The 288,358-nt window shown below is 45.3% G+C and overlaps 3 protein-coding genes and 1 non-coding gene across 8 annotated transcripts; 3 read left to right on the forward strand and 1 right to left on the reverse strand.

Moving 5' to 3' along the window:
- Positions 1-9,693: 9,693 nt before the first annotated feature.
- On the forward strand, positions 9,694-71,782 carry MTMR1 (myotubularin related protein 1). 2 transcript variants are annotated; one of them, XM_072955720.1, is made up of 16 exons: positions 9,694-9,997; positions 15,883-15,988; positions 27,153-27,176; positions 33,090-33,165; positions 35,862-35,956; positions 36,312-36,419; positions 39,393-39,494; positions 39,817-39,900; positions 40,723-40,872; positions 41,886-42,074; positions 51,682-51,867; positions 52,317-52,523; positions 57,400-57,492; positions 62,672-62,785; positions 66,496-66,672; positions 69,574-71,782. In XM_072955720.1, exons 1-16 carry the CDS (start codon positions 9,852-9,854, stop codon positions 69,733-69,735), a joined length of 2,019 nt encoding a protein of 672 aa, XP_072811821.1. In that variant the 5' UTR covers positions 9,694-9,851; the 3' UTR covers positions 69,736-71,782. The 2 variants fall into 2 exon arrangements, with proteins under 2 accessions (XP_072811821.1, XP_072811822.1); XM_072955721.1 differs by lacking the exon at positions 27,153-27,176.
- Positions 71,783-72,773: 991 nt separating this feature from the next.
- CD99L2 (CD99 molecule like 2) lies at positions 72,774-166,860 on the reverse strand. Of its 2 annotated transcripts, none has more exons than XM_072956501.1 (9): positions 166,569-166,860; positions 113,114-113,176; positions 102,880-102,948; positions 98,328-98,408; positions 96,874-96,939; positions 82,030-82,068; positions 81,432-81,551; positions 76,214-76,279; positions 72,774-75,152 (listed from the first exon to the last, which is right to left on the reverse strand). In XM_072956501.1, the coding sequence occupies exons 1-9, from the start codon at positions 166,633-166,635 to the stop codon at positions 75,088-75,090; spliced, it is 636 nt and encodes a 211-aa protein (XP_072812602.1). In that variant the 5' UTR covers positions 166,636-166,860; the 3' UTR covers positions 72,774-75,087. The 2 variants fall into 2 exon arrangements, with proteins under 2 accessions (XP_072812602.1, XP_072812601.1); XM_072956500.1 differs by having other exon boundaries at positions 98,328-98,411.
- Positions 93,523-93,595, forward strand: TRNAI-AAU (transfer RNA isoleucine (anticodon AAU)). Its single transcript has one exon. It is a non-coding gene; the product is annotated as a tRNA-Ile (tRNA).
- A 45,407-nt stretch (positions 166,861-212,267) lies between the features above and the next one.
- HMGB3 (high mobility group box 3) lies at positions 212,268-219,646 on the forward strand. 3 transcript variants are annotated; one of them, XM_072956160.1, is made up of 5 exons: positions 212,268-212,332; positions 217,000-217,154; positions 217,442-217,581; positions 218,051-218,225; positions 218,634-219,646. In XM_072956160.1, exons 2-5 carry the CDS (start codon positions 217,005-217,007, stop codon positions 218,772-218,774), a joined length of 606 nt encoding a protein of 201 aa, XP_072812261.1. In that variant the 5' UTR covers positions 212,268-212,332; positions 217,000-217,004; the 3' UTR covers positions 218,775-219,646. The 3 variants fall into 3 exon arrangements, with proteins under 3 accessions (XP_072812261.1, XP_072812259.1, XP_072812260.1); XM_072956158.1 differs by lacking the exon at positions 212,268-212,332 and adding an exon at positions 214,719-214,803; XM_072956159.1 differs by lacking the exon at positions 212,268-212,332 and adding an exon at positions 214,809-214,992.
- Positions 219,647-288,358: the final 68,712 nt, after the last annotated feature.

The following is a 288,358-nucleotide window of genomic DNA, read 5'->3' on the forward strand; positions in this document are numbered from 1 at the left end:
TTTTATATATAGCAGTTAGTATCTACAAATCTTGAACTCCCAATTTATCCCTCCCCACCTCCTTTTCCCCCTGGTAACCATAAGTTTGTTTACTATGTGTGCGAGTCTGTTTCTGTTTTATAGATGAGTTCATTAGTGTCCTCTTTTTTTCTTTCTTTTTTTAAAGATTCCATATATAAGTGATGTCATATGATATTTGTCTTTCTCTGACTTACTTCAGTTAGTATGATAATCTCTACGTCCATCCATGTTGCTGCAAATGGCATTATTTTCTTCTTTTTTATGGCTGAGTAGTATTCTATTGTGTGTGTGTGTGTGTACACTACAGCTTCTTTATCCAGTCATCTGTTGATGCACATTTAGGTTGCTTCTATGTCTTGGCTATTGTAAATAGTGCTGCTGTGAACATTGGGGTACAGATATCTTTTTGAATTAGAGTTCCTTTTGGATATATGCCCAGGAGTGGGATTGCTGGATCATACAATAAGTCTATTTTTAGTTTTTTGAGGAATCGCCATATTATTTTCCATAATGTTTGTTGAGCGTCAGAGGGTGGGTGAGTCTGCAAGGTGAGAGGTCAGACACTGTTTGTTAGCTCTCCTGTTACCAGTGATACAATCAGTCGCCACTGGGTAAAACAACTAGCTTAATTCATTTTGTTACATCTCAGGAAAATTTTAGACTGAGTCACCTCCGATTTTATTCCCGATTTCTATCCTTGCATCTATCCAAACCCAGACCGTACACTTCCAACTCCTTCAGTCCCTAAATGGAAGAAAGGGAGCTATTTACTGGGGACATAGGTGCCGGATTCTGTATTATTTGGCCTCCCCACAAACTTATAACATTGATAGGGTTGGTTTTTGTTTTGTTTTTGGTCATTGTATAGATGAGGCCTAAAGCTCAAGAGCCAGAAGTATTCGTTTGGTTTTTTTACGTATTTTAGATAGTATTTTTTTAGACAGTATTTATCAACAAGTACTGTCTTCTGAGACCCAGATCTGTGGCAGCTGGTCTTTGTTGGGAAACAAAAATGAGTAAAACAGTGACTTCCTTCAAGGAGTGTCTGGCCTAGTGGGAAGACAGTCCAGTTAACTGGGAATTCCCATGCAGGTTGCAGCTGAGACGGGAGGGAAGGGGGCAGGGCACAACCGTGAAAAGAATGAGTCGGCCATTAGCACCAAGATAGTGAAGTTTCAACTCCCAGTAGACCTTGAGCTTCAGTATAGGCTCATTGAAATACAATAGCTGCTAAATGGCACTCCCATGGGTGCCAGGACAGTTTCAAGGCTGCCCATCAAAGGTCAGAGGGTGGGTGGTGGCCCAATTCCTGGGAATCCCAGCCCCTTCCCTAGAGTAGTTGGAATCATCGTCCCACTTGCGAGCATATGAAGTTACCTAGTCTATAAAAACTAGCAATCCCTTGTCCCAGGTCAATCAATCTTTCCCTCTCTCTCTCTGTCTCTCTCTCCCCCAACCCTCTCTCTCTCCTCCCCTGCTCCCCTCTCTCCCCTCTCTTCTCTCTGCTTTTCTCTCACCTTCTGAGACCCGGCTGTACTCTGTCAATGGAGTGTGCATCTCTCTGAATAAATCTACCTTCACTCTGTTATGGCTGACTCTTGAATCCTTTCCTGCACAAAGCCAAGGACCCTTACTTGGCGGGGCGCATCCCAGGGACTTGCCCAAGACCTGGGACATGGCCATCCTCTCACACCCCATTTTTTTCTGTATCATCCCCACTGATACATTAATAACTGTCTTAGGTCAGATTCCTTAGAAGCAGAGAATAAGCAGGGATTTGAGGGCACATGATGTACTGTGGAAGAGCTCCCAGGAACGGGCAATGAGGGAGCCGGAGAGAGTGGAGGCAGGAGCTGGCCAGGGAGTAGGGCAGCTGGGGTCTACTTCAGCCTGAGCCCCCGAGGCGCTCTGCAGCTAGAAGGGCATCTCAGAGGTGCTTCATTTTGAGACAAGACTTGTTCTCCCAAATCAGTCATTGGTTGCAAGCTGCCCCGGGGGTAGGAGGAGACAGGTATGTGTCACCTTCTAGGAAAGATGGCTCCTGTACCTGAGGACGCTCCCTGGGAGAAGAGGGCATCTGGGAACCCTTAGCAGTCAACACTCCCAGCAGCTGGGGGGTGGGGTAAAGCCAGCAAAGTGGGTCTGTTTAGGGGCCCAACACTGTCCCCCTCAGCACTGAAACTACTTCCCCTATGCTGGCAAGTGAGAGACAAGTTTTCACGGTTGCCAGTAAATAATAATAGCTTATATTTGCATCATGCTTACAACGTACCAGGCACTGTGCTAAGTGCTTTACCTATATTAAAATTCCTTTATTTGCCACAACAAGCCTATGATTAGCTGTATTATTATTATTATTATTATTATTTTATTAATTATTATTTTATTCGCTAAGCACAGAGAAGTCACTTGTCCAAAGTTACCCAGTGCTAGGAAACAGAGCGAGTTTCCAACGAAACCACTGTGGCTGGGAGCCTGTGCTCTGGTGCACGCTGCTGCCTTGCCAGAAGACTCAGAATCCTGTCAAAGTAAAGCAGTTTAGAAGATCTTTCTTGTCCCTAAAGAAGCATATCTCTGCTCCTCAATGTTTACTGTCTGTGGATTTCAGCGCCTGATTACACTGAGTCAATGATGCATGCTATTTCTGAGTTGGGAAGAGACATGGACCACCCCATGCAATGTCTGCTGTTTTAACATACTTGAATGTGGATATCTGTAGCATTCAAAACATCCAAGACTCTCAAAATAGATTGTTAAACCCCTCCACTGAAGGCCTTGGTCCGCTGCCTGAGATCTACCTAGCTGCCATGGATGGCAAAGAAATCACCTGCTTTTCTCCCCACTTGGTTGAGCCCCAAGGGGTACTGATCAGAAAGAAAAGAATTCCCCCAAAGTCAACACAATGAGCAGGTCAATGGAAGGCTCAAACATTTACTCTGGAAGCTGATGTCACTACTTGGCAACCATATGTTACTACCCTGGGGGGAAATTAAAACCTTGAGTGTTTGTTTTGTTTTCATTTTATTGGTCCCCAGATTAACAGGCTTGAACTCAGGGTCTCCCTTTCTTCACCTCTGTGGTGGTTAATTATAGATATCAACTTATTCAGGCCACAGGATGATCAGAGAGCTGCTTAAACCTGATTTCTGGGTGTGTCTGGGAGGTATCTCTGGAAGAGATTAGCATTTGAATTGGTGGATTGAGTAAAGGGTAAATGGGCATCATCCAATCCACCAAGGACCTGAATAGAAGAAAAAACGTGGAGGAAGGACAGAGTCTCCCTGCCTGACTGCTGAGCTGGAACATCTCCTCCCCCGCTCCCAGCCCTCAGACCTTTGAATGACACCACTGGCTTTCCTGCGTCTCTAGCTTGTAGACAGCAGCATGTGGGACTTCTCATCCTCCATAAGCCTGTGACCTTTGAGTAAAGCAGATTGCCTTAATAATCTGAGTGGGCCTCAACTCATCAGTTGAAGGCCTTAAGAGCAAACACTGAGGTTCCCCAAAAGGAAGGAATTCTGCTCCACACTGACTTCTGACTCAAGACTGCACTATCAACTCTTGCTGAAATTTCCAGCCTGCCAGCCTGGCCTGCAGATTTCAAATGTGCCAGCTCCCACAATGTCATGAGGCAATTCCTTAAACTAAATCCCCCTCGATCTTTCTCTATCTCTCTGTAAACATACACACACACACACACACTATTTGCTGGGCTTCTCTCAATAACCCTTACCTGATACCTTTGGTAGGCATTTTCATCCCCCTAACACACCTATTCCCTAAACCCTGGAATCTGAATATGTTATGGAGTGGGAGGGGGAATTTGCAGGAGAAAGGGGGGAAATTTGCAGATCTAATTAAGGTTACAGACTTGAAGGTAGGGAGAGCATCCTGGATCATCCAGGTGGGCCCTATCTAATCATATGGGTCCTTAAAAGCAGAGAGCTTTCTCTGGCTAGAAGCAGAATAGATCCCTCAGGAGGGAAAGTCAGAGAGATCAAAGTGTAAGAGATGCTTGACCCACTGCTGGAGTGAAGGCCGCATGGAAAGCACGAGAAAGAGTGAGGGCCGCCTCTGGGATCCGAGAGCAGCCAGCTGGCTGACAGCCAGAAAGGAAATGGGAACCTCAGCCATACAACCACATGCAACTGAATTTGGTCAATGATCCAAAGAGCTGGGTTCTCCCCAGAGCCTCCAGAAGAGAGCCCAGCCCTGCCCACACCTTGACTTCAACCTGTGAGACCCTAAGCAGAGGATCCAATGAACGTACCTGGACTTCTGACTTTTAGAAACTTCAAGAAAATGGAAGGGTGTGGTTTAAGCTGCTAAATTTGTAGTGATTTATTATAGTACCAGTAGAAAATGAACCCAGTGCCCAATGCTGTGCACCATCATGAAATAAGTAATTATTGTGTTGAGAAAAGTCTGGAAACCTTCACACAGACAGGTCAACATTTTTAAACAGCGCTAGATGGTGCCTCTGGGATGAACAGGGTTAATGCCAAATGTCTTATGAACCTGGATCCAAGACGGCACACAGAACAAAAGTCCCTCTGGTGCCTCATTTGCCAGGAATTGCTTTGGGCTTAAACAGCACAATAACAGACACAAAAATGAACACCATGAGCTGGACACACTGCCCCATCTGGAACCACAGAGAGGGCCACATTTCGCCTGATGATGTGGATGCCCTCCGCAGCCGTCTGTGAAGACTGGATCGAAGTCCTGCTCTTGTGAGTTAACGATACAACCCCTTCCAACTGTGGGACCATTGCTCTATAGTGGTCCTCACATGTAGTTCTATAGAAGATTAGATTTGCTCGTTCCTAACAAAGTGATGTTTCCTCGTTGGTGGTTGTTTTAATTTTGTTTTTTATTGAGGTGTAGTTGGTTTACAGTGTTAGTTTCAGGTGTACAGCAAAGCGATTCAGTTATACTTATACATACATATATATATTTTTCAGATTCTTTTCCATGATAACTTATTACAAGAAATCAAATGTAGTTCCCTGTGCTATACAGTAGGTCCTTGTTGTTTACCTGTTTTATAACTCCTAATTTGTCCCTCCCCTGCCCTTTCCCCTTTGGTAACCATAGTTTGTTTTCTATGTCCATGAGTCTATTTTTGGTTTGTAAATAAGATTTGTATCATTTTTTGATTCTGCATATAAGTGATATCATGTTATATTTGTCTCTGACTTGCTTCACTTAATAGGATAATCTCTAGGTCCATCCATGTTACTGCAAATGGCACTATTTCATTATTTTTTATGGCCAAGTAATATTCCTGTGTGTGTGTGTGTGTGTGTATCTATCTATCTCACATCTTCATAAAATGATGATGTTTTTGAGAAACCCATTTAACAAGAAATGGTCAGGTCCACCTTCATTGGCTTGATTTCTTTTCCAGAAACAAAATTGGTGGCCTCATCAAGAGTTCCCACATTGTGGAGCTGAACATTACATTTCAAAAGGAGTTTTCAGGTTTTAGGAAAATGTACCAGCTTTTTACCACCTCTCTCATGAGCTCTGGACCCCTGTGACAACAGTCAACTAGACGTCTCCACTTGGATCATCCAAAGGCACTTCCCAAGGCTACCATGCATCATGGTGCAGGTTGTGCAGTGCACAAGGGAGTCACATCACAGAGAGACCATTCACAGTGAAGACCTCACAGATTTCTAGATCTGTCATGGCAGTTTCTTGGCATATGGCAGGCAAAGGCTGAGCTTTAACAAAATCAGCATATTACGACTATTTACGCAAACAGTAATCCAGTGTTGTGAAGAACGGGTTTCTTTTCTAATGGATGTGCAGTTACCAGCCTGCCCCCTATTGGTCAAAAGAGGTCACAGGTCCAGGCCACATTCGACAGGAGGGGAATAGACTCGCTGCTTAATGTGGGAGTGCAAGGTCACATTGCAAAGAGCATGTCACCCTGTGGAGATGGGGACTTGGGGGACAGATCCAAGGTATTGCCCTGGCTGCTGCTTTTGCTGTGAGTAATAAACCGCCTTTGTTCCTTCACAGCTGCAGGCCGCATAGTGTGAAGCACCTTCCTTACAGGGTGGTTTGGGCATGGATTCCCAGCTGGGTGTGGAAGGGTGCTGAGAAGAGGGGGATTCCTTCTCTGGGCCAGATATCAAGAGACGTGTTTGGGTGCTCTGTTGATGCAAACACACACACACACACACACACTCCAAAACCTAGTGGCTTAAAATAACAATTTATTTCTCAAAAACCTGTCAGTCAATAGGATACATCTCCAGCTTCACATGGTGTCAGCTGGGCCCCTGGAATGGCCAGAAGTCCTGAAATGGCCTCACTCACATGGCTGTCAGTGCCGTCTTCTGGCTGGGGAACTCAGCTGGGGCTGGTGGCTGGGAGCCTTGGTGCGAGCCTTTCCATGTGGCTGGTTGGGCTTCCTCACAGCATGGCAGCTGAGTTCCAAGAAAGAGTGCTCCCCGAAGCCCAGGTGGAAGTTGCAGATCCCTTAAGGCCCAGCCTTGGAAATTACACAGCATCCCTTCTCCCACATTCTATTGGTCAAAAGACGTTACAGGGTCAGTCCACATTCAGACAGAGGGGACACAGACTGCACCTGCTGATGTGGGAGTGGCAAGATCATATTGCCAAAGAGTGTGTGGGATGGTGGACATAATTGCAGCTATCTTTGGAGGCACCGTCTACCACAGAGGGGCCATACAGTAGTATTTCTTCCAGAGCAGAGAGCCCTGCCTACATCAGAATCCAGAACAAAGTCTAAACATCTTAGTCCAGCAGCCAGGTGCTTCATGTCTTGGGCCTTAGCCTCTGGTTGACCTCCTCACTTGCCTGACGATGCTCCAGCAACACTCAATTTCTTGGGGTTCCCTGCATGTAATACACTGTTTACTTGATGCCACAGATTTGTCCAAAACTATTCCTTTTGCCAAGAACAACCTGACTTCTTCGCCTGATCAAAGGCTTACTCATCCTTTAAGATTCAGCTTTGTGTCCCCATTTCTAGGATGTCTTCCTAACCCCTCTTCTCCCATGGATTGGCTCAGGTGTTTCCCCCAGCCTGGTGTGCTCACCCCCGTCACAGCACTTACCAACCGTTATGTCATTGTTAATTTGTCTGTCTCCTTCACTTGCCTGTGAGCTTCTGAGGCAGGGATATGTCAGATTCCATCTCTGTTCCTTAAGTCCGAAGTTTGCTAACCAAATTGAAAGTCTAAGAGTGTCACAGTGAACTCTTCTTTGACCTAATCCTCCCTGAAGAGAATGGTACTTCAAATAAGTTTAAAATTTCACCATTTTCTTTCCGACCAATCTCAGGGCAGCTCAGATGCCTGCAGCTCCAAACAAAGTACTCGACTAAAAGTGGGCGTCCCAGTCTTCTCGGGCGGCCATGACAAAATACCGCAGACTGGGCAGCTTAAACAACAGACATTTATTCTCTTACAGTTCTGGAGGCTGGAAAGTCCAAGATCAAGGTTCTGGCATGGCTTGATTCCTGTGAGAGCCCTCTTCCTGGCTTGCAGACAGCTGCCTTCTTGCTGTGTCCTCACCTGGCCTTTCCTCAGTGCCTACTCATGGAATGAGACCAAGTTCTCTGGTATCTCTCCTTATAAAGGCACTAATTTCATCACATCAGGGCCCTAGCCTTATGACCTAATCACCTTCCAAAGGCCTCATCTCCAAATATCATCAATTGAGGGTGAGTGCTTCAACATATAAATGGGTGGAGAGTGGGGGGAGACACATTCAGTCTATAATAGGAGGTAAAACATTTGATTTTTTTTATTGAAGTATAATCAGTTACAATATGTAAATTTCTGTGTGCAGCATAATGTCCCAGTCATACATATATATACACGTACATTCATTTTCATATTCTTTTTCATTAAAGGTTATTACAAGATATTGAATATAGTTCCCTGTGCTATACATAAGAAATTTGTGTTTTTAAATCTATTTTTACATACAGTAGTTAATATTTGTAAATCTTGAACTCCCCAATTTATCCCTTCCCACCCGCTTTCCCCGGGTAACCATAAGATTGTTTACTATGTCTGCAAGTCTGTTTCTGTAAAACATTTGATTTCATAGTTTTGGAAAACCAGTGTGTTTGGATGTTGCAGGAAAATGGGTTGTGAGAGGATGGCTGTGTCCCAGGTCTCAGGCAAGTCCCTGGGATGTGCCCCACCAGGTGAGGGTCCTTGGCTTTGCACGGGAAGGAATTCAAGAGCGAGCCATAGTAGAGGGAAGGTTGATTTATTCAGAGAGATGCACACTCCATAGACAGACTGAGGGCTGTCTCAGAAAGTGAGAGACAGACGCTGCGAGGCGTGGGGTTAGTTTTTATGGGCTCGGGAAATGCATATACTAGCAAGTAGGAGAATTATTACAGCTATTTTGGGGGAGAGGCTGGGATTTTTCAGGAATTCGGCCACTGTGCACTTTCTGACTTTATGGTCGGCCTTGGAACTGTTACAGCACCCCTGGGAGTGCCATTTACCATGCTATTGTATTACAATGAGTGTGTAAGGAAGCTCAAGGTCTAGTGGAAGTCAAATCTTCCACCATCTTGGACTTAGTTCATTCTAACCAGTTAACCTGTCCTCAATTGATCTGTTACTCTTTTAATGGTTGTGTCCTGCCCCTTTCCCTCCTGTCTCATGGAGATCTTCCCTTTCTCACTCGGTCACCCTTTCACCCCAGGCTCACCCCCTCTTGGGTGTTAAGATGGCTGCTGAGGCTTCAGGTATCACATCCTCACCGTTTAGTTGGATGTTATTAAGCTCAGCTGAAAGATGGGTGGGATGGGAGCTAGTAATTTCCTGCCTACATGTCTGCCTTTTATCAGGATGCAAAAGATTCCTTTTATATTTCACTGGCCAGACCTGGGTCATAGGTCTGCTGCCCATACCCAGGGCAATCACAGGCAAAGGGGCTTTGTCATGATTGTCATCTCCACTCCTAACTAAATCAGGGCTGAGCTGAGAGGGGATGAGCTGTTGGATATGCAAACCCTAACAAAATAAGCAGGGAAATAAATATAGACCAGGAATCAAACGTCCTAAATGCCTTTATCATCAGATATTGCCTTGATTTTCACAGTGGTGATTTAGCCAACAGAAGTTAAATGTTACTCTTAATATAAACCAAGGGCGGAAGTTCCGAGGGCGGCATCAGAACACTTGGTTGCCCTACAGAAGGCAGGGAGGTGGGTTTGCGGGGGGGTTGAGGGGTGATGAGCGGGGAGAGGAAGAATGGAGTGAGGAGGGATTGCTAAAATGTATGGCATTGGTCTTGCTTGGGGTTGGAGGTGTCAAGATCAGGGACCCCCCAGGGGGCCTTGGCTTCTCCCACCCCAAAACTTATCTGGGAAGGAAAACAAATCTTTTTTAATCCTTGAATTTCCCTAAACTTTTTATTTTAACCGTGTGTCTCTATAGTCAATCTAGTAGTTTCCTGAGCAAAGCGCGTTCTGCGTAATCCCTTTGTCCATTTCGACCCCAAGGGGCCTGGGACGTGCCCGGGTCGCCCCGCCCGAGGCCCCACATCCCCGGCCAGCGGGCCAGGCGCCCAGGTGGGGCTCGGGCGGGGCGCGAGGCCCCCGGCTCCCGGCTCCCGGCTGCGCGCCGCCCTCCCCGCCCCCCGCCCCGACCCCCGCGCGCGGGGCCTTGTGGGTAACGCGGGGCCGCCAGGTGACAGCTAATGGCGGCGGCCGCCTGAGCCGGGCGGGCGGCGGATCGGGGCCGCCAGAGGCGCGCGGCCGGACCTTCCGGGGTGCCGCTCCCCTCGCGACCGCGGCTTCCCCGCGGCGGCGGGCTCGGTGCGCCATGGACAGGCCGGCGGCGGCGGCGGCGGCGGGCGGCGAGGGCGGCGGGAGCCTGGGCCCGGGGCCGGCGGGCGGCAGGAGGCCCCCTCGAGTCGCGGGGGGCCCCACCGCCGGCTCCCGGCAGCCCAGCGTGGAGACCCTGGACAGGTAAGCGGGGGCCCGGGCCGCCGCGGCCTCCCGCGCCCCGACTCCCGAGGGCCTCGCGCGAGGCCCGGCTGCCCCCTCCCCGCGCGCCGGGCTGAGGCCGAGTTGGGGTGCCCCCGCCCCGGTCCCGTCCCCGGTCTCTCCGGAGCCCTGCGAACGCCCGCCTCCTCCCTGGGCCAGCACCTGGTTCACTTCCGCCTCGTGCGGAGCTCCCCGCACCCCGAGGGGCGTCGCAGCTGTCAAACCATGTCCCTTGCCGCCCCCCACTGCATCTTGGAGACGCCTTGGCGGCCCTTGCCTCGGGTTTGGGAGGAAATTTCACCCTGGCTCCCCTTTTTTAGGGTGATCTTGCCTCGTGTGGTTTGAAGACCCAAATCCCACCGCTGCTGCTTGAGGTCTTTGATGGTGGGGTTGGGAGGGGGGACCGAGGTGGGGGGCGGAACCCCGCGGCTGTCGGAGCTGGTGCAGATGGAGGCAGAGATACCCTCATTTGAAAAACTGGAATGGAAAACTTCCAAACTGCTCCCCATGAAAGAACACACCATCCTTTACTTTCAGTTCATCACGCTGTAAAGGAACCGGCTTATTGTTTTCACGAACACGGCAGCCTACTGCTTCTTAGGCAGTCGGAGAACTAAGATCAAGCAGTTAGAAGCATAAACCCACCATGTTCAACTGGGAAGGCCACCCTAAAGCTCAGGGAGCAAGGGATGGGTGATCCCATAGCCTGGAATGTTCAGCTTTCCCACATCTTGGCCGTTTCACTGGGGTTAGAGTGCAGTTAGACAAGAGATACTGGTGTATCCTCTGGGTCAGTTTCAGATGTTGGTTCCTGCCTGTCTTAGTTATACCAGTGAGCTGAACTTTTGGGAGTTTCCAAAAGCATAGAAACAACAAGAAACAATCCCTTGGGTTCTACCTCAGTGTAATTACAATTATTTTAATAAGTTAATTACCCAAGCCATCAGCTTCACTGGAAACTAATCACAGCTGAGACAGTACATGGAATGGTCGTGATTTCACTTATCTGCAGACATTCTGCAACATATGAGGGCTCGGGAGAGTCAGGGAATAATGCAAGACGGCTTTTGCTCTTTGGCTTACCATCTAGTGGAGAATACAGACAAACCAACAATTGAAATCAAATGTGATAAGGGCCAGGGTGGAGGTACACTTGAAAGTGCTCTGGATGTGGTGTGCATGGGACTCATCTGAGAAGCTTTTGGAGAACTCTAGGTGGCCAGACCCCACTCCTGAGCCTTCTGATGCAGTAAGTTCAGGTGAGGTCCAGGAGTTAGAATTTTTCAAAAAGGCTCCATAGCCTCGGTTGTGATCCACTGCATCGTGATACATGGTGGTGGGGTACTTGATTTGTTTTTTTAGTGGCAGGGGATTGGGGAGTATAGGCAGGAAGCCAGGGCCTTCTGAGGAAGCTGACATTTGAGCTGAATGGTGAAGAAGGAGAAGTTAGCCAGGGGACTGGGACATGGTGGACATAGTGGGGTGTGGGGGTGGAGGGCTTTTTGGCCGCAGGAGTGGAATGTGAAGTCCTGTAGGCTGGATGCTGGATGTGAGGAACTGGTAAGAGAGAAGACCTGCGGGAAAGCGGGGCTAGGTCCTCAAGGGGCCTGTGTACCTTCCAAGGAATTTGCCTTTGTCTTCTGTGCCAAGGCTTCTCGGCAAGGTTCTGTGTAACCGAGAGTCCAAATCGCCTCCAGTGCTTGATTTTAATGCAGATTCTTGGGTCCCACTCTAATCCATCATCTCTGGGGGAGAGCCTGAAATTCTGCATTTTTAACAACCATCTTAGCTACAAGTAGGATGGGCTGTGTGGTCTCTGGCCCAGAATGGTACTGGTTTACTGATTGGGACAGTGTCATTACTAATAGCATCCTTCTGCAACTCACAATAGTGTCTTGGTTTGGATGAGAAATTATATGGTCACCCTAGCTATGGGGAACACAAAAGGATTTCCATCAGGTGAGCTACTGGATGGGGTAGACATTTGAGAATAGTCGCTGTGTAGTAATGTCATGAATGGACCAGAGGCGGGGAGTCTCATTGAGTTAGGTTATGTAGGTTCTGGAAATGCTTATGTCTCAGTTGTTGGTCTGCAAATATGAGTGCCTGCTCTGTGTCAGCACTGTGTTGGGCCTGAGGATGGAGCAAGGAACAGACACCCACAAATCCCTGCCCTTGGCGAGCATCTGTTTAGTGGGACAGAGAGAGAAAAAGCAAGGCAAGCATGTTCTATTTTACGTGGTGATAGGTGCAAGGGCAAGGAAGGACGTTGGGGAGGGGATAGGACGTGTTGGGGGTGTGCCCTTCAGGGAATGGTTGAAATTTTATATAGGATGGTCAGGGAAAGCCTTGCAGGGAAAGGTGGCATCGCCCCTGAAGAGGTGAGGGGTCTAGTCATGCACATATCTGGGGTGTCAGCATTCTAGGAGTGTGAGCCAAGGGTTCAAGGATCAGCAAGGAGACTGATGTCAGTACCACGGAGGGAGCTAGGGGGAGAACAGGAGGGGACAGGGTCAGGGAGGTCACGGGGAGCCACAGGGTAGGGGGTTGGAGCAGAGGAGTGACAAAACCTGGTGTAGATTTCAGTAAGCTCCCCATGGCTACTGTGTAGACAACAGACCGGAAGGGGAAAGAGTTGAATCAGAGTCTAGCAGGTAGGAGGCTATTGCAGTCATCAAAGTGAGAGAGGATGGTGGCTTAGACCAGAGCAGTGGGGTTGAGGAAGGGAGAAGTGGTCAGATCCGAGATAAGATTTGAAGAAAATTTGCAGCGTAGAGCCTGTGGGGCTTGCTGAAGATTGCCTGTTGGTAGGAGAGAGGAGTCAAGGACGAGCCAGTGTTTGGGGCTTGCAGAAAACAGTGTTGCTGAGGTGGAGAAGCCTCTAAGTGGAGCAGGGTTAGGAAGTTAGCATGCTCTCAGCCCTGGTTGTATCAGTGAGGAGATGTCAGATGGATGTTCCAGAGCAGAGGTCAGAGAGGCAGTTGGTTTACAGAAGCCTGCAGTTCAAGGGTGGTGTCTGGGCTGGAGATCTGAATTTGGGAGTTACGGGCATAGAGGTGGGGCTTAAATTCACAAGGCAGGAGAACAGAAGAACGCTGGATGCCTGGAAAAGGGAACCGGAATAGGAACGGGCAAGGTGCCTTCTCCTGATACGTAGTAGATAAGAGCGACGCGACTCAGTGAGCATTCTGATGTGAGAGTGAAGTGGGGCGTGGGCTCCAGGGGAAACCGCAGCGTTAGAGCCTGAGGTACATGGGTAAGGCATGCTTTTCTCTGATTTAGGGAGCACAGGGGTGGGAAAGGGGTCGGGTTGCAGGCTGGGCGTCTAATGCTGGTTTAGACAGGTTGAGCCGGCAGTGGGGTCTCTGGGACTGACTCGTGGAGATGTCTCATAGGATCATAGGCCTCCAGATTGGGAAAGTCCAGGCTGGAGAAAGAAGCTGGGAGTCCCCAGCCTGCAAGTGGTTGTTGACACCAGGAGTGTGGAGGGAAATCGCACAGACTAAAGAGGAGACAGGGTACAGGAAATGTGGCCTCCCTTCTCTGCTCTGTCCTCGTGACAAGCTCTGGTTCACGTTCTTCTTTTAAGAGTGGCTCTGCGGGCATGGTTCCGCCATGCGCCCTGGACTGTGGGCCCTCCCCTCTCTTCTCAATGTTGTACTTCTCTTAATGCTGATGAAGATACGGTCCTGCGAGAGGATGTGGCTTGCTCAAGGTCACGGAGCTGGCTGGGGACAGAAACAGGGCCTGGATCCAGACCTCCTGTCTACCAGCCCACGATACCACATTGTTTATAACTCTGTTGGTCAGGATGCTTCTGGTTGCAGGTAGAAAACACACGAATCGTTCTAGCTCAAGCCAAAAAGGAAATGTCTTGGCTCACATCACTGCTGCAGACAGGAAAGGATGGCCACATGCACATTTAGAGCCAGAGTTGCGGGGTTGTTGGGGCTCCCCATCTCGTTTTTTTTTTCTTTTTCATGTCTTACTCTTCTATCTCTGTGGGTTCCATGAGGTGGTGGAGGTAGGGAGCGGCCTCTAGCAGCCCTGGGGGTTCATCTATGCAGCTCAGGATCCAAGAGGAAAGCCTGGGATTGCCCTGGCCTGGGTTACTCCCCTCCAAGTGGGGTAGGAGGAGCAAGGGGTCAGCCCCTCTTCCCTGTCCCCACAGAATCCTACGAAGTAGGGAGGGGCAGTTCCCGACAGCAGAGAAGTGTCCTTATCAGCAGAAAGGGGAAAAGATGCTGGGCAGATGGTAACAAAAGGGGTGGGTGAGCAGGCGGGTTCCTACTGTTAGATTTGCGATCAGGGGTAGATGCTGGCAGAGAAAAAGGCAACATGGCAAGAAAAATATGATGTCTTTGGGCAATAAGGATGACAGCTTTTAAAAGGAAGCTAATATCCCTCTCTTTTCCCTCCTTCTTCGTCTTAGTTATTCATTGTGGTAAATAGATTCTTAACATATGTTAGGAATGCCTGCCCATTCAGTGAATGTTTGCACTTACATTTTCACCCCCACAGATAACTACTGGGCCCACTTGGTCAGAGACTGCAATTTAGATCTGTAGTAGAGGACACCAGGTATCTTTATTTCACTCTTTAGGTTATTTTACATACTGCCTTAGGAATTCCAGGGTTTTCTATCCTTCTAATATAGGAGTGTGGATTTAATTAGTGATGAGATTTTTTTTAAATGGCTGGAACATTGTTTGCAGTGAAAGCTACCTGCAAGGTAAACTTTCACAAGTATCTTTTGCCCTTTTACTTGATTTCTTCAGTGCTTTGATGTATTGAGAGAGGAGCCTGGCCTCTGGGGGCAATTTTTAATTCCATCACTGCCTAGTTTGCTTATGTGATCCCTTAAGTCAGGTGAGCACAGCCCAACCACTTAAAAGTCATGTGATCTTGGTCAAACACTGGAGCCTCAGTTTTCTCACCTGTAAGATGGGTCACCATGAGGCTGGGGTGAGGCTGTGTGCAGAAATGTGTTGAACACGTCCGAGCAGCATGCCATTGTCCTTCATTGCTGTGTTCTCGTAGAAGGCACTGGCTAGTGTCTGTGGCTTTGGCCTCAGTTTTGCCCTCTGGCTTGGTGAGCTGGTCACTATTGGGTTGTCCTATATCCTGCAAGAACAGCCCCAGTGGAGCTGGAGGCAGGCCCACCCCTTTCTGATGGGCTGTGTCACCTCTGCACCTCAGTTTTCTCATCTCAGAACCATGTTGGCTAATCCCTGTTCTGCCGTCTCATCATGCTGTGGTAGTGAGGCTCTGATATAATGATGGACCAGAAACGCCTTTTGTAACTTTTCAAAGCACTTACAGAAGTGTAAGGTAGAATCATTACTATACACATGACATAACTTTTCTAGTCTGTTCTTTTTAAAGTCACACAGTCAGCTGAGCTCCATTAAGAGTCACTTTGATTCACTTGAAATTACATTATTTTCTAGATTTAAAACTACGACCATGAAATTGATTGCATTTTTGAAAAGCATATGCTGTAAGATAAATATTTCACTTTTGAATTAATTTTCTACTTACATTACATTAAGAATATTCATGCTATATAATTGTAATTAAGTAATATTTTATTAAATGATAGAAGATAACATGCTTAACTGTCTAAGGCTTAGAATCTTAACCTTAAAATAAATTGGTTGAGTCATTTAAAATCAACTTGGAACCTGATTTTACTTCCTAGCTGTCCGTCAGTATTTCAGTTCTTATATTAAATGTAAGGCTAACCAAATAGTCTAATTAAAGTTCCTTTCCTAAAAAAATAAATGTACATATATCCCTAGTCAGTGCTCATTTTTCTCACTGACAGCCTGTGTCTTAAAATATTTTAATCACACTATTTCTTTTAGTCCTACAGGATCACATGTTGAATGGTGTAAACAGCTTATAGCTGCTACAATTTCTAGTCAGATTTCAGGTTCAGTGACATCAGAAAATGTATCCAGAGATTACAAGGTAAGCAGCATTGAGTCCTTAATTCATTTTCAATATACTAAGTAGCCAAGAAGCTTTGCAATTTTAATTCGAGTGAGACTTTGGCCCCTTGATGCTCAACGACCATTTGCTTGGGAACAAGGATGAAAGGTTCTCTGTTGTTAGATTTGAACTTCAGAAGAGAAATTTCACCAGGATCTAGTATATGTGATCATAGTTTTATAATTGAGAGAAAAGCTGACTTTAGATTATGATCATTCTTTTAAAAATTCAGTTCCATCTTATTATTTTATTATATGTTTAGGTTTTATTATAATAAATGCCTTATTTTCTTTGTTAGTATTCTGAATTTCAGAAAACGTCTGATATGTAGTCTTTCCCTAACTTCACAATTTGTTTCTGTATTTATGTACTACCTGTGGGTTTTCAGCATTAACATGTGATACTAGAATGCAAGAAATTTGCAAAATCTCAAGAATATTGTATGGGCAGCCTCGTGTTGTAGTCCTTATTGAATTGAGAAATCTTTTCTTGTTTATTTTAAAAGTTGGATTCCCTGCTTATTCTAAAGTTAAGAGTGATAAGCTCCTTGTCAGCAGAGGCTGGGGCTCTTTTTCTCACCACTGCTCCCCCAGCACGATCCTGGAACATCACAGGTGCTCAATAAATGCTTGTTGAATCAATTAACAAATAAAACGCTTGCGTGCTCCATCTTTGTTAAGGCTAAAGACTAACTTTGTTTTAATGTCAAGAAACTATTAACTGGTACATTAAATGAAACCATGTGTACATTTCAGCAGTAGTCCGCTTGAATTGAGGTTTCAGTTCATTATAATCATTTTTACCTGTTAGTAAGAAAGAATTGATTTTCACCAGTATGTGCAAATCACATTTAATAGCTTGTGCTACCCTAGGCTAACATCTCTCAAAACCATGGCTGTTGCCAGGCATCAAATCTTACAGAGAAACTCGAGAGCTACAATAACCATCCTGTCATTGTTAACAGCTGTCCTTGTTTAAGGGCTCTAGCCTCAGTTCCTCTCTAGCTTGTAATGTAGCAAGTGCAGAAACTGACTCCAGAGGCGGTGTAATTGAGGTCTGGCTCTGGTGCTCGACTTGCTTCCTCCTCCCCACTGGATGCTGTTGATGATGCCTACCAAAGGCAAGCATGACTGTGGGTTAATGGAAGTTGGATAACATGCCCAGCCAGGAGACTGAGAGTATAGTCCTGATAGGTTTCCCTGCTATCTGATTTTCGTCTTTGCCCACGTATGAGCAGCTGGGGCTCCTGTTCCTTAAAACCCAGCTGGGAAGATATGCAGTTTCTAGGTGGGAGAAGCATTTGCTGCATCAGCTATGCCTGAGTGGCTGGCTACTGAACAGCTGCTGGCCCCACTGGTCACAGGTGCCCTTTTGCCCCCACCTTAGCTGAGAAACTGCCCCACTGAGTGGAGAGGCTCACAGACCCATATTAGCAGAGAATAACTTTCAGATCTTGGATTGCTTTTCTTTATGGACAATTATGAGTTAACTGTAATGTTTTCATTATGACTGAATAGTTGTTAGTGCTGTGCAGGTTCCATAAAAGGATGCTGACTGTGTGTGTAGCTGTCTAACCTTTGCATTAATAGATCAGACTGAATCTATACTCTAACTTAAAGCAGCGACTTTTTTAAAAAAAATTTTAGTCTATTTACAAATTTTGTATAGCAGAATTAGTTCGTGTTGGAATGGTTTAACAGATGGTATTCAGAAAAAAAATAAGGCTTTTCCATATTTTGCAAATTGAATTTTAAGTACCTGCATCAGATCATAGCTAGAACCTTAGATGAGTTCTTATAAGAGAGCCGTCTTTGTTAGATATGCCCTGTAGCCAAGTCTGCACGTTTGGTGTTAAATTTATAATTCAGGATTTGTTAGGCTTTCTTTAAGGAGAGAGTTTTTTAAAATAATAAAATCATAAAATGTTTCTAAACCACAGATCATTTTACATGCTACTTATTAAAGAGTTCTTAAAATCAGGGTAACCAACATGGGCCTTTGGGACACCTCTGGCCTGGGAGCCTGCTACATGGAGTTGGCCCTGAAGGTCCAGACACAATTCCTTGAAGATTAAATTTGCAGTCATCAGTTGATAATATTTGAAATTATATATTGTGCAAATATCTTATTTGAAATACACACTCAGTCTGGGGGTTAATTTATTGTAGGTTAAACTAAACTCAATATTGTAGGGAGCAGATGTTTATGTGGAGCGGAGCGCGTGCGTCTTGATTTGAAATGCTGATTGTATGCTCAGTTGGCTGCTGAGACTGGTTCTGTGTCATCCTCATCAGCCCTCTAGTATGTGCAGGGCTCTGTGGTTTTGCAATACTTTTTTTTTTTTACGTATCATCCATTTAATTCTTAAACCAACCCAGTGAGGTAGCTTTTATCATAATTGTCATTTAATAGATGAAGAAAGCAAGGCTCAGAGAGGTTAAGTGACTTGCTTATTAGTATTACAGAGTTAGACTTGAGACTTGAACCCTAGCCATTCCTATCGAAAAGCTAGAGTTATTTTAAAAATTTCCCCCCACCTTCTTGTTCACTATTTTTCAAAATGTGGCCCTTGGGTGTTCTGGCATCAGCACTTCCTGAGGTGCCTGCAAAAATGCAGCTTCCGTGGTACCCGTCCCACTCAGTGAATCACAATCTCTGAGGGTGGGGAACAGTGTGTCTCATTTATTTCTTATGTACAATAAAATATGAAAAGCTAGGCTTCCCTAGCTTTGTATCTGTTGAAATTGGTGATAAGACCATACATTTCTGGTGCATTCCCACAAATCTGAATAATTAGCAACTCATGTTAGACTTTGGAGAAGAATTGTTCTATTATTTACTCATATCATAAGTTGAAAGTCAGCCCAGGGTCGGATCACCCAAGCTGTGGTAAGCATATCACTGGTATTACATGAGGTGAGTTTAGATGGTATGGCCATGAACATGTTTTAACAGTTATGTAATGATTTTAATGTGTATTAGAGAAACTAGCACATCAGACTTGTGATTTAATGGATATTATTGCTTAAAGCCAGGGAAAGTATGAAAAGGAGTAGATTTAAAGTCAGTATAAAGGTAATACCAGTACGGGCGGTACGTAGATACAACAAACCAGACTTGCAGAGGCAGTGTGTGAGGCGCCAGAAGTTTGGAAAGCATTGTCCCAGCTGAGAAAATAGATAGCTACGTGTGAACTGTGAATGCATGAAGTTAATAAATGTATGCCTTAATACCAAATCATCCCTGAATATTTACCCGATGATTAAGACTCCTAGAAGAAATGTAATAAAATACAATGTAAACGTGTTTTGTTTGTCCACCTCTCCCCCACTACTCACTCAGTTGCTTCCATTTTTACTGAGCTAAGAAAGAGTAAAAATCTCTCCTGAATTTGTCAAAAAATTTAAGACTAAGATCTGAATGTAATGTTCCAAAGATTAGATGAAATTATGCAGTTATAAATTGTAATGAAACATTTTTAGGAACTATCAGTAGAAGTGACACAGTTGATCATTTTCCACTGCTTGGAAAGTAGAGCTGGGCCGAGAACAGGGAACATGGTGGAGTAGCACAAACAGTGCTGGTCAGCTTTGTGGCCTGCTGTAACCTCTGAGTGTCAGTTTCTTTTTCTGTAAGGATAAGAGAGTTTGGATTAGATTTGAAGTCTCTAAATTCCTTTCTTTCTAGAACATTCTTCAATTTTGTCCAAAAGGATTTGGTTTTGGCCAGCCTTCAGGCAATTAGGACACTATAGTTCTAATGTGATCATTCTCTTTCCTCTGGCTCCATCATCATCACCATCACGTCTCTGTACCTCTCCTCCCGTTTCTCCTCTCTGCATCCCTTCGCACACAGTGCTCTTTCTTAAACATTCTGAAGAAAAAGGAGAAAATGGCAAGAGTCCTTTACTAAATTTAATCATTTAATAGGTTAGTACAGTGATTAAATTCTGTATCCTTAACAGAAATTTTCAGAAGGGCTTTGGAGGGAAGTGGGAGGCAGTGTACGGGGAAGGCTTCATTTCACTTGAGCTAGGTCTGGTTTTGTATTTCTTAAAGTACTAGTCTATGGAGGGAAGCATGAGCATAATCTTTCAGAGTCCATGGCCATAATCCACTGCTGGTAACTTGGCCTCATGATCAGAGTTTGCAAACTGAGATGTCTACATGGGATAGTTAACAAGCTAGACAGACAGGGGAGGGGGCTGTGGAGGACTGGAGACTACAGTATGTCCCCCAAAAACAATTAAATAAAAAAACCAACCCTGCTACTGCCTGTTTGAGCAACAGGCCTCCAGTTTGTAACTACTATAATGTCAGGGCACTATCCTATCTCCCAGGGTGACTTGTCGGGTAGAATTATTTCTTAAAAATATCAAGATTTGGGCTTTTGCTGCTGGAGAGATGGAGGAGATGTGCTGTTTCTTATTTTTCACACTAAGTACAACTAAAATCCCTGGACATTACCCATCAATCAAATAAACCTGAGAATGTCTCGAAAGGTAGCGAGAAGAAGGCAGACTGGTTAGGGGCCTCAAGACCCAAGACAGGGTGGTGATGTCCTTGGGTTTTGTTTTGGCCACATGTGTCCCACATTTGTTGCTGAAGAAGCCAGCTACACAGAAATGCCAACGAAATCCTAGTCTCTCTAGCTAAAGGACCAGGAAAGGGGCAGCCTAGTAAAAAGAAAACTTTTCAACACTAACCACTGTACTCCCGTGAAACACCACAGGAAAAGATGAGGCCCCACACCCACCCCACCAGCACGGCCAAGTGCAGAGCGTAGATTCCAAACTTGCCAGGCTGTAGTGAGGCTCACCAAACCCTGCAGTGGTGGCATCGGGAGGCCTAGTGGAAAGTTGGGATTTTGACCACTGCCCATTGGCATGGAGGCTACCCTTCCACTGTGGTATCAGTGGAGGCCATGTGGGGGCAGTCATGAGGTGCCCCTGCCACTCCCAGCCAGGGAAGGATCAGTGGAAGCCTAACTGGGAGCTGCAACTCTCACCCGAGCCAGAAATAACTAGGACTCTCCCATCCTCTGATGTCAGCGGAGGCAGAGAGGGGAGCCTGGACTTCCGCCCCTACCTGGCTGTCATGAGGCATTGCCGCCCACCCTTCTCCTGCTGGAGCAGCGTCAGAGAAGGCCACCTAACACAGGGGGTTTAAATAAGATCCACACTCTCGTGACGTCCAGATTTCCATTGAAAATCACTAGTCATACCAGAACCAGAAAGGTCTGAAACTGAATGAAAAAAGAGTATCAGTAGATGCCAAAACCGAGATGACAGAGATGTTAGAATTATGTGAAAAAGATCTTAAAGAAGCCGTCATAAAATTGCTTCAGTAAACAATTACAAATATTCTTGAACCAATGTGAACATAGAAAGTGAGAGACAAGAAATAGAAAAGTTTCAGCAAGGAAATACTAGATAAGAACCAAAAACTTAACAGTAACCGAACCAAACCAAACTCACTCCATGGATATGTTCAACAGCAGAACAGAGAGGACAGAGAAAAGAACTGGATGAATCTTAAGAGAATTACAGAGTAAAAAATGCCACTCCCAAAGAGTCACATACTATGTGATTCCATTTGTATAACAGTCTTCAAATGACAACATTTTAGAAATGGAGAACAGATTCATGCCTGCCCAGGGCTAAGAAGGGGAGCGGCTGGGAGGGAAGTGGGCATGGCTGTAAAAGGGCCGCATTAGGTGGTGATGAAACTGTTCTGCATGTTGACTGTCATGGTCCTGGTTTGGGTTATTCTATAGTTTTGTAATACACCACCATCGTGGAAATTTGGTGACATGGTTCATGGTACATGGAATCTCTCTACAGTATTCTTAGGACCACTTGTGACTCTACAATTATCTCATAATTAGAAATCTAATTTTTAAAAAGCCAAGATTTTTACAGACTGCTGGATGATTCTATGTTGCATATATAATAAATTACGATGAATATTTATAATAACTCATGATATATCAGTATTACTTAAATGGAACGTATAGTTATGTGAATAAAGATGTTAGAATCCAGTTAGTGAAAAAGGGTATCAACAGTTACCCTTGTACTAGTTCAATTACAAGTATACTCACCCCTTTTGTAGCTGGAAATTGGGGCTAGCAGGCTTCATCCAACGGCTCATTTGTCATATTTCCTGGAGGCCTTTAGAGAGTGGACCGTGATTGTTTCAGGTTAGGGTTTGACAAAGGAGTCAGGCAAGGTTCAGGTATGGCTTGTTTCACAAAGACTAGGGTTGCATTTTGATGACTGGTTGAGACTGTTATTGGCCTGACCATGGCCTCTGACTCCAGGCAGTGGGGAGCACGAAGCTGGTTATTGAGGTGCCTGCAGCAAGACCCAACAGTTCAAAGTCTTTAACTCATCTTGTAGTGATCTGATTGCGAAAGCAAAATTACTTTATTTATAGAATTTACACCTAAGACAGAAGACGGGTGTTTTTACTCCAATATTACAGTCTTTTCTTGGAAAGAAGCCTCTTGGAGGCATAAACTCAATGATAACTCATTTATAAAAAACTGCTATTTATTTGACTGGGAACCATCTTATATGGTTTATTAAAAAGATCACAAAATTTGGAGTCAGAGCAACTTGCCTTGAGTTCCAGCCCTGTAACTGACTAGCTGCCCAACAAGTTACTTCACCTTGCTGAGCCTCAGTGTCCTCATCTGTAATAATGGGTGTTACAGCAGAGGTTTACTGTTTTAAAAAGGGCAGCAAATGTATGAAATGAATATAGTGCTCATTTACCTTATACTGTTACTCTACAAAAATGTACATGATATGTAAAAAGAATATAAGAGGAGTGTATTGTAATTGCTGAACACTAGTCGACTTCCCTAAAGGTGATGTGAGCAGCTATTATGTGCAAGAGGCTGGGCTGGGCTGCATGGAATTCACAGTAGAAGAAAGAGACACCGAAAAATACAGTACAAATTGGACTATGGTGAGTGTCGAAATAGATAAGGAAACAAGGTGCGGTGGGAGGAACAAGGTGGGCAGAGCAGGGCATTCTGGGCATTCAGCCTTAAGGGCATTTGGCAGCCTCCTCAGAAGGGGAACAGGTTTAGGTGGGGCTGAATAGAGGTTAAGAGCACCAGCACTAAACCCAGCCGGCTTGGGTTTGAATCCCCACCCTCTTAGAATACTTGTGATACCGGATGTGTGGGTTTTTTCCCACACTGACCAATTCTCCAACAACAATTCAGTTTGATTCTGATAGTAACCAGAGTTAGCGCAGAGCCCACAGGTTAAGGGCTCAGTCCCCCAACAGTTCTCATTTCAGATGCCAATTGCAAGCAGTTGGTCCCCGGGTTACTCACAACTTCTGCCTGCCTTGGCTATAAATCGGGGGTTCCCACAACTCCCTCCTTGAGTTCCATCATTTGCTAGAATAACTGACAGAACTCAGGTAAACACTGAGGTTTACCAGTTCATTATATAATAAAGGATATAAGAAAAGGCTCCAGATGAACAGCCAGATGAAGAGATACATAGGGTGAGGTCTGGGAGGGTCCGAAGCACAGGCACTTCTGTTCCCATGCAGTTGGGGTACACCACCCTCCCAGCACATGGATGTGTTCAGCTCAGAAGCTCTCTGAATGCTGTGGCTTAGGGATCTCTCTGGAGGCCACTAAATAGGCGTGATCAATTATCAACTCATTTTCCAGCCCTTCTCCCCTCTCCAAAGGATGGGGAGTGAAGCTGGAAGTTCCAAGCTTCAAATCATGGCTTGATCTTTCTGATAATCAGCCCCCTTCCAGGAGCCCACCAAGAAGTCACCTCTTTAGAGCAGAAGACACTTCTATCACCCAAATAATTCCAAGGGTTTTAGGAGCCCTGCATCAGGAACTGGGATCAAAGATCAAATATTAGAACAAAAGATGCTCCAAGCACCCCTAATTGCAAGGGTATTAGGAGCTGTGTCCAGAAGTGGGGTCATTTTATAGTGCTTTTTCTTGATTTAGTGAAAGCCATTTAGAGGCAGGTACATTTATAGTTAACTTTTGGGCAGTCTGCTTGCTGTGTTAAAGTAGACTGAGATCATTATGAACTTGTTTGCACCTTCTCATAGGATCTCGGCATGTGTAGGAGTTGCCAGGGGGTGTAGGGCAGGTCAAGGGAGTTGCAGTGCAAGTTGGGGAGGCTGAGAGCCATCACCTACAGGTTACCTAAATAGTACCGATACTAACAGCCCCCGCTTCCTGAGTATTTATCCACCGCAGGGACAGTTGTTACCTGATTTAACCCTCGCAACAGCTTATGAGGAAGGTGCGCTCAGCATCGCCGATTTAGAGAGGGGGAGACTAAGGCTCCCTCCGCTGCCTGTGTGGCTGGCCGAGGTCTCCCAGGCGGTAAGTGATGGAGGCAGGGTTCCACTCCAGAGCCCATGCTTTCAACCACTATGCCGACGTGCCTCCCTAAGCCTAGGGTGGGGAGATGTTTTCTGAAGTCTTCCAGTGAAGCCAAAATGACTCCTCGGCTGTGAGAACCTCCTCTGTGGTCAGGACCTTGCAGTCATTCCTAGACTGCTCTCCTTTTGTATGTGTTGAAGCTGAAGCCAAGTGCAGGCATGCAGAGGCTCCAATCGGCCAGTGAGAGCTGGCCCCGGCCTCTCCACTCCAAACCACTGCTCTCTTCTCTGGCCTCGATCAGAATCAGATTCAAGAAAAAGGAAATGAACCTCTCTGTGTGTCTGAAACGGCTTATTTCCGGAGAGATGAGACCTGTAAAGCAGAGAGAGCCACAGGGTATCAAGTCAGAGGCTTTCAGGTGCGCCTCCGTGGACCCACCTGGCCTCACAGCAGGAACACTACGAACGCCACTAGAACAGGTGAATTGTGTGAGTGTGAAAGCAGATTATCATCCTACCCATTTCCTTCTGGGTTAGTTCCTCCTTCCAACAGCAAAGGCTTATTGACAGTGGTGCAGCTCCTACATACAAGGCCCAGGTCCACTGCGTTTTTATTTTCAGTTGTTGCTATCACTTTATAGACAAAGCATTCAAAAGTTAATTGTAGTTACAGAACAAATGTGAAAGTTAGGAACATGCTGGAGCGGAGGTTTGGAGGCAGAGGAGAAGCGAGGGAAGAGGCAGTGGTGTCGGTTTCTTCATCAACCCCAAAGGAGGTTACAAGAGATTGGATGTATATTTGAAGCTTTAGTTTCTGTGTGTTAATTAGAGTGGCACCACAGCTGAGGCAGTGAGCAGGCTATCTGGGTTTAAGTACTTGCTCAGCCACCTTGAACTTGGCCAGGTAGTACTTAACTGTGCCTTGGTTTTCTCATCCAAAAATGTGGCCAATAATAGGTTTTATCTCACATGGTTGTTCTGAGAGTAAAATGAATTAATGTATACAAGGTTCTCAGAAGAGGGCACCTAAAAAATCATTTCATGGGTCTTTTTTTTTTTAATGATGCAGCTGCTGCAGAAGGAAGACAGTAAAAGAACTGAAAATTTAAATTTCTGTCAGATTGGGAAGAGGGAGGTAGTTGAGAAAGCTACTGTTCAGAGTTGACAAATCAGGAAGTAGGGGTGTAACCATATTTATGGTTATGGAGACAGTGAAAAATCGGTCTAGTTAAACGTGGTTATCACTGAGGAATGAAGCTCCAGAGGGGAGATTTTCTATTTTGAGTTTTTATTTTGAGTTTTTGAGTTTTTGAGTTTTTGAGTTTTGAGTTTTGATTACCATATATGTCCAGTTTTGAGTTTTTTAAATTAACATAAACATGTATTTTATTTATTTTGTACTAACTTTCTTATAATTAACAAATGATAAACTTCACATATTTAAAGTATACAAATTGATAAGTTTTGATAAGCACACACTTGGGAAACTATCACCACAATTAAGATGAGAAACAAATTCATCACCACCACCCCTACCAAAACCAAAAAAGCCAAGTTTAAGCTTCTTAGTCTAAGTAGTCTATATTTAGGAACTTCTAGGCCTTAATTCCCCTTGAGCTACAGCATCACTTAATTCAGAATACCTTTTTTACTTCAAAGAGTATTTTATTTTAATGGTGATACAGTGATTTTTTTTGAAGTCTGTATCCTCGTATTCATGTGATTTTCTTATCTATCCTGAGTAAAACCTATAATAAAAACCTCCAGTGACTTTTTTTTTAAAATAACTTGTTTTCCATAGAACATCCAGTGTACTGTGTAAAGAAGATAGGATTTCAGGCTGTAGAATGGAGAACAGATGATTCACATCTTCCTCAGACTGTTACCACTATTGGCTGCTCAAAAGTTCCATCCTTTCTCTGGGGTGTTTCCTTTGCCCAGAACTGCCCAGATGCTTATGCTGCACGTTCAAGTAGGAGTCACAGGCAACGGGCATAGGAATAACCTCGCTGAAATCAGTGTCCCAATTTAGTAAAGCTTGGCTTCCCCTGGTCTGGGGCCTCCCTCGCCCTCCCCTCCCTTCCCCACCACTCCCCACGTGGCCACCCCTTTCCCACGCAGCGGGCGGGGCTGGCGTGAGGGATGGCACCTTCGCCCTGTGGGGCGGCCACACCAGGGAGTTTAATTCAGGAGTCCCAAGTGCCAGTTGGAAATAGAATTCCTGCAGAAACCAGGTTAAGATTTGTGGTTAACTAGGCTTTGTGAAACCATTAACACTCCATCTGAGCGGCACTCTGCATCAGCTGTGGGCGCTTTTGTGGTTTCTTGGTTCAGTTTTGTTTTGTTTCTGTGGGCTGGTTTGGGGGCCGAACCGCCTTTTTATATCATTGTTTCTATGGGGAGAATGCATTCAGTATTCCAAACAGACACACAAATGAACTTTTCAAACACAGCCTGTTCACATTGTCTTGTAATAGCCCTTGACAGAAGGGGTTTGTGTTTAAAATAATGCAGTTTGTCTTAGCCTAAGGGCGGTAAGTTTCTCCAAATCATAGACTTGCCTGAAAATTACAGGACAAATGTGTTAGGATTGATTGGATATCGAATGAAACTTAGAGGGCAAATGTGTTAGGATCGATCTGCTTGGTTTTATTTTGAGGATTATGATGTTTCCTAGGGCGTGGGCTGGTGAACTTAATGGCATCTTTTGAAGTCAGTAGTGACATGTACGTGATGATGATGTTCTGTGTTTTAACTGACAGGTTTTCAGGAGGCCTGATATAAGGGTAAGGATTTTTGGCTTTCAGCGGATGGGCCTCCTACTTGTGTGTCTCTGTGCTTTATTGAACACTTGGTCTATTTAGTGTTCTTTACCTTCTCATTGGTTTTATGAGTCACTCAGATCAATTTGCTCTGCTCTGTCATAGCTTTAAGTGTTCACTAGAAATGCTTTATTTGTTACAATGTTTTTGTGTGTGATAAAAGCCACCGTGTATGAGGGCAGTATGCTAAAATTGTTACCAGTGTGCAGTACTGACTTTTGCTGTGTTACATGAATTCTGACGGGATGGATATTCATGGCAGGGTCTTGTAAGGGTAGGCCTACATAGTCCTCTTTTAACCTCGTTCCTCATGTAATTCATGCTGAAGAATTTAACAACAATAACAAAGTGGTCAGTTGTTGTCCATCCTAAGTAAGACATCTAAGACTTCAAGTCTTGATTACAAGGTCAAGTAAGACTTTGTGTTTGCATGATGAATCCCCAAACCAGAAGTGCAGGTCTTGAAGATAAATTTAGCAAAATCAGCCCCATTTAGTATTTCTTAAAATACAGAGGTAGCTGTTACAACTAGTGATTTATAGCTTTTATTTTCCTCATGATTTTCCTTCCCTTTATTTCAGAATATTCATAAAGCAAGACAAAGATTGGTAATATGCATGTATTTAAACCTGAGTGTCAGATGTTGAAAATTAACCTATTTCCATTAAATGAAAACAATGTGGATTTTGACAGAATAATTTAATGACTTCAGTGTTAAAGTTTTAATCTTATTGAAGCCAATGAAGTAGTACAGAACTAAGCAGGTTAAGTCAGATTCTTGTTATTCTAGTTGGTTTATCTTTGTTTAATTTTGTTCCCACCGTGTGTCCTTTTGCCCCTGGGACTCATTTTCTTTCACTGATTCCCATTGTTAAATGTTAGTGCTTGGCTTTATATCTGCATGGACTTTGAAATGCTGTAGGGGGGGTTGGTTGTTGTTTAGTCATTCATTCTTCCGTTTGTAAAATTTTTATCAAAGAATGATTCCATTTTCTTTATACTTAAAAAAAATGGAAATTTCAAAAAACTGGTTGCATTTAAATAATTGTCCTGCTTTGAAGGGTGTCAGTACCAACTGTGTACTAAATTCAGTCTGATGATAACAGATAAAAACATATTAAGTAAAAAAATATTAAGTAGCTGTTTTATTGACAAAAATGAAAGGTGGGAAATAGTAAACTCTTTTAAAGCTTTGCTACTTCACTGATTGTCTTTTAAAGAAATGTGGTCATTGGAACCAAAGTTTCTTGAAGGAAAAATACATCGATGCTAAATTTCAATATTTTCAGCCTCAGAGACTTGAGACCACTTTTAAAGAGGGTTACAATCTTGTCATCTTTAGTATTCATACTAGTTATACCACCTGCTAAATGAAAAGTCCAAGCTCTTAAAGTTTCAATAGCTGATCCTATAAAGAAATTAAATTAAAAACCGTATACATGTAAAGGGATTGGAAAGAGTTAAAGATATGTGACATTTTAGCTGTTTGTTTGAAGCATGTTGATACTGTAATTATAAATATTTAATATGGTATTGATTCATAGATCACAATCTTTAATTAGCAGTAACAGACTGTTTGTATATATCTGTGTTTGACTCCAGCACGTGGTGTGTGCATGAGCATGTGTGTGGAAATGTTAATGCCAGTGGACTTGACCCCTAGATACCATAATGGTTCCTTAGAGTATGTGGATACTTACTGTGTTTAAGACACATGTCTATAAATTGCCTTTGTATTTTGGCTTGATCGTGCCATTTGCCCAGTTTCCGTGGTATGTTATATTTGCTATGAGCATGTCCTGTGTCTGTTGTTTGGTTTCTTTGCTGTATGCTACAGTAATGCTTGATTTTAAAAAGACAGTATACATTCTTTGAAATCCATGATGTTTGTCTGCTTTTCATTTTTCTACCCCAACACAAACCCAGAATAGATACCCCATTTTAGGCTGAGGATGCTGTAGATGGCCCACACGTTATTTCCTTAACTCCAAGGGGGAAAATGGTTGTGACTTGCAAAAAGCCATGAAAGATGTGTCGACTTTTACATGCTTACTGTCTCTTTAAAAAAAGAACTGCTGTCCTTTCACCTGTCTGTTTGCACGTGTTTCTCTTTCCCCTCTTTGCCTTTTCTTGTCCATGCACCTGGTGCTGTGCAGGAGCTTCAGGAAGAACACAATGGCTACCCTTCTGAAGCTGAAGCTGATCAGGTGGCAAGTTCTACGTGTTCATCTGTTTGTAGTTACAGATCGTGTATTTAGAAGCCATTTCATACTAGATTTCTAGAGAACAAGCAAGTGCTTTTTACCACTACAGTCGTACTCTCCTGTCCGAGTTTGGTAGATTCCATTCTGACATTATTTGCAAAAATTGGTTTATCCAACATTTTGTCAACCAGAAGTTTGGTCATCTCTGCTTCTCAGCCTTCCCAGATGGCTTTACTGCTGAGGTTACTGAGCCTCAGTCACAACAGGGCTCTGAAGTGCCTTCACGAAGACTTAGAGGGACAGGTTCATAAGGGTGCTCTTTGAGGGTACAGATTCCACTTTATTCCACTTTGCAAAGTCTGTACCCAGCACAGCGCCTGGTACCCTGTAGGGATTTGTGGAAATGAGTCCATATATCTTAGAGTTATTAATCAAAATAAGAAAATCACTCATTGAGTTTTCTCGAGTGCTTACTCTTCGTTCAGTACCTCTGGACTCTCTGGAGTCTTTTAAAGCCGCAGAACTTACCCCAAAGATTATGTAGAAACTCAACATATGAAACTGCCGGAAGAGCAGCTCCAGGGAAGCGTGGCAAACTGCCTGTGCTCAGCTGTGCCTGTGCCCCACCCACCCTCCCGTGGTGACCCTGGGAGCACCTTGAAGAGCCCAATTTGAAAACCTGCTTTCAGCATGCAGCTGTTAGAGAAACTCTCCACCCTGCTGCTCGCTGGTGTTCAGGTGGAGGAGAAGGTAGTGGAGAGACCAGGAGGTTGATGGGTCTTCAGTGGGACCTTCCAGTCACCAGAACAGGGTTGGAATGAGATCCTCAGAGAGAATTCCTCACTGGGGCAACACCGGGAGCAAAAAGGCACCCAGAGGACTGGGCGTGTTCACAAGACACACTTTATCCGTGAGCATTTTCCTTTCTTTGATGATGCTGTACATGGGTTGGATAAATCAAGGGTCAAATCATGTCCTGTGCAACTTGGAAGTTGCAGTCAAAGCTTAATATAGCACAAGTGTGAGTCCTAGCTCCTAACACCAGCTTTATAGACGGAATCTACCGTACTCAACAAAACAATGAACCTTGAAGAACCATTCTCTTGAATTTCTATGCTAAAGCTCGATGTCTTTCCTGTGCAAAGTGAACCTTCTATGGGGAAATCTGAAGCAGTGAGATCATTTTTTTTTCTGACAGTTGCTTTTTCATCACTTACAAAGCTTGTCCCAGATTTAATTATTATTAGTGAGAGGTTTGTCTCACTGTCTCACCAACACATTCATGCCTCATCTAAATGCACAGGTATTTCAAGCCAGATTTAACGTGACCATCAGGAGAGAAGAGAAACGACTGGTCTCCAACCTCTATCTCGAGAGCCTTGTACATTCTCAAAATGGTCCCAATCACTGCTGCCTCCCAACAACATTTTATTAGTCCTGGGTTGAGGACTTTAAAGTGTTTGATGTGGCTTGCTAAAAAGCTTAAAGGAACTCAGATTTCTCCTCACCTCTTCCAGATTCAGTTGATTAGAACAGCTTGCTTTAGTAAACATATTTCAAAATAACCTATTCCCATTTATTTTTAAGTATGTTAAGGAATTTAAGCCTATATGATGCACGATAATATTTAGCCATTAAAATAAACGTTAACAATGTAACATTTGAAGTCATTTAAAACTTGAATATTAATTAAAATAGCTTCCTCACTCTAATAGTAGTATGAAATTAATTATTAGATCACACAACAAATTAAAGAAAGCTGACTTTCAAAATCAGGCTTCTATTAAGATTGGTGATTTTTTAAGTGTTTCTAAAACTTTTGAAAGTATAAATATTTACTTTTGAAAGCATAAATATTGTTTATGCTCTATTGTGTCAAAGATGTATTTCCAAATCAGGTGTGAATATAAATGAGTCCACCAGTGCTTTTCCATGTCCCCCCAGTTCTCTGTCTCTAAAATTTTTGACTGAGAAATGTCTTAAAAACCAGTCTGGGCTAAAAATTCAAACTGAATAAAACTGCTTGGAGGTAAGAATGAACAAACACTAATCTGTATTATTTTAATCATGTATCTTGATAAAGAGGACGATGGACTATGTCATTTTGTGCCCTCCCCGAACAGACATATCTTGACCAACATTTAGCATCCAATTTGCTCTTTATAGTTTGACATTTTCCTTTCTTTATTTTGTGAAATTGGATGAAACTACTATGTATAGTGTTTTTAAATTGACTTTTAAGTCCCTTTATAAAATATATTGAAATATTCTTAAAACTATGCAAAATAATTCTTTTGAATTTTCAATAATTTAGGTTAGAATTATAAAAGATACCAATTTTTAATATTTGCCTCACAAAATTATGCTGAAAACTTAGTATCGTCCAACCTGTTCTACGCTGAACACTAGTGGCCTCCCGATGTTACCAGGTATCATGCAGCCGGATGGACGAGGTAGGGGAATGCAGCGTGCTCTAGCGCCCCCTTGCTGATTCGGCGTACACTAACAGGCCAAAGACTCGTCTCACTTAAAAGCAAACAAAAAACCCAGCTTAACTGGTTTTCTTTAAGCCAGAATTTCCCAAACTTTAACAAAATAAAAAAAAAAGCCCTATTCACATCTCTTGGGAATTTAATGCTCTCTAAAACACAGCTTGGGAATTGCTGGGGTTAAGTACCTTATTCTTATTAATGACACGTTATATCAGAGATGCCCAGGAGAAAGTGACCAGTTTCCTTGGCAGTATCTCACAGGGTGGCAGTAGCTCGGAATAGGCACTGACTTCAGGCTTTGGTCCTCAGCTTTGTAGTTCGAGAACACTATTTTCTCAGCTCCCCTGAGTCATCCTGCACCATCCAACCAAGCTCACAAGAGACTGGCTACTGGGCTGCAGTGCCGACCTGGACATTTAGACATGTGGACATGTATCTCTCCAGCCATCCTTTTCCTAGTGTCATTGTAGCAGGAACCCCGATACCTCATTAGCAATTTGCTTGGTGAGTGTGGAATCAACAGAATGAATTTACTTGGGAGAAGCCTGGTGACCACACCCTGCTCCACAGGGGTGCTTGAAATACTCCTGTCTGCCAGATGAGGGCGCCCTCTTGTGAACTGGGTGGGATACACAGTGACTAGCCCACTTGCCCTGTCCCCCCCTCCTACACTCTGTGCAAACACAGGTTGCTGGGCTGCAGTACAAAAGCCTAGGGCTTTCATTAGTAAGAGATCCCCTCTCTGGTTTCTTTAATTAGACTTTGAGGTTTCCAAGACGATCTCATAGCTGGACCATTTCTACAGCTGGCTAAGCATCTACGTCCAGTGTTAATTTTATTTATATTAGTTTCATGCTCAGAGGTAACCCTTTTAACCTTATTTCCAAATTCTGAAGGCACCTTATGATAGCTGTTTGTGTAGTGATTACAGTATCTATCTGTCATGTCAAGCCATTTCTATATTAATGCTTTCTAACTGTGAACTTGAAATATGTGTAACAATTTGCTAGAACATGCAACATGGTGTCCTGTGATGCTGAGCTTTGAAACTGTCTTGTAAGGGGACGGGGGCATACATTTTGCACGCTTCTGTAGCCTTGTAGCAAGAGCACAGACCACCAGAGTTCTTCGCAGGTGTACAGGTGGAAAGTGAGATTTACTCCTGATTGGTTTCTTGCCAGGCTCTACGGGATGGAAATAAGCTGGCACAGATGGAAGAAGCACCACTTTTTCCCGGAGAATCAATCAAGGCTATTGGTAAGTGTAATGAGTAGACTTCGCTGACGGAGCTCCATAAAATGAAATGACATGTTACTTGCAAGCACAGGTGGTGTCTATGCTAGAGACCAGCCAGACCAATTTAATTAGGGGATCAACGGACTAGACCTCTTCATTCTTATTTATGTCGTCATGACCTCAAGAGAGAAAAGACTGTAGAGGATGACTTTAAGCTCCGACTGAGTGTTGGGTGGCAGTTCCAGCTTTTACTGATGAATGGAAGGCTGATGAGATGCACGCTGTAATGTCAGTTCACTGCCTTGTTGGAGCCCCTCACTCTAAGGAAAATGTCAGGATAGAAGATCCATATCATATATTTTTTAAAAATTCTTTTTTTTTGGGGGAGGGAGATAATTAGGTTTGTTTGTTTGTTTATTTATTTAATGGAGGCACTGGGGATTGAACCCAGGACCTCGTGCATGCTAAGCACTCGCTCTACCACTGAGCCATACTCTTCCCCCATCCTATTTTTAATAAGTTTTGAGAACTTGGCAAAGAGATTTTAGTGGCTTATAAGAGTCCAGAAAGTACAGTTTTAGTGCAAAGAAGAGGGCGTGTGTTGCCACCCTGGATTGTAAGGGTGATGGCTTGAGGTGCCCAGGTGTTTCAGCAGGTGGATGGGAGGGCAGCTGGGTATGATCTTTTCACCTCCCAGTTGCCGGGGTCGAGTTAAACAGTCTGGTTTGCTAGGCCCAGTGTTGCCTTCTTCCCTCACGGCTCCCTCCCAAAGGGGTGTGTTAGCTCTCAGAGTCCAGTCATCTTGTGTCCAGAACATTCGCATAGCCGGGCTCTCCTACCAGTACCTGGAAACACCTGTTCCCACTGACGATCCTAGTCTGTGGCTCCGGCCTCCGTTCATCCCAGCCTGAATTTTTTGGGCAGGGTTTCATTAGGTCTATTTATTTATTATTAGTGTTTTTTAATGGAGGCACTGGGGACTGAACCCAGTACCTCCTGCATGCTAGGCATGCACTCTAGCACTGAGCTATGCCCTCCCCCCACCCCCGACCTGAATTTCGAAACTTTCCTTCTTTGGCTTCTGGAACTTCCTTCACTCCTGGTGGTCCTCTGGCTTCTCTGGCTGTTCCTTCTCTGGGAGTGTTTCTAGCCCCGCTCCCACTGCCTTGGGAATGATCGGACCAAAATGCAGAGCTGGTTATGTCAGACTTCTCCTGCTTCCCCAGACAACAGACCACACAGCTGTAAAGTGAACATGAGGAATTCTGACACTTCTATACACCTGGGAAACCATCATCACAGTCAAGATAATGAACGTATCTATCACCCCCCCAGAAGGTTCCTTAGGCCCCTTTAAAATCCCTCTCTCCTGTGCCTTACCCCTCTTCTCCAGGCACTAGAGGCTAGTTTGTATTTTCTAGAGTCTTGTAGAAATGTAGTCATTGAGTATGTTCTTTTGTCTACTTATTCCATTCCACATAATTATTGTGATATTCATCTGTACCGTGAGTGCCGTGGGTCAGCAGGCACTCCTTTTCATTGCTGAGTAGTATTCCATTGTATGGATCCACCAGTTTGTTTATGCATTCATCTATTGATGGATATTTGGATTGTTTCTGCTATTTGGCTATTACAAATAAAACTGTTGTGAGCATTCATGAGCAAGTTTTCTGTGGCCTCGTGTCCCTTGTCCTCATGTACCCTTTGACCCAGCCCCACTAACCACTGGCAGCCTACTGGGCTCTCCTTCCTCCCTTCCTCTCCCTCTACTCCCTCCCCCCCACTTCCCTGCTGAGTTAAGTCTCTCCTTCTCTGATCTCTTACCACATCGTGTCCTCGTGGTTCTGATAGCATTTATCAGGCTGTGGTATAATGGTGATTTTCCACATTGTGTCTTTCACAGGTCACTGCTGGTGGGCAGGAACCATGTCCACTTAGACGTAGAACCCCAGCAATAGAAGCTGCTCGGGACATGAGTTAGAGAAGGGTTTAATGGAAGTGTTGTGGGGATTTGGCTGACCGGCAACCTTAGTACCTTTACTTATCGCGCTAGGACTCATCGGCAGCTGTGTCCATTCCTGCCGTTTTGATGGAATGGCGCTTTGGGAAGATTGGGAAGATGTGGTCTCTTTGTGATAGGTGTGAGCTTCTTCACACTCCCTGGCCTCGTACATGTTGTTGGTCTTGATAAATATGTTGATACGGATATTAACAATAAGTGAAAAAACTGATATGGAACTGATGAAGAATTTGAAGCAAAGTCTTTCCCCACTTCATTGATGTGGTTTTCATTTTTGCTACCTCTAAAGCAGTTTCATTTGGAGGTGCAGCAGGGGACAGTGTTTAACTTTAGTCAGTTTTCATTAGCAGTAATTTATGAAATGGTAGCTCAGGGTCTTCAGAGTTTAATTAATGTGTTTTTGAATGTGATTAATTTATGACTCAGGGAAAATGTTAACCACTTGGAAAAAAATGACAAAATGTAACTTATGATGAGGCCCCTTACTTAAAACCTCATTAAGTAGCAAATCGGAATTTTGTTTTAAAAAAATGGAATTTTATTAGAAGGCTATCCATCTATGTCTTCATTTAAAGTAATGAAAATGTTTAAGTTCTGAGAAAACTGGGATCATAAGTAGGAATATTTGGAAACTCATGTTAAGATTTATTGAAACAAGTCAATGGCAGTGGATGGTCTTTTGGTTTTTTTCTTTCAGTGAAGGATGTCATGTATATCTGCCCATTTGTGGGAGCAGTGAGTGGAACCCTGACAGTGACTGACTTTAAGATGTACTTCAAAAATGTAGAGAGGGTGAGTATTTAAAAGTGTGTTTTATTTTTAAGAACACTGCAGAAGAAAGTAAACAATAAAGAAGAAGTCAAAAAGTATCCTGAAATCCCATCACCCTGAGAGAAACAGAGGGTGAGTTTTAAGATGTGCACATTTGCAAGTGGATTTTGTGTCTTGGAAAAAAAAAGACTGTTAAAGTAGCACTTCCACTTGGAGGGGAAGTGTGATTGTCATCTCAACATCTACTTCATAAAGCATGTTATAAATCAGCCAGGTCCAAGAGGAAATGCAAAATAAGCAAACGTGTTCTAAGACTTAGTGTATGAAAACTCTGTGACTGATATTGACAGGTGTTCATGTTAATTTGTAAACCCAGGACCCGCATTTCATCCTTGATGTCCCCCTGGGAGTGATCAGCAGAGTTGAGAAGATTGGAGCACAGAGCCATGGGGACAACTCCTGTGGCATCGAGATCGTGTGCAAGGTACGGTCCAGACACAAGTGACACTGATGGGGGGTGCAGCTTGGAACTTCTTCACGGCCTTTGGACAGTAGGAGTAATTTGTATTGTTAGTAACTCAAATGTTTTCAGGACGCAAACCTTGTCAACCTTTTGTCAACCAATTCAGACCGTTATATAAGCCACTGAAGTAAACCTCTTCTTTTCTATTGAAGTGTTTTAATTAACATGGCCCGCTAACCTCGGTAGTGACATTTTTATATTTCAGAGAAATCCAGTGGAAAGCAGAGCTCAATATTTTTTCCAGTTTGTTGTCTTAAGACTAATCTTCAGAACAGTGGATGGTCAAAGACTTCCTAAACGACAACAATATTCATGAATTCTGGAATTAAATACACTGTTAAGCTTCTCGGCTGTGTTGGAATTTTCACCTGCACCGAGCTGTTTTTCTTCCTCCAAGGGGTTAAGCAGAACGTGTGTGATGACTTTAATGATGACTAGTCATTTAAAAACCGCCTCACTGATGTTTCATTCCCAGTAACGTGACCTCATGGACCACAGCTTATTAACAGCCCTACTGAAAATACCATGACAGAGATCCTGCCTGCACACTGACAAGGTCCCTTCCAAATCTGGGGGTTGGATTCCTGTTTGCTTTGATCAAATCTCTGGGGAGAGCTCCCTCTGTTTGGCCCTAGACTGCAGTTGAATGCGCTTTTTCAAGTAACCCTGTACTCTGCTGGGCGTGGAATCCGCTGGCTTACCAGACTCCCTTTGGGCACCACACACCAGTCCTCTCCTTGGAGAAACTGGGGTTGCCCTTCTCAGTCCAGAGTTCTGCGTGCAGAGCAATGCCAGGCCATTGAAGAACTTAAAGTGGAGGGCGGATTTGATTGATTCTGCAATTGTGGGACAGGTCATTGCCCTGCTCGGGACTCTTCGGGAGCTTCCCATCATCCTTAGGCTGGAGGGGAAACTGACAGACACCCTGCGGTGTGAGCCTGACCTCCTCTTCTCTGCAGCTTCCTCTCCATCTGCCCTCTGCTCATCTTGCTGTCCCAGTGCGTAGAATTGCTCACACTCGCCGCATACCCGCACCCCACCCCCTCCTGGTACTTCTCACACACTCTTCCCTTTGCTTGGAGTACTTTTCCCTCCCAGCCGGCCTAACTGGCAAGTCAGCTCCATCAGCGACCAGGGGGCATGTGTGCAGCCAGAGTATCTTGAGGGAGGGCACACCAGGAAGCTATGTCACATAGGCAGGTGTCCTGTGGCTGTTTTACTAGGATATTTTTTTGTGGCTGGGGTGAGCTTTTGCTAATAGCTGCTTTGAAACATTTTCTAGCCTAGAATTCCACGGCCCATGCTCCCAGTCATCTCAGCTTCTGCCTGAGAGCCTTGCAAGATGTAGGGTTGTTGTTTTGTTTTGTTTTTTAAACAAGCGATACACAATTCAAAAAGTATAAAAAACTGTGTGTAGGAAGAAGTAAGTTTGCCAACACGCAGCCAGCCGGATCCACTCCCCTCAGGCACCCACTGTTACCAGTTTCCACCGGTGGCCTATGCGCACAAGTGTGGATGTGCAGTCTTTGAAAATGTGAATGGTTGTATGTTATGTACACTGTTCTGCCCCTTTCTTTTTCCCCTGGACAATGTGTCTTGCAACTCCTTGATAGCAGTACATAACAAGCTGCTTCTTGTTTCTAGCAGCTCTTTAGTATTCTGTTGGTGGTACTGCATTAGCCAGCCCCTAGTGATGGACATTGAGGTTACTTCCATTCTTTCGCTGTTATAAATAATATCACAACTGTAACTTCGTCACTTGCCCAACTGCTCTTGCTTTAATTTGTTTGTGGTCATATTTATTTTCAACTTTCATGTAAGGTTAGAGGAGAATGAGACTTTCGTGTCTAGCTAATGGCATAGGTTTAGAAAGGCCAGGGGTAATGCTCAAACCAGCCCTGAGAAGAAATTGCACCATCAGAGACACCTTTTCTGGCATTGCTCCTGCCAACTTCCATTTGGGCTTTGGACCGGTGGCTTGCACGGCAGGGTGTTTTGAAACCAATCTTGAGAAACAGCATTATAATTTCTGTAAGGAAGTCACTGAGGGCCGCAGTCTCTGTGTGACACGGAGTCCTTGCTATGAGTTCAGGGAGATCCCTGTTGCATTTCTAGTTTATGGATGATGTGAATTCTGTAATTGACTCTTAGTAGCTTAAAGCTCACAACTGATTCTGTGGTACACCTTTAGCAAGTAAGTGCACAGGACTTGATGGCATGTCATTTATGTACTAACCTTATTCTTGGTTCCATCTGTTGAGTTTTTCCCCAACACATCCCCTTTATTCTAATTTCTTCACTTAATTTTTTTATTATTTTGTTGGAGGTGTTTTGTTAACTGCCTTTTCAAAAATAATTAATTATTTTTAATAATTAGTTTTTATTTTATTTTTCAAATGGAGGTACTGGGGATTGAACCCAGAACCTTGTGCATGCTAAGCATGTGCTCTACCACTGAGCTATTACCCTCCCCTCAATTGTCTTTTGTTAGAGTAAGATAGAGTTCAGTCGTCCCTTGGTATCCACTGGGGATTGGTTCCAGCTTCCCCGCCTGCCCCCAACAGATACCAAAATCTGGGATGCTCAAGTCTCTGTATATAAAATGCCACAGTATGTGTATACAACCTATGCAGACCCTTGAAATCCTCTCTAGATTCCTTAAAATACCTAATACAGTATCAGTGCTATGTAAATAGTCGCTGGCACTCTGTGAATTCAAGTTTAGTGTTCTGGAATTTTCTGGAACTTTTCCCCCCAATATTTTCAATCCATGCTTGGTTGAATCTACAGATGTGGAACCTGCAGATATGGAGGGCCAACTGTGCAACATGCGATATGAATAAAAACATTTTATTTATCTCTTCACAGCATGGTGTCTACCTCACAGGTACTCAGTACATGTTAAATAAATGAGTTTTGCTAATTGTTTAACAGGATATGAGGAACTTGCGACTTGCTTATAAACAGGAAGAACAGAGTAAACTAGGGATATTTGAAAACCTCAGCAAACATGCATTTCCTCTTTCCAACGGGCAGGTAAGCACACCAAACTAAACGTCTTTTCCTGCAGGTCTAAATGCCTTGATGGGGTCTGCGGATTTCATGTTTAATTATTCCTTCTTCCTGAGGTTTCCTTTTTCTTTTCTCTCTGTTGATAACTAGTATTAGAATATTTAAAATCTGTCAGTTCTGTGTAATGATAAAGAAAACTGTCGAGTTGTTGCTTCAAAATTTACAGAATAAAGTAGGAATCTTAATACATTCAGCTTATGAGAAAAAGCTTTAATATTGGGCATATGACATAGCAAAGAAATACTGACATATGTGTTTTATGGGGCTTTTTTTTTTTTGTATCCAGACACTCTTTGCATTCAGCTATAAAGAAAAATTTCCAGTTAACGGATGGAAAGTTTATGATCCAGTATCTGAATATAAGAGACAGGTAAAGTATGTTGCCCATCAACTGGAAAATATTAGGTTGAGCATCTTTTTCTTTCCTGAAAGGGTAGAAATGAGGTGGATAAGAAAACCCTTTTGAAAGAAGTTGTCTGTAGGCATGAGTTACCCAGCTGGTAGGTTCGCCATCTCCAGGTTGCCCCATTCTCCCTGTGCCAAACCCTTGGCTCTGCCACTGTTCGTCCTTTCTCTAGAGGGCAAGAGGAGTACAAGGGTGGGGGTTTATAAAGCTGATCAGCCAGATGGTTTTTATTAGATATTCTGGTAGCAAATTGATGACTAAGGATCAAAAGCAATGGCTTATATTAGATTTGAAGTATATAGCATGACTGCATCAGTCTGACAGGTGCTCCTATACCTGGAAGCTGTTCAGTTCATTGTTAGTTTGAAGATATTCCAATAAGATATTATTTTCATGACATTAATCTTTATCTCCAGGCTATATTTGGTATGGTGGTTTTATATTACTTTAGACATTTGTAAGAAGTTTCTGCTTCTCTAAAGAACTTCCGTCGGTATCAAAAACACTATGCTCTTTATAGAAAGAAATGTATAGGATTGGGATTCTACTTTATAATCATGTTTTAGTGTGTTTGAAAATTATGCTTCATTAGATTTTTTTAAATGGCTTGGGTAGGAAACGGGTTCTATTAAATAAATGTATGTATAAACTTTTAAGTAGCAGTGAACACCAAATTGTAAATAGATTTTAGTAGAAAATAAGAGATGGATGTGGTTCACGCTTGGTACTTTTTGAAAGTGTAAAAGTGTGCTTCCCCCTCCCCCTCCCCTCTCTCAACCCCTGCAGGGCTTGCCAAACGAGAGCTGGAAAATATCCAAAGTCAATAGTAATTATGAGCTCTGTGACACGTACCCTGCCATCATTGTCGTGCCAACTAGTGTAAAAGATGATGACCTTTCCAAAGTGGCAGCCTTCCGAGCCAAAGGTAGAGTCCCGGTAAGTAAGAAACACTGTCATTTACATATAATCATATACTGTGTTAGATCTAATATCGAAGAAAACAAGACAGAAAAAAGTGTAGTGAACAAAATGGAAAGTACAAATGTAAGTCTAAACCTGAACGTGTCTTTGATTCTCAAGAGCCATCTAATTATATAAACATTCTGTTTGCTATGACCCCACCTTGTATGACTTCGCATTACTAAGTATAAGGGAGGGTAACTTCACCTACTCTCTCAAAATGTAGTAGAGAATAAGGAAGGAGTTAGCGTGCTGTAGTATTAGCAGTTCCTATCACTGGTTTCACCAGGTCATCCTCGAGAAGGTACATTCTGTCTAGATGCTGAGTGGGATGCTGTAGCTGCATGGGAGGGGGACCATTACAGAAATAAACAGAGCAGCCAGCAAGGGGTGCATTTTTCTAAACAGTTTTGTTGATATACAAGGAAACTGCACGTCTAATGGACACAATTTGCTGAGTTTGGACATATGTACGCAGCCCTGATACTATCACCACAGTCACAGAGGGAGTGAGCGTTTTTGATCCTTGAGTTTGCAGCCTGGTATAAGCCTGAGTCTCCTGGTCGGTGGAGGGAAATGAGAGGTTTGGGGACACAGCTTTAAACTTTATAAGAGGCTGTGTACCTGCTTGTGCTCGTCTTGCCCCATGCAGCGTTGCTGAGATTAGGAGACAAACTAAGCCTAGCCAGTCAGACAGAAACAGGCTTGATGTTAGTGGTCGTTTGACTTAGTTTCTGGTTTTCTTAGAATTACAGAATTTCAAAGGTAGAGGGGATTTGTAGAGCTCGTGTAGTCAGACTTCCTTCTCCCTGACCCAGACACTGAGTCCCCTGGCCGCTGCCCTGCTGTCTCTGGGCGGGCCTCTCCCCTCTGAGGAGGGTCTGAACAAGCAAATGTGTTTGAGAAGAGAACTTGTTTTTACTACCCAATCCTTAGAGCACATACTGTTTTAGGAACTGTACTAAGTGTTTATTGCTTCCAAACACTAGGTGTTGTCATGGATTCATCCAGAGAGTCAGGCGACGATTACCCGCTGCAGCCAGCCACTTGTGGGTCCCAATGATAAACGCTGCAAGGAGGATGAGAAGTACTTGCAAACTATAATGGATGCAAATGCGCAAGCTCACAAACTTATCATCTTTGATGCCCGGCAAAACAGTGTCGCCGACACCAACAAGGTACCTTATCGATACCGCTGCAGAGTCTTTTCTTCCCTACTCTTTATGACTCAGCCGTGCTGCTCAGAGAGCCTGTGGAATCCCTCCCCTGGGAGTGGCCCACAGCCATCCTGCCTGGGTCTATAGCCCTCAGGCTGTGTGCAGTGTCTCGTGCGGGTTGGAATCTTGTCTCTCTCATTGCCCCTGCACAGTCCTCTCTGCTGAACTAAGCGAAGACCCAGAAAGAGAATTAGTACCTAAAGAATCAAGTAAGTATTTTAATGAAAGGGTCGCGAGGCCCTTGGAAGTCCCTTGAACTTGTGAAATATGGTTATCACTTGATTAATTCACATCCAGTCTGAAGCTCTGTTAGAATGGAGTCAACTTTGTGAAACAAGGCAGATAGACAAAGTTTCTGTAAGTCACATGGAGCAGCGACATCCGCACACAGCTCCTGTCTGAGTCCCACCAGCTGAAGGGGACAAGATCCTTCATACCTAGCGACAGCTGTGAGGTCAAGCCTCCAGTACCTGCTTTCCAACAGGAATGGCTCTGAACTGAGTCGCTTCTATTTTCCACTGTTTCTAGTGTTAGGTTCCTGTCTCGTCCCAGAAAGAATTCAGAGACAAGACACAAAGGTTAGGAAGGTAAAGTGGGGACTTATTATGGGATGGATAGTCCACTGTCAAGAGGAGAGCGGACAGGCTCAGGTGAGCTGCTGCCCTGAGTTTCTTTGGCAAGTTGGTTACACAGGGTATAAAAATGAGTGGGCAGAATATTCATTGGGGAGGGAGGGGTTTGTGGTCATATTCCGGGATTTCCATCCCAGCTCCACCTTTCTAGGGGGAAGAGGGATTTGTGTCCTTATTTAGTCTGGATGGAAGTGTTATGGCCTCGGTGCATGACGGGTCCTTCTAATCTGCAAGGTTAATTTTATTGTAACGAGGGCATAATGAACAAGAGGTTACATTCGGACATTCGAGATTCCTGCCTTTTCCCACCTTTCTTTGTCGGTCTCTAGGCCATTCATCACCCCAAAAGGTGCGACCACTTAATCAGCCCAGAGGTTCCTGCTTTTCTCTGCCCAAGGACCCCTGGTGCTTACATGCTGTATGGCTTCCCACATTTGGCCCATGCCCCTCCTTTTTGCTCAGTTCCTGCCATTTGGCCTGTGTCCCCCTTTCTCTGCTCATTTCTAGCTACCTGCCTGCTGTAACACCATGAAATGGCTTTCCGACAGCGTAGTCCTGCAGGCAGGCACCTGGCAGGCAGAGGACTTGGCCCTCTTCACAAGTAATTTCGGGTATCCAGACGGTGGCGACAGCCCTTACCATATCATGCCTACTGGTAACCCTGGGTAACAAGCATGAAATGAGCACCTACCAGGGACAAGGCGCCAGGGGAAACACCAAGGCAGACAGTGCTGTCTATGGGAGCTGTCAGCTCTGTGTTCTGGGGAAGCTTGTGACGCTGGGCAAGGCTCCGCAGAGGAGGTGGCCTTTGAGCTGGCTTTGGATGATGAGCAGGAGGAGGTGGGTGGGCATTCTAGACAGCACTGTGCCAGAGCACATCATTCACACGAATGGCAAGGAGGCCGTCTCAGGGCCCCCCCGCTCTGCCCCCTCAGCACTGCTTGAGGGGGGTTGTTTCTCTCAGCAGCTTGTGCCTCTTCTTTCCTCAGTGATTATTCCATTGTTGACCACCCTCCTACCTCCCCGTCTCATATGAGAGGAGCTGTTCCCTTCTACTTCAGAGAGCAGACATGCCAGCAGGCACGCCCTTCTCCCCGTGTGTGTGCGACTGATGGCTTGTCTGCTCTCTGAAGGAGGGGACGCTCCTACTGAACAAGCAGTCGCACAGACTGCCCAGCACTTCTCCAGCCTGCGGCTTGGAGGAACGTGAAGCGGGCTGTGGGAGAGCATGGGGGCCACGTGGTTATCTGTACCGTGGGCAGTTACCGCGTCTCTCTAGAGCACGATGGCCTCCTCTGTAAATGGGGAGGGACGGACACCTCCTTCTGGGGTGGATGTGAAGGTTGAATGAGGCAATACCATAAAGGGCTTATGACATTGCCTGTCCCTGAGAAAGCACTCGGGTCATGTTTGCTGTCATCATTATTGACCTCAGAGTGGATGGCTACATTCTCTTGCCTCTCATGACATCTTGGGCCCTGGACCACTCTCTCCCCCTCTGCAGCCTGGCCAGCTCAGCTGCCTTCACTGGTTCCTCTCCCTCTTCCCAGCTGTCAGATAGTGGCGCTCCTCGAACTGTCTGGGGTCCTCTTTTCTCCTCGGCACAATCTCTCTGGGCCATCCCCTCCAGTGCCATGACTTTCAACACACTCTCTGTGTTGAGTTTGCCACCCAAGTTTCTATCCTGCCCTGATCCCTCCAGACGTCCAAATGGAGTTTCCATCCTGCTCTCTTGTTGGCATCCCCTCCTAGCTGTCTCCCACGTCACAAAACCTCAGCATATCCAAAGCACCCTGAGAGGCAGGGTAGTAAGAACCCTTGGCTGGGCAGTCAGTCACATCTGAGGTTTCCTCCAGGTTCTGCCCCCTGGTGTTCTGTGGAACCCTGAGCAAGTTATTTAACCTCTCTGGCAGCCTCAGGCTTGTTTTCTGTAAAATGGGAGGTAACTGTCTCATGTTGAGGGCTGTGAGAGAATTGAAGCAGGGTGAGAAGAATGCACGTCATGGACTCAGCACAGTCCCGGGGACCTCGGTACAGGATGCCAAGGGGCTCACCCCCCCCACCCCGGAGTCTGGCCTGGCAACGAATGGGGGCATCGGCTGCTGAGTAGGAGGATGGCTCGGGGAGGAACGGGGCTGGGAGGAGGACGGGCAGCGGTTGAGTTTCTGAGGTGGCTGTTATAATCACCACAAACTTGGTGGCTGAAAACAACACAAATTTATTCTCTCACAGTTCTGGAGGCGAGAAGTTGGAATCTGGTGGTGCAGTGCTGCTTCTCAGGGCTTCAGGGGAAAATGTGTTCCTTACCTCTCCAGGCTTCTAGTGGCTTCTCTGCGCCCATGGCCACAGCACTCTTGTCCCTGCCCTGTCATCACACGGCCTCCTCCCCTTTGCGTCTGTGTCTCTGCTTTTCTCTCTTCTAAGGACACTTGTGATGGCATTGAGGGCCCAATATGACCCCGGATTTTCTCTTTATCTCAAGATCCTAGTCACATCTGCAAAGTCCCTCTTTCCAAAAACGTCCCATTTACACTTGCCAGGGATTGATGTGGATGTCTTTGTGGGAGGGGGGCGGCAGCATTTTTCAGCGTAGTCATCCTCCATTAATCAGTTCCCCTTGCTCCCCACGTCTGGTGGATCAGTAACCCCGTCAGTCTTTCCGCATCTCTGCAGACTTCCTGTCACCACTGTAGTACTAGCCCAGGGAAATTAAAAAAAGAACAAAATATGAGAAAAGCTATATTCACAGAGGCGCTCTCTAAACATCCAGCAGAGCAAGGGCAGCCCATTGTTTTATCCCACACAGAAGAGACAGGAGCAGGACACCAAATTGCATGTCTAGAGTGATTTTAACTGCAGCGGTGTATGTGTCTAGGAAGCAGACACGGATGTTTATCTGTCGAGGTCCGCATTAGCTCCTCTCTGTATGTCATGTCATCTGCAGGTAGAGAGTTTTACTTCTTCCTTTCCAACCTTGATGTGTTTTATTTCTTCTTCTTGCCTGATTCCCTGGCAAGAACCTTGAGTACCATGTTTTGCTTTTTCTTGTAAGATCTAATTGGCTTTATTAGGCGATTCATGAATCTGGCAGAATCCCCTCTAGCAACCAGAAGGGGACTTCCTCTTGAATGCCAGGCTGAATAGAAGTGGTGAAAGCAGGCATCCTGGATTTGTCCCTAAGCTTAAGGGGAAAGCTTTCAGGCTTTCGCCACTGCGTGAAGTAGCTGTGGGTTTTTCATACATGCCCTTATCAGGTTAAGGAAATTCCCTTCTATTCTTCGTTTGTTGAATGGTTTCATCATGAAAGGGTATTGGATTTTCAAAGGCCTTTTCTGTGTCAGCTGAGATGATCATGTGTTTTCCCCCTTCATTCTGTTAACATGGTGTATTGCAGTGACTGGTTTTTGTATTTTGATACTGTAGTAGGTTGACTAGCAGCTCCCAAAGCTTCATGTCCATCTGGAACCTTACAAATGACCTTATTTGGAAATAGGTTCTTTGTAGATGTAGTTAGTTGAGTTCAAACTAGAGTAGCCCCGAAATCCAGTGATTCATGTCCTTCCTTAGAAGAAGGCAGTGCAGAGATGCAGAGACACACCCAGGGAAGGTGGCCCTGTGATGACGAAGGCAGAGACTGAAGGGGCGCAGCTACATGCCAAGCAGCCCCAAGGATGGCTGGCCACCCCCTGAGGCTGGGAGCGAGGCCTGGAGCAGATTCTCCTTCAGAGCCACCAGAAGGAATGACCCCTGCCAACAACTTGATCTTGGACTTCTAGCCCCCAGAGCTGTGAGGAAATGGATCTGTGTTGTTTTTAGCCACCTGGTTTGTGGTACTTTGTTATGGCAGCCCCCGGAAGCCTGTACAACCCCCTTCCATTCCTGGGATACGTCCCACTTGGTCATGATGTAAAATTTCCTTTCTCTGCTGCTGGACTCAGTTTGCTAGTGTTTTGGAGAGGTTCCCTTCAATCCAGTCTCCACATTGTGGCCAGGATGATCTACACATACGCTCTATGCGTGCCTTCCATGCCTCGAGGTGGTGACAGCCAGTTCCTGAACAGGGTCTCTGAAGCCCTGCACCCACAGACTCTTTCCTTCCTGCCTCGCAATACCTCCTGAGTCCATGTCGCGGCTGTGAGAAGCTTCTTTCAGTTCCTTGAGCATATCCCAGTGTCATCTCCAACTCCCTGCCCTGAAGCTAACCGCTCCCCCATCCTTCAGATGACACTTTAAAGGTCACTTCCGCAGGGCGTGTCTCCAGCTGTGCGGAGGTCTCCCTGCCCGTGGTGCTCCGCACTTTGCTCTCCGTACCCCTCAGCACGTGGCCAGTCCCTCATTCAGCCTGTGTCCAGCCGCTGGGCCATCGGCTCCGCAATAGCAGGGGCTGCCCTGCGACTGTGGGACACAGGGCTGGCTGGCTGGTGGGTTGGGGTCGCCTCTCAATGGATGGCCACCATTTAGAGGACCCGACGGCAAGTGGCATTGGATGTTAACTTCAAAATCCAGACTCCACTATGGGGAGGCAGTGTGACAGCACCAAAGGCATGTATGTCACATTTCTTCTTGAGAAAGTGAACATTCCTTCCTTGAGGAAGGAATTGAGTTTTGACCTGTGGGGAAGGGAAATCTCTGGAGGTTGAGACCAGGGCCCCAGTGGTGTGTTGGGTGGTGGTTGCAGTCTTCAGGCAGAGAGGGTGAGGCTACGGAGGGAGTCTCCGCCACGTGAGCAGGGGCCAAGCACCTCCCACCCCGAAATGCTGTCTGTGGAGGGCAAGAGAGGAACTCGGTGAAGGAAAGGATGCTCCAAGTAGTGGGAGGAGACCCCAAGGAGGGAGGGGGAGGTCCTAGATACCAGGAGAGGAGGGGTGTCCCGGGGGAGAACTAACTGGGCGAGCTCAGGCTGCTAAAACAAAATATTAGAGGTTGGGTAGCCAATAAACAACAAACGTGTTTCTCAGAGCAATGGAAGCTGAGAAGTCCAAGATCAAGGTGCCAGTGGGTTCTGTGTTGGTGGGTTCTGCTTCCCTTCTTGCCATGTCCTCACATTGCAGAGAGCAGAAAGGGGCGAGCTCTTTGCAGGCTCTACCTCCATCCCCTTATCCTCTGCTAAAGGCCACACCCTCTAACACCTGCACATTGGGGGTTAGGGTTTCAACATGTGAATTCGAGGGGACACAAACACTTAGTCTGCAACGGGGGAGGTGTGGGGCCTTTGGGGTCTGAGGGTGCGGGAACCCTGCCCTGCCGCTTCGTGCCTTTGGGAGCAGCCTGCCCTCGCGGAGGCTTCAGCGTTCACACCTGGGAGCCCTCCTGGCTGCTGAGGGTCGGCGCCCAGTGGACCGAGAGCGCGGCAGGCTTCTGGCCAGCCCGCCGGAAATCAGGGCAGCTGCGTCCGTCCTGCAGCTGCTGCCTCCCGGCGGGTCGGCTTTCTGTTCCCCGAGGGTTAGGTTGGCCCTGTCACCGCTGCTATCCGCTTCTTCGGAGGGACTTGGGGGCCAGTGAGGAGTGGTGTCCCAACACCACTGGCTTCTCTCTGGAACCCTGCTTGGCCCCACAGAGAGAAGTCTGGCCAGCAAGCTCATGTCTTCCAGAACTCTCCCAGCCCCCTTGCCCTGTTCCTGCTGGAGTAGAGGTGGGGCCCCCCGCACCTTCCTTCCCCTTGTCGCGAGACCTCCAGGTGCCTGCTCTCCATCCTGGCATGTGGTAGGCATGCATGCTCAGTTGCTTCCATCGCCCGGTGTTCTGGTGGTCATTTGTCTTATTTGGATCTTTAGTAATCAGTTTCCAAGCAACAGACTGGCTTTAACTACATTCTGCTGGTTAACACGTGCTCCCTCTGAGCTAAAGTGTTTGCTTGGTGTGAGGGCCGAGCACCCCTCCAGGGGCCTCTTCTCCGGATCCCCTCCGGGTTCCCAGCGGCGGGACCGGGGCTGATTTACCCGCCATCTCATGGCTTTGTGCACGGTAGGTGCTGGGTGAGGGGATAAGAAACCAGTGCTCTAGTGTGGGGTGAGGGGGGGCAGCAGACTTGGTACAGATTAGCTTTCATTAAGAGAATCTACTTAATTAGCATTTAATCCCCCCAGTGACCCTCTGCAGCTTTTTACGGCGAGAGAGCTGAGGTACAAGAGAAGGTGAGGGTCCCGTAGCTACTTGGGTGGCCAAGCTGGGATCACAGACCCCCTCTCCCTGCCGCCAAAGTGCCTTCAGCCACTGCACAGGCTGCTGCTGCCTCAGTCAGCAGTGTCTTCAGCGGCTGCTGTGGGTGTTTCTCCCGAGGAGCAGAGCTACGGCAGGGAGGCAGGGCCGTGCTCTAGAGCACCCTGTCCAGCGCTGGTGTGTGGGTGTTCCGAGAGTGCTGTGTTGAATTGAAAGTGTCTCAGGGAATTCTGTGGAATGCCCTGAAGTGCAAACTGGCGTCCAGACACACACAGTTCTCTTCTTTTCCTCTCAGTCGTGTTTGCAAGCTTTATCAGATACTCAGCACCTGTTCCTCCACCCGGGGGACGGGGCTTTCGGCTTCCCGTGGGCTCTGGCCTTCCTGGGACTGTGCCCTCTGCCTGCTCGGGTGCAGACTCCCATCCTCTCGGCCCTGGGCTCCTGTGGTCCGCACCTGGGCTCGCCAGCCCTGCAGCACCCCTGCCTCCTCCATGCCCACAGCCTGGGCTGCTGAGCATCCAGGAGGACTGCGGGCTCAGCGGGTGGGCTGGAGTCACTCCACATTCACGCCGGGATGCTCCTGCCTCACCTGGGGCCTCAGGCTTCCCGGGGTCCACTTCCTTCTTCCCAGAGAACAAAGCAACCCTCAGACAGGCGCTCCCTTCCCGCCTGTGCCCCGCAGCCTGCCCCCAGCCGCCTGCCTGCTCAGCCCTCCCTTTCCCCTCTGCCGACTCCTTCCCACCAAGCCTTTCCCATCAGTGTTCCCTTCCAGCTGGCACCGCGGCTCTGCTGCCCTTCTCGGATGGCTTCTTGGAGGAGGTGTCTCTTTGATACCCCTTGGGCCATGCGAAACCGGCTCCCATCCCTCTCTCTGCCCAGACTGTTCACGGCAAGGCCAAGTCCCTTCTCATCGTGACCTCATGAGCTGTGGACACCACTGAGTACCTTCTCCTTTTCAGAAGACTCCTTTCCCTTTTCTCTTTATCCTCCAAGCCTTGGCTGCTCTCCTCAAGGTGTGTGCTGCCCTCGAGCACTTGACGCTACACCTGCTAGTCACAGCCCAACCTCTCCTCTGAGCCCCAGAATGCGTATCCTGCGGCCTGGCGACATCTCCACTTCAGTTCTCACGAGCATTATATGCTCCCTGTGCTCGAAGCCGAACGCTCTGTTCCTTCTCCAAAAACTATTCCAGAGTTTACAATTTTGTGACTTCCAGTCTATTCACAATGTTGTACGATGGTGGTCAGGATGGAAACCTTGTGCCCACTGGGAGCCGCTGCCCACCCTCCTCTCCCCGCACCCCCTGCCAGCCACTAATTTACTTTCTACGTAGATTTCCGCGTCTGGACATTTCGCATAAATGGAATCACACGACGTGTGGTCTTATGTGCCTTCTGTCACTTAGTGGAATGTTTTTCAGGTTCCTCCTTGTGTAGCTGAGTCAGCACTCCATCCCTTTGTGTAGCGGAAGAATATTCCAGTGTATGGAGAGACCACATTTTGTTCACCGCTCAGTCACTGATGGACACTGGGGTCGCTGCCACACTTCAGCTGTTGCAGATGCTGCTGCTGTGATTTGTCGTGTACAAGTTTTCACATGAAAGTTTTCATTTCTGTAGGAGTTGGAATTGCTGGGTCATCTGGTAGTTCTGTTTAACATTTTGCAGAACCATGAGACCTTTTTCCACAGAGACTGCACAATTTTCATTTCTACCAGTAATTTATTAGGGCTTCAGTTACTCCATATTCTTATAACGAATGTGTTTTGCGTGTTGACCTCTACCACATATAAGCTAATTATAGACTAGCATTTGTTACGAGAGTACCAAGGGGTGAGCCATAGCCCCCTGTTTTGTTGCATTTGTATTTTATTTTACTTAAATTATTTAAATGAATCTCCTTGTTTGGGATGGTTTTATACAGAATACAGAAACAAACTGTTTTATACAGAAGTTTTGCAGTGGTACAACTTGTTTATTCAGATAAATAGTACTAACACACAGAACCTTTGAAAATCCAATTCATCTTATTGAAAATCTAATTCGTCTTGTGTAAGATCCAGTTGTTAATCGTTTTACTAACTGATGATGGGTAATGGAGGACTGTTATGAGTTGGATTGTGTTTCCATTGAAAAAATGCTGAAGTCCTAACTCCTGGTACCTTTGTGGCCCTGATTTGAAGTAGTCTTTGTAAATGTAATCAAGTTAAGATGAAGTCATATTGAATTAGGAGGAACCTTAATCCAGTCTGGCTGGTGTCCTTAAGAGAAGGGACAGAGATACAAGGAGAGGGTCATGTGAAATGGGGCAGACAGAGATGAATGTGTCTGTAAAACCAGGAACACCAAAGGCTGCCGGAAACTGGAAGAGGCAAAGAAGGATCCTCCCCAAGGGGGCTCTGAGGGAGCACGGCCTTGCCAGCACCTCGATGCTGGGCTTCCAGCCTCCAGAACTGAGAGGACGAGTTTCTCAGATTGCAGTACTTTGTCTCAGCAGCCCTGGGACACTCATGCAAGGATGTAGGAGGTTTATTATAAACAGATGAACTTGTTGCTTTTTTAATGGTCCCTGTCTGGTAACACTAGAAAGGATAGAAAAGTTAACTCAATTGTGCTTAGAAGAAGGAGAAGGAGAAGAAGAAGAAGAAGAAAGGGATCACCTAATAACACATGTAATCTCCATTTTCCCACAAAAGATAATTAAAAATTTGTTTAAACAATAAAGAAAAACAAAAAGTGAACTCAGATGAAGTGATGTCTATCTTTTGTTTCTCACAGGCAAAGGGCGGGGGCTATGAAAGTGAAAGTGCTTACCCGAATGCAGAACTCGTGTTCTTGGAGATCCACAACATTCACGTGATGAGAGAGTCGCTGCGGAAACTGAAAGAGATCGTGTACCCGTCCATTGACGAGGCGCGGTGGCTGTCCAACGTGGACGGGACGCACTGGCTGGAGTACATAAGGGTACGCAGAGGACCCGTCCTTTACATGCCTTCTGGTTAAGATTTCTCTGCATCTGGGCCATAAAGCTACGCAGCTGTCTATCCAGGGGTTTCTCAACATTGCAAAGAGGCGCATCTTTGCTGGGTACTTGAGCTTCCTGAGCTTTCATAGTTTCCATGGGCAGCATCCAAACTGTGGTCTTTTGTGACAGAATACAAAGGACTAATGGTTGCCTCAGATCAGGGTTTTAAAGTACTTTGTGGCCTTTTGACAAAGGACCTTATTTACTACTGTCATTTTTCTTACTGGAAGTTTTTCTTTTTTCTTTTTCTCTTCCCCCACAATACTGATGTTTCCTAGTGATTCTCAAATTGATTGCATTCTTGTTTGGTTTATTGACCTGAACAGAATTCTTTTTGCTGTAGTAGAAATTAAATGGAGCCTAGTTTAATGTGCCTTCTTTTCTGAAGATGCTTCTTGCTGGGGCAGTGAGAATTGCTGATAAAATAGAATCCGGGAAAACGTCGGTGGTGGTGCACTGCAGTGACGGTTGGGACCGAACAGCCCAGCTGACGTCCCTGGCCATGCTGATGCTGGACAGTTATTACCGCACCATTAAAGGATTCGAGGCTCTCATAGAAAAGGAGTGGATCAGCTTTGGACATAGGTTTGCACTGGTAAGTTGAGACGGACAGGTGCATGCTAGACTGTTTTGCTCTGGCATGTGTGTATCACGCATCACACACACACACACACACACACACACACACACACAAAGGCTTTGTGCCCTGTATGAGACCTGAATTGCCATAATAGAATGCCATGGACCTCAGCATCATATGTTCCTGGTAGGACATTCTATTCTGTGCGTGTGTAGGTGTGCCTTTTTTAAAAACAAAACAAATGATGTAAAAACTCTTATAACCTAAAATTAACCTTCTTAAAGTCTATAGGTCAGTGGCATTGAGTGCATCCACAGTGTTGTGCAACCACCACCTCTCTCTAGTTCCAAAACATTTTCATCACCGCCAGAAGAAAACCCCATGCACATTAAGTAGTCACTCCTCGTTTTCTCCTCCACCCAGCCCCTGACCACTGCTAATCTGCTTTCCGTCCCCCTGGATTTGCCTTTTCCAGGAACCTTGTGTAAGTGGAGTCATACAGTATTTGTCTTTCTGTGACTGGCTTATTTCACTAAGTACAGTGTTGTCAAGGTTTATCCATATAGCATCTATCAAATTGTAATTCTTTTCTGTGGCTGAATAGTATTCCATTGTGTGGACATAATTTCCACTGTATGGCTATCCTGCATTTTATTTATCCATTTACCTGTTGATGGACACATGGGTTATTTCCACCTGTTAGTGGTGGTGAATAATACTGCTGTGAACATTGGTGTACAAGATTTTGCCATACAAAATACTGTAAGACTGGGTGGCTTAAACAACAGAAGTTTATCATCTCATTGTTCTGGAGGCCGGAGGTCCAAGATCAAGGTTCTGGCAGGGTTGGTGTCTCCTGAGGCCCCTCTCCTTGGCTTACAAATGGCTGCCTTCTTGCTGTGTCCCCACATGGCTTCTCCTCTGTGCATGCACATCCCTGCTATCTCTTTGTGAGTCCAAATTTCCTCTTCCTATGAAATACCAGTCAGACTGCGGGTTAGGACTTCAACATATGTATTGGGGGAAGCACAGTTCAGCCCAGAACAGCCTGCTTTCACACTTGGGTGTATACCTAGAGGTGGAATTGCTGGGGCATCTGGTAGGGCATTCTTGGGCTGCTGTTTGTGTCCTAGTTCAAGTGGTCTCGAATCCCTGTCCACGCCTTTGAGCCGCTGGGGATTCATGTGAACTGTGCATTGAGCTGTAATACTCTGAAGCCCCGCTAGGACTCGCCCGTGGAAAGCGGGAGGATGGGCAGTGAGAGGACTCCAGCAGCACCCACTGGGGGGCACCAGGTGCATGCTGTGACGGGGAGGCGGGCAGTGCCCCTGCTGCTGAGCCGTCTGCCCTTTGGGAGCTGTGGTCCTACCCTCAGACACATCCCTTCCCTCCCTGTGCCTTGGTTTCCCTTCTCTGAAACAGTGTTGCAGAGGAGGGAGGATGAGCTTCTTTGTGTCAGGTGCTTAGGACAGGGCCCGGCCTGCGCCAAGTTCTGGATAAATGTTAGCTCCTGCTGTTAATTTAAACAGTATCATGAGCTCCTGTGTTGCTTCCCCCTCAGCGAAGGCTGGGAGAGGCTGTGGCGTCTTCCCCAGGCTTGCACCTACCTGGCCATCCCTGAAGACCCACAGTCCATTCTCTTCCACCTTTCCTCCCCAAACTCTGTCCTGGGCGAGAGACAGCTGGCAGGGGCCCTTTACTTTCCCAGCTATTTAGGGTGGAGTCAACATTCAAACAGTGTTTTCCAGCCTGCAGCCACCTACCTACTGGTCCTTCTGCTCTGCTGGCCCTCAGGTTTCTGTGGATGAGCAGTCTGAGCTCCTACCTGAAGCCGGTTTCTGTCCTTGCCCACCTGTCCCATCATCCGCCTCTCGGACCTTCTCACGGACTGCTCTCCAGCTGTTCCTGCCCCCATTCCCCTCTGCCCTAGATCATTCCCGTCGGTATAGAAACATGCCGTGATTTCTCCCGCCCTCTTCACCACACTCCCCTGTCCAGCTGTCACCCCAAATACCTGCTCCCCTTTTCAGCAAAGCTACGCAAAACTAGTCTGTACTCACTCTCACTGTTTCTCTTGAACCCAGTTCAGTCAAGCGTCCTCCTCACAACCTTGCTCCGCCCTGAGACTGCTCTTGTCACAGCCACCAGTGACTGTCACTCTGTCACGTCCTCCTCTCATTTGGCCTGAGCATCTGAAACTGTTGATTGTCCCCTTCTTGTAGAAGCACTTTCTTCCCTTGGAAATTCACAACCTTTTGAATTTCTTCCTACCTCTGGCCTCCTCTCTCCCCAACTTCTTAATGTTGGGGTGCCCCAGGGCTCAGTCCTTGGATCATTTTTCTCTGTATGTTTAATCCCTTGCTGATCCCAGCCCATCCCATGACTTTAATACATGGATTGCAACTCTGTCATCTCTTCCCCATTGCCTCTGACGCCAGCTTGGTTCACGCCTGGCCATCTCCCATGGGACTATTATAGCAGTCTCCTAAGTAGCCTCTCCGTCACTCATCCCCTTCCAATCCACTGTCCCCCCATCCCCATAGCAGATCTGCTGCCGCTGCTCCCCAGCATGGATCCCTCCAAGCCTTCCCCAGCTTGCTAGCTTGTGGGCCGACTCCACAGCACCACATTTGAGGCTGCTGGTGATCTGGCCCTAAGCCTCTTTTCCAGCGTCGCCTCCCCACTCTCCCCGGGCTCAGCCATGCCCAGCTACTTGTGGCACCCCTGGTGTCCCCCACCGCCTTCACTGCTTCTAATTCAGTCCGTCTTTGGCCAGCCAGGAAGCAGGTTCCTCCTAGTCTTTCAAGATTTATTCCAGGGCTGGGGAGTAGAGCTCAGTGGTAGAGTGCATGCTTGGTGTGGACACGGTCCTGGGTTCGATCCCCAGTGCCTCTGTTAAATGGAAAAAAAAAAGATTTATTTCAAATGAGACCTCCTCCATAACTGTAACTTGTGACTTTCCCTCCCGGTTCCCTCCTCCTGCCCATCCCAGGGTGGCCACTTGTTCCTCTGTGCCTCACCATACCCATCTCCAGCCAGGAAGCCCCTGCACGCTTTATTGCCTTTGTGATTTTCAGGTCTTTCTCCCACAACCAGACCATTTGTCCTGGTGCCCCAGGTGCCTAGCCAAGGGCCTGGCCTCTATTGGACACTGTGAAGCTGCCTGAAGCCCTGCGGGCCAGGTGGGGTGCCTTGTGCACACTGTACGAGTCCAGTGTATGTCTATTAAAAGAAGGAGTGAATCCTAAACTGTGAAATGTCGGTACAAAACTTCCCCTGGTGCCTGAAATACGGAGAAGCAGATTCCACAAGTTATTTTATAAAGGAGGAGTACAGATCTAGGACAGTGCATGCAGCTGCCAAGCAGAACAGTAGGGTGGGTCCTCAAACAATTACAGATAGACCTACCATACGACCCGGTACGTCTGCTTCTGCTTATAGACATAAAAAAAGTGAAAACTGAGACTCAAACACTTCTTTGCACATTCATGTTCATAGCAGCATGATTCACAGTAGCCCAAAGGTGGAATCAACCCAGTGTCCCTCAACAGATGAACGGACAAACAGAATGTGGTCTATCCATACAATGGGCTATTATTCAGCTTTAGAAGGGAAGACAGTTCTTACACCTGCTACAACACGGATGAACTATGAGGACATTATGCCAAGTGAAAGAAGCCAGTTGCAAAAGGACAGATAAATTGTATGATTCCACGTATATGAGGTATCTAGAGCAGTCAGACCTATACAGACAAAGGGTGGTGGGTGCCAGGGGGCTGTGGGAGGGGAGCAGGGAGTCAACTGTTCAATGGGGACACTGTTTCCGCATGGGAAGATGAGAAAGTTCTGGAGATGGATGGTGCTGATGGTTGCACAACAACGTGAATGTACTTAGCGCCACTGACCTATACACTTAAAATGGTTATGATAGTAAATTTGATATGTATATTTTGCTACAATTAACATTTTTTAAAAAAGGCAGTACAGTGTTATTCTGAAGTGTTCATGTTGACTTGGTCATTTCTTTCTTATGTCTTTCCTGGTGGAAATCTCATAGATCTAGTATTTCTCACTCTTCCTATGTCATGACCACCTTGTATCTTCATAACTTTTCTCATCCTTTTGCTTAGTCATCAGATTACGTGAAGCTTCTGTTAGAATGCTCACTCCTAAGCCGTTTTTTAACTTGACACTTTCAATATTTTTTTCAGTCCTGTTTATGTGTTTGAAACTATCTTTTACCTTATAGTATGAATCTCTTAACATCTTCTAAAATAGCAAAAGGTATGACATACGCTACTGGTGTCAATTATATCTCAAAACTGGAAAAAACCCAGAAATACCATACTGGACTGCCTGAAGGGCTCCCCGTTACCATTTCAGGAGTGAGATTTTTTGAGTTTCTCTGAGTCATGTGGAATTGGCTAAAACTCGTAGATTATTAATTGTTATTTTGATTCTCAGACTTCCTGACATTTCTGAAAAATGGAAAAAAAGCTACTCTTGTGGAGAAAATGACAGTCATAATGTGCTTTATGAGCTGCTGATTGCTGGTCCCATGCTGACATTGTGCACTTGGTGTGGTGGCTGGGGCCAACCCCATCATTTGGACTGAAAAGTTTACTGGCCATTTGCTTATAACTTCTTGAATTCGGTATTGAAGTGAAATTATAAAACAATCAACATGTAAAAATATAGTACACTGAAATTTTGTTTCCTAAGAATAATGGAACTCAGTTCAATTCAATGAACATTTTTGACTGCGTTTTATGTGCCAGGAATCGTTAGGCCTTGGGACATATAAATGAGACATGATTCTTGCCACTAGGCAATTTAAAGTGACTTTCGAGAGGACCTACATTAAAATGTTTAACCTCTTGATTCTTTTCAGCGAGTGGGCCATGGCAATGACAACCACGCAGATGCTGACCGGTCCCCTATATTCCTGCAGTTTATTGATTGTGTTTGGCAAATGACGAGACAGGTGAGAGGGTTCAAGTATGTTTCTGACCTTTATAGTCTGATTCAAATATGTCTTAAAGGTAAAGAGAAACTTTAATTTCATGTTCATTCAAAGTGATATGTGTGTGTGTTAAATATGACCCCTTCTGTTATTTAACTCAGTTTGATTCTAATTCACTTAGAAATATAAGCAGAAAGTTGGAAACAACCAACTTCACACCAAAAGGTACTTTTCTTGTGTGAATGGTTTTTGTCCATCATGCGGTCCAGCAGCTGTGCAAATGCTGCCTCTCAGTCCGGCCTCCCATGCACGCTGTCTGTCTGTCTGTGTCTGGGAGGGCACACACAGACCCCTGCTGGGCAGGTCCGGTAAGAGTCACCAGGTGTTGGAAATGGGGATGTGTCTGAACAAAGGGGATGAGACCAGGGACTCCAGGAATCCTCCCACCCCGAGGTGAGGAGGGAAATGAGTGTCCCAGGATAGGGTGGCCTAGGACAGCAGAGAGGAAGCTGCTGAGCTCCGTGTACGGGCCGATGGTCGGCAGGCCAGAAGGCACGCGCTCTTTTATTTCCCGCCTCTCCCACCTGAAACCCGAGTCTGGGGTCTTATCCTCAGTGGGATGCAGTGCCAGAGAAATGGACCTGGATTCAAAGCCAGTGGAGACAGACCGAGGGACAGAGAGAGAAGGGACAACAGAAATAGAGGCAATGAACGGGTCATGGTGGGGAGGGGCCGGGAGGGAGAAAGAGCAAACCACAGACAGCCCTTTCCCGGGTGCCTGTTGCCCAGTCTAGCTTCCCAGGGTTGGGGGGAGGCGGCTGGGGGAAGAGAGGCTAGGAAAGCACGGCCTGAGCGTGCTCCTTCCTGCTGACCCGGAGGTCTGGCCGTGGCTGCCTTAGTCACAGGAAGGGGACCAGCTGGCAAGACTGCTGGCGACTTGCAGAGACCCCTGATTGAGCCGCCTGGCCACCTTATTGCAATTCCCCTGGAGCCTTTTAAAGGCCTTCCGCCTCCCCACCTCGGAGAGTCTGAAATCCCAGTCCTCGCCACTGGGTGCTGATGTGAGTGTGTTGGGACAGGAAAGGGGTTGAGACCCACGGCACTGCCCACAGCGCCCCTCGCCTCATCTCCACCTCAGCTTGTGGGTGCCAGGGCGGGTCCTGGAAACCTGTAAAGCTGTGCCTGCTTGGGCCCCGGCCCTGGAGGCCTTTCTTCCTGCGGGCGTGGGGAAAGGTCCAGGTGTGTGTAGTTCATCAATGTTCCCCAGGTGGTTCTGATGTGAGAATGAGGTAGAGGACCAGTGATCCAGACAGTGGTGCCAAGCATAGTCCTGGGGCCAGTGGCCTCTGCCTCTCCCCATCCCCAGCTGAGAGATGCAGATTCTCTGGCTGCCCCCGACGCTGACGCTGCGGGGCTTTGGGCAGCACTCAGTCAGGAGCCCTCCAGGGAGCCTGCTCTGCCAGCTTCTGCGCTGCTCAGACTCTAATGAGCACACAGTTTCCCTGGGCATCTTATCCAAATGCAGGTTCTGATTCAGGGGTCTGGGGCAGAGCCTGAGAGCCCACATTTCTAACAAGCTCCCAGGTCATGCTGCTGGTCCACGGATCACACTGGAGTAGTGGGGATCTCGAGAGACTAGACATACTTTCAGAAATAAGAAAACAAATGGAGGTGGGCAGGGTTCTAAGTGGCCAAAGCAGATTTCCCAGAGTCCTCAGGCCCTCCCTTAGAACTTACTTGGACTTTTAGACCCAGCTTCCCCAAGCTAGGTGGGCTCTGTTTTCTGAGTGCCAGGTCCCAGCTGACTCAAAGCAGTCAATTAGAAGGGTGGGGAGTGGGGAGAGGGGTGGTCTTAGAGGTAGGCACCCGATGGTGTGAGTAACAGGTAACAGGTAACAGCATACACATACTCAAAAGGCATGGAGGCTGGCCCAAAGTCTTACTGCTTCGTAGTGCCATGTACTTGCTGTTTGTATTGATGCCAAGCCAGTAACAAAATTAAATGATGGTTACATTCAGGTTAAGACAGGAAAGTATGAAATACATTTTAGAAAAATTGCATAAGAAGGTTGAACACAGAAAACAATTCTGATGCTTCTGAAGGGATAAACACCATTTTTGTAGCTTATTCCTCCCAAATGTCTAGATAAATTGTGTGTGTGTAACACCTTCAAGCTGACTTCATTCTTCATATTGCTTAGTGCCTATTTCTATGTCTAATCTATATAATTCTTCTTATGTTTATTGAATTTTAATAAAGTGAGGGGTTTGGGTTAGAAGATTTCAGATGCCTCTTACAGCTTTAAGATTGCCTATGAAATGTGTATAATTAATTTCTTTTAAAATAACGTTGTTAATGCATTTAAAGGAGACACTCTGAAGATCAGTCTATCAGTTAAGTCACAAGTGAATGAGATATGTAGCTTGTTAGAAAAGATGCGTTCATGTGACCGGATTAACTTATTTTTAGGTTGCCTACTGCTAAATGAAGTCAGCTGTATCAGTGCAAAGTTGTTAGAAATCTCACAATGAAATGAAGTAGTCTGTGCAGAAAATGATATAAGAGGAACTAAGGGGAAAAGTAATTGAGTGACTAGAGAAGAGTCTCAAAGACACTCTACAATAACTCCAGTTTAACAGACTTTTTGCCCTTTCAGACAGGTTTAATATTTGTTGATATTTTTGTCCCTCAAGAGCTGCAGACTTTCATTATGGATTTCTATGGGGTTTTTGACACCACATTTTTGAAGTATATGGTATGGTTTCCAGGAGAAGAGGCCAAAATAAACTGTGAATCAGAGACTTAATCTTTTATTTGTATTACTCTAGTGGTTGCTACTTCCTGTGATGAAATGTTGCCTGAGTTGAGTTTAATGCCACTGTGCCCCGTGGATGTGAATAGCATCCTGACCTGGCATGAGCGGATGGAGCCCTTGTGTTCTGGTGGTGTGAGTGCTGATGGGCTTGGGCTGAGCCCGCCCCTCCCCCGACCTCCCATACCTGCTGCCGACTTGGCGAGAATAAGGCTTATAGTCAGAGGCAATAGAACCTCCAACCAAGCTTCCAGATGCCGAATGCAGGCTCAGGGTTAGGGATAGAGACTCATATGGCTTCAAAAATGTATTAATATTGGAAGCTTTGCTGTCCTGTTAGTAAATGTATATTTTTAAATGTTTGAATATAAAATGTAGACCTTTCATTTCTAGCCTTGATTTAATAAAGTTTCAGTATACATAAATGTTGTATTTTTGCTTAGAGTTCACAAGTTTCATGGTGCCAGTGATTTATAAATAGAGCATAACTAAGCTGCATAGAAAAATATTGGGAAAAAAGGATATAATGTACTTGAACTTTTAAAAGATAGCCATTTGGAACATGGGGCCATGGTCAGAATTGCAAGGGGCAGTCTTAAAGGCTCTGAGAGAGGATTAGCCAGTAGCTAGCTTTAGCATTTCAGCCAGATTTAGTTGATTTAGTTCATCATTGATTTAGTTCCTCTAAGAACAAGGACGTTAATGAGACCCACCACCGCAGCTAGTTTCCAGGGGTTTCTGGAGAACTGGTATTCCCATGGGGCTCCTTGGACGAAAGCTGTGTGTTTCTCTGAGAGCGATCCTTAAGGCAGAAAGAGAGGCAAGTCTTCACCTCGGGCAGCTGAGCAGAGTTCCTGACATGGCCTAGTCTAATAGCCTGGGGAGGAGAGGAACAACTGTGGGGGATGGGGGGGCGGTTGGACAGCCCTGCATTGACCATTGTTTCTAGCTGAGAAGCTAGTCTTTGGTCTAGTAAAGTGATAAAGGTAAACTTACAAAATAAACTTTCTATACATGAATCTGGTTGTCATTCTAGAGAAACAGGATTAGCTGTGATAGGGTGCAAGCATCTCTGATTAGGAATAGGTCTTTAAGCTGCCAAATAAAGATGTGCTGGATAGTTCTCTTGGTTTTGTTCTAATTGGCTTGGCTTAATTGAGTAGGTAATGAACATTTCACTATGTTTTCAGTTAGAATTCTGGTGCATGGTAGGCTCCCAGTACATGCCTGCCACTGGGATTCTTATTATCATTTCCAGATTGTCTCCTCATGGTTACTAAATGGCAGCTACCCGGTGAAACCTCCTGGCAATGGCAGTTCACTCGAATTCTGCTAAACTCCGTTAAGAATTACCTAAGACAGGTGGGAGGGTCTAGCTTAATGGTAGAGTGCATGCTTGGCATGTACAAGGTCCTGTGTTCAATCCCCAGTACCTCCATTAAAATAAAGAAATAAACCTAATTACCCCCCCAAAAGGAACTAAAAATAAATAAAGCTAAAACAATGATCAAATTATTGATAGGAAAATAAATAAAATAAAATGACTTTTAAAAAACAAAAAATTACCTAAAACAGCATTTGAGAAGATCATGCAGTTTTCTTCCTTATTCTGTTAATATAATGAATTACAGTAATAGATTTTTTTTTGTGACATTGATCTTCAAATCTTAAACCAGCCTTGTATTCCTGAGACAAGCCCCACTTGGTCATGTGGTGTTGCCCCTCTTACATATTGCCAGGTTCAGTGTGCTTATATATTGGTAAGAATTTGGGGAATGTATGTTCATGGAGTTGTCTCTGTGGAGAGGTTTTTAATTTTGAGTTGTTTCTTTAATAGATAAAGACTTTTTATTTCTTCTTGAGTCACTATATGTATGGGCTGTACCTAGGAACCCCCTCCCTCCTCCATGATGCAGAATGTGCCTCCAGGGCCTCCAAGTCGAAAGCTGGGCCAATAGTAGGACTTGTCCCATTTGTTTCCCTTCTGGGGCAGGTGCGGCATCATGGTCCTGTGCCACTGCCTGTTGCCAATGTCTGAAAACAGCTGTTTCATACATTTTGTGTATGTTTCAGGCCAAAGGGTGAATGTAGGCTCTGTTCCACCATCATGGCGAGGAGCAGAAGCTCTGTAAGCTTTCTTAGGCATAAAAAGTTCAACAGTTCTGGTTGTTTCAGGTTGTTTCTCAGCCAGATCTATAAGCTTGGACTGGAAACTATCAATAATAAAGTTCTATGTGGACTCAATTTTCCTTTTAATCTTTTAACTATATTCCAAGTTGTAGTTTAGCTGTCTTTCACACACACACACACACACACACACAAATTAGTACTAGTTTGTTTTGGAAATTTAACCTTAAAATTAAACCTTCTTTCTTTCTCCATTTAAGTTTCCTTCAGCATTCGAGTTTAATGAACTATTCTTGATTACAATTTTGGATCACCTTTATAGCTGTCTATTTGGGACTTTCTTGTGCAACTGTGAGCAGCAACGACTCAAAGAGGTAAGTGTCTCCGGCTTGCCCCGTTGCTTGGGTGCCTTTCCACAAAGTGGCATGGTGGAAGTGACACTGATGGAGAGGGGCCTTGGGTCTCGCCCCGCTGCTGTCTGTACATGGAGTGGTGGCACTAAATGCCCTCCCAGGGGCCACCAGCCCCAGCGCGTGTCTAATCTTCAGGCGATTTGACGAAAGCCCCTGGCTTTCTGGGTGCTGGGGCGCTGCCAGCCCGCAGCTCCCTGAGGCCTCTAGGCTCACTGCTGGAGGCCAGAGCCCTCAACCCCCCAATGCCCCGGTTCTGCAGTCACTCTCTGTGCTGACGGGGAGATGGTACTAGGAGACCTTGGAAAGTGATACTTTCAGATGAGCCCCAGCTCTCTCTGGGTCCCAAGCTAAGGTTCCTTTTCCATCAGACTGGTAAAGCTGCAGCTGCCAAGCTTCTCAGAGTTACGTTTGCCTCTTCCTTTCCTCCTCACTTTGGGATAAAAGACAGAAACGATCAAAAGTGAGGAAGCACTGAGAGAAGGCAGCTTAACGAATGCCACCCGGTTTGTAGAAAAGGACTTCGGCCTGCAGGCGAAGCTAAGGGAGCTGGGACAGGAGGGAGAAAACTGCAGCCCCCAGCGCAGCTCCCTCCCTCCCGGCTGCCTCCCCGCCGCGGACCACACCCTCAGTCCATGCCCTCCCCACCTCGCTGGCCTTCCCTGTTCCATAACTTCCCTTGAACTCCTCTAAACTTGGAGTTGACTGGGCCCAGTCCCGGGTCCTCTTCTTGCCCCAAACTCTGTTCTCTCTGTAGGTGATTTCGTCTGTCTTGGATCTACATGCCATCCTTCTGTTCCTTCCCTGCTCTTTTGCATTTCACTAAATGGCACCTCTGTCCAGCAGGATGCTAAGGTCATAAATAGGGGCCATCTTGATTACTCCTTTGCCCTCGCCCCAGCTGCCCCGTTCAGCCCATCAGTGCGTACTGCTAACCCTGTCCCCAGGGTAGATTGTTAGCCTGGCCACGCCTTGCTGCTCCAAGCCTTGTTGAAGCCGCCCCACCGCTAGTCTCACACCTGGACTAAGGCAGCTGCCCAGAAACGAGCTTTGTTCTCTCCCCACATTTCTGACCTCCAGCCGTCCACTCTAAGTGTAGCAACCAGGGTGGTGTTCCTGAACTGCAGTCCCATCATGGGCCTCTCTTCGGTTTAAAGCCTCCCCGTAGCTTCCCACTGTGATCAGGATAAAGGCCACCTTCCCGTGGGCCCAGTGTGACGGGCCCTGTTAAACCCTTAAAAACAAAAATTTAAAAGAGTGAATTTTATGGTATGTGACTTATCTCAGTAAAGTTTTTTTTTTAATCAGCCACAGAAGAGTGAAGTTCATATGTTGAATTTAAACCTTTATGGTCTTATTTTTTTTTAATCAAAATGTACTCTAAAAAACAAGCTCCCTTCAGATAAAATTTACAAACTACAATTAACCCCTTTAAATTGGAAAGTTCAGTGTTTTTTAGTATATTCAGAGTGTGCAACCATCACCACCATCTAATTTCATAAGATGTTCATCACCCCGAAAGAAAACCCATGCCCATCAGCAGTCCCTCCCCGTCCTCTCCCCCAGCCCCTGGCAGCCGCTAGTCTCCTTTCCATCCCTGGGGCTTTGCCTATTCTGGACAATGCATATGAATGCACTTGTCTTCCTGTGATGGCATATTGCACGCAGCAGAATGTTTTCCAGGTTCACCCATGTTTGGCATGCACCAGTACTTCAGTTTTTATGGCTGAGTAACAGTCCATTGTATGGAGAGACCACATTTTGCTTATCCACTCATCAGCTGATCGACTTTCAGGCGGTTTCCACTTTTGGCTCTTACGAATACCTCGACTGTGAACATTCACATACAGGATTTTCTGTGCTTTCATTTCTCTTGCGTAGATACCTAGAAATAGAATTGCTGGGTCATATGGTAGCTCTATGTATAACCTTTGAGGAACCACCAGACTATTCTCCAAAGCAGTTACAACATTTTACATTTTCATCAGCAGTGTCTGAGGGTCTCATTTTCTTCACATCTTTGTAGACACTTGGTGTCTTTTTGATTCTAGCCATCGCTGTGGATGTGAGGTCGTGTCTCATTTGTGATTCTGATGTGCGTTTTTCCCTGATGACTAATGATGTTGAACATCTTTCCACGTGCTTGTCTGGCCATCTGTATCCTTTGCCCATTTTTATGTGGGTTATCTGTCTTTGTATTATTGAGCTTGTAAGAGTTCCTTATGTATTCTTTATGTGTATTAAGTCTCTTATTAGACGTGATTTGCAAAAATTTTCTCCCATTCTGTGCATTGTCTTTTCACTTTTTTTAAAAAAAACATTATGGAAAATTTTATTACAGTAATCTTGTAAAGTTATGTGAATTGGACAATTTCTTCTTTTTTCTTTTTGGATGGTGTCATTTGAAACACACATGTCTTTAATTTTGATGAATCCAACTTACCTGTTTTGTTGTTGTTGTTGTTTGTGCTTTTGGTGTCATAGCTAAGAAACCACTGCCTAACCCAGGGTCATGACGATTTAAGCTAGTGTTTTCTTCTAATAGTTTTACAGTTTTAGCTCTTACATTTAGGCCTATGAACCTTTTTGAGTTACTTTTTCTATATAGCAAGGTAAGGGTTCAACTTCATTTTTTTGCAGGCGGTTATCCAGTTGTCTCAGCAGTGTGTTGAAAAGATTCTTTCCCCCACTGAATTTTCTTGGCATCCTTGTTGAAAATCAGTTGACTATAAATGTGGAGGTTCATTTTTGTGCTCTCTGTTCCACTGATGGACATGCCGGTCCATCCTATGCCAGTACCACCTGCACTGATTATTGCTTTGTAGTAAGTTTGGAAACTGGGAAGTGTGAGACTTCCAGATTTGTTCTTTTTTCCAAGATTCTTTTGGCTATTTGGGGTTCCTTAAATTATTGCTGGTGTTTCTCTATGAATACAAAATATAAACTGAAAAAGTGCTAATTGAATTTCCTGTGTCTAGATAACTTGTGAGGAAGCCAGCTGGCTCGGGAGCAGCAGAATGGTAGAAAGACTTCTGGCCTCACCATCTCCTCGTTTTGACTTTGTCACCGTACTTGATCCATGTTTAATGTTTATCTGCCCCATCGTGCCTGTGGGCTTGGGTATTTTCATTCCGATGAGCAGTGCAAATAGTTAGTGTTTCTAAATTGTGTCCTATAAAATTGGGAGGTGGGGCTCTAGAATTTAATGACATATTCTCTATTTAAGGCTTCTCCAGCCTGCCACAGCACACTTTTCCCCCAGATAGCCATGACTTCCCAGTGAAAGGAATCTTATCTGTAAATTCTTCCTATAGTGCCTAATATTAAGGGTCACACAAGCAACCTGCAAACAAGAATAAAAAATGTATTTCTTACATATGGGCCCCATCATCCTGGGATTGTTAGAAAGTTCTCATTCTGCCTTCTCACAGACACCGTCACCAGATAGTACCTAACTCAGCAATATGTTTTTCCAGGCCAGTAACCAGTGTGTTTTCAGGTCTTCCCCAGCACGAGGCCATGCGTGCAGAGGGATGGGGTGGGGCTCAGTCAAGGTTCCTGAATTTTTATCATTTGAACTCAATTAATTATTCAGGTCCTTTTCTATATGTGATACAAATTCTTGGGGGTGTCAAGAGACTTGAATTTAATTCAATGCATTCTTTGTTTTTCAGGATGTATATACGAAGACTATATCTTTGTGGTCTTACATCAATAGCCAGCTTGATGAATTTTCTAATCCCTTCTTTGTGAATTATGAAAACCACGTCCTGTATCCTGTTGCTAGTCTGAGTCACTTGGAATTATGGGTAAACTATTATGTGCGATGGAATCCACGAATGAGGCCTCAGGTATCTTTTTGTTTGTCTTCTCAAAAGAGCATATCTTTCTGTCCAGGTGAAGATAGTGTTGTAGAAATGTGTGCATCCTACATATGAACATATACTGAAGGCCCTCTGCCCTCGCCTCTCAGGGCTCGGTCCTTTGCATTCGTGTTCCAGCAGGTGCCTTCCAGCACCAAGCCAGGTGCTCTTTGCTGGGTTAGAGTTACAGATCTTAGCACCTCTGCCTTCTGCTGCTGAAGGTAGACAGATGACAAAGTGTTAGAAGTTACTGCATTTGATTCTTCGTCCTTCCGATGACTCTGTGACAGTTTATAGACTCTGATAGCACAATAGAGAGAGGGTGCGTGCCGAGTCACAGAACAGGCACCCCCTTGAAGAGGGGTTCAGGTTTCCCTGTCCCTGCCACCCCTTTTCACTGTAACATTTTCTGAGATTGAACAAATAGTACAGAACAGTGCATGGCCAGGCCAGAGCCACGTTATAGTCACCCTGGGTGTCCAGTGGCTGAGCTCAGGTCCCACCGAGGTGAGGTGCTCCCCGAAGCCTCTGCTGTCCCTGGTCCTGTCCTAGTCCCCAAGCTCTTCCACACAGGTGGCCAGGGTATGGTCGGAGTCGGTGGGGAGAACCATGGAGGCAGCCCTCACCTCCGAGGCCAGATGGCTTTCTGCTGAGGTTTCTTTTCTCCCCTCCCGTCCTCCTCCCCTCCTCCTCCCCTCCTCCTCCCCTCCCCCCTCCCCTCTCCTCCCCCCCCTCCCCCTCCCCTCCCCTTCACTCCCCTTCCCCCCCCTTCCCTTTTCAGTTGAATATTCTCAGGATTTATGGGCATGTTGCCCAGGCCTTGTTTGACCCCATCACTTCTGTCGGCTGTAGATGTGCAGTGCTGCCTTTCCCCTCCGCCCTTCTCCCCCTCAGTCCTTCCCCTCACTCGGGGCCTCCACAGTCTCCCCAGGCAGGGTTCGTCTGTGTCCGTCTGCTCAGGCTTCTGTAACGAAGTCCCCCAGACGGGGGTCTGCAACAACAGAAACGCACTGCCGCCCAGCCTGGAGACCAGAGGTCCAGGGTCAAGATGTGGGCAGGGCGGGCTCCTTCTGAGGGCCGAGAGGGCGGGGTCTGGTCCGGGCCTCTCTCCTGGGCCGGTAGACGCGTCTTGTCCCTGCATCACCTCGTCCGCCCTCTGTGTGCGTCTGTGTCCAGTTTCCCCCTTTTCATAAGGACACCAGTCGGACCAGATTAGGGCCCACCCTGAGGACCTCACTTTAACTTCGGCACCTCTGTAAAGCCCCTGCTTCCGAGCAAGGTCACCTTCTGTGGTGCTGGGGCTGAGGACTTCAACCGATGCATTTGGGGCGTGGGGGACACAGTTACACAATAACAGCCCCCAAGCCCCACTAACCACGGGCAGGACCCAACTGTTCGTGTCCTGTCAGCCTCCGTGGTGCTGGTTATCAAGCCCCCTAGTGTGTGGAGACACCCAGCTGTCCACCTATCCGACCCTGTCCCCGCCTCATCTCTGGTCGTTCACTCTCGGCTCTCATCTCCCTCCCATCTGTCTCCCACCTTCCCTCTTCCCTCTACTGGGGCTGGTCACCACTGGCACCGGGTGGGATGACTCCCAGTCTTCAGGGGAGGTAACGATGAAACACACAGGCCTGGCGGGAGTGGAGAGGCGCCGAAAGGCCCCACACCCGTTGCAAGTCCTCTTCCAGCCGGTCCCTGTAGGATGAAGTCCAGCACGTGAGTGAAAGGGCGGGGTGAAGAGTGTCTCCGGCAGAAGGGACAGAGGATGCATGGCATCTTCTAAAATATGGAAGGTTCTAGAATGCAGGAGGGGAGTAGAGGCAGGACCTGGTGAGAAGTGAGCAGGAGAAGCAGGCTGAGGTCAGACCATACAGGGCCTTGAGGCCAAGGTCAGGATCTCACCTTCAGGGCAGCAGGAAGAAGCCACCGGAGGGTGTTTGGTGAGCATCCCACGGCCCGGCCGAGGCTCAGGACCCAGGCCTGCGGCTGCTGTATGCTGCCTGGACTGGGGTTGGAGGGAAGCAGGAAGCGCTCCACAGACCCACCGCCCGTGCCGCCTTTGCCCCTCAGCTGGCGACTTCCCTCCCTGGTCTGCCTCAAGCCATGAGGGAGACACCAGGTCTGGGATCTCTGGGCCCCTGCAGGTGTGGAGAACAGCTTGTTTGCTAAGTGCAGACGTGGGTGCCATGACCAGAACAGTCAGACTACGGAGGTGGCCCCTGTGCCCCAGGAAAACCCTTCTCATTTGCTTCTGGCTCACCCCCATTGGTCGGCTTAGGAATTGGGGTGAGGCATTGTCGGCGGATGCTTCGTGAAGTGGGGAGGTGCAGTGCCCGGGGGCTCCCCGTCTTCCAGCACGGCCCTCTCCAGGGGCTTCTGTCCCCTCCTGATCTGGTTGATGAAAACGAACGCTAGTTCAAGTGCTAGAAAGTGTTGAGGTAACAGACATATTTTCAGTCCACAGTGCTGTTTATAAAAATGCAGAAATACAGGGGTGATGGAGGTGGGGGGGCTGTCCCTGTAAATGCTGCTCGGTGGCAGGGAAGCACTGCTCTCATTTCCCACAGTCCTGGCTCCTTTCCAAGTCTGCATGGGTAGCCTCGGCTGATGCTCAGGTGGCAGGTTCACCCAGGCTTCCTTGTCCCCTCCGGGGTCCTGGCCCAGCAGGGAAGGCAAGCAGAACCAGGGAGGCCACCCCATGGTGGCAGCTGAAGGCCCTGGCTCGTGGGGAGGGGCCCGGTGCACCTGGCTGTAGTTCGGTCAGAGACTGAGGAGCCTTTGGGTGCACAGGCGTCCTGACTGTGAGCTCGGGGTGAACCGAAGCATCTGGATGCCGAGGCTGTTTGGGGAAGGACCAGCGCACTGACACGGCCCTCTCTGTCCCTGCAGATGCCCATCCACCAGAACCTCAAGGAGCTGCTGGCTGTCCGGGCGGAGCTGCAGAAGAGGGTGGAGGACCTGCAGCGGGAGGTGGCCACACGTGCCTCGTCCTCATCGGAGCGGGGCTCCTCGCCTTCGCACTCGGCCACGCCCGTGCACACCTCGGTCTGACGGCCGCGGGCCCTGGCCCAGGCGGGGACTGCAGCGGCTGGACCTGTGATCCTGTCTTTTCCGATTAGGCCCCGCGACCATTTGTGTGCTAGGTGACAGCTCCCATGGTCAGCAGTGCTGCTGTGTTGTAAACACCCCACTTCCCTCCCGTCAGCGCTTTCTCAGGGCAGCTGTCTGTCCCATTGACCCTGTGACCCGACGGTCCACGGTCCCAGCGCTTGGGAGACACTCAGGTGAGCGGTACGCAGTGCTAAGGTTCAAGGTGGTACATCCTTGTGAAAAACCCACCCCATTCCCTTAAAGACCACGTTGCCAGCCACGTGGCTCCTTTCGGCTCTTAGCTAACTAAAAGTGTTTCAAAATGCACTGGTGGGGAAGACAGACCGTCGCCATCTTTCCTACAGTGCTCTTCACGCCAGGGGTCCTCCTGTACCAATTACTGTTGTGTACATATAAGGTATTTTTAAAGAAGAGAAACATGCCTTTATTTTCCTATGTCCTTTTTTATGTTCAGACTAGTCACCCAAGCTGGTATCTGCTGCACTGGACTGAGTGAGGAATTTTCAAACAGAGCTCACGCTGTTATGTGGTACATTTGAAGCACGATTTGAATCTAGTCATTTAAGGCCACATGTTCTGCCCTCACCTGTGTGCTGAGGCGGCACGGGTGTTCCTGGTAGTGCTGCAGTGTCCCCGGGGTTGGCACAGTGGAGGCTGGGCACAGCCTCCCCGGGGCCCCATCACTCCTGAGCTGCCCAACCCTGCAGCCTGCCACTCCCCCCGCTGACAGCTGTATGTATCAAAGCCAGCCTGCTCTCTGCCTGTCTGAAATACTAGTTCTCCTTTTATCAAGATCCCTTCAACTCAGATTATTCCTGTGACTGAATGTTGGTATTTTAAAGCAACTACTGCGCCGTGGCTTCAGATGCCAAAAGCAGAGCCCTTGATTCCCTCGGTTTTCTCATCTCACAGCTCAGGCCTCTCCTCCCCGTGTTGCACCTTCACTCACCGACTTTGGGCCCTGGGACCATCAGTCTGGGCAGGAATTAATTTACCATCAACTGGCCCATCCACTAGCGCTGGGGCTCTGAGCTGCTGCAGAATCTCGCACATTTGCTCCCGGCTCCAGCAGGCCCCGCCCTCCTCGGGCCACGCCAACTTCAGCCAGCCCCTGGGACCTCCACTGCAGCGGGAGTTAACCTTGCCTTTAGAGTGGGGGCAGGCAGAAGCTCATGGAGCTCACAACTGCATTGTAACACGTGGTTGGTTTCAAATTACTGGATGCTACCCAAAGTCCTACATGTTGACCTTATTTTTGAAAACATTCTTAAAGGTTTTTTACACTCAAATACTTAACAGAATAGATGTTTTTTCAACTTGGAACCTTCTGATTCTTACAGAAAATTATCTGGTATCTGTAAGGTATCAAATATTTATTCAAGGTAATTTAATAACCGAAAATGAATTCATTTTTATCATCTGGGGGATTTGTTTCTAAGGCGTGGTTTAATTGATGTTAGCTTTTGATTTAGGCTTCCAACATAGCCGAAACCTTGTTTATCAATGGATAAACTGGATTAGTCGTTGATTACTGAGTTTTTAGATGGGGACGGGTCTCACTTTCTCCCCAGGGATAGCACATAATCTCCCAGCTGCACTGACTCCTAAACTTGCTGTGGCCTGAAGACTGCTTTTCACAGAACCAGAGAAGCAGACTCGGGCTTATGCTTTCCAAGGTCAACTAGCCTGGGACTGGGCTGTCCTACCTCCCCTACCCCATGTATTGGGCCCTAGGAGGACCCCAAAACCCCCATTCCATTTGAGAGCAGCACAACAGATCGCTTTCTGTTGTTCCTAGCATAGAACTGTTTCTAAAGCAACTTAAAGTATAGTTTTGTTACCTAAGCAGTTTTTTTGTTTTATTTAAGTGCACTAGACTGTAAAACCTTTACAGGTCAGATTGTTTAAGACTGGTACAGTACCGTATTTGCCTCATCTGATGCACTGTGTTTCAATCTGTAATTAAAATGTTTGCCCTGTGGTCTCATTTTGTTGTTGTCTTAAGCATTTTGGTGAAAGTTAGTAAACATTCAATACATGTTATGTGACACAGTTAGTGTACATAAAGTGCCTTTCCATGATTTAATTCATTTACTAAGTCGTAAATGTAGCTTATCAAAAGACTTGAGTGCTGTGTCTGAAATGGGTAGCTACTCTGATTTTAAAAATCTGAAATGCCCCGGACCTTAACCTTGAGAAAATGCTGAAGACTCAAGGAAAGGCTGGACACCCCTGAGAGTCAGGGGCCACCCTGAGGTGGCAGGGCTGGCTTTCCAGGCCATGCATCCTAGAACTTAAATGGGACAGATAGCTGAGAAGCCATGGGGTCCCCACCTGGAGTCTGTGGAGGGCGTGCTGGCCTCCACAGGGGCTGTAAAGGCCGGGGTGAGACCACGCCATCCCCCTCGTGTCACCTGTCTTCCAAGGCCTGGCGTCCCTGTCCTCACACAGCAGTCACTGCAGCTGAGGGCCCCGCAGCAACACCCTGGTGGCAAGGGTGGGAGACTCACGTGGTACTATTTTACCACAAGGCTGGAGTGGCACAGCCCTCCCAGTGGCCCTGTCCTCATGCTGTCTTTTCAGTTGGCCTGGCGCACAGCCCACTTGAGCCTCAGCGGACCCCCTGCACGCACGGCCTTGAGTGCCCGGCTCAGCTTCCTTGGCCCGAGATGACCACACGTCACCGGAGTCGACCCTGGACACGGGCTTTCTTTGAAGAAGACAGAGCAGTGGGCTTAGGAGTCGTGAGTGGGAACTTGCCTCTGCCCGCCCTGCCCCCGCGACATCGTTGTCAGCAGGGCGCACCAAGAAGCCTGACACTAAGCCGCTGGTCAAGAGGGGACTTGGAGAACTCTGACCTTGAGAAATGCCTTTGGCTGGGGAGGAGGGGAATGAGGTCGGCTTCGTAGAATTAAGGAAAAAAACAGCATCCCTTGACAAAGCAAGTGCCTTCACACGGTCAGAATACAGGGATCTGGTAGGTTCCATTTTGTTTAATGCAAACGTGAGACAGCTTACAATTCATACTTAAACACAAGCACATAAAAAGTACAGGGGATTCTGAGATCAGCCTCCCATCTCCCCTAACTCACAGAACTACCTGGTACCCCCAAACCCAGTGGCCAAGGCAGTGGGCCTGGCCCCACTCTGGGTGCCACGGTGGGAGGGCATCCCACCCGCTAAGCTGCCCTGCCTCCTTCCTCCACCAGCTCAGTTATTGTGAACACTGAGCCCCACCCCCCACCCCCAGCCAGTTAGGCTGGTGGCGACGGACACTGCGTTCGGCCTTTCTAGCTCCCTGTTTCTGCGAACCACCTGGGAAGGCCCAAGCCGGCCAGTGCAGCGTTCAGGTTGACACAGTTACGAGAGCCCCATGGCATCTGCCCGTGTCAGCGCCCCACCCCTAGGCCCAGAGCTCTGCAAACGGGTGGCTGAGTGATCTCCGAGGCCTGTCCCTTCACTAGGCACAGAGATAGGGAAGAGCAAAATGGGTCTCTCAACCAGAGTCAGCGCCGCTGAGAACATGGATTGACAGCTAGGATTTCAGGGGCTTCGCCATCAGACCAGCCTCGCGGTGGCAGGGAGAGAAGCATTTCACTGCTCACCTAAGTGCTGCCTCGCTTCCTTTCACATGCCTCGGGACGGCTCTGAGCAGCACTTCTGACGTGCCGACCTCCTGCGCGCTGCCCGGCTTCCTGCCCAACTCCGTTACTCAGGACACGGGCCCTCCCTGGGCCTTGAGCTCCCCCTTAGGTGACAGCAGGCTGCAAGGGTGGGGGTATTGGCCCTCGCCATCCTTGAGAGAGACCAGCCTGGCAAAGTTGACAGCAATGTGGCCTACGAGGGCGGGGGCATACCGGAAACAGGCAAACCTCACAATGTCCCCGCTGGTCCTTTCCTAGGGCACGGGGTGCGGTGGGGCACGATTTCCTTCCTTCAGGGCACCGTGCAGAGGTGTCTCCTTGGTGCTCCGCACCCCTGGCCACATGCTACCCAGCCTGTCTGGCAGGGCCCACAGACACGCTCTACATAACATGGACACACGAGGCAGGCACTACGCACCCTGCGGGGTCTGTTCAGACTTCAGCCGTTTCCCTAGGAAGTCGGAAGTGCCTCATCCCAGCTCCATGGAACGTGTAGGGCTGTCTGCGCCGCACGTGAAGCGGTGTAAACAGGACCCCACCTTCTTGCTGACTGGTTATCAGTAGATGGGGGCTCCAGACTCCAGCTCAGACCCTGACAGCAGAGCCCCCAGGAGCAGGACCACATGTGGGCTGGACAAGTGTTTCCAGAAGGCAGCTCAGCTCCAGCCCAAACCAGGCAGCTCCAGGCCAGTTCCAGTGCCCACAGGCTCCCACGCGCTCTTCATCAGAGGAGGACAGGTCACTAGCGACTTCCTAAGTCAGGTGTATTTCCCAAACCAAGCGAACGTCCCTTTTCCCTTCCCTCCCCCCTCCCCAGCCCCGCATTCATCTCTAAGTAAACAACGGGCATGCTTCAGGCTTTGATGCTCGCCCATAGTGATATCGGGCCCTTTTGCTATCAAAACAAGAACACGCATGGGGGGGGTACGCCCCTCCCCAGTATAAGAGTCATCTCCACGTCACGAATGAGTCCTCGAAACTCATCATGTCAGCCTGGAGACCACGCCTAGTCCCCTGGAATCAGATGGGAATTAGGCCTGAGAGCCACAGCTCTCTACATGTCCAGAAGATTCCTGAACTCTCGGGGCAGGCTACCGTGACATGCATGTTTGTACTTAAATAAATGACAAGCCACCGCACGGGCCAGCTCTGTAGAAGCCCAGGTGTATAAGGGCTGGAGCTGGAGAGAAGGATGGAAATAAAGACACGTCCAGGTGTGATGTGTGCGTGGTGGTACCTGCTGTGCAGTGGCTGGTTCCTCGCAGGGGCTCCAGGTGACTCAGGCGCCAGCTGGGCCCCTGCCGACAGCTCTTTGCTCTCGTCCAGGACTGCCTCTGGGCAGAAACCCGCCCAATGAGTCAGTGCGGTGTAGAGGGGCTCACACCGCCCTGGGCTCAAACTCCTGTCCCGCAGCAGAAGCGTCCTCTGGGCCCCCACCCTCCCCAGCTCACCGAGACCTGGGGACGGGATGGCTTTGGGGAGTCAGCGACTCTGCGGCTCCTGAAGCTGGCAGGGGCACAGGAACCAAACTCACAAACACCAGAGCTCATCCGGAAAACTGAGAACGACAAGAAGCCAATGACATCAAAGGAGCAGTGTGGCAGCTGGGGGTCCAAATGAAGCCAGAAGCAGGGCGCGGCACGCGCCCTCAGATCCGGGGCGGCTCGGGCGGTGGCGGCTCCGCGGACTGCGTCTGCAGCGCCGAGTATGTCACTAGGAAGAGGAGACACCCGTTAGCAGGGGATCATCCCCAGCCCGCACCGGGGATGACGCAGATAGCTGACGCCCTCTGGGAACAGAAACCTGGCTCCCTGGCTGGCTGTCCTGGACAACTCGCCTCTGGCGCCCGCTCCACACCCTGGAGATGAGGACAAAGCGGACAGACCCTGGAACCAGCTCAGCCTCCAGTTCCTCATCTGTGAAGCGGGAATGCTCCTGGTGGAGTTGCTGGGAGGAGGATTTTCAATAAAGCAACTCAACACAGTACCTGGCCTGTGGGAGACGCTCACACAAAGGTGGCCAAGAGTTTTAAAAACTTTTAAAGTTTTTTTATTTAAAAATTGTAAAGTTTATTTTTAATCAAAAAATTATGAATTCTGCTATAGAGTCGATTTCCTCATGTTTTACATCCAGGGCTACTGAACCCATCCAGCGTGGCGCTCCCGCACGCGGTACGGCCCTGAGTGAGCTAGCGCAGCCCCCCGCCCCATCACACGCCGCCTGTCCCTCCTGCTGCTGCCTGTAGTTCCGTCGCCCTGGCCACACCCTCCCCGGCCTCAACTGATGAAAGCCAGCTGGCTCCCCTTCTCCACAGGAAGGCTTTCCTGACCGCCTCACTGGGGCCACACGCTCTGCCTGCCTTGAGAGGTTGGGCGCTCCAGGCTGGCAACCTGACCCTGCGCAGACAGTGCTCCATCACCACAGAAGAGGGCGGGGAGGCCAGGGGAGGCGGGGCTAGGGGATCCCATAATAGGGTCCGTGTTTTAGCCAACTTCCCTTTTGCCTTTGGCAATTTTCTAATCGTAATTGCACCTGTCTAAGGTGCGTCTCTTTCCGCTGACAGGGAGCAGAGGGGCTCAGGCTCAGGGACCCAAGGGCAGATGGCCCTGACTGGGGCCCCTGCATCCCTGGTATCATGAAGCTGGAGTCTGGCTCGTCCGGGCACAGTAAAGGGACCCCTGGCTGGAAATTCTAGCAATAGGCACCTCTGCACTTCGCTGCTGCTCAGGGCTGGGCCCACAGGCTAGGAGGCTTCAGCCAAGGCCAGTCCTCACCTTGGGGCTCCTCACACACGACAGCTTCCAGGTGCTCCCCCTTCACATAGTCCGCGTTCAGACCCTCTGCAGAAGGCAAAGGGCGGAGTTAGTGGCTGACACAGAACCAGAGGCTCCCTGGGCATGATGGAGAACTCCTGACCAAGCCTCCATGACGCTGAAAAAGTCCAACTCCCTTAACGACCTCAGACCCCTGCACCCTGGGCCCCCCAAACGTCCTCATCCCCTCATCTGGGTGAAGGGCGGCTGGGAATGGCCTGCCTGGCCCAGGAGTTCTCATCATCATCCTCAGAAAAGCTGGGAGGCAAAGGCCCCTGACGTCCCATCCCCACTGGGAGGGTGCCACCATGTGGGAGACTGTGGGCCACCCAGCAGCTTTGCCCAGCAGAGGGGACACCTGATGACAGGGCTTAACGCGACCTATGGGTCCACGTGCTGGCCCAGGGGCCAGGGAGGTGGAGAGGGGGCCAAGCACCATGTGAATGACTGATGGAGGCAGGGCGGACGGCTGGGTGGGCTCCCTGCAGAGATGCCAGCGACCCCCGCACAGAGGCCGGCCGGCTCCTCCAGGCACGGGAGGCGGTGCTGTCCCTGTGCAGTGCGGAGGGCCCGGGGCCCGCTGCTAGCTGCTCTAGTCCACTTAGTTACTTGGGCTTTCTCGCCACCAACGTCTGAGAGGGACCAGGAACTTTACAAGCATCCTCTATCTGCCAGCACTCAGGCCCCTGACTGGTAACATGCTGGACATCAAGGCCAGCGCTCAGGGCTCGGAGTGGACCCTGCCCCTGCTGCTGCTTAGGGACAGTCAAGTCCACATCTTATCCTCAGAGAAGCCAGAGACTAGAAACCCCATCAGAGCCCAGGGCCTTGGCGGGGAGAATTGAGCCATGGTTCTAACAAGCCAAATGACGGAGCAGGTACCAGCATATGTCACCCTGCCACCCCCGGTCGCATTCAGGCTCCTTGCACAGAAAAGGACGCCTGCCTGCCCTGGTGCTTGCTGGGCTCAAAATGGATACCAGATGGGCCCAGGAAAAATGCAGGTATTGCTCATTGGCAGGGCAGGATGGGTGAAGGAGTTAGTGGGAGATGCTCCCTGGTGATGGGCAGGGACCAGGAGATGAGCCCTGAGTCTTCTGATCACTACCCGGCTGCCATGTGCTGGACTGTCTAGTGCCCGCGGGCCGCCCTCTGGTTGCTCCTCAGGGATGACCACCAGCAGGCATCTGAGTTCCGGTCAGGATCTCCACCCCTGCCCCAGCATCCCTGAAATGCAGCTGCACCCAGCCTCCCACACGTGTCAGGGAGAACTAAAGATGGTTGGGGTCACAGCCAAGTTGGTGAGTGCCTGGGAAGGGGATGGGGTGGAGAGTGGCGAGAAGGAACAAGAGCAGTGGGGAGGGGAGGGGCGGACAGTGAAGTGTAGAGGCCAAAGCAGAAGAGGAAAATGAGTAAGTCAAAGCACGTCGTTACCTTGACCTTCTGCTGCATCTGAAGGCAAGACACAAAGCTTAGGAGCCTGGAGCAAGAACACGGCCCCCAAACAAACCACGTGGGCTTTCTGCACGACATGCTGCTGACCCTTGGCACTGAGGGCAGAAACAGGGGAAGCAGAGGGTCCCCAAGGCCAGGACCCCTTTGGTGGCAGCAGAGACCAGAAGCCCCTGAGCACCACGGCGGGGTCAGGCCCATCCCAGCAGCCACGTGCCATCCCCCAGGCCCTCCCCGAGTGCTGGGTGCAGAAGCCGTTTCTGCTCTACCTTCCCCGACTTCCCGCAGGGGCGGCTTGGCAGAAAGGGTGAGGTTGGGAAGTCCCAACTCCCAGCCTCTCTGGGGCTTAGCCACCGCACAAACACCCACAGTGCTCCTCCTGATTCCAGCCCGACCTAGGTGCCTGGGACACATCAGTGGATGAAGGACACACAGTTCCCCAGGAGCTGACAGTCCAGAGATGGGGGATGGGGTGGCAGTCACAGACACGGAAACCAGCAAGCCCAATCGGCCCCAGATGGGCACCAGGGTAGCAGGGGGCGCCGGGCGGCCCCCAGGCTGGGAGGATGGTGCCCCAGGCCCGAAGGATGAGGGCAGCTCGGTGAGGGGAGAGGACACCAAAGAGGATGATGGGGAGAGCAGAGCATGCTCAGGGAAGTGAGAGTGGCTGTGGAGAAAGGCTTCTGGGGATGGGCAGGGACCAGGAAACCACGGTGGGGAGGAGAAGGGATATGGTTGGAGCCAAACCATGAAGGGCTTTGGACATCAAGCTCAGGGGCCAGACCACGACCTGGAGAGCAGTGGGGAGACTGGGAGGGCCACGCAGAGCCATCCCTGTGTATTTTAAGTGGGACCCTCTGGCTGCTCAGAGCAGGGAGAACCATGGGGGAGACTGAGGCAGGCAGGAGGCTGATGGAACCATCTAGACGGAGGGGCAAGAAGACCTGGCCCTAGACAGGCAGGATCGGGGCACTGGTGATGGAGAGCGTGGCCCTAGAGCAGAGCTACCCACGACCCCCAGGAGTGGGGACCCCACTGACATGAGGTAGGGGCTGGGAGGACCCAGGAGGGCTGGCAGAATTGGTGAGAAGAGGCCACAGACGCAGGAGCAGACACAACTTACAAATTTGGAAGAAAATGCTGGTAGCACAGGGGGAGGATACAGAAGCAAGGGGGATCTTTTTCAAATGTGGCAGATATGCCACACTTTGGTTCCCATCTAAGTGAACTGGGGGTGATGACAGTTCTTGACGAGTGTTCTGGTGAGGGACTCAAGACAGTGTGGGCTCAGCAGTGACAGTGACGTCACTGACAGACCGAAGGGCAAGGCCTGGGAAGCCCACCCTCAGATGGAGCGGAGGGCCGGGAGAGGCTGGGGGAGCACCCGTCAGCCCTGCCAGCACGCTGGCCCTCCCGGCCCGCAGCCCCACCGCCGGCCCAGCAACGCCCTCACCTTGAGGCCGCCCCCGGAGGGAGAGGCCACTTCCACATCCTCCAGCCTTCCAGCTGTCGGCAACGCCCCCCCCCTTTTTGGTTTACTCTCTCCCAAACAGCATTTAAATTGCTCAACAATTTCTACCCAGTCCTTCATGTTCTCATACTTTATTGGGCTTGGCCTGCTAATCCAATTTGCAAAACCTCACACCTGTTTGTTTTAGGAAACAAGTGTGAAAATAATGTACTTTCATTTCACCTTCCTGCCTCCCCCACTCCCCGCCACAGAGACAAACAGATCCAACCCAGACATCTCCTTCTTTCCCTTGGAAATCCACCTCTTTTCCCCTCCCCACTCCTACTTCCTGGCACCCTTCCTGGATTCATCGCTTCCCATGTGGAGCCAGTTCCTTCAACAATCCCCTCTGCCTCGGCTTCCTCATCCATTAACTGACGGTGCCCATAGCTGCTGCAGCCCAGGGCTGTAGGGGCGCTCGGGGCGGGGCGGCGCATTCAGCGCTGGGCACTGTTGGGCAGCGGTGCAGCGGGCAGGGATTTGACGACCGTGGCTTGCACTCGTCTCACCGTTCAGGTATCAGTGCTGAACTGGGGTGAATGGCAGCCCTCAAAGGATGTGTCCTCATCCTCATCTTTGGAACCTGTGGATGTGACCTTATTTGGGAAAAGGGTCTTTGCAGATGTGACTAAGTTAAGGATCTCAAGAAGAGATCATCCCGGACTAGTGTGGACCCTAAATCCAAAGACAGGTGCCCTTTGAAGAGACAGAAAATGACACAGAGGAAAAGGCCATGTGAAGACACAGGCAGAAACTGGAGTGATGTGGCCATAATCCAAGGGATGCTTGGGGCCAGCAAAAGCTGAAGGGGGCCGGGAAGGATCCTCCCCTAGAGCCTCCAGAAGGAAGCGATGCTGTGAACACCCTGCTCTTGGACTTCCAGGCCTCCACAACTGCAAGAGAACAGATTTGTTGTCTTAAGCCACTCGGTTTCCTTGCTTTGAGCTGGGGCAAGTGAGCGCTCTAAGGGTGATCCAACCTGCAGCTCTGCACTCCTGACTCTGCCTGCCTGCACCATGCGACAGCCAAGCTTTTGGATGCCCAGTGGACGGACAGGACCTCAAGCCAGGCAGCCATGAACAGTTGTGCAGGTTGTGCACCGAGATGTATAATGGTATCCCTGGATCACAGCCTAAGGAGCTGCACGTGGCAGCCCTGGTCACAAATACTGTCCAAGAGTAAAACCAGCAAACGTGATGGCCTGCTGATAAACTAGCTGGAGACTTCAGCAGTAGCCACATGCAAAGCATTCTGGGACCCAAATCAGTTTCCTGGGAAGCTCAGCTCTGGGCTAGAATTAAGGGCAGAAGCCAGAACCAGTGAGGGCACAGGAAGCCTCAGAGAGGATGGCACTGAGGTGCAGGAAAGAGGAAAACTATGGCCAGGTCAGGCTCTCTCACCTGAACTAAAAAAATCCGCCCGTTTTCAACTCAAGACACTCAACAAACAGCAACACCAGTGCTGTGCTTATAAAACACCAAGTATGAGCTTGTTCACCCTCAACAGCATCCCCATGAGGCTTCCCCGACACGGGGCGTCCACCACAGACTCCTAAGAGATTCCATCTGTAATTACTCAATTTACACACCACATACAGACTCACCACTACAGCATCCAGTGAAAGCGACCTGTTACAAAGCTAGCATAGAAAGGCAGTGAGCTGGGGGTGAGGCATTCCTGCTCATTTGAAACAATTCATGATCCCACATATTTTAAGGTTCTCTGGCTCGGGCAGTGACTCCCTGGGATCTGAGGGGGATGAGAGCACTGCCTGCTGGGTCTCAGAGATCCTGGAGTTTCCTGCCTTCCACTCCCCAGGACACTGGCAGCAGGAGAGGGTTCCCTTGGGTGAGATCCAAAGTCACATGGAAACCCAGGGAGAAGCCCAGAGGTCACTTGGGCTGCTGGAAGCTGGAACCCTTGGAAGATCCAGGTCATTGGGTCCAGCCCCATCCTCTCTTCCAGGCTGGTTGACACTTCAGTTCTGCCCAGATCTGTCCCCAAGGGTTTTGAAAAGTGCAGCTCCACCTCCGCCTCATCCTGGCAAGTCTGCCAGGGAAGGGGCTCGGGCAGGCTGTGGAAGGGACCTGAATCTTAACCTGCTTGGGTTCTGCCCCTTTCCGTCTAAAGCCCTTGCCCCTTGGTTCACATCCAGGAGTCAGGGGATGAAACCGCCGTGGGCATGGCCACAAGCGGCTGCAGGGCAGATCCACTTACGCTGAATGCTGAAACAGAACTTCTTCTGCTGGTACGAGATGTAGCTGGAGACGGCGCCGATCAGGGCCATGGCCAGAGCGCTGGCAACGCCAGCAATGGTGCCTGTCTCAGCCGACATTCCTGGGCGGAAGCGGGGGGGGGGCAATGCAGAGGTGAGGTCAAGCTGACGGCACCCCGGGGATCAGCTCAGACACCTGGTTCTCCCCCAGCCACCGAGCTGAACTTGTCCAAATACCTGTGACCCCCAAACCAATGTGAGAGGCTGATGCCACTTATATCTAAGGTAGTAAGAGGACATGGTGCCCTATGGGATTTGCCAAGTGTTTCTCATTTTCCATAAGCATTTCCATTTTGAATACCTGGAAAGGTGGCCATGGAAGGGGTGCAGCCCCTCCCTATCTGGGACCCAAACAGGCCAGTGGGCTTCCTGTGAGGCCACCTCCCCAGGATCCAGAGATTCACGCTTAATTCCTTCAAGTGGCAGCATTTGTCTGCTGCTGGTCTCATGGTTCTCTACCAGAAACACACAGGGAAGGGTCGGGAAGGCTGGCACTGTCCCCTAGTGGTTTCCAGCAGAACCCTCGGGACTCAAACTCACCGGAATCAGAGCTGTCATCGCTGTCATGCCGGCCATCACCTGCAGAAAGGACAAAAGCACTGAGTGTCCGCTGTGACCACCAGCTCAGGGTCAGGACGGACAGCTCCTTCCCGACGCTGATTCCACTTCTGCCACAGGCTCCAGCCAGCACGCCCCCTGCGGGCTCTCCCTGCCTGTAGCAAGACCTGCTTCCTTACGCCCGTCACCCACCAAACCCTGGCTGCCAGGTGGAACTTTTTATTCCTGAAAGGACAGTGGCTCTGCACCGAGAATGTGTTATATCCTTGGTTCTCACGCATGGCCCTCCGTCGAATCTCCGCAATCCCCTGGGGCAGGTGCACAGCATCCCCCATCTACGCGCGCAGGTGAGGGACTGGCCGGCAGGTGGCGGAGCTGAGCCCAGCACCCAGGCCAGCCGACTCAGCGTGACAACGCGGTGTGTCCCATGTATCTACTGCCTCCTGTAAGAAGTGTATTGTTTATCTGATGACAGAGACGTGGTTATATAAGGCTTCATTTAATAAAAAGGATGAAAGACTAGCATAAAAATAGTTCATCATCCCACCACCCGTAGAGATTTACAGTTCATATTTCAATTGCCTTTAGTCCTGTGCCTGGCCCTTCACGTGCTTTTCTGCAAATCCAGATGCTTCTGTTCATGTCACTCTGGTACACAGACAGTGCCCTTCCGAGACGCTACAGGATTAAGTGATCATCAAGTATTTGCTAAGGCCTTCCACTTTCAGCTTGGCGTCTAGTTTGAGTTGTTCTTGGAACATAAACCAATGCAGGCTGACAATCTCTTATCTAGTTCTTTTGAAATTCAAAAGAGCCTGAAATATCAGAGATGGAGAACAGATTAGCGGTTGACAGGGGTTAGGGAGCGTGAAGGAGGGGAATTTGGCTGCGATTAAAAAGGCAAAACAGGAAGGATCTTTATGGTGACAGAACTGGGGTTTTTTTCTTGACAGTGGTAGTGGTCACATGAACCTACACACGTGGTAAAATTTCATAGAACTAAACACACTCTCATACACACACGCTGCCCAGACAGCATCTCCATGACAAGCTACTGGTGCCGTTTCAGGACATTAATTAGCCTGGAACACTCCCTTCTTCTCAGGACATAGTGTTCATTAATGGAGAGAGACTGTGTTCCCAGAGCCCAGGGATCTTCGGAGAAGCTGCTCTTGGATGCGAGAGGCAATGACCTCTGACATCTCCTTCACAATCAAAGAGTCTGGGGGAGATGTAGGGGCTGCTGCTAACAGGGAGAGGCTGTGGGTGTGTGGGCGCAGGGGGTATATGAGAACTCTCTTATGATGTGTGCAATTTTGCTGCAAACCTAAAATTGCTCTAAAAAATAAAGTCTATTTTAAAAAGAAAAGAGTCTTGGGGGAGAAAATGAGGTTTGCTATGTTCCCACCTGGGGCTGAATCCTTGAGTTAAATGCATTTTATAGACAGCCCTGATTGGAAATGAATGGTTATTTATAAAACAAGGAACACTGGCATTTTCAAAAACACAATCACCACTGCTAGAGAAAGCAGAGCAGAAAGGAGGACATGAGTCACCCAGTGCGTTAACATGTCGGCAGCAAGGTCACCTGTGAGGACATGGCGTCCTGCTGCACCAACCCAGCACTGGGCCCTTCCGCTCTGCCGGGGGTGGCCGTTGCCAAGGGTAGCGGTGAGCCCCCTCACCAGCATCCTCTGCTGACGTGTTCAGGTCGCTAGATTTCCAGGTAGGTCTGAGCAACTCAACCCACACTTTCTTTCACCTCGAGGTGGAATGAACTGAGTGTCCTCAAGTCTCTCCTTATTAATACTTGATCACGGGGATTCACAACAACCTGAACCTCTCAATCAGGATGAGTATGAGCTACGAAGGTGTTCCATGAAATGTGAATACGACGACTCCCCGTCTACCGCGGCTCCAGGGGCATACGGAGAGAGGGTCTGGCTCCCCTCGGCTATCCAAAAGACTGAAAAGTCTGATGCTTCTGTCTTGAGGAATTCCTGACTATCTCACCATCTGTCATTGTATGAAAGCAGTATCCTAAGTAGATGACAAACATGTTGTTCCCTACGCAACAAAAATGTGATCGCATCCTGTGTGTGACTCACTGTTCACATGGGCACGTGAGCTGAACAACCTGTGAGGCTAAGGAACAATTAGAAAAGAAAAGCCCAGTCATTCTAGAGCCTTCCATCCCTTCTGGTTACATGAACCTGAAGGGAAGTCAGCCAATGTCATGGATTTGATCCCTGTGTGGCTACTGAACTCCAGTCACTTCCTCTGAGCACAGGTTGAATCCAGTTCCTTTACAAAATGCCTGCCAGGCAAAGAAGGTGCCGGGACAACTGATGTCCCTCTGGCATAGCGTACGCTTGTCCAGACCGATACCACCCACGGAAGGAAGTTCCATATCAATGCAAAGTGGATGAAGTCGTAAAAGCGCTGCAAGAAAACGTAGGACCACATTTATATTTTCCTAAGGGAAGGAACGGCTTTCTAAATCTGACCCTAAAGCCGGAAGCTTGAAATGGAAAAGATCATATCACAAGCAAAAACTTCAGTACTAAAAGCACAAGAAACGAAAGGGAAAAAAATGGATCCACTGGACAATGTAAAAATTAAAAACCTTTGTGAAAAAAGAAAGCTAACTAAGTCAGGTAATGAACGTTCGTTAGCTTCACTGTGGTGGTCATTTTGCAATGCATAGCGGTACTGAACCGTCGTCTTGTGCACCTTCCATTTGTAAACTTTTGTCAATTATACCTCAGTAAACCTGAAAAATGAAAAGATGAAAAGAAAACCTTTTTGCTTCAAAGGACATAATCAAGAAAGTGGGAAGAAACCCCCCAGAACGAGAGAAACACCTGCAAATCCTGTGTCTGATAAGGGGCCAGTGCTGAGAACAAACAACTGCTACTACTCAATCAGAAGGCAAGAAATTCAGGGTGGAGGCGGTGGCTCAAGTGGCAGAGCACATGCTTAGCATGCGCAGGGTCCTGGGTTCAGTCCCCAGTGCCTTGTCTAAAAATAAATAAGTAAGTAAACCTAAGTACCTTCCTCTCCCCCAAAATAAGAAAATACAAAAATTTTTTTTGAAAAAGATGGTTTGAGAAAAGGCAACTAATTCAATTTTTAAGCGGACAAAGGATGGGAAGACATCTCGAGACTGAGACAGACAAATGGCCAATAAGTACATGAAAAGACCCTCAGCGTCATGAGGCGTCAGGGAACTGCAGATGGAACTGACAATGAGATAGCCCTGCACACGCACGAGGAAGGCCAGGGTCCAAAAGAGGAAAGTAAGTGTCACTGAGGGTGTGGAGAAATTCGATCTTTCAGACGTGGCTGATGCGAATGGAAAATGGTACAGGTTAATGGCTCCTCCCAAAGGTGAACACACTGAGTTCCCATATGGCTGAACAATTCCACGTCCAGATTCCGTCCCCAAGACGACCGACAACACAGAGCCACACACAAACCGGCACAAACTGGTACACTGACTTTGCTGCAGCGTGAGTCATAAAAGCCCGAATGTGGAGGCAACACACAGGTTCAGCAGCTGACGAGTGCGTAAAAGAAAATGTTTCTGGAATGTCTGAAAAGGGCTTACTAACCCCTAATGTAACAGGAGCCCTTCCACGTAAATGAGGATAGGCGCCGATGCTGGGGGAAACCGGGAAACAGGCACGGAAAGGCAACTCGCACAGTACATTAAGACTGTCTCAATGAGATGTCCAGGTGAAAGGTGTTTCACCTCTGCGGTTCAAAGAAATGGAAAAGTTCAACAGGATAGCATTTTGTGCTGCTCGAATGTGCAAAGATAACAAAACTCACCTACCCAGCGAAGGGGGTATCTCAGCCAACGGGCACCTGTTCGCTTCCTAGTGGTGGAAACGGAAGGCGGCCGAGAGGTAATGGGATACCATCTGGCAGAGCTGCATCTTAGAAAGAGCTGCATCTTAGAAAATCTGCACTTCCTGTGACCCCGCCATACAACTTCTAGGAATTTATCTGACAGACAATATACATTTGGTGATGAGGACGTTCATCACAGCACTGTGTACAGTGGTAAAAAGCTGGAGGAGAAAACTCTGCATAAAACTAGGTCCTGCTTAAATAAGTTACAGTAAAGCCTGAGATTACGCAGTGGTTGACACAAAAAGACACTCAGGGTATCACTCAGTAAAAATCCTGGCTTTAGAAAGGTAGCGTATCGGGACTGGGGGTGCAGCTCAGTGGCAGAGCACGTGCCTGGTGCGCATGAGGTCCTGGGCTCAGTCCCCAGTGCCTCCGTCAAGGGGTGAAAGAGGAAAAAAGAAAAAGAATTCATTAAAGAAAGGTAGCATGATCCTATTTTTATAAAAATAAACACAAATATTTACAAATGCATACTGTGTGCACAGAAAATGTATTGCAAGCAGATACTCTGAAGTATTACTGGTTACTGCTGATTCTTCCTAGATGGTGAAACAATAAACACATATTTTTCATGTAATTTATAAAAAATGTTTCAAATATGCCAGCCTCATGCCAATCTAGCCCCATCTACTTTCCCACAACTGGAGAAACGGTTCAAAGAGGCTAGTTCACAGGATCTTCATTATCAAGGACAATGCGTTTTGTACCCCCACCTGCGTTCTGAGTTCACAATTATAGATCACGATTACATATGAGTCTACAGTCGCCTTCTACCATATTAGAAACTCCCCGGTACAGCGTATCTCAGACTGCAGTTGGCTTTGAGCACAGAAACCTGCGCACACAGACGGCGAGATTGAGCCGGCAGCTAGAGCAAGCCCCGCAGCTCTACAGGGCGCCACAGCTATGCGCCCACCTCGGCTGTACGGGCTCCTCCTACAGCGACAGTGCCCACTGTAGCTGCAGAAGACTGTAAACGGGACGCACTGCCTCAGGGAGGAAGTCGCAAATAAGCCCTGCTGTCAACAGAAACGGTACAACCTCCGCCTCATCAAATACAAAAGGCAGCGACACACACAGACAGACAGACACATCAGCCTGGAGTCCTCCACGGCCACACGCCCGGGAGGCAGGGATGCAATGCACGGACTGCTCCTTCACTGACAACAGCACGGCCCCAGGCTCGCGGCGAGCGCCTGGCACCTCTGATTTGCCACGGGCCCGGGTACCAGTGGGGAGGTACCATCTAGAACTGCTGGCAGGGGCCGTGTAAGGCTTTAAGGACTTCTGTAAGTATTCCCGACTTCCAGCAGCCACAGCTAGGGCTTCTGAATTTTAGGGTTTTTGTTTGTTTGTTTGTTTGTTTTAGGGGGGAAGTAATTAGGTTTATTTATTTATTTTTCATGGCGGCACTGGGGATTGAACCGAGGACCTTGTGCATGCTAGGCATGCACTCTGCCACTGAGGTATGCCCTCCCCCAGGGCTTCTGGGTTTTTTAAAAAGGTATTTTAATTTAGAAAATAAATTTATTTTAATTTATTTTTAAATGTATTTAATTTATTTACACTCAGTAAAAGAGTCAGACACAAAAGGGCAAAATATTTACTACATTTTTAAAAAATGGCAGCAGAAATGCAAAGTAAATTTTTTTTCAAAATTGAAAAAATAATAAACACAGGGAAAAACACTTGCTTCAAATGACTCATGGTTACAAAGTCAGACTGAACTAAAGCAATCAGCCTGAACATGGCTGCCAAGGCTAAGCACTGGGGATGGCCTTCTCCATGGCTGCAGAATGTCTCCAAGGCCCGGGTCCCCTCCATCTCCCTCCTTGGGGAAGAGTGTGCTCACCTCACCCTCTAGCTAAAATGACAGGGGAGGGTAGAGCTCAGTGGTAGAGTGGGTGCTGAGCATGTACAAGGTCCTAGGTTCAATCCCCGGTGCTTCTGTTAAAATAATTAATTAAAACCTAACTACCTCCCTCACCAAAAAAAGTGATTTATAGATAACATGACAGGTGCCTTGCCCAAATCTGACACAGAGCCCTACAGCTGCCCACCTATGGCAAGCTCCCAAGATGCCACAGACGTTATCTCGGAGAACAGCCCTGCGTTCCCGCCACACTCGTGTGTGTGTGCATGTACCTGCATGTGTGGGGCAGGGCCAGGGGCTCTGAGGGAGCAAGTGGGTCTCTTCCCATTCTAGAACACCAGAACCAGACAGCCATTCCTCGCATCTGAAACATCTTATTTCTTCATGTTATAAAAGCTGAATCAAAAAGAAAGAAATGGGTCCAAAGAAGTCAGAGAGAGCTGTAGAGGAGAGATGGAGAAAGGGCTGTCTGCAGGGACCCAGCACTGTCTGGGGGCAGATCCAAAACTTTTCAGTTCCCAACAGAAGGTTCCTCACTTGGCTCACTGTGCCCACAGCGGGGCAGGCCACCCCAGGGATGTGGTGGTCACCGACTACTCAGTGGAGGTCTGATGGGTTTTAGCCACTACTTCTAGGGTAAGCCCTTCCACTGAAGCTCTTCTGCCATGACTATGTCCCCATCGAGGCCCGATTCCCTGTTGCCCGAGATTCACTTAATGGCTTGTAAGGGACCATGAGACATCCCAGATACTTCGAGAGAGTGACTGTAAATATAGTAAAAATGGAAGAGGAATGATTTCTCTAAAGGCCCAGTAGCAAACATGGTGTACCTCTATGATGGAATATTATTCAGCCATAAGAAGAAATGAAGTCCCGAACCCTGAAAACCTGCTAAGTAAAAGAGCCAGACACAAAAAGGCAAATACTGGGGGGATGATTCCACCTAATGAGGCACCTAAAGTTGTCAACTTCACGGAGACAGAAGGTAGCATAGTAGTTATTAGGGACTATGGGGACAGGAGAATGGGGCCTAGCTGCTTAGTGGGGACAGAGTTTCCACTTGAGAAGGTTGTGAAGATGGATGATGGTGACGATTGTACAGTACTGTGAATGTACCTCATGCCAATGAACGGTACACCTAGGATGGTTAAAATGGTAAACATTATGTATGTCTTATCACAATAAAAAAACTCATTAGCGAACCCTGGGGCCCTGGAAGATTCTAGAAGGTGGAGGTTCCGGGCAGGGAGCAAGCACAGAGGCCTCAGCCAGGCTCCCCACGTACGGTACTGCAGAAGAAACAAACAATGAAAATTCAAAGTCAGGAAGCAGTCTGAGGACAGACACCAGGAGTGCAAGGCGGGGGTGCAGAGGAAGCTGTCTGCAAAGCCCTGAAGGAAATCAAAGATCAAGGCTCCCGCACTTCATCCTGGGGACCACAAGGCTGCGTGTGGAGGGAGACAGCACTTGAAGCTACAGCCAACTAACTGAACTGAGCCAATAACAGCTTCTCATTTAACCCTGGGAACTCAAGGTGACGTGTTCCTACATCCCCACAGTGAAGCGCCCAGGGCTGCAAAGTGAGCATCGTCTCTAGACCTCCAGGACAAGTTCCAGCAGGGCCCCTCTCTTCGTGCTGTTCTCGGAGATGCAGGGAGGGCTTGCACTTGATGCAGAAGATAAGGCCCTCCGTGCAGACACCTGCCCTCTACCACCCAAGGCTCTGGGGACTGCCACTTGAACCTTGAACGAGCTGGTCACCCAAGTGCTAGTGAGCAGACTAGCTCAGAAGCTCAGGGGAGGTTCAGAGAGAACAAGCAATGGGTAAAACATCCAGCTGGAGCAATGAATGGCTGCTGTCCTGGAATGCAGGCAGGAGGAGGGCTCTCCCTGAGGAGGGAGAAGGGAGAGCAGCAGCAAAGGGACTGGCCCCTGAGGCTCTCCCTGAGCCACTCCCTCTCCCTCCCCCAAGCCCAGCCCTCTCTCATCCCCATTTGATCCCCTGGCTCAGCTTATCAACAGTTGTGCTGACTGACACAGCAGTAACAGTGATTGGGGGTGCTCATGACATCCCTCCTCCCCTGTAGGTTCTTCGCCCACTGAGGACAAACGCCAGGAGTCAGAGGATGGTCAGATAAGGCATTTGCTTTATGAATGGGCTCCTGTGGACTTCTCTCCCCTGGCTTCCAAAATCCCCTGGGGGAAAGCTGAGTTTACAGATCAGAGTTACAGAGTTCACCTCCCATAAGAGTGCCCACTTCCCCAGCCAGTTACATGGGGGGGGGGCGTGGGCTCCCTCACCACCCTTTTTGGGGTACAGGAGAAAGCACTTCATGCCCTGATCCCAACACTAATGTGGCCCAGAGTGTCGACAGCCTAGACCCTCTCACCTCAGCACACTTTCATTGGGGGGCGCCAGGGATGCACAAGGGAAAAGGTGGCTGCCTTCAGGAAGCCCAGTCCGGCAGGAGTGAAAGCAGCTATCTGTGACGCCGGCTGATGGGCGCACGCTGTGCTGTCTGGATGACGGAAGCTCTAGGAGGACCCACAGGCAAGAGATGGGTGCCAGGCCCCAGGACCACAGAGGGGAGGAGGCTCCAGAGAGCAGGTAATCTTTGAGGTCTCTCCTAATGGATCAGTAGCTTCACACTTACTGAAGGATGAGTAGGAATTCACCCGGTGGAAGAAAGGCATTTTAGGCAGGGGAACAGCACGTGAAGGCACAAAGATCGGCAGAGACCAGCTTGTCTGCATGGCTGGAGATGAAAGGAACCTGTGGTCTAGGGCAGAGAGCTATGCCAGCAGCATGAGGGGCTTGAACTTATCTTGTAGGCAGTGGGGGGGACCATTAAAGGTACTCCTTGTTTTTATCTCCTTAAAAAAGTTTTTCCCAACACAAAACCAACTTCAAACATTCAAAAAAGTTGAAAACATTGTATGGTGAACACGTACATATCCATCATCTGGATTCTGTAAATGAACATTATACATTCTTTGCTTTATCACATGTTCATCTGTCCCTCTAGCCCTCCGATGATGCATTTGATGATGCATTTCAGAGTACGTCTCAGACATCAGTACAGGTCCCCTCAAAACACATTATAACCTAAAGTTCCACAGTTGCAAGTGATTCCTTTTTTAAGGTACAATTTACATATAATAAAATACACATCTCACATGTGCCATTTCCTAAGTTTTGGCAGACACGCACACCTGTGGAACCCAGACCCACGCCAAGATACAGAATGTTACCAACACCCCAGAAACTTCTCTCCTGTCCCTGCCCAATTAACCCCTGTCCACACCCCCATCCCTGGCAGCTGTGGATCTTATTTATGACATTAGACATTAGTTTTCCAACTATTACAATTTCATGTGATGGGGCTCATACAGTATGTACTCTTTTTTCATTGGCTTCTTTCACTCAGCACAATATCTTTGACATTTATCCTTGTTCTTATGTGTATCAGTAATTCATTCCATTGTATGAATATGGGTCACAATTTGTCTATCCATTCTCCTGTTGATAATCTGGCTGTTTACAGTTTCTTTTGTTGCTGTCCTGCTATCATAAATAAAGCTGTGACGAACATTCTGCTATAAGGCTCTTTTCAACATAAACTCTCATTTATCTTAAAAAGGAGTGAAACTGTTGAGTTACAGGGGAGGCCTATGTTCAGCTTTATAAGAAACTTGACATTCCCACCAACAACGTCTGGGAGTTCCAGTTGCTCCGCTGCCACGCTAAGATTTGGTATTGTCAGTCTTTCTGCTTCAAGCCTTTCTGGTGGCTGTGCTGTGATAGGTCATCATGATTTTAATTGGCATTTCCCAAATAATGATTTTGAGCACCTTCATAGAACTTCCTTTTTGAAGTGTCTCTTGTGATCGTTTTTAAATTGGGCTGTTTGTCTTTTCACTATTACACAGTAGTTTTAAACAGAGGACTGACAAGATCGTTTTCCTGATGGTTCTCTCTGGCAGCTGCATGGAGGACAAACTGGAGCCAGGAGATCAGTTAAAAGATAAAGGTAATGACACCAAGGGGAGATGATATGGGCCTGGGCTTGAGGGAGGCAAAGAGAAAGAATATTCCAGATTCAAAAGATACTAGGGGAGAGGACTTCTGGCAAGAGGGACTGAGGAGGTCAATCAATACTCTTCTCAAAAAGCAACTATAACCCTGGACAACCCAAGACAGCTACTTCAGGAAATACATTTAGTTTCAGTGAGAACAGCTGGACTCCTACTCATATTTCCCCTTCCTCCAGGTCTTTCAGCAGCTTGATCAACTGGGGAGAGGTGGACAGGCCGTGAAAACCAGCAACTGCATTGCAGCTGCCAAACGGGAACCACGTGACTTGGAGCATTGTGGGAGCAATCTCAGTGGCAAGTGAACAGGGAAAACCAGCAGTTTCTTTAGGCTGAGCAAGCCAACCAGTCAACTAGCCAGGGATTTAATAGAGCGGTGACACAACCACAGGGGGCTTGATACACTCTCCACATAAGCCTTGGATACCCCAAAGCTGAGCACAGGCCCAGCAGAGAGAGGCTGGTATTGGCTGAAGGCCAGCCACAGACATCAAAGGAGCAGAATTGAGAGTCTAGAAACAAAGTCTTACATTTATGGTCAATTGATTGTCACCAAAGGAGTGAAGACAATTCAGTGGGGAAAGGATAATCTTGTCAACAAGTGGCACCAGGACAAGTGGATATGCACATGCAAAAAGAATGAAGTCGGACCCTTATTTCATACCATATACGGATTAACTAAAAGACAGAACAAAGGCCTAAATGTAAAAGCTAAAACTATACAACTCTTAGAAGAGGACATAAGAAAAAAATCATGAACTTGGTTGCTCTTAAACACCAAAGCATGATCCATAAAAGAAAAAAAATTGATAAATCAAACTTTACGAAAAACAAATATTTTTACTGGATAAACAATACTATTAAGAAAGGGAAAAGACAAGCTGCAGACTGGGAGAAAATATTTTCAAAATCATATACCCAATAAAGGACTTGCATCTAGGTTAAAAAACAGCTGATAAAAGCAAACTTAATTTTTGATATGTGCAAAAACTCTGAACAATGTAAAAGAAAGAGATGTTCAACATCACTTCCCACTAGGGAAATACAAATGAAAAAACAATTAGATACCCCTATACAACTATTAGATATGTCTAAATTTTTTTTAAAAAACATGACATTGTCAATTGCTGATGAGGATATGGAGCAACAGGAACTCTCATTCATTGCTCATGGGAAAGTATAGTGGTACAGCCATTGTACAAGACAGCTGGGAAGTTTATTGTAAAGTTAAAGATAGATTTACTGTATGACTCAACAATCATATACCTAGGTATGTACCCATGTGGACTGAAAACTTATGTCTGCATAAAACCCTGAATGTAAGTGTTTATAGCAGCTTTATTCATAATCACCAAAAAACTGAATATAACCAAGATATCCTTCACTAGGTGAATGGACAAACTGTGGTACATCCAGGCAACAGAATAGTACTTACCATTCTAAAGAGGTATACATGAAAAGACATGTAGGAACCCTTGATGCATATTGCTAAGTGAAAGAAGCCAGTCTGGAAAGGCTACCTACTGTATGATTCCAACTATGTGACAGTCTAGAAAAGGTAAAACTATAGAGATAATAAACAGATTAGTGGGGGAGGGTATAGCTTAGTGGTAGAGCACATGCTTAATGTGTATGAGGTCCTGGGTTCAATACCCAGTACCTCTACTGAAAATGAGTAAACAAATGAATAAACCTAATCACCTCCCCCCACCAAAAAAGACCCTGATTAGTGTTTGCACTAATGGAGAATGATTACAGTTGAGGAAAGAGAGTGGCTGAGTACCAAAGGGGTGTATAGAAGAACTTTTTGGTGACAGAACTGTTCTGTATGGTACTTAAGGTGGAGGACACATGACTATATATACATCTGTAAAACCCCAAACAACTGTATATCACAAAGAGTGATCTTTAACGTATGCAAGCAAAAGAACAAAACAAAACATCAACTAGGTTGGTGGGGGATCCCAGGATGAAATGCAGACTGTGACAAATGACTATCTGCAATATAACTGTATGTTGTAACTGCACTGAATGGAGGGCGAATAAAAGAGCTACCCAAATAACCTTAAAAAAATGGCACTTTGTAACATGATAAATATCATTACACTGCTGTACGTTATATATGAAAATCTTTAACAGAGTAAATCCTAACAGTTCTCATCATATACACAAAAAATGGTACTTTGACTAAAACTGTAAGGTAAAAACAAAAGAAGAAAAACACTGGAATGTAATTGGTAAAATTGTTTCTCACAGGGTTATGGGTTAATGATTCTGATTGTGTTATACATGCATGGTACCAGAATTGAGCAAGTAAGCCAACAGATGAATGGTAGGTGTCTCATTCTTAGAGGGGGAAGTTACAGATGAGCAAGAAAAAAATACTAAAATATGTCTCCAACTGTAATCTACTGCCAAAAGATAGAAGTATGAACTCATGTTTAGGTTAATATGGCTGCTGATGGATAGATACAGAAATAATTATAGATCCATATGGATACATGGTCTAAAAGGCATCCATATACTTCCCATTTCCTACTTCTTCCCACTTCAAGGGTATAGAAGTAGCGACATCCCACTAATGAATATACTCAACGCTGAGATCTTAATTTCTAACACCCTTCCATTCCAATGGGGGAGGAGAATGACATACTGAATTGGACACCCAAGGAAATTGACCCAGCAGGCAAGAGTGATCATCAAAGTAAAATGCTGCAGAGCTCACACAAGACAGAGGGCTGTGATTACCAAGAAATCATTGGGGACCAAAGAGCAACTCTGGGGGAATGCGAGGAGAGTCTTGCATACACCAGGATGTAGACTGCACATGAGACAATGAGGAAGTGAAACTGACTGGCCTCAAGCTTCTCAGTCAGTGAAAATGCTAGGGAATGGAGGAGGCTGAAGGGACTGGGGCTGATTGGACCTGTTGATGAGAGATTGTCGCTGCTACCTATAGACAAAACATGGGGCACCTACGGCACCATTAGAAATATTTTCTTGGAAAAAATATACAATAGACAATACATTATTTCAGAAATAGACTCCAAAATTAGAACTGAGTCTATGTGCCTAACACCCAAGGTTAGCCAATGCATTAATTAGGATGGTTTTTATGCTAAAGATCATCATTCATTTAAAGGTGATGTTTTAACTTCATACATGGCATTAGCATGTTTGCATAGAGGACAGTGACTGAGAATTTCATCATGTGCTTATCCTAACCATGTTTCAGTTTTTTTTTTGACTGAAGTATAGCCCCACTTGTATTTTTGGCCGAAACTCTATTTTCTTTTCCTGACACTTGTCATGACAGATGGTATAACTTAAGGTAACAATTGATTATTCCTTACAAGAGAAGTTCAAATATGAGCCTAATTAAAGAATTTCCTAACACTCCTTCCTTGTTAAAACAGGTACTTTTAATAAGGAAACCCCTCGACATGTCACTGAGACGTTCACTCGCGTGCGTGCTTACACACCCTACTACCGCTCTTATCTCACCATCTGGAGATACAGTTTGTCATCCTGGAGTAATTGGCTAATTTGCTGGGTTTGCCCTTTAAATGTTCCATGTTCTCCTGACACCTGTGAGTTTCAGTTAGAGGTTTTTAGAGCTTTTTACTCAAAATGACACTGTTTGGAAAGGTGTTGTGAAGGACAAATTTGACTACAGGATCCTTTAATCAGGAGACAACACTGTTTCCATGAGAAAGGCACACAGTTCATACAAGAAAGGAGCAAACACTAGTGCCACAGTCTAGAATGTGGGGAGTGTAGCAGGGTTCCACCAGATACACCCATGAAATGTTACACTCCTAAATTGTTACACTCACAACCACAAGGCATAACCACAATAGGGTATTGCCACAAAATGTTACCCTCACAACTCAGCATCACAACAGGTTATCATCACAATATTTACCTATAAAAGCTTATTACTGTAACTCTAAGTTATAATGACAACATACCACCAATACAGGTTGCAACCATAAGTAGCGATCACAAATTACAACCCTAGCTCATTTTGCCATATCAAGTCTGGCTAGTATCGTCTCCATACTAGGATCAGATCTTGAGAACATATGAAAATAAAATAGATTTAAATCTTTGGTTGTTTGGGGGGTACTAAAACTATCTGGCCTCGGGGGAGGTGGTGACTATGAAGGGTTAACATGAGGGCGTTTCCCTGTGGTGATGGTACTGTTGTGCATTCTGCATCCCAAATGGGGTTGTGGTTACTCAAATCTACACATGTGATAAAATTTCATTGACCCATGTGTGCATGTGTATACACACACACACACACACACACACACACACAGAAGTACACACAACATCTGATGAAATCTGCATAAGGTCTGCACATTAATTAGTAACAATAAGGTACCAGTGTCAGTTTCCTGGTTTTCACAATGTAACTATAGTTATGTTAAGACATCAGGGGAAACTGCGTGAAGGGCACACAGGAATTCTTCTGAACAATTTTTTTTTAACAAACTTCAAAATAAAATGATATTTTTAAAGATACCTGACTTGCTATGGATCTCTTAAAATAATTCTTGTCCTGATGAATTTTGCTCCCCCTATTCTGAGAGCAACAGGCTCCCCAGGTTGGGTAGGCTGTTCCCAATAAGTCTCCTGACCTTCAGTTACTGTAACTGGGACTGCCTCAGCAGCCTCCCCTTGTATGGACACATTCCCTGACCCTGGCTTAGGGAACATTAAGGGAAATGGGTGGCTTTTCCACGTTGGCTTATAAACCCCCCTGCTTAAGCTGCATAGACCACATCATTCCAAGTGAGCCCCAAAGTGCAAGCAGAGGTGTCTAGGAACTATCTTTTATTTCCCAGAGGCTGAGTAAGAACAGCTCAATCAACCTGGGAGCTGTGTAATCATGTCTTTAACAAGAAAAAGGTGTTTGAACAAATCAATGCTCCTACCTTTACCCTTGTCAGGTTTGTATTCACCACCCCCTAATATGTCTTCAAGGTCCTTGTCTGAAAAACCTGGAGAAAACAAAACATAGCAATTGAAAACTGACACAAGGAAACAGAAAAATTAATTTTATTATAGCTCAACCACCGAGGCCAAATCTTCTAACACTCTGTGTGATGAAATGGGAAGCATTTCTGTTCCACTCCGAGGTACTATAGTTGACTCAAAAAAGCGTGTGTAAAGGGGGGAGGGTGTAGCTCAGTGGTAGAGTGAGTGCTTAGCATGCATGAGGTCCCTGGGTTCAATCCCTGGTACCTCCACTAAAATAAATAAATAAATAAACCTAACTACCTCCCCCCACCAAAACACACACACACACACACACACACACAAACTAGAACAAAAGCACTTGTGTGACTGTTTCAGCTCTGAGTTGTATTAGCTGCTTTCTGTCATGGAAGGTCACTCTTACTAGAAAGAAATAATGATGGGCAAACTATGGTTTTGGTGGCTTGAATATTTGGCAGATGTTTTCTCATTAGAAACTGTCTTTTAAGTACTGTGGAGCTGTTAAGCTCACAGTGGTAGATATAGATTTTTCCAAACATTTTTGTTTGAAATATTATGATTGGCAACAAGTACTACATAACAGCTTCCCAATACTTAAAAACTTCTTCTAATGAGATGGGTGGTGACTTTTGGGTACTGTGTACTGAAACACAGCATTATCTGGAAGTTCAAAAGGCCTCAGAACCTCAATATTTTCCCAATTACCAATGCACAAAACTATGAATGGGCAAAAGTCCCATCAAAAGTATAATAGAGTCCCTGTGGGGTTTAATGAAATCAAGCATGAAAAATTCACTGATGTGATTTCACATTCTACACTGCATTTAATCTATAAGAAACAACCACTGGTCGAGTTTGGGTGTCTTAGCAAAGAAAAATGATATGAATCAATGATATGAAAAGTCTATTTACATTTTCTTCCCCTTTTCAACTGCGTATCTGCATGAGGCCAGATTTCCTTCATATGCATCAATTGTAACATGTCACAACCAAATCCAGAAGCAGAGGTGAGAGTTTTGCTCTTTCACTAAGACAGACGTAACAGAAATTTGCAAAAATGTACAATGCTACTTTTTTCACTGAATTTCTTTTTATCTTGCCATAGTTATTTCCCATAAAATGTGCTATTTATGTTAACATGTATGAGTTTACTGTTGTTCATTTTAAATTATTTTTTTTTAGTTTTAAGTTCAAACATGATAAATATTGATGGATGTGACACATTTAAATAGAGGATTCTCAATAATCTGGGGAGTCCTGAAACCAAACAGTTTGAGAACCACCGTCGTGAGTTCCTCCTGGGCCTTAAAGTGTCCCCAGCGCTGCCAGGCCAGGAGTAGCTCTGTGGGCTGTGGGAGTTAATGACTGTGCTCAACCAGTTCTGACTTACCTCCTCCTCCCGCACTCGGTTTCCTGTGGCCACCATCTTGGTCATTTCGATCATCCAAGGCATCAGCCAAGTTAAAATCATCTGCTTCAGGGGACCCCAAAATATAAAAGAGAAAGTCAATTGGTTAAATTACAGGTAAGTTCATGTGGACACTGCCCCCCAGAGAGCTCCACATGGCCTTTCCTTTAGTGCCCCTTCTCAGAGAAGCCATTTTATCTGCAGGCTCTGGTCGCTCCCGGTCTTTTGGTTGTGGTGGTGATATGGTCCCATCTCTCTAAAAGCAGGGAGGGGGGCACATTTAGTAACAAAATATAGCAGCCACTGCAGGGACCATGCCATGCATGAGTTTTCCAACAATTTTTCTTGACCTTTGAGACTGCCATAATTGTTCCTCCATTTGGAGGTAGCAGAAGGAAAGGAAATGTAAGGGAGGAAAAAGGCATAGACAGTGCTGTACACAGCAAACACTTAGAAACAGCAATGTTTCTGGGGAAAAAGCCTCAATGAGTTTTACAGACCAATAATGTAATCTTTAAACTACCCAGGTAATTTACAATATATTACCTATCTTTTTTGGATAGAGCCTTGGGGTTGTATATAGATTAAAGAATTATAAGTGTGAATCTTTCGGAAAGTGTAAAAAAACATTGTAAGACATGACCTGATAGTTCTCACTAGCAATAAAGGGAGATGTCACATAATGATAAAGGATCAATTCACCAAGAACACAGAACAATCCTAAATGTGCATGTACCAAGCAACAGAGTCTCAAAACACATTAAGATAAAAGAAGAAATAAACAAATCCACAATTTATAGTTGGGGACTTCAATACTCTACTCTCAGCAACTGGCAGAACTACTAGAATGAAAACAAGCAAGGATACAGAAGAACTGAACAACACAATCAACTATCAGGATGTGATTGGCATGATACTACCAAATCACAGCACAATAATTGTTTAAGCATCCATGGAATATTCACCAATAGATCACATCCTGAATCAGAAAATAAACCTCAGCAAATTTTAAAGTATTGAAATTATAAAGTGTTATCTCTGACCATAATGGAATCTAACTAGAAACAAACATGAGAAAACAAGAAAATCTCTAAACACTTGGAAATAAACAAAACACTGCTAGATAAAACAAGGGTCAATGAGAAAGTCTCAAAAGGAAATTTTAAGAATAAATAGCACTAATGAAAATGAAAATACAACATATCAAAATATGTGAGATGCAGCTAAAGTAGTGCTGAAAGGGAAGTTTATAGCACTAAACTATGTTTAAGTTAGAGACAACGGTCTCAAATCAATAATCCAAGTTCCTAACTCAAGATACTAGAAAACAAAAATAAACCCAAAGCAAGTGGACAGAAGGAAATAATATAGAGCAGAAATCAATGAAATTGAAAATAAGAAATATAGATCAACAAAAACAAAGCTTGTTCTTTCAAAAAGTCAATAAAATAGACATATCTGTATCTAGCCTTACTAACGAATATAATTGGAGAAAGGACAAAACATGAATATAAGGAATGAAACAGGGGCTATCATTATAGATTCTGCACCTATTAAAAGAACAATAAGGAAATGCTATGAACAAGTAAGGCTCATGTATTTGATAACATTTGACACCTTAGAAGAATGTATAACTGGCAAACACAACCAACCATCAGGTTCTAAGTGACATGTAAATATCCCACCGAACAACAATATTTATGGTGATGGAACTTTTCTGTGCCTGATTGTCATGGCAGTTACACAAACGTGCATGTGGGATAAAATTGCATAAAACTAAACACACACACAGAAATGAGTACAAACAGAACTTGGAAATATGAATAAAATGGTTGTGACAAATAAAAACAAACACATAGATACAGAGAACAGAGTAGTAGTTCCCAGAGGCGAGGGGGAGGGTGAAATGGGTAAAGGATCTACTGTAGGGTGATGGGTGGAAATTCAGTTTCTGGTGGTGAGCATGATGTTGTGTACACAGAAGTAGAAATACAAGATTATACACATGAAACATATAATGTTAGAAACCAATGTTGCCTCAATAAAAACATTTTAAAAAGTACATATGAAGTTTTTTTATTTAAAAAAAAAACAAAAACAAATGTCTGTGATATTGTAGTTCAATCCGCAACATGTTACCATGGGGGAAAACTGGGTGGCGGGGATAAGGAATCATTCTGTAGTACTTCTTACAACTACACGTAAATCTGTCATGAGTTAAAATAAAAGATTAAATTTTTAAAAGTTAGGCAAAGAGAAACTTGATAATCAAGGTCATTTTGTCAAAAACGGTTTGACATCTCAATGCCTAGACTGCAGCAGGATAGGGAAACATAGAAAATCATTGAAAATTGTTTTAAACCACCAAGGTTGTGGTAATGTCAGGCAGCACTGGACAACTAAAACAAGCCAAAAATTATTAATTTTTTTCAACTTTGGCCTTTAAATACTCTGATAAAACAGCAAGTATGTTTAAAGTACTTCAGTGTCCCATCAAAATACAGAGGCTGACACACGGAAAAGCACTTGTGTGACTGTGTGTCACTTGTAAGCAGCGTTAGCTGCTAGACAGTGGGATCTCCGACCTTTTCTCACACAAAGTTCTTCCTTGAAAGATTGAATGACAGACTAACTCTGGTTATGCTGACTTGAATCTGGCAGACATTTCCTTGCAAATGAACGAAGGGAGCCCAGCACTTCGAGGAAAACAACTGACAGTATTTTTTGTTGTTGCCAATGATAAAATATAAGATTTCAAGCAACATCAAGAATTTTGAAAAACCACTACTGTGAACTTGACAGCTTCCCAATCATTCAAGACTTTTTCCAATGAGATGGTTGGTGATAGTAACAAATGAGATGTTTTGATGTAGAATGAAATGTATCAACACGGAAAGGCATATACGGAAGTCAGGGCACCGACATGTTCCCAGTGACCAGTGCATGATGCCCCCAGACCATCACTGAGTAAAAGATCCACTCAAAGGGTAAGAAAGTCCCTAGGGGTTCAATGGGGTCAAGGATGGAAAGTTCATTAATATGGTTCCACACTTCACTTCACCTGTACGGAACAACCCCTGGTTGAGCTTTTGGTGTCCTGTCAAAGAAGAATGTCCACAATTACATGAAAAGTCTATTGGTATAGTCCTCCCTTTTTGAGCTGCATATCTATGTGAGGCCATATTTCCTTCAGATACTTCAACCGTAACAATACATCACAAGAATTGAATCTAGAAGCAGACATTAGAGGCCAACTCCTCCACTAAGACAGAGATCATAGAAATTTTCAAAAATACACACAAAAAAATCTTCCCACTAAATTCTGTTTGGTCTTATGAAACACAGTTACTTATCACAAAAATATGCTATTTATGTTAACTGATGTGGTTTTATAATTGTTCATTTTAAATGAATAAATAAAAATATTTAAAGTTTTTTCAGTTTTAAGTCCAAGGATGATAAATATTGATGGATGTGACACATCTCAATAGAGGATCCTCAATAATTTGAGGAGTTCTGACACCAAAAGTTTGAGAACCACTGTAGCAGGTTTCTCCTGGGCCTCGACGTGCCCCAAACTCTGCAAGGCCAGGAGTGGCTCTGTGGGCTGTGGGAGTTAATGAGCTACACCCTAACCAGGAGCTACAGTTCTGGCCTGTGCACTCAACCTCCTCCTCTAACTTACCTCGTCCTCCCGCACTCAACTAATTTATACTCCCATACATGCTTTGCTTCAGCCAGCGGTCAGATGGCTTTAACAGTATACACACCAATTATAGGTGTTAACCCAAGATTCAAAACCAGCTGCATAGAGTCCATAAACTGGACAATCAAGAGGGAGGTTGTGTGATCACAATGCACAACTTAGAGGCTGCAAATGTGAAGACATGGGACAAATCATAAAGCAGCATTAACTCTTGGGTCATGACTGTCTCTTCAGAAGAAAGGTAGCCATCTACTTCAAGGAACATGGTAGCATGCACCTTAAGTACCAGTAACAAGTTGCCAGATGGGAGCAATGACTGTGTCCCCCACCCCAACACTAGCTTTCTCTTTACAGCAGTGATGACATCTGAACACTAAAATGGCCCATCTGGAGAAAGGTTAAAACAGCTCCAAGAAAGAGTCCCAACGAAGCAACAAGTTTCAAAATCCTTTACTGAAAGATGACACTGTAAAACAAATGCCACTCCAAAATGCTCCATCTGCCTAAAGGAAGTATGTGATGGGCTTCAGACAACTTAAACAGTTCTGTCTTCCCCTATTTTAGATTGCGAATTAGTTGAAAAGGGGAGGAAATCCAAATATATTTTAATCTTGAAATTTTCCTAAGTGGGACTTCATTAAAAAACACAGAAATTATACCAATTGGCCAGGTATATGCTCTATTAACTGAAGCCCCATGTTGAGATGAAGGTCTCAGTTGGTAATGCACACACAGGGCTTAACACTATGGGTAGTTCAACTAGATACTACCCCAGAGGGAGCTCCACAGGATCCTTCCCAAGTGCCCTCCTCAAAACAGCCGTGTTACCTGCAGGCTTCGCTGGAGCTCTGGTCACTCCCGGTCTTTTGGTTGTGGTGGTGACATGGTCCCATCGCTCTAAAAGGGGGAAGGGGGCACATTTAGTAACAAAATATAGCAGCCACTGCAGGGCTCAGGGAAGTCACAGCACGAGTAGAGCACCCCTGTCTTGGTCCTTGAGACCTCTTTTAAGGCCTCTGAAGAACCACTCTGAGGATGACAAAGATATACAAGAAGGTTTAGATGAGTCGAGTTCTGCTCACTTTTCTTCAGAGGATGGATGGTGAAGTGGATGTGACCCCACCTTTGACCTGGTGATGAGTGGAGCTGGGACTTGAGCCCAGATCTTCAGATGACCACAGTTAAGGGAGCTCCAGAGCTTGAGCACAACCCCTGAAAGTTCCACAACCCCTGAAAGCTCTGCGCTTTGGTTTCCACCACTCTCAACCTGGCGCCATAATCACAGATACTATCGCCCAGGGGTGACCTGATGTTATGTTCCCAGTAGAATATGAAAGTGTCTTATAAAGTAAAAGTGGTTACAATACCAACAAAATATGTTATATAAATGTAGTTACTGCTGTAATATTAGGTCTATGGGTTCAACCATATTCCTTTAAAATTATGGAATTCTAGCACATCAATTACATGCCATGCCATGCATGACTTTTCCATCAAGACTATGCTGTTAAAAAAACAAAAATAAAAATAATGAAGCCAAAAAAAGGTTATGCTATAACTGTTCCTACAATTGGAGCTAGTAGAAGGAAACAAAATTTAAGTAATGGGAAAGGCAGAGATGAAACAGGTCTAGCTTTATATGCAGCAATCACTCAATAATTAATCAGAAAAAAAGAGCAAAAACAGAAATTGGTTGAAAGTAAAAGGATGGATAAAGGTATACTATGAGAATAGCAACCATAAGAGAGCTGGAAGAGCTATACTACTGAAATAGACTTTAAGACAAAAATTGTTACAGTAGTCAAAGACTGACATAATGATGAAAGGATAAACCCAGAAGGAAGATAAAACATTTTAAACATATGTGCCCCTAAAAACAGAGGTCCAAAATACATGAAGGAAAACATGACAAAATTGAAGGGAAAGACAGACAAATCAACAATAATAGTTGGAGATCTCAATATGATCCTTTCAAACATAGATAGAACAGTTAGAAAAACAAAAAGGGAATATAAGATTTCAACACTATAAACCAACTAGATCTACCAGACATCTATAGAATGTATCCCCTCAAAACAGGAAACACATTCTACTCAACTGCACATGGAACATTCTCCAAGATAGACCACATGCTAGGCTACAAAAAATATCTCAATATATATTAAAAGCTTGAAATCATACAAATTGTGTTCTCCAACCACAATGGAATGAAAACAGAGATCATTAACAGACGGGCACCTGGAAAATTCCCAGTTACATGAAAATTAAACAACACACTCCCAATAACAAATGGGTCAAGGAAGAAATCAGAAGGGAAATTATAAAATACACTGAGATGAATGGAAATAAAAACATAACATACTAAAACTTATGTTGTAGTAAAGGAAACCATCAACAAAATGAAAATATAACCTACTGAATGGGAAAAAAAATATATGAGTGATAAGGGATTACTATCCAACATATATGAACAGCTCATACAACTCAACATCAAAAAAACAAACAACCTAATTTAAAAAATGGGCAGAAGAACTGAACAGACATTTTTCCAAAGAGGAATGCAGATGGCCAACAGGTACATGAAAAGATGCTGAACATCACTAATCATCAAGAAAATGCTCATCAAAACCACAATGAGATATCACCTCACATCTGTCCAAACAGCTATCATCAAAAAGAACACAAATAACAAATGTTGGCAAGGATGTAGACAAAAGGGAACCCTAGTACACCGTTGGTGGGAATGTAAATTGGTACAGGTACTGGGGAAGACAGTAATGGAGGCTTCTGAAAAAGCTAAAAATAGAACTACCATATGAGCCAATAATTCCATTCCTGGGTATATATCTGAAAAAACAAAAACACTAATTTGCAAAGACACACGCACCCCAATGTTCATAGCAGCATTATTTACAATAGCCAAGACATGGAAGCAATGCAAGTGACCATCAACAGAAGAATGGATAAGGAACATGTGGGGGATATATATATACACACACACATACATACACACACACACACACAGACACACACAATGGAATACTACTCAGCCATAAAATAGAATAAATTTTGCCATTTGCAACAACATGAATGGACTTAGAGAGTATTACGCTAAGTGAAATAAGTCAGAGAAAGACAAATACTGTATGAAATCACTTACATTTGGTATCTAAAAAATACAAGAAACTAATGAATATTAAAAAAAAAACGTATAGATAAAGAGAACAAACTAGTAGTTACCAGTGGGGAGAGGCAAGGGGGCAGGGGCAATATAGGAGTAGGGGATTAAGAAGTGCAAGCTACTATGTACAAAATAAACTGCAAGGATATATTGTACTGCAAAGGGACTGCAGCCAATATTCTATAATAACTATAAATTTAAATATAACCTTTAAAAATTGTGAATCAGTATACTGTACACCTGTAACTTACATAATATTGTACATCAACTATACTTCAATTTTAAAAATGGGCAAAGGACCTAAACATTTTTCCAAAGAAAATGAATACGACCAACAAGTACACAACATCCTCAACATCACTCATCATCAGGGAAATGCAAATCAAAACCACAATTAGGCATAATCTCACACCTGTTAGGATGCCTACTATCAAAAAAAACCCAAATGTGCTGGTGAGGATGTGGAGAAAGGGATCCCTTGCACACTGTCAGTGGGAATGTAAAATGGTGCAGTCACTATGGAAAACAGTATGGAGGTTCCCCCCCAAAAAGAACAATAGAAGTATTTAGTCTAACAATCCTACTTCTGGGTATATATCCAAATGAAATGAAATCAGGAACTCAAACAGGTATCTACATGTCCAAGTTCATTGCAGGATTATTCTCAATAGTCACAATATGGCAACAACCCAAGTGTCCACTGATGGATGAATGAATAATGAAAATGTGGTATATACATGCAAGCCCTAAAGAAAATCCTTCCCTTTGGGACAACATGGATGGACTTGGAAGACATTATGCTACATGAAATAAGGAAGACACAAAAAGACAAATACTACATGATCCCACTTTTACGTGAAATCTAAAATAATTAAATTCATAGAGAGTAGAATGATGTTTACTAAGGGTTTCGGGGAGAGGGAAACAGTGGAGGTGTTAGTCAAGGGTACAAAACTTTGGGGGCAAAGAAAAAAGGAAAATAATTTGGCGAGGATGTAGAGAAATTCAAATCCGCATACATTGCTGGTGGGAATGTAAAATGGTACAGCCACTGTGGAAAATAGTTTGGCAGTTCCTCCAGAAGTTAAGTATAGAATGACCATGTATGTGAATCCACTCTCAGGTATGTATATGTGTGTGTGTGTGTGTGTGTGTGTGTGTGTATGCCCTAATGAATTAAAAACAAGTATTTAAAAAAGAACATGTACATGCATGTTCATAGCAGCATTATTCATAATAGCCAAAAGGTGGAAACAGTCAAATGTCCATCAACTGATGATTAGATAAAATGTGGCCTATCTGTACAATGGAATATAACTCAGGCATAAAAAGGTATGAAACAACGATACATGCTATAAGGTAGATGTACCCCCAAAACATTATGCTATGTGAAAGAAGCCAGAGACAAAAGGTCCCATATTATATGACATTATTTATATGAAATATCTAGGAGAGATCAATCAAGTGATAAGGAAATTAGATTGGTGACTGTCTGGGGCTAGGGGGGAGAGGAAAATGAAGAGAAATTGCTTGATGGGTGAGGGGTTTTACTCTGGAGTAATGGAAATGTTCTAGAACTGGATAAAGGTGGTGGTAGCACAAGATTGTGAATGTCTTAAATGTTACTGAGTTGTTCACTTTAAAATGGCTCATTTTATATTTTGTGAATTTTACTTTAATAAATTATTTACAAAGAAGGAGAGAGCATCACTACAACTGCTGCCACAATTCAGTTTTAGTAAAAGGACACATAGAAGTTAAGAATATGGAAAGTCCTCTTCTTAAAAACGATCATACTTCTTCACTCCTTGGGAAGGCTTTGGGGACACTAATGCATATTTCAATGTGAAGGCCACAGCTATGGACACATTTTATGGCAAGAGAACCACAAGCGATAACCTGCTATCATTGTTCTTTTTTAATCTAGAGATAATTTTGTATCTATAACTTCCGTTTGACTCTACATCTGTAAAATGAAGAAGTATAGCTTACCTGTCTAAATGAGGCTCTTTATGTATAGCTTATATTATGGTGATCTGTACAGTCAGGAAAGAGGAATTAGATTACTGAAACCACTATTTGAGCAACTTCCAGAAAAGCAATTGCCACTTATGGAATATTAGCTTAAAATCCGTATGACTCACACAGCTCTTGTGTAAAAATATTTGTTTTTCCAGCTTAAAAAAAATCAACATAGATGTTAAGGGTTTATTTTGGATCCTCATTTCCGTTCTATTGATCTACATGTCTATCCTTATGGCACTACCACACCTTCTCGATCATTCTAGCTTTGTGGGGTCCGGCCCTACTAGTCACAGTTTCTGGAGAAGCCTCATGTAGGGTTAGGGTTAGCGTTACGGTGTCTCTGAAGCTCGGCAGGTTCCAGTTCAGGAGAGCATGCTCCTTATGTGCCTGCTGAACCAGTTGCTCCGTCAGAGCCTGAGCCTGCCGTGATGTAGAACATGAGCTTGGATCTGTGGACTTTTAAAGATACTATTAACTACAGATTTTCTTTAAATGGGATTTATTATCATCCATAGTTGAGATGAGAAAAGCCAAGCTACTTATCAAGGAATTAGAATAGTAGGTCAACTTCATCAAAGCAGGGAGCTCCTAAAATAAAGGCTTCAGTTTCTGTGAAGCCTTTCTCCAAATGACAAATTTAGAAAGAATTCTTTGATGCTCAGCAAATGCTGCCAGCAACACTGCACCGCTGCCAGGAGTGCATCTTTAGAATGTGTGCCACAACCAAATGGTCAATGAAGCTGGTCAGCATCCCCTAGGCGTGGCTTAATGATGGTGCCACAGCATTCATGAGAAGCTTTAGTTGGCAAATGCAGAGCTAGGGTCCCCTGTGAGATGATTATACATAGGAAAAGGGAGAGATGAGAGTTGGGAGGGGAAGAAAAAAAGAGGTGGAGAGAGAAGAGGAGAGATGGAGGGAAGGGGAGAGTGAAGAAAGAGGAGACGGAGGGACAAAATTCTGAAAGCAACATGATGAACCTTGGAAACGTTATGCTAAGTGAAAGCAGCCAAACATTAAGTCCAAGTATTCTATGACTCCATTTACATGTCTGGAACAGGGAAATCCAGAGGGTTGGAAAAGAGATCGGTTGCCAGGGGCTGGGGGGGGAGGTGAAGAGTCAGGGGATCAGAGGGTAATAAATGAAGGGCACAGGATTTCTTTTGGAGATGATGGAAATGTTCTAAAATTGACTGTAGTGATGCTTGCACAACTGTGTGAATATGCTAAAAACCACCAAATTGTATATTTTAAATAGCTGAGTTGGATGGTATGTGAATTTTTTCTAAATAAAGCTTTTAAAAAAATGTTCCAGGAGTCCCCCTTGTCCTTAGAATAAAGCAGTCACTGTGCCCTATAAGACTATATGATCCAGCCCCGGCCAACTGTTCTTTTCTCCAGCATTCTCCACACTCTAGCCACACAGGCCACCTTCCAGGCCCCAGAGTCAACCCAGTTCTTTTCTGCCTCAGGGCTCTTACACCTAAGGCCTTGGCCTTGAAGGCTCTTTCCCTGTTCTTGCATGTCACCTTTCCTTAGGGAGGCCTTTGCTTGCTTTATCTAAAATAGCCACTCCTTTTTTGGGCCCTCCCTGCCCCATCACCCTATTGTATTTGCTCCAGAGGACTCAATAATATCCAGAATTATATTATGTACTATCTACATCCTTGTGGAGAAAATAGCTCCATGAGGGCAATGACCTAGTCCACATGGTATGCCCAGAACCTGGACTAGTGCCTGGCAACAAGCAAGCATTCAGTAAACATTGTTGAATGGATGAATGAAGGCCACGTACAAATAACCTGACCAAGGTGTCAGGGATTCTTTAAACAAGAAACGTACAATATACAAAGGAGAATATTCTTCCCCAGAAAAACAGCTGAGCCAAAGAGATGGATGGGCCTATCTCTTCGAAACCTCAGCTGCAAGAAATGCAAGCTAAGATAGAGAAAAAGGATGGCAGAGTGATGTGGTCTTGAGGGATGTCACTCAACCGAAGACACCATGTGCTGGTGGTCTTATGGGTCCCAGACACACTGGCTGATGGATGCTAACAAAGATCAAATGGGCTGGCACACAACTGAGAATGGGATATAAATATCAAAAAGGCCTCTATCAGGCAATCATCTTACCTCAGAGACCCAGCCACAGTAAGTCTTTCCAATCAAATCAGTCAAAGAACAATAATAATGGCTGACACTTACTAAACACTCATTTTGTACCAAATTTTCTGCTAAATGCTTCACAGGGGCCACCTCATCTAACCATTGTAATAAACCTAGAAGGTTATCATTAACCTCATGTAACAGATGAGGAAACTGAGGTGCAAAGAACTCAATTAACTTGCCCAAGTTGACAGTTAATAAGGGTAGAGACAGAGTTCAGACACAGGAAGTCTAACTCCAGAGCCCCTGCCTTTCTTAATTCTGAGTATCAAAGAGATTTCACAAATTCATTTTAAAAAGACAAATAACTTGGATTGGAAGAATTAATATTAAAATAGCCATACTATCGATACCAATCTATAGATTTAACACAATCTCTATCAAATTATCCAGGATGTTTTTCCCAGAACTAGAACAGATAATCCTAAAATGTATATGGAATCACAAAAGACCCAGAATTGCCAAAGCAATACTGAAAAAAAAGAACTAACCTGGAGGAATAACCCTCACAGACTTCAGACAATACTACAAAGCTACAGTAATCAAAACAGTGTGGTACTGACACAAAAGCAGACATAAGGATCAATGGAACAGAATAGAGAGCCTAGAAATAAACCCACACACCTACAGTCAATTAATCTTTGATGAACGAGGCAAGAATATACAATGTTGGGAAAACTCGACAGCCACACATAAATTAATGAAGGTAGAAAATTCCCTCACACCATACACAAAAATAAATTCAAAATGGCTTAAAAGCTGAAACATAAGACAGGACACCATAAATCTCTGACAAGAGAACACAGGGAAAACATTTTCTGACATCAATTGTAGCAATGTTCTCCTAGGTCAGTCTCCCAAGGCAATAGAAATAAAACCAAAAATAAACAAATGGGACCTAATTAAATTTATAAGCTTTTTCACAGCAAAGGAAACCATAAACAAAATAAAAAGACAACCTATGGACTGAGAAAAGGTATTTGCAAACAATGCGACCAATAAGGGATTAATTTCCAAAAACAAACAGCTGATACAAGTCAATATTAAAAAAAAAACCCAATCAAAAAATGGGTAGAAGACCTAAATGGACATTTCTCCAAAGAAGACATGCAGATGGCCAACAGGTACATGAAAAGATGCTCAACATTACTAATTATTAGAGAAATGCAAATCAAAACTACAGTGAAGTGTGACCTCACACTAGTCAGAATGCCATCATTAAAAAGTCTACAAATAATAAATGGTACAGAAGGTGTGGAGAAAAGGGAGCCTCCCTATACTGTTGGTGGTAATGTAATTATAAGTTGGTGCAGCCACTATGGAGGACAGTGTGGAGGTTCCTTAAAAAAAGTTAAAATAGACTTACCATCTGATCCAGCAATCCCACTCCTGGGCATATACCTGAAGGAAACTAATTTGAAAAGACACATGCACCCCAATGTTCATAGCAGCACTACTTACAACAATCAAACATGGAGGCAGCCTAAATGTCCATGGACAGATGACTGGATAAAGAAGATGTGGCATATTTATACAATGGAATACTACTCAGCCATGAAAAGGAATAAAATAATGCCATTTGCAGCAACATGGATGGACCTAGAGATTATCCTACTAAGTAAAATAAACCAGAAAGAGAAAGACAAATACCATATGATATCATTTACATGTGGAATCTTAAAAGATGATACAAATAAACTTATGTAAAAAACAGAAACAGACTTATAGTCACAGAAAACAAACTTATGGTTACCAATGGGGAAGGTGGGTAGAGATAAATTAGGAGTTTGGGATTAGTAGATACAAACTACTATATATATAAAATAGATAAACAATAAGGTCCTACTGTATAGCACAGAGAACTATATTCAATATCTTCTGATAACCTATAATGGAAAAGAATATAAAAAAGAAAAAATATATAACTATATATACAGTTATATATAGTTTAGATAGATAGATAGATAGATAAATAGATAAAACGGAATCACTATGCTGTACACCAGGAACTAACACAACATTGTAAATCAGTTACATTTCCAAAAATGTTTTTAAACTAAAATAAAAAAGACAAGCAACTTGGCAGAAAATGGGGAAATGATATGAACAGATAATTCACCAAAGAGAATGCGAATGGCCAAAAAATAGATGACTTTTTCCCATCATATTGGTAAAAAGTTTTTGGTAAAATCTGGTGATGGTGCAGGTCAGGAAAAAGGTACTCTTATAACAGTGTGAGTGGGAGTATATGTTACACATTCATTTTGGAAACAATTTGCCAGAATCCATTAAAATATAGACTACATATTCCCCTTGGCCTGACAGCTTCACTGTACTTGGGCACAAAGGATACAGACAAGAGTGTTCACTGGATCCCCACTTACAACTGTGCAAAAGAGAATCAAACCACATGTCTGTCAGTAAGAAGTTGCATCGCTGGTCATGGCCAAAGCCACTTCACTGGAATGCCAGCTCTATGAAGCACAGGTTTGTGTATGAGATATAGATATTAAATGTAGTAGGTTGAATGGTGGCTCCCCCAAATAAATAGCCAAATCCTAAAATCCAGAATGTGGGAAATGTGACCTTATTTGGAAAAAGGGTCTTTGAAGATGTAATGAAGTAAAGATCTTGAGATGAAATTATTCAGGATTATCCAGGTGGGTCCTAAATCCAACAAAGTGTCCTTATTAGAGACCAAAGAAGAGAAGACACACAGATGAAGGAGATGGCCATGTGAAGATGGAGGCAGACGTTGGAGTGATGTAGCTGCAGGCTGAGGAACATCTGGAGCCACCAGAAGCTAGCTTAGGCAAGGAAGCATTCTTCCCCTACGGTCTTCAAGTAGGAGCGTGGTCCTGCCAACACCTTGATTTTGGACTTCTGGCCTCCAGAACTGTGAGTGAATAAATTTCTATGGTTTTAAGCCATCCAGTTTGTGGTACTTTGTTACAGCAGCCCATACAAAGGAAGCTAACATAGACAAGATATATTCACTCAGGTACTCAATACACATTAAATTTTTTTAAGTTGTGAAATAACAGACATAACTAAATGAAGAAGCCCTACACATGTTATGAAAAACAAAAAAACACCGAACAATCTATGTGTACAGATGTACATAACAGCAGAGAAAACAAATTGGAACCAGCATACCCCAAAATGACTTAAGCAGTTGTAGGATGGAGAGGGATCAAGAGAAATCTCAGCTTTACCTTCTAAGCATTAATGCATATTTTTAAATAATGGTTTAAAACTTTTCTCTCGAAAACATTTCAAGATGACAAAGCTCAGCATTTGAGAGATTACACATAGACACCATTTTAAGAACAGCCATTATAAAAAGATCTAAAAAGAGAAACAAATCCCTTATTTGCTTCAAAGTACCTTTTTATGAGCTAGAAAAAGATAGTCCTTGGAGGCCACTGCTGGTGTGTCACAGCAGTAAGGGCTATGACTTAAACTGGAGAAAATCCCATACCAGTTATTACACATATTTGGTATTCTCCACAAAGGAAACAAAGGAGTTTAAACATTCAGATTTTCTTTTCAATAATGCATTTTATAATAACCATATTATATCTAATCAAGTGAAATACAGGCCACCTACTTCTTTCTTTGAATGGGTATTCTGAGTGGGTAGTGCATATTAAGCACTATTATTTGCTTTTAATACTTTGATTTACTACTCACGCTTTACTGAGGAAGTTGCTTTCACTGCATCCTTCAGACTGAAATCATCAGAGTCTCCAGATCCTACAAATTAAAAAAAAAAGCTTTTAAAATTTAAGTATCTTTGCATGAAGCATAATAATACTGAAATTCTCTTGTAATGGTATCTTCCCTCTAGACAGTGTCATGAAGGTAATGCCACAAAGGGTGATAACTACCATGAATTACAAATAGAAGAAACACGAAATTGTAAAAGAAGACATCTAAATCATTAAGAGTGGGAGAGGGAAGCAAGAAAATATACGGTATTTTTTTTTCTTTCTTTTTAAAATTTTTTGTTCTCGGTAGGATGGGATTGAGATCATGTTACTATCAGTTTAATAAAAACAGTTATAGTAATGGGCTAATAGACTTACAAAAAAGGGCAGCCACAAGCCAAAAATTTACAAGGGAGTCACAAAAACTAAATAAAATCCATGATAATACAAAGGAAAATTACCAAATCACAAAAGGAAGAAGAAAGGAACAAAGAGAAAATACCAAGTCAATGGCAGAAATAAGTTCAAAAAGGCAATAAACACACATCTATCATTAATTACTGTAAATGTTAATGGGCTAAAGACTCCAATCAAAAGACATAGAGTGGCAGACTGGATAATAAAGCAAGAACCTGCAATATGCTGCATACAAGAGACCCACTTTAGGGAGAAGGACACATATAGATTGAGAGTGAAAGGATGGAAAATGATATTCCATGCAAATGGAAAAGCCAAAAAAGCAGGTGTAGCAGTACTGATTTCAGACAAAATAGACTTTAAAACAAAGGCCATAAACAAAGATAAAGAAGGGCATTTTATAATGATTAAAGGAGTAATACAAGATGAGGATATTACACTCGTTAATATATATGCACCCAATATAGGAGCACCTAAGTACATAAAACAATTACTAACAGAGATAAAGGGGGAAACTGATGTGAATACAATCATTGTTAGAGATTTTAACACCACATTAACATCACTAGACAGATCTTCCAGACAGAAGATAAATAAGGCAACAGAGAAATTAAATGATAAAATAGAAAAATTAGATTTGGTGGATATTTTCAGAGCATTACATCCCCCCAAAATAGGATATACATTCTTTTCAAGTGCACATGGAACATTTTCTAGGATTGATCATGTACTTGGGCACAAAAGAAGCCTCAGCAATTTTAAGAAGATAGAAATTATCTCGAGCATCTTTACTGACTACAATGCCATGAAACTAGAAATCAACTACAGAGAAAAAAAGGAAAGCATGGAGATTAAACAACATGCTATTAAAAAAAAAACCAATGGGTCAATGATGAAATCAAAGTTGAAATTAAAAAATACCTTGAGACAAATGAAAATGAAAACACAACCACACAAAATTTATGGGACGCAGCAAAGGCAGTGCTAAGAGGGAAGTTTATAGCGATACAGGCCTTCCTCAAAAAAGAACAATCTCAAACAAACAATCTAACCCACCAGCTAAAAGAATTAGAAAAAGAAGAGCAAAAAAACCCAAAAGTCAGCAGAAGGAAGGAAATAATGAAGATCAGGGAGGAAATAAATAAAATAGAGATTAAAAAAAAAGAAAAAAATCAGTCAAACCAAAAGCTGGTTTTTTGAAAAAGTAAATAAAATCGACAAACCTCTGGCCAAACTCACAAGGAAGAAAAACGAGCACAAATAGCAAAATAAGAAAGGAAAATGGAGAAATTATAACAAATAACATAGAAATACAAAATATCATACGAGAATATTATGAAAAACTATATGGAACCAAACTGGATAACCTAGAGGAGATGGACAAGTTTCTGGAAGCATACAGTCCACCAAGACTGAACCAAGAAGAAACTGACCACTTGAGCAAACCAATCACTAGAAATGAAATAGAATTAGCAATAAAAAACCTCCCTACAAATAAAAGTCCAGGACTGGACGGCTTCACCGGGGAATTCTACCAAACATACAAAGAAGAAATCATGCCAGTCCTTCTCAAACTCTTCCAGAAGATTGAAAAGGAGGGAATACTCCCAAACTCATTCTATGAAGCCACCATCACCCTGATACCAAAACCAGGCAAAGACACTATCAAAAAAGAGAATTACAGACCAGTATCACTGATGAACATAGATGTAAAAATCCTTACCAAAATATTAGCAAATAGAATCCAACAGCACATAAAAAAGATTATACATCATGACCAAGTGGGGTTCATCCCAGGGACACAAGGCTGGTTCAACATACGCAAATTAATCAATGTAATACATCACATCAACAAGAGAAAGGACAAAAACCACATGATCATCTCAATAGATGCAGAAAAAGCTTTTGATAAAATTCAGCACCCATTTATGATAAAAACTCTCACCAAAGTGGGTATAGAGGGAACATATCTCAACATAATAAAAGCTATATATGACAAACCTACACCCAGCATAGTACTCAATGGTGAAAAACTCAAAAGCTTCCGACTAAAATCTGGGACAAGACAAGGATGCCCACTATCACCACTCCTATTCAACATAGCCTTGGAAGTCCTAGCCACAGCAGTCAGGCAAGAGAGAGAAATAAAAGGGATCCAAATTGGAAAAGAAGAGGTAAAAGTGTCACTATATGCTGACGACATGTTACTATATATAGAAAACCCTAAGAGGTCCACACAAAAACTACTAGAAATAATCAAAGAATTCAGCAAGGTAGCAGGTTACAAGATTAACGTTCAAAAATCAGTTGCATTTCTTTACACTAATGATGAATCAACAGAAAAAGAAAATAAAGAAACAATCCCCTTTAAAATAGCACCCAAAGTAATAAAATACCTAGGAATAAATCTAACCAAGGAGGTGAAAGACTTATACACAGAAAAGTATAAAACATTGATTAAGGAAATTAAAGAAGACTTAAAAAAAATGGAAAGATATCCCATGCTCCTGAATTGGAAGTATCAATATTGTTGAAATGGTCATCCTGCCCAAGGCAATCTACAGATTTAATGCAATCCCTATCAAATTACCCAGGACATATTTCACAGAACTAGAGCAAATCATAATAAAATTTATATGGAACCACAAAAGACCTAGAATTGCCAAAGCATTACTGAAGAGAAAGAAAGAGGCTGGAGGAATAACTCTCCCAGACTTCAGACAATACTACAGAGCTACAGTCATCAAGACAGCATGGCACTGGTATAAAAACAGACATATAGACCAATGGTACAGAATACAGAGCCCAGAAATGAACCCACAAACTTTTGGTCAACTAATCTTCAACAAAGGAGGCAAGAATATACAATGGAATAAAGACAGTTTCTTCAGCAAATGGTGTTGGGAAAACTGGACAGCAGCATGTAAATCAGTGAAGCTAGAACATTCCCTTACACCAGACACAAAAATAAACTCAAAATGGATCAAAGACTTAAACATAAGGCAAGATACAATAAACCTCCTAGAAGAAAACATAGGCAGAACATTATCTGATATACATCTCAAAAATGTTCTCCCAGGGCAGTCTACCCAAGCAATAGAAATAAAAGCAAGAATAAACAAATGGGAACCTAATGAAACTTACAAGCTTTTGCACAGCAAAGGAAACCAGAAGTAAAACAAAACGATAACCTACAGAATGGGAGAAAATTTTTGCAAACGGTGAAACCAACAAAGGCTCGATCTCCAGAATCTTTAAGCAGCTCATACAACTTAATAAGAAAAAAACAAACAACCCAATTCAAAAATGGGCAGAAGACCTGAAGAAGCAATTCTCCCACGAAGAAATACAAATGATCAATAAGCACATGAAAAAATGCTCAATATCACCAATTATCAGAGAAAAGCAAATCAAAACTACAATGAGGTATCACCTCACACCAGTCAGAATGGCCATCATTCAAAAGTCCACAAATGACAAATGCTGGAGAGGGTGTGGACAAAAGGGAACCCTCCTACACTGCTGGTGGGAATGCAGTTTGGTGCAGCCACTGTGGAAAACAGTATGGAGATTCTTCAAAAGACTAGGAATACTCTTACCATATGACTCAGTAATCCCACTCCTGGGCATATATCCAGAAGGAACCCTACTTCCAAAGGACACCTGCATCCCAATGTTCATAGCAGCACTATTTACAATAGCCAAGACATGGAAACAGCCTAAATGTCCATCAACAGATGACTGGATAAAGAAGTGATGGTATATTTATACAATGGAATACTATTCAGCCATAAAAATGACAACATAATGCCATTTGCAGCAACATGGATGTCCCTGGACAATGTCATTCTAAGTGAAGTAAGCCAGAAAGAGAAAGAAAAATACCATATGAGATTGCTCATATGTGGAATCTACAAAAAAAAGAACATAAATACAAAACAGAAACAGACTCATAGACATAGAATACAAACTTGTGGTTGCCAAGGGGGAGGTGGATGTGAAGGGATAGACTGGGAGGTCAAAATTTGTAGATACTGACAGGCATATGTAGAATAGATAAACAAGATTATACTGTATAGCACAGGGAAATATATACAAGATCTTGTGGTAGCTCACAGTGAAAAAAAATGTGACAATGAATATATGTTTGTTCATGTGTAAGTGAAAAATTGTGCCCAACCTGCAATTTGAAACAATATTGTAAAATGACTAACTCAATAAAAAAAATGTTCAAAAAAAAGTATTGATCATGGAAGCAACCTAAATGCCCATTGACAGATGATTGAATAAATAAATTGTGATACACACACACACACACACACTGGAATACTACTCAGCCACAAAAACGAATGAAACAATGCCATTTGCAACAACATGGATGGACCTAGAAATTATCACACTAAGTGAAGCATGTCAGAAAGAGATATGATATCACTTATACGTGGAATCTAAAAAAATGAGACAAATAAACTTATTTATAAAAACAGAAACAGATTCTCAGACATAGAAAACAAACTTATGGGGGGAGGGTATAACTCAAAGTGGTAGAGCACATGTGTAGCATGCATGAGGTCCTGGGTTCATGAGGTCTGGGTTCAGATTCCAGTACCTCCTTTAAAATGTAAATAAATAAACCTAATCACCTCCCCTCCACCAAAAAATAAAAAACTAAGAAAAAAAAAAGAAAAGAAAACAACCTTATGGTTACCAGGGGGAAAAGGGAGTGGGGAGAGATAAATTGGGGGTTTGGGATTTGTAGATACTAACAACTATATACAAAATAGGTAAACAACAAGGTTCTACTACACAGCATAGGGAACTATATCCAGTATCTTGTAATGGCCTATAATGAAAAAGAATATGAAAAGGAATATATATATGTGTGTGTATATATATGTATGTATAACTGAATCACTATGCTATATAGCAGAAATTCACACAATATTGCAAACTTATTATAGTTCAATAAAAAAAGTATTGATATTGGTGGGTAAATGTCAAAGGGGCACAGGACCAACTGGAAGAGTTCACAATAGCTAAAGCTGTTAACAATTTAAGCAACAAAATACAGTATTGGACTACAACCTGAAGTATAAAATAAATATCCATGAATCCATGCTGATATAAACAATTGAACAGAAACATAAAAGGGAGAGAATAGAAGAATTTGAATTAATTTATGTAGATATTTCTCCTTCAAGGAGGTGACCCATAAGTCCCACTCCATAAGTGTTAACTTCCTCCCAAGATTATACTATGAGAAGGTGGAGGGGGTGTGAAGAGAAAGTAACTTTGGAGAAACCTGACAAATACTACATCAGCCAGGTGATCAAGGTTAACATTAACAGTGATGAGTGATGTTGACGGTATGTACCCTTGATACGATATGATGAGAAGGGCACTTCACCTGTGTGGTCTTCCTCTCAAGGAAATATAACTCCACAACCCCAGTCTAATTATGAGGAAAACATCAGACAAATTCCAAATGAGGAGCATCCTACAAAATCCCTGAATAGTACTCCTCAGAACTGTCAAGGTCATCAAAAACAAAGTTTGAGAAACTAGCACAGCCTGAAGGGCCTAAGGAGATGTAACGATGGAAAGTCATGTGGTACCCTGGATTGGATCCTGGAACAGAAAATGAACTTTAGCTAAAAACTAAGGAAATCTAAATAAAGTACAGACTTCAGTTAATAATAGTGTATCAATGTTGGTTCATTAATTGTGACATATATACCATGCTAATATAAAATGTTAATAACAAGGGAAACTGGGTGTAGAGCATATGAGAACTCTTTGTGTTAGCTTTGCATTGTAAGTCTAAAACTGTTCTAAGTTTATTTTTAAAAATCCATTTCCTATAGCAAAAAAAGGGTAACCACTAAAAGAAGGGTTATAGGATATATAATGTCTAAGTCATCCAAGGGGAAAAAAAAAGGTCAACACCAACAAATAAAATTCAATTCAACAAAAGTCACTAAACAGAAAAAGAAACAAAAACATGTTAAACAGAAAACATGGACTTTAATATAAGAATGTATACAATCATATTAGTAAAAAGTGAGTGTAAACAGAGTAAATCTATCAAAAGATAAATGGGATTAAAAACTACGTTATGCTGTTGACAAAATATACACTGAAAATTTTATATAATAGAGAAATATATACCAGGTAAATGCTAACAGGAAGGAAACAGATGTAGCAGTATTAATATAAGACAAGATAAAATTCAAGACCCAAACCTCTAAACAGGAAAAGAGCAACACTTTTTGGGAATAAAGCATATAATCCACCAAGAAAATAAAAGTCATACACTTAATAACCTAGCTTCTAAAATTCTAAAGTAGACTTTTGCTTCTTGCTATGATGGAGTAACTGGTATCAGATTAGCCTTCTCATCATAAACAACCATAAACCGGACACAGCATGAGGCAACAGCTTTCAGCATTGAACAACAGGCACTGAGACTGTGGTCCCTGAGATCAGGGAAACCATGACCACTAAATCCAACAAGTGTTCCTGGACTGAATCCTGAACCTATAAAAATCATCATTGGGTCAATCAGTGAAATCTGAATGAGGTCTGTGGACCAGATGGTAATATTGGATCACTGTCAATTTCCCGATCTTGATGGATGTACTGTGGTCGTGGAGAAGGGTATCCTTGTTTTTAGGAAATACACACTGAAGTATCAAGAGGTAATGGGCATCATGTTTGCAACTGATTCTGAAATGATTCAGAAAAAAGTATTTGGAGATACACACACACACCAGAGCAAATGTGGTAAAACTGGGAAATCTAGGTGAATAGGAATTCCTTGTATTAGACATTGTTGGAACAACTGGTGAAACCTGGAACCTGAGGATTAGGGAGTATTAAATGGATCAACATTCATTTCCTGATTCAGATGGTTACATTGAGGATATATAAAAGGATGTTCTTGTTTGTAGTAAATCCAACTATGTTGTGGGAGGAGGGATAATAGGGCATGGTAAATAACTTATTCTCAACTTATTAGGGAAAAAAGAAGTTCTTTGTACTATATGTGAAAGTTTCTTATAGGTTTATAACTATTTCAACATTTAAAGAATTAACAATTTAAATGTGCATATTTATCAATCCAACAAATGTACTTCTAGGTACCTGTTACAGAAAAATACTTAGACATGTACCCAAAGAGATATGTACAAGGATGTTCACAGCAGTACTGCTTACAATAGCAAAAAGAAATAGAAACCAAGTGTTCAACAAAGAAGAATAAAATGAATTATGGTTCTTCAATACAATGAAATGTTCTATAACTGTTTAAAAGAATGAGATACTCAGTAAACTGAGACTAGAAGGGGACTCCCTCAACTTGATAAAGAATGTCTACAAAAAACCTACAGCTAACATACTTAAGGGTGAGAACCAAAAATTTACAAGATCAGGAAGAACATGGCAATGATATCCTCTCACCACTGCTTTTCAACATCATACTGAGTCCCAGCTACTTCAGTAAAACAAGGAGAAAAGGTATAATGATTGAGAAGGAAGAAATAAAACTGTCTTTGTTCACAGAGGAAATGACCATCCATGTAAATATTCCAAAGAATCCTCCAACCCCCCCCAAAAAAAAACCCCAGAAAAAACTCCTGGAACTAATAAGTAACAACAGCAAGGTTGCAGGATAAAAGGTTAATACAAAAGTCAAGTCAATCGATTTCCTACATATCAGCAATGAACAAATGGAATTTGAAATTAAAAAACACAATACCAATTATATTAGCGGCCCCCCAAATAAATATCTGATATAAATCTAACAAAATATACACAAGATCTATATACAGAAAACTATAAAACTCTGATGAAAGAAATCAAGACAACTAAATAAATGGAGTCCATATTCATGGATAGACTCAGTACTGTCAAGATGTCAGTTCTTCAACTTGATTTATGGATTCAATGCAATCACAATCAAAATGTCAGCAAATGATTTTGTGATTGACAAACTGATCCTTAAGTTTATATTGAAAAACTGATTCTTAACTATATTTGGAGAGGAAAAATACCCAGAAAATCCAGTACAACATTGAACAACAACAAGAAAACAATGCTGGAGGACTGACAACTACCTAACTTCAAGACTTTCTATAAAGTTACAGTAATCAATATAGAGTGGTATTAGCAAAAGAAGAGACAAACAGATCAATGGAACAGAGCAGAGAACCCAGAAATAGACTCACATAAATATAGTCAACTGATCATTCACAAAGGAGCAAAGGCAATACAATGGAGAAAAGATATAGACAAAGGCCTTACAAGGTTTCACAAACATTAATTCAAAATGGGTCATAGGCCTAAATGTAAAACACAAAATGATAAAACTCCTAGAAGATAACACAGCAGGAACAGATGACTTGGGTTAGGCAGTGACTTGTTAGATACCACCAAAGGCATGATCCATGAAAGAAAAAATTGTTAAGCTAGACTTCATCTAAATTAAAAAGTTTTGCTTTGCAAAAGACATTGTCATAAGAGTGACAAACCACAGACTGGGAGAAAACATTCGCAAAAGGCACATCTAATAAAGGACTGTTATCCAAAATATACAAAGAGTATTTAAAACTCAACAGTAACAAACAGCCCCATTAAAAAATGGGCCACATCCCACTGGTCGCTGGTGACTTAGTCATCTCCTGCAGACCTAGGATACAGGCCTACTCGTGTGGACCTGAACAGTTCCTTTTCCAAAGAAGATATACAAATGGCCAACAGGTACATGAAATGATGCTCAACAACACTAATCATCAGGAAAATGCAAATCAAAACCACAATGAAATTATCACCTCACACCTGTTGGAATGGCTAGAGATAAGTGTTAGTGAGGATGTGGAAAAAGGGAACCCTTCTGCACTGTTGGTGGGAAAGTAAATTGGTTCAGACACTCAAAACAATATGGAGGGTCCTCAAAAATGAAAAAATTGAATTATGATCTAGTAAACCCCACTTTCAGGTACACTGCCAAAGGAAATTAAATCTCTTTCTCAAAGAGATATCTGCACCCCCTACCCCATGTTCACTGCAGTATTATATGCAATAGCCAAGACATGGAAACCACTAAGTGTCCATTGATGGATGAAGGGATGAAGAAAATGTGGTATATTTTATCTACCATGTGTGACTTCAGAGAATTAAAACTAATTTGACAGTCCAAGGGATAAAATATGCTCCTAACTCACATAAAATATGTTTAAATTGTTATTTACTTGGTTTTATACATTTAGATTCTTCTATTTGTATAAAATTCAATAGGTATTTATTATCAAATGCTACTACATGCAGAATAATGAGTAAGACAGAAAATGTAATACATTCTAGTGAGAAAGAGACTCCACAGACACTTAAGATCATTTCACATAGTGAAAAGTGCTGGAAATTTAACAAAGTAGAGGACTGTGGTATATTTATACAATGGAATACTACTCGGCCATAAAAAAGAATAAAATAATGCCATTTGCAGCAACATGGATGGAACTGGAGACTGTCATTCTAGGCGAAATAAGCCAAAAAAAGAAAAGAAAAAGACAATGATATCACTCACATGTGGAATCTAAAAAGAAAAAAAGACAAACGAATTTATTTACAAAACAGAAACAGACTCACAGACATAAGAAATAAACTTATGGTTACCGGGGGTAGGGGGACGGGAAGGGATAAATTGGGAGTTCTAGATTTGCAGATACTAACTAATATACATAAAATAGATAAACAGCAAGTTCATACTGTATAGCACAAGGAACTATATTCAATATCTTGTAGTAACTTACAGTGAAAAAATATGAAAACAAATATATGTATGTTCCTATAAGACTGACGCATTGTGCTCTACACCAGAAATTGACAAAACATTGTAAACTGACTATACTTCAATAAAAATATATATTAAAAAAAAGAAAATGTGGTATACACATACACACAACAGAATCTAACCTGCCATAAAATAGAAGGAAATTCTGCCTTTTCAACAACATGGATAGATCTAGAAGATATTATACTAAGTGAAATAAGTCAGAGTAAAGACAAATAGCGTACGATCTCACCTGCATGTGAAGTATTAAAATAAAAAGCCAAACACATAGAAGCAGAGTAGAACGGTGGTTGCCAGGGGTTGGGTAGGTGAGGGAAATGGGTTTAGACAATTAGAATGTATAACACCAACAGTGAGCCCTAATGTCAATTATGGACTTTGAGTGATAATAATGTGTCAATATAGGTTAATCAATTATAATTAATGTACCACTGGTGGACGTGGAGGGCATTATGCCAAGTGAAGACAGAGAAAGACAAATAGTATATGATACCACTTATATGTGGAATCTAAAAAAGACAACTAGTGAATATAACGAAACCGACTCACAGATATAGAGAACAAACCAGTGGTCACCAGTGGGGAGAGGCAATCAGGGAGGGGCAAGATAGAGGTAGGGGATGAGGTACAAACTACTATGTATAAAACATATAAGCTACAAGAATACATCGTCCAACGTAGGGATTATAGCCAATATTTCCTAATACCTATAAACGGAGTGTAACATTTACAAGTTATAAGTTACGATGTTGTTCACCTGAAACTTATATAATATTGTACATCAAATATACTTCAATAAATGAGCAATAACACACAATTCTGCAGTATTTATTCATCTCTCAGTGACCTTGAATTCAATGGACCCAAACAATCTGTGAACAAAACCATTGAAAAATCTCAATCAATTACATTCTAAGCTATTACAACTGTAGAGCCTACAACCAAGTACAGCCGCTGAAATCAAGATGGGAGCAAATATTCTCATGGGAGATACCACACTTCAAGTGGTCTAAAATAGGGTCGTATCATGCTGATCATTTTTTAATGTACAGAAATATGGAATTGCTATGTTGTGCACCTGGAACTAAGAGTTGTAAGTCAAGTTAAATCTCAGTAACAAAATAAAACTGTAACAGGGAGATAGCACTATCAGAAAAAATAAATAAAATAGGGTTGTATTCTATACCTCTTCTATGTAATCTATAACTAAACGACTCAGTTTGGGTGTAGGCAGACAGGTGTCCTCCATGTTAAGGACACTGACTCACCCTCTGGCACAGGCACACATTAGAAATCAGCAGATTCATCGGAGGCTCAATCCACAAAGCCCAGATCACTGTATCTGGGAGGCCAGTGTTCCAGCATTTGGCAGAAAAGTTACCTCATTCCACCACTGAGAGCCACAAATTTCTTTTAATGGAAAAAGCATGTAGTGAGCTGGTTACACCTATCTGAAAATGTCCTTTCACATAAAGCAGAACTTTGGAAATGTTACCCATGGGCTTGTGTGTGTCCTTGAGAAGATACATTTAATAAGGAAAGTGCCAGTTCTACCCACAGACACCCCAGCAGCCGGTGTCTGTCCTGAAGTGGACTTTCTCCCTCGGGGAGGGAACACAAACTTGACCTCATATTGCAACCTGACCCGCCATGCCTGGCTGACTGGTGTCTAAAGCTAAGGGTGCACTTAATGAGGGCTGTAAGACCTGGCACAGATTTCTGCTGTGAAGTGGCTGAGATCCAGCAGCTGCCAAAGCCTTGACTGAAAAGCCTGAGCCATGAGAGAGCCCACCTGATGTGCCCCTTAAGCAGCCTTTCACATGGATTTGATTACTCACTCCTCTGCTGTCCTCGCGCCCTTCCACTGAGCCCATCCTGTTAGGTGTTTTTCTTCTCTCTCTAGACCTGCCCTGTCCAGCGTGGTGGCTCCTAGCCACATGTTGCTGTTTAATTAATTAAAATTCAATAAAAAAATTTTAAATTGAGCTCCTTAGTCACACTGGCCAAACTCCAGGCGCTCAGTAGTCACGAGCGGCTGGTGGTGACTGTGTTGGACAGTGCCAGCAGAGAACATTTCCATCACTGCTGCTCTTAAGGCACGACTAGGACTCGGTCACCTCCACGCCAATGCTGAGCACAGGCCTGGCAGCAAGGAGGCGCTCCCTGAAGGTGTGCTCACTGTGATTATGTGCTGTGAGAGCGCTAGCAGTAGACTGCACCTGATACTAGTTTGCAACCGGTCCATTTCGGTTTCATGCCAAGAGCAAATTCATCTCTGCAGAGGAACGTGTCTATTCCCTGCAGCTGGATTAAGAAAAGCAGAGGCAGCCAGGATCTCTGCTTACTGAAGATTTCAGAGGCAAAGTCACAACTCAGCCAGGGAGATGGGTGTCTCTCAAGTGCCCACTTACATCCATCCCCCTGCTCTCTAAGTGAGGATGGTTTCTCTTCCACCTTTTTCCTTTGTACATATAAGCAGCTTTCAATTTTTTGGAAATGGGTCCAATACAAATCCGAAATGAATGAACACTCACCTAATCTGCTTTGGTTTTCAAATTTTTAAATCTTGTCCCTTTCTGTGAGTGAATAACAACACAAGGGACCCTGAGACCGGTAAACTGTAAATACATCATCTTGGGATTTTCCACTTGTCTGAGTGGAGTTTCCATAAAGATTAAAACTGTGCTTAAGTTTGTCCAAGAAAGGACAACAGCCACCTGCCTAGCCGTGGGGCTAGTGCCTGTGTCTATGCCACAACTGCAAAGAAATGGAGCTATTTATCCAAGAGGAAACCGACTCAATCAACAGTGAGGCTGTGAACAAATGCAGGGAAGACCCCATTAGAAGATGGGCCAGAGTGAAATTTGGGTTGAAGGGGTCAAATCATAACCCAGTGAATACGACCATAGCACAAGCCTCTTGATCATGTAAGTTGAGGGAACAAGACTAAAGTCAGCCCCGGAAGACTGAACCTACTGACAGGGGTTGGGGAGGCACAGTTTGATTTAACTTGAAGTGAGCCATGGAATAAGGATGTTCCACTTTAATATGATAAAGACCTCAGCTGATGCGGCTGCTCGGAAAGCCACACGTTTCCCAGGCCCTCTGGCAGGGGCTACTGGGCTGGGAGTAATAAAAGGGAAACCCGCAGGTCAGAAACACAACTTTCTACCCTACGCCCCTCGGCAGTGGCTCCCTGCTGACTATGGACACTCCTGAAACTGCCTGTGTGAATCTCTTGTGACAAAGTCACTGGCACACATGGTCAATTTTATAAATGTCTCTGGTGAAAACCCTTTCTCTCTCAGCATAGACATGTAGGGCTCAGCCTCCTGCCTTGCGCTAGAAGAGGGTGGGAGAAAACCAAAAATGCTAAGTTACGCTAGTCCCTGATTTCCCTGAAGTTCTGCACCATTTTAAGTCCATTTGCCTCCATCAAGATTTAAACACATGTGCTTTGATAAATTTATGCTTTTACACCTCGAAGCATGCAGAGTAATTAATATCCTCTGGGTCAGCTAGGCACTGCAGCCTTGCGAGAGAACATGAAAATGGCTTTCCTCTGATTCTGATTACTAAACGGATTTAGCTGTTGCCACCTGAGCTCCCACTAGTTTCATGAATAAATTTAAAGCACTCCTAGAGAGGACAATAACCACACGAAGGCAGGGATCAGCATTTGAGTCCCAAACAGCCACCACCATCAGTACATCTGCAGTGCCCAACCCAGGCAGTTATTCCTGGTGTTCAAGGGCACACCTCATGCCAGGTACCTGCTATGTAAATGGGACTTGGTAAACAAGGGAAGGATTTAGATGCAGGTGACATTCTAAAAGCCTTTTTACATATTTCCAGGAAGCATCTAAGCGTCCTAGCTACATGGCAAGTAGCTTGATTTTAAAAGTGGGGAGGATTTTTGTTTCTGTTTTACAAATTGCATAAATCACTTTGCTAATGAAAAGATAGTTTCAAAAACTAATTAAGAAAAAAGAAACGACCGTTTCTTCCTTTCCACACAGAAAGGTAAATGCCTATGATGGCTGTTCAGAGGAAATTCCAAAGGTGCTTGGAAAGTCTGCAAGGATAACCTTTTCCGCAGAAGTCAGAGCTGACAGCTAGGGGACTCCCCCGCCAGAGAAAACTGGAGTGGGTACAGAGGCTGGGGGAAATGGGGACTGACTGCTAGTAAGTATGGATTTTCTTTTAGGGGTGATGGAAATATTCTAGAGGTAGACAATACTGATGGTTGCACAACCCAGTGACTAAATGAAGGACCACTGAATTGTAGACTTTAACTTGGTGAATTTTGTTATGTGAATTATATCTCAATTTAAAAATGCAGTAGCTGTTACCCAGTACCATCCCCAGCATTCAGCTCTGTGAGGGGGTATCAGGGGACCTCAGAGGTCAGATGCCTGATCAGATGGGAACCTGAGGGCCACGGGAGTTAATCATGTGGTAGCAGAAACAGAAATAGCTCTGAAGCCGGAAGATACGACATCTCATCACAGTCTGGCCACTCACTGACTGGGGGTCCTGGAGTATTTACTTGGCCTCACAGGCCTTACATGCAAACTGAAGGCATCATATCCAGTTGCTCAACCCCCAATGGAATAAGGTAGATGATATGACAGAAACAAAGCCACCATGGACAAATAAAGTGTCAAGAGGCTTAGGGTCTCATGATAGCCATATGACAAGAGGCACACTGCTCTTGGGGCCACAGTTTCTAAGAAGCAATGCAAGATACTAAGTACCTTGCCAAAGGCGACACTGCTGGTGTCACATCAAAAACTGGAGCCTGAGACTTCCTAACTCTGGTCCAAGGCTGTTTCAAGACAAGACATGAAGCTCTCAGGACTGGTGACCAGCTTTGCAGTCAGATAGTCTGGGTGCAGGTCTCTCTCTGCCTCTCACCAGCAGAGACACCTTGGGCAAGAGACTGACAGCTCTGTGCCTCAGTTTCCTCACCTGTAAAATGGAGATGACAGGAGGCTCTATGGCAGTGGGTTGATGTGAGGATTAAATTGGCGATTATCTATAAAGTGACTAGCACACTATCTGTCACACAAGAATCTCTCAATTATCAGCTATTATTATATTTGGTATTAAGTAAAGCACAATGTACTAGTAGATCTACAAGCAGGCCCTCAACAAAGACGCATGAATAAAGAGCTTACAGGAGAGTATTAAAACCTTCAAAAGCTTAATAGATGCAGAGAGAACAAAGTCACATTCTAACAATCAATGCACGTGGCATTTCTTTCCCCTTTAGCCAAACACACACAAGTGGGTATCTGTATAATTTTTTAAAAAGTTCTGTACAATTCCTTAAGTGAGGTGGGAAGCTGTCTCTGCTTGATCATGCATAGATGGAAATTTCCAAATCAGAGCCAGGAAGAGCAAAATAAGACCTCAGAGATCATCTAGATTAACCTACTGGTTTTAATTTTTTTTTAATTGAAGTACAGCTGATTTACAGTCAATGCTTCTGACTCAGGCACCCAAGTCAGAAGCATAGCCATTATTCTTGACTCCTCCTTCCTCATTTCTGATTCACCCATGACCAAGTTTTACCTATGTTACCAAAATATTTCTCAGATCCATTCCATTACCTCCACTTCTGTAATCACTCCCTTAGCTTCTTGTCTCCAGGATCACAACAGCCCTCTAATTTCCCTCTTTAACTCAAATCTTGCATTTTGTTGCCAGAAAAATGTGATACGTCAAAGGTCTAGGTGGGTCAGCCTTGTTACTCAAAAATGACCAATTTCTCCCCATTGCCTAAAGAATCAAGACCAAAATTCTTACGTATCATTCAAAACCGAATCATTCTCGGCACTTTTCTACCCGCACACCCAAACCCCCTTCTCTTCCTAGTGAGGCTGTCAGCATCCTCAGCAGCGCTTCCTCCATGGAGCCTGCTGATGCCTGGCCCCCTTGCCAAGTAAAACTCATCACTGGGGTCATCCATCTTTCACTCTACCTGTATCAGATACATCTGAGCCTGTCACCCTCACAGTTGACCGTAAACTCTTTGAAGACAGGAGCATACCACAAGGCTCTGTCTTGTAAGAGCTCTCAGTTCATTGCCCTAAACTAACTACTACTCTTCTAGCAGATGCTCAGATTGGAAACCCAACACCATCTATGTCCAGGGAACCAACACTTACAATTTATTCTTTCAACTAGTGAACAGACAGCTTTTCTGCCAGGTAAAACCCATCCAGTTTCTCCTCTAAGCACCAAAGTTTTGAGAACTAACTTTATAATAAGCGAGTGCCAGTAAGTTAGAAACACAAGAAATCTAGAGGCCTCCAACCTCATGAAGTGCTTCCTTAGTAACCCATCTGTGCCTGGTAGTAAGTCTTTGAATCAAACTAACATTTTTGGATCAGTCAGAAAACAGAAGTCACTTTCAAGGAACATATCCCCGACTAGTGGCCTAGAAGATGTGAAAACTCCTCTTACTAAAGAGTCCTCTTGCCAGGGCACGTGAGAAGATAAAAATGTCCCTGAAGAGAAAAGTCTAGATTATTTGCTCATTTTTCAATTGGGTTATTTGGTTTTTTATTGTTGAGTTGTAAGAATTCTTTATATAATCTGGATACAAGTCTCATCAAATACATGATTTGCAAAAGTTCTCTCCCATTGTGTGGTTTGTCGTTTCATTTTCTGGATGGTTTCTGTTGGAGCACCAACATTTTTTTTATTTTGAAGTCCAATTTATTATTTTTCTTTTACTCTGTGTGCTTTTGGTGCCACATCTAAAAAGATTTTGCCTAACATTCACAGGTCTATATGTAACAACTAAAGCTATAAAACTCTTAGAAGAAAATACAAGAGAAATTTTCTTCTAAAATTTTTACAGCTTTAGTTGTTACATTTAGATCTGTGATCCATTTTAAGTTAATTTTCTGTATGGTGTGAAGTAGACGTCCAACTTTTTTTTTTTTGCATGTAGAATTCCAGTTGTCCCTGAAACATTTATTGAAAAGATTCTTTCCCCCACTGAATTGTATTGGCAACTCTGTCAAAATTCTACTGATCAAAAATCTGAGGATTTATATCCCAACTCTCAATTCTATTCCATTGATCTATATGGTTATCCTTGTGCCAGTATCACCCAGTCTTGAATTCTCCTTTGTTGTAATAAGTATTGAAGCAAGTAAGTGTGAGTTCAACTTCATTCTTGTTTGTCAAGACTGGCTATTCTGGGTCTCAAGAATTTCCATACGAATTTTAGAATCTGTTTGTCAATTTCTGCAAAAGCAGCAGCTGGGATTTTGACTGGGATTGCCCTGAATCTGTAAATCAATTTAGGAAGTATTATTTCATCTGTTTAAAAACATGCTCCAATCGCTCTTTTGACTGTACATCCTCATCCCAACACTGCCTTCTCTCTCCTCTTGTTCATAACCAAACTTATAAAATGGCTGTCTACACTTGATGCCTCCAACTCCTTCCCCTTCCAATCACTCCTTGATGTCTCACAGCCACCTCACATTCAGCATGTCCAAAACCAAATGCCTGCACCTGCCCCTCCAACCTAGACCCTTTTTTGGGTTCATCTGTTTCACAGAATGACACAGCCACCTACCGCACTGTCCAAGCCAGAAACCTGCCCATGATCCTGAACAGAGTCTCTCTTGTGCTCCACAGCCACACCATTGAGAACTTTCAATTCAACCACATGACCTCAGCCATCCACATTCACTTCTCCACATCTTCACTACAGCCATCATCTCTTACCTGGACAACCACAAGAGACATCTGCCTGGTCCTTCCAGGTCTGCTCCCCATCTCAACCTATTCTCCACACAGCAGCCAGGGAGACACTCTTTTTTATTTTTATTTCTTTAAATATCATAATACATCATTTCCTGGTTCAAAACTTTCAAAGACCTCCTCACTACAGTGAATAAACTCCACACGGCTAACTATGGCCTGCAATGCCCAGCCTGACCTGGCCCCTGTCTACCTCTCTCTGTAGGTCCCTCTTGTACTATGCTTCTCACTGTTAGGTACTTTTTGTTGTTTGTTTGCAAGTAAGGTAGGTCCACTCTGGAAATCTTAGAAAATGTGGAAAAGAAATAAAATATCAGCAAATGATTATAACATAGATGAATCTTCAGGACATTATGCTAAGTGAAAGAAGCCAATCACAAAAGGACAAAAATACTGTATGATTCCATTTATATGAGGAACTTAGAGTAGTCAAATTCATAAAGACAGAAAGTAAAGTGGTGGTTGCTAGGGGATGGGGAGGGTGGGGTGAGGATGGGGAGTTGTTTAATGGGAAGAGTTGGTTTTGCAAGATGAAAAAGTTTTAAGATTGGTTGTACAACAACATGAACATGCTTAATTAACACTACTGAACTGCACCCTCAGAAATGATTAAGATGTGGTAACTTTAGGTTATGTTTTTTAAACCACAATTAAAATTTTCAAAATAACAGCAAGTGGTGGTTTCTTAAAAACAAACTTCACAAAGCCAACCACCTTAGGGCTTATTAACTTTGGGCAGATTCTGAAATGTCATCTAATCAACTCTAATGCTTAGAATGCAGGGATCTCATCTCCATGTAGAACTCAGAGGTTCTCAGCCAGGATGGACAGGCTCGGTAAGCTTAGGAACCTCTTCCCTCCCAGAATCTGGGTTGAGGGACCAGGCCAGGACTTCTGAAAGTTATTCATTGGAAGAGTCAGGTTGTTAGAAAATTTTTGTGTTGATCTCAAAACTGGCCCTGATCCCCTAGCATTACCAAGAGTTGGTCTGTTCCCTGTTGCCCATGACCATCCTTTCAAGACATCTGAATCCTGTGGTGAGGGCCACCAGCACTAGGTCAGCCTTTCTGCCACACCTCTCCCCTCACTTCCTCAACACCTTCCTCCCCTTGACTTGTATGACTGTGCTCCAGGAACCTGTCCACGTCTGTCCTATTTGTAGGAAATGGTCTGCTCTAATTCCTTCCCTGATATAACCAATGGCAGATTATTGCTTCTATCTACAGCCATGCTCAAGTTCAGTGTCTGTATCTACAATTAGCAGACCCAGCTCTGACAGCCCTTTGCTCTTGTGTGGCGCTCCATAAACACTGACAAAGCAATCTGAGGAGTGGTGTCAAAAAACAGAGCCAGCCTGTGGGTATAAATACATCCTGCTCCACAACCTCCTTCTGGGGCTACCTTATCAGTCAAGCAGGCAATCAGTCTGGCTCATCCTTCAACATAAATCCTCAGAAGGAGAGAGCCCCCACCCCCCGGTTTTCACATCTGTGGAAAAGGGGAGACTGGTGTCTTGGGCTCTACGGAGATTTCAAGGAACACATTCAAGTCTGTGTCTGCTTGACTGGGTCAACTAAATCCTTCAGTCAGCCAGTTCCATGGGGGGAATATAAATCAAATAAGTGAGTTAATACTATGCAAAAAAAATCACGAGAGGAGGGTATAGCTCAAGTGGTAGAGCACATGCTTAGCATGCACAAGGTCCTCGGTTCAATCCCCAGTACCTCCTCTAAAAAAATAAATTATCTACCCCCACCAAAAACAAATCACAGCTGTTCAGCTGACATTTCCCCTTTTTACCACTCTGCATTTGTGACTGCGCACGAGCTGGTGGTGTGGGGTAAAAGGGATATAGATGTGCCACGGAGCAGAACCCAACTCACCTACTTTCTAAAGTTCTTGCCAGGCCAAATGCGTCCCTTAAAACATGAACCAAGCCAAGTTCAGGTTGGAGCATGCTCAGCATTAAGAACCTTCACAAGTTAGACTGTGTTTATTCCCCAACTGTACCTGACGTGGGTCCCCCACACAGGGAACTATATTCAACAGCTTGTAATAACCTTTCATGAAAAAGACTATATGACTGAATCACTATGTCGTACACCAGAAAGCAACACAACATTATAAATCAACTCTTTCAATTTTTTTTTAAAAATGTTTTAAAAAGAAATATTTGGCCTCCCCAAGTAGTACTTGCCAGCAGCCAGCAGCCAGCAGCCATCCATGTGGCAAGCACTGTTGCAACACAGCGCTACTGGTTTAACTGTCTTGGTACCTTTGTCAAACAGAAGAACAGGTTCGGCAAGTTGAATTCTAACTTTGCTCGCGGCTATCTTCCCCACCTAAAGGGGGTCTGGGAGGTCTGAGGCCGGGTCTCATGCCCCTTTCTCCTCTGTGGCACCTGAAGCAAGATGGCATGGCCTGAGTCCACCATGCACTCAGAACACTTTTCACATGAAGTCACCTAGCCTGGTATTTTTTTTTTTTTAGAACCATCAAAACTTTCAAAAAGGAGACTTTCCTCACTTGAGAGAGGAAAAGGAGTGACTGATATACACACCAACGTGAATAAGTCTCCAGATCATTATGTTGAGTGATAGAAACGAGGCCAAAAAGAAAGAGTGCATGCTGTATGACTCCAGTTCTAGAAGATGCTGGGAAATGGAAACCTGTGGTGACAGAAAGCAGATCAGTGGTTGCCCGTGGATGGAGATAAGGGCCAGGGGGGATTACTGGGGGCACAAGGAAAGTTCTGGAGCTGATGCAGACGGTCATGATTGTGACTGCAGTGATGGTTTCACAGGTGTATACATACGCCAGAACTGATGAAACTGAACACTTTAAATGTGTGTTATCTGTCATATGGCCAATACACCTCAATAAAGCTGTTAGAAAACAATGAGACAGACACCCCTGGTGAGGAGGAAAGTATGTGCCTAAGTCTTTGCAATAAGCTTCTGTAGGCCTATGGAATCTACCCACGGCCTCACAAATGGTTTCTAGATTTTTTCATTTGTCTTAAGTCTGAAATAATATATACCAAGATGGTAATCATCACTATTCACAGGTGATGCCTATTTTCTGAGAATTCTATGTTAAGAAAACTATTAAAAAAAACAATGTAATATAATGCATTGTAGGTTGTGTAACAACCAATACCCCTTGTGGTAGACAGGATCCCTCAAGGATGTCCACACCCTAACCCCTGGGACCTGTGACTATATGGTGCCTTACGTGGCAAAAGGGACTTGGCAGATATGATTAATGATACTGAGATGGGGAGATTATCCTGGAGTATCTGGGTAGGCCTAAGGTAATCACATGGGTCCTTAATAAGTAAAAGAGGGGTGAAGGAGGGTCAAACTCAATGTGATAGGAGGAAGGAGGCTATGAGAGAAGGAACGCAGGTGACCTCCAGATGCTGGAAAAGGTGAAGAAACATCCTCCCCTAGTGCCCCCAGAAAGAACATGGCCATGTTGATACACTCATTTCAGCCCAGTGAGACCCAAGTCAGTCTTCCAACCAGCAGAATGTAAGAGAATGTATTTGTGTTGCTTTAAGTCTCCAGATAGTGGTAAGTTGTTACAGCAGCCGTAGGGGATCGATACTCCCTTCCTTTCTTCTACGTACATGCCCAGCTGTTGGCCAGCACACCTTTGCTGAGCTTCTGCTTGGTGTCAGACATCAGCCTAGGCCTGGCGAATAGCGAGGACAGTATACTACCTGCCCAGGGAAGCCACCAGAACAGACGGTATTTGTTTGAAAGAGGCCAAGTGTCCACCTTTGTTCTTAGCAGGCATGCAGTCTTTCCAGATCCTATTCTGCCAAGCCCGTAATGTCATATTTCAACAAGCAATTATTATTTAAAGAAAAAGAGTCCTACTTACACTTACATATATTCTAATTGGGTAAAATGACTGACAAAGGCCTTAATTATGGTCCATAATTCCCACCTCGTATCTTATTAGACCTTTGGTACAAGTTGGCATCTGTGAACATTACACCAATGTCCTGTCATTGTTGCAGCTTCCTCCAATTATTGTACTTGCAGGCTGTTAGTGCAAGGCCAGGTAACAAACAATGGATGGTGGTCCGACTCCCAGAGCCTTTCATTTACCTGAGAAAAACATCTTTCGGTCACTCTAACCCAAGGCACAGAGGGGCGCTTCCAGTGGGGATCGACTATCCACCAGGAACTTGATTTGCAAATCTTGTGAATTATCAGAATACTCATGTAAAGGTAGGCCGATGGTCTTCCTATTTTCAGGTGAGAAGAGCAAAGCACAAACTGGTCAAAGGCAGCAAGTTAAGCAGTGAGAATTCAATGGGTCCCTGTGTCACTTGTATGTGGAACTTGCAGCATTAGCTCAAGAAGAACAGCCACATGAAGCCTCAAAAAGAACAGTCCTTGTCATCAGAACACAAACTACCATCTTTTGGTGTTTTTTTGTATGTCGCTGACCCTTGAAAAACCCAGGCTTGGACAGTGTGGGTCCACTTATATGTGGCTATTTTTCAATAGTGAATTCTAGAGCACTACACAATCCATGGGTGCAGAGGAACCACAGACACTGAGGGCTGGCCAGAAGTCATACCCTGATATTCAACTGCTAGAGAGGTTGGTGCCGTGAGCCCCCGTGTTGTTCATAGGCCAACTGTACTTCTATTTGCTGTAATGAAATCTGCCTATTACACTGTACTGGCTTGAACAGTGTCTCTCCAACATTCATGTGACCTTGTTTGCAAAGAGGGTCTTTGCAGATGTAATCAAATTAAAGGGAGGCCATACTAGATTAGGTTGGCCCCTAATCTAATGACTAGGATTCTTGTAAAAAAGAGAAACTTGGACAGAGACACAGGGAAGATGTATGCAGATGGAGGCAGAGACTGGAGTGGGAGAGCTGCAAGCCAAGGAACTGCAAGTGTTGCCAGCCACCAAGAGAAGCTAGGAAGACAGGGTTCTACCCAGAGTCTAAGGTGGAGCAAAGGAGCGTGGCCTTGCCAGCACCTTGATTCCGACCTTCAGTATAGTGAGAAAATAAATTGCTGGTTTAAGTCATCCAGTTTGTGGGACTCTGTTACAGCAGACCTAGGAAAGCAGTGCAAGCACACGCGGCCTAAGCACTGCAGAATAACTCAGTTGGGAGTAGAGAAGGCAGGGTTCATGTGGTAAAACTTCCTGGAAGCTATAACCTTATGAAAAGCTTCTAAAAGTAGGAAGAACACAGCTTGGGGAGGAGGACAGGGGACAAAGGATATTGGAGCAGAATACAGAATCCCTCCCCAGCCAGGAGATAACTAGGATCTGCACATGCAAGCATGAAGCACTAGGGGTGAAACCTTCATCAGAGCTGCTCAGCACAGGGAGATCCCACTTTATAGCTATGGTGAAGGCAATCATAAGAACGATGGACAAAGCTAAGATTTGGAGAGAAGGTGGGAACATGGGAACCCATGGGCCCTGCTGGTGGGCACAGGAACCAGCATGGTCATTGTCGAAAGAAGCTGGCAGTACTGGGGTGAATTCGCATGTGTGACCCCCATGACTCTCAGCCCCACCCTGGGGCACAGAGCCTAGGCAGGTCTGGTGCACAGGACCCGCAGACACAGAGGAGGATGCTCAGTGCAGTGCCCAGTACAGCGTGGGACACTGTAGACAACTGGGGCGGTGCCAGCAACTGGCAGAGCACTGAGGGACCACATGACAATGCTCACAGAGAAATACCCAGACCCTAGGGCAGTTGGGGGCAACAAACCCAATGGCGCAATAAGAGATATGGAGAACACCTCACTGAGTGCAAACAGGAAGCAGAAAGGCACAGTACAAGTTATGCAAATCACACACACTCTACATATTTCACAGGACATGTGCATATTTAATGACATATATATCAAGAACAAGGGCTTAATGAGCGGAGGGGAAGGAAAGTGGGGATGGGGGGTGAAGGGGAATAGAAACTTATATAAAAATGAAAGAGGGGCCTCACAAGGCCCCAGTGGATACAGAGGGCCAGGACCCCGGAGTGAGACGAACTCCATCCTCCTCAGCAGAGCTGAGAAAGACCAATGAAGCAAAGATGACCTCGGCCCATCTTGGCAACTGGTGCACAGGAGGTCCTTAGGAGACTGGCACCTCTCCCCTCCCCAGCAGTACCACGCTTTTCCTCGGGCATACTTGGAAGCAGAATCACTGAGTAACCCTGAACTCCATGGGGTGTAACAGCAACAGTAAAAGGAAGGTGAAACCTACACTGAAGTTTGGGTAGTCGTGTTTTTAAAAGCCCAATTTAGAAAACCATCAACTATTCAGGCGATGGAGAACCCAAAGGCATGGGGAAATCCAGTGCTAGAACTCTTGACTATCTGACCCAGTAATTCTCATATGCAAAATGCCAGTTGGGGACAACAACAAAAAAATCCTCAAACAAAAAAGAAACATTAGGGGAAAATGAAGGAAATCTGAAGAACAGCTTGGGCTTTAATAACGATGTATCAAGGCTGGCTCATTAATTGTGGCTAATGTACCACATTAATGTAGGATGTCGACAGCAGGAGACACTGGGCAGGGGGGACAGATGGGAACTCTCTGCACTATCTTTGAAGTTTTTCTGTAAAATCTAAACTGGTCTAAAAAGTTTATTTAAACAAAAAGGCCAAGCAGGGCCCTAGATTTACTCCATCCCACTTCTCAGCCTGAGTTTAAAAGAGGACAGAAGCTCAAGGAAGTAGGTGGCTTCCTAAGAAGACTTCCTTCCTTTGAGTAGAGCCCATGGAAGCCAATGAGCAAAGGTGTCATGGCAGAAGATAATTAAAACTGAACCATGGCTGGGAGGGGGAGGGTCTAGCTCTGGTACAGCACATGCTTAGCATGCACGAGGTCCTGGGTTCAACGGCCCAGTACCTCCATTTAAAAAAAATTAAAAACTGAATCAATACGTGATCAGACTTCCATGATCGTCTTTGTAGTCTGCCAGATCCTCTGTTCTTCTATAGGTTCTCTCATGGTCAAGGCAAATAAATGGGACTTTCCTGGATGATCAGTTGCATGTTTCCGGGAATGAGCTTGTCCTGATGTGGGTCCTGATAGTCCCCATGCTTCTCCTTGGGTCCTTGAGGAGGCCGGCCCAAGCAGTCTGATTCTCTCATCACAAGGAGCAAAGGCCAAAGTGTTTCAATCAGGTTCCATGTTCAGCTTAAGAACCGTCAAAGGAACCTTGTTGAAATATTCTTCTGTTTGGCTCAAACAGGGTCTCAGCTCTTGAAGACATTTTAGACCCTGCCTTCCCTACACAGATAATGCACCCAGACTCATCTCCAACCTTGGTTCTGGTCTCCAGCAGCTCTGACTTTGCTCAGAGAGAAGGGAGATCCTGCCCTGCCCTCAGAAGTTAAGTTAAAACAGGAGAAACATACAGGGAAAATCCAAAGAGCAGTTAATGAAAACATCAGCTCCAGGAGAGACACCGTCTTAGCAGTGCTCGGCACACTGCTACCACAGGGCAGCCTCTATTAAAATCTGAAACCCAAATCCTGACATCGTGCAAGTCTACATGTCAGCATCCACTCTGAGAATGGGCACAGGGAGATCTCCACAGGAGGCCCACTGCAGCAGCACTGCACGAAGAGCCAGGAACAGCCCAGACGGGGGCGCTGTCCAAGGGCCTGCTGGCAACCTGGTCAAAGGCAAACTGCTGGGCCAAGTGCATTCCACCCCAGCTCTGCCACTCCCTGGTGATGTGACCTTGGACAGCCTTCCTAGCTCTCTCAGAACCTCTGTTTCCTCCTTTATGAGGCTGATCACTGTGCTCCCCTGAGGCTACTAGGAAGACCAAAAGCGACTGCAGACATGGATGTGAGTGTGCCTGCTGTGCAGGCCTCAGACCTCCCCTCACCCTCCCAGTCCAGCAATGTTTTCCTCCCCCAAACTCCACCTCCTCCAGCTCCTCCTCTGCAGCCTGTGAAATGTGGCAAGTCTCCCAGCCCCTCCTGCCCTGTCCACTCCTCCCCTCACCGGCAGGAGGAGCAGGGACTCTGGGCCTACTTCCCCAGGCTGGCCTCAGTCTGTCACCCAGTGCAAGCTGGCTTCGCCCACCACTCCGAGAAACTGTACTCAGGAACATGAGCTGGAACCTGAGACCGAGACATGGCTTCTCTTTCTTCTGATTTTCCTTTCCGCTCTCCAGCTATTCCTTCCCTGGCTCCTGACTGGCAACACTTCCTTAGCCTTAAACTGCACTGTCACCCTGTCCATCCTTCCTTCTCGACCCACAACCTGGGCCATGTGGTCCAGGCCCATGACTTCGTTTTCAGCTCACATTGAGACCTCCCAACTCCTGTCTTCAGCCTGAGCCCAGGCTACCATCACCTCTCCTGTGAATCCAGTCACTCCTGAGACTTGGTTTCCTCATCAAGACACTGAAAATGATCAGCCCAGAGCTGCCATTGTGGCCCAGTACCAGGCACACAGTAGGCGTTTACTCCAAAGCTCTGACCTCCTGTGCTGTGTGAGCCTCTGCAGTCCCTCAACTTCTCTCTCCTTCGAGTTCTCTGTGTCTCAAGGACATGGTACCTAGGACAGCAGCCCTAGGTACAAAAATCAAACAACATAAGCTAATGTACTTGGGAGGTAAAAGGGCTCTGAAACACGGGGCATCTCAGAAGGCACCGTTCCATCAATGTCGGCCTAACACTTCCTGGGCCTCCTGCCAAGTTGAACTCCTAACCATTCTTCTGATGGAGGAGACAGGCAATCTTCCCTCTGGGGGTTGTTACTGCAGCTGGAAGGTTCTGGAAGAGTCTTCTCACACGTTTTGTGGGCCTTATCCATACCAGGCACTGTGCTAGATGTTCTACCTCATCCATCATGCCCCAGAATGCTCTTGTGAGTACCTCTGCCAAGTGGGTCTGATCCCAACCCTTACCGGGGAATAAGCATTTCACCCTGGGGCTGTGAGGCTGCAACTCCAGGATCCCCCACTGGTTCGCCAGCCTGCCTCTATGTGAGGCTAAAAGCAAACATTCTCCTTTCCTTCCCCAGACCAGCCTCCCCAAATTATCACCCACTGAGAAACGGGAACCACCTGCAGTTACAGCTGCTCAGGCTGGAAAATGCGGACATTTTGTTACCCTTGACTCTTTCCTTCCCCTCACCACCCACATCCAACCCATCAATGATGCCAGTCAGTTCAACTGAAAAAAAATCTCTCTTGAGTCCAGCCATGTCTTTCACACCCACTGTCATCACCTTGGTCCTCTAACCAAGCACTCTGTATCTACTTTGTGCTATAGTTTATTTCCACTTTGTGTGTCTCATCTGGATGTAATTCTAATGACTTGTCCACCTGTGTGGTCATGTCTTCTCCAGCAGGCTTCTCCATCTTCCCAAGGCGCTCTACTGATCCAACAGAAGGCGCCCTTTAGAGCACCCAATCTCTGCCAGGTCACTGACGGCCCGCCAGGAGATGGCAGATGCTCTTGTCACTGTCACCAGCTGAGACCTCTTCTAGTGCCCTCCCTTTCCCTTCCTCCATAAAGGTCTATATTATAACCTTTGCACTAAAGACAGAAGCAAATAACCAGACTCCCTCTTTGAGAAATTTTCTCTAAAAATGAATATCCATATAAACAAGTAGGTTTAAAAGAGAAAAGCCTGCCACATCTGCTTGCATCTGTGGCCTCTGCAGAGACAGGCGGGAGGAAGAGAAGGGCCTGCGGACGGAGAAGGTTGTTCTCATCCTGCCGCTGGTGAGGCATTTGATTTCACGAGTATTAATCAAAATCACTCTTGATTGTAGCAAAAACAACCTTTGCCATAATTTTAATGCAATTAACTGGAATATATGGTAATTCTGAGCAATCTTGCTCTTGAGATTAAAGAACAGCCTGCCAGGAAACATATGAATAAAGCTTTAAGATCAAAATTTGCATAATTAGGTTTCTTCCCTCCTCTCCCCACCCCCACCCACAGCCTCTCTGGTGACAAGAAGTTCTGTTGAAAGGAGGTGTTTAAAGTTGGCAGGCCTGCTACCTAGGCTGGCACCCTGGGCTGCCCTCCGGGGCTGGAATACTCCTTTCCAAGAGTGTGTTTGCATTTCTATGACACATCCCTGATGGACTAACAGCCAGCCAAAGACAGGCCGCCAGTGCAGAGATTTCTGAGCCGTTACTTTCAGAGGCGGGAGCAAAAAGTAGCCACACCTTCTAGCTTATGAAACTGCTTCCTGGCAGTTTAGTACGGTGCCAACTTGTTCATTCTGCTCTCCAGAAGCATCATACTCTATTCTGGAAACCATAACAACCTAAACGATACATCAGTCCCCCAAAGTTACAGTGTGGTTTATGAGATATTTTTATGCCTGGTCACGATGGATGATGGATTTCCTTCTCACATGCTCCCCCCAGCCGAGGCCCAGGCATTGCTGTCGCAAGAAATGCCCCACCTCCTATAACCCTCCAACAGGGGCTATGCCAGCCAGAGCCACTGCCACACCCCACTGCACCCACTTCCTACCAGCCCTAGAGCCCCTAACCCTCAGGGGAGAGCTTGTGTTGCTCCGGGAGGGAAGGAAAAGCACCAAGCAGTTATTTTCCTGAAGACATGACAAGCAGGACCCAGCACCCATCTACTCCTAAGAAAGGGGAGAAGAGCCAGGAGATGGTGCCAGCTGCGCATCCGACAAGCAGGCTGGGGCCGAGGACTCCTGGAAGCCTAGCGAAACAATCCCCACCCTCGCCTTCCACCTCTGTCTCATGTGGAGGTTTTCCACCCCATCCTACCCAGGAAAAGATCTTTAACATTCAAAGTCATGTAAAATGTCAACAGTACCATCTCTTCCTAAATAAGTTATTCTTGGACCTGTAGCACACATTAGGCTGAAAGGTTAATATTCCTTTATCGGAAGGCTTGGAGGAAACAGAAGTCGTTTTTGTTCTTTGTGGCTTTGAAAACAAATGCAGAAAAGAGGAAGACTACAAAACAGGAGAGTAGTTGGTCCTTTTTCATAGGGACCTTCAAGAGAGGATGCCACTCTAGAGTCTGCTCAGATAACGAGAAATCCACCCTGACTTCCTGATCCAGACGGTGGACCAACCAAGCACACGTATATCCCCTGGCTCTCAAAACTCCTGGGAAAGCAACATACAAGTGTGTACATTCAGAAGAGTAATAGGAGCAAGGGGTGGAGAGAAGACGGGCAATCCAAAGATGAAGATGAACCTTCAGAAGAATGAAGGTGGAGGAGATCCGAACCACAGAAAAACCAAAGTCAGAGAAACTGAGGAGCACCAGATATGGGAGGAGACGTGGGGGAACTGGAACACTCATACACTGCTGGTGGGAGGGGAAAATGGTAACACTTTGGAAAACTCTACCAGATTCTTAAAAAGTTAAACATAGTCGTCACCTATGAGTCAGCAATTCTACTCCTTGGTCTCCATCCCAGAGAAATGAAGCCTACATCTACAAAAAGCCTTGGACACAACTGTTCACAGCAGCTTGATCTGTAACAGTGCTAAGCTGGAAACCACTTGGATGTCTGTGGACAGGGGAATGGATCAACTGTGGTACATCCAGACAATGGAAGACTGCTCAGTGAGAAAAGGAACAGCTGACATGTATTATCACATGGATGAACCTTGAAAACATAATGCTGCATGGGAAAAAAAAAAGCCCAACACAAAAGGATCAATATGGTTTGTTTCTATGACACTCTAGAAGAGACAAAACTAATCTATGGGGTAAAATCAAATCAGTGGCTGTCTGTGGGAGAGAGGCTGGGAAATAATGTAAGAGAACTCTCTGGGTGATGAAAATGTTGTGTCTGGATATGCATTCGCCAAAATGGATTGAACTTAAGGATCTTAATACCTTAGAATTTAACTATAGGTAAATCATACCTTAAAAAGAAAAAGAAAACTTAACAACCTTACCAGAACCGAGTGCACAAAAATATTTAAAACACTACTGAAGAACATTACTGAAAATCTTAACATATGAGCAGTTTCTTGTATGTAAATTATACCTCAATCTTAAAAGATACTTAGAAACTATACTAGAACTAAGTGAAGAAAAAAATTAAAACAGTACAATTGATCTTCAAATAATATGGGGGTTAATCCGCGTGTAACTTACAGTCAGCCCTCTGTATCCACTGTTCCTCTGCATCCACGAATTCAACCAACCACAGGCTGTGTGCTACTGTAGTATTTACTACTGAAAAATATCCATGTATAAGTGGAGCTGTGCAGTTCAAACCAGCATCATTCAAGGGTCAAGTGTATTAAAAAACCAAAAAGAGGACTTGAACAAATGAAAAGACAAACTAGTTTGTGGATAGGAAGATGCCATATCATAAAGATGCCAATTCTCCCTAATTTCAAAATATGACATGTTTCCAATAAAAATGGTAATGACAACAAATGTGGGAAGGAGCCAAGCTCAGAAGGAGGTGTGGAGGCTGGGTGGAAGACCCCCTTCCCCCTCCTCAAGTCAGTGTTGGGGAGGAGGACACGGAGGGACAGGAGGGGAGGAGACTAGGAACCCTGTGCGGATCTGCTGCTCCCCTCGGCTCTGGAGCAGCGCCTCACTCCAAAGAGGCTGGACATCTCTCTCTAAAGAGACCTCCTGGAAGAGGATCCTGCCCAGGCTTGCCCCAGCCTGCTCACTGGCTCACTCACCACCTACAGCCCCAATACACAGCCTCCCCCTCTCCACACTGTGAGGTCCCACCCTCCCAGACTGCAGCCTGCCTCCAAGCCCAGGGAGAAAAAATCCCGGCTGGCTCTCTTCTGCAGAATGCAAGCGGATGCCAAGAATCACCAGACAGGTGCCTCCATTCACTCATCCAACAGAGAGCTACTGATGAGCAGGACAACGACGAGGTGTGCAGCTCTGGTCTCAGCCCTGGGGAATGCCCACAAACAAGGCAGCTACAAGGGGTAGCCTCACAGAGCTGGAGTCTACTTCCAGTGGACTATCCATGCAGTGGAACATCGCTCAGGAATAAAAAAAGAAAGGAACTGGGGTGGGTGGGTACAGCTCAGTGCTAGAGCGTGTGCTTAGCACGCACGAGGTCCTGAGTTCAATCCCCAGTCCCTCTATTAAATAAAAAAGGAATGAAGCACTGACACCTGCTACAACCTGGATGGGCCCTGAAAAGCTTCTGCTACATGAAAGAAGCCAGTCACAAAAGGCCACCTACTGCCCGATTCCATTGATATGAAACATCCAGAATAGGTAAATACAGAGAGACAGAAAGTTGATTAGTGGTTGCCAGGGGCTGGGGCAGGGGAGAATGCAGACTGCTTAATGGGTGTGAGTTTTCCTCTTCGGGTGATGAAAATGTGTTGGAACTAGACAGAGGTGATGGTCACACGACTTTGTGAATGTCCTATATGCCACTGAGTTTTCTACTTTAGAGGGGTTAATTTTATGGTCTGTGAATTATACATCAATTTTTTAAGCCCTAAAAAAAGAAAATTGCATTTCAAGAGGACATTCACAGGGGAGCCAGTGGGAAGAGGATTTGGGTCAGAGAGTACAGGAAACCGGGCTGGAGTCTGGCTGGCCGGGCCCCCACTGGCATCTAAAACCAGAGCCAGCCTACGGATGCTCTCTATAAATACACCTGGCCCCTAACCAGGCTCAGCCTGACCGCCCCAACATGAAACAGGGTGTACTTCCAAGGGCTGATATGACCTGCTTGGGCACAACAGAAGTGTTCTGACCCTGATGCTTGTGATTCAGAGTTCTGCAAATCCAACCATATTTTCAATGTCTTAAGTAGTTCTCATTTTAAGGATATCTTCAGTGAATGCTTTTCATAGGATCATAGAACCAAAAAGTTCACGCAGAACTATTTAGTCACCAAACATTGAACACCCACCAGGTATCAGGGGCTGGGTGAAAGAGAAAGATGAGAACAGAGTTCTTAACCTCAGTCCAGTCGTGGAGATACTTAAACAGAGGTCGCAGCAGCTGCACATGTCAGGTGCTACACAATCACAGCTTTAAGGAGTAAGGGGCAGCTGAGCCCAGTTCGGAAGGGCGAGCAGACATTCTCTGGGAGCAGAGGAAACTTCCTGAGTCAAGCCCCAGGGGTGCAGGAGCCTGTCGTTGTCAGAGAGCAGGGACAAAATGGGAGGGTTGGAACCGAGTATGTAGCGGGCAAAGGACAAGGAAGGCACATGAGGAAGGTAGAGCTAGTTGAGGGGCTTCAGGGGTGACAGGAATGGAAGGATAAGCTGCCTACATGTGTACCTTGGCATATAGGCTGGAATAGTGACACCATCCACCCATCTGGGGAGCACAGGAGGTGACATCAGCTAGGGGAAGAAATGCCATATCCAGGTTCACACATGGCGGACTTGAAGACTCCTCTTTCTGACCCTCCACCGATCTGACACCACTGAGCAACCTTCGTTGAAACCCCATGTCCTAAAAGTCCACGACATTTTCTTTCTCCAGCTCTTGTCCTCTCCTGCTGCACATTGTCCTTTGCTGGTCCTACTCTGTCTACCCCTTCAATTTTGGTGTTCCCTAGATAGCTGCTGTACGTGTTCACCCACTCTCCCAGCCTGATGCCACCCGTTCCTATGATTTCAGCTTGTAATAGAAAAAAACAAATCTGAATCCATGTTGGATCTGTTCCTTTGACTTTTAAACCTTGTGCTGTTTCCTGGGCTTAGTCTTGCTGGTTCTGCACTTTTTGTAAAAGAATGTTGCCTAGAGCCTGAAATATACAGGATAGTCTATTCTCAAGGCTCTGACCTTTAAGGTTGTAACACTTTTCCATTCATATAGAGATTAAAAGTTGCAGAATAGAAAATTATATTTGTTTTGTTGGAGGTTTGCAGGGACACCATGACCTGACCAATGTGCACAGGAACAAAGGATTCTGACACCAAGAAGTTTGCAACAACCAAGATAAAGAACAGTTCCATTGGCACAGGCATCCCTTATGCTGCCTTTTTATAACAGTATCCATCTCTTTCCCACCTTTCCCCTTTCCCCTCACCTGCCCTTGACTCCTGACCACCACTAATCTGTTCTCCATCTCTCTAAATGTTATTTCAAGAATGTCATAGAAATGGAATATTGCAGTATGTATTCTTCTGAGACTGGCTTCTTTCACACAGAATAGGACATCTGAGACTCATCCAGGTGGCTGTGCATATCAACAGTCTGTTCTCTAAGTGCTAGGTAGTATTCCACAGGGTAGAGGTATCACAGTTTATCCTGTCACCCATCAAATGGCAATGGAACTGATTCCAGTGCTTGGCAATTACAAATAAGCCTATCAACATTTGGGTACATGAAGCCTTCAATTTTCCAGAATGCCTTTCTGTTGCCTCTATGAGAATAACGACTTGGATCACACACTTATTCTCTCAAAGCTGTGCAGAGGTATTGTCCCGACATCTTCTCACATCAAATACTGTCATGAAGCAGGGTGATGCAAACTGGACTTATTTTCCTCTAATAGGTGCTCCTTCTGCCTAGGTTTCTTTAAAACAATCACCACCAAAGAGATAAGTCACTCACTAACCTAATCAAGAAAAAGTGAGAAAAGAATGGATACACATATTAGGACTGAGAAAGGAAAAGTTTAACTACTAACACAAAGGAAATCAAACAATCATGCAAATATTTATAAGCATCTACTACGTGCCCTATCTTGTTCAAGGCCCTGGGGATACACCAGTGAACAGGAAAGACAAAAACATCCTGCCTTTATGGAGCTTATAGTCAACTGGATTAAATGGCTATTATTCTAGAGCTACATAAATATTCAAAAATTAGTCAACGTGAAAGACAAAACCTAACATATAGGTAGAATATAGTAGAGAAAACCTAAATAGAGCATCATGAGGAAAAATTGGAAATCTGTATATGAACTACCCCTGAATCAACCAGGCTCAATCTGCAGGAGAATTATTTCTATCCTCAAAAGACAGAAGATGTCTCTACTGTTCGAATTTTCTATAGCAGAGAAATGAGAAAAACTTCCCATCTTTTAATAACACCTAGAAAAAGGAGCACGGAAAAAAGTACACTACAGACCAACCTCACTTTTGAATACTGACAGAAAAAAAAAATGCACCGCTAGAACCCAATTGTGTAGTCAGAAAGAATACATCCAAAGCCCATGGTGGGCTTGCCAAGGATGCTCACTAGGAGGGGTCTAGTGATATGATTTACTATCTCAGTGAGTTAAAGGGGAACACACAGATCTTGAGATACCAAATCACCACTAGATAACAATTCAATGTCTAAATCTGATTTTTTAAAAATTCAAATCCTTAGTAAAATAGGAGTGAGGATTTTTCCTTAGTAAGACAAAACAATATATCACAAATCAAAGTCACAAACAAGCAAAGAGGCCCCTTAGCATCAGTATTATTTAACACAGTCCTGGGTGTACCAGCCAGTAGAACCAGAGAAGAGATTACCAAGGAGGGAGAAAAAGAGAAATACTGGAAAAGAGGCAATGCCATTGCTATCTGCACGTGATATGAAACACCAAGAGAATCAAGTGAAAAACTAAGAGGAAGGAAAAATGCTATGTGATATCACTCATATATGGAATCTAAAAAAAAAAAAGGAAGAAAAAGTACAGGACACTATGAACTCATCTACAAAACAGAAAAAGACATGCCAGACATAGTAAACAATTGTATGGTTGCCGGGGAAAGGGAGTGGGAAGGGATAAGTTTGGGAGTTTGAGATTTACAAATGTTAGCCACTACGTATAAAAATAGATTAAAAAGGAAAAAGAAGTTTCTTCTGTAAAAAAAATTTAAATTAAGAGAAGTAAAGATTGTTTAGTAAGGTGGTTGGTAATAAAATATATATATATATATATATATAGCTTTCTCAGAAACCAACAATCATCACTTAGAAAATTTAATGAGAAAAAATTCCACTTATAACAGGAATATAAAATCCTTGGTAATAAGCCTAACAAGAAATGTGAGGTAGAACATGAAGAAAGTTATAAAATGGAAAAAAAAAAAGGAACATAGAACTAAATAGAGAAACCAGTGTTGGAAGGGAAAATTTACTACTGGTTTTTTTTTTTTTAAAGTCAGCTTTCCTAAAAATCAACCTAGTCAATACAATTCCAATCAAAATCCCAATGGTCTTTTTTTTAACTTGAAAATTTGACCCTACAGTATGCATAGGGAAATAGGAAATTTCAGAGAGTCATTTAAGAAGGGCCTGCCCTATCAGATTCTAAAATTTCTGCAATTTGTTTAATCAGAGCAATATCTCAATACATTTTTCACACTGCAGTACCTGAATGGCCCAGCTGTATCACTGATTGTGTTGACAGACAACACTTGACCCCAATGTCAATTCAAAGGCCTCTGGGGCCCACCATACAAACATCATTGGCCTTAGACATTTCCTGCCACCAATTTTAAGTTATCAGTTCTCTGCCCTGCTACTTCCATTGTCTGTTTGCTCCTAAACTAATTCAAGCAGCTCTCTGTATGCATCTTCCCACATAACCCTACAGGAAGGAGGGAGAATTACCCTCTTCCTTCCAATTCCACACCCTGGTGAGGTCACCAGTGTCAATCATTTGGGACCTGTGACTTCAGAATGTACTTAACATATAGATTTGCCCTGATGGCCTCTGTGAAACCTTTCAGCAGACCAGTGAGGCAAATGACAGAAGCCACACTCCAGTGTGACTGAGGAAATAAAGGGAGATGAAGAGGAAGGGTGGGGAGTGCAGATGTGGAGGGGCAGGGAGATGGAGCACTAGCTTAAAAGGGAGGCAAGGGAAGGAGAGAGATCGCAGGATGAAGGAAAACTTAAGCACGTTTTTAGGTGGGTGAAAGGAACCAAGGAAAGGGAGAGGGTGACAAATGAAAACATAGACAGTAAGTGATGGATTTCATTAGTAAGGTCCCTGCTCTCAGGTAGGGATGGGGATGGTTAGATACATTTAAGACAAGAACAATATACCATAAAGTACCTGGGGATATATCAATCTAACAAGCAACATGAAGCGCCCGCTGTGGGCCAGAGCATGGCTAGGGTGAGCTCCAGACCTCCTGGTTCCCAGTGTAGCGGCCTTTGCATTAGACAGACTTCCACTCAAGAACATGACCTAATAAGCACAGAAAAGGATGCTCAACTTCATTAGTCACTAGGGAAATACAGATCAAAACCACAATGAGATGCTACATCATTAGGATGTATTTTTTCCTCAAAAAACAAAACAAAACAAAACAACCCCAGAAAATAAGCATTGGTGAGAATGTAGAGAAACTGGAACCCTCATATGCTGCAGGTGGGATTGTAAAATGACATAGCAGCTTTGTAAGAAAGCCTGACAGTTCCTTAAGAAGTAGAACACAGTGTTTACCATATGACCTAGCAATTCTACCCAAGATCATTGAGAACTTAGGTCCACACAAAAGTCCATGTGTGAATGTTTACAGCAGTATTCATAGTAACCAAAGAGCAAAAACCACCCAAATGTCCATCATCTGATGAACTGATATAATAAAATGTCTTATACCCATACAATGCAATGTTATTTAGCCATAAAAGGCATGAAGTTTAGGTCTTCTGCCCATTTTTGGACTGAGTTGCTTGTTTCTTTGATATGAAGGTGTATGAGCTATTTGTATATTTTGGAAATTAGTCCCTTGTCAGTCACATCATTTACAAATATTTTCTCCCATTCTCTAAGTTGTCTTTTCATTTGGTTGTTGGTATCCTTAGCTGTGCAAAAGCTTTTAAGTTTAAATAGAGCTCATTTGTTTATTTTTGCTTTTATTTCCAATACTCCAGGAGCCGGTTCAAAAAACATATTGCTGTAATGGATGTCCATGAGTGTTGTGCCTGTGTTTTCCTCTAGGAGTTTTACAATATCTGGTCTTACATTTATGTCTTTAATCCATTTTGAGTTTACTTTTTGTACACGGTGTTAGATAATGTTCTAATTTCAGGCTTTTACAGCAATTCTCCAATGAAGACACACAAATAGCCAATAGACACAGGAAAAGATGCTCAGCATCGCTAATTGTCACAGAAATGCAGATCAAAACTACAATGAGATATCACCTTACATCAGCCAGAATGGCAATCATTGAGAAGCCTACAAATGATAGATGCTGGAGAGGGTGTGAAGAAAAGAGAACCCTTCTACATTGTTGGTGAGAGTGTAGATTGGTGCAGCCACTACGGAGGACAGTATGGAGGTTCCTTAAAAAATGGAAAATAGACTTATCATGTGATCCAGCCATCCCGCTCCTGGGCACATATCCAGAGAAAAATAAAATTCAAAAAGACACATGCACCCCAATGTTCATAGCAGCAGTATTCACGATAGCCAAGACATGGAAATAACCCAAATGTCCATCCAGAGATGACTGGATAAAGATGTGGTACATATATACAATGTAATACTATTCAGCCATAAAAAAGAATAAAATAATGCCATTTGCAGCAATATGGATGGACCTGAAGACTGTCATTCTAAGTGAAGTGGGCCAGAAAGAGAAAGAAAAATGCCATATGACATCATTTATATGAGGAATCTAAAAAATAACAATAAGGACACAAATGAACTAATTATTTTTATTTCTTGAATATGTGTAAGCACATTTGACTGTCCTTTATGACTGGATTACTGCATTCTGTTGATTTTTATTTTGTAGTTGGCTTTAATCTTTTGATAACTATGTAAGTTTAAAAAGCTAAAGATCTGTTCTTAGAAACAATAATTAGCACCTATATGTAAACTAAAAAAATGTGCAGTATACTGTATATATGTATTTACATGCAATATAATGTGTATATGCAGTCAAAAAAACAGAATTTGGATTAAAAAAAGGCATGAAGTATGGACACCTGTTTCAATATGGATAAATCTTGACAACATTGTGCTGACGCTGAAAGAAACCAGATGCAAAAGGGCACACCAAATCTAAAAAGAAATGATACAAATGAACTTATTTACAAACAAGAAATAGATTCATAGACATAGAAAACTGACTATGGTTACCAAAAGAGAAAGGGGAGGGAGGGATAAATTAGGAGTTTGGGTTCAAGATATACATACTACTATATATAAAGTAGATTAAAAAAACAAGGACCTACTGTAAAACACAGAGAACTATATTCAATATCTTGTAATAGCCTATAATGGAAAAGAATATGAAAAAATATATATGTATATGTATAACTGAATCACTTTGCTGTACACTTGAAACTAACACAACATTGCAAATAAACTATACGTCAATAAAGAAGGCCACACATTGTATGATTCCACATATATGAAATGTCTAAAATAGACAAATACACAGGAACAAAGCAGACTGGTGGCTGCCAGGGTGGAAGGGGGGAACTGAAGAAGGGTTGCTAAAGGGTATGGGGCAGCTTACGGGGTCATAAAAATGTCCCAAGATGTGATGTGATGGTGGCCCAACTCTGAATATACTAAAACCCATTGAACTGTATCCTTTAAGTGGGTGAATGTCATGGTATGTGAAAAATGGAACTATTTCAAGTGGTGGGAGGGGAAGGGTAATCAACCTGCTACACAAAGGCCTCTGCCGTTCAGTGGTTATAAAGGTCCCCTCTGCAACCACAGGCAAGCACCTTTATGGCTTTTTGCATGTTTCATCCTCTAGATAGATCAGACCCTCCAAGAAACCCACCGTCGCCCTCAGTTAGCCCTCCCTCCTCTTCTGATGCTGCAGCCACCTTGTGGCTGCCCCTTTCCTCAAGACCACCCTCTCCTGTCTTCCAGCATCTTCCCTCTTCATCAGGGAGCCAGTGGAGCTGTCCGGCACTGGCTGGGTTCTCTCTCTACCCCAAGTCAACCTAGTATGTGAACACCTGTGGCCTGGGGGTCCTCCAGACCCTGCTCTCGGCCCCTTCGCCTCCTTCCTCATCTCTAACAGCCTTCACTCGCCTCGCTTTGCTAAAGGCAGTTCCATCCCCACTCTGCACAAGAGACTGCGCCGCCTTGGAAATGTCACTCTCCAGTCTTGGCCCTGTCTTCCCAATCCTGGCCAGACCTCGCAGAGCCTGCCAAGCAGCCCACGGCCAGTCCTTCCTGTTCTCCTCCCGGCCTTCGGCTGCTTCCCCACCCTCCTCGCACATCGTCCAGGCAGAGACTGGAGCCAGCAACAGCAATCCTGGGTACAGCGCTCTGCTCTCGCCCTACCCATCCCCAGCTTTGAGAGGGGAACCCGCTCTCTGTCCTTACTACTCTGGGAGCTTTGTACAGTAAGGCCAACGCCTGACTCATCCCCGTTGGCTCTGCACAGAGCAAGGTGCCAGGTGGCACTTCATTAACCCCTCCCAGAGGAGACTGACACTTGGAGGAGCGATCCTGATCCTGCCGCCAGCCTTTCTGCCTTCTGGGGTGATGCCACCCTGCAGTGGCAAGTCTCCCATCCCTGTTCTGACAGGCATGAGCACAGCCACCAGTTCAGGGCTGGTGACTCAAGCCAGGCCCTCGGGGTACCTGGGCAATCCACATTCCTTCACTGGTCCCTTTGTCGCCTGACATTCCTCCTTCCAATCTTCACTGTCTAGCTGGATCCCCACACTCTCAGCACAAGACTGTCTCCTCCTCCACAGGCAGGCAGGCTCCATATGCCCCCTCGGCCACCTCATGTGCGTCTGCAAGAAGAACAGTCACAAAGGCTGACAGCAACTGAGCACGGACTAAGGTTCATACCTTCTATCACCCACTTCTGCCAGCCAACTGGTAATTAGGTACCATTATCCTCAGCCAAATAATATGTACAAAGATTTACTGAGATGCAATTTATAATAGCGAAGACCTGGAGTCCACCTCAATATCCATCAAAAGTCATATACTCAAAACAATTTTAATTACGTAAGAAAATACACACAACATAAGGTTACATACACAAACAGGGTAAAGATACATCAATGTGTTTCCAGTAATGGCAAGACGGATTATTTGGACAAACCTTCCAATTAAAAATAATTTAAGTGGTTGATTTTTAAAACATCCCCTTAAAAGCACTGAAGAACTGACAGGATGGTTAAAAAAAAACGACAATACCTAAGAGACAGCAGGAAATCCAGACAGGTAGGAGCCCATCTGTGCACACCCAGCTAGCTGTCTGCCCCACAGCTATCTGCCAGCCTGGACAAACTCTGCCTTTGACTTTGGCAATCTTCCAAGACAGGCAAAGGGGACTGTAGTTCAGGCCCATGACCACCTAAGTTAAGGCATCTAATAGAAAATTCTTCCCCGATTAAACTGGGGCCCCAGAGGACTACACCCTTGGGGGAAGGGTGACTCAGAAACAAACTTGCCCCTTCCCAACTCAGCTCCGGAGGACTGCAAAGCAGGTTGCCTTGGTGCTGGGAAAACAAGGGGAAAAGGTTGGGCACTCATTTTAGGTGCTTCCAGGCTAGTAATGTCCTAAGGCACCTGACAAAATCAAATACAGTCTTCTCTAGAAGAAGGTACATTTATCTTAGACCTCAAAGAGCCCCCACATATATATTTCAAGGGCAATGAGTAATAGACAGCCAAAAATAACCAAGCACATGGGGAAATAAAGCATCATGATTGAAAATCATAGAAAAAGAATAGATAAATGAGCCAAGACTTGACCAGGTGATTCATAAAGGAATCAAATTGGACAATAAACATATGGAAAGATGCCCAACTTCATGAGTAACCAGAGAAAAGCAAATGAAACCATAAAAATATGACACACCCACTAGTAGCTAAAATTATACTCAAGTCTGACAGTAGCAAGTGTTGATGAAGCTGTTGCACAACAGAAACATTCATACATTGCTGATAGGAATGTAAAGTGTACAACCACTTTGGGACACAGTGCGGCATTACCTGAAAGAGTGAAGTTACAAATACTACATAACCCAGAAACTTCACTCTTATGTAGAATCTGAGGACAGCAATGGTCAAACTTTTTGGCCCTTAGGACTCTATACACTCAAAAATTGAGACTCTCAGAAAGCTTTTGTCTATGTGGGTTATATCCAATTCATTTTTGTGATATGAGAAGTTAAAACCGAGAAAAATGTAAAACACAAGAAGACACAAGCACACATTCCATTAGCCAGGGTAATGATGTTATATGTCACGTCAACTCTGGAAAACACTGTACGCTCATGAGAAAGTAATGTAAAAGGCATTTAACATCTTAGTGTTATTATGAAAATAGTTGGACCTTGTGGACTCCTGCAAAGGCCTTGGGGGCCCTCCAAGGGTACCAAGACCAATGTTTAAGAACCAGTACCCTAGATAAACAACAGGGTCCTACTGCATAGCACAGGGAACTATAGTCAATATCTCACAATAAACTATAATGGAAAAGGACATGAAATATATATATATATATGTGCAACTGAATCACTATGATGTACACCAGAAACACAACATTGTAAATCAAGTATACTTCAAATAAAAAAAAGAACCAGTACCCTAGAGAAATTTGTACGTATCTGCATCAGAATGCTCACAGCAGCACTCCTTGAAACAATCAAAAATTGGAAACCACCCAAACGTCCATCAATAAGAGGATGAATTAAAAAAAAAACCTTGTGGGATATTCAAATCCTCGTGGTATATACTCAAACACTGGAAAAAATACTTGGCAATGAAAATGCATCAGCCACAAGCACACATATTAGCAATGTGGGGGGGAAAGAGGCAAAACACAAAAACCTACGTACAGTGTGATTGCATTTCTACCAGGCTACAAGACAGGCCAAACGCAACTATATTATCCAGGGCCACAAGCAGAGCTGGTAGACGTATAAAGCAAACAAAACAACTGCACAAAAAGCAAACTAGTGTCGCCTCTGTGGGGAGGGCAGGGCTGTGATCACAGAGGGACTCACAGAGGTCCACCTGGGTGCTGTCAACATTCTATTTGTCAGCTTGATTGGCAATGACAGATTTTCAGTTTACACTTATTTGTTAAAGGCCTTGCATACTTTTCAATACCTATGCCATATTTCACAATAAAGGGCAAATCTCCATACCAATAATGTGAAATATATATTTCTACAGAGAACAATACATTGAAATACCGCATTCTGATATGCTAATGGTGGTTAACCCTGGGTAGTGGGGTTTGCATTTTCTCAACACTTTTCTACATTTTGCAAGTTTACTACAAAGAGCATGTATTACTCTTGTAGCCATGTAAACACCTGGTATTGTCAGACTTCATTATAATTTGTAGCCTACTGGAGGGTATGTAATTTTATCTTATTAGAGTTTAATTTGCATCTCTCCAATTACTAAATGAGGTTGAGCATCTTTTCATATGTTTGTTGTCCAATTTGATTTCTTCTCTTATGAATTGCTTAGTCAAGTCTTTGGCTCATTTTTCTGTTTGTTCCTTTTCACTGTTTCTCAGAAAGTCATAAAACATATAAGAAAAAAAAGACAAGGTCGGCAGCTAAAATTGAAACTAATGAGGATCAACCCAAAATAGATGGGCTGAGCCATCTGTGGGAGTCTGTGCAGAAGGTAACTTCCTAAAGAGACGGACGATGCACCTGATCTGACTAGGATGAGCTCAGAGCTCGCCAAGCAGCCTGGGGTGTTTTCCGAGAGTCAGCTGGCTGCTACCCATCCAGAAAGATTGACTGTGATCTGATTTACTCTAACGTGTCCATCCTGAGGCAATGCGATGATGACAGAAAACTTCAGTGACTCATGAGGAATACTGAAAATGGAGAGTGGAAATACAAAGGATATGTCTGTCTCTACAGCAGTGGGTCTCAACCCAGGGCTGTTCTGCCCCCAGGTGACACTGGGCTAAGTCTGGACTCACGTAGAGTTGGCAGACTTGGGAGGGGGTTGCTGCCGGCATCTAGTGGATAGAAGCCAAGGATGCTGCTAAATATCCTTCAATGCACAGGACAGCCCCTCCTGAGGAATTAATCCACCCCAAGCATCACTAGTGCCATGGCTGAGAAACTGCTCAATAGCCTCTCTCCAGGGGAAAAAAAAAGGGCTCAACCCTCCAGAAACCCTCTCCAAGTAGAAATGGTCAAAGGTGGAGAAAGGCAAGTCCCCGGGCTGTCTCACCTCGATGGGGGTCATCCAAGGCTCTTGAGACCCATGCTCTACAAGCCCCTCCAAGGGAGCTGCATGTTAGTCACTGTGCTCCCCAGCGAAGGCCGCCCCTTGTCCCGGAGAAAGCTTTTGCAAATAAGGGCAGGTCAAGCTCACAGAGTATCAGTGCTAAAGGACCGTCAGAGCCAGTCAGCCTATCCCCCTCATTAGTGAAAGAACCTGACAGCTGAAGACAGCATGTGGCATCAAGGGAAGATGGGGAATAGAGCTGAGCTAGTAACCAGTACAACAAATAGGCACCATGGTGATTGTTTCATAAAGAACCAGAGAAGTATGCATCCTGGTAGAGCTATAGCAGTTAACACTTCTGCGGGAGATGCAGCATTACATCTGGACCTTGAAATTTCAGCAGATTTGCATGGCAGTTTAAAACTGTGGCTAAAAAATTCTTTGATGCTCTTCCATTGAGAGGTAGGATATATGTTCTCAGCTTGAATCTGGACTATCCTTAGATGACAGCCTACAGAATGCTGTGAATGTGCTGCTGCGTGACTTCCGAGGAGCACAGCCCACAGAACGGAACACAGATGCTCAGAGGAATTGTATGTGCATGTTCAGAGCAACACTGCGTTCAATAGCCAAAGGGTAGAAACAGCTCATGTCCATCAGTTGATAAATAGGCAAGCAAAGTGTGCTGTATGTCCATAAAATGGATTATTCAGCTTTAAAAAGGAATGAAGTATTGATTCATGCTACAACCTGGATGGACCTTGAAAACATTATGCTGAGTGAAAGAATCCAGACACAAAAGACCATCTCTTGTGTGATTTCACTTATATGAAATGTCTAGAACTGGCAAATCCAGAGACACGAAGCAGATTAGTGGTTGCCAGGGACTGGGGGAGGAGAGAACAGGGCGTGACCATTTACAGGGCATGGCGTTTCCTTGGGGGGTAATGAGAATGTGTGAAATTCCCATGTTGTCCCCTGGAACACCCATGCTTAGAGACCTAAGTGGAAGTTCAATGACCATGCTATAAGAAAACCCAAACCACGGGCAGAGGCCAGGTAGCAACAGGCCAGCTGAGCCAATCTCTCGTGAAATGTCAGGGAAAAGCCTTCAGAGGATTCTAGCCCCTAGTCATTTGCGTCTTCTAGCTGAGATGCTAGACCCCTTGAAGCAGAGATAGCCATCCCTGCTGTGTTCTTCTAAATTCTTCTCCAGAATCTACAAGCCAAATTCAGTAGTTACCAGCTGCTAAGTCTGCAGTGGTTAATTACAGAGGATGACAGGAACAGCCTTCAACATGGGGATGATCGGGGCAAGGGTCTTCTAGGCAGACAGCACTGCAGCAACAGTATAACCCAGGTGCCTCCCTGATGACACATGTGACAGTTATTACATGTAGCTGCCTCCAGGTCTGTCTGGACTATAAACTTCTTAAGGGCCGGTCCATGCTTTATTCTGCTCTGTTTTTGCCCTCAGTGCCCCACGCTGATCCTGGTTCTGTAGCCACTCACTCGGGCATCAGCAGATCCACTACCAAGGGCGACATCAACAGCTTCCATGCCCTCTGACTCCTGATTGGGTTCAGCCCACAGGTTCCCTCCGTGTCTCAGTGGCTTTTTCACCACACCTCTGAGACAGGCTGCCACCTGGGACTGAGCAACAGAATACAAAGAAACTACAAGGAATTAAAAATAACTGTGTACATGCGCAGTTGGGGCAAGTTGTGAACAGTAAGATAAAAAAAGATCAAAAATCCAACTGCCACTTCTGAGGTGCTGGGAGCAGAAGCAGGGTCCTGCGCATGATCCCTGCAAACAGCAACACCAAGGGGTGAGCAGGCCACCTAAGACACCCCTCAGCCCGATCCCTGGACCCGCCCCCAACCAATTAAGGGACCAGCTCATCCCCACCCCACCACCGCCACTGCCGCTGCCAGGGAGTGAGTAAGGGCATCTGCTACTTGTTTTCGCACTCCCACGCTGCACCATGAGTCCCAAGAAAGCCTCGCCTGCATTTCTCCTCTGGCCTCTTATCAATTGCTATTGATTAAGGAGTCCAAGAACCCTGGCTAGTAACACCTTTCCACCAAAAGAAATACCTAACCACTCCATTTATAAGTAGATGGTTCCAACCAATTAATAGACGTGGCTACATTTCCCCTCAAATTAAAAATATCCATGGTACCTCCATGAGTTCGCTGCCACTGAGTTCCTGCAGTGCCCCAGGGCACCCAGGTGCACAGTTTAGGACCCACAGGTGCAGCCATTGGGAGGCAGGAGCAAAAGACTGGAAGGTGGGAACACTCGTAGTGTTTATTCTCCTGGCTCCCACCCTCCAGGCTGCGGCAGTGCCCTGCACAGGTGGCCCGGTCCCCCCCTACAGCCCGAGCAACACTGGATTCCAGGACTCCTTCCTCCCCTTGCCACTTGAAGCCCAGGGCGGCAAGCACTCCCCTCATGGCGCTTCACCACCCAAGGGGCTTCCCGACCCTTGCTGGTCTCCCCTAACCCTGCCCCTACCTTGTAAACAACCCTCTGAGTGAATGCGCAGTGACCCAGTTCCAGCATTCCATCCATTTCCTGCCAGAGTCCCTGACTGCGCCATGGGGAAGCAGGCAAAGAACAAAGTCCCTGCCGTCATGGAGCCCACAGTCTAGTGGGACAGTAAACAAAGAAGCAGGTAGACAGATAGCATCAAGGGAGAAATGGCTTTTAAGAAAACTCAAGCAGGCTGAGAGTAGATGGGTATCTGAGGCATAGTTTCAGGGAGGGTGGTCAGGGGTGGCCTCTCCAAGGTGGGGGCACTTGGGAAGTGAAGGAGAGGACGCACATCTGTCCAGGGGAGGAGCTTCTAGCCAGAGGGGACGGCAAACATGAAGGCCCCAAGGTGATGGAGTGCTTAGCATACTGCAGGACCAGCAAGTCAGCCAGGGGAATGGGTGAGAGTACACACAGGCCCGGGTCTGTTGGGACTTGTAGGCCACGGTCAGGGTTTAGATGTTATTTTCATCACAACAGGAAGCCACTGGAGAGTTCTGAGCAAGGATGCAATGCCAGTGACTGAGGTCTCTAGAGACAGTCTGGCTGCTGCGTGGAGGTTGAACTGTAGAGGGCAGGAGCAGACTCAGACAATTGTTGCGAGGTCACTGCCAGGGCTCCAATGAGAGGGGACGGTGGCCCAGCCAAGGGAGGTGGCCCAAGAGGTGAAAAGAGGTGGGAGTCTGGATGATTCTGAGAGTGGTCACTGCTACAGACTGCTGACAGATCAGGTGTGGGACGTTCCAAAGCCACTAGCAGGATGGGGTTGCCAATTACTCAGGTGGGAGGAGCAGGTTTGAACAGGGCCTTTAAAGATGCGTATAAGCAGGGTTAACAGTCACAATAATATGGCTGCACAGGGCACGAACCCTTTGGTTCCTGGATCATGGGGAGGTCCAGGAATCCTGAAGGAAGGGCAGAGTCAGTTGGTGGGTGGGGAGAACAGCTGAACCAGGAAGGATTTCAATAACTTAATGCCAGCAAGGCCATCGGATGACCACGTGGGGATGTTGAATGCAGGAGCCTGGAGGTCAAGAGAGATCAGGCCTGGAGATAGAAACTGAAGTCAAAAACATGCAGATGGGATTTCATTTAAGCCATGAGGCTCGTGAAAGAACCTGGGAAGTGAGTGCAGGTAGAGCAGGTGACCAAGGACAAAGCCCAGGGCATCCCCACAAGCTGTGAGATCAGAGGTGAGGGGAAAAGGCAAGGAATGACTAGCCTGGCTTCTCAGAAGCCAAGGGGAGAAAACGCTTCCAGGGGAGGGTGCGATCAGCAGCGCCAGATGACCCTCAGATTTAGCCACATGGAAGTCATCACTGACCTTGGCCAGAAACAGCTTTGGGGGAGGGGTGGGAAGTAAAGTGCTGGGAAGAAGTTCATGTGAGTGCCGAACTACAACTCCACATGGTATGTTGCATTTTCACGAATGAAAGATTAAAATACCATTCTTGTTTGTTTCTTGTTAGGCACTACTTTGATTTTTTTGCCCCCCCCCTTTTTTAAAGCTAGATGACAGAGCCAAACAAATGAATAGTGAGAAAGTAAAAAGGATCGCTCCTGCAAGACAGACCAGAATTCTGCAGGAAGCCAAAGGGATACGAAAAGCAACTCAATTCCAGGTCTTCCTCCCAGCTCACTGGGACTCTTGAGCCCAGCTCACTACTTTGGTGGGCACTTTGCTTATGGTCAATAAAGGCTTTTGTAAACGAAAGCCCCTGAATTCTCATTAGAACCAATGCAAGCGAGGGAGGAAGGCAGGTGGCCCCTTTCCCATTCTCCTCCCCTCCCCGGAGCCTAACTTTGCTAATATCTTGACAACACAGCCTGTTTGCATTAGCAATTAATTGGCTGCTCCAACAATTCTGTGAGGCCAACAAAGCAGAGGTCAGCAGCCTCTTGGTGTAGATAAGGGAACTGTCGCCAGCAAATGGTGGGGCCACACTGGAATGCCGGCCCCATGTTAATTCCGTCATCCCGGGCTAGCTGAAGCAGCAATAAAAATAAAAAGAATGTCGAGATGAGCGGCTTGGTGCCTTGGCGCTATTTTGGCCATAACGCCTGTAATGAATTCCGCTCTGAACAATGTTTCCTGCTCAGGGTATTGCCTCTAATTTGGAAAACAATCCAGACAGAACCACCTTGCAAGGCCAGCCAGATGTTGTCTCTAGCCTCTCCTTCAAACAGATGTTTTCAAGCTTTAAAGCTGCAGAGCCCTCTGACATCTTATGAGCAGCCTCAGGTAGAAAACTAGTAGAAACAGAGCTCAGGATTAGCTGAAGCTGGAGTGGCGGCCTAGGCCCACCCATTTCTGCTCTGGTCCTCCCCCGAAATCCACCTGGGGACAAAGGTGAGCCTGACCGCACACTCCCCCACATCCTCAGCAAAGGGGAAGGCTCGGCCAGGACAAAGAGAAGAGTCTGTCTGCTGGCCCCAGACTGCACCCTGCTTCAAACGCAGCCGTCAGGATTGGGGCGGGGGGAGTTGGGGGCATGGAAAAGGCCTCTTGGGACACAGTTGGTAGCCCCCACTGCAGGTGGCCCACGGCATGGGGCACACTCTCCAACCTCCTCATGAAGTAGTTTAAAAATCAAACCCCAGCAAAAGACATCAAGCTGCCTTCCAGAGCCCTCAGAGGTGCTTCAAAACACTCACTGCTGCGCCAAGAACATCACTGCGGTCCGATTTTTGGCGCATTTACTTTAAAATCCTAAACTCAGAGCAGGCTGAGGATTGATTTAAGTTGGCAAAGTTGAAGCAATGAGACATTGCAAGCTAGTTTTTTTTTTTCAAAGAATGAAGAGGACGCTAATACCCATTCCTTAGCTTCTCTTAGTAAATGATAACAAATTTAGTGCCTTAAACCAACACACACTTTTATCTTACAGGTTAGGAGGTCAGAAGTCCAACAGTCTCCCTGGGTAAAATCAAAGTATCAGCAGGGTTGCATTCCTTCTGGAAGCTCTATGGGAGAGCCGGTTCCCTTGCCTTTTTTCCAGCTGCTCGAGGCTGTGTGTGCAGTCCTTAGCTCCGGGCCCCTTCCATCTTCAGAGCCAGCAGCGGTCAGTTGAATCTTCCTCACATGGCATCACTCTGATTCTAACTCCTCAACCGCCCTCTTCTGTATTTAAAGGACCCTTGTCCTTTAATCGGCCAGGATAACCCAGGAGAATCTTATTTTGGCCAACTGATTAGCAACCTAATTCTATTTGCTGCCTTAATTCCCCTTACTGTGTGACCTCACAGTCACAGGTTCCAGGGATTAGGGTGTGGACACCTTTGGGGGGCATTCTTATTATTACTCTGCCTACTACAGCTTCCCACCCACCTCCATTTGGAACACCAACCCGCATGAGAGATTTTCTCACCCATTTCTATTATGTGTTTAGGTTGACTTTAAGCTTTTATATACAAACCAAGACAGGCTGGTCAGTGGACCTGTAAGCAAGCCTCAGGGAGGACCAAGTCTGGGTTGGGGACCAGGAACCCCTGCAGCCAGGCCTCCCCATGCACGTGCTAAGTGCAAAGGGTAGGAGCGGACACATGGCAGGAAAAGCACCAACAGCACGTGGGGAAGAACCCCAAATGGAAAAGTCTGTGCACCTGGAAACTATCTTTCCTTAACTCACAGAACCCAAACCAGCTGCTCCCCACCCTCTGAGCAGCCAGACAGCCTGGTCATCCTCATCCTTGTTGCTGTCATCCCTGCTGCAGGCACCTTCAGGCCCCCTCCTCAATGCCTGCTGACACTGACTCCTGGGTGATTTTTGACTTTGTGTGCTTAACAAGCACACACATTGGTGTTACCTGGTTCGAAAATGATGGAGGGGATGGGGGTGAGGAAGGGGCTGAAAACCAATCGAAACTGGTGAGACTAAAGGCAAACAAGTCCCCAGACCCAGCCAGGCCAGTGCAATGACTGGGATGCATAAGGGCGACCTTGAGCCATCCCAGACAAGGAAGGGCCCCTGCATCGCATCCCCAGGATGCGCCTCTGCAGGGACCACTCCTGCGCCCGGGCAAGCAGGGTGAAGCAGCTCTGGGCCAATCCTGCAGGAGCCCCTGTGGCCTGTCTGGCTCATACCCAGCCCAAGTCAGACCACAGGGCTTCTGCCTGGATCCCAGTGCCACCGGCATGTGGGGCCCACTGGGCTCCCACCCTCTCCCTAGCCCGACCAAGCTCAAAGGCCCTGAAGAGCACCCCCAACCCCGGGGTCACATGCTGCTGCCCCCTTCAGGTGTTCTGCTTGGACACCGCTGAATTTATTTTAAATGGATATAATTCACACACCATACAACTCACCCTTTGCAAGTATACAATTCAGTGGTTCTTGGTACATTCACAAGGTTATATATCCATCACCTCTCTCCAATTCCAGAACATTTCCATCACCCCAAAAGGAAACCCTGTACCTAGTAAGCAGTCACTGCTCGTTCCCCTGAGACCCTGGCAACCACTAATCTACTTGCTGTGTCTAGGGATTTGCCAACTCTGGACATTACATATGAACTAAATCATGCAGTATGTGGGGCTTTGTGTTTAGGTTCTTTCACTTAGCATAAGGTTTGCACTGTAGATTTTTAAAATGCGGCTTGGAGGAAGTTATTAACGGAGCTCAGTCGGAGCCAGGAGTTGTGCTAAGTGTTTTATTCATTTGTACCCATTTAATCCTAGTAACCACCCCCCACGGCGGATGGTGGTATTATCCCCATTTTACAGTTGAGGAAACCGAGGCACGCAGCAGTTTAGTGACTTGTCCTGTGTGGTGGTAGTGCTAGATACCTCTTTTTCTTTTTTAATGGAGGCACTGGGGATTGAACCCAGGACCTCGTGCATGCTAAACACATGCTCTACCGCTGAGCTATACCCACCCCACTGGGCCACCTCTCTTTAAGGGAGCTGACACTTGGAGGTTTGCCAACACGCTGATCACACTTACTCTCGGCCACTTCTCACATTTCTATGACCTGCCCCATTCCTGGACAGATTGGCCTTCACGACCCCTCCTTTGGTTATTCAGATAAACTTGAGTTCAAGTCCAAAACCTTGCTGGACCACGTGTTTTTCATCTGAGTTACCACTCAGTTACTTTTCAAGGCTGTATGCAAGCTGCTTTTATGGACATGAGGAGACGACATGGGTGACAGTGCCAACCTTTCAGGGTAGCTAAGAGGTGCAAAGTGTGTGAGACACGGAGGGCCTGGCGCATGGAAAACACTGGGGAAACAGAGCCCTCGTAAAATTACCACCCAGTCGGACCCCTGAGGTTCTTCTCCCTCAACCTCAAAAGAACAGCTTCCCATTTCTGGAGGTGCAGAACTAGTAAAATACTCAGTGGACTAAAAACCCACCTGTAATTAGAACAGGAACGACTCGGTAACCACCCTTTTAAACTCCTGGGAACCCCAAGTCTGTCTCAACTTTCCTCATCTGGAGGGGTTTCACAAACCATGCTTCGAGGTTCCATGTGCTTTCTGAGACCTCCTTACTAAGGACTAGGACCCAGAATAAAGTGGCTCTTGGGCAGACCCACCTGATCCTGCACTTTGGGGCTCCCGGACAGCCAGTGGGTACCTACCTGGGCACCCCTGTTTAGTGTTTGTTCATTTTGACACGGCAGCTCTGAAACTAACTGCCTGGATCCCCAGAAGGGACAACCAATGCAAAATCCGTATCTGTCATCTTGTTCTGAACAAAAGATCCAAGAAACCGGGTCCCTGCCTTGAAGCAAAAGCTTCTCCTGGTTCAGTGTTCTTAATTAAAATAAAAAAGATCACTGGGTACCAGTCTTATCTGTGTGAGATCCTGGCTCCATAATTCCAAGTCCCTCATCTGGAAGGTGAGGATAATACCTAACCAGCAAAACTGTTGGGGCAATTTAAAAAAATATAGATGTGAAGTGGTACACAGCAAGCACTAAGGAAACGGTAGCTGCCGGCAGGGCTGCAAATCTGAGGGTGACACACACCTGGTCCTCTCAAGACACTTTTGTGGGTTATTAGGCATCATACGAAAGAGCAAACCGGGCCAGGTTCAGAACACTGTCCCAAGGCCACGTGGCCAGTAAGGCACAGAAGGAGGGCAGCCTCCAGGTGTAAAGGCATTATGCCTAGTGCTTAAAAGCAAGGACTGTATAATCAGACAAGCCTGCGTTCAAGTCTTAGCTTTGTCACCTGAGGCAAGTCACTTCCCCTCTCTGTGCCTCCGTTTCCTCATCTGGAAAATGGCTGCACTCATTCGCAGTATCCCCCACCACCTCGCAATTCACGTAGTGTAACACATGATGGTGAAAATCTGAGACCTGATCATTTATATTCTTCCCCTCCTCAATGTGCATACCATGTTGAAGACTTTCAGAAGATAGCCTTGAAGGGAGTATCGTTTTTCTAACTTTCTGTGCTTCCATTTTCAGATTTTCCATATCATTAAGATGCAAGTCAATCAAATGATTAGACTTTTTCCCACAAATGCATCATACACAAAATAGAAATCTTCACCCCAAAGGGAAAAATGAAACAAAGTTCAACAACCCTGTAACTTGCTTTATTTTTCTTCATGACACTAACAATGCAGCATAGGGATTGGGATGTGTTTGCGCTCATTTTTCTCCCCCACCAGGACGTCAGCTCCACCAGCAGAGCATCTGAGGTGTGTTTACTGCTGTAGCATCTAGAACAGAGCCCGGCTCCTTTGCAGAATGGTGAATGGTTCTTCTTGTACAGACTCCCTGAGGGTTGCCCACATGAGAAACATTTCTGCATCTCTTGCAAAACTGCCTTGGATTGTCTACTGTTTTCCCGAGTTCCTTACATATAACACCAACCTCATGAGGACTCAGTATTAGGACACAGTTTTTGTGAGCTCATATATTTTTCACTAGCTGAATCTGCCTTTGTGTAATGAGCACAATTCTGTGCTCAACTTCTGTGTTTTCCTCAGCCCCTTTTTCTGATGTGGAGATGTGATATAAGTGTAAGAAGATTCCGCTGGTACTCCTGGGAGACTATTTTTAACTACAGACTGCATTTATTCTAAGACGATCAGTAGGTCAGGGGCGGGGCCTGAGATGCTGCATTACTAGCAAGTCCTAGGTGATGCCCATGCGGGCCTGGACCACACTTTGCGTAGCGATGGTCTAAGAAACATGCTCCTTTGATTTGGTAGAATGTCTCTCTTCTCCTTGGCAAAATATCACCAATGGCTCGAACACTGGGGCGGGAGCCAGAAGCACCTGGGGAGCTGGTTAGAACTACACATCGCTGTCCCCCGTCCACCACCCCCCATCCCTGCCGCCGAGATCCTGACAAAGTAGGAGTGCGTACAGGAAGCTCCCCAGGTGCTGTTTCTGCAGGTGGCCTTGAAACACATTTTGAGAAGCCCTGCTCATGGGAACGGGTGCTCTCTTCCAGGTTTTCCCAAAGGCAATCGCCTGGAGACAGCTGTTGTCACCGGTGGTGACACCCTGTTCAGGATTTCAAGAGATGACTCTTGCTGTTTCTACCCAGCACCCAGAAGGCTCCCAACCCCTCCCATTGGCCACAAGGACCGCGGCGGGGTCAGCCCCCGCGGGCCCGGGGCTCGCACCTCCGCCCCCCGCCCCCCGCCCCGCGCGCGGCCACGCCTGCCCGCCGGCCGCCTCTGCAGCAGGCCCTCGGGGCGGGGGCCGGGCCGCTCATGCGCACCACCCGGCCTCCCCAGCGCAGAGCCCCCGCCCCGTGGGTCCACAGGGCGGGGTCCCCGCGCGCCCCTCGCCCGCCTTACCTCTCTGGACCAGAGTGGCCAAGGAGAAAATGAGGTAGATGAGGAACGCCGAGCGCAAGGCCACCATGGCTAGGAGCGGGCGGACGGGACCCACAGGCGCACACCGCGAGAGCGCCCGGAGGGGAGGTCGGCGAGGAGCGGGGAAGAAGGAGGCGGAGCCGCAGGGGGAGGAGCCCGGCCACCACTGCAGGGTCTGGCCAGAACCGGCGCGCGCGCGCGCGCGACGCGGCCGGGAGGGTGGAGGAGGGGCGCGCACGAGCCCCGGCCCCGGGGTGTGCCCTGCGGGGATGAGGTGGGGCGGCGCCGCGAATGTGGCGCGAGGGGCGGGGCGAGCCTGCACTCTCGGGGGCGGGGTCGCTGCGCGGAAGGCGGGACCTCAGCTTCGGGGCGGGGCTGATGCCCAAGGGGCGGGGCCCGCGGGCACCCGCGGTCTGGCACGCGGCCCGCGGGCCGCTTCACAACCACGCCCTTGAGAAAGAAGTATCAGAGGTGGGCCCTGGGGGCCCCGAGCAGGCAGTTCGCAGTGGCTGGGGAGCCGGAGGCGCCGGCAGCGAGGATATGCGGTGGTTTCCACCTGGCGCGCCAGACTCCTCCGGGGCCCGGAGCAGGACCCGAGGCTACGCACGTCCCTGGTGCGCTCTCCAGCCAGGTGACCTTGGACAGGGCTCTTTCCCTTCTGGCCTTAGTGTCCCCTCAGTAAAAGCTTGTTCCCTAGGGGGTCCCTCCGACTGCGGCTCCAGGACGGAGCACCCGCCCTTTTGCCCCCGTCGCCGTGGCCGAGCTTGCTTGTCACAACCGCTGGCTTCTCTCCCATTTAGCTGATCCCTGCAGGAAGCTGTAGTGGAACCCCGTCCAGAGATGAAAGAAAAGTGCTGTTTTCGTGGCTGGCGGCTATTGGCAAACAGCAGCACGTCTCGAGGAAACGCTGGGGACGCCGGGGCAGGCAAGAGGGAGGGGGCGGCGGCCTGGAGCCGGAGCGTCGGGGGCCCGGGGACGAGGTGGGTGGGACAAGGTCAGCTCCCCCGAGGCTTTGATGAATGCGCTGAAAGTGCAAGTTCACATCTGCAGAGTTGATCTGTAATTGTGCTCAATGATCGACACACGCGCTGCAGCCCTTTCCCGTGAACCCCCTCAAACCGAGTCAATCTCCAGGACCCGACGAAATCAGATTCCGACACTGCCCGGAACAGCAGGATGCCCGGTGAAGCCTTTGACGTGAACGCTCTGCATTAGGGCTCCAGCGGCAGCCAGCCTTGGCAGCCAGCCTTCGAGGACAAAGGGATAAGCGCCACTGCTCCTCGGAGTGTTTGAACGGCGTCGTCAAGCCTGTCCCTGCCATCATGCTGCACAGGCTGCCCTGGGCCACATCCTCCTTAGAGGATGGCTACTACCACCTCCCCCCAGTGTCCCTTCAGTAGGCTTCCTGTGTCCCCTTACCGAGCGCGCATCTCCAGAACCGCCCCCCCCCAACAGTGGCTTCCGCCAGCCTCTGAGCCATAGAGGAGGGGAGTCTCCCTGAGAGGGAGCCAAAATCTATCCCTGGGTGACTTCCATCCATTGCTCTGAATCTTGGGGCTGCAAAAACAAAACATGTAAGGGATGAGTGGATATTCTCATTATCAGGGCAGTGCCTGTTCAATGACACTAACTAGCTGGATAATTAACAGAAATCGCTCGGAGTTATTAAGCATTCGTTCTATACATGGCATATGCTGGGCATTTTATTCTTATTTTTTATTCCCACAACAATTTAATGTATCACCTCAATAATTAATGAGAGAAAGGGAGTTAACTAGCTCTAGTCCCATAGTGTCAAAAGGGGCAGGGGGATCACTAGAAACTCCAGAAGGTGAATGACTAAAATCATGTGCTCTAGAGCCAGGCAGGGTGGCAATCCTGACTGGACACAATAAGGTTGTACCAACGATTGAATGAGATGTGGGAAAGTGGGTGGCCTGGGACACAGTGAGCAGAGAGGCATTACTTGTTAGCCTTGTAACAGCTAAAGAAATACTGGCTACTGTGAGGTTGGGTAGTTGCTGTGTATTCCAGGATGTGAGTATGCTCCCAACTCTACCACTAACTCTGGCTACCCTCGGCCATTCCCTTGCCCTCTGGCTTCAGGGGTCCCATCTGTACCAGGAGGGCTCTAGGCATCATGGTATTTTGGAGCCCTTCAGGCTTTGATGGGTGAACCCTAGCACCTACACACTTGTCTACACTGAGGAGGCACAAGGAAGTGAAGAAAATGCAGCCTGTAAGTGGAGGCATCTCAGTCAACAACACGAAGTGCACACAGTCACACCCAGCTGGAGCTCCAACTGGTAAATGTGTAGTAGAGATACCTAAATCCCAGCAGCAAAACCTTTAGTCAAAATAATGCAAATGTCTCAGGTCGATTATCCACCAGAAAACTCTCCCTATGTAAAATGACTCATCTGGGGCCTGGTTCTTCTCTCAGTCTTACAAGTTAGGTTAGTGTGAGTCTGCAGGGGCTAAGGACCTACCTGGAACCTGGCGAGCATCTCAGTAATGTAGCTGCTACCGTGCTGAATTGCAATTGATAGTGGAGCTGATTTACATACAGGAAATTCTACACTTAGAAACCATGATTCTGTGCTCCCCACCCCCCACACACATACACTCCCCCACGGCCATTGCACGTGGGCGCTGGGATCGGCTCCTGGCCAAGCCCGCCTTGTCCCCACACTACCCCCATACCCCCTAGTCCTCACCCTCTTGCTACTCCTCACCCCTTCCTGAACTTCTCATATCCTGAAAATTGTCACCAAGTAGAAAACCATTCGACCTGACAAGCTCTTCTCTTAAAATGCCTACCTTTCCTTAGTGCTGACTCAGGCAGAGAAGTGTGGCATGGCCAAATGACGACTAGGCTAGTCTGGGAGTACGGGAGAGGTACAGATGGGGCTGCAAGGGCTGACACTAGTCTGTGTTAGGTAGGCTTCTGAGGGCTAACCTGGTATTCCACCACTCCCCAATCTTCTGCCCCCGAGAATGACGCGTTCTCAATTCCAAAATAGCTATTATCTCACTATCATCATTGCAAAATTCCCGTTCCTGCTCCCAAGTGCCACAAATACCTCCTTGCAAAGTCCTCGAAGGGAACTGCCCTCATCTGTGGCCAAAATTAGGCCCACCTGGTGGCATCTGCCTACCAGCACTCTGGCATGGCCTGGCCATCAGCCCCATCACTGTTGAAGGTGCCAATCTCCAGAGCACCACTGTCCATGTCAGGGGCACTGGAGTGGAGAGGGAGTCCATGTGAGGGCAGGGGCAGGGACAAAGGTGTTGCCCCAACTCAGGGTCACCCTTTGGCCCTAGGACCCAAGGCAGCTCAGCTTGTGCTCATGGCTTCAGCAGCCCTTCCCCTTCCATCCGCTTCCTCTCCTCCCCCAGCCTTGGGCCTTAATCCCCACCTCCTCACGCTGTGCACGGGCCAATTAAGAGACAAAGCCACCCTGCATGTCACTGGGAGTGCAGACAGCTAGCTATTGGGGAGGGGGTACACCAGGGGCTGTGACACTTCCCCAGATGCCTGACAGCTGGGGTGACTCTTAACCGGTCCCAGGCGAAAGAAGAAAATGAAGTCGTTGTGTCAAGTTCTCCCCCATAAAGCTAGAGTACTGACCTTTATTCTGAAATCATGGACTTCTGGGGGTATACAAAAGTCCTTTATTTCGTGAAAACATGGCAATGTTTTGTTTAATGTGCTTACTTTGCAAATAAAAAGTTGGCAACCCTGCCCATCCCCACATTTCAAATAAAGAAATCTACTCACCGGTGAAATTCACAACTCTGGGAACCCTTGGCTCTATCAGCAATATGTAGCCCACCCAGGGCCCTGATACATAGGGATTTGGGAGAACACACCCCATATGGAAACAGAAGCCCTGAAAATGGATTCTACAACAATATTCCCTCTCATATTTTGGGAGTTGTAAACAAATTATCCCTCCTCCTCCTCCTCCTCCCCTTCCTCCTCCTCCTCCTCCTCCCCTTCCTCCTCCTCCTCCTCCTACTCACAATGTGCTTCTGTCCTCTCTTGGATTTTCCAGTAAGGCAAGGTCAGGTGGAGCCTTGAATGCCATGCTAATGAGCAAAGCTTTGATCCTGAGAACAAAGGGAAGCCACTGAAGGGTTTTAAGCATTAAGCAGCAGGAAGTCAGGGAATATGAGAGGCAGGGGAAAAGGTCCACAGAGTGTCTACTGGCATCATCTAGCAGAAGGTGGGAGCCTGGGGCTGAAGAGGAGGTTTTGGGTTCAGGGTCTGTGTATGGTGGAGGCAGCAGTGGCCATAGAAAGGAGGGGATGGGTGTGTGATTCTGGCTCTGTTCTCAGGGCCAGGGAGCAAAGGAAGTCCGGGGTGCCCTGTGGGGAAGAGGCAGATGACAGGCAGGAATAACTCCAGGTGATGTAGGCAGTTAGAGACAGGAGTGCAGGGCACTGTGGGAGCACTGAAGAGCAAGCAGGGTGAGCTGACTTAAAGGAGAAGTAACAGTTCACCACACAGATGGGTATATTATGGGTGGGGGGACATCCTCCAAGAGAACCGCTGAAGCAAAGATCCAGAAATGAGCCTTTGAATTTGAGTTGCAGGAACCAGGTCATGCAGGGCTCCTAGAGCAGGTGAAGTTTGGACTCTATCCAAACCTAACTGGGAACCCCTAAGAGGTTTACGTGGGGCTAGAGTGAGGCTGCCAGGTGACGAGATCAGACTAGCATTTCATGGTTCCCTTTCTTTGAGGAGACTCAGGACTCTGCTGTCCAGAACCCAGTCTCTGCCTCTGAAAATGCTGCTCTCAGTGACAAAGCCAGTGAATAGTGAAAAGCTGGGGAAAGTGGAGACAAGATTGGGATGGGGCGGGGAGGCAGGGAGAAGAGCCAGGAGGCTGGTGCAGGAGTCCCCGCAGGGCTTAAGCTGGGCTCAGGAGCGTGCTCAAGCTGGGATTCGGTTCTCCAGCTCTGTCACCGGGAGCCAAGGCAGTGTGGCTTGTCAGGAGCCCCCACTCCACCGACAGCAACAACCAGCAGACTTCTATCCCGTGTTTCTGCAGAACCCCACTCCCTGCTCCACTCCTGTGGCAACTGCATGCAACAGAGTTTCTCACCCCTAGAAGGAACCCTTTGACCTGAGCATTTTGTAATCCAGTGCAACAGATCCTCAGGAGACGCGACTCATCTCATCCTTTTGGACCCCTGGTAGAATTCCCATTTGGGGTTTGAGGTGTTTTCTTAACAAATCAAGGACCATACAACAGTGACGATCATGACCATGATGGCCACGGTGACAACATACAGAAGGAAAAGAAGACTGGTGCAAAAGGCCTGTGGGTCACTACTTAGTTTGAAGGCTCATTATCATGAGGAGTCCTCTGCCCTGGAAATCTAAATGCAGAACACCCACCCATCTTCTAGAAGCCTGCGTGCCAAGTCAAGCAGGGCAAAACTTTATACCTGCATGTTTTCCTAATGCAAGAGACCGTTCTGTAAATTTCTCTCTAGTGCTCAGTCAAGTTAATATGGAATTTGCATAAGCACTTGGCAAAAAATAACTTACGTCTCTGTAATATTTCCAAGGCAGCATTTTCCACTCTGAATCCTGACCTCTGCAGGAGCAGGACTTAACATTTGCCTCACAAATGTGGACCTCATTTAACTCACTGGGTGAAGTCTCCCAGAAGCACTTGGGAGACTCAAACCACAGAAACCAACATTTGGCCTCTTTATGTCTTTTCATGTAATCGAAGCTGCCCAAGAAACCTCCCAGAAAAAGTTACAGAGCACAAATGTGGAAAACAGCATCCAGTGAATAGTAGTAACATTGTGTTCACAAAAACCTCTTGTTGGTTTTCAATAGGGATTGCCTCCCCTCTGGAGCACCAATACATCAAACACTCCTTACACACTCAGACACACACATGCACACACACACGGACACAGGGCACTAGTGTATGTGAATTTGGATATTACAGGAGCCCAAACCCAGCCCATTCAACACCACCTTTTTTTTTTTTTAAAGTGAAGTATGGTTGATTTATAATGTTGTGTTAGTTTCAGGTATACAGCATGTTAGTTTCAGGTGTACAGCAAAGTGATTCAGTTATACACATTTATATATTCTTTTTCATATTCTTTTCCATTATAGCTTATTACAAGATATTGAATATAGTTCCATGTGCTATATAGTAGGACCTTGTTGTTTATCTATTTTATACATTGTAGTATGTATCTATTAATCCCAAACTCCAAATTTATCCCTCCACACCTTTCCCCTATGGTAATCATAAGTTTGTTTTCTATGTCTGTGAGTTTATTTCTGTTTTGTAAATAAGTCCATTTGTATCATTTTTTTTAGATTCCACATATAAGTGACATTATATGATATTTGTCTTTCTCTGTCTGACTTAATTCACTTACTATGATAATCTCTGGGTCCATTCAAGTTGTTGCAAATGGCATTATTTCATTCTCTTTTATGGTTGTGATAGATAGATAGATAGATACATAGATCGATCGATCGATCACAACTTCTTTATCCAGTCATCTGTGATGGACATTTAGGTTGCTTCCATGTCTTGGCTATTGTAAATTGTGCTGCTATGAACATTGGAGCACATGTGTCTTTTCGAATTACAGTTTTCTCTGGATATTTGCCCAGGAGTGGGATTGCTGGATCATATGGTAACTCTATTTTTAGATTTTTAAGGAATCTCCATACGGTTTTCCATAGTGGCTGCACCAACTTACATTTTCACCAATAGTGTAGGAGGGTTCCCTTTTCTCCACATCCTCTCTAGCATTTGTTTGTAGACTTTTTCTTTTTGTAGACTTTTTAATGGTGGCTATTCTGGCTGGTGTGAGGTGATACCTCATTGTAGTTTTGATTTGCATTTCTCTAATAATTAGCAATGTTAAGCATCTTTTCACGTGCCTTTTGGCCATCTTACGTCTTCTTTGGAGAAATGTCTGTTTAGGTCTTCCCATTTTTTGATTGGGTTGTTTGTTTTTTTTTTATATTCAGTTGTATGGGCTGTTGGTATATTTTGGAAATTGATCCCTTGTTGGTTGCATTGTTTGCACGTATTTTCTCCCAGTCCATAGGTTGTCTTTTCATTTTGTTTATGGCTTCCTTTGCTGTGCAAAAGCGTATAAGTTTGATTAGGTCCCATTTATTTGTTTTTGCTTTTATTTCTATTGCCTCCAATAAGACCTTTTGATTTCATTAACTCCTTTGCAAACATCAAAGCTCTGTTTGATTGCAGACTTTTGTGACCTGGCCTGGGTAAACTAAGGCAAATAAAAATTAGAGCAGCATGGATCTACCTCTAACTGCTATGTGAATTGGAACAAAAAATGATTAACATGTATCCACTGAGGACCTGGCAATTCTACCTCTTCAAAACTTCTCAAAGCACACTCTCCTCTCCACCCCATTAAGGACACCCCAACACGAATGACCACCTGTGAAAACAGGGCATCTTCACTGGGGTCCTTCCTTCTCCTTTCCCTGCTCTCCTCTGCACTCCTCACTACAGGAAGAGTGGATCTCAGCCCTCCCCAGCTCGCGCCCCGCAGTGCCTTCTTCCCGTTGTTCCTGGGATGAGTCTAAGCTCCTGAGCTCAGTATTAAAGGCCCTGCAAGACCTGACCCCAGATGATCCCTCCCAATGGACTCCCTCCCACCACTCCTGGCCCCAGGTTCCAGCCTTACCAGAACATTCCCTGCTTTCTAAATCTCCGTGTTCCTCCCTGCCTCTGTGCTTTTACTCACACTCCCCCTCCTGCCGGCCCCTTCTACCACACCCTCTCTTCCTCTCGCTCTGTCCTCTCTCCCTAGGCTGTCTCATCCACACCTACAGGCTGATCACACCCACCAGCTTCTCTTATGAACCCAGATGCACCCATTCAGATGTCTGTTCTGCCTTGTCTAATGGCTTTTCAGAGGAACTGCAATGTCCAAAACAACTGTCCAGCCTGGTCCCCAAAATCACCCTGCCACTCCCCAACATGGTCCTCATCTCAGGAAGTGGCACCGCCGATCTCCCACATGCTGGGGCCCCAAACCTAAGAATCACCCTTGACCCCTCTCCTAGCCTCATCCACTCCATTACCAAGTCCAGCGAACTCTGCCTTCTAAACAGGTTTGGATGTGTGTACCCATGTGTGTCCTGAAACTGCATAGCTGCCTCCAGCCCGTTCTCCACCCGGCAGCCAGAGGGAGCCTCTTCAAAGGTAAATGTAACCATGTGTTGCCCTTGCTTAAAATCCATCAATCTCATGGCTAAAGGCTGTCCGTCTCAATCTGAGCAAATCCGAGTTCCTGTCCATGGCCTACAAAGCCCTACATGAGCCGGCCTTAGCCCACCATACTGCTTCGTGCCTCCAGATTCTCCTACACGTTGTCATTGTCAGCAGTGACCTTCCTGCCCTTCTCCACCTGGCCGGCTCCGCTTTATCCCTCATGCCTTGCTAGAACATCCTGTCTCTCCCAGCCCAGGAAGGGTTAGGGGCCCATCCTTTCTACTCCCATTGCCTCTGTGCTGCTCTCTACCTTAGCGCTGGGTCCACTGCTTTGAAATTTGCCGTCTCTTTCCACTGTTCCCCTGGTTCTCAACCCTGGTGACATGCTAGACTCATCAGAGAGTTTTCTTTTTAAATTGAGGTTAGTTTCACACTTTTGAAGTATACTACTTAGTGGCGTTTAACACATTCACAAATTTGCGTTGCAATCACCTCTATCTACTTCCAGAATATTTCCGTCATCTCCAAAAGGAAACCCAAACCTGTTAGCAGTCCTTCTCTATTTTCCCACCCCCCCCCAGCCCCTAGCAACCATTGATCTCCTTTCTGTCTCTATGGATTTGCCTGTTCTGGACATTTCATACAAATACATCCTATGATATGTGATGTTTTGTGTCTGACTTCTTCTACTCTGCACGGTGTTTTCCAGGCTCATCCATGCTGCGGCATGTACTCGAACCTCATTCCTTTTCATGGCTGAATAATATTCCATTGTATGAATACACCTCATTTTGTTTATCTACTCATCAGTAGATGGATATCAGTAGATGGATGTTTCCAGTTTGGGGCTATTGTGAGTGACGCTGCCATGAACATGGATGTAGAAGTTTTTGTGTGGCTGTATGTTTTCATGTCTCTTGGGTCTATACTTGAATTGCTGGGTATCGGTGAAGCTTTTTGTTTGTTTGTTTTATGTTTAAAAAATTTTATTTGGGGGTGGGGTAATTAGGTTTGTTTGTTTGTTTGTTTGTTTTAATAGAGGTGCTGGGGATTGAGCCTGGGGCCTTTTGCATGCTAAGCGTGGACTCTACCACTGAGCTATTACCCTCCCCAGGAGGCTTTTAAAATTATCCCTTGCGGGACAGAGAAAGACAAATATCATATGATATCACTTATATATATAATCTAAAAAATGATATAAATGAACTTATTTACAAGACAGAAACAGACAGACATGGAAAACAAACTTATGATTGCCAAAGGGGAAAGGGGATGGAGGGATAAATTAGGAGTTTGGAATTAGCAGATACAAACTACTATATATAAAATTGATAAACAATAAGGTCCTACTGTATAGCACAGTGGTGGGAATGCAAAATTGTGCAGCCATTATACAGAACAGTTTGGCAGTTACTCAAAGAAACTAAACATAGAATTACCATGTGATCCAGCAATTCCATATATATATATGCTCCAAAGAAGTGAAAGCTGAGACTCAGTTAGTCATGCACCCATGATCAGAGCAGCATTATTCACAATAGCCAAGAGGTGGGAAAAAAATCCAGTGTCTATTGACAGATGAATGGATAAACAAACTGTGATCTATACTCACAATGGAATATTATTCAGCCATGGAAAGGAACAAAATTCTGACCCATGCTATAACATGGATGGACCTTGGAGACATTATGCTTAGTGAAATAAGTCAGACACAGAAAGACAAATATTGTATGATTCCACTTATAGGAAGTATCTAGCTAGAATAGGCTAATTTATAGAGGCAGAACATAGACTAGTGGTTACCATGAGTTGGGGGTAGGGGGAAAAGGGAATTTATTATTTAATGGCTAAAGTTTATGTTGGAGATGATGAAAAGTTTTGGATATAAATAGTGGTGATAGTTACACAACATTGTGAATGTAATGCCAGTGATTTGTGCGCTTACAGATGGTTAAAATGATAAATATTATGTACTATATTTTACCACTCACACACAAAAAAAGCTGTTTAAAAAGCAAACAAACCATGTGAGCTTCAAGGAAAGTATTTTGGAAAAGAAAACAGAAGGCTCCCCGATTGCAGGACCACCAGCTGGGCAGACCCTGCCGCCTCGCCTTGCCTCCCATGAATGCTCCTTGAAGCTCGTTCTTTCCCTGGGGTTTCACCCCTTTTTTCTGCTTAGGCAGAGTCCTAAGAGAAAGAGGTTTTCATGGACCTTGTATCTCCCTTTTTTTATTCTCATCACTCTTTATCGTCCTCTACAGCCATTTGTGATCACAGATCCCTGCTTCTGGTCACTTCTTTTTGGCCTCCATTTAACAGAGCCCTAGGAGTGACTTTGCCATCTTGCTCCTCCATGCACTCTGGCTTCTGAGTGGTAGCTTGTCTTTAAGAGCATCCAGCACCCCAAGCATCTCCTCTTTGGATGTAATATTCCCCTGTCCCCTCACTACTTAGATGACCAGGCCACACGCCTGTCCTGCCTGAGTGCATCTGGTTCACCAGGTGACCTCACTGTGCCCTCAGCTGGCTTCGTGCCTCCCTTTCTTCTTGGCTTTTCTTATGAGGTTTCCGTTGCCCATCGTGTCTTCCCTTAGCTCCTCTATCCTGGTATCCAAATGCTAATGCCCCTGAAGCCCAAGGGCAATAGGCACTTCTTTCTTGAAAGCCTTTGGAGGTCAAATATTACCTGTTTCATAAGGAATCACTCATTACTGCTTTGGGTGGGCATTTCCATCTTTTACTATTTTTCAACTACACCCTGATGTTGATTTTATCTAGAGAGAAAGCCTCTCGAAGCCAAGGACACTTCTTACTTTGGGTTTCTCTCGCAGAGCCGCACATGTAAGTGACACAAAATGAACATCATCCATGATGGCTTGGTGACAAGGAGGATGCATCTAAACACTTGGTGTTCCTGGCACGTGGGTCCCACCTTCCTGTGCCACTTTCACACTTTCCATCCGACTCCAACAGGGGGTTCAGCCCTGGGCTCAAGGGTATAAGGAGTTCAGTAGCCCTTCCTGTCATGGGTGGGAATTTTCCTTTAGAAACTGACCTTTGAATTTTTCCAAGACTATCTTTCTTTGGCGAAAAATAGTGAAAGAACTGAGTGAAAGTTCCCCCACTCAGAGATCTCACTGTATCTTCTGGAACTGCATCTTCCTCACTGCCACTGCTATCTCTGCCCTAGTGCCAGCTGTCACCGTCTTACATCAGAATTATTGGAGCAGCTGCATCCTGGTCCTTCTGCCTCCAGGGCTGCCCCCATGAACCCACGCTCCACATGGCAGTCAGGGTGGCTGTCCTGAAACAGATTTCTCCCTTTTACTCCCCAGCTGATGAATGACAATTTGTCTCCAAGGGAAAAAAAAAAAGATCCTGAGACTGGGATTCCAGGGACCTTGACCGTCTGACCCCCAAGTCTCGGTCCCTGTTGTAACTCTTATGATTCTGATACTTCACTTATGGCACAATTTGTTGGTTTCCCAAATGAAAGGGGAACATTGATGCCTCCAGGACTCAGTCCAGGCAAGTCTCCCCTCCTGGAATGTCTGACCATCTGAGACAAGTTCTGAAAGACCCACCTCCTCTCCAAACCCTGTTTTCTGAGCTCTCCTTCCACTTTTGGGCTCACAGTATGAAGCCAATAAATACTTGCTGAAGAAAGCAATTAGCCCACAATGAAATCCCACTTCACACCCACTAGGGAGACTATAATCAAAAGGCAGATAATGACAAGTGTTGCTGAGGGTATGGAGAAATTGGAACCCTTATATGCTGCAGCTGGGAACACTGTCTTAGTTCTGGCTGCCCTAACAGAATACCATACACTGGGAAGCTTATAAAAATAGAAATTTATTTTTCATGGTTCTGGAGGTGGGAAGTCCAAGATCAAGGCACCAGTAGATTTGGTGTCTGGTGAGAGCCTGGTTCATAGAGGGCTGTCTTCTTACTGTGTCCTCACATGGCAGAAGGGGCAAAGGAGCTTCTGAGGTCTCTTTTATAAGGACACTAATCCCATTCACGAGGATTCTGCCCACATGACTTATTCACCTCCAAAGGCCCCCCCACCTCCAAATATCATCATATTGGGGGTTAGGAGTTCAACATATGAATTTGGCGAGGACCCCAACATTCAGTCTATAGTAAATATAAAATGTTGCTGCCTCTAAGGAAAACTATTTGGGAGGTCCCCATCAAGTTCAACACAGAGTTCTATAGGACCCGGCAATTCCACTCCTAGGTATATACCCCCCCCAAATTAAAACATATGTCAGTGCAAAACTTGTACATGAGTGTTCACAGCAGCATTATTCATAGTAGCCAAAGTGGAAACAGCTCAAGTGTCCACCAATTGATAAATACACAAACAAAATGTAGTATAGTTTACAATGGAATACCATTAGGCAATAAAAAGGAAATAAGTATGGATACATGCTTTAACTTTGATGAGCCTTAAAAATATTATGCTAAGTGAAAAAAGCCAGACAAAAAAAGACCACGTATTGTATGATTCCATATATATGAAATGTCCAGAATAGGCAAATCCATAGAGACAGAAAGGAGATTAGTGGTTATCAGGGGCTGCGGCAGGGGAGAGGGTGATGGCAAGGAGGGGCAGAGTTTCTTTGTGGTGTGATGAGAATGTTGTGGAATGAGATAGTGGTGATGGTTGCAAAATTTTGTGCATATGCTAAAAATCACTCAATTGTACACTTTGAAGGAGTAAATTATATAGTATGTATATTATATCTCCATAAAATAGTTTTAAAAAGAAAGAAACCACTTGGCAAGTGTGTATTGAGCAGTCACTCTATACCCAGCACTGAGCAAGTAGCTTTCAGGAATTAACTCCCTAATTCTCATCAACCTCCTATGAGATGGTGCTATGGACTGAAATGTTTGAATCCCTGCTAAATTCGTATGTTGAAGTCCTAAACTCCAATGTGATGGTATTAGGAGTTGGGACCTTTTGGAGTCATTAGATTTAGATGAGGGTGGACCCCCCCCTAAGATGGGACTAGTGCCCTTTTCAGAAGAGACATGGCTCTTCCCTCTCCCTCTCTCTTCCATGTGAGGACACAGCCATAAGCCGACCATCCACAAGCCAGAAAGAGAGCTCTCGCCAGGAAGTGAACTGTGCCGGAATCTTGATCTTGGACTTCGCAGCCTCCGGAGCTGTGAGAAATAAATGTGTTATTGAAGCCACCCAGTCTGTGGTATTTTGTTGTAGCAGCTCAAGCTAAGACACACAGGTACTATGTTTATATCCATTTTTCAGCTGAAGAAACTGAGGTAAAGTATCCAGCCCAGTGTCACTCAGTGTCACTCAGCCCGTAGGTGGCAGCACCAGAATGTGAACCTAGGCGGCCTGGCTTCCAGATTCCTGTACTTGACTGCCTCTCAGGTGGAACAATATGTGCTATAGGGTTCATGGTCAGAAAAGGAAGAATTGGCTCCTCATGAGCACTCCAGAAGAGGGGTTCAAGGGGCCCCAACCCCTAAAAGCTGCTTCTTCCAGGGAGTCCTGGCAGAATGAGCCCCCCAGATCCTGTTTACAAAGGCTGGGTCCGTGGGAAGGGGTCTTCTGCCTTCACCCAGAGTAGCTTTACAGGATGCTCTTCTGCTGCCCTCCATCCAGCCTCAGCCTTGAAATTTGGGCCAGTAGACCAAGTCAGGGGTACTTGGCATCCCAGGGGACCTGTTCTGGAAGGCCAGGAGAGAGCCAGGGTAAGTATCTCCAGCCTTCAGCTTTCCTGATGCCAAGGGCCGGGCCTCAGCCTCTGTAGGTGCTGGACCTTGCATCATGCACCAGAAGTATAAGCAAGGGGGTTCCTAAAGCCAGTATTGGGGCCTGGCATTTCTTATGCTAGTAGGAGACTAAAGGCATGGGGTTACTCAGTGTACAGAGGATGACATTCAGCCGTAGAGGTAAAGATAGAAAGTGTGGACTCAAGCCAGCCAACTCTGCCTTCCAAATGTGACTCTGCCATTTACTAGCACTTACTGTGTGACCTGGAGCAAGTCACATTGCCTTTCTGGACCCCAGTGTCAGGATACATAAAACAGAAAGGAAACACATTAACGCGCGTGGACAGCACACAGAACAGTGCCCAGCACACAGTATGCTACCAACAGTGGTAGCTTTTGTTTCGTCTTCTTTAACTATTATTTTAGCTAACGTGTCCAAATGGGAAGAGAAGGAGACACAGTCAGAGAAACAGCTGGGTTATAGATGCTTACTGAATCACAACAAAGATAGTTTGAAATTTTTTCCCCACATATCCTCTCAAGGGGCCCCATTCTGATCTAGAAAAAGGCAGGTGACAGTCCTACTTTCTCCTGATCATCACACAGTGCCTGGCCACCTGTCCTGTACTGGCTACCAGCAACCTCTCTGAGAGACATTAACAAGCTGAATTTAGCCCAGGAACCAGTGATCAGGAGGTCAAAGGGAATTCAGAATGTTCATCCAGGGAATAATCTTGGGGAGTGTTACAGGCAGGAAAAAAGATGACTTTAAATGGTTAGAGGGAGAAGAGTGATGAGGGAGAATCTTGGGGGGAGCTCATGAGGGATTTGATCTGTTCTGTGTGGCCTCAACTTGGAAACAAAGGATAAAAGGGACAAATTCCGGGGTGATGGATTCTGGGACTTTCTAAGATGCAGAACAACCTCAGGATGGAAGAGCTGGCTGGCCGCTGGGGGATACTGGTTCTCTAGTCTCCTGTGGATGTCTCTTCCAACCTGGAGACCCTGTGTGTGAATCACTCACCTCCCCCACCAGGTTTGGGCCAGGACAAAAGTGAAAGGCTGGTTTCCAGAACTGCTAGAGCAAAGCAAAGAGAGGTTTTGGCCCTTAGTTTAGTCTAAGCCCAAATTTGAGACACCCTTTTGAGGCTCTGCCACGTGCTGCCTGTGGCCAAGCTGAATGTACGCTGGATTTTCTTCCCCCGCCTTCCACTCTTTCCCTGTGATCCTGAGAGAGTGAGGCTGTGAGAGAGCTTCTGCCAAGAGCTTTAGTTGTCATCTTGTCTTTAGAAACAGGATGAGTGGGTGAATGGGGAAAGCATACATACTGAAACAATTCCTAGGATTCTATCTAGATCAAGGCCAGGGTCTAGCTGCTGAGCTGGGGCCCAGCCCATCCTTTCCAGAGAACTCAATTCTAAAGTGCATTTCTCAATGTGCTCCTTCTCTTGAAAATGAAATCCTGGCATTTAAATGTGATTCCTGTCCTCACTCAGACCGGTGTTGAAAGACACATGAGAGGCTTTCCAAACACAGCACCTTCCTTTAGTGTCATCTGGTTGGTTCAGCAGCCCCTCATTCATAGATGAAGAGGCCAAGGCCTGGAGAGGGGCAGCAACTTGTCCAGCGTCACACAGTGAGGCATCGGCAATGTAAACGAGGCCTCCCACCTTCATGTGGAGTTGGGGGTGGTGTGGCTTCCTGGGCTCAGCGGCACCCTGGGGGCCACACCTGCCTCCCTGTTCTCCCAGCTTTAAGGATTTCATTTGTACCAGGCTCTTCTGAGTTTAAATCAAGCAGAATGGTTTCTAACCAGCAGCAGGGTTTTCACTTGTAAATAAACCACAGGAGTTAACAGCCACTGACCCAACAGAGGAACAACTTGACTCTCTCCAGTGGAGCCCAGCATTTGAAGAGTGATCATCATCATTGATTTCAGTTAGTAAGTGAATACTTGTAATTTACATGTAATTTATAAGCGATGCTGCCTCTCTTAGTGCTGTTTCTTGTGGGCTGTTTGGAAGTGTAAACGACAGTACCTTTATCAGAGGATTTGTGCTTATTTGGGATTTGGCTTCCCATCTAGTCAGAGAGAGCAGAATGGAGATTATGCCGAGTCTAATTCTACTGTGCCCCAGGACGAGCCCATCGCGAGCAGCCTTCCACTTATGGTCTATGAATCAAGTGCTATTCAGGGGCACTGAACAGAATGAACCAACCCAAACCATCTAGCTTGTTAGACATTCTCTAACTCCCACTCTCCCCTTTCAATGCACAAGTTCAAGACCTGTTTCAAAGGGTAAATTTTACAAACATGAAGAAATTGTTACAGGTTATACTTGGAAAGAGTTGAACTGATGTTGAACTACCCTGACCTGTAGGTGGCATGTCTTCAGAGAGTCACTTGAATGTATCAAGTTTGCAGAACAGTCAATAGCAAAATAGTTCTTTGTGCATTCAATGTGGACACATTCTTACCACACAAGGAGTCTGTGCGGCAGCACTTTCATAGGGTGATTTTAGATTTTGGCCTTGGAGGTTTGAAGGCAAAGGTTTTCCAGTTAAAGTGATGATTTATAGAGATAATAACCAAAGTCAACTCCAAATTTATCAGTCGGTGACCCTCCCCCAACCCTACACCCCTGAAATCTGCACTGGGGGTCATTTCACGGCTCAGGAGAGGAGCTGAAACTCTAAACTAGTCAATTCAGTAACACAGTAACAGCCCTAGCAGCAGGTTGCGGAGAGGAGAGGAAAATATGAGCTGAAAAGGAAATTCTTTCAATGGCCTTTGGTTTTGTTTTCTAGGTTGTTTGTATCCTCCATCAGCACAGAAATCCGGAGTTGATGCACTGGATTCTGCTGCAAGTTGCATCTTGACAAACCTATAGCTACCATATGACCCAGCAATTCCATTCCTAGATATCTACTCAGGAGAAATGAGAACATCTGTCCACACAAAGACTTGTACATGAATGTTCATAGCAGCATTATTCATAATAGCCAAAGTGGAAACAACCCAAATGTCCATTAATTGAAGAATAGATAAACGAAATGTGCTCTATACATATAATAGAATAGTATTCAGCCATAAAAAAGAATGAAGCACTGATACACAGAACATACATGGATGAACCTTGGAAACATTATGCTGAATGAAATAAGTCAGACACAGAAGGTCATGTATGGTATGAAACTGTTTATATGAAATGTCCAAAATGGTTAAAGTGGGAAATTTTGTCTCTGAAAATTCATTTTATTGTGGCAAAATTCACACAATATAAAATTTAGCCATTATTAAGTGTGCAGTTCAGTGGTATTAAGTACATTCACATTGGTATGCAGCCTTTACCACTACCCACCTCTAGAACTTTTTTGTCATCCCAAATGGAAACTCCATACCGATTAAACAATAACTCACTGTTACCCTCCCCCTCCAGACCCTGGTCGTCTCCATTCCACTTTCTGTCTCTATTTGGCTTTCACTGTTTTAGTTTCCTCATATAAATGGAATCATAGGCAATTTGTCCTTTTGTGTCTGGCTTTCACTGAGCATAACATTTTCAAGGTTCATCCATGTTGTAGCATGCGTCAAAAGTTCTACCATGTGACTTTTATCTCAATAAAAAACATTCCACCCTGATGGGAGACAAAAGCAGTCTAGGGAGGTAGGCGTAAAGGCGGCAGGTAGTAAAGGGAGGTGTTGGTGGACACGGAGCTAAGCCGTCTAGAGGACTTCGTCATGGAATGCCTTGAAGCCAAACAGAGACCATCGAATTTGGTCTTGCTGTCAGTGATGGGAGGGCCACTGAAGGACTCACCAGGCATGGTGTGGGGAGACGTGGGCATTAGGAAGTTCGCCCTCGGGCAGTGAGGGGGCAGGGTGTTCATCAGAGAGACGGATTAGCTGGCTGGTGTATGCCCTTGCAAGAAGTTTCGGTGTTGAGAGTAGGACTTTCCTTGGGAGGAATAGAAGTGCCCACTTCTACTGTGTCTGTAACAGGCTCAGTTACATATATGAAGGCTGGAAAGCACACCGATACACCAGCAAAGAAAAGCAGATGTCCTACTGATGAGAAACACTGGCCAAGAGACAAGAATTAGGGGACATGGGGTGACTCATTGTTCACAGACCCACAAAGCGCTGGCCCCAGGAGTGGGGTGGCTCTATAGTCAAAGTTGTTATCACTTTCTTTTTCCCTTTGCAGGGTGTGGAGGGTGGCAATAAGGTTTATTTAGTTTTAATGGAGGTACTGGGGATTTGAACCCAGGACCTCGTGTACACTAGGCACACACTCTGCCACTGAGCTTTCTCCTCCCACTTAGAGTCAACACTAAATCCACCAGGTGGCTGCTCTGTCTCCGCCTGGGAGCATGGGAATTGGTGTCATTGTAACTCAGACCAGCAGAAAGGGAACCTTTTGAGGGATCCTGGAGTCTCTCTCATTGCCATTTAGGTGAGAAGGTTTGGGTTGGTCAGTGTAGACCCTACACCCACAGGCAGACATTTTTGCCTCCATTCTTGTGGGAGGCTGAACAATGGCCCACAACGACATCTGAATCCTAATTCTGAGACTCCAGGAATGCTACCTTATAGGGCAAAGGAAAGTTTGCTGATGTGATTTAGTTAAGGATCCTGAGGTGGGGCGATGATCCTGGATTCTCCAGCTGGGCTCTAAATATCATCACAAGGGTCCTCCTAAGAGAGGCAAAGGGACATGGCTCACAGAGGCAGTGTAACCACTGAAGCAAGATGCTCCGCTGTTGGCTTTGAAGATGGATGCAGGGCCCACATGGCCAGGACTACAAGGAGTGCAGCTCTAGACGCCAGAAAAGGCAAGCAAACGGATTCTCCTCTCAAGCCTCCGGAGGGAGAGTGGCGCAGCCAACACATTGGTTTTGGCCCAGTCAAACTGATTTTGGACTTCTGACTCTTGGAAATTTAATAGAATAAATGGATATTGTTTGAAGCCACTGAGGTGGTGGTAATTTGTTATTGCGGCCGAAGGAAGTGAACACAACTCCCCTGATGCGCTATGCTTCGCGAAGGTACTGTGTCACAGAAATTTGGGCTCGGGGGTGGGGCCTTTGGTGTCCATTTTCTCCTTGCCAAGGACATTCTACACTGGCCTGACTGAGTTCCTTTATGTACATTACCCTGGCTACTCTAGAACTTGCTGGAATAGTCCATGGAATAATGGGAGGCATGGTAATGGGAGGCATCCTCAGTCCTAGCAGACAAGCTTTCCCGTGTACAGCATCCTGCTCCCCTCTCCTGGGGCTGTGGGTAGAATATGGTCAAAAAGAGTATTATCCTTTCATTGTCTTAACAAACATATTCTGCAGGGTAGAAAAAGAATTCCTGGTCCTGTGGCTTTCCCCTAAGTAGCTCTTGGCTTGTCTAGTAACCGTGTGGCTTTTATGAGTTTCTACTCTGTGCCTCCGACTTTGCTTGGGTTACAATCTGAACTTTGTCTATTCATACACCAAAGGCCGCGCTCCCTCTGCAGGCTCTGGGCCAGGCGCCTCTCCCAGCTTCTGGCGCTGCCATCCATCCTTGGTGTTCTTTGGCTTGTAGATGCATCCCTCCAGTCGCCGCTTCTGCCTCCACGTGGCCGTCTTACAAGGGCACCGGTCACTAGGTCTGGGCCTCACCCTAATCCAGCATGAACTCATCTTAACGTACTTACATCTGCAAAGATCCTATTTCCAAATGAGGTCGCATTCCCAGGTACCAGGGATTAGGACTCCAAGATACCTTTTTTTGGCGGGGGTATGATTCAACCCACAATACCTTCCAAACAGCCTTGGCAATATCTGCCTGCTTTGAGGCAAAGCTGACTGTTCCTTCCATTCAGGATCTACTGTGTTTCTCTTCTTTCTGCTAGCCGGAACACTGGGATAAGGAGCAGCCATCTCTAGGGCCTGAATACTCAAGACTGGCCCGTGGGCTCGATGGGCCTCCTGCCCTGGCTGGTAATGGATGAGGAAATGTGTACAGCTCAGCCACCATGCAATAATCCATCTCCCGGCTGGCTTCAGTCAAGCAGGCCTGGCTAGGAGGGGCTGTACCATCCGCAATGCTGCCAGTGGCCACCACGGTGCTCTCACGGACTGGGGGGAGGCCAGTTCTGTCTGGCAAGGAGAAGGGAGGAGGCCGACGACAGTAAATGAACAGGGGTGGCGGCCCCGCTCAGGAAACGGACTCTGTAAGGAGGTGGAGGAGTGGCTCTCCAGAGCCTCCCTTCCTGGGGTGCAAACCAAACAGGGCTCCCTCCAGCCTCCTCCTGAGAATGAAACAGGTAACCCTTCTCCTCCTCCTCTCCTTTTGGGACAGCAGCCCCTGGAAGGCCAGCCTAGGGGTGGGGAGTCAGTGAAGACACAGGAAGGGTAGGTCTCTGCGGGACAGGCCCCCCCCAGGGGGATAGGCGAGGCCGAGTGGGGCGGTCCACGCCAAGTGAAAGGGGATGGCTTTCATGCCCGCCTCTGAATGCTCCTCCAGTGACAGAGTGGGGTTCTCCCTCCAATACTGAGGAACCCACCCTCCACTCGCCAAAACCTACTTTTCCATCCCTGGAAAATTTTCCTTTTGAAAAGCTGACCATTAAAATCCACATATCTATTCAGATCAAAGTCCAGACTAGAGAAGTCTGTAGACTCAGGAAGGGGCTCGGGGCTGCCAGGCGCTGGCGGCACGGAGAGGTGGGGGGGCGAGAGCTGAGGGATACGTGTTTCTTTTGGGGGTGATGGCAGTGTTCCAAAATTGAGTCTGATGATGGTTACAATACCTGTGAATATACTAAAAATCACTGAATTGTCCACCTTGAATGGGTGAATTGTGTGGTATGTGACTTATATGTCAATAAAGCTGCTTTTGTTTGTTTGTTTTTGTTATTTTTTTTTAAGAAAGCCAATCATGGGGCAGTGCTTCATGAGCTGACCTGTCTCCCTTTAAATTTCCAAGAAACCGCAGAGGACTCGTGCCGCGGGTCTGTGTGGGCCCGGCCCGCGCCGGTGGCATCGTCCTCAGGCCTGTCGTTGCTGGCACTGGGTGCCGCGCTGTCGGGCTCGGCACCTCCTTGTGATTGCAGATGGCTGGCCAAATGCACCGCGTGTATGCAGCAACGAGAGCTATCTGGAAGACATTTAATATAGTGACTCACAGGGTCATGCTTGGAAAATTAATTCAAATTGGCTTGGCATGAAGCCAAGAAAAACTGTCTGAAGAGGCTGTAAACAGAAGGTAATGGATTGAGTTGAAGGAGGGAGAGAGGGAAGGCGGCAGGGGAGGTCCAGCCGCCCAGCTCCCAAGGCAGCGAGCTGGAGGGGGCCAATGGGCGGCTGGCCCACTCCGTGCTAGCTCGGGGCTGGGGAGCGGGGCCTGAGTCCTGGACCTCTGGCTCACTGGACTCCCACTCTGGAGTCCCTGTACCTGGTCTGTTCCTCTAGGCAACACGGATTCCTACCAGCCGGGATGGGAGGGGAGGGGCAGCTGTAGACAAACGATAGCTTGTGCCGCCTCACCATAACATCTGCCCCAGGGAGGCATCGAAGGGCTGCTGAGGGGCCCCAGTTGTTTAAACCCACACCTCACTAGACAAAAGTATCAATGCAAAAAGCCCTTACTTCCCATAGTCTGTGCTGGGAAAATAATAGGTTTCTTTATGGGTTTTCCCAAGAAGTGTTATAATGTGTTTGGGTTTAAAAAAAGATTTATTGAGGTTTAATGTAGACACCATAAATTTAGGTGCACAAGTCAGTGATTTTTAGGAAATGTGTATAGTTGTACAACCATCACCACAATCACTTTGGAGAACATTTCCCTCACTGGACATGCCTTTTAAACTCTTCATTGCCCCCATATTCTGATACACCCAGAGGTTCAAAATGTCCCCCTTTTTTCCCTCTCTGGCTCTCAGGAGTGAAATCTCAGTGGCCTGGGGGTGAGCCACCTGGGTCCTCAGGCCAGCTCTGACACTGAGCGATTGTGGGACCATGGATAAGCCGTCCCCTTCTGCAGGCCTAGTTTCCCCTCCTGGAAAGTGATGGAGATGGTACTGGGGAGGGGACTCGGCTGTTCCTTGGAGGGCCTTCCAGCTCCGGCACTGTGTGAGTATCTCTGCCCGGTCAGGAGGGAGCTCAGGACCCTGCAGGTCTAGAGCCTCTCACCTGGGCCCAGCTGGCACCTGCACAGGTGACAGCAGGGGCATGGAAGACTTCAGGATCTTCCTGGGCAGAGCACTTGGATGTGGGACTTCTTCCCCAGGCAGTAAAGTAGCTCCACCCTCCGCAGGCACACGTATCTCCCTGCAGCTGGCGGTGTCACCAATCTTGGGCAAACAGAGCAGAGCGTAGGCATCTACGGGACCCCTGATTCCTACAGGAAGGCCCCCAGGAGGCCTTCCATATTCACCATGGCCACGCCTCTCTGGCCCTCACTGCCTCCCCTGGCTGTATGAATTCAAAGAAACATTTCCTGAATGCCTCCGGGGGGTCAGGGTTCAGGCGAGAAGCTCCCAGAAGGGATACAGACATGAATGAGCAAGACAGTTCAGGCCTTCGACATCCCCATGCTCTCCTACTGCTGGCATAACCAAGTGTCACAATTCAGTGTCTTAAGACAACACATCTATTATCTTACGGTTCTGAGGTCTGAGTCCGAAATGGGTGTCACTGGAGTAAAGTCAAGGTAGTAGCAGGGGTGTGTTTGTTCTGGAGGCTCTAGGGGAGAGTCTAACTCCTTGCCTTTTCCAGTTTCCACCCACCTTTTATGTCTTGGGACCGCATTGCTCTGACCTCTGCTTCTGTCGTCACATCTCCCTCCCTGACTCTCACACTCCAGCCTCCCACTTAGGACATTGGTCTCACCCAGATAATTCAGGATAATTTTCCTATCTTGAGGTCCTTAACTTAATCATATCTGCTAAGTTTCTTCTACTGTATAAGGTATGATCTCCAAAGGTTCCCAGAATGAGTACGTGGACATCTTTGAGAGTCATTATTCTGTCCACCCTCAGTTGAGCAGCCCCTCCAGGTGCCACCCAAGTAGGCCAGGTGACAATGCTCCAGATAGGGAGACCAGGCCTTGTGTGTGCAGACACACACACACACACACACACAGACAGTCTCTGTTATTTTTTTCCAAACCATTGGAAAGTAAGTTGCTGACATCATGCTCCATTACCCCTAAACACTTCAGCGTGTATTTTCTAAAATCCAGGACACTTCCTATATAACCTCAGTATACACATCAGAATCAGGAAGTTAACGTTTAACACTACTACTTAATCCATAGACCCCATTTAGATTTCTCTGACGGTCCAATAATTAATGTTCTTTGTAGCAACACAACAAACCAACACATAAAAACAACCTTTGCCACCAACAATAACAATAACAAGCCCCAACAAAAAAACTGTTCTTTTTTTCCCCTTTCCTTTCTCATCCAAGATCCAATCCTTGACCGCATGTTGTGCTTACTTGTTGTATGCCGTTAGTCTCCTTCAACCTGGAATCCTTTCTCAGTCTTTCCTTGTTTTTTATAACCTTGACACTTTCTAAAAAATAAATTCAATCTTTTAAAACAATTTCTTTTTTGAGCTTTTTTTAAAATTTAATTTAACTTATTTATTTGGGGGTCAGTAATTAGGTTATTTATTTATTTTTAATGGAGGTACTGGCGATTGAACCCAGAACCCTGTGCATGCTAGGCACGCACTCTACCACTGAGCTATACCCTCCCCCCGACCCTGACACTTTTGAAGGACACAGGCTGGTTAGTTTGTAGATCGTCTCTTCATTTGGGTTTGGCTGATGTCTCCTCAGGAACGTCTGAGGAGTGACGTGTCCTCAGGACATGTGAGGAGGTACAGGATCTTGGTTTGTCTCATTACTGAAAACGTTAACTTTGATTGCTTGATTAAAGTGTTGTTTGCCAGGGTTTTCCATGGTAGGCTGAGTTAGCAAGGGCTTTATATTTATTAATTTATAAGTAATTAATAAGTATGGGGGGAGATCATTTGAGATTATATCAATGTCTCTTCCTCATTAAACTTTCATCCACGGTTTTAGCATCCATTCATAGTTCTCGCCTGGATCACTTATTATGATGGTTGCCAAATGATGATTTTCTAATTCTATCATGTTTTTCTACATTGGCATTCTGCTATAGAAAAGGCTTCCTCTCCCACTTTGTTTGTTTGTTTATATTAGTATATATTAGTATAGGCTCATGAATTCCTATTTTATTCAATGGATTATATATCATTCATTACTATCTTTTTTTTTTGTTACTCGTATTGTCCCAGACTTGGTCACTGGGCACTCCTTCAAACTGGCTTTTGCATCCTTGTAACAAATGTTCTTTATTCCTTGAGCCCATCCTTACTCTTGGCAATACAATGAGTTTTGGTTTCATCTGGCAACTTTACTGCCCAAGGGAATCAACCATTTCTCTAACCCTCGTTCATTTAAAATTATTTAGAAACCAAGATCTGGGGTCTAGGTGTGTTCATTGCTACTGAGATGTTATTGCCTCTAGAACCTCTCGGCCAAGAGAGCTAGGAAACACACGTGTCTATAACCACACACACGTACACACATCTACATCTGTAGCTCTATATCTAAAACCAGGAATTCACACTGATCCCTGCCTTTCGACTTCAACAACCCAGAGTTTATTCTTGCACTCCACTTTCCCATGTTGGCACTTTCCTTTTCTGATAACGAGAAACCTGGTCCTTATTATCCTCAACATATGAACTTATTTATGCAATTCCCACATATGACACTAATCTCCTGGTCACGAAGGCCATCTCAGCTGTGGCTCCACTGGGCCTGCCTGCTGTTCCTGCTAATGCAGCCTGCCTGGCACTGCCAGATGCTGCTGAACTTGACACCAGCCTGCCGTGGAACTTTAGCCCCCTCCCTTCACTCCCTTCGTCTCACCTGACAATGGGAGTGGCAGGTATAAGTCCATGCCTCTTCTAAGCAACTTGCGGGGCCAGAGCTGAAGGAAAGACTGGGGCATGAAAGATGTGAGTCGGTGCTTCTCAAACTGGGGCTCACAGAGCCCCAAGGGCAGCTTCTGATTGCAGGGAGGGCTGGACAGCTCCAGAAGGGTAAGGCGCTCACATGGGGACTGGGTCCTGTGGCCTACGTGGAGCACGGAAAACTGTGAACTGGAGTAAGCAGATCAAATTTGCATGGTCTTTAAAGGCTCCAGCAGTCCTGTTGTTACCGAAGGCAAGTTTGTGTGCCCACCATGCCATAAGGCCAAACAAACTGAAACATCGAAGTTTGGAGCAGAGAAAGGTTTATTGCAGGGCAGAGCAAGGAGGACAGGGTGGCTCATGCCCAGGAAAACCCTGAATTCCTCAAAGAGTTTCAGCAAAGCATATTTAAAGGCAGGTGAGGGAGAGGGGGTCGCAGGGTATGCGATCAGCTCGTGCACAATCCTCTGATTGGTTGATGTAGAGGTAACAGGGCGGTCAACACCATCAACCCCCAGATACCAGAAGGTCTGGAGGCAATACGTCTTGATCATCATGTAGTTATTTCTTCCCTTTGGTGGTGGTTTTAAGCATATGAAAAACTCAGGAAATATACATGAAATACTATTATCTGTGTTCAGAGAGGAGCTACAGCAGAGGATATGGAGGAGGGGTCTGACCCTGGAAGGCCCCACAGGGTCCTGCTCAGTTACACTGTGAGCAGAGAGGGGAAGGAAGGGGTGAGCAGGTGGGAGGGAGGGACAAGCCTGAAGGCCGAGACCAGTGAGAAGCCTGCTGTAAGAGGCCGGGGAGAGGGAATGTAAGTAGAAGTTAAGGTAGTGGCAGAAGAGGAGCGAACAGCAGGGATGGCCAAGTCTGGGGACCCTCTCTCCTTTCTGTGGCATGTAGAGTCCACCCTGAATGATGAGGCCTCAGGCAGAGACTGGGAGATGGGGAGGGAGGGGTGCGGGGGGGGGAGGACAGAGGGAGGTACAAGGAAGTGATTTGATTTGGAGGTGACAGTGGGACCTCCAATCAAAGCCTCTGTACCAGGCAGATGAAGATACAGACTGCAGAAGAGGCATCTACAGAGGATAACTCATGAGGGCCAGGGGAAGGGGTGAGTTCTTTAAAGGCTAGAGAGGGTGGGGCCCAAGGCCAAGATCTGCATTCTGGGGCAGTTGGGCTGGTAAGCATGAAGCAGACAAAGAAAAGCCAGGGGAGGGGAGAAGGGGGGACAGGAGAGAGCACAGCACTCCCTGAACAGCGACTCACCCCAGCTGAGCCAGCTGTCCTGTTGGAGCCTTGACCCCCGCATCCCTGAGGGAGGAGCCTGTCTGAGCCCTCCTTCAGCTCTGGAGTGGTTCTTGTCCTTTTAAATTTAGTGAAACTTCCAAGCCACTGGGAGATCATCCAGCACAAAGATCCCCACCCTCTCCCACCCTGAAGGATTCGGGGTGAACAGTCTTTACACGCCTTCTCCTCCACGCAGGTGACCATGATTTGCAAGAGGATCTGAGGATTCAGACATTCCTGAAGAGTAACGTGTAAATCCAGTCTCAAAACTTACTTTCTCTACAGATGGTTTCAGAGGGTTTATCCTCCTTCGGCATCACTTGATCGGCCCCAGGGTTGCTCCCTGCTTCTGCTTTACTTTATCTCCTGTCTCTTTGTTGGGGAGAAAACAGCAACAATACTACTCTTCCCACCCATTCCACGCCTTGTCTGAAGCTGGGAGCCCACTCCTTACTCCTCCCCTGCCTCCAGTCTTCTGGAAAGGTCCAAAACTCTCTTAGAGGCCTTTTTCCCGGGGGGCTCACGGCAGATGGAGCTGCATGAGTAGAGGGTGCAGCCCCCAGAGCCTGCTCCTCCTGCTGCTACCTGCCTGCGGAGCTGCTTGCTCTCCGTCGCTGATCAGGAGCCCCGCAGCACGTCCTGCAGCAAGCAGGTGGTGGGCCTTCCCTGGCCGGCAGCAAGGGGCCCACCCCAACAGAGCTTCCAGGCCAGCCTTGCAGGCGGCTTCCTATACGCCACGAGCCACCTGAGGTCTTCTTGCATGAATCTGGCCTCTACACAGGCATGTGCTTTATAGACTGTCAGCAGTCAGTGATTATTTGTTGCTGACTTCGAAAGCCAAGTCATATCCCACTTAGCGACTTGGGGCAGTCGATTCATTGATCCAGAGGCATGGAGCTCAGGGTGATCGCAGGCCTGGGGAGAGAAGCTGACAGGCTGATTCTCATTGCTTCTGCCCTGAGCCAGTAGTAATTAGCATCAATCCCATTCAAGCCACGGTTCCTGGCCACCCGCTACCAGAGGGAGAGGCTCAGGGCAAGTGCTGCGGGAATACCCAGGGAGGATGCCGCCCCGGTGGCTGACCTCACTCTGCTCCGCTCTGCCTGGGGCCAGCGGGGCACATGCCCCGGGGGCCCAAAGCCCACAAGCCACGGTGCCCTGTGCCCGGGGCACTCTGCCTGGGACTGGTGTCTCCCTCCCTCCTGCACCTCCCCCTTAAAACCTACACACACTCCCACACCGCACATGTCCAACACACGGCCTCCCATAGCCACACTCACGCACGTGCCCCCACAATTCATACAGGGTCCCACGCTCATACACATATTCAAGACCTCACTGCCAAGTGGCAGAAAACACAGGGGCTGGGCACACATATCTTGTCAGCAGAAGGGAGCACATTCAGTCAGTCTGACTGTCCATCAGATACTCCTAAATAGAACCCAGATGTCAAGAATCCATACACCCTTGAATAAGAAGACATCGCCCTTGACTGGTAGAACTCACGGAAAGAGATATAAGCCAGAGGATGGTAGTGTGGCCCAAGGGCTGCTGGGACATGGTTCTGTGGGTGCATCAAGGCAAGGTCCCTCCTCTGACCAGGGTTACAGGTCACAGAAGCCCCTGCTTGCTCTATGGTGGGGGAAAGATGGCAGACATGGAAATAAACAAGCTCTGTGATTGGCCAACTTGAGGGCACATCAGCATCTCCTGGACGGCTTGTTATAACGCAGATTGCTGGGTTTCTGAGTCAGGAAACATTTCTTTTTTTTTTTAACATTTTTTATTGATTTATAATCATTTTCAATGTTGTGTCAAATTCCAGTGTAGAGCACAATTTTTCAGTTATACATGAACATATATATATTCATTGTCACATTTTTTCTCTGTGAGCTACCATAAGATCTTGTATATATTTCCCTGTGCTATACAGTATAATTCTTTTTTTAAATTTTGATTGAAGTCTAGTCAGTTTACAGTGTTGTGTCAATTTCTGGTGTGCAGCATTATGTTTCAGACATACATATGCATACATATATTTGTTTTCATATTCTTTTTCATTATAGGTTACCACAAGATACTGAATATAGTTCCCTGTGCTATACAGTAGAAACTTGTTGTTTATCTATTCTGTATATAATTGTTGAACATTTCTTACGTGTACCTCGGTGATGCTGAGGTTCCTGGTCTGGGGATCACACTGGAGAACCACTGCACTAGCTCAGCAAGCTGACAGGCCCCAGCATGGAAGTCTCTGTGGGGAGGGGAAGGGGCACATCTGGATTAGAGGAGCAATGGCTTCAGCCAGGAAAGGCTCATACTTTTTTTTTGGTCTTTGTATAAGACAACTATGTTCTACTAGAATAAATCACCACAAACTGAGTGGCTGTAAATAATACAGAGATATTACCTTATAATTCTGGATACTACAATGCTGACAGGGATCTCACTGGGCTAAGATCAAGGTGTCAGAAGCTGTGTTCCTTCTGGAGGCTGTAGGGGAGAATCCATTCCTCACCTTTTTCAGCTTCTAGAGGCCACTTGTGTTCCTTGGGTCATGACTGTATCACTCCAATCTTTGCTTGGGTCGCCATATCTTCTCTCTGACCCTCCTGCCTCCCTCTTCCTGATATGACTCTTGTGGTTAGATTGGACCCACCTGGATACTCAAGGCCATGCTCCCCATTTCAAAATCCTTATTTGAGTCACTTCAGCAAAGTCCCTCTGGCTTTGTAAGATCACATATTTATGAGGATTAGGGCATGGACATATTTGGGGGGCCATCATTCAGCCAACTACAGCAACGGAGGTTAGAACCAAACAGTAATGCCGCTAACCCTGACAGAGCACCTACTACAGGGCAGACACTGAATTCATGGCGTTAACGGTTTCACACCTACCGTCTTGAATTTTCCTTGCAGCCCCATGTAGGAGATCCAGTGGGACTCCAGTTTTATGGCTGAAGAACCAACCTTACAGAGGTGAAGTGATCTTGAAACCCAAGTGGGAGATGCAGGGGGGAGGGCCAGGAAGATGTTACAGGAAATCCAGATCTCAACCTGGGACCCAGCAAGGGGAAATGGTCACCTTTAGGTTTATTATGTGTTAAAGGTAGATGATGACCTCCCAGAATCCCTCTGGCCCCAGGACAGCATTCTAAGATTGTGGCACAGGTGACTGCATCTGGGCATTTATCCCCCTGTTGCAGAATTTATCAGTTTAACCCTCTAGGTGTGTCTCAAAGGCAGATCTTGGGTCTTGTTCTGGTAGCTGTCATAATAAATTATCACAAATTTAGTGGCGTAAAATTACAGAAATGTATTCTCTCTCATTTCTGGAGGCCAGGAGTCCAAAATGGGTCTCACTAAGCCGAAATCAAGGTGCTACGGAGTCAGACTCCCTCTGGAGGTTCTATGGGAGAAGCTGTTCCTTGCCTCTGCCAGCTTCTGGTGCCTGCCAGACTCCTTGGCTTGTGGCCACACACTCCAGTCTCTGCCTCTGTCTTCACACAGCCTCCTCTTCTGTGTGTGTGTCATAAAATCTCCCTCTCATAAGGCTGCAGGTGATGGCGTTTAGAGCCCACCTGGATGACCCAGGCCGAGGTCCCCAGCTCTACATTCTTAACCTCATCACATATGCAGAATCCCACTTGCTGTATATCAAGTGGCATGAATGGGTCCCAGGGACTAGACCTGCATTTCTTTGGGGGCATTATTTAACCTCCCATGCCCTTGGAGCTCACAGGATTTGTTCATGAACATGCTTTGTGGGCTGGCTAAATGAATTGCAGTCTGAACCCTAAACTCTAAACCCAGTGGCTTTCATGTGGATTCTGGGCCCCCAGCAAAGGTTTGTTTTGGAGTTAATTGTTTACTTGTCCCTGTATAGATGAAGGAAGCTGTTACAGTCTGTTGTGGACTGTAGGGACTAGAAACAGATGAGTCCTAGCTAGCTGGGCTCCTTAGAGTAAGTTGATTGCCCTCTCTGGGACTTGGTTTCTGCAGTGATAAAATCAGATTTATAGATCCTGTCCCACCTTGCCTGCCTCCAGGTATTATTGTAATGACTGTGAAGTAGGGATGTCTTATGTTATATGAATGTCAAGCATTGTTAGAAATATTGTTACAGAGTTTTAAATATTGTTATAGAGGGAAGAGGGCAATGTTCCACTCAAAGGATTGCATCCCTAATGGTGGAATTTAGGTCTGTGGGAGGACTGTAGGAGACTTTAAAACCCTTTGGCCTCCTCTAGCTACGCTTGATACTATTCAGCCACCCTGGGTACCGGGCTGGAGTGGAAGGCCGCCGCGAGTTCTGATCTGTTGTTGGCCTTCCCTCTGCTTCCCCCAGTGTGTGAGCTGAAGCCCAGAAAGCCACATTACTCCCTTGTGGTACAGAGATGGGGAGGGGCTGCCCCAAGAGCCCAGGTACCCAGCTCCCAGGCTTGTGTGCCTTCCTTGAGGGCCGAGGACACTTGCGTGGACTAGGCCCTGGAGAGGAAGAAATGCTGCAGTGAAGTTGTCAGGTACTTTTTTGCTCCTGGGGCCTCTCCGTGAGTCCTAGTATCTGGGCCTCTTCTGCAAACTAGGGGAGAAGTGCGCAGTTGCAGTAGGCATTTGTGCTGTGCGAACTTCACAGACTCTGGGCAGGGTTCCTCTTCCAGAAGGGACAGGACACAGCACTCTGGGTCAGCACACGCTCTGCTCAATGCATTGGGCAAAGAGAAGTGATTGAGTCCTTAAAGGCTGTCGCAGACACCCTTGGGCTTCCTGTCCCACCAGTGCACAGCGGATTTCCCATCCAGGAAGCATTGCCTCGGGCATGACTTGGCTATCATGGTGCTGAGGGCCGTTCATTTCGTGACCCTTGGGTCCTGCAGGTTTCCTTTGTGTGCAACCAGTAGTAGCAGATTGGGGGAGTGTGAGGGAGGGAGCAACAACTTCAGAGCCTCTGAGATGCAAAGACCCCCAAGGCCATCTAACTCAAGGCCCCAGGAGCAGCCAGGGATGAGAAATAGGAACAAATGAGGGCAGGTGGGCCAGAAAAGATGCTGAGAAGTGGGAGGGAAGGGACTAGGATAAAAGAGGCACCCACCTAAGGAGCTGGAGCCAAGGTTTTTAACCTTGACTCTCACTGATGAGTCCTGGGACCTTAGGCAAATCACCTTCCCTCGCTGGCCCTTGCTTTCCGCATCTGTAAATGAGGGGATGAGACCAGATCCATTGGTTCATTTATTCATTGGCCAAACATGCATTGAGCTTGGACTGGATTCCAGGCACTGGGAGCAGAGGATGCTGGGGGAGCGGAGAGGAAAGAGAGTGTTATCACGGTGGGAGTGGGAGGCAAGTTTGCACAGCATCACAAGGATCCAACACCTGAGCTGAACGTTGAAGGCAGAGTAAGTGTGTGGAGCCGGAAAAGGGCCAAGGAGAGAAGGAGCTGGTGCTGACATTTTTTTCCCCAGTGGCAAAATACACAAAACAGAAGATGCACCATTTTAAAGTGTACTATTCAGGGACATTTAATTCATTCACAAGGTTGTGCAAGCACTACCTGTATCAAATTCCAGAACTTTTTCATCACACCAAAAGGAAATCCCATTCCCCCGCACCCCCCCCCATCCACCCCTCCCCCTGCCCCTGGTAAACACTAATCTGCTTTCTGTCTCTGTGGATTTGCCGACTCCGGACACTTTCTATAAATGGCATCATACAATATGTGATCTTTTGTGTTTGGCTTCTTTCACTCAGCGTAATGTTTCCAGGGTTCATCCATGCTGGAGCTGTGCCTTGGTATGGATGAAAAATATTCTATTGCACACAGAGACCACAATTTTTTTATCATTCATTATTGATGGACATTTGAGTTACTTCTACTTTTTGGCTACGATGACTAATACTGCTATGAACATTAACTCAAAATCCCTGTTCGGGTGTGCAGTCCTGGTCCTTGTTCTAGTTCTTTGGGGTCTACACCCAGGAGTGAAATTGCTGGGTCCTATAGCAGTGCTCTGGTTGACTTACTGAGGAACTAACAGACTGTCTCCAAAGTCGCTGTATCATTTTCCATTCCCACCAGCAGTGGATGAGGGGTCCAATTTCTCCACATCCTCCCTGTTATTTGGATGTTGACTGTAAGGGACAGATTAAAGAGGAGGAATCCGGAGGAGAGAAGGAGGAGCAGCTAGGAAGGGATGAAGATGTAGCAGGGGGAGCAGGGAGTGGAGCGCACCATCCTGGAAGCCCAGGAAGCTAAGTTTCCTGAGACAGGGATGGTCCTGCTAGCAGGATGCTGACAGTGCCCCCTGGCTGAGGAGGACTGGTTAGAGGGCTATTTCAGGGCCAAGCTGGGGCAGGGGCTTGAGATATGGTAGGGAGGTGAGAAAGTGGAAAGAGTGTGTATAAACACCTGTTGGGCTGGGAGGGCGTGGTCAGTGCAGTGCCATAGGTGGGGTGGGGTTGGAGAGGGGGAATGGGGTTCAGGGGTGGGCTTGTGTCAGGGCTGCGGGACTTGCACGACCTGGCTCCGGGCTGGCAGTGCCCTCCATCATTGCTGGAGCCCACGCTGGAGGCCCAGAAGCCCGGCTGGCTTGACAGCTTGTTGGAAGAGAGATCAACGGGAGCCGGCAGCCAGGAAACCTGGCCGAAGCCAGCGGGGGCTGGGGGGCCAGGGAGGATGGGTCTGGGGGAACTCTGGAAGGCTGGAGCAGTGCTGCAACCATCCCCGCCACTGAAATGACAGGCCCCTCTCTCCACGGGGAGAAAGCCCCAGCGCCCAGCTCAGGGTCTGGGAAATGGTGGAAGTCAACACGTGTGTTTGGATGAATGAAAAGAGAGACAGACAGACAGACCGAGAGACACAGAGAGACAGGTTTCCAGGAGTCCATTTGCATGAGAACCTGTGAGGATCCTGGGGTGGCAAGGCTCAGAGGCAGGTGGTGGTGGCAGCTGCTGGGGCCTTGGGTAGCCAGGGGCCTCAGGACACAAGAGGCTGGCAGGCCAAGCCGTCTCAGGGTCGCGCCAGGCCGCGTCCTCCTGCCCCCTTCTCCTTGGCCTGCTCCCCACCACTCGATGGCAGGGCCTGAGGTGAGGGTAAAGTCCCGTAGCAGCCCTTTGGCCGCGGCCCGGCACCCAGTCCGGAGCCCACTTGGCAGGGCCCATGCCTGACCTCATTCAGTGGGGCCTGGTGCAGGCGGGGCCCGGCGCGCCTGACAAGCAGTGGGAGGTTGGACTGGCACTGTGGGAGGATCCCAGGGCCCGGGGGGTCTCTGAAGGGCCTGCCAATCTCCCCAGCCTGGGCAGCTTTTCCCCTAGCCCCTGGGAAGGCTGCACTTCCGGAATTGAGGGTAAGAAGGGCAGACAAGGTGGGGAGGGGAGCAAGGACAGGGGAGGGAGCGGGTTTGGGGAGAGGGCAAAGTGAGGGGTGGCGAGGGTGTTGGGCCCATCCTGCTGTGCTGCTTCTTTTCTAGAAAGCATGTCAGTCTTTCCAAAGCCTTTCCCCCTTACTCCCGAGGCTGAGCCAGCCTCCTAGTGCCTGTTGTGGTGGGGACACCAGGAGCCCTCCATCCCCCCAACCCAGCAGCCATCCTGAAGGCATCCTGCTGGGATAAGCAACCTCTGGTCATTCCCTCACCAAGACTGCTCCCTTGTCCTTGCCCCTTCATCTTCCTCCCTTCCTTATCCTTGCCCCCCTCCGTATTTCCCTCCTCTTCCCCCTCCCCCTCCCTTGCCTTCAGTTTCCTTCCCTAACCTCTCCTCCATCCCCTTCTCTTTTCTTCTCCTTTCCCACCTCCCCTGTCCCTCTTCTATTTCCCTTTCCTCCCCTCACCCCTCCCTCTCTAGTTTCTTCCCTCCCCAGGACTCTCTCCCACCCTCCCCACCCCCTACCCTAGCTGAGCCTGATGGAGTGCAGGGGTGGCCTTACCCGCCTTCAGTCTTTCCTGCTCTCCTTCCAGTCTTTGCTGCCAGCCCAGAGAACGTGCCATCTCTCTCCCTTGCCAGGTGGAGCAGAAGGCTGGACTCGAATCTCCATGGCTTCCTTGGTTGAGGGGTGGAGAGGGAGAAAGGGGGGACCCTGGTGTGGGCTGTGGGGTGGGAGGGGTGAGTGGGGTGGTGGAACCACCGGGTGGAGCCCTGTCTAAACCTCCCTGTCCACCAGCCCCATGCCCCCATCCCACACACCCGGTGGCCCAGGTGCTGCTCGGTGCTGCTCAGAGTGCCCAAGAAGGGAAGCAATGGGTGAAGGCAGGGCTGCTGTGCCCTGTGGATGCTTTCCAAGTACTTCTTGACTTCTTTCTGCTGGACCTTCCTTGATGACAGTGGTACTGGTGGGACGCACTTCGGAGTGGCTTCCCAGAGACCACTTGCCCACTCACAAGCAAGTCCCCAGACTGTGGAGGGGCACGTGTGGATCCTAAGACAACCCCTCTGAGGTGAGTGTGTGCGGAAATGAGGAGAGTGCTGAGCAGGCAGTCTGCACCTTGCCACCAGCGTGCCCATGGTCAAGTGTCTGACCCTTTGGCTCTCATTTTTCTCCCATGTAAAATCTTTTGGCCTAGGAAGCCCCTGGGATTCCTTTGAGCACTGGCACTCAGCTGATTATAGGCCACTGTCCCATCCTGTTCAGACTTTCTGTTGCTGGTTGGCCAAGAGCAAGGTGGTGTGGCCTCTGACCCCACAGGCTGTCCAAGTGTAGTCCCTGGGCTGGCAGCAGCAGGATCATCTGGGAACTGATCAGAAATGGAAATTCTTACGACCTACCCTGGACTCACTGACTCAGAAACTCTGGAGGTGGGCCCAGGAATCTGGGTTTTAGCCAGCCTTTGGGTGAGTCTAATACACACTCGAGTCTGAGAACCATGGTGCTGGACTGTTGGTCTTTGCAGAAGGAACAGGAAAGCAGTTCATCCCAAAGACAGGCAAGGCACTGAGCCCTGGGGGTTGACATTCAGTCAGAGATGCCTGCTCGTGCACGGCCTGTGTTGCACACATATGTGCGTGCGTGCGCACACACACACTCTGATTGTCCCTGCCCCTGTTGGCAGCCTTGCTTTAGATAGATTTGATAACAGCAAAATTCAGGATTTCTTTCCATGAAGGACACCACAGATAGTTAACAGGCAGACGACAGATGGGGAGAAGATATTTGCTGTTTAAAGCTGACAAGGGATTAATGGATAACATATACAAGAAAATTCTGCAGACCCACAAGGAGAAGACCCAACAGGAAAATGAGCAAAGCATATGAATAGGCAATTCCCAGAAGGAGAAACCCAAAAGGCTAGTAAGTCAGTATGTGAAGAGATGCTCAGATTCATTAGTAATCAGAGAAATGCAAATTACAACAATGAAATAGGATACACACATGTCAGGTTGGCAAAAAGCAGCCATATGATGCCAAGTGTTGGCTGGGAGAAGGAGAAAGGGGAACCAGTGTGTGCTATGGGTGGGAGTCCAGCTAGACTGGTGCAGCTGCTTTGGAAAGCCATGTGGCAACATCTAGTCAGGTCAAGTGTCCATGTCCACACTAACCTAGTGATCTGTCTTCTGGTACAACCTTGAGAAATTCTCCTGCCGGCCCACAAAGGGGCTATGAGTTTCCCATGGCTGCTGTAATAAATTATCCTAAACTTCGTGGCTTCAAACAACAAAAATTTCCAGTTCTGAAGGCCAGAAGTCCAAAACCAGTATCACTGGGCTGATATCAAGCTGTCAGCAAGATCATATTCCCTGCCAAAGCTCTAGGAGAGAATCCTTCCTACCTCTTCCAGCTTCTGGTGGCTGCAGGCATTCCTTGGCTTATGGCCCAAGTACTTCAATCTTCAAGATTAGCATCTTTCCACCTCTTTCTGCTCTGTCTTCACATTGCCCCCTTGGGGGTGTGTGTGTGCGCGTGTGAAATCCACCTGACCTCCTTTTTACAAGAATACTTGTGTAGGACATAGAAAACAAACTGTGCTTACCAGGGGGGAAAGGAGGGGTGGAGGTGTAACAGAAAAGAACAAATCTGACCCCATACTAGATCTGTTCCTTTGACCTTAACCCTGTGCTCTGTTTCCTGGGCTTAGTCTTGCTGGTTCTGCACTTTTTGTAAAAGAATGTTGCCTAGAGCCTGAAATGTATAAGAAAGCTTGTTCTCAAGGCTTTGACCTTTAAGAATATTATCACTTTTCTACTCATACAAAGATAAGTTGCAAAATAGAAAATAACATTTGTTTTGTTGGAGGTTTAAAGGGACACCATGATCTGACTGACGTGGACAGCTGCAAGAACAAAGGATTCTAAGAACACAGAATTCCTACACCAAGAAGTTTTCAACAATCAAGCACACCCTCTCCACATTTTAGTGCAAAAGGAGCCTGAATTCTGACTTGGGGAAGATGATTCTCCAGTACATTATTGCTCTGCCATCTTCTTGGTCAGCTAGCTTTCTGAATAAAGTCATTTTTCCTTGCCCCAACACCTCGTCTCCTGATTTATTGGCCTGTTGTTCGGGGAGCAGAATGAGTTCGGACTCGGTAACATAGAGGTAGATTAGGAGTTTGGGATTAACAGATACACACTACTATGCATAAAATAGAGAAACAGCAAGGACCTACTGTATAGCACAGGGGACTATGTTCAATTTCTTGTAATGAGCAATAATGGAAAAGAAACAAAATTATATATATGTGTGTGTGTGTGTGTGTGTGTGTGTGTGTATATATAGAGAGAGAGGCTGAATGGTTTGCTGTACACCTGAAACTAACACTGTAAATCAACTACACTTCAATAAAAAATAACAATTAAAAAACAGAATACATGTGTACTGGTTGAATAGTGTCTCCTCAAAATTCATGCTTCCCCGGAACCTCAAAAAGTGACTTTCTTAGGAAATAGGGTCTTTGCAGATGTAATTAGTTAAAGTGAAGTCACACTGGATTGAGGGACCCTTTATCCAACGACTGGTGTCCTTACAAAAGGAGGAAAGGGTACATGGAGACACAAGGAGGCCATGTGAAGATGGAGACAGAAATGGGAGGGATGCGGCCACAAACCTAGGAACCAACACGTGGGACCACCAGAAGCTGGAAGAGACAGGAAAGATTCTCCCCTAGAACCTTGGAGGGAGTCTGTCCTGCTGACAGCTTGATTTTGGACACCTGGACTCCAGAACTATGGAAGAGTAAATGCCTATTGTTTTAAGCCCCCCAGAGTGTGCAATTGCACTTCAGGCCCACCCTGATAATCCAGAATCATCTCTCGATCCCAATCCTGATTTAATCTTTTCTGCAAAGTCCTTTTTTCCATATAAGGTCACATGCGTGGGGTCCAGGGATTGGGACTTGATATCCTTGGGGGCCATTATGTATCCTGCTACAGGGACCCACACAAGGAAAGAGTTCATCATGCTTTGCTTGTGCTAACAGAGGATCAGAGGCAACCTAGGTGTTCACCACTGGGAAAAGGAGAAGCAACTGCTTAGTTATAAGGAATCAACTCAGAAACACACAGCAGTGGGGAGTGGCAACATACATAGCTGAGTGGAAAGGTACGGGGAAGGTTCTCCAGGACAATATCACTTGTGTTTATTGAAAACACACACACACACACAAACACACACTACCCTACACATTTGCCAGAGCACATACTCAAGGGTTGGCTGCCAAAGGGAGGGCAACTGGAGTGGAAAACAGGAAATTACAAGAACTGGTTGGGTAGATGGATTGATCCAGCCTGGGAGGGACCTCACACACTGGTGATGATGGTGATGCCGTGAACTGAGGACTGTCATGACCTGAAGGCCAAAATAAACAAAGGAAAGTAAAAGTCCCAGATGAGCCGTTTCTGTGAAGGCTGCCCACTCTGGAAGTGCCTTGGCATATTTTGCCTAAAGATACACTGTCCCATTAGCTGCAGTGCTGTGGGTGGCAGTCGCTGAACCTCATTTTTCCCTTCCTTTTGGGAAAGAAAGAAACATGTAGCCTCCAGAGTGGAGGCAGGATGCCCTTCTTAGCAACACCAAGGAACAAAGAAAGCCACACGAATGCCATTTGCTGTCGCCTGACAGTTGTTTTCCATCTGCTGTGCTGAGTGTTGGCTCCCTCCCGGCAGCCTTGAGCGGGCAGCTGACGTGGTTGGCTCGCCCCTTGGTCCTGGTTCAGACCTCCTATGGTTTTGTTCATTCTCGGAACACGTGGAACACACCCTGCCTCCCTTTTTCCAGATACAGTACTTCTCCTAATGCCATTTGATCAAGTAGCAGGAAGGCCAAATAGAATGAGGCCAGTGGCCCTGGAAACAGTCATTGATATAAATCACCGTGAATTCCACATCAGTTTGGTAAATGATCAGCTATTTGAACCCTGGGGGAGGGGGGTGGACCTTGTTTGCTTCTTTCGCATTGGGTTCTTCTTAGTTCCCTGTAAAGTTCCCTTTGAAAATGCCACTCTTCTTGGCTGTGCTTGGGAAGAAAAGAGAACCTGACTTTTTAAAAAATTAATTTATTTTTCTGGGGTTTTTTTTTTGAGGGGGGTAATCAGGTTATTTATTTACTTATTTATGGAGGTCCTGGGGATTGAACCCAGGACCTGGTGCATGCTAAGCACGTGCTGAAGCACTGAGTTATACCCACTCCTCTCTCGGCGTTATTTTTTCATTCAGCTCAGAAATAGGAAACTCAAACTTCACTCCTTCATCATAAAAGAGTGTACTTTTCAGTGCTTCACCCTACCTGGGTGTTTTTATTTCTATAAAAGTCTCATGGGAATTATGAGTTGGTTTGGCTTTGGGTGGCCTGGCTGCCAGAAGATGCCATGTACCGCTTAAAGCCACAGGCAACACAAAGGGAGGTACCACTGCTGGCCCCAGGGCGCAAGTTAAGACCGCAGTCCTGGCACCTGTCTCTCAGCTTAGCCTCGTTCCTCTGCCCTGTGACCCGGCAGCATCTGTCTGTCCTCTGACAATAGGGAGAACACCTGCAAGGCCTCATGGCAGAATCTTCTAGAATCTTTTTGAAAAAGATTTTTTGCAAGGATTTTTTTCCCCTTTCTATTCTATTTTCTTCTCGTCCTAAAAGTAATTCCTGCTTAGTGTCAAAAAGGATAAGGAAATAGAATAAAAGATCACCTCAATTTCACCTTTCCAGACCACCACATTTACTTAATGCTTCCTATCTGCCAAGACACAGGCGAAGTGTGCTCCTTCTTTTGTCCCCAGTAATCCTCACAACTACTCTGTGAGGCAGGTATTATCAGACCCATTTTCTCATTTTTCCTATGAGGAAACTGAGGCACAGGGAGATTCAACAAGTAGCCCAAGGGCACAAGGAAGGGGTGGAGTTGAGACTTGAACCAAGGTCCTTCTGATTCCAAAGCCCATGCCCTTGACCTCTGCACCCACCATGCACCTTCAGCACAGCTGTACGCAGAGCTCTCAAAACAGTATGGCAGTAAGACTGTGGGCTCACCAGGACATAAGCCCGCCGGACACTTGGTGTGTTCTTCTAGGAGTGTATCCTCACTGGGACTAACTTTCCTTCTGTCCCACTCAAAGTCTTGCTCTGTGAGGTGGTTGTCCTATTCTGAGTTTCTGGAGGCGAAGTTCAGTTGGTGGGGTGCTCATCTGGCTACAGGTCAGCTGGGGAAAAGCAATACTCCATCAGTTCGGCGTGAAAAGTGCATGTGATCCCCCACCCCCAGCCCTCCCTGGGACACCAGTCCCCATCTAGGAAAAGAAAAGTTCCCACTAGAGGCTAATGGCTCTTTCACCTGTAAAGTTCTATGATTTATCGAGTGTCAACACTCCTGCGTGCTAAGAGAGGATTTGAAAACCCGTCATAAATATTTAAATTAACTAGTAACATCCTCTTAGCTTATCACATGATCACCAGCCAGATCGTGGAGCAAGCTCTAAGAGACAGGGTGACACATGATCTGACACTCTCTTTCCTCTAGAACCCCCCAATCCAGTGTTCCAGAAGCTGGATCTCTGTGCGACCCCTGGCTTATCATCATCATCATCATCATCATCCAGCTCTTAAGATTAAAGGCAGGAAGCTAGCGGGAGGCATTTTCCAGAAGCTGCGACGTCGGCGGCGGCAGCAGCGGCGGCGGCGACGGCGACGACAAGGCCACTGCAGATCTCTTTCCTCACCCTGTGTTGTCTCTCACGGCTTTTAGATTGCTGCACTGATTACCCAGTGCCGGCCCCCAGCTCTCAACACCGTCAAGCCGATTCCACTTCGCTCAGATTTTCCTCTAAGATCTCAGCAGGGGCCAAGCTTTCGGCAGGCCAGCGGGCTGTCTAGGCAGCTATGGGAGGCGCTTCCAGCCCTGGGCCGCTTCAGGTCTGGTAGAGTAGCCAGGTGGGTACAGAAACAACTAGAACACCCAGGGCTCTCAGGCCCCTAGGGATAGTGTGAGCAGTGCTGAGGTGGCTCACAGGGTCTCCGTGTCTGATTGCAGGTAGGGGTGGGGTGGGGTGGTGGCAGGAACCTAGCTGAAACTGGATCTCAAAGAGAATGGTCTCTCTGTGACTTGATTTCAGGGTTGTAGAGGGTTATGATAGGATTTGAAACTGAGCAGTGACAAGTCGGAAATGTGCATTTATAAAAGATACATTGCTGGCATGGCGAGTGGGTAACGAGAGGGAGAGCAGTTAGGGGGCTGTCGAGGCCGGCCAGGGCAGAGACGGTGACGGCTCAGTAGCGGGAGATGCAGAGAGGCAGCTGAATCTGGGAGACATTTAGGAGGCTGAATTGACAGGATTTGGGGACAGCATGGCTGTGGGAGATGAAGGAGAGATGGGAGCCAGGCAGGATGCGAGGGGAGGGGATGATGGTGGTACCACTTTCTGGGGATGCACGTGGGGAAAGGGCTGAGGTTGGGGAGCTTGGTTTAGGGCATACTGGTGTGAGGTCCTGGGAGGTCACTCATTTGATGACTTCAACAACTCTCCGGGGCTGCTGGCAGGCAGAAGAATCCTGGATGGTCATTGTTTGCCCACTGAAAACAATTGGACAGTGAAGCCTGTTAAAAAAACCTGGGAGGCAGAAGACATGGATTCTACTTCCAGTTCTACTCCTTTGAGTGAAACAGTTGCTTTCTCGGGGCTTCACTTTTCTTTTTCTTTTCAAAATATGCCTCACTATCTCACTGAATCTTTGTGGGGTGCAGCTTAAATAGATATGCAAGCACCTTGTAAACTGCTTAAGGAACAAAATGCAAGGTAGCATTACTTCTGCCCTCATTATCATTATCATCCCATTCTCTGATCTGACTTGGGCCATTTGTAGTTTATGTTTACAGTTCCTTACCCATATCATTTTATCTGATTGTCTTTTTCCCTAGTAACCCATGAATCATGCAGGCCAGGTACAAACATATCCAAAAGTAAGTGGAAAGTTAAGATGATCATCTAAACAAATCATGTAAAAAAAAGAAGGCTTTTACTTGAAACATCTCAAGGCAGGCTCTTCTGGGAGTCACATCATATTGAAAAAGCTGTCTAGAATCATTTGAAAAGATGACCAAACATAGGAGATCCATTTATGAATATAAACAGATTTTTTCCACCTCACTGCGAGAGCGTAGAATCAGAGCATCTCCACCCATCCATTCATTCAACAAATATTCACTGAGCACTTACGGTGTGCTCTCTTTTAGGCATTTGAGAAAGTGGGTGCGAAGAGATCGCTGCCCTCGAGGAGCTTATACTCCAGTACATGAGAAAAGTCTCTGGAGATCATCTAGCATCTAGGGCAGCTGAGTCCCTGACTGTACAGAAGGGCAAACTGAGGACAAGTGATGCTCAGGGATTTGTCTAGGGATTTTCAAGCTGTGGGGGAGCAGAGGGCAGAACCCCTGCTTGTGCTTCTAGAATGCTAGTTCTTCTAAGATAACTCTGTGGGTTTGGATTTAGAAATGCAGATATATTTGTCCCACACCTCATGAAGGGCTGTCACTTGTGCCATTAGAACGCAAGGATGAAATTGGCCCTTGTTAGTTATTCAGAATATCCATCTAACATATACAGATTAATTCTACCTTGAACAACACTCACCCTCACGGCAAACATTCTCTGGCTGAGATTCTATGCTGTGTCAGGCCTTGGGCTAGGTGCCAAGGAGGTGGGGCCATTGGGAGATGAATGGAGCTCAGTCCTTGCTCTGAACCTGGAAATTGCAGTACCATGTCCTAAGCGCCCCCTTGCTACGGTTCTGGTCTCTCCCCACTCCTCATTCAGGTACCAGGGACTCAGGACTAGGAACCTACCAGGTATTTAGAGAACAAATGTCTGTTGCAGTAGGACTGATGTGGGTATGGGGGTGGGTGTGGGTTTGGGTGCGTGCACTCAGATGCAGCCTGCCCACTTGTCTCCATCCTATAGCTCATGTCACAGACAGCCCAGAGAGAGTTGATTCACTAGGGAGGATGCAATTCCCAGCATAACTGTTTCTTGGTTGCGGACAAATATGGTTCAGGCTTGTGCCACTTATGTTTGGATTGTCCTCCAACTGTTGCTCTTCTGCATTATCTGAAGCGTTAAGAGTGAAATCGGCAGGTGAATATAACTCAGCTGTAGATCAAGTGCTTAGCATGCATGAGGCCCTGGGTTCAATCCCCAGTATCTCCATTAAAAAAAAAAAGAGTGAAATCAAAGGTGCGCATGAGCACAGGGAACCCTTTCCACGTGCTTATTTTGTGTCAGGCATTGCTCTAAGTGTTTCATAGGATCCCCACAACAACTTGACTACTCGCAATTTTGCAAATGGAGACTCTGTGGTAGGAAGAGGTGAGGTGGCCTGCCTGAGTCGCATGGTGGCACGTGGCTCTTGCTCTTTTCCAAACGCCCAACCTAAATATTCCGAGGTGCTATTTGGACTTGGGAGTTCCCTTTTCGAGCCAAAGCTCTAGTTAGTGCTGCAAACCCGACCAGGGATCCAGGGCCCAGAAACAAAGAATGGGAGTCCCGTTCTCCCCCCAGGCCCCCAGGACTGCCCCGTGGCACCAGGCAGCCCAAGGGGCCCGCCTGGCCCTCTTATAGGAATGGGGTGGAGACAGAGCGATTCCTCTGCTTGGCTGAATTCCGTTCTTTGCAGAGCTGGCATTGGCCCTCTAGTTTTCTCATCACCCCTGCCCGCCATCAGAGAGGTCTCAGCCTCCTGAGACTGAGTGCCCTCCACACCTGCCTTGGATAGCACAGGCCTGCCTTGCATTACTTGGGGAATTCACAGAAGGGCCTGTGGTATTAGCCCATCAGAAACTCAGGGGAAGTGGGGAGGGCTCTGAGAACCAGCCACTGCACTATTGGTGGGAGGGGGTCCCAGTCACCCAGAAGTGGGTAAAGTGTTCAAGGCCTGACAGGGCAGGGCTGTTCTGGGAACGGGGTGGGTCACTGGAGGTGACCCCACTGAGTGTCATCTCCTCTCTCATCCCCTCCCCCACGGAGCTCTTCCAGGACTAGGTGCCCCGGGGGGAGGGCAGGGGCCCTTCATTTCATCTTTATCCTCCCCACAAGACTGCCTGGCACATCATTGGCCCAGGATGGTCTTGTGCGGATTCAGATTGTGTTTCCAGACAGCAGCAGTGTGGACAGGAACTTGTAGGAAATCCTTTGGTTCCAATATGAAAGGGGGCAGGGCTGGCCTGGTGGCGCTGGTGTGACTTGTCACACTAAACAGTGCTGGCTCCCATGCTCCCTTCTCTTCTCAGGTGGCCCCACCTACCCAGCTGTTCAGAGCCTGGAACCCCTTCTTCTCAAGGGTGCTAGCTGCCCAGCCACCTTGCCCATGGCCATTGCACCCACAGTGCAGCTGACGGGTTACGGATAGGACGAATGTGACACTAAGGGCCAGGAGACCAGGCTTCTAGCCTGGGCTCAGCCACTGACTCCCGCGGGGCCCTCTGTCGGGAGGAGGCTGTGCTGCTGTACGAGGCTGTTAGAATAGCGCTGGGGACCCTGGCTTCCTCTGAAAACACTTTCCTCTCTTTGGGAAAAAATGTCCAGTTGGGATGTAATTCCTACCCATGAGCAGAGGGGGAGGGGAGAGGGGCGGCTCCAGGACTTGAACCAGATCATCTAGGGGTGAGCAGAGTAGGGCCCCGGCCCTGGGAAGGCCTGGAAGCCTGCTGTCAAAAACTCCCCACCAGTGAAGATGGAATTCACAAAGGTTCCCAGATCCCTGTTGAAAGGATCTGTTCCTCGTGGGACCTTCACCGCCAGTGCCCTTAACGTATTTTCAATGATTCTACAAGCTGGCCCCACCCCTGCCCCCAAATCTACCCTGGCTGCATTTTCTTTGATTCTTAAAAGGAGGCTGGCCTGGTTGGGCCTCGGGGATGCCACCTTGAAGCCCTGGGCCTTCCAGTGAAGACCTGGGGTAGGGTGAGGTGCAAGGGGCCAGGGTTTCATTTCTGTTCAGTGAGGATTCCCCTTAATCTTTGGGGGAGCGGGTCTTGAACTGACAGGAACTGGAAACCTCTTTACCACACTTTGTCATATTTCCTATTTACTTTCATGTTTTCCTAACCTCGCCAGGCAGCGAAATGGCTTCTGGGATTATGGTTTGAGGTTCCCCTGTGTGGATGGGTCTGGCCTGCCGCTGGGCCTCACAGGTGACTGATGTGGTTAAAGTTCTTTCCAGGGAGGTCTGGGCAGAGGCCCAGAGCCACTCCATCGCCTTGGCTAGTTGGAGCTATCCCGAGCCACCAGGTGCCAAACTTTGCCACAGGCAGAAGAGGCAGCCTGCCCTGGAACCCTTGACCTTCTTTCTTTTCACCTTCCAGGCTGATTGCTAGCTCCCCCCGGGTGGCCTTTTACAGGAGATTATCAGATCGCTTTTATGTACACCCTCCCTCACAAGCAGACTGGACGGTGGTTGGGGTGGAAAAGGCAGGTGAAATCACCTTTGACAGATGACATTGAGGATGAGAGAGAGGAGGTGATGTGGCAGAAGGGCCACCACGAAGTGAGCCCAAAGCCACTGCCGTGCCCCTGCCCTCTGGTCCCACCCCTACTTCACTTCATCTCCCTTCTGTTTCTTATTAGTAGGCGTTCAATATGTATACATGGAATTGAATTGTGAGACAGTTTCTGCTGAGGTAGGAACCCGCCAGGCCCCCCACCACCTGTGCTCAGGTGTGCTGTCATGGTCAGGAGGGGCTGAGGAGACACCCAGGCTGCAAGGAGCCTCCCGACTTAGGCCTGTGGGGAAGGGATGGAGGAATTGGAGACACTGAGCCTGAAGGGGACATGGAGACTTGGGCTGATATGTTTTTGTGGGGCAGATCAGAGGACCATGACAACCCTCTTCAGATCTCTGACATGCTTTGTGATGTCATAGTCATTTTCTGTGAAGTTCTGATGATGGTGACTAGAGATTCAAGCATCAAGCCGAGGGCTTCAACTTGATTAGCTTTTCTCGGGAGCAGAGATGAAAAGGCTTCCTTTGAAGAGTAAGAGGAAGCCTTTCGTCATCTGAAGTATGTACACAGAAATAGGATACCGATGGGCAGGGCTATGGCAGTGGGTGGGGAAGAGTGAGTCCTGAGGGTGGTATCCGGACACCACTTCTGGTAAGTTCTCTTCTGGCTGGGAGATATTCTTATTTCTCTGCTTTGATTTTCAAGCTGCTGCTTCTGGTAATGCCCTGGGTGTGCCTGGGTGTGAGTGTGTACAAACGTGCTGCTTGTGACTTCCCTGTGCTTGTAAGTGTGGCCCTCAACATACCGTCAGGGGCCCACCAAGTATTTTCCCCACTTTGTGCTGGCAGCACCCCACTCTGGCCAGGACACCAGGCAGTGGCTGGACCAGAAGGAGACCCCTGTTGCACCTGAGACCCCAACTCATGTCTCTGGCCTAGAAAGGCCTGACAACACTGAGAGGCTCTGCACTCTGCGGAGGGGAGGTACTGGTCAGACCACGTGTGGAGACCCGCTCCCCTCTGGGAAGGGCAGAAACATAAGAGGGGGAGGGGCTTGGCAGGTCAGACCCTGGGAACCTAGTCGTCCAAGGGGCTGGAGCTGTCTGCTTGGAGAACAGACTTGGCCTGCCATGAAATCTCTGAAGGGTGAGGGACTGGACTGTGTATAGGATGGTGACCCCAAGGCTCAGGGATAGCCCCAGATGAAAAAGACAGCCCATAAGGGAAGTGGTGAACTCACCATGAGTGGAGGTATGCAAGCGGAAGGTAGGCAACCATTCAGCTCACTCTAACAGGGCAGAGAATTAGATAAGGGAGCCTTAAGGTATCTGTCTTTGTGAGGGTCTGTAAGTTGGGGACCTAAGAAAGTGACTTGATACCTATGGCTCTTGTCCAAAGCAGCACTATCTTTGCCTTTTGGTCTCAATTGGATCCGTAATGTTGGAAGCCCAGCAGTGCCAGGTGCAGGGCCTCAGGCTCACCTGGCACGTTCAGAGGAGCTAGCCAGAGCTGGTGGGGGTGGGGAGGTAGGTCTCTTGTGAGGTCAGCTCCCTTGCACAACTCAAACTCAGCCACCGGGTCTGCAAACAGCATTTGGAAAACTCCTCTGGTGGCTCTCACTTCTAAATATGGGAATTACAAATAGCTGGCCATCTTGGCCTTTCGAAGTGCTTTGGGAAGGGAACTTCCTATACAAAAATCTCATGATGCCTCTTCCATTATTTTTTCCAAATTTCAACCCTTAAAATGTGCTCCTTTTTCTCACTCTTCCTTTCCCCCATTCTTTCCAGGAAGCTCATGGTATCTCAAAGAGGGAAGGGGGCCCTCAGATATTTTTTTCAACAGGGCTGATATAATAGCATTTGGCATGGGACATCTCTTCCTCCTATGTGACTGTCCTGTACAATGCAGGACATTTAATATCCCTGGCCATCCCTTCTTCATATTAAATTCCAGCAGCAAATCCCTGCTTGGGGGCATTTCCAGACATCCCTTAGAGGTAACGCTGCCCCCACCCCCTCACTTTAAAAACCATTGCCTGAATCCCCTCAAGAAAGGGACTTGCTCAGGGCTATATCACCCAGGGACAAAGCCAAGGCCCAGTCAAATGCCATTCACTCATTCTGATAACTTTTATTTTTCACCATGGTGTGTGTCAGAAGAGCAAAGGGAACGCGGGCCTGAACGGAGGCAGTGAAGAGGGGACTCCCTGCCCAGAAAACTACAAGTTCTAACGATTTCTCCCTTTTTGCCAAAGTCCGTTTTCCTCCTCTAGCCCACCCAGCTCGCCGTTTCCGCAAGTGCAGCACAAACTGACTTTTTAGCAATTAGTGGAAAGAGCCTAGTCGAGCACGATCCGCGGGAGCGGAATCAGGTCCTTTCCCGGCGGGGCAGCGGGGTGCCGAAACCCGAGGTCTTGGTGAGCAAGCAGCCGCCTTCTGCCAGGCACAGAAGAGCGGGCTGCCGCCAGGCCCCTGCGGCGGAGTCACGGCGGAATTCGGTAGAGGTGGAGGACCGTCGATCCTCGCGGTTGGTCCCAGGAGGTGTCCCGGAGCAGGCAGGGGGGCTGCGTGGGGGCCAGGGGTCGGGGATGGGGGCACACAGGCCGCAGCGCAGAGGAAGCAGAGGGCAGAACAGTCGAGCTCGACCTTGCCCTCCAAACACCGCAGGCCGAGGCTGCTGGGAATGGCGGGGCCACCTCTCCAAAGTCCTTTGAGATCCCAGCTCAGTTTGAAGAGTGGGGCGCGGGGGTTGGGAAAGCGAGATTATTATTATTCCTGTTTTGCCTCGGCCGCCAGCCCCGGCGGGTTGTTCTATTTGAATGAATGATCCCAGCGGCCGCGCCCAATGGGCGCCAGCGCCTGTTTAATATTCATAAGGCCCGTAGCCAATGGCCGGGCGAGGAGGCTGTTTTAAACGGCGGAGCCCGCTGGCCAATCAGGCGGCTCTCGTGGAAGCAGCTAGCGCGAGGCTGTGAAGCGCTGAGCCGCGCGTCGTGCCCTGCGCTGCCCAGACTAGCGAACAATACAGGTACGTTTCGCACCGCCCGCCGCCGCCGCCGCCGCCGCCGCCGCCGCCGCCGCAGCTCCCCGACAACTTTCCGGTCCGCGCCGCTGAGAGCGCGCTCCTCCGCCGCCGCCCCCTGCCTTTTCTCCCCGCGCCCTTCCCGCCCCCTTTGCTTTCCCTCTTGCTAGGTGCGGGAAGGAAGCAGCAATTCAGGTGTTTCAACTTTTTAATGCTTCAACCTGAGCTCCCCGCTGTCGGGGTTTGGGCTCCCTCCGTAGATCCACCCTCGGCCGCCGCCCCCCGGGGCAACGGCCGAGGGGCCAAGGCCCTCCGAGGCCAGATGTTCGGGCAGCTGTGGCGGCCGCGCGAGCCGAGAGGCGGCTGCGGTCTTCGGGCTCGGGCGGCGCGCGTCCCGGCGCCGGGCGGCGGCCTCGGGAAAGAGGCCCGGCGCGCCCTGGCCCGGGACGGACTCCGCGGGCGGCGGGCAGCCGCTGCCTGCCGGGGGCTGCGGCGTAGGCAAACTTCGCTCCCGGGCTCGGCGGGCGCCGCGCGGACCCGCGGGCTGCACTGCTGCCTCTGCATTAACATGGCCGTCGCGGGAGCGCCCGGCGGCCCGGGGGTGGGGGGAACGCGGGCCGGCCGCCCCCTGCTCGTCGCCTGCCCGCCGGGCATCGCCGCCGCCACCGCCGCCGCCGCGGCGAACATGGCTGGCGCGGGGCCGGCCTCGGGCTCGGGGAAGACGGGCGGGCAGGGCGGGCGGCGGGGGCTCCCGGGCGGGCTCCGGCCTTGGCCCCGGCGCCCGCGGCCTGGGGCTGGCAGCGTGGAGGGCCGGGGGCGCTGCCGCGGGCCCCGGCGCGGCCGAGCGTCATGGCCGCACGGGTGCCTTTGTTATCCCGAGGAGTGCGCCCCGCGCCGGCGGGGGGGGGGTCCGGCCCGCAGCCCCTGCAGCCCCCGCAGCCCCGGGCGGGGCCGGGCGAGGTGGGGGCTGGCGAGCGGGCGGCGGCGGCGGCGGCGGGGCCCGGACCGCTTTGTTCGCCGCCGCCGCCCGCGCCGGCCGCGCGCGGATCAGCCATTTTAGCGAGCGGGGCTCGGAGGCACGGCTGCCGCCACCGTCTCTGCCGCGGCCGCCGCTGTCCACCCTGCTCCGCGCCCCCGGCGCGCCGTTGCCGCCGCCGTCACCGGCCCCGCGCTCCTCCCGGGGGTGGCAGCGGCGCATTTCAGGGGCACTTTCTTTCATCAGGAGGCTATTGACAAAATGGAAGGTGAATTATGTGTGTCTGGGTGACCCAGCACGGGGCCGAGCCCGGCTGCCCGTTCCCGGCCCGGGGTTCCCCCGCGCCCTGTCCCGCCGCACCCGCGCAGCCGCTGCGGGGCCCTAATGCAGCCCCTCGGTCGGTCCCTGCAAACGGGAACGCTTTAGTTTTGCGTGATGACCTTGGGTGTGGGAAAAGGAAAAGATGGCGGGAAGCTGGGGGGGTGGGACAGGGACGATGACACGCCACAGCTGCATTTTTATTTGGAAACTTTGGAGAAAGTATTCCTGGCTGGACATGCGTTCCTCTTTACGGATGAGCAAGACTAGCCCTTTTGGTCTCCCCTCCCCCTTTAGATAATGATGGAGTGACAGATTGGAACTAACAGTACAAGGGGTATCTGCTCACTTGCCAGATCACCCTTTTTGTAAAAGCCATTTTTATAAGCCAAAATGCATAAACAATAATGAAAATTCAAATGTTCCCTATTTACAGTTCTGCTTTGATCTTACGTTTGGCAGTGGTGACAGTATTTTTGTCTCTTAACATAGGAGTAAAACAGATGACCAGTTAGCCTACAGTCCTTGGTTTCAGGCTTCTGCCATCCGCCTGCACCTTCTAAAAATGTGTCCTCCTCGTGCCCTTTCAAACTGCAGTAGTGATTTGTGATTGTAGTTTCCCAAATGTAGTAGTTCTGAATTCAAATGTAGCGCCCAGCCATCCCATTTGGGTCCGTTCCATTTGGAGAACTTGATGCCTCTCAGAGAGGTAACTTGCAAACCAGCACACTTCATGCTGGTCAAAAGTTAAATGACAAGAGACAGTGAAGCTGATTTTCACCCCACTCTGCCTTCAGCTGCCAATGGCATCAAGCATGAGGGAGTGGTTCTTCCTAAAGGGCAGCCTTTGGTGTATCTTGTATGTATTCATTGTATTTGTTTTTCTTTGTCTCTCTTCCTTCCATCAGGCAGGATGGCTAAAGGTGATCCCAAGAAACCAAAGGGCAAGATGTCTGCTTATGCCTTCTTTGTGCAGACATGCCGAGAGGAGCATAAGAAGAAAAACCCTGAGGTCCCGGTCAATTTTGCGGAATTTTCCAAGAAGTGCTCTGAGAGGTGGAAGGTATTCTTCTTTTGTATCTTTCAAGCTGGTCTTAGTTGGATTTCACACATTGTGGTTACTTACCTTCAGAGTAGCCCCAGGTGGCTGTTTTCTTTTTCTTTACTTAGACTCACCTTGCCTGTCCTTAGAATTTTGTGTGTGTACTTTAATTTTGAAGACTGTACAAAGGTTCAAGCTTTCCTCCCCCTTTGTGAGTGGTTAGAGCAGCTGCCACTTTCATTACAGGACAGCTGAACAGGTAGTGTGCTCGCTGCATTAAGGAATTTAACAGGTCTTGTTCTTTGCAGACAATGTCTGGGAAAGAGAAGTCTAAATTTGATGAGATGGCAAAGGCAGATAAAGTGCGCTATGACCGGGAAATGAAGGATTACGGACCAGCTAAGGGAGGCAAGAAGAAGAAGGACCCTAATGCCCCCAAGAGGCCACCGTAAGTGACTCTAGGATTCAGAATGACACTTAAGAGCTTTCCTTCTGCTTGAAAGATTTTATTAAAGGACACTTTACCTAAGAAATGTCGAGATACCTCTGCAAAACATTCTGTACTTAGAGCTTCAAAGTGCAGTTGCAGGGAAGACCGCGGTTGTGGCTGTGTTTGCATGGTGTTTGCCCATTGGCCTTGCCACTGGGCTAGGAGCAGGCAGCCCGGTTCAGAGTGTCAGGGACTGTAGATGTGTTCTCTGTCCTTTTCCCAGTACCTGAGAAAGCACTGTGTATTTCTGAAGCACTTAAACATTCTGGGCCCTCCAAGTTTGTAACATTGTGTAGGGCATCACACATCTCCTGACTTTCGGGAGGAGTCCATGGTAGGAACATGTGCACTGGGGAACGTGGGATTTCAACTTCAGCTCATGGTTTTTGTGGGTTCTCATCTCATGTATACAATCCTCTCCCCCCAGGTCTGGATTCTTCCTGTTCTGTTCGGAATTCCGCCCCAAGATCAAATCTACCAACCCTGGCATCTCTATTGGAGACGTGGCCAAGAAGCTGGGTGAGATGTGGAATAACTTAAGTGACAGTGAGAAGCAGCCGTACATCAACAAGGCGGCGAAGCTGAAGGAGAAGTATGAGAAGGTGAGAGGACTGGAGCAGCGCCGGGCCGGTGGGTGGGGGCGGGCAGTCAGCAGCCTGGCCCACTAGGCCCCCGCTCCACAGCAGGTCAGCCTGGTGTGCTGGTGCTCAGGCTTCTGCCAGATTTTTGTGTTTGGGACAACTTTTCAGACAGGCTTCAGAATTTGATACTGTGGGATGCCACGGGTGGAGGGTTTGATGGTGCTGCTATTAATGAGACTTAAAGGGCACTGAACACTCGTTCACTTTGAAACAAGGGTGGCTGAGAAGCCAATTTGAATCTGGAAACAAAATACTTCAAAGAGCATCCCCATCTTCCTCACTTGTTCTCTTATTCGGAGGTGGTTGGGGGTAGGGGGACAGCTGCTTTCTAACCCTTGCTCATTCGGAACATGTCCCTGTTCCTTCCAGGATGTCGCAGACTATAAGTCTAAAGGGAAGTTTGATGGCGCAAAGGGCCCTGCTAAAGTTGCCCGGAAAAAGGTGGAAGAGGAGGATGAAGAAGACGAGGAGGAGGAAGAGGAGGAGGAGGAGGAGGAGGAGGATGAATAAAAAAACTGTTGATCTGTCTCCTTGTGAATACCTTAGAGTAGGGAGCGCTGTGATTGACACACCTCTTCCCTGAGCCGAGTCTGTTGCCCTCATTAGGTTTAATTACCCAATTGGATCATGATCATATTGTAGTCTCTCAAAGTGCTCTAGAAATTGTCAGTGGTTTACATGAAGTGGCCATGGGTGTCCGGAGCACCTGGAAACTGTATCAAAGTTGTACATATTTCCAAACATTTTTAAAATGAAAAGGCTCCCGTGTTCTCCTCACTCTGTGCACTTTGCTGTTGGTGTGACAAGGCATTTAAAGATGTTCCTGGCATTTTCTTTTTTTCCTTTTTTTAAAAAAATTTGTAAGGTGGTGTTAACTATATGGTTATTGGCTAGAAATCCTGAGTTCTCAACTGTACATATCTATAGTTTATAAAAAGAACAAAACAACCGAGACGCACTTGATGCTCCTTGCTTGGCATGGAGGCTGTGGGGAAGATGCCTTTCGGAGGGGCCATAGCTCAGGGCGTGCACTGTGAAGCTGGACCTGTGGACACCGCAGTGGGCATCCATGTCGCTTCAGGTTGTCTTGTTTTTGTATATAGTGACCTAGCGTTCTGCCATTCTTAGCTGTGGAGAAGGGGGGGTTCAGCTGGCATGAGAAGTGTTTGGATCCTTTTTAGTTGAAGTGCGGTAGTTTTAAACTTTGTTTTTAAACAAACTGTAGAACTCTTCATTGTCAGCAAAGCGAAGAGCCACTGCATCAATGAAAGTTCAAGAACCTTCTGTACTAAACACAATTTGCAATGTTCTGTTATTTTTTTTGTATGTTTAGAATGCTGAAATGTTTTTGAAGTTAAATAAACAGTATTACATTTTTAAAATTGTTCTCTATTATGACAGCCTACATTTCTGACTCACAGCAGTCCCGGCAGTTCAACAGCCCACCCCACGGCGCGCGGCGACGGGCCCCGGGAGCGGCCCTCCCGCGCGCTGTGGCAGCCCGCTGGCGACGGGACGGCGGGGGCTGCCTGCAGCGGCTGCGGGGCCGGGGCGTGTCGGTGTGTGAGAGGCAGGGGCTGAGGCGGCGGCGCGGGTTAGCGTCCTCAGAGGTGCGGGAGGGCGGGCGGTGAGCACGGAGGCCACTTGCAGGTTCCTTTTTTCGTTTTGGTCTCCCACACTCCCTGCTAAACGGCAAAAACAAAAAATGTTCTTTCAGGCTTTGTTTTTCCTTTCACCTCTGCCCGCATCCCACAGTCCGTGTAGCAGAACATTATTGTGCTTAACCATTGAGGAGGTCTCAGACTGTTGCCGTGGGGTCTCCTGGACCCCACCGAGGGGTGGCTGGAGTAGGGGGCAGCGGCCTGAGAAAGATGATCTGGGTTCCTGTGGCAGGCTCCATCACAGGGGACCTGAACTGCCGGGCAGGCTGGTGGGCTCGACTTGCTTCTGAGCGTTAACTGCATTGGAAGAAAACTAGAATGGTCGCCCTATGGTCTGAGTTCCTTCACTTAGAACGTAGGTTGTTGTTAAAATGTTCTTTAACTGGAAGAGGCTTGCTTGGTGTTCCGGTGTTTTTTTTTTCCTGTTTGTGGAAGGCATAGCATTTTGTCCAAGTTGGGGTGAGGGGTGATGGCCGTAGTAGCAATTGGCGACATTAAATATTCTGCGGGCTGCTATGTGCATAACACTAACTGCTGGCAGTAATGAAGGGTACTTACTGTGTTGTGGACGTTAATCCTCCGGTGTGACTGTTGGAGGCTGTGAAGCCCTCAGGCGTGTTTAAATGGCACTGCTCAGGAGAACAGAATTTTTCTTAAAATTCACTATTGAGAAGCTTGCGTGTCTGCAGGCAGTGTCCTCCCCGCCCTGTCAGGTTCATGGTCCCGCTCACTGGCCTGATCGCCAATCTGTATTCATAACCATTCCTTCTCACATCACAACTGTTTTGTCCTAAATGTGTTTTTCTACTTCTAGAAAATGACCACTCATTTAAAAACCCGTGGTCCTGAGGTTTGCCCAGAGGCACTGGATCCCAGCTTCCCTCCCTGCCTCAGCTGTGCCCTTGTCGCTTCCCTCCAGCCATCGCTTGGCATCTCAGGCTAAAGGTGCTGCTGCCCAGCATGCAACCTGCCAGGCTAAGATTTGGGAGCTGGGACCAACCTTGTCAAATACGGAAGAGAAGCTCAACTTGGAGTCACGAAGGAGAGATGGCTCGCTAAGTGGTGCCCCTCTATCTGGTGGTAACTGGACAAGCCCATTATGGAAGGGGCTGACTTTCTTTCATGCTCTCGCAGTAGTTAAACATAAGTGGGGAGCTGTTAAGTGATCTTTGATTTAGCAGACAATGAGTTCTAAAGAGATTCAAGGCCACTTGGCCTGTTGGCTCCTTGCAGCTAGAGGACGACCCTTAAGATTTTCACCCATTACAATTGGCTCCTCTTAATGGAATGATGCCTCGTAGCTCCTCTGAGATGCTACAAGTGATGTGGTGTCACCGCCCAAGGCTTTGGCTTAGTTTGACTTCTGGACCCCACAGTATGTGTTCCTGTGGTGCCAACCTGTTACTTTATTATTATTTTTTAAATCAATAGGACAGTACCTGCTTTCTCTACCCACCTCCCTGTCTTCTGCCACCCTTACCAGATGTTTTACCGTTTCGGAAGAACAAGGCTGTGATGTAGCAACTATTGTCTGTGTCTCTGGTGTGTCTCTTGTTACAAATGTATTTGGGGATGTTGGGTGCATTCATTTTCTGTAATAAAGTTTCTTAATCAGTCTTCCCCCAAAGCAATCAGTGGGCTGTCTGCAATCTGTGAGATCCTGAACCTCTGTATTTGGGGTTGATTATAATCAAGGTTTGAAAAGTACAACCTTTGCTGTAACTACAGATCTGAGCTAACATTTAGTGGGAAGAAAGCATCAAAAAGAGCAAGTGTTCTCTGTCTTGTCTCTTGTTTTTCTCAAAAAAGAAAAAAAAAAGTAAGTGTTAAGGACTCCAAAGCCCCCTAGATCAACCCTTCAGCCAGAGGGGTAGAGGAAGAGCTGGTTCAGGAGCCCTGTACCAGGGTGAACATGCAATTTGCAGGATGCTAATGAGCTGCTGTTGATAAAGTGGCTGGGTACTTGTAATCAGCCAGCCCTGCCAACCAGGACTCCCTGAGGCCCAGGGTCGGGGCTCAGTTGGCTGGCAGAGCCAGCTCCAACGCACAGTTTTGGATGAGAGCCCTGGGGGCAACTTGCTGTTCTTAACTCCTGGCTTAGTTTCATGTGGAGCTCAAGGCTATTATGGAGGGAGTAGCTGTGGGTCAGGCTTCCCTTCCTGCTTCAAACAGAGCAACCCCCACTTTGTTTTGTATCTTGACCATCCTCCTAAGATTTTAGCTCAAAAAAAAGAAGAAAGCTGAGATACCATATTTATAAAACAAGGGAAACATCATCTCAGTAGATACATAAAACTATTTGATAAAATCCAACACCCTTTTGTGTTTAAAAAAAAAAACTAGAAAACAGAATAGAATGGAATTTCAACCCAAAAAGGGAAACACTTAGGATAACCCACAGCTAATATACTCAGTGAAAGACTGAAAGCTTTCCCCCTAGGTTTAGGAGCCAGATAAGGATGGTCGCTTGTGCCACTTCTATTCATCATTGTACTGGAAGTTCTAGCCAGGACAATTAGGCAAGAAAAAGACAAAGCATCCAGACTGTAAATGAAGGAATAAAGCTATATCTATTTGCAGGTGACATACTCCCGTATACAGACAATCCTAAGGAATTTCCAAATAAAACTCAGAATAAAGTTGCAGGACACAAGATCAATACACAAATATTTGTGGTATTTCCATATGTTAGCAATGAACAATTTGAAAATGAAACTAAACAATTCCATTTATAATAGCACCAAAAAGAACTAGTAATAAACTTAGCAAAATAAGTGCAAAACGTATACGTGGAAAACTACAGAACATTGTTGAAAGACATTAAATACCTAAACAAATAGAAGGACATGGCACATTCATGGGTTGGAAGATAATATTGTTAAGATGGCAATACTCCTGAAATTGATCTATAGAGTCAATGTAATCCCTGCCAGAACCTAGCTGGCTTCTTTGTAGAGATTGACAAGGTGATCCTGACTTTCACATGGAAATTCAAGGGACCCCAGATGGCCAGAACAATCTTGAGAAAGAACAAAGTTGGAGGACTCAGACTTCCTGATTTCAAAACTTACTACATAGTTGCAGTAATCAAGACAGTGTGGTAATGGCATAAGGACAGATGTATGGACCAACGGATTCAAATTGGGAGTCCAGAAATAGACCCATATACCTGTAGCCAATTGACTTTCAACAAGGGTACCAATACTATTTTATAGAAAAGAGCATAATCTTTTAAGCAAATTGTGTTGAGACAACCAGGTATTCACATGCAAAGGAACAAATTTTGACCCATACCTCATGCCACATACAAAAATTCAAAATGGATCTAAGAGCTGAACTATAAAACTCTTAGAGACATAGGTGTAAATCTTTGGCAAAGGTTTCTTATGGCAATGAAAGCACAAAGCAACTAAATAAAACAATAGATAAATTCAACATCAAAACTAAAAAAGTCATACTTCAAACAATATCAGGAAAGTGAAAAGACAACAAATAGAATAGGAGATGTTTGCCAATCATCTATCTGATAAGAATCTAGTACCCAAAATACAGAAAGAACCATTATAACTCAATAATAAAAAGACAACCCAATGAAAACGTGGGCAAAAGATCTGAACAGACATTTCTCCAAATAAGATGTACAAGGACAATGTGCCCATGAAAAGGGCCGTAGCATCACTAGCCATCAGGGAAATGCAAATCAAAACCACAAGGTACTACTTCACGCCCACTAGCGTGCATATAGTAATAATATAAAAAGGAAAATGACTAGCATTGGTGAGGATGTGGAGAAGCTGGAACCCTTGTGCATTACCAGTAGAAGTGTAGGATGGTGCAGTCACTGTGGAAAACAGTTTGGTCCCTAACTAAGTTATACATAGAATATAAACATAGACCCTGACCTAGCAACTTCACTCCGAGGTATACACGCAAAGAATTGAAAACAGGTATTCGAACAAAGACTTGTACGTGAAGGTTCATAGCAGCATTATTCATAGTAGTTAAGCAGCGGAAACAATCCCTATGTTCATCAAGTAATGACTGGGTAAACAGAATGCGGTCTACCTGTACAATGCAGTGTCACCGAGCTATAGAAAGGAGCAAAGCGCTGACACATGTAGCACATAGGTGTGCCTTGGAAACACCGTGTGGAGGGAAAGAAACCAGTCACAAAAGGCCACGTGTTACATGACTGCATTTATATGAAATGCCCAGACTAGGCAAAGCCATAGAGACAGAAAGGAGATTAATGGTTGCCAGGGGCCAGGGATTGCTGGGGGGAAAAGAGGAATGACTGCTAATGGGTATGAGGATTCTTTCCGGGAAAATGAAAATGTTCTAAAATTAGATAGCGGTGACAGTTGTACAACTGTGGAAATAATAAAAAGTACGTATTTTGAATCGGCAAATTTTATGGAATGTGAATGATATCTCTTAGCTGTTGAAAATGAGTGGCAGGACAAGTCCAGCATAAAAGGAAATATTGAAGCACAGCGGGGAGAATAGTCAATTGATGAACGCAGGTACCCGGGCAGAGAAGGGGAATGGAGCCAGAGTAAATGCCAAGGAATTGGCCTTTTGCAGACTGGAAGACACTGGAGTTGGTAAGAAGTGATGGAGTGCCCATCTGGCAATTTTATTTCCTTGTGAACTTTGCGGCGGGGGAAGCAGAGAGGAAGGGTGGAGTTGGAAGCAGGGCTGGCTAGCGCCATACAATGAAGGCCAGGAGAAGTGGATTTTGAGGTGGGAGCACCCAGTTCTGTCACATGCTGCTAAGAGATCGAGCAAAGCACTGCAGAAAGGTGTTTTTGCACATGATAGCATGGGGAACCGGGTGGTCCTTATGGACAGCTGGTTCAGGGGAGTGATGGGGATGGAGACCTGACTCTAGTGAGGGTAGAGCTTACGCCCCTTTTAGGAAGTTTGGCTGTGCAGGGGTGGGGTGAGGGGCATGGGATGAGGAGCAGACTCAGAGTGAATTTTTTTGCTTCTTCTTGCTCTTATTTTTAAGACAGGAGCGACATGAGGAGCTGTGATCCATGATGATGCCACATGAGTATTGCCAGGCAAAGCCTCTCCCCTGAGCTCTAGACCCAGAGATCCAATCATCTCTTTGACAAGCCAGTTGGATGACCCACAGCACCTTAAACTCCACGTGTTCAAACAAAAGTTCCTCATCTTCTCCCAAATCTATCCTTCACCCCAGCCTGCAATCTGGAACTCCAATCCGGGCTCCTTGTCTCACCCTCTGCCATCAATCTGTTCTCCAATCTTACCAATTGTATTTCCTAAAACATCTTGGATCTATCCCTCCTCTCATTCATGGTGTCAGTGCAGGTAAATCTCTTGTCTCCAAATTCTCTCATTCCCTCTTAGAGCTAGACTAGAACTTACATTTTCAGGCTTTTGCTCATCAGCTTCCCTCTAGAGAAATCCCCAACTCTGATGCCCTGGTGTAGTACTGTCAGATCTGGAGACAAGCCATAACTCAGGTCCTTACAAGCATTTGTCTGGATGAATGTAGCGGCTTCCAGGTAATTTCCCTGCATTCCCTCTTACCCTCCTCTGTCCCCAGACCTAGGATAGCCACTGACACATACTTGGTGCTAAGTACATATTCATTGGGTAAATAAATGAATGAAGAGGGACAGATAAGGGAAAGTTCAGCAGAGCCAGACCTCATCAGCCATCTTAAGAACTGGAACTTTCCTAAGGTCAAGGGTGAGCATTTAAGAATTTTCTTCTGTTGGTGTTTGGGGAGTGGTGGACGGTGATACCATCAGATATGTACTGTAGCTAAATTATGATGGCATCTGGGGGGACAATAGGTGAGAAGACATGGGGAGGGGCAAGAGTGGAACCAACTCTCAATTCTTAGTGACTTAGCACCATGAAAGGGTTACATCCCACTGACATTACAATCCAATCAAATATGTGGCAGGTAGCCCTCGATATTGTGACTCTAGGATTCCAGCTCTTTCCATTGGGCGGTGCGACCATCTTCAATCCATCTCCATGTCACTGCAGAATTGCCTTTAGAAGGAGGCCTGGAAGTGACATTGCTTCACTCTCACCCACATTCCATGGCTCCCAGCTGAATTGCAAGGGCAGTGGGGAGATGTGGTCATTCTGTGCGCCTAGGGAGAAAATGAAATGGATTTGTGAACACAGCATTTTCTGTTCTATTCAGGGAGATGTGTGGGCGTCTATCTAGATGAGAGATGCTGGGGGCTTATCCAGAGTGGTGGTGATTGCTAGAACTTGGTGCGGGATTGGATGCGGGGGATGAGGGACAGGAGGTGTTGAGAATGAGCCCGTTTCTCTCCCTTGGGGCACTGGAGGGATGACAGAGTCTTCCAACGAGATGGAGTCCCTGAGGAGAAGCAGGTTTGAAAGGTTCAAAAGTGGTAACAGGGAAAACTGGGAACTTGGAATCATAGACCATTCATGCTGTCAGCCTCACTCTTTCCCTCTTAGGACTAGCTTGGGATTTGCATTTTTCGTTATTTTGGGTTTTTTTCCCTATCAGTTTCCCTCTAGGGAAATCTCCAGCTCTGACACCCTGGTCAGATCTATCTGCTATGGTATGATCTTACCAGAGTGTCAGAGCTGGAAGGTTTCCCTGGAGGGAAACTAAATCCCTTGGGCTAGATGAGGGCTTTCCCCTTTCCACACTCACACTTCTAAATCTGTTTCTAAACTGGGAGCATTTGAGGAAAAGCTCAAAGAATCTTCCTGCTGTTACCCTCAGGCCACAGTTGGTTTTTTTCAATCCACATAGGAAATCTGAGATGCACATTTTCCTGGGCTGTGGATTTTGTTCCAGGCCTGTGGTGGGTTTTTGTTTTAAAAGTCTTTTGGATGCATGTCAGTGGTGATGCTGCGGCAATGTTGATTGCAACATTTGACAGTTCCCATCGCAAGATGTGTAGAACATATGACGCTTCTGTCTTCTGTCCAAACCCTCAGTCATTTACATGAAAAAAGGGCTCATATTTCAGTGATGAAACATTAACAGAAGGCTGAAATATGTCACTTAAAAATATTGGGTTAGCCATGATTTTTTTAAACCTCTTGTGCTAGAGCTGCTTTTAACTTCTCTATCGAGAAACTCTCTTTGGCAGATATTTAATTTATCAAATGAAAGCAGCTGATTGAGGAGCATAATCCCCAAAGTTAGTTTCTACCTTGATTTAGTTATTGAACATCATCCTAAGACTAAGCGGCCACACAGGACTGGAGTGGGAACATCAAATACCCGGCTCCGTGTCTGGAATGCCGGAAGAATACGAATGTGAATCCCCCTTCCTGGGGCTGCTCACCCCACTCCCCACTGCAGGAATGAGAAACTCTGGGTTCTAGAGAGGCTAAGTGACTCATCTTAGGTTACACAGATAGTTGATACTGGAGCCAGGATTCAAATTGCCATCTACAGACTCCAAAGCCTGTGTTATTACCCACCCTACCTATAGAGAACACAAACTATGTGCCAAGTATCCCACTAAAAGTTGAAGATATGGAAATCATGGCACTATAGCATGATCCTGGCCTTCCAATTGTTCATGGATGGCTGAGAGTTAAGTAAACAGGTACTTAAAATACGGTAACTGTGTTAATAGAATTTAGCGAGGGGTTCCTAGGGAGTAAGGAGGAGGAACCGTGTATACAGTGCTCAATTAGGGAAGTCTTCCTGGAGGAGGAGAGACTTGGGCTATTTGATAAAGGCAGAGGAGTTAGCTAAATGAAGAGGGATGGGCCAAGGTGACAGCACACAAAAAACACGGAGTGGAGAAGCCTCATGGGAGTTCTGGGAATTTGCAAGCAGTTTCCGTTAGTGAGAAGGGTCTTAGTTATTTACTGCTGTGGAACAAATCACCCTAAACTCCAGCAGCTTAAAATATAACAACATTTATTATCTACCAGCTCTCTGGGTCAGGAATCCAGACCACTAAGCTGGATCCTGTGGTTCAAAGTCTTGGCCAGGGTTATAGTCATCTCGAGTCTTGTCTGGAGGAAGATTGCTTCCAAGCTACTCAGATGGTTCTAGGGAGTGTTTACTCTTGTTGTCTGTTGACTGGAAGCTGACTTCAGTTCCTTGTCTCATGGGCCTCCCCATAGGGGGTAAGAGCATCTAAGGTAGAGGCAGCTTGATTCATCCAGGGGTATCAAGTGAGACAAGCCAGAGGGAGGCAGTGTGTGGGTGAGGTGGCAGTCACAGTTTCTTTGGAATCTAATCTCAGATGTGAAATCCCATCACCTCTGCCATATTCTATTTTTTAGAAATAAGTTACTAGGCCCAGTCCCCACTCAAGAGCAGCAAATCACACCAGCACCCGAATACCGGGAGGTGGGGATCACTGGAAACCATGTCAGAAAATTTCAGTTGTATTTAACTTTTCAAAAAGGCACCATTCTATATGTCTTCTTTTAAGGCTTATTTTTTTCCACATAAAATTACATCACAAGGATTCGTGTATATCATTTTGTTGCTTTAGTTCATTCGTTTTGACTGCTTTATTCTATTGTTGTCCATATGCATTGTGTATGTGTGTGTGTGTGTGTGTGTGTGTATCACAGATTATTTATTTTCTTCCATGGATGGATATTTGAGTTGCCTGGGGCTGAGGAAGGGGAGTTGGGGAAAAATGGGGAGGTACTGATAATGGGTTTTTGGAGGGAGGGGTGATTAAAATATTTTACAATTAGATAGCAGTAATGGTTGCACAACTCTGCATACTAAACCCCATCAGACTGTGCACTTTAAATGCGTGAATTGTATGGCATGTGCATTATACCTTAATAACACTATTATAAAAACTCTATGGCAATGAATATGAAAATGTAGAGGAAAAAAACTGATGATTTCCTAGCAGCGTATTAACTACTGACACTGACCCAAGGAAAACTAGAAAACTTGACATAAATAATCATGAACAGATTATAAAGGAAATTAAAGGTCTACCATAAAAAAAAAATCAGAGTGGCCAAATCAGCACATGAAAGGATGCTCATTAGTTTACAGGGAAATGCAAGTTAAAACTAAAATGAGATACCACTGCACACCCACCAGAATGGCTAAAATACAAAAGACAGACACCACCAAGGGTTGTGAGGACATAGAGCTGTCGAGACTAAAAATTGGTAGATCCATTTTGGAAAAGCTGCTTGGTAGCGTTTATTAAAACCAAACGTTTGCTATGCATTTGCACATTATCAAGAGAGTTCTCATCACGAGGAAAAAAAAACCTTTTTTTTCTTGTTTTGTATCTATATGAGATGATGGATGTTAACTAAACTTATAAAGATAATCATTTCACAATATATGTAAGTCAAGTCATTATTGTTGTACACCTGAAACTTACAGAGTGGTGTATGTCAATTATATCACAATAAAACTGGAAAAAATATTAATTGCAAAAACCCCACCTCTAAACATTTGCATATCCTACAAGGCAGAAATTCCACTTCCAGCTGTGTATACCAATAGAAATGGCTCCATCCTCACAAACCATGAACTATCTGTAGTTCATTACGGCACTATCTGTAGTAGCCCAAACTAGAAACGACACAAATGCTCATCAATAGTAGAAAGGAAACTCAATGTGGTATACCCACGTGGTGGAATACTATGCAATAATGAAATATAGGTATATGCAGCAACATGGGTGAATCTTGTAGAGATAATGTTGGATGAAAAAAGGCAGACACAGAAAGAGTGCGTATTGAATGATTCCATTTACATGAAGCTCAAAACAAGCAAAACCAAGGCATAGTGATAGTGGGTATTCCTGGGAGCAGCGTACTGACTGGGAAGGGGAATGAGAAAATCTTTTGGAGTGCTAGAAGCACTCTGTGTCTCAATCTGAATGGTGGATCTACAGGTGTATACATATACACGAATGCATATAGATGTCCTGTTAGGATGAGCAGACTTTATATACTTTCCTGTGTGTTCACAATCCCTTCATAAAAAAGTGATACATGTGTATTTGTTTAAAGGAAAAAAAAGATGCACATGTTCTGGATTTTCATTTCTGATAATGGAAGACTAGGTAATTTGAACCAACTCTCCCATTGAAAAAACTGGACAAAATGTTTTTAAAAATCACTTTAAAATCATAAGTGAGCTAACTAGAGAGTGAAAAAAAATGACTGAGCCAAGATCCAGGAGACAAGGGACTCACCAAAGGTGAGCCTGGCTCTTAGAACTGCGTTTGCCCTGGGATGTTTGGGGTTTGCTGACCTCAAAAAAGCAGCTGGGGGCTTAGGACAAAGAGTCACAGTCTTGACTCCACCAAGAGCATATATGAATACTTGATCTGTGACAAATGTGTCACTGTGCTAGGAAAATGTGTAATGACAATGCGATCTCATATAAAAAGATGAAATTAAAGCCCCGCCCGGCACTACACACAAAAACAAATTCTGGGTGGATTGTGGACCTAAGGCTAAATAGTAAAACAATAACACTTTTAGAAGGTAATATTGGAGAATGTCTTCATAAAATAGGGTAGGGAAAGACTTTGTAATCAAGATGCACAAAAGGAGTATTGATCATAGAAGACTGATAAATTGCCCTACAATAAAATCAAGAATTTCTGTTTCTCAAAAGACATCAGCATCAAAAGGCATGGACAGGCAAGCTGCAGAAAGGGAGAAGATATTTGCAGTAAATACAACTGCAAAGGGCTTGCATTCAGAATATATAAAGAACACCTACACATTAATAAGAGAAAGTCAGACAACCCTGGAGAAAAATGGGCAAAAGATTTGAACAGTTATTTCACAAAAGGGGCTAAGTGCCAACAAGCATATGAAAAGGTGCCTGAACCTATTAGTAAAAATGAAAAGGAAATGTTTAGATCACGATGAGATACCATTGGATACTCATCAAATTGGCTAAAATGAACAAGTCTGACAATTTGAAGCACTGAGGGAGATGTGGTGCAAGGGGACGCCTTGCGCTGTTCATGGGAGTTTATGTAGGTACAACCACTTTGAAACATGGTTTAGCTTCATTTAGCAAGTTAGGTGTGCACTCAACACAAGGACATGCATGCGAGGGCCAGGAGACATAGTCACAGCTGCCCTGTCTGTAATGGGCATGAAGTGGAAACAACCCAAATGTCCATCTACAGCAGAATCAATAAATAACCTGTGGTATATTCACATCACGGAAGTGAATGAACTTCAGATACTCACAGTAACATGGATGAACCTCACAGGCATTGCACTGAGGGAAGGAAGCTGGATGATTTCATTTACACAAAATTCATCAACAGGTAAAACTAAACCAGGCTGTTTAGAGATGCACACAGATGGCTCAACTATAAAGAAATGCAAGTAGTGAATAATCTAAAAGTCATAATAGCATTTATCCCTAGTGAGCTGTGTCCCCCAAGTTCACATGTTGAAGTCTTTACCCCAGTATGTCAGAATGTGACCATATCTGGAGCTAGGGTCTTTAGAAGGTGACTAAGTTAAAGTGAGATCATGAGGATGGGCCCTAATCCAATCTGACTGGTGTCCTTATGGAAAGAGTTAATTAGGACACACGCACGCAGACGGAAAACTATGTGGAAACACAGGGAGAAGATGGCCGTCTCCAAGCCACAGAGAGAGTTCGCAGAAGAAATCAACCCTGCTGACACCTTAATCTTTGACTTCCGGCCTCCAGAGCCGTTAGGAAATACATTTCTGTTGTTTAAGCCACTCAGTCTCTAGTACCTTCTTCTGGCTGCCCTAGCAGACTAACACAAGGTGAAATTTGGGAGGACTTCCAGGTGCCTCCAATCTTCTTTTCTGGACTAGGATGATAACTGCACAGGCATTTGCTTTACCATAGATTGTTAGGTTGTTTGTTTAAGGTTTATTTCTGTAAAAGTAATGATACTTTTTCTGTATTATATTTCACAATAAAACATTAAACCAAAAAAGAATGGCCTGGCCTGGGCAGGAGACAAAGATTTTGCTCTCATTCGATTGTCACACCAATCCTGTCAGAAAGACTTGGAAAAGACCCTTTCTTTTTGGCCAACAGCTTTATTGAGATCTAATTCACATACTACACAATTCATTTATTCTAATTGTACAAGTCAGTGGTTTTTAGTATATGTACAGGGTTGTCAGCCATCACCATAGTCAATTTGAGAATATTTTCATTGTCACAAAAATAAATCTTGCACCTTTTAGCTATCATTCCCCATCCTCACCAGCCCCTGGCAACTGATAATCGACTTTTTGTCTCTCTAGGTATTCTCTGGACATTTCAAATAAACTAAATCACGTAGTATGTGGTCTTTTCTGTCTAGCTTCTTTCAATTAGCATGTTTTCAGGGGTCATCCACGTTGTAATGTGCATCAGTACTTCATCCCTTTTTATGACCATGTGGATAGACCACATCATGTTTATCCCCTCATCGGTTGATGGACATGTGGGGTGTTCTTACTTTTTGGCTGTTATCTATAATGTCACTGTGAATATTTGTATACAAGTTTTGGTGCAGATATGTGTTTTCAGTTCTCTTGGATATATACTGAGGAGTGAATTGCTGGGTCATATGGCAATTCGATGTTGAAATGGCTGACGAACCACCACACTGGTTTCCACAGAGGCTGTGCCATTTTCCACTCCCATCAGTAGTGTATGAGGATTCCAATTTCTCCACATCTTTGCCAATATTTGTTATTCTCTGCCTCTTTCATTATAGTCATCCTAGTAGGTGGGAAGTGGTATCTCTTCGTGGTTTTGATTTGCATTCTCTTCATGACTGACTATGTTGAACTTCTTTTCAGGTGTTTATTGGCCAGGACTGTTAACTCCATTTTCCTCAATGAGGAAACTGAGGCTCAAAAAGGTTAAGTGAATCATCCCACATCATGTAGTCCGAGGGTCCTTTTTCCTTCCAACCTATCCCTGCCGTCTCCATGGAAGGCAGGGCTCTCTCAGCAGATAAGCATGAAGGTAAGCTCTAGTTGTTCTTAGGCGCCTGCCCAAGCCCCACGCTGTGGCTTCTGGTTTGTCTGGGTCAGTTTCTGTTGCTCCCACTCACCCCCTGAAATCTTGTTGGGTCCTCTGGCATCACCTGACAGCACTTGCCCTCTGCCTGCCCAACGTGAAGCCACCTTCTCTTTTTTAAAAGGCTTTTTAAAAAATTGAAGTATAGTCAGTTTCCGATGTTGTGTCTATTTCTGGTGTACAGCATCATGTGTCAATCATACAGGTACATACTTACATTCCTTTTCCTATTCTTTTCCATTATAGGTTACTACAGGATATTGAATAGAGTTCCCTGTGCTGTACAGTAGAAACTTGTTGTTTATCTGTTTTGTATATGGTAGTTAGTATCTGCAAATCTCGAACTCCCAATTTACCCCTTCCCACCCCCTTTCCTCCCCGGAAACCATAAGTTTGTTCTCTATATCTGTGAGTCTGTTTCTGTTTTGTAAATAAGTTCATTTGTGTCTTTTTAAAATTTAGATTCCACATACAAGCGATATCATACGGTATTTTTCTTTCTCTTTCTTGAAGGCTTCTTCTTGATGCCTAGGACTTTACTACAGAGGAAATCTTGGCTTTACCCAAACCAGGTACTCAAACATCCCAGCTTAGCAAACAGAGAATCCCAGAACAGCAGAGCAGCTAGGACCCTGCGAGGGCATCAAGTTCAAATCCTTATCAGTCAGGGGGGAAACTGAGGTTCTGGGAAGTCAGGGAATTGTCTGCAGTCCCACAGAATGCTGGTGGTGGAGCCATGGACAGGGCAGAACTCTTCTTGATGTGTACATGATGGAAAAATAGGAGAACATTCTTCCCTTGACACTTTTCTCAAGCAAGCGAGCATGCAGCAAGAGCTGTCTGGAGGGGGAAGGGCAGGCGAGCACCTGCTGGTTGCCTCTCAGCATAGAATGAAGCTGGAGCTTTGTGTTGATGGGTGAACTGGGCAGCCGCTGAAAGCTGGATTTGACCTGCACTAGCAGGTGCCCTGATCTGGTAGAGCAAGGTCTTCTGCCCTGGTGACAGGTTAACCACAGTCACTTGAGAAAAGTAAAGATAAATGGATTTCTCCTCCAAACCCTTTGACCTCTGCAAACCAGGTGCAAAGTATGCTTAGCCCCAGTGGAGCTTAACCTCCAGGGGGAGGGAGGGAATAAATAGGTCTTTACTTTTTCAGTTTTACAAGCTTTGACCTTTAGCCAGTTCACTTGTTTCCTCAAACCCACAGTCTCTCTGCGGCCAGGGGCAGTGGAAATTCTGGTGTCTGCTGGGACCCACATCCCCCTCCCCTAGTAATGTTGTTCATGGTCTCTTTAGAGGACTGGGCTGCTGGGGCTAGGCTCCAAGCTTCAGGCCAAAGTCCCATGAAGGTCATGTTTCCTTTAAGAATGTCAGTGCTGCAAGAAGGCCCGTGGTCTTGAGAAAGTGCCCTGGGCTGGGAGGCAGAAGCCGGGATCCCACCCTCAGCTTCTCCAGTAACTCACTATGTCACTACATGCATGCACTGTTCTGAGCCTCAGTTTCCTCATCTGTACAATGGAATTAAAAAACAGCTCTATCATACCTTCCTCACCAGAGCCAGTCCTGAATGGACAGATAGCCAGTTTATATCCTTAATCGAAAAAGAGCAACTTAAATTCATAGAGGAAAGACAAACCCCACTTTTTAAATTGAAAAAAAAATTAAAAGAATTTAGCAACATGTGTCACATTTTTGAAAAGTGCACATGCTTTACTCCTGGGGTGCACCCTAAGAGAGCAACTGAGATTCATGCAAAAATGTAAGTACATACTATCATATTATTATTTTAAATTTTTTTGAATAATTCACATTTTCATTTTTTAAATTTATTTATTTGAAGTATAGTTGATTTACAATGCTGTGTTAGTTTCTGGTGTACAGAATAGTGATTCAGTTATATATACATATTCTTTTTCATATTCTTTTTCATTATAGGTTATTACAAGATATTGCATGTAGCTCCCTGTTGAGATTATCAGATACAAACTGCCATATACAAAATAGATAAACAGTAAGGTCCTCATTCAGATTTTTATTAAAAGCAACTTCCATAGTGCTTAAAAATATAGCTAATTCAAAAACATATTTATATTACATTCTAACATTTCACTCTAATGAAAAACGTTTTTATTCTAATTTCTTTTCCAACTACTGATCCAAGTCAAAAATTTCAGAAGATTGATAGGTTTTTTTTCCATTTGTATTCCTTTATTGTAGAATTCAGAAATTCCCAAATTATATGCTCGGTATATTTAAGTGGCAGAAACTGACACTCCATTAGGAAGTGGATACATTTGCTTTATTGTCCTACAGAGATAAAACCTACAATTGCAAAGAAGCATCTACACAGGTGTAAGACTACACATCTTTAAACCTGGTGCACCCACTGCCTTTTATGTTATTTTCATACTTTTCGTTTGTATGGAATATTTCACAGTACATTTTTAAAAAGAAAATGCATTATCTACTAAAAATGATTGAGTAAGTTTTATTCTCATGGTCTTGAGAAGAATTTTCACATAGTATATTGTTATAATAATGCCGTCTATGAATTACACCTCCCCACATCCATCTTCCTTTGCAGCGTCACACCACTGCTCCTTCCGTCAAGAGTTAGAATGGGCTTTCCCTCCCCTTTGACTCTGGGCTAGACTCGTGACTTGCTTCGGCTGATATGGTGCATCAGAAATGAAACTGTGTGACTCACAGGGCGAGGCCTTAAGAAGCCTTGCAGTTTCCATTTTCACCCTCTTGGAATCCTCAGACCACCATGGCATCCTCCAGGCCCGGGGGATGAGAGGTGTGCAGTCAAGGGGTAACCCAGCAGGCTCAGAAGGGGTGCTTGGAAGTCGGATCCTCCAAAGAGAAGGCTAGCCCTTGCCTGGCTCCTGGGAGACAGCTCTGAGCCCTTGGATCATCCTGCCCGAGAGTGTTTATGTCTGCCTGAGGCTTTGGGCCAGGCTGTAATAATTTGACCTCTGGGGCACTACGGCCTGAGTAGCTGAGATCAGTCACGTGGGTGCTGCCTGTCTTCAGGCCTGACCCCCAGTAAAGACTCTGGACACTAAGGCTCGGTGAGCTTTCCTGGTTGGCAATAATTTGCACATGTTCGCACACATCATTGCTGGGAGAATTAAGCAGGTGCCCATGAGATTCCACTGGGAGGAGAGATTGGGACACTTGTGACTGGTTTCTGTTGGACTTTGTCCCACGTGCCTTTTTCCTTTGCTGATTTTGATCAGTATCCTCTCACCATAATAAACCATAAACATGACTATAACAGCTTTTCTGAGTCCTGTGAGACTTTCTAGTGACTCATCGCGCATGAGGGTAGTCTTGGGGACCCCTGTCACAGAGGCTACATGGAGAAGTGGGGAGCCCCAGCCAACAGCCAGCACTAACTGGCAGACACCTGAGTGAGAACACCTGGGGCCTTCCAGCCCCAAACTGTTCTGTGTCTGGAGCTGCATGAGTAAGCCCAGGGGAGCCCAGCAGAAGGATGGCCAGCCTACCAGCAAAATCATGAGACACATCATTGTTATTTTAAGGCACTAAGGCGTGAGGTGATTTATTAGTACCCATAGGTAGCTGAACTGGTAATTGATTGAACACAGGCAAAAGTTAAAGAAATGATCATATAGCTATACACTGAATTACTAAGACATCCTCAAAAATGCTGATATAGATGCCATAATAACGTGGAACTGTGTTCGCTATATATTTCAAGTAATGAAATATTATAAATAAATATGTATAGTATAATCCCATTGTACTATATATATATATATATATATATATTTATATCCAAATGTATCATTAGGATGAGCTACATGCAATTGTTGATATTCAGCCATTTTTGACCAGAACAACACTTTCCAGTGGCTAACTTATACACATGGATAGAGCAAGGCTGGCAGGCCCCACAGCACAGTGGTAACTGTGGCTCTGTTTAGGGGGTGAGTGATGGGCACTATCCTCTTTTAGTTCACCTTTATTTTCTCACTCTTGTACATTGTACATGTATTCCTTATTGTAATATTAAGGGAAGAAACAAAAGGGGACTTTTTATTTTTTTCCAATTTTTTAAATTGAAGGTTTACAATGTTGTGTTAGTTTCTGGTGTACAGCATAGTGATTCAGCTATACATATATATATTCCTTTTCATATTCTTTTTCATGATTGATAAGCTATTACTAGGTATTGAATATAGTTCCCTGTGCTGTACAGTAGGATCTTGCTGTTTATCTATTTTATATATAGTAGTGTGTGTCAGAACTCTTCCTTTTATAAAGTGCTAAATAAACATGTGGACAATGATGACTGGATGAGGAAAGCAAACTGAGAAGAGAGAGGGGCTGAGCTGGGGCCTGGAGCTGGGCCCCTCACTGCCCCGGAATTCGGGCTTGTGCCCTGTGGCTGAGAGCAGGTTCACACAAGCTCTAGGTAAGGCAAAAGGAGGCCGAGGCCAAGGGCAGAGGCTTCTATGTTGGGTGGCTGGTTGGATCTGGGCTCCTGCTTTGGGTCAGCTTGCCCAGAGCCTCGTTAATCATTGCCTGTTGTTCCCCGCGGCACTGTGGGCCTCAGCCCTCCTCAGGCAGAGGAGGTGGGCAGGCGCGGGGGGGGGGGGGGCAGCCTGGCTTGAGCAAGTATGGGAGGAGCTGCCCAGGCCTGGGCCTCTGACACGTGCTGGAGCCGCCACCCAGATGGTGGCCCCTCCCTTGGGGACTGCAGCATCTCCAGGGGCAGGGGAGGGGCAGTCTCGGCTCTGGAGGGAGCCTTGGAGATCATCTGGTGACATCCCTGCAGGAGGCAGGACTCTCCCCAGCCCGAGCTCCCTCCACCCCCACAAAGGTCACCATCCTCTGCCTGTCTGACCACAGCCCTACACTGTTTCTCAGTAGCACTCACCCTATGTGGCAGTGACCAATAGGAACACCATCCTTATTGGGAACCTCAAGTCCGCTCAAACCTCCCCCTGTCGGAATCCTTTCTCTTTACATTGGGCAGCAGTTGTTTTCTCTAGGTGAAATACCCATCTCTACAAAAGCACAAATATTTATTGGGCATCTGGTATACCCCAGGCACGGAGCTTGGTGTTGGGATGTACGTATGCTACCTCCTTTAATTATCCAAACATCCCTTTGAATGAAGTATTGCTGTCTCCATTTTCCAGATGGAGAGACTGAGGCCTGGCAAGGGAACATGAATGCCCAGATACCATACTCGGAAGTGGCAAAGCTGGGCTTTGACCTGTGTCTGTCTCTTTAACCACTATATTATGTAGCTGCCTCCATTTCATTGATGCGCCTGACTTCATCCAACAATGAATTTGAGATAGCTTAGAATATCCACAATTTAATAAAACAGAAATAGAGAAGCATGTCTAAGAAAACATGACAAGCAGTAGAAAATCAAAACAAGGCAAAGAAATGGCTGAATGTGCAAAACATCTGGGCTACAGTTGACAGGGTTATCAGAGGCTGTTAGGCTGCCCAGCTGAAAAGAGAAAGCCAATTATCTTTATAATTGTCATTTACCAGTAAGAAGTTCTTTAAAGGAAATATAGCAAGCAAAGAATTCTAAAAGCCATTTCTGAATACTATTGATGATACTGTCAACTGACAGCACTTGGCACCTCTCAGATGCCATTAAGCCCACCTTTGAGTTCTGAAATCAGTGATGGGGCAGAAGTATATCTGTATCTTATCTGTGTCTCGGCCTGTACCTGCATCTCTGTGACTATCTGGATTTGTGCCTTTATCTGTACGTGTACCTGTATCTGTGTCTCTATAAGTCTCTCTGTGATTCTGTTTGTACCTGTATTTGTATCCCTGTAAATACTTTGTTCTGTCTCCATCTTTACCAGTAACTGTGTTCTCTATCTGTGCTGTGTCTTTTTCTTTATCTATACCTGTATCTGCTTCTATCTGTACCTTTACCTGAGTTTCTATAAGAACTTGTATCTGTTTTGTAAATAAGTTCATTTGTGTCATTATTTTTAGATTCTATATATATGACAAAGAATGTGTGTGTGTGTGTGTGTGTGTGTGTGTGTGTGTACGCTCTGTCACTGTATCTTCGTCTGTACCGTCCCTATAACGCTTTCTTGGACTATATCTCTGCCTGTGTCTGGGCTTCTGTCTGTTTCTGTACCTTTGACTCTAGCTGAACCTTTCTCTGGTTTTCTGTAAGTATCTCTCTGTCTCTATATCTACCTGTATCTGGGTCTCTATCTGTGTTTCTCAATCTCTACCTCCATTAGCTTCCATATCTGTGTTATTATCTGTACCTCTTTTCTGCATCTCTACCTCTAGCCTGTCTATAGCTGCACTTAGGTCTGTGTCTATGTCTGTCTGTCTGTGTTCCTGTATAGAGTGTCTATATGTACCTGAAACTGTTTGTTTATACCTGTATCTGTGTCTTTGCCCCTGTATCTAGGTCTGTATCGTACCTGTGTATGTGGCAAGGGAACTTGGAGATGCTCTGAAACTTGTAGGAAGTTATAAAATGTGCGTGTTAGCCCTGCTGCTGGTTCCATCATTGCTTCTCATCATGTTAGTTTCCTGAGAATGCTGTAGGAAATGACCACAAACTGGGAAGCTTAAACAAGTGAAATCTATTGTCCTAATATTCTGATGGTGAAAAATCTGAGGTCATTGTTTTGGCAGGGCTAGTTCCTTCCAAGGGCTGTGATGGAGAATCTGTTCTGTGTTTCTGCATCCAAATTTTCCTTTTTTATAAGGATATCAGTCCCATTAAATTAGGGTCCACACTAATGTCCTCATCTTAACTAATCACATCCACATTGACCCTATTTCCAAATAAGGTCACATTTTGGAGTCTGGTGGTTAGGACTTCCTATGAACTTTGGGGGACACAATTCCACATGGAACCTGACTCCTTAAATTCAACACGGAATCTGAGTCCTTCATTTCACTGCCAAGCTATTATCTCGACAAGTGCCTGACTCCATCCTTCAGACTGGCTTTTATCTGGGCTCTCATTTGGACCTGGGACAGTTAGTTGAGAAGGCCACTGCCATTATTTGGGGAAGACAGCTCCAGGGCAACCCAGGGCACAGGTCTGTGAAGCCAGGGTCCCAGGAGAGGGTGGGTCTCTGCATGAGTGAGGTGCTCAATCATGGAGAAGTGGTAGCTCCTCAGACCTAGAAGTAGAAGTTGGGAGGAGAGTCAGTCAGGTTGGCTTAGGCGATGCTGCAGTAACAAATGACCCCAAAATCTCAGTGCTGAACTCAACAAAGAATTATTTCTCACTTCTGCAGCATGTTGATCATGGGTCAGTTGCAGTATTTAGCTCCATATCGTCCTCACCCAGAGCCCAGGATGAGGGAGGATCTATCCTTATGGTTCCACTATCCCCAGGAAGAAGGAAGCATGGCCTACACTGGCTCTTAATGTTTCCTCCCAGAAGTGAGATGTCACACTTGTATTCACATGCCATTAGCCAGAGCAAGTCACATGTTCACACCCCATATCACGGGATAAGGGAAATTCAGTTCTACCATGTGCCTGGAAAAAGAACTGGATATATTTCAAGAACAACAGGCCTTAGGAAGCCTGGGAGAGGGGGGCATAAGTCTTGGTTGGCCAAGGCAATTTATACATGCTGCCCAGCCTAACTATTAATAGTGCTTTCTCTCAGTTTTAAGAGAGTTCCTCTTTGGACATTGACTTTATGCCCCTCTTCTCTTTTGTGGCAAGAGATAAAGATGGTCTGTGTACCAGGAAGCAGATACTGTTAGCAAGGGGACCCACTGGTGGACCATATGCTAAAGGGATAAAGCAAGCCACTTCTGGTTACACATTATTCTCTATGCATCTTAACTTTTTATGAACCTTCAGCCCTCAGCTGAGACTTCTTTAGATCCCTACCCTTGTCTCAGTTGTGTCCTGGGGGTGAGGAAAAGGACTGGTGTTCAGAGAACTGAAGAAGAGAGGTGTCCTTCGGATGCTAGCATGACAGTGGCAATGGTGACAAGTGACGGGCCTCCCAGAAGTCTTCTAGTGATGACCAGGAATTTGGGGGGTTTCCTTGTTAAGGAAGATGGCACTTTCTCAAAGATATCGCCACAGGTAATACCCATTCCTCCTCCATTTGCTCTCTCCAGCCTAGCGAGGAAGCCACTTGCATCCTGGAGCTGGCATCCCAGTACAGAAGCAGGGCTGGCAGGGATCCCTTTACCATCTTGTGCCACGATGGAGAATGGGGCTCCCATTGCCTATAGAAGGGAAAGAGTGCCAGCACAACCTCGTAATTACTGAAGTTGGAAGGGCACCCTTTTACTCCTCACACCTTCCTGCCTCAGGGCCTTTGCACCTACTCTTCCCCCTGCCTGACATGTCTTTCCCCTACTCTCTGCATGTCTGGCTTCTCATCCTTAGACACATAGTTTGTTAGTATCCTCTCTCAGTGGATGACCCCTTCATCCCATCCTCTGTCACAGCACCCCATTCATTTCCTTCACAAGTGTCACAGTATTTAAATGCCTATTTCTTTGTTGATTTTTGGTTTCCCCTCTAGACTATAAGATCCACAGGGGTGGAAACAGTGCCCGTCTTGTCCATCATTGTGTCCCACAACCTGGCACAGTGTGCGTCACACAGCAGGTCCTCAGCACCTATTTGCTGAGGGAATGAATGAATGATTCAATAGATGAGTGCGCATATGCATTTGATCTCAGTTTCTGAGGATTTTTTGGCCCTGCACAACAAAGTAGAAAGATGAGGGACACCCTCAAAATCCGAAATTGAATTCAAGTTTCAAAGTGGCCATTCATGGCAGGTCAGACATATAGAAATGAAAATGATCTGGACGTCAGAGTAGAACTCAAGACATGTAGAAAAGTGTCACACTGGAATCTATCAAAGGACAGTGTCTGTCTGAGAAGGGCAGCCGGCCCTTCGGAGTATTTACTGGGTTTATCAGTAATACCCATTCCCTGTTGGCCGCAAGTTCTGTGGCCATGAAGATAGTGCCGACACAGGGGCGACGGGGCCGAGGCCGACCAGAGCTGGCGCTCCACGGAAAGCAGGGTATCTGTCAGCTGAGTGGGGAGACACACAGTGCTGAGAATCTGTCTTGGCCAGATAGATGTGCAGGATGTGTGACTCCATTTGGTGTGCACACACACACACTCACAGCCTGGCACATGGGGATGAGACTGTTTTCAGAAGACTTAGTGGCAAACAGCTACCCTGCTTGCATGTGGAAAATATTCAGAGGCTCTCAGTGCAGGGATTATTAACCCTATTTTTTGGACAAGAAAACTGCGGCTCAAAGATGTTAAGTTTGTCATCTAAGGTCATCTCACGAATGTGTAGAGAGCAGGCAGGCTGATCTCTGCCACCCTCCTGCCCAGCACTGGATGCTCAGTCAGTGCTGGGTGGGGACTGGAGCCCCGAGCCTGTGCCTGAGTGGCAGTGGCATTGGTGATGCAGTTATAAATGTGATTTGTGACCCACTCTGCTAGGGTCCGAATTCCTCGCTGTGGTGAGTGAGGGTGTTTACATTGAAAAAGTCTCCCAGATAATTTGGAGACCCTCCTCCCCCCAGAGGGCTTCTCCCAACCCCCTCACCCCTTGAGAATTACCACATTGAAAGGTACGTGGGCCAGAAGTTCTTAAGGAACTGACTTTCATTTAATGAGTTCGTTATAAAGGCCATGGAACATGTTACCAACTAGAGGTCAGTTACACCCACATTTCTCAGACTCACAAGATCACTGACAAATAAGGATCCTCAAGGTGACTGTGAGGCTTGCAAGATACTCAAGGGCCTCCTGAGTGACAAAAGGAAGAGGGAGCTCTGTTTGGAAGGCGCTTGTACGAACCAGAACAGACCATCCTAGCTCCCGGGCTGCTGGAGAGAGTTTACTGCAAATATACTCCCTGTCTTTTCTGAACCTTCCTAACACGTGGACACCTCAGACAGGGCTTGTCTGCTCTGAGAGGGGCTGCCTCAAAAAAATGTTAAAAGCAAAGATTTCTGTTTACTGGAGAACCTGTTCAGTGAATGCCTTTTACGTGTACGTGTGGGCCAGGGAACAGGGCCCCCTGCCTCCACCCACATTCCCCAAGTACTCACACTTGTGAAAAAATGGAAAAAATTTTTTTGTGGGGCTGTAAAATCAATTTAGGAAAAAACCTGATAGCCTTAAACTACTCAAAAGTCTAAGGTGGAAAACTCACAAGTCAAACTCCTGTCTGTTGCTTCCTGGACACGATTAGCTTTCACACTCTGCTCAGGTGACCCTTCCTTCAGGAAATCTTTTGGCGCCCTGAACCCTGTTTGCCCCCATCCCTCTGTGGGTTAACTAGTCCTTCATTCATCCTTTTATCCAATAAGTGTTTCCTGAGAACAGTGTATGCCAGGCACTGTTCGAGGTGCTGGGTAAGCAGGCCAGACAGACAAAACCACACAAAGTTCCCTGACTTCATGGGGCTGATGTTTTACTTGGGGGAGGCTGACAATGTACAAGACAAAAAACTGTATTCCACAGGACATTAGAAGATGGTAAGTGCCCTGGATAAAAATAAAGCATGGAAAGAGCCAGCAGGTGCCAAATGGTAGAGGTGGTGCTGGAATTTTTGACTCGAAGCGGGTGAGGGAGTGTGCCACGTGGCTGAGAGAAGTGTGTTCCAGGCACTGGGGACAGCACGTGCAAAGGCCCTGAGGAGAGGCGTGCTTGCTGTGTATGAGGAACGGCAAGGGGGCCTGTGGGCCTGGAGTGGAGTGAGTGCAGGTAGAGCTGGAGGGGATGAGATCACAGAGTGATCCCCTGCATCACAGCATGGGGATGATGCTCCTGCCGTGCCATTGCGTTGCTGTTGTGAGTCTTATTAGTTGGGACACTGGCTTTGGGCTGGAGCTTAGTGTGCTCTCAGGATCAATATTTGGGCAAAGGAAAGGGCAGGAAGCAGCAGTGGGGAGAGGGAGAAGTTGAGCCGGGGGAAAGTCACAGCAAGGACTCGGCCAACCCGATGAGGGACTTTGGAACTGCGATGACCCTTCAGCGTCTTTCTGAGTGTGGCGAGGGGGCTGGGCCGTTCTGCCTCCCCGTATAGCCACCGGTCGCTGGATGGCACTGCCCTTCAGAGGGGATGTGACCTGGGGCCAGGCTGCTCTCTTCAGGTGTGGGCGATTACTGCAGAAGCTGACACTTGCGGAAGCTGACACTCAGAGAAACTGACCCTTGAGAATCAACCTTTCCAGCAGCGGGGGAAATAAGTCCTTTAGCCCTTAAGGGAGATTCGGCTGATGTATCACGGCATCTGCTACATCGCCTAGCACCCAGGACTCCCACTAAGCCAGGCTGAGTGCTTAGTAAGAATGACCTCATTTAGTCGTCACACAAAACCTGTGAGTGAAGTATTATTGTTGGTTTCACTTTATAGAAGAGACTCAGGGGGACTGAGTCGCCTGTCTAAGGTCCACGCTACTATGCAGCTAAGTGGGGGCTCCAATGCAGGTGTACCTGACTCTAAAGCATGAGCTCCTAACCACTGGATTCACCTCCTTTGTTCTGAACTCTTTGCCTCTGTTGATATAGCCCCAGGGCAGGGCCTCCCCTTCACTGCACTGACTCATATGGAACAGTTGATCACTCTTCCCATCTTCCTGGCCCACCTCTCTGTCCTGCCCGGTGCTGTTGAATTCTTGGCCCTGATGCAGGGTCCCTAATCCATCCTGCCCAGATCCTGTCCTAAGAGTTAGCCTTGACTCCAGTGTACATGGGTCCCTTGGAAATCTGCCCAGCCATGCACCTCTGATGAGAGGGCTCACATTGAGGATATCAGGGTTGATCAGAGGCTTAGAGATTGGTCCAGCTGTCTCCACAGGGGGCAAAGCTGAGGTCTGGGACCTGCCTGAGGCTGACAGCCAGGAGTGGCAGGATGGAATCAGACCAACTTGTATCCCCCCCAAATCATATGTTGAAGTCTTAACACCTAGTACCACAACATGCGACTGTATTTGGAGATAAGGTCCTGAGAGAAGTAATTAAGGCAAAATGAGGCTATTAGAGTAGGCTCTGGCCCAATCTGACTGGTATCCCTTCAGGAAGAAGAGATTAGGACACGGATGTGTACAAAGGAGAAACCACATGACCTTTGTCTTGGGCTTTTACAAAGCCCCCAGAATTATGAGAAAATAAGTGTCTGTTGTTGAAGTCAGCCAGTCTGCTGTATTTTGTTGTGGTGGCCCAAGCAGACTTATACACTAGGCCTGTGCTCTTCCCTCAGTGCCAATCACTATGGCTTAGCATCACTCAGTGGAACTTAGCTTGGTGTAGGGTCAAGAACACCAGTCTTGGAGTCAGAGAATCTGAGGACTTTCTCCTCTTCTGGACATCTGGGTGAACTCGAGTAAGTCATTAAACCTCATTAAGCTTCTATGTTCCGTCTGGAAAGTGGAGGAATGAAGGAGCATTTCCTTCCAAAGGGCCCATTTGATGTGCAGGCGCTTTCAAGGGCCCGATGGGAATGTTGGAGGATCCAAGGACAGACAGCCTTTTGCCATCCTAATCCAAATGCTTGACCAGGGCATCCTGTTACGTGAAAAGAGTCTGTTCTGTAATGGATGGGAAAAGAGAAAAAACACATCAGGGGCACGGATCACTGGCAACTATGCCAGATGGGCACAGGGGAGTCTCAGGGTTAACGGGCCTCGTGCTAGGCGGTAGTGTCTGAAGTAGCCCGACTCACCCCCTAGCTGCCTTCCTAAGATTGGTGCACCACCGCCTCCTGCAATGGAGAGTGGGAGAGTGAGCAAGACAATGGAGAAAAAGGAGGAGGAGGGGCAGGAGAGAGTGAGGAAGCTTCCTCTGCCCCTGTGCCTCTGAAGGTTGGGGGCACAGCCATGTAGTACCACCCCTGGGGCTCAGCAGGAGTGGGGATCCTTCACCCCTCTGAACCATATGGAGTGAGCCGGGATGTCATAGATAATCATGATACTAATAGTAATGTTATCCGTTATTATGGGGGAAGTAGCAGATCAACAAAACCCATGCTTTTTTTCTTCTCTTCAGGTTTGCAGAACCCAACTATTTCTCTTGTCAGTTCACCCTGAAGTTGGAGGTTCAGAGTGGGTGTGTGGAGAGACAGGAACTCCCTTGACCTAAATCCTCATGTGATCGGTGGTAATACGGGAAGCCAGCTGGTTCACCTCTCTGTGGAAGAGATCTGTACAGTGATGGGAGCCTGCTGGTCAGGGTATTTCCGTCTCACTCGCAGGGCACTTGGAAAATCAAATTAGTCAGTACAGGTTTCTCAGAAACCAAAAGAGTTCGCTGATCTTGAAGGGTGTTTTGCCTCTGGCTGGAGGCAAATCTTGACAAATTATCCCAGTTCCATAGCAGAGCTTTGAGACTTGACCTTGCTAGGAGTCGAAACCCTGGGGTCCCTTCCTCATAGCTACGGCTGAATTAACATTAACACAATTTTACTTACCATAGTGGATATATGCCTTTTTATTGGCCCAACAGCCTCTCCTTTGGGCAATCACCCTCCTTCAATCTACCACCTACTGTATGTGTAGCCTTGGGCAATTACTTAATTTCTCTATGCTTCAGTTCCTCCCTCTTTAAAGTGAAGCTAGTAAGAATACCTAGCTCATAGGGTTACTATGAGAAATAATATATGACTCAAATAATACAACACACACACTGAAACACGTTAAGTGCTTAGAAGAGTATCATGATTATTATATAGTTTTCCAATCTATTCTATGTGGTTCAGTGTAGTGAGTGGACCCCCGTCCCTTCAGTCTTAGGAGTGATGCTGCATGACTCAGTCCTGGTCAGTAAGAGTACTCCATCTCAGGCAAGGGGGAAGGCAAAGTAAAAGAGAGCACGGCTAACGATATTATCAGAGAAGGGTGAACCAAGAAACAAAGGCAGTTCATTTGTCTTTTTTTTTTAGATTCTACATATAAGTGATATCATATAGTATTTTTCTTTCCCTTTCTGACTTACAGACTTATGGTTACCAGGGGGGAAAGGGGTGGGAAGGGATAAATTGGGAATTCAAGATTTGCAGATACTAACTACTATATATAAAATCGATAAACAACAAGTTTCTTCTGTATAGCACAGGGAACTATATTCAGTATCTTGTTCTAACCAATAATGAAAAAGAATATGAAAACTGATAAATGTATCTATATGTATGACTGAACAATTATGCTGTACACCAGAAATAGACACAACATTATAAACTGACTATACTTCAATAATAAAAGAAAGAAAGGAAGGGATATGATTCACAATGATCTAATGGTCCAGGAAACCTGTGAACCAAATAATAGAGTATTCATGCAGAAAAAGGGACCAAATATGCCAGAACTAGAAACACATTTGTAGTAAAGAAATTAATCTCTTTCAGCACATAGTAGAGCAAGAGGACAAAAGATAACTAAATATATAGAAGATCTAAAGAATATGATAAAATCTATCTATATTTATCATCTTTTGCTAGGTTACACTGCAGTAAGGAACAACATCCAAGGTCCAATGGTTTGCAGTAGCACATGTTTATTTCTTGATCAAATGACATGTTGCTTGGTGCAGCCTTTGGCTCTGCTCCATCTGTTTTCTTTATTCTGAGATCCAAACTGAAGGAGGAGCCCCTCTCCAGGACATAGCCTTGTGGCAAGTGGAAAAGAGCAATGGCATAGCCAGTGATGGTTCAGAGCTTCTGCTCCTTGGGGTTCAGATCACTTCCATTCATATTCCCCTGTCCAAAGTAAGTCACATGGCCAAGCCGATGTCATTGAGATGAGGAAGTATACTCCATCCACAGGATAGCACTGCAAATCATGTGGCAGCAGGCAGGGACTGTGCAGTCTTTTTACATGGATGGCAGCAAAGAGTTGGGAACAATAATTAAAACTATTTTAATATCTTATTGATATATATCGCATTCTATACTATGTAATGCAGCTTGTAAGTACCACTGCACATCCACAAAAATTGAAAATGTACTGGCCCACAGACAAAATGTCAATATATTCTAAAATGTAGAAATAAAAGTTTGCCCTCAGCAACAGCAGACTAGGGTTGTTTCCGTTCAATTATCCAGCTGGGAACAACTAGATAATCTAGAAAAGTATTAAGATAATCTGCCTGAGAGCATCAGAGAGCTACAAGGCAGGGAGAATTCACAGGGTCAAGATATGAAAAAGAAGAGAAGCCCAGAGACCTGAACACTCCCTCACACCATACATAGAAATAAACTCAAAATGACTAGACTTAAATATAAGACATGACACCATAAAACTCCTAGAAGAGAACATAGGCATATCATTCTCTGACATAAATTGTAGCAATGTTTTCTTAGGCCAGTCTCCCAAGGTAAAAGAAAGAAAAGCAAAAGTGAACAAAAGGGACCTAATCCAAATTTTGCATAGCAATGGAAATCATAAACAAAACAAAAAGATAACCTATGGAATGGGAGAAAATATTCGCAAACCATGTGACTGACAAGGGCTTATTTTCCAAAATATACAAACAGCTCATGCAACTCAATATCAAAAAACTGAACCACCCAATCAAAAAATGGGCAGCAGATCTAAATAGACATTTCTCCAAAGAAGACAGAGAGATGGTCAACAGGCACATGAACAGATACTCAATATCGATAATTTTTAGAGAAATGTAAATCAAAGCTACAATGAGGTATCACCCCACACCAGTCAGAATGCCATCATTAGAAATTCTACAAATAATAAATGCTGGAGAGGGTGTGGAGAAAAGGGAACCCTCCTACACTGTTGATGGGAATATAAATTGGTGTAGCCATTATGGAAAACAGTCTGGAGGTTCTTTTAAAAACAGTTGCCATGTGATCCAGTAATCTCACTCCTGGGCATACACCCAGAAAAGATGAAAACTCTAAATCAAGAAGATACATGCACATCCATGTTCATAGCAGTGCTATTTACAATAGCCAAGACTTGGAAGCAACTTAAAAGTCCATTGACAGATGATTGGATAAAGAAATTGTTGTATACAATGGAATACTATTTAGTCATAAAAAAGAATAAAATAATGCCATTTGCAGCAACATGGGTGGACTTAGAGATTGTCTTACTAAGTGAAGTAAGGTAGAAAGAGAAAGAAAAATACCATATTATATCACTTATATATGGAATCTAAAAAAAATGAGACAAATGAACTTATTTACAAAACAGAGACAGACTCCCAGACACAGAAAACAAACTTAAGGTTACCAGGGGAAAAGGAGGGGGTGGGGAGGGACAAATTGGGAATTCAAGATTTGCAGATACACACTACTATATATAAAATAGATAAACAGCAAGGTCCTACTGAATAGCACAGGGACCTATAATCAATACCTTGTAATAGCCTATAATGAAAAAGAATATGAAAAAGGAATATATATGTATAACTGAATCATTATGCTGTAACCAGAAATTAACACAACATTGTAAACCGACAATACTTCAATAAAAAAAAAAAGCTGACCCTTCCATGAGCCTTAAGCTATCAAGCTGAATATTTTGTCTTAAAAACAAAGGGCTTTTTAAGGGGGGAGGGTATAGCTCAAGCTTAGCATGCACGAGGTCCTGGGTTCAATTCCCAGTACCTCCTCTAAAAATAGACAAATGAACTAATTACCTACCCTCGTCCAAAAAAAGGGGGGGTTTTAAATTATGCAATTAATACATGCTAAATTTTCCTTTTAAAAATGTCATCCTTCATAGGCAAAGCCAGCCCTCGGCCTCGTCCCCCACTGCTCTTGGGTGAATCCCAGTTATCTGATTGGTGCATCTCCTTCCTCATCTTTTCCTTTGCAATAATCCCTGTACAGAAATGTAGAGTTTTGGTATATGTTTAAGAAAAGAACCCAAAGCCCAAAAAACTACAAATGACCTCTTACAATAAACATTGTTCTGTAACTTGCTTTTTCACCTATCTGTCCTGATAGTCTTTCCACATATAATTCTATTTAATTTTTATAAGTTGATGCATTGTAGCTCTTTTTGGAAGTATCATGTTTCTTTATCCATTCCTCCAACATGAACATTTATGCTTTAAATTTTTTCCCTTTATTTAAAAAAAATTGGGGGGGTAGGTAATTAGGATGGATTGATTGATTGGTACTGGGGATTGAACCCAGGACCTTGTGCATGCTAAGCATGTGCCCCACCACTGAGCTATACCCTTCCCCCATGTTGTTTTCATTTTTCCCTATTATAAACAAATGCCACGATAAGCAGCTTTCTATGTGTTGGCTTGCACACAGGGAGAAGACTTCTTCATTCTGAATATTTAAAAAAGAATAATTATTTTATTGTTTTTATAAATCAGGTAATGCATGTTATACAATTGAAGCAATTTAAGGACTATAATGAAGAAACAAATAAATTAACAGTTAACATTGGTAAGTTAGCATCTCAACCATGTCTTTATACACATGTCTGGGTAGAAGACAGGCAGCTATCTAGATATAATCTTACAATACTGAGATCATACCAGTCATGTTATTTTAATACAAAATGTGAAATTTGGTTTTATTTGGAGTTATTTTTTGTTTGTTTTTTTAATTTAAAAATTTTAAATTGTATTCTTTTTTGGGGGGGAGGTAATTAGGTTTATTTATTTATTTTTATTTTATTTTTAATGGAGGTACAGGGAAGGAGTATTGAACCTAGGACCTCATGCACACTAAACACACACTATCACTGAGCTACACCCTCCCTGCTACTTGAATTTAAATAAAAAAGGAGCTAGTGTAAAAATAAAGGGATCGCTGAACTTGATGTAAATGTTTCTTTCTCCCAAAATCTATGAACTCCTGAGAGGCCACTCTTGGGGACAAAAGAATTATAAAGAGGGTTAAATGATTAGCAACATTGTTTTTCTTTCTCTACCCTCCCCTTCCCTCCTTGCCCCTCCCTCCTTTCCTCTCCGCTTCCCTTCTTCTGTTTAAATTTACGGAGCTACCGTCAGTTGACTGTCCACAATGGAAGATGAGACTTCGCATTTCCCTGTTCTCTCCCTTTCCAATTTTTGTTGGTGATACTGGCCTTGTTTTGTTAGTGGTTATAAGGCAGTCTATTCTGCAAGGGTGTGAGTCCTCGGTCTTTTGGTGAAGATGCCATAGTTAGTCTTAGTTCCATGTTCTAATGGATTCACTGCGCATGGCTCTCTGTTTCTGATTTACCCCTTGGTTGGCAGGGTTTTTCTCACTGGGTATGGTTTTCAAGAAGGGCTAATGAACACTCAGTTCCCTGCGTCTTTCCTGACGGTGAACAGCATTTAGCCTTGAATAATAAATTGGCTGGTGTAGCATTCTTCAGTCATACTTTCTTTTCCTCAGAACTTTGTAGAACAGTGCTCCACTCTCTTCTGGCACTGATAGTTTCTATGGAGAAGCACAGGGAAGTCTGGTTTTTATTCTCTTTGGTGACTTGCTTTTTCTGCTTGACTATCTGAAGAACGTTCTCTTTAAATTTCAACTTAAATAATTTAATCAGGAATGCTTCCAAGTTAATGATTCTATATCCATTTTTTTCTTCCTATGTGGGATGCTTTTATGATCTGCTGATTTAGTTCTTATTTTGAGAAAATGTATTCACCATAGACCTCTGAATGTTTTTCCTATTTTATTTATTAAGTTCTGTTTGAGTTCTTGCTTTATTAAATCCATTAACCCACTTAGTCAACAAATAATTATTAAGGGTCCACCAAGTGCCAGGCATTGTGTCAGATAAAAATCCCTGAATTCCCGTAGTTGACATTTTAGTGGGATGAAGATAACAAGAAATAAACAAAATAAGCACATACAGTAGATGGAGTATTGGGTGGTGATAGGTGCTATATAAATCAGAGGATACATGGGGCTAGAATTCTAAATAGGGAGGCCAGGGAAGGCCTCCTGCAGAAGGTGACATTTGAGAAAGGCTCCAGCTTCTCTTGATTGCATTTCCCTGATCAATAATGAGGTGGTCTCTCTCTCCCTCTATCTCTCTGTATATGTACAAGAGAGAGACAGAGATACACAGACGGAGACACAGAGAGACTACACATATTTCCTTTCCTGAGAAATGCCTGCTCATGTCCTCTGCCTGTTTTCATTACAACGTTTATCCATTTTTAAAAGATTTGTAGTTCTTTGCCTTGGCTATTTTGTTGTTTACATGTCTGGCAAAAATCTGCCAGCCTCAGACTTGTCCTTTCATTTTGATTAGGGTGTCTTTTGAAGAAGAGAATTTCCTAATCGATCAATCTTTTCTTAGTGCATTTTGTGTCTTGCTTAAGAAATTCTTCCCCACCCCAAAGTCAGAAAGCTACGGTCCACTAAAAGTTTTTAAGTTTTGCTTTTGACGTTTAGGCATTTGATGCACTTCGAGTTGACTTTTGTGCATGGTGTGAGTGGAGCAAAACATCTGGAAGGATACCTCCTCAGCAGCCAACGGCGCTGACCTCTGAGGGTGGAGCAGGTGAGGGAGGACTTTCAGTTAAAAAAAATGTTTTATCAAAGTAATGTATAAAGCAATTAAAAATCATAGCACTTTCGATATAAGTAGACTGATATTGAAAAACAGCAGGACCCGCCCTCCTCTGCATTCCTGAGCATCACTCTTCAGAGGTGACGTTAAAATCATATCTTTTCAAGGGGGGAGGGTGTAGCTCAGTGGTAGAGCGCATGCTTAGCATGCACGAGGTCCTGGGTTCAATCCCCAGTAACTCCATTAAAATTTTTTTTCAAACTGGTATTAACCCCTTACCTTCAAAATAACATTCTTGTGCTAATATTTCTTGACTTTTCAGTTTTAGAAATCATTTATTATGACTCTACCATTTAAGGTGTGGAGTGGTCTCTCTCACACTAGTGTGCCCCTGGTACTCCATCTTCCCTTTGCTCCCAATATAGTTTTCTCATGATCTTTGGTGAAATAAATGCTCAGTGTTCACATTATTATGGTTATGTAGATACTGTTCACAGCCAAATAAAAGCCAAAAGCCTTTATTTCCCATTACAACACATCTTTTGATTTTTCCTGGAGTCAACACTTGCTGCCTTTAGTTGATTCACTTTCATTTCCTCTGCACGTATGATTAAAGTTTCTTCCAGACTTTCTAATCGGAGATGTAAAATTCCTTGTAATACAGCCATGCACATCAGATTTATTTCCTTATTTTTCACTCTCAGAGGTTGCCTTCCTGCAATGACTTCTGGTTCATTTTTATTATTTTTTAATTTTTTATTTATCTTTATTGAAGTATAGTTGATTTACAGTGCTAGTTTTTGGTGAAGAGCATAGTGATTTAGTTATAGAGAGATATCTATCTATGTATCTATATATATATATATATATATATATATATATAATTTTTCATATTCCTTTCCATTATGATTTATTACGGGATATTGAATACAGTTTGCTGTGCTATACAGTAGGACCTTGTTATTTATCTATTCTGTATATAGTGGTGTGTTTCTGCTATGACTTAGTGTAGTTGTATCTGCTAATGACTTGTTCTCCAGACATGTTGCACAGCTGGAGATTCTTTCTCTTCGCCCCCCACCTCCATTTTCTTAGATCCCATGCTATCCTCTTTTATGTCTTAAATCTTCATTTGGAGGGTGCACATCCTCTAGTACTGAGAAAGAGTGCATGGGAGTTAACATATTTTGGGGGATTGTATATGTTTGAAAATAGCTTTATTCTTCCCTCACATGTGATTGATACTTTGCTGGATATAGAACTCTAATTTGGAAACAATTTTCTCTGAAAATATTGAAGGCATGCCTCTATTGTCCCTAGCTTCCATTATTGCAGTTGGCAAGCCATATGCCATTCTGATTACCAAACTTTGCAACTACCTTTCCTTTTCTGAAGCTTTTGAGATCTTCTTATCCATAGTCTGCTGAACTTTCACGATACTTTATATTCATATGGGTATTGTTTTCATTTGTTTTGATGGGTACTCAGTGGGGACATTTCAATCACATGTCCTTTATGAAGACTCACGTCCTTCTGTTTGGAGAAATTTTACTGTGTCATTTTTTCTCTTCTCTATTTAGTCTGTTCCTTTTTGTGGAACTCCTATTCATTGCATATTGGACCTCTTGGACTGATATTCTAATTTAAAAATATTTTCTTTCTTCTCTCTCTCTGTTTCTCTGAGATTTTCTTGACTTTATTTTCACAATGTCTACTGAATTTTAAATCCCAACTATGATATTTTTTAAGTTACCAATAGCTTTTCCTTTTCTTTTTCTTACTTGAAGTATAGTCAGTTACAATGTGTCAATTTCTGGTGTACAGCATCGTGTTTCAGTCATAGATATACATGCATATATTCATTTAGCTTTTCGTTTTCTTCTTTCCTTTCCCATAACCTCATCTCTTTCTTTAATTATCACAATATCTTGCTGTATCTCCCTTAATATTAATGTGTGTGTGAAATGTGCCTTTTCTACTTCCACTGGAATTTGTGTGTGGAGGGTGTGTATTATGAGGAGGGGGCGGGGAAGCTGGTCGCCGCATGGTCTTGGCTCCCAGAGTTATGGGATCTGGGGGAGGGGGAGACTTATCACTTAGTGTGTAGGTTTGCTATTCCCTCTGTTTTCCCTCTCATCCTTCACAGTGCCTGGTGCTCCCAGTTTCACAGAGAATCAACCTCCTGTCTCCTAACTGCAGGTATAATGCCTGACTGGCTGGGATAGAAAGGGGGACCTGCCCCTTATGAGACTTCTAATCGACCGCTGTATTTTCAGCCCCATGCATTACCCTGACTTGGTACCTGGCACCTCTAATTCTGAAGGTTTTCTGGGTTCTCTGGAAATCAGTTTGCTTCTCCCCTCTGATGGCTTCCTCCACCCGGCTAAGTCAGCCACTACATCTCTGCCCACTTTCCCTTTTCCAAAAAAAAACGACATTTTGCTTGTAGATCTTTTCTTTTGCTCTTTTTGCCATTGTGTGTTTATAATATTAAAAAGTCACTTTGGACTCAATTTGAATGAGGTTTCTGGAGGGAGCAGAATAAACTCATCTGTTCAGTATGTTGTGCTTAACCAGAATTGTTAACTGATTCTTTTTGTTTTCTTCAGAACCTCTGTTATAAAGAATTGAATTAATCATAACTCTTGCTTTACAATGTGCTGTCACTACTGTTTTTTTTTTCATGGCCTTAAGATATTCATTTAATTATTTAATTAATACAAAGACCACCTATGATCCTTATATCCAACCTGAGGACTAAAACATTACCCGTATTTGTCATCTGGCTTTGTTCTCATCTTCCATCCTATTCCCCGTCTCTCCCATAATTAAAAAGTAATCACTATCCTGGAATTTTGTATTTACAGTTGAAATGCATAGTAGGGGTGGGGTACAACTCAGTGGCAGAGCGCATGCTTAGCATGTATGAGGTCCTGGGTTCAATCCCCAGGACCTCCATTAAAATAAATAAGTAGATAAATAAACCTAATTACTTCCTGGCCAAAACAAAACCAAAAACACAAAACAAAAGACAAAAAAAAACCCTATAGGGGCAGAGTATAGCTCAGTGGTAGAGTGCATGCTTAGCATGTAGGAGGTCCAGGATTCAATCTTCAGTACCTCCATTTAAAAAATAATAATAATAAATAAATAAACAAATAAGCCTAATTCTCCCCCCCCGACAAAACACACACACACACACAAAACCAAATCAAACCAAACAAAAAAAAATGACCAAAAGTGCATATATATATATATATATATATTATATATATAATTACTTCTTTTTGACATTTATTAAAAAAGGGTCATATATGTATAATCTTCTTGGCTGCTTTTTTCACTCACTGTTGTTACTGACATTTCCCCATGTTATTGTTTAAGATTTTAGTTCATTCATTGTGAGTACTGAATAATATGCCATAATTTGTCCATTCTCCTGTTGTCACTTAGGCTGTTCTTGTTTTGTGCTATTGCCGGCAGTGCTGCTGTGAACATTCTCATACGTGGCTCCTGCTGTACTTAGAAGGAGACTGGCTACATTGTAGGGGATACAAACATCCTACTTCACAATATTAGACCGAATGGTTTTGGCTAAGCGCTAGTACCAATTTTCACTCGCATCAGAAAAGCAGAAGATAATCTGATGTCCCTCATCCTCTCCAACACTTCTCAGACTTCTTAATTTTTGCCAGTTGAATGAGTGTAAAATGGCATCTCACTGTAGTTTTGGTTTTCATTTCCCTGCTTGCTAATTAGGCTGAGCACCTGCTCGTATGGATATTGGTCATATGTGTTTCTTCCTTTGTGAAATGTCTGTTCATGTCTTCTGCCTTTTTACCTGTTGAGTTACTTGGAGTTTTTTTTTTCTTATTATTGATTTGCAGTCCTTTATATACCAATCCTTCATCAATCACATGCATTACCAAATATCTTCTTTTAATTTGTAGCTTTTCTTTTCATTTTCTTTAAGGTGTCTTTTAATGAACAAAAGTCCTGTATTTTAATGCTTTAAATTTGTCTTCTTTTCTAATTAGTGCTTCTTGTGACTAATTCAAGAAGCCTGTGCTGGCCATTTGCCTGTTTGCTCTCAGATTCATTCTCTGTCCTCTCCCTGCTTTGCTCTGAGTCACCAGGGGCTGGCATCCTTCACGCTTGCATGCACACCGGCTGCCAGTTAGAGTTCGGCCAGAGGGAGGAACTGGCCTGACGTTTAAAAGCAGGAGGAGGGAGAAGCCAGGATATTTTCTCTCTTCTCTCTTTGCTTTGGGAGGCATCTCTGGCAGTGGATGTGTCTCCTCCATAATTATAAATAGGCAAGCCTATTTCTGCTCCAACTGAATAGTCTGTATGCTACAATTCCAGTTCCTACTAGGCGACCCCAGGTCCTGAGCTCTAGTGGTATCATCCCCTCCCTTTTGTCCTCCATCTCTAGGGGTGGAAGAGGCTTCTTACACTTGTTAATCTCTGGGTTGCTACATTGTCCTTTGTTTGTCTTTTCACCTTTCCAACACGTCTGCGACGCGTTCCCTGTCTCCATTTCCCTCTCATGATCTACCAGTGTGCATTTTGTTTTTATAACTGGATCACCACTCCAACTGAAAATATATTGTAACTCTAGTTTGAACTAAAAGTTTAATATTTTTCTTTTGGTAATCAAATTCTAATCCATCTGGAGTTAATTGTTGTATAAGGTAGTTCATTTCATCATGGTAAAAAGTAGTGACCAAATTTCACCTTTTCATACGGACAATCATTTTTTTCCAGCTCCACTTATCACATAATCCCTTTTTCTCTACTGATCTGTCATGCCCCCTCTTTCATATGGCAAATCCCCATATATGTCTGAATTAGTTACTGATATCCCTAGTTCCATTGGTCTATTTAATTGTCCCTGTAGAGAACTTTAAGACCCTGCTTTCTTTTTTTTTAAAACATTTTTAATGAGTTATAGTCATTTTACAATGTTGTGTCAAATTCCAGTGTAGAGCACAATTTTTCAGTTATACATGAACATACATATGTATTCATTGTCACATTTTTTTCCTGCTGTGAGCTACCATAAGATCTTGTATATATCTCCCTGTGCTATACAGTATAATCTTGTTTATCTGTTCTACATTTTGAAATCCCAGTCTGTCCCTTCCCACTCCCCGCCCCCTTGGCAACCACAAGTTTGTATTCTATGTCTATGAGTCTGTTTCTGTTTTGTATTTCTGTTTTTCTTTTTAGATTCCACATATGAGCGATCTCATATGATATTTTTCTTTCTTTTTCTGGCTTACTTCACCATAGAGAACTTTAAGACCGTATTTTCAATAGTGGATAGATCATCCAGTCAGAAAGCCAATAAAGAAACAGCAGATTAAAAAAAACACTATAGACCAAGTGAACCTTACAGACATATACACAACATTTCATTCAACAGCAGCAGAATGCACATTCATCTCAAGCACACATGGAACATTCTCCAGGACATATCATATATTAGGTCAAAAAACAAATCTTAACAAATTCAAGAACTATTAAATAATATCAGGAAACTTTTCCAACCACAATGATATGAAACTAGAAATCAGTTATAAGAAGAAAACTGGAAAATTCACCAATATGTAGAAATTAAACCACACATTTCTGAACGACCAATGGAGCAAAGAAGAAGTCAAAAGGGAAATCAAAAAATATCTTGAGACAAATGAAAATGGAAATACAACATACCCAGACTTATGAGATACAGCAAAAGTAGTCCTAAGAGGAATGTTTATAGCTATAAACACTGACATTAAGAAAAAAGAAAGATTCCCAAATAAACCACCTAACATTATACCTCAAGTTATCAGAAAAAAGAAGAACAAACTAAGCCCAAAGTTAGCAGAAAGAAGGAAATAACAAAGACCACAACAGAAACAAATGAAATGAAGACTACGAGAACAATAGAAAATATTAATGAAAATAACAGTTGTTTTTTAAAAGATAAACAAACTTGACAAGCATTTAGCTAGGCAAACCAAGATAAAAAGAGAAAAGACTCAAATTTATAAATGAAAGAGGACACATTGCAAATACAAATGATTTGTATTTGTAAGACACAAAAACACAAAGGATAATAAAAGACTACTATGAACAATTATAAACCAACAAATCAGACAATCTAGAAGAAATGGATAAATTTTTAGAAGCAAAAACAACAACAAATTGGGTGTAGAAGGAATGTACCTCAACATAATAAAGTCCATATAAAACAAGCCCACAGCTAACATGATGCTGAATGGTGAAAGCTTGAAAATTTCCTCTAAGATCACAATCAATGCAGGGGTGCCCACTCTTACCACTCCTATTCAACATAGTACTCTAAGTCCTAGCCAGCCAGAGCAATTAGACAAGAAAAAGAAAGAAAAGGCACCAAAATTGGAAAGGAACAATTAAAACTGTCTCCAAAGATAATATGATCTTATATACAGAAAATCCTAAACACTCCAACAGAAAACTGTTAGTACTAAGAAACAAATTCAGTAAGGTTGCGGCATATAAAATCAACATACAAAAATCAGTGGCATTTCTATACAACAACAGTGAATTACCTGAAAAAGAAATAAAGAAAACGATCCTATTTACAATGGCATCGAACCCAATAAAATAACTGAGAGTAAATTTAACCAAAGAAATGAAAGATCCATACACTGAAAACTATAAGACACAGCTGAAAGAAGTTGACGAAGACACACACACAAAAATGGAAGGGTATCCCGTGTTCATGGATCAGAAGAATTAATATTGTTAAAACGCCCATACTACCCAGAGTCGCTTATAGATGCAATGCAATCCATATCAAAATTCCAATGGCACTTTTCACAGAAATAGAAGAAAATCCTAAAATCCATATGGAACCACAAAAGACTCCAAATAGCCAAATTAATTCTGAGAAAGAAGAACAAAGCTGGAAGCATCATACTTCCTCATTTCAAACCATCTTACAAAGATATAATAATTAAAAACAGAAAGATACTGGCATAAAAATACTCACAGACCAATGACCAGAATTAGGAGCCCAGAAATAAACCCATGTATAGACAGTGAACTAATATTTGACAAGGGAGCCAAGAATATTCAATGCGGAAAGGATAGTCTCTTCAATAAATGGTATTGGGAAAACTGGATGTTCATATGCCAAAGAATGAAATTGGACCCCTACTTATAGCACTCATAAAAATTAACTGGAAATGGATTCACAGCTTAAGTTAACTTAAATGTAAAACCTGAAACAGTAAGACTCCTAGAAGAAAACATAGGGAAAAGCTCACTGACATTTGTTGTGGTGATGAATTTTTGGACATGACACCAGAAACACAAGCAACAAAAGCAAAAACAAACAAGTGGGACTACATCAATCTAAAAAGCTTTTGTACAACAAAAGAAACTAGTAATAGAGTAAAAAGGCAACCTACAGAATGGGAGAAAATATTTGCAAACCATGTAGCTGATAAAGGGTTAATATTCAAAACATATAAGGAACTCATGTAACTCAAGAACAAAAAAGCCAGATAATCTGATTTAAAAATGGGCAAAGGACCTAAATAGACATTTTCCAAAGATGACCAACAGGTACATGAAAAGGTGTTGAATGCCACTAATTATCAAAGAAATGCAAATCAAAACCACAATGTGACATCACCTCACACCTGTTAGAATGGCTATTATCAAAAAAGACAAGAGATAACAAATATTGGTGAGGATATGGAGAAAAGAGAACCCTTGTGCACTGTTGGTGGGAATGTAAGTTGGTGCAGCCACTATAGAAAACATTATGGAGGCACCTCAAAAAATGAAAAATAGAACTGCCATATGATCCAACAATTCTGCCTCTGGGTCTATATCCCAAGGAAATCAAATCACTATGTTGAAGAGATATCTGCACCCCTATGCTCACAGTAGCATTATTCAAAGCCAAGACATGGAAACAACCTAAGTATCCATCACTGGATGAATAGATAAAGACAATAAAGTATACATATGTATATATACATATGCACACACATATGTATACACAATGGAATATTATTCAGCCATAAGAAAGAAGGAAATCTTGCCATTTCTAATAACATAGATGGACTTACAGGGCTAAGTGAAATAAGTCAGTCAGACAAAGAAAAATTCTTTTTATGTAGAATATAAAAAAGCCAAACTCTTAGAAACAGAGTAGAATGATGGTTGCTAGTGGCTGGAGGCATGGGGAAGTTGGGGGAGATGTTGGTCCAAGGGTACAAAGTTTCACTTTTAAGATGAGTAAGTTCTGGGGATCTAATGTACACGATGGTGGTTAACAATACTGTACTGTATAGTTGAAATTTGCTAAGCAAAGATCTTAAATGTTCACCACCCCCCACACAAACACACAAGAAGTAACTATGAGATGATGGATGTGTCAATTAACCTTAATGTGCAATCATTTCACAATATATAATGTGTATCAAATCATCACATTATACACTTTATACTTACACAATGCTATTTGTCAATTACATCTCAATAAAACTGGAAAATAAAATAGAATAAAATTCTAACATTAAAAAAATCCCTGTATTCTTGGGACAAACTTGAATTGGTCGATATGTTATCATTCTTATAAACTGTTAGTTTTAAATAATATTTTGTTTAGAATTTTTTACATAAAATGGGCCTGTCATTTTCATTCATATTATGTCCTTATTTGGTTTTGGTAACAAGGTTATACTAGTCTTATAAGATGATTTGATCATTTGTATTTCTTCCTTGGAGAACTGCTTGTTTAGGTCTTCTGCCCATTTTTGGATTGGGTTGTGATTATGTCTGATTATGTCATATGAGCTGCTTATATATTCTGGAGATCAAGCCTTTGTCGGTTTCATCGTTTGCAAACATTTTCTCCCATTCCATAGGCTGTTGTTTTGTTTTACTTATGGTTTCTTTTGCAGTGCAGAAGAGTGTAAGTTTATTAGGTCCCATTGGTTTATTCTTGCTTTTATTTCTATTGCTTGGGTAGACTGCCCTAGGAGAACATTTTTGATATGTGTGTCAGATAATGCTTTACATATATTTTCTTCTAGGAGGTTTGTTGTATCTTGTCTCATGTTTAAGTCTTTGATCCATTTTGAGTTGATTTTTGTGTGTGGTGTAAGGGAGTGTTCTAGCTTCATTGCTTTACATGCTGCTGTCCAGTTTTCCCAATACCATTTGCTGAAGAGATTGTCTTTATTCCATTGTATGTTCTTGCCTCCTTTGTCGAAGATTAGTTGAACAAATGTTTGAGGGTTCATTTCTGGGGTCTCTATTCTGTTCCATTGGTCCATTTGTCTGTTTTTGTCCCAATACCATGCTGTCTTGATGACTGTAGCTCTATAGTATTGTGTGAAGTCTGGGAGAGTTATTCCTCCAGCCTCTTTCTTTTTCTTCAGTAATGTTTTGGCAATTCTAGGTCTTTTGTGGTTCCATATAAATTTTATTATGATTAAAAATGATCAGTATCACTAATTATCAGAGAAATGCAAATCAAAACTACAATGAGGTATCACCTCACACCAGTCAGAATGGCCATCATTCAAAAGTCCACAAATGACAAATGCTGCAGAGGCTGTGGAGAAAAGGGAACCCTCCTACACTGCTGGTGGGAATGCAGTTTGGTGCAGCCACTGTGGAAAACAGAATGGAGATTCCTCAAAAGACTAGGAGTAGACTTACCAGATGACCCAGGAATCCTGCTCCTGGGCATATATGCAGAAGGAACCCTACTTCAAAAAGACATCTGCATCCCAGTGTTCATAGCAGCACTATTTACGACAGCCAAGACATGGAAACAGCCTAAATGTCCATCGACAGATGACTGGATAAAAAAGAAGTGGTATATTTATACAATGGAATACTATTCATCCATAAAAACTGACAACATAATGCCATTTGCAGCAACATGGATGTCCCTAACTGACAACATAATGCCATTTGCAGCAACATGGATGTCCCTGGAGAATGTCATTCTAAGTGAAGTAAGCCAGAAAGAGAAAGAAAAATACCATATGAGATCGCTCATATGTGGAATTTAAAAAAAAAAAGAACATAAATACAAAACAGAAACAGACTCATAGACATAGAATACAAACTTGTGGTTGCCAGGGGGGCGGAGGGTGGGACGAGATAGACGGGATTTCAAAATTGTAGAATAGATAAACAAGATTATACTGTATAGCACAGGGAAATATATACAAGATCTTGTGGTAGGTCACAGAGAAAAAAACGTGACAATGAATATATGTATGTTCATGTATAACTGAAAAGTTGTGCTCTACAGTGCAATTTGACACAACATTGTAAAATGACTATAACTCAATAAAAAATGTAAATAAAAAGAATGATTTGAGGAATAATTTCTTTTTTTTCTACGTCTTGCAATGGTTTGAATAAGTGTGGAATCACTTGCTCTTTGTAAGTCTGCTAGAATATTCCTGAGAAATTCCCTGGGCCTAGTATTTTCTTCACGGGACGATTTTCAAACTACTGCTTCAATTTCTTAGTAGTTATAGGATGATGACAAATTGAATGTTTAGTCCTGATTAATCACTCCTTTGTAATCGAATTATACATCCACACCCTTGCCATGGCTCAATGATGGGAGAAGTATACTTCTTTGCTCCTTGATTTTGGACTTGCCATGTGCTTGGCTCTAGTGGACATGATGCCACAGAAGCTTGAAATGTGCTTACTTCATGTTGGGCTTTCTTTCTTATGTACCAGTGAGACTCAGTGAGAAAAACGTGTCCCAGGTAGCCACTGTCCCTTCAGCCTAGTCCCAGAATGATCAAAATGATTACTGAACATACCTGACCGTGACTTGCAGCCCAGAGCTAAGCCCAGCCAACTCACATCTGGAAGCACAGGCAGTTAGATGAGCCCAACCTAGAGCAGTCAAACTGCAATTGATCTGCAGATTCTTGGGAAATAGTACTGATACAGTTTCTTGCTTTCTGCTGGTGACTCAGAAAGTTCTTTCATTTGAAATAATTTCTTGTTCTAAGCCCGCTATCAAATCTTTGAAAAATATCCTGAATCCCATTACATCTCACTTGTTCCACCCCTACCATTTTGAGACAGGAGGGGATGGGGCAGGTCACAGCCACTCAAGGAATGACACAGCAATTAACACCAAAATGGTGGAAGATTCAAGCCCCAGGGGGCCTTGAGGCCCAAGATGGCAGGAGATTTGACTTCTAGTAGACCTTGAGCTTCATCATACACTCACTGTAATATGTTAACATGGTGAATAACATGCGCACAAGCACCATGACAGTCCCAAGGCTAACCATAAAAGGTCAAAGAGTGGACAATGGCCAAATTCCTGGGAATCCCAGCCCCTTCCCCAGGGTACTTAGAATGGTCCTCCCACTTGTTAGCATATGAAGTTATGGAGCCCATAAAAACTAACAACACCACGCCTCGTGGCCACCTCTCTTGCTCCCTCCTCTTTGATGACAGCCCGCACTCTGTCTATGGACTGTGTACCTACTTTTACTTTAACCTGAGCACCCAACCCCCGCACCTCGTGGCTTTTCTCTTGCCTGCTCAAATAGCCTACACTCTATGCAGTATATGTCTCTCTGAATAAATCTACCTTTAGTCAACTGTGTCTCCCTCTTGAATTCTTTCCTGTGCAAAGCCAAGGACCCACACTTGGTGGGGCACATCCCAGGGGCTCGACGGAGACTTGGGACATGGTCCTCCTCACGCCCCACATCTGTTTATCCTGCATCAGTTTGGCTGGTGATGGTGAACATGATAGGCATCTCTGTCAAGCTGGCCAAAGAGCCTGGAGGGAGTGCATCAAAGGCAGGTTGCCTCAGGGGCATTGCTGATGCAGGGCTGTTCAGCAGAGGATCCAGTGTATGGCCCCATGGCTGCCTGCTCCATCATTACCTCCTTGAGAATGATTTCTGAGTCTAAATAAGGTACGAAGGCCCAGATGGGGCTTGCACCCAAAGAGTGCTTGTGGGACATGGACTAACGAAGTTATCTGGAGTGGCTATGTTCACCCAGATTGTCTCTTTCATCATTCAATTTCAAAAATTATAAAGTGCCCTTTCTGTTTACTTCTTTAATCCATGAATTATTTAGAAGAGTGTAAGTTTCAAGTACGAATTTTCTTTAATTTTTTTCATATTCACTTACTGTGTGTGGTCAGAGAATGTGGTCTGTATAATATCTATTCTTTGGAATTTTGATGAGGCTACCTTTATGGCCAATTTTTGTAAATGTTTCCTGTGTTTCTGAGAGAATGTGACACTCTAATTGTTGAGTTTATAGCTCTCTATATGTCCTTAGATCATGTTTATTACTTGTGCTTTTCAAATCTTTTATATGTTTGCCACCTCTTAGTTGTTTTGGCTACCAACAATTGAGAAAGGCATGCTTATTTTCACCTTTTCCTCCCTGTATGCAACCCATTTCTATGTATGATTACTCTTGAACATTTACCATCTATATTTAACTTAAAGGCTAAAATGAAACAATATCTTGACTCCTCTCACAAAAAATATAAAACCTTTAAAGTACTTAAGTGCTAATCATTACTTTGCAATGTTATATATTACTGTTCAGTATTTCAGTTTTGTATATTTCAATTTCATTAGTGAGTCACTATGATAATTATTTTATATGAACAGTATTTGTTTAGATTTATTGGCATATTTACCATTTTAGTTATTCATGGTTCCTTCTTACATCTCAGATTGTCTTTCTGAGGTTCATTTTTCTTCATGTAATATTACATCCTTTACAAGTTCTTGTGAAGAAGATCTTTTTGTATTAACCCCCCAGTTTTTATTTATCTGTAAAACTACTTATTTTATTCTCATTCTGGAAAGATGATTGCTGCATACCAATTCTAGGTTTACATATATTTAATCTGAATTCTTACAGATATCATTCCTCTGTCTTCTGAGTTACCGAGTTGCTGTTGAAAAGTCTATTACTGCATTACTTTATATGCAGTTTGTCCTTTTTCTCTAGCTCTTTTCAAGATTTTTTTGGGTGCTCTACAGTTGTACTACACTATGTCTATGCAGCCAATCTGCTAGTTGGCACCTCATTTGTATTTTTATTTTGTCAATCATGTTGAATATTTCTAGAGGTTCTTTTTTGTTTGCTAGTATTTCTCTCTTTTTTTTTCACAGTGGTCTGCTCCTGTGTTATATTTGCATATTCTCTGAAATATCACAGAGCATACCAATTATATTTTAGAAAGTTCTTCCCTGTTTTCTAGATTGACTTTGTCTCACTGGTTTGAACTCGTTTCTCAGACGCATTGCGCTACTTTTGTTTCTGTTTTTCTGCTGGTCCTCCTGATACATCCGCTGGTTGTCTGTGGTCTGTTCTTTTCTTTATTGGTGTTGGTAGCTTGCCTTGAATTCTGCTGCCACCCACCCCCTGTCTTAGGTGGCAAAGCCTTACCTCTTTTAATTTTTCTTCACCATCACAAGCTGGTTTCAGCGAAAAAAATCAGAAATACTTAGTAAGATTTCTGTTCTGCTGCCCGGTGATTTTCAGTGCAGGAAAGGGCTTAAGTAGGGGAATGGTTTTTGTTCTTCCTGTAGCATTTTTTATAGCTTGTCATTCCAGACCAGAGAGAACTACTGAGACCAGTTGGAATTATCTTCATTGTCCTGCGCCCAGGAGCTGGAGGAATCCTCTTTCACTTCATACAAGTTATATTGTGCCTGGCATATACATTCACCAGAGAACATTGTTTTTCCTCTCTTTGGGCCTTTTTGTTCATTTCAATGGGAGATTTCTGTCAAGGCATGCTTATACTGGCATTTTTCCCAGAAGTCAACCCCTTTTGTAAATAAATAAGAAAGAATAAAAAGAAAAGATTGATTAATAAATCCAAGAAGTTAGAGATAATGACAACATCAGCAATAATGAAAACAAAGAGGAAAAGCAAGAGAAGCAATTAATACAGACAAAATAAATTACTGAAGTTGAAGACAATTGAAAACTGAATTGAAGAGCTGATTCTTTGAAGAGATACAATAAAATTGGCTAAACTCTGGCAAATAATAACAGCAAAAAAAAAACATTGGCTAAGTTCATATGACTCAGAATGCCAAATACAGAGATTTCTTTTAAATTATAAGATTATTGTATAAATTCTATGCTACATTTTGAAAATCTGGATGTTAAGGGTGCTTTCATGGAAAAATATAAATGACCAAAATTGATCAAAGGATAAATAGGGAGTCAAATGGATGAATAATATTGAGAGAAGTTGAAAACATTAAAGCACACTGTTTCCTGAATAATGGTACCTGGACCACCTGCATCAGAATCCCAGGGACTGCTTTTAAAATGAAGATTTCTGGGCTCCATCCCAGACCAATTAGCTCAGGGTCTTTACCATAATTTGGGTTTGAAAAGTTGAAAATGATAGCCCAAAAAGAAAAGAAAAAATGTGCAGACCAATAAAATAAAAATTCCTAAATAAAATGCTAGCAAATAGAATTCAGCACAATATTAAATAAATAATGAAACACATCCAGCAAGTATTATTCCGGATGCATGTATCCAGATGCCTATGTGACATCTCCTCCTGCATGTCTAACTGGCATCTTAAACTTAGCACGTCCCAAAACAAACTTCTGCTCTTCCCTCCAAAACCGGCTCTTTGTGTGGTCCTTCTCATTTGAACATATGGCAAATCCATTCTATACCTGTGAATCTGCTGTTTCTCCCATGCTCTACAGCCCAGCCATCAGTGAATCTTGTGGGCTTCAAAATATATCCAAATACATCCAACATGCTCCTCCATGGTCCAAGCCAAAGTCCCCCATTGACTCATACCTGGACAAGTTCTTCCATTCTTGCTCTTTTTCAACTCATTTCCCACCCAGCAGTCAGGGTGACCCTTTTCATACATAAATTAGATCTCCCCCTTAATACTCTCCAAAGGCTTCCTAGCCACCCAGGTCATCTTGCCATTCCTCACACAGTGCCAAGCGTGCTCCTGCCTTTTGCGTGGACATTCTGTATTGGTTTCTTTGTTGACTCTCAACCACCAGAATGTGAGAGCAGAGACTTGGTTTGTCTTGTTTGCTGTCAGACTGTTGTACCTCCAGAACCTAGAATAATACCTGGCACATAGTAGATGCTGAATAAATATTTTCTCACTGAATGAATACACAAATGTAAGGCTGATACAATGTTAGAAAATTCACTGTTATAATTAATCATATCAGCCAATAGTTCAAAGGTGAGTGAGCACATGATAATTTCAATAGATGCCAAAGAGATATTTGATGGAACTGAACAAATATTCCTAGTAGGGATTTCGTAAGCGCCCTGATTTAAAAACACAATTCCGAACGAATAGCTCAAATTGTAGCTAATTGTGAAACCCTAGAGACGTTCCCATTAAACTCAGGACAGAGCAGAAAGTCCTTTCTCCTGAGAGTAATACAACACCAACTGACTTTTTTCTTGTTGTACTTTTACTAGGACTTACTAAACACCAGATACAGTGATAAACACCTTACACATACCATGTCATTAACCCTCATGCCAGTGCTGTGAGGTCTACGGTATCTTCTGTTTACAGGCAATGAAATGGTGGCTCAGTAAAGGTAACCCCTGTCCCAGAGTCACTCAGCAAGTTTGGGAGGCAGTTGGGTCACAAAACCCGGGTGGGGGTGGGGTAAGGATTGGCTCAATTGTGCCCAGAATGATAACTAGCATCAAAATAATAAACTCCAAACAGCCCATGGATGTGAAAAAGAATTCCTCCTCACTAATAAACAGAGAAGTGCAAACGAAAGCAACAATGCTGATCAAATGAGCAAGTGTCTTCAAAAAGGTAGAACAGCTCGCGTTGCTGGGGGTACGAGATGCTGCCTTTCAGCAATGGGGAGAGCAAACGGTTGTCTTTTTGGAAGGCAATTGTCAGCCCACAGCTTAAGCTGTGGGACTGTTCGTTTGCTTTGACCCAGCAATTCTGCTTCTAGTAATTTATCCTTAGGGAATAATTCAGGATGTGGGCAAAGACTGAGTTACAAGGATACTCAGTGCAGAATCATCTTACAAAATAGCTTGTACAGCATGAATTCCATTTTTTGAGGTGTGTGTATATATTTCAATAATATCTATCTCTAGCTATCATCTATCTATCCATCCTTCTATCCATCGGTCCGTTCATCTATGTATGGGAGCAGGGAGAGAGAGGGAAAGAGGGAGGGAGAATGAGAGAAGAAATGTATCAAATAGCAAGGGTGATTTTCTCAGGAAAATCAGATTAAATGTAATTTTTTGTTTTGTTCTGAACACTTTGCTCTATTTTCTGAAGGTTCATGATGATCATGTAATACACTTATAATTAGAGAACACAAGAAAATTATTTTCCTTATGGGAATAAAGTGGGTGCCTCCTTTTCTCATATCTGGCTTTTGAGGTGGGAGTCCCTGTGTTTGCTCATTCAACAGTTAGGCCCTCTGCCAGAGACGGGGATACAGCAGTGAATGCCAGAGTCCAAGCCTCCGCTTGCATTGAGCTGACATTCTAGTGTGGTGTGACTTGAAACACACACACAGACACGGAGGAACCATGTCTGCAAGGGGTATGTGCTCTCAAGGATAATCAAGGTGGAGCAAGGGATAAAGGGTGCTGTTTTAGATTCAGTGGTCAAGGAAAGCCTGTATGAGGAGGTGCTGTTCAGGGAGGAGGTGGGGGAGCTGGCCTCCTGGAAATCTAGGGGAAGAGAGTTACAGGCGGAGGGGACAGCAAATGCAAAGGCCTCAATGTGTATATGCATGTTCATGTATAACTGAAAAATTGTGCTCGACACTGGAAATTGACACAACATTGTAAAATGACTATAACTCAATAAAAAATGTTAAAAAATGCAAAGTCCTTGAGGCAGGAATGTGCTTAAGGTGTTAGACGTGCAGCAAGGAGGCTGGTGTCCCTAGAGCAGAGGGACTGAGATGGGTGGGAGGAGGTGACTTCAGACAGGTTATGGACACAGATCAGGTGAGACCTTGTTGGCTGAGGGAGTGATGTGGGTTTTGGCAGCCTCTGCAGGAAGACAGCAGTTCCTGCCGGTCCTGGGCGGAGGCAGCCCGCACGCACAGCCCCGGCACCGGCACCACTCCTTCCTGAAGCCCGCTCTCCGCCTGGTCTCTTTTCGGGGCAGCAGGCAGAATCCTGATGCTGCCTTATGGAACTGACGCTTCCACCGGAGGCTTACATCACATGACCACGGGGTGGGTTATGGGGACTTTTGTCTTCTTTTTGTTTGTCTGTGCTTTTTACTTTTCTGAAATGCACGTGTGTTTCTTTCATTGTCAAAACAAAAGTTATTTGTAAAAAATAACAGTGACAAAAATGGTAGCAACACGGAAATATGACTGATGCAATTTGGTGAGGAGCAAAAGCAGATTGTAAAATCTTTTGTACCTGATGACGATAACACTATACGCATATGGTTGCTTGTGGGGAGGTCTCAAAGGGAGCAAAATAATGCTCTGTTACAATACAGGGTTATGGGTATTTTTCTTTCATTTCAAAACTGTCTTAATATGGTTGTAGTGTTTTTCTAGTGACAAGGGAGGAACTGACAGATGCTCATGGCTCCCTAGGCTGTTTATAGGAAGGGTCTCAAGTACCGCTTGGGCCTGGTAAGGCAGGGGTACCCAAAGTCACTTTCCTTGCTCCGTGTGTGACTGATGGGTGGCTTTGGAATGCAGATCAAGGAAACAAAACACACAGGCAATTCAGGGGCATCTTTAAGCCCATTCTAGTAGAGGACCATGCAGAGGTCCTTTGCTGTGAACTAGTCTAGCTGCCATCAGGGTCCTGGGTCCCGAACAGGACGGCTGCTTAGCCCTGCCTACAGCCAGGTACTTGGCCTGTGCTATGGTGTCACCCCTGCTAGTTCTGGACAGCACTCAAAACCCTCAGCAAAATTTGTGGTTCTTATAGTTCCAAACTGAACACATTTGGGTTACAATTATACGGATCATGTAAGTGGGAGAGTGTTTGTTATTATTTCTGTTTTACTTCTGAGGACAGAAGCCAAGAGAAGCAGAAGCCTACCCAGGCTCACAGTAGGGTATTAGCAGGACAGGCAGGCCTCACCGCCAGGTTTTCTCGTCTTCCTGCTCCGGTGCCTGCCTTTCTGCTGCGGCCTGGCCGTGCTTTGTCCCATAGCTCCACACCTCCAAGTCTGTGTCATGGCCTCAGGCAAGAACTCCCAGCTAGGGTCAGCGATGGGGCGCTATGTGTTTTCTAGACTTGAAGTGGACAACAAGTCCTAGTTCAATTTTCATTAAAGGTTACTTCATTAAAATTATGTAAGCATTTCCCCCTTTAAAACTAGAGTAGTTTGAAAGCATCTCAGTGAGTATTAAGGGAACATGTGTCGGGGTTAGCATAGAAATGATTAATATCAGTTTATAATTCAGCTAAATACCGCTATCCACCATGGTTATCTTGACTCATTATACAGCTGTAAATTGATTTTTATTCTTATGTAAATAAAATATTGTTTATTTTATGTCTTTAAAGGGCCATTGCTTAAACGGATAAGCATAAATAATACCCGATATTCAAAGACAAGTTAACGAGGAGAATAAAAATGATAATTTGGCAAATTTACCCCAGGATAATTTGCACCAGATATGTAAATTATATTCATCTTACCAAAATTCCTATAAAACATACCAACAAGTTTTTATTCCTTAGAAAAACAATGTTAAGAGGAGAAAATATAGTGGTAATTATAGCCAATTCTACTTTTCATTTATAAAGACTAGCAAATTATTTTTGGAGAAAAGTTCTTAAAACCAGCAGCCTTAAATGTCATTTCTTAGCTAATCATTTAGACATGAGATCTGTAAATTAAAAATAATAATTACATGATTTTTAAAGTTAAAACAAAAGAATCTCAAACCTTAGGTCACAAAAGCAGGTTTTGCATCTATTTGCTCCTGTAACATGTGATTGGATCTTCAAGCTAATTATGCTCAAGGTCATTTAAAAGGGATGTGTTGACAAATCATGCTTTGCGTTTCATAACTAATATACATAAAAATGAAGAGTATATGTCACTTTTTAAAGTGGAAAAAATCTAACTTTATTTATTATGAATGTTTTATTATTAGTATTGTTATTATGAAAGGAGATTATAAGCCAGAAAAGATTAAGACGTGCCAGCCTGGATGTTTCTCCAACTCGTCCCTCTCTCCCCTCCCATCCCCAGTTCCCATCCCATAGAACAGTGCAGAGAAAACAGTGCCAAGGAAATAATGTTGCCCAAGGCAACTCCCATCCTGGGGAATGTGTGTGTGAGTGGGTACGTCTGTGAGTGATTGTGTGTATGTGCGTGTGAGTATGTGAGTGTTTTTGTGAATGCATGAGTACATATATGTGTAAGTGATCAGCTGCAAGCATGGATAAATTCGTGTATGTGTGATTGTGTGAGCAAATGTATGTGTGTATGTTTGTGTGAAAGAGAATGTGTGTGAATATGTGTGAGTGTGTGCGTGAAACCACCCAAGCCCTGAGGAAGAGCATCTGGGTTGACGTGATGGTGGAACAGGAAATTCTCAAGTATACAAACCTATCAAAGGAAATTGATTCCCGGTATCCTGAGTGGAGCTGAGAAGAGCATCACCCTCTTTCTCTGCTCACTTGGTGGTCAGTCATGTAGCAGAACGAGGCCAGGTCTGATTTGGTGGAAGCAGATGCTGTGCGTGTGCTGAAGTCGGACGGGTGAGGAACAGTCCACGAAGTGGACCAACCCATCAGCCCAGCCCAGGTTCAGCCAACTGGGTGCTCTCAGGCATGAGGGCAGCTGTGGGTGGCAGCAGCAGGAACCCACACCACCAGAGCTGAGTGGAAATCTCCCAAGCTCCTTGTCTGGTCCTCTCTTCCTCCCTCCCTCTATCCCCCATCCCCTCAGGACACACACACCAAAGTGGGCTCATGCCTCTGTCTTTAATAAGCTCAGAAGACAGTAAATCACGGTAATGAGAAAAACAAGGAGCCCATCTGCTCCCGATGAAGCACTGCACTCAGGCTGGTCAATTGCTCTAGAAACTGTCTTTTGGACGTTACTCAGGATGAAGTTGTCCTGCCCGGGTGCAGTTTCCCAGATATAGTGGACGATGTGTCAGATAGGTTGCAAGTCCCTCTAGTGGGGCCATCATCACATTTTCAGTTCAGGCCATTCTGACTAAGGAATTTGGGGTTATGTGTCCAAAATGCTTTTCACTTTTCTTTTTTAAACCTCAGAGACCAGAAAAATAGTTTTAGCAAGGGTGGTGAATTTGCAGGCTTGTCTGGCAAAAAGACATGTTTTTGATCCCTGAACAGTTTTTGGAGTCTCTGGTCAACATTAACCCCCTGCCCCTGCCACTCCGAGTGAATCTGCATTTATCTGTGACAAGGATGGGAGGCAGTTTGTGATTAAAAGCATTTGTGGACCTGGCTGTGAGCTCCTTGGGAGTACCCTTCTCTCAACCAGCTCTGATGCTCCCATCCCACATCCACATTCACAAGGTAAGGGTGTAAAAGTATACGTCTTAGGGTTTCTGAGGACATTCCCTTCCCTTCCCTTCTCCTCTCCTCTCCTCTCCTCTCCTCCCCTCTCCTCTCCTTTCCTCTCTCTCTTTCTTCACGGGCTTAGCCACTTGGGATACACAAGTGATGCAAACAAAGTTCCCTGTCCTGAGGTGTACAGAGCAGCAGGTAGAGACAGACATACAGCTGGCATCATCAACAAGGAAAGGATCTTGGACCTTAGCAAGTGCTAGGGAGAAGAGAAGGGGAGGATGTGGAGGGGCCATGGGTATTAAAGACAGTGGTCAGAGGAGCCCGCGGTGATAAAGTGACATTTGAGCAGACTGAGAGGACAAAGTTGATGTCAGGGAAGTGCATTCCAGCAGAGGGGACAGCTAGAGCAAAGGCCCCAGGGCAGGAATGTCCCTGGCATGTTTACAGAACAGCAAAGAGGCCTGTGTGACTGATTCAGAGAGCAAGGGGAAGCGATAAGGTGGGGAGGTGAGCTTGGTGGTTGGGGCCAGAAGATAGCTAGGACCTTGTAGGCCATGGTGAGGACTTGGGCTCTCCCTCTGACATGAGAGCTGGTGCAGGGTTTTGAGAAGAGGAGAGATGGGACCTGGCTTGTGTTTAAATACAATGTCTGGCTGCTATGCTGGAAACAGACTGGAAGGCGACAAGGGTTGGAAACAGGCCAATGTAGAAAAGAGAGACAGAGACGGAGACAGACAGAGACCTAGAGAAATCTAGTGATCTAGTCCTCTGGGTTTCTTAGAAAGGCAGAGGATTGAAAGGATAAACACGAAACCCCTTCAGGGGTCTGCGGGGACCTGGGTCCAAGGACCCGGGGGGTACCTGGATCAGATTATGGGCCTGGCAGGCAGGTAGGAAGGAAGGCTGATTGCCCTTTAACTGATTAGCTGCCTCAGTTTCCCTGTCAGCACCTGCTTGCTACCAATGGTAGTCTCTGGGAGACTTCAGGACACAGAAGGACAATGAAGCCCTCTCATCTCCGCCATCAAATGACTCCACTGGACTTCCCTGGAGTGCCCTGAGCAGAGATCCGGGAAGACGGCACCCCCTCTCTCCTCCCAGCCTGCTGGCTGTGCCCTAGGGGAGTTTGAGGAAAGAAAGGCCTTTTTGGAGCGAGGAGGAAGCCATGTACCTTAGGAGCTTCGGATGGGAGTGGCAGCAAGACACCAGGGAAAGGCTAGATAGGGAACTTTGCAGCGGGACCTCGAGTCCACTAGACAGACCGGGGACACCGGAGCTCTGCCAAGGTGCCCGGACCGCTCTGTATTCAGCAGGCTGGGTTTCCGGTCCTGGGCTCGACGCGGCGGAGTTTGAGCAAGGCCCGGTGCCCTCTGGGCGCCTCCCCCAAAGTAGAGGCTGCGTCCAGGTGACCCCCTGACACGCCGCGGCGGCAGAAACCCGCGCGGCGCCGGGCGGGCGGGGCGGCGGGGCCCGCGAGCCGCTTCGCGGGGCGCGCCCGCCGCCCTGTGGTCCGTCTGCGCACTGCAGGCTGCGCTTCCCTTTGCTCCGGGGTTCTTTCGTGGGAGGCAGTGGGGTGGGGGCTGAAGGCGCACCTCTCCCTGTGTCAGGAGCTTGCTCCTCCCTACGGCCCCTTCCTGGCCATCTCTTGGGGCTCCTTCCATCCACAGAGGCACAGAATGACTTTCCCCGTCCAAGTCTCCGTTTTTGGGACTGTATAATGGGGGCAATAGCACCCACCTTGCAGAGCTGTGGTTGTCTCCCTCAAACGCGAACTAGCCCGGGCCCCCTTGATCCTGGGCCCTGTGCCTCACGGGTTCCAGGCTTTGCAGGACCTTCCTCGAAGGAAGCCCCCCAACCAGTTCCTGGGAGCCCTGAGCATAGACCAAGACGTGCATGGGTCTGGAACCCCATTTAGCTCTTCTCAAGACTCTTGGATCCTCTAGTCTTCCCTCACATATGGGATGGATCAGATGTTCTGAGAAGCTGCAGGATTCCCCTGTACGGGGACCGTCCCAGGACCCCAGGGCTGGGCCATGGTTCCAGGGTGTCTGCCTGGGAAGCAGGTTACTCCTGCTGGCTAGGAAGGAGCCAGAAAGATTGGGCGGCCAGACTGGTGCTGGCATGCTAATTTCAGTGACTCCGGTTGTTTGTACAGACAGGAGCATAGTACAGCCTAGGGGTGCCCTGTGGCAAACGAGCCTGCGAAGGATTACTGCCTGTGCTGCTTATTACCAGGTAGACATGGAATCACCGACTCCCTCCTATAGACCTTGAGCGCCTCTTCTGTGCCAGGGACATTGCTGAGTGCTGGGTACTGCGCCTGGGATCTAGACTCAAAGAGGTTCTCATCTTCTGGGACCTCTTGACAGCTCTGACCTGTTGCTTCTCTTCTGAGAGATTCTCTTCTACAAGCTTCCAGGACACCACCTCTCCTGGCTTTCCTCTGACCCCTGCCCACTCCAACTCTCCTGTGCAAAATCCCTTGTCCCATCAGGGCTCTGCTTTGGGCTCCTGGCCCTTTCTCTGCCCACACTCCCTCTCCAAGCTCATCCACACTCAGGACTTGAATGACTACTTGTCTGCAGACTAAGCCAGTGTCTCTACATCTACCCCCGACCTTTCTGATGAGCTTGAGAATCACATCCTCCACTGTAAGGTGGGCATCTCCACAGGAACAACCCCACAGTCAGCACCTGCTCACCCTGCCCAAATCTGACTTGAAGATCTCCCCCCACCCGATGGGTTCTGTGGCTGTCAGGATGTAGTGCAGACTCCTGGCCATGGGCTACAAAGTCACTCATGTCCCAGGTCCTGTCCCTTACCTCTCTCCCCAGGCTCCCATCTATACCCCAGCTGCCCAGGTCCTCACGCGGGCCCAAACACTCTCTTTGGCCATGCTCTTCTCTCCTCCTCTTGCCAGTTCATCAGTCCGTCCTGGCTCTTTGCCTTCCCAATTCATCTTAGCCCCATTGTGCATCAGCTCGGTCCCCATCTTCCAGTACTTTCTAAACAGCCCCCTTCACCCCCCGCCCCAGTCCTGTTGCTGCATCTACCTTGAGGAGGCTAACTAGCCATCCACCCTCTCCTGGAAGATAACACGGCCTCTGCAAAACTTATTTTAGTGTTTCTCAACAAGAATGTTAAGTGACATTTTGAGTGGAATAACTCACCATTGTAAGGAGGGGATATGAATTTGATTTGAGCATGTTGAATTTGAAAGGTGGTTAAGATGTCCAAGAGGAGATATATTGATCAAGTAGTGGGTTCATGGATTTGGAGCTTGTGGGAGATCTCTGGGCTGGAGATATAGACTTGGAAGTTATCTGTGTAGAAGGATCATGGAAACCATGGGGATGGCTGTGACTGGGAAGGCTTGGGATGAAGAGTGGGAAGAGGAGAGGGTCTTGGGCTGAAGCTGGAGGAACTTTGTTCAGAGACTGAGTAAAAGAGGGAGAGCCTGCAAAGGAGCAGTTGGAGCAGGAGGAGGAAAGCCAGGTGAGTCCTGTGCGCGGGAAGTCAAGGAAAGGGAGTTTCAAGAAGGACCATGTGTAAGTCAAGTATGATAAGGATCAAAAATGAGTGGTATATATAAAATACATAAACAAGTTTATACTGTACAGCATAGGGAACTATATTCAGTATCTTGTAGTAGCTTACTGTGAAAGAAGAGTATGAAAATGAATATATGTATGTTCATGTATGACTGAAGCATTGTGCTGTACACCAGCGAGAGACACAACATTGTAAACTGACTCTACTTCAATAAAAAATTGACTAAGGGATGTGGTGACAAAGGAAGACCTTGGTAACCTTAACAGGAATTGTTTGGTGACAACAGAGTGGGGTCCTGGTGCATCCCGGTTTCCCTTGCTCCGGGGCCTTTGCAGATATTGTTCCCTTTATTGGAAACCCTTTCCCTATCATCCTTGCCTAGTTAACTTCTAGCGTAGCATCTCAGGGCAACCATCATTTCCTTGGGGAAGTCTTTCTTGGCCCCCTAATTCAGACCAGTTCTCCCATCCTACTCTTTCATTGCACCAGGTACTTACCTCTCCTTCAGCGTGCTTTTCTACATTACAGTTCTTCATCGATTTCTGGGACCCTAGAATCAAACCCTATCTCCTCCATAAGACTAGAAGCTCATGAGAGCAGGTTCTGATCTGTCTTTGTTCATTAATGCATCCCAGCATTGAACACAGTGCACGACACCAAGTGGGGTCTCCAAAAATGTTTGTTGAAAGAATGCCAAGGGGGTGGTTGGTGACCTCAATGAGAACAACTTAAGGGGCTGTGGTCAGATCACGTAATGACTACATGAGGAATTTCAGAGGATGAGGACATTTGGGTTGTGACTATGGAAGGGGTGGCTGAAAGAGGTGGAGGGGGGGGTCACTGGTGATGAGAAGGCTGATGTGTGAAGAAGAGCCCACTGCTCCTTGAAAATCTTCATGGTCATATATGGGGACCGATGGACACAGAGCCTAGAGGGTTCTGGTTTGTCCTTGCTTTCCTTTGTTCTCCACCCAACTCTCTTCCCCAGAAGTGGTCCGGGACCTCAGGCCCACTACCAGACATTCGGCTGTGGACCTTCCAGAAGTGAGAGCCACCCAGAGGCAACACAAACTTGCCTTCTTTGCTGACTTAAGCAGCTAAATGGCCTTAGCCTCTCAGATTTTCCTGTACGCTCTGACTTGTTCACCATACGGTGCTGCAGGGGAATGCTTTAATAACTCTTACTCTGATCTTCCACCTCTCCCTTCCAGACCTTCACTTCCCAGCATTTCCCCATCATTTTGTGAGCTCTAACTTCCCATCACACCCATAATGGCTCTGCTTCCCTGACTGAACTGGAACTGGTACGGTGATGGCTGGGTTGTCCTCTTGGGCACTGAAGTCACCCAAGGTAGGGGTCTAGCTTGGGGGAGGAGGAAGACTATGATCCTGTAGTCTAGGTCTCCATGACCTGAGTAGGAGGCCATTAGATAACAGCAACCAGGAGGGAAGTAGAGGGTAGAGTCGTAGAGGGTAGAGTCAAGTGGGGAGAGTGAGTGGCTGGAGAGGAGGTCTGACATGCAGATGGCAGAACAATGGCCTGAGCAGAGCACCTTGGAATGAGAAGCATGCTCACCCCTCTCCTACCTGGTGAGAACCAGGGCTCAGGATGAGGAAGTGAAGAGAACCTCCAGTTGAGGGAGCCAGGCTGGGGAGTTTGATTTGCTAGACTAGGAGTGGCCAAATAGTGCAATGGTGAAATACTTGGTCACTAACACATTGTGTGACTTGGGAAAGGTCTGCCATCTCTGTCTCAGTTTCCCTATCTGTTCAATAAAATTATGGTGGTACTTACCTCATAGGGCTATTGAGGCAAGTAAATGAATTAATACATGCAAAGGGTTAAGAACAGTCCTCTTTTTAAAAAAAAATTTTTTTTGAAGTATGGTCAGTTACGATGTGTCAGTTTCTGGTGTACAGCATCATGTCCCAGTCATGCATATACAGACATATATTTGTTTTCATATTCTTTTTCATTAAGGGTTATTATAAGATATTGAATACAGTTCCCTGTGCTACACAAAATAAATTTGTTGTTTATCTATTTTTATATATAGTGGTTAACATTTGCAAATCTCAAGCTCCCAAATTTATCTCTTCCCACCCCCTTTCCCCCAATAACCATAAGATTGTTTACTATGTCAAACAGTACTCCTTTTGAACAGTGCTTGACAAATAATACATGCTCACTAAAGATTTTTTAAACATTTTATTTGGTCCTCATCAAAATTCTGAGGGGTCAAGTTAGGGATTCTTACCTCCAGTTGAGGAATGTGATACCCCAGGAGGTTAAGGAGCTTACCAAGACACACACTTAATGAGGAACAAAGTTGGGACAAGTCCCCAGTCTCCTGATTTGCCACAGATCACTGCATTAAGGGGTTCTGAGAAGTGGGGAGTGAAGAGGTCAGATGATAGGCCTTGTTTCATCTGCTGGGAAATTCTCCTTCTCATCAAATTATACCCTCAAAGAACCCTCAGTGACAGCAACTCTGCCTAACAATCACCCAGACCTTTCACCATCAGCCCCTGCAGGCGGAGGTCCGTGCTTTCATTGTCTGATTCCAGGTCCTTCCCCTGGTTGGTCCTGAGAGCTAGCTGGCAGAAGATTTAATTTGCCCTGGGCCTGACCCAGGACATCCCACTGAGTTACTGCTGAGCATAATATTCAGACAAACTAGTGATCTGATTAGCCTGAGCGCCTCCTGCTCTGGTCAGCCCCCTGCGGCGCTAATAGAAGGGGAGGGAGATTAAATTAGCAATGATGCTGAGATGGTGGTGCTGCTGAAATGCGTTTACAAATGGATTTTTCATATAAAAAATAAGGGCAATTGGCACTGGCAATTAGGATATAATGAAGGCCCTTGTAGCTAGAGCTGCTGATAAGGGGGTAATAAATTGAAGAATGAGAAACTCCTAAACCAACAGACTCTGAGAGCAAATATCTAGAGATATCCCTACAACTGGTAGTGATGGACTTCTCTTCCTCATTGGTTGTGGTGATCAAACAGGGGAGCAAACAAGCAGAAAGCAGAAATTTCTCCAATATCGTGAGGGGACAAGGCAGGATGGGATCCTTGTAGCAGGTGAGAGCACAGTAGTGGGCACTTGGCAAACAATGGGGAAAAGGCACCAGGGGAAGGGGCCTAGCTCACCTAGCGAAGGCTAGGAGGAAGAGCAGGGCTCAGTCAGTTTGATGATAACATGATGATAATATTCCATGGAAACCAATCTGCAACTCAGGTTGCAACTCTGACTGCATTTTTTTTTTGGTGGGGGTATTAGGTTTATTTATTTATTTATTTATTTATTTATTTATTTATTTATTTATTTTTAGAGGAGGTACTTGGGATTTAACCCAGGACCTTGTGCATGCTAATCACGTGCTCTACCACAAGAGCTATACCCTACCCACCAACTGTATTTTTTTTAAATAACAGCTTTATTGAGATATAATTCACATACTAAAGAGGTCACCATGTTAAAGCGCACAATTCTGTTGTCTTTAGTGTAGTCACAGATTATGCAACCAGCACCACTGTCTAGTGCCAGACAATTGCCATCTCCCCCAAAAAAACCCTGTACCCATTAGTACTCTCTCCCCGTTGCCCGTTCTTTCCAATCCCTGGAAACCACTAGTGTACTTCTGTCTCCTTGGATTTGTCTCTTCTGCACATTTCATATAAATGGAATCATACGGTGTGTCATCTTTTGCGTCTGGCTTCTTTCACTTAGCGTGTTTTCAAGATTCATCCAAATTGTAGGCTGAATCAGTACCTCATTCTTTCTATGGCTGAATACTCTTTCATTGTATTGATTTACCACATTTTGTTTGCCCATTCATTTACTGATGGACATTTTGGTTTTCTCTACTTCCTAGCTATTATGAATATTTTATGTGGACATAATTGTTTTGGTGTGTGTGGTATACCTAGGAGTGTAATTTCTTTTTTTTTTTCTCTGTGATTTATCATAACATTTTGTGTATATTTCCCTGTGCTATACAGTGTAATCTTGTTTATCTATTCTACAATTTTGAAATCCCAGTCTATCCCTTCCCACCCTCCACCCCCCCTGGTAACTACAAGTCTGTATTCTCTGTCCATGAGTCTATTTCTGTCCTGTATTTATGCTTTGTTTTTGTTTGTTTGTTTTTGTTTTTTAGATTCCACATATGAGCGATCTCATATGGTATTTTTCTTTCTCTTTCTGGCTTACTTCACTTAGAATGACATTCTCCAGGAGCATCCATGTTGCTGCAAATGGCATTATGTTGTTGGTTTTTATGGCTGAGTAGTATTCCATTGTATAAATATACCACCTCTTCTTTATCCAGTCATCTGTTGATGGACATTTAGGCTGTTTCCATGTTTTGGCTATTGTAAATAGTGCTGCTATGAACATTGGAGTGCAGGTGTCATCCTGAAGTAGATTTCCTTCTGGGTACAAGCCCAGGAGTGGGATTCCTGGGTCCCATGGTAAGTCTATTCCTAGTCTTTTGAGGAATCTCCACACTGTTTTCCATAGTGGCTGCACCAAACTGCATTCCCACCAGCAGTGTAGGAGGGTTCCCCTTTTTCCACAGCCTCTCCAGCATTTGTCATTTTTGGATTTTTGAATGACGGCCATTCTGACTGGTGTGAGGTGATACCTCATTGTAGTTTTGATTTGCATTTCTCTGATAATTAGTGATATTGAACATTTTTTCATGTGCTTTTTGATCATTTGTATGTCTTCCTTGGAGAATTGCTTGTTTAGGTCTTCTGCCCATTTTTGGATTGGGTTGTTTATTTTTTTCTTATTGAGTCGTATGAGCTGCTTATATATTCTGGAGATCAAGCCTTTGTTGGCTTCACTTGCAAAAATTTTCTCCCATTCCGTAGGTTTTCTTCTTGTTTTATTTCTGGTTTCCTTTGCTCTGCAGAAGCTTGTAAGTTTCATTAGGTCCCATTTGTTTATTCTTGCTTTTATTTCTTCTAGGAGAAAATTTTTGAAATGTATGTCAGATAATGTTTTGCCTATGTTTTCCTCTAGGAGGTTTATTGTATCTTGTCTTATGTTTAAGTCTTTAATCCATTTTGAGTTGATTTTTGTATATGGTGTAAGGGTGTGTTCTAGCTTCATTGTTTTACATGCTGCTGTCCAGTTTTCCCAACACCATTTGCTGAAGAGACTGTCTTTATTCCATTGTATATTCTTGCCTCCTTTGTCGAAGATTAGTTGACCAAAAATTTGTGGGTTCATTTCCAGGCTCTCTATTCTGTTCCATTGGTCTATATGTCTGTTTTGGTACCAATACCATGCTGTCTTGATGACTGTAGCTCTATAGTATTGTCTGAAGTCTGGGAGAGTTATTCCTCCAGCCTCTTTCTTTCTCTTCAGTAATGCTTTAGCAATTCTAGGTCTTTGATGGTTCCATATAAATTTTATTATGATTTGTTCTAGTTCTGTGAAATATGTCCTGGGTAATTGGATAGGGATTGCATTAAATCTGTAGATTGCCTTGGGTAGTGTGACCATTTTAACAATATTGATTCTTCCAATCCAAGAGCATGGAATATCTTTCCATTTTTTAAAGTCTTCTTTAATTTCCTTCATCAATGGTTTATAGTTTTCTGTGTATAATTCTTTCACCTCCTTGGTTAGATTTATTCCCAGATGTTTTATTACTTTGGGTGCTATTTTAAAGGGGATTGTTTCTTTACTTTCTTTTTCTGTTGATTTATTGTTAGTGTAAAGAAAGGCAACTGATTTTTGAACATTAAATTTGTAACCTGCTACCTTGCTGAGTTCTTCAATCAGCTCTAGTAGCTTTTTTGTGGACCTTTTAGGATTTTCTATATATAGTAACATGTCATCAGCATATAATGACACTTTTACCTCTTCTTTTCCAATTTGGATCCCTTTTATTTCTTTCTCTTGCCTGATTGCTGTGGCTAGGACTTCCAGGACTATGTTGAATAGGAGTGGTGATAGTGGGCATCCTTGTCTTGTCCCAGATTTTAGTGGGAAGCTTTTGAGTTTTTCACCGTTGAGAACTATGCTGGCTGTAGGTTTGTCATGTATAGCTTTTATTATGTTGAGATATGTTCCCTCTATACCCACTTTGGCGAGAGTTTTTATCATAAATGGGTGTTGAATTTTATCAAATGCTTTTTCTGCATCGATTGAGATGATCATGTGGTTTTTGTCCTTTCTCTTGTTGATGTGATGTATTACATTGATTGATTTGCATATGTTGAACCAGCCTTGTGTCCCTGGGATGAACCCCACTTGGTCATGATGTATAATCTTTTTTATGTGTTGTTGGATTCTGTTTGCTAAAATTTTGGTGAAGATTTTGACGTGTATGTTCATCAGTGATATTGGCCTATAATTCTCTTTTTTTGTAGTGTCTTTGCTTGGTTTTGGTATCAGGGTGATGGTGGCTTCATAGAATGAGTTTGGTAGTATTCCCTCCTTTTCAATCGTCTGGAAGAGTTTGAGAAGGACTGGTATGAGTTCTTCTTTGTATGTTTGGTAGAATTCCCCGGTGAAGCCATCCGGTCCTGGACTTTTATTTGTAGGGAGGTTTTTAATTGATATTTCTATTTCTTTTCTAGTGATCGGATTGTTCAAGTGTTCAGTTTCTTCTTGATTCAGTTTTGGGGGACAGTATGTTTCCAGAAACTTGTCCATCTCCTCTAGGTTATCCAGTTTGGTTCCATATAGTTTTTCATAATATTTTCATATGATACTCTGTATTTCTATTTTGTTTGTTGTAATTTCTCCATTTTCCTTTCTTATTTTGCTAATTTCTGCTCTCTCTTTTTTCTTCTTTGTGAGTTTGGCCAGAGGTTTGTCGATTTTATTTACTTTTTCAAAAAACCAGCTTTTGGTTTGGTTGATTTTTTTCTATGGTCTTGTTAATCTCTATTGTATTTAATTCCTCTCTGATCTTTATTATTTCCTTCCTTCTGCTGCTTTTTGGGGCTTTTTGTTCTTCTTTTTCTAATTGATTCAGGTGGTGGGTTAACTTGTTTATTTGAGATTGTTCTTCTTTTTTGAGGAAGGCCTGTATCGCTATAAACTTCCCTCTTAGCACTGCCTTTGCTGTGTCCCATAGGTTTTGAGTGGTTGTGCTTTCATTATCATTTGTTTCAAGGTATTTTTTAATTTCAGCTTTGATTTCCTCATTGATCCATTGTTTTTTCAATAACATATTGTTTAATCTCCATGCTTTCCTTTTTTTCTCCTTTGTTTCTCTGTTGTTGATTTCCAGTTTCATGGCATTGTGGTCAGTAAAGATGCTTGAGATAATTTATGTCTTCTTAAATTTGTTGAGGTTTCTTTTGTGTCCAAGTACATGATCGATCCTGGAAAATGTTCCATGTGCACTTGAAAAGAATGTATATTCTATTTTTTGGGGGTGTAATGCTCTGAAAATATCCACCAAATCTAGTTTTTCTATTGTGGTATTTAATTTCTCTGTTGCCTTGTTTATTTTCTGTCTCTGGAAGATCTGTCTAGTGATGTTAATGCAGTGTTAAAATCTCCAACTATGATTGTATTCCCATCAATATCCCCCTTTATCTCTGTTAGTAATTCTTGTATGTACTTAGGTGCTCCTATATTGGGTGCATATATATTAATGAGTGTAATATCTTCATCTTGTATCACTCCTTTAATCATTATAAAATGTCCTTCTTTATCTTTCTTTATGGCCTTTGTTTTAAAGTCTATTTTGTCTGAAATCAGTACTGCAACACCTGCTTTTCTGGCTTTCCCATTTGCATGGAATATCCTTTTCCATCCTTTCACTCTCAATCTATATGTGTCCCTCTCCCTAAAGTGGGTCTCTTGTATGCAGCATATTGAAGGTTCTTGCTTTATTATCCAGTCTGCCACTCTATGTCTTTTGACTGTAGCATTTAGTCCATTAACATTTACAGTAATTAATGATAGATGTGTGTTTATTGCCATTTTGAACTTATCTTTGCAGTTGAATTGGTATATCCTCTTTGTTCCTTTCTTCTTCCTTTTGTGGTTTGGTAATTTTCCTTTGTATTATCATGGATTTTATTTAGTTTTTGTGACTCCCTTGTAAATTTTTGACTTATGGTTACCCTTTTTTGTAAATCTATTAACCTATACCCGTTTTTATTAAACTGATAATAACATGATCTCAAACCCATCCTACTGTTAAAAAAATTTAAAAAAGAAAAAAAAATTCTATATTTCCCTGCCTCCCTCTCCCACTCTCAGTGATTTGTATGTCTTCTTTTATAATTTTGTGTTTTCTTTATTTGTAATTCATGAGTTATCACCTTTCCAGTTGTAAGTTTCTCATTTCTGTAGCATCCTGCTGCTTTTCTATTTAGAGTAGACCTTTCAATATTTCTTTTAGCATGGGTTTAGTGTTGCTAAACTCCTGCAGCTTTTTTTTGTCTGTGAAACTCTTTATTTCTCCTTCTATCCTAAAGGATAGCCTTGCTGGATAAAGTATCCTAGGCTGCATCTTTTTTTCATTCAGGGCTTTGAATATATCTTGCCACTCCCTTCTGGCCTGTAGTGTTTGTGTAGAGAAATCAGCTGAGAGCCTTATGGGGGTTCCCTTGTAATTCACTCTTTGCTTTTCTCTTTCTGCCTTTAGAATCATTTCTTTATCCTTGACTCTGGCCATCTTGATTATGATATGTCTTGGTGTGGGTCTATTTGGGTTCTTCCTGTTTGGGACCCTCTGAGCTTCCTGTACTTGGATATCTGATTCCTTCTTTAAGTTTGGGAAGTTTTCAGTCATGATTTCTTCAAAAACCTTTTCAATTCCCTTTGATCCTTCTTCCCCTTCTGGGACCCCTATTATGCGAAGATTGGGACGCTTTATATTATCCCATAGGTCCCTTATGCTATTATCATTATTTTTTATTTGCTTATCTTGTAGTTCTTCTGAATGGGTGCTTTCTGTTGCCCTGTCTTCTAGATCACTAATTCGTTCCTCTGCATTAACTAGTCGGCTTTGCACAGCTGTTAGATCATTCCTCATCTCTGTCAATGAGTTTACCCATTCTGCTTGGCTCTTCTTTATAGCTTCAATTTCATTTTTGACATATTTTATTTCTCTAAGCACTATCTCTTTTAATTCCTTCAGCAATTTGATCACTCCTTTTTTGAAATCTTGATCTAGTAGGCTATCGATGTCTATTTCATTGAGCTTTCTTTCAGGGGATTCCTCTTGTTCTTTTAATTGGGAAAGGTTTCTCTGCTTCTTCATCTTGCTCATAACTCTCTGGCACTGTGGTTTATGGAGTATCAGTTGTCTATTTTGGATCTTAAGGATTTTATCTATCTAATGCCTATTTAGGAATAGAACTTAGGGAAAAAAAAGAAAGAAAGAAAAAGAGAAAAAAAGAGAGAGAGAGAAAGATTTTTAAAAGAAGGGAGAAAGAGGGTTTGAAAGCAGTGTATAATGAATAATAGAAGAGCGGGTTGAAGCAGAGTATTAATCGGGTGGAGAAATCCTTTTAAAACCTTTAAAAAAAAAGAAAAAGAAAAAAGAAAAAAAAGGGGTGGGGAGATGAATATATGTGTTTGAAGCCTGTGTCTAATCAATAACGGGACATCAAAACTCAAGAGAAATAGAAATGAATTAAGAAGTAAAAATTAAGAGAGTAATTGAAAATAGAACAGGTAAAAACAGATTTAAAAAAACAGAAACAAAAACAAAAAACAAAAAACAAAAACAAAAAAACAAAAAAAAACAAAAAAACAAAAAAACAAAACAAAAAAAGGGGTTGTCGGTGTTCTCCTGGAGTCTGTGCTTTTAATGTGAAGTTCCTTCTGTCTTCGTCCTGTTTTGGAAGCTCAGCTTGTTTCCAGAGGCCCTCTGTTGGCCCCCTCTTCTGTGCTGCTCCCAGCACCTGTCGGCAAGCAGATCGAGCCTCCTCCTAACACGGGGTCAGATGCAGCTCTCCTCTGCTGCGGGCGGGCGGGTCACTGCCCCTCCGGATGCCGCAGTCAGATGTTGCAGACTGGCCAGGCAGGAGGGCGGGTCGTGCCCCCTCCCAGCACCTCGGTCAGGGTCTGTGTTCCTACCCTACAGGCGGGGGGCCGCTCTCCCTCTGCCTGCGCCGCTGGTAGCTCCGCTGCTCTGTGCGGCTGCGCGCTCCGCCCTGGTCGCGCTCCGCGGGTGGGCTCGGGGAAGACCGAGGGGCAGCCTCGTCCCTGCTCCGAGCCAAGACCCAGCTGCTTGTTTGTCTTTGTGCAGCAAGTTCTCTGGGGGACCAGAATGGAAGGATCCTATCTGCCCAGGGCTGTAGGCCCGTCTCAGTCTGGCCCTTGAGGCTGCTAAGCCCTTCGGTGTGAATGCAGGTTTCGCCTCTGCCCCCGCCTGGGTGCTCAGCGCCGGAGAATATGGCGGCTGTGCCTGGGCCCCGCCCCTCTTCCCCTGAAAAGTTTCCGCGGGTTTTCAGAGATGGGGGTATGCACCCTTCCCCCGAGAGCACATCAACCTTGCTGTTTTATGGAGGGCCCAGGTTGTTCTGTCCTGTACACCCACAGCCCCGGCGCCCAGCCCCTTGCAGTCCCCTGGGGCTGCCTCCGTGCAGCCACCCCCGTCCTCCGCCCGGCTTGTGCAGCCTGGCCCTGCCCGCCGCTGCCGGCCCGCGTCTCAGGCTGGGTGTCGGGGGGACGCTCTGTGCCTGTTTAACTTAGTTATGTCAGACAAGGGCTGCTCCGTACAGATCCGAGCCTCGGAGGCTCCCCCTCCGTCCCGCTGGCCTCTCAGTTGGAGAGGGGAGACCCAGCGAGCGAGCGCCAGTCCTCCTTTGCCGCTCCCTCCCCGCGGGACCCGTCCCGCTGCTTTGCCTTTTGTTCTTTCCTTTTTCCTTTTCTCCTACCAGATTTTTGGCGTCTTTATCTTTTGAAGAGGGCGATGTTCCGTCGGAGTTCCGCAGGTGCTCTGGTTGGCTGAGTGGGCCTGTAGATGTGGGTCTTGGTGTATTTGTGGAAGAGGGTGACTTACAAGCGCCCTTCTACTCCGCCATCTTGCCTCTTCTCCCCCCCAACTGTATTTTTTAATAACAGCTTATGAGATACAATTTACATACTATAAAATTCACTCTTTTAAACTGTACAATCCAGTACACTTTATTTTTTAAGTATACACATAGTTGTGCAGCTATCACCACAATCAATTTTAGAACATTTCATCACCTCCAAAAGAAACTGTTCCCTCTTAGCAGTCACCCCACCATTCCTCCCAACCCCCAGCCATTGACAACCACTAATCTGTTTTCTATCTCTATGAATTTGCCTTTTCGGAAGATTTCATATCAATGGAATCATATAATATCTGGCATTTTGTGTCTGGTTTCTTTTACTTAGTACGTTTTTGAAGGTTCATCCATGTTGTAGCATGCATTATTACTTCATTCTTTGTAATGGCTGAATAATATTCCATTCTATGGCAAGACCACATTTTGTTTATTCATCTGTCCACTGATGAACATCTGGATTGTTTTCACTTGGGGAATATTATAAATAATCATCCTATGAATATTTGTGTACAAGTTTTTGTGTGAGCATGTTTTCATTTCTCTTGGGTATATACCTAGGAGTGGAATTGTTGGGTCATATGGTAACATTATATGTTTAACTTTTAAAGGAACTTCCAAACTCTTTTCCACAGTGGCTGCACCATTTTACTTTCCTACCAGCAATGTACAAGAGTTCCAGTTGCTCTACATCTTTATCAGTACTTGTTACTATCATTTAAAAAAATTATAGCCACCATAGTGGGTATGAACTGGAATCTCCCTGTGGCTTTAATTTG

This window comes from Vicugna pacos, chromosome X (assembly GCF_048564905.1).
Source record: "Vicugna pacos chromosome X, VicPac4, whole genome shotgun sequence".
NCBI classification, from domain to species: domain Eukaryota; kingdom Metazoa; phylum Chordata; class Mammalia; order Artiodactyla; family Camelidae; genus Vicugna; species Vicugna pacos.

What these genes read in the sequence shown, in the direction of transcription:
- MTMR1 (XM_072955720.1), top strand. Translation starts at nt 9,852, where the DNA reads ATGGACAGGCCGGCGGCGGCGGCGGCGGCGGGCGGCGAGGGCGGCGGG. An exon ending in TTCCTCTTTCCAACGGGCAG is followed by an intron (nt 39,495 to 39,816) that starts GTAAGCACACCA and finishes TTTTGTATCCAG; the next exon opens with ACACTCTTTGCATTCAGCTA. An exon ending in TTTGGCAAATGACGAGACAG is followed by an intron (nt 57,493 to 62,671) that starts GTGAGAGGGTTC and finishes TCTCCATTTAAG; the next exon opens with TTTCCTTCAGCATTCGAGTT.
- CD99L2 (XM_072956500.1), bottom strand. Translation starts at nt 166,635, where the DNA reads ATGGTGGCCTTGCGCTCGGCGTTCCTCATCTACCTCATTTTCTCCTTG. An exon ending in CGATGACAGCTCTGATTCCG is followed by an intron (nt 81,552 to 82,029) that starts GTGAGTTTGAGT and finishes GCTTCCGCCCAG; the next exon opens with GAATGTCGGCTGAGACAGGC. An exon ending in GTTCTGTTTCAGCATTCAGC is followed by an intron (nt 76,280 to 81,431) that starts GTAAGTGGATCT and finishes TGCCTTCTGCAG; the next exon opens with AGGGTCTGAACGCGGACTAT.
- HMGB3 (XM_072956160.1), top strand. Translation starts at nt 217,005, where the DNA reads ATGGCTAAAGGTGATCCCAAGAAACCAAAGGGCAAGATGTCTGCTTAT. An exon ending in AGTGCTCTGAGAGGTGGAAG is followed by an intron (nt 217,155 to 217,441) that starts GTATTCTTCTTT and finishes TGTTCTTTGCAG; the next exon opens with ACAATGTCTGGGAAAGAGAA. An exon ending in TGAAGGAGAAGTATGAGAAG is followed by an intron (nt 218,226 to 218,633) that starts GTGAGAGGACTG and finishes TGTTCCTTCCAG; the next exon opens with GATGTCGCAGACTATAAGTC.